The sequence below is a fragment of the Pseudophryne corroboree genome, assembly GCF_028390025.1.
Source record: "Pseudophryne corroboree isolate aPseCor3 chromosome 3 unlocalized genomic scaffold, aPseCor3.hap2 SUPER_3_unloc_2, whole genome shotgun sequence".
Classification (NCBI taxonomy): domain Eukaryota; kingdom Metazoa; phylum Chordata; class Amphibia; order Anura; family Myobatrachidae; genus Pseudophryne; species Pseudophryne corroboree.
Window position 1 is genome coordinate 4,725,583 of NW_026967508.1, and position 250,116 is coordinate 4,975,698.

The 250,116-nt window shown below is 47.3% G+C and overlaps 1 protein-coding gene and 4 pseudogenes across 1 annotated transcript; 1 reads left to right on the forward strand and 4 right to left on the reverse strand.

The window, feature by feature from the left end:
- Nucleotides 1-22,664: 22,664 nt before the first annotated feature.
- On the reverse strand, nucleotides 22,665-22,782 carry LOC134983654 (5S ribosomal RNA; annotated as a pseudogene).
- A 122-nt stretch (nucleotides 22,783-22,904) lies between these two features.
- LOC134983646 (5S ribosomal RNA) lies at nucleotides 22,905-23,022 on the reverse strand (annotated as a pseudogene).
- A 30,399-nt stretch (nucleotides 23,023-53,421) lies between these two features.
- On the forward strand, nucleotides 53,422-192,358 carry LOC134983623 (zinc finger protein 436-like). The gene is made up of 8 exons (XM_063949298.1): nucleotides 53,422-53,567; nucleotides 55,931-56,122; nucleotides 56,697-56,876; nucleotides 57,250-57,438; nucleotides 58,141-58,264; nucleotides 58,381-58,478; nucleotides 58,579-58,690; nucleotides 190,956-192,358. The coding sequence occupies exons 1-8, from the start codon at nucleotides 53,490-53,492 to the stop codon at nucleotides 192,356-192,358; spliced, it is 2,376 nt and encodes a 791-aa protein (XP_063805368.1). The 5' UTR covers nucleotides 53,422-53,489.
- A 17,868-nt stretch (nucleotides 192,359-210,226) lies between these two features.
- On the reverse strand, nucleotides 210,227-210,344 carry LOC134983655 (5S ribosomal RNA; annotated as a pseudogene).
- Nucleotides 210,345-210,466: 122 nt separating this feature from the next.
- On the reverse strand, nucleotides 210,467-210,584 carry LOC134983648 (5S ribosomal RNA; annotated as a pseudogene).
- Between the last annotated feature and the right edge of the window lie 39,532 nt (nucleotides 210,585-250,116).

Consider the following 250,116-nt stretch of genomic DNA (forward strand, 5'->3'; position numbering starts at 1 on the left):
CACTCTAAATAGCCTCTGGGAAGCCACCATACTGAGGTCACTGGGGTTTTTTTCTGTTTTCTTCCGGGCAGAGATCCGAGGAGGCACTATTCAGGTAGGACAGCCACAACCTGCCTGGGCAGAGTTGGACTGTTAAATTACTTGCATTAATATTTATACAAATGCTGTCTGTGTAGTCCCCCCCCCCCTCCCCTCCGCTGGCGACTGTATGTTAAGCATGGGAGATGCGGTCTGACAGAGACCGCTTACATGAGACGCGCTGCCACGGTGATTTACCGCTGCTGTACACAGAGGTGAGGCAGCGGGATCTTATACAGACAGAGCTGTTCTGACGGAGATGTAAACTCTTTCCGCTCCCGCCTGTACCTTATTAGGAGCCACGCTCCCAATACAGAGGGAGGAAGAAGGTCCCCTTGTTGAAGTGGATTGGACGGCTAGCCGTAGCAGTGTTACAGAAGGAGAAGTCAGCGCTTCCCGCCTTGTTCTCCCCGCTCGACTAGTTAGTAACGGTCTGCCTCCATTTTCCTTGTTAGGCGGGCGTGATTTACCGGCGCCATCTTCTCCACGCTTGTGGTAGAGTTACACAGCGGGAGATGCTGCGCAGCATACAGCATAATATGGGAACACAGCACACTGGAGATCCCAGCCAGGATTGGCTCACAGCAAGTATTATAGTTGTGCTTGTTTATAGTTACTTTCTTAATTATATAGCCTGTAGTGCAGTGACAGTCACTTAATTTATTTTTGGGGAGTCACTGTTATTCATTTACTCACCCTGTTATTTCTACAGGGGAGTTCATATGTTTACAAGGCATTTATTAGAGGGGATTTCTACTTACTTCTCTCTATTGCATTTTTCACTACTATTTGGGTTACTATTAGCTAATTGTAAGAATTATTTATGGCAATAAGCTGGACACATTTACCAAAAGAAGCAGGCTCAGTTGTTTATTTGGCCTGTTTCACAGTGCGGCTCCACACTTGTAAGAGCTAACACGGATCCAGGTCCCCTCTGTACTGCATGCTCTAAAACACCTGTGACGGAGCAGCGGGGTAGTTCTGTAGATCTGTTAATACCTCTGTGGGCCAGGAATGTGGTTGATGTTACAGCAAGAAAGATGGGCAGGTGTCTCTCTGACTCAACTCAAGAATCCTCTACAAGCTCAGGAGTCAAATTATTGATACATGTCATACGTCGAACTCCTTCCATATACGCATTTTGCAGAGATTTAATAGAGGCCTGGCTGAAGCCAGACTCTCCTTATTCAAATTCCTACAAAATAAATTAATTGAGATTTTGGTATCCCTGTGCAGAAGAGGATACAAGATCCTGGAAAACAGCTCCGATGGTAGATGCCCCTATTACAACATCTGGCGATAGCAAAGGTTAATCCTTTGGTGCAGCCAGGAGACCTTGAGGGATCCTACAGATAGGGAGACATGGGCAAATCTTAAATCCATATTCGCCTTATTTGATATTTCTCTATGTCCAATTCCCGCCGGAGCTTGGGTCCTTACAGCGTAGATTGGCTTGCACAGGGGTGTCTGAAATGCAACCGGACGACCCATCCGAAGCTATACAATTAGTTTTAAAAAAAATAAATAAAAAAAAAAAACTCTCGCATTCAAAGCAGACTTTAACAGCTGTTCTCTTTTGAAGGAGGGTTTCTCTTTGGCTCGGAACTTACAAAAATCAATACACAGGGGGACAATAGCCCTTTCTTCCGGTTGTTCTGCTCCTCAGAAACCGAATCAAACAAAGTTTCGGACCTTTCGTACTAAAGCTAGGTGAATTCTCCAGGTCGTTCGGGCCTCTTCACAATTTCCATGCGGAGGACCATTCTGAGGCAGAGGAACCCAGTCATCTCGTAGAGTGGAACCGAGTGGCTCAGGAGGCTAAGGCCCCTATCTGCAAACAGACAGACCCGGGTTCGAATCACCCTCAGAGCCCAAGAAGAATATAAACCAGCCTTACACCTACCAACAAGCCTGCTGCAGGATTGTCCGGGTCCTCCGGAGGGATCTTTGGTGCTTGGGGCTCGGTTACTTCAGTTCAGGAAAGTATGACTGTTGTTAAAACAAGATCGGTGGGTGACGGGTCGGATTCCGAAGATATATGTTGGGACCTCGAGGAACCAGTCCCATTTATCTCCCATGCGATCCCTCCTAACGCAACTTCCGCGCTTTTATACTACAGAGTAATTCTTCCAGTTCCCAAACAACAGAGTCAGGGCTTTTACTCAAGTCTTTTTCTTTTTAACAAACCGGACGGTTCGTTTCGGCCCATTTTAAATCTAAAATGCCTAAATCTGTATCTTTCTGTACAGAAATTCAAAATGGAATCCATTCGTTAAATCATCGCCTCCATGGATCCGGCTGAATTTTTGACTTCCTTATACATAAAGGACGCATACCTACATGTTCCCATTTGGACAGGTCACCAGATCTTCTGAGATCTCCCGTTCGGCCCATCCATAGGCCCTTGGGTGTTTATGAAACTCATGGCCCGCATAGCTGTGATACTCAGGTCTCAGGGAGTCAACATTACTCCTTACTTAGATGACCTGTTGCTGAAGAGTGGTCAGCGGTGGCATAGTGGTTACAGTGTCCGTCTGCAATGTGTACATCCTGTGTTCAAATCCGGGCAAGACTAGAAATTTTCTCCATCACAGACACTTCTTCACCAGCAATTGAAGCTCACAACAAACACCCTACATTCATTCACGTGGATAGTGAATTTCCCAAAAATCTTCGCTGCTTCCCTCTCAAAAGATGGTTTTTTCTAGGTGTCTTGTTTGACACAATCCAGAAAGTTCCTCAGGACAATGTTCAGGATCTACAATCCACAATCAGATCCCTGTTACAATTGCCGATGGGTTCAAGTTCTCAGATGTATGCTGCTGTTGGGAAAGATGGTGGCAACCGAGGCAGTGCCATATGCCAGATTACATGCTTCACCCCTTCAGGCTCAGATTCTCATCTGTTGGACTCAAATGGGACTACATCTGGACTTGCAATTGTTCCATTTGTCAGTTCAGACTCACCAGTCTCTACATTGGTGACTTTACAGCCACAGTCTGACCAAGGGGGTGCCATTCACAATTTGGTCTTGGATGACGGTCACCACAGATGCCAGCCTCACGGGTTGGGGGGCGGTGTTTCAAATTCAGCACTTCCAGGGCCTCTGGCACAGCCAGGTATTGGCGGGGCCAATCAACATTTTGGAATTGAAAGCACTCCGGTATAGTCTGCTTCAGTTATGAATCAGCGTTTGGGGTCATCCAGTACGATTTCAATCAGACAACTCCAAGGCGATAGCTTACATAAACAGACAAGGCTGAAGTCGAAGCTAAAAAGTCGTGACGGAAGTCTCCCATATTCTCCAGTGGGCGGAACATTGGGTTACGACCATCTCCGCAGTTCGCATCCCGGGAGTGGAAAACTGGGAAGCAGATTTCTTACGCCGTCAGGTGGTCCATATGGCGGAAGAGGAGCTTCCTCAAGAGGCCTTTCTTACCCTGATGTCGCTGTGGGGTACTTCCGACAATGACCTGCAGACATCTCGTCTCAATAGAAAACTACCTCTGTACGGCTCACGAGATCAGGATCATAAGTCAGCACTGATCGATGCTTTGACATCTCCACAGTGTTTTCAACTGGGATGTGTTCCCGCCAATTCCTCTACTCCCACACCTACTTCAGCGCATCTGGAGAGAAGGTCTACCGGTCATTCTCGTGACTCCGGCCTGGCCTCGTCGCCAGTGGTACACTCTTCTGCACAGCAGGGTGACCAAGAAACCGTTCTGTCTACATCTGCGACCAGATTTTATTCTACAAGCACCTTGTCGCCACCACAATTTAAATCGTCTGACTTTGACGGTATGGTTCTTGAATCTAGCATTCTAAGAAATAAAGGCTCATCTCTACTGGTGGTGAGCACTATGCTCCAAGCTAGGAAACCAGTCACTTCTCAAATTTCTCACGGGGTATAGCATATCTATATTGCTTGGGGTGAAGAACGTGGGTTGTCGCCGAACATCTTTCGCTTATCTCGCCTGTTGTCTTACCTTCAGGATGGTCTGACTAATGTTCTTCATCTTTCTTCCCTTTAAAGGGCAACATCTTTGGCTCTCTCACCTAGACGTTCCTTCACGAGGTGCTTAGGTTTCATCCTCCGTTTGTTCTTCCGGTTCCTCCCTGGATTTAAAGTTAGTTCTTAAGGCTTTTCAGAAGTTTACGTTTGAACCACTGGAATCTGTAGAATTGCGGTTCCTTACTGTTAAGGTGGTTTTTCTTTTAGCCATTAATTTGGACAGAAATATTTCAGAGTTAGCGGCGCTTTCTCTTCAGAGTTAGCGGCGCTTTGTTTTTGTTTTTTCATGATGAGCGAGTGGTCTTGCGTACGAAACCTTCTTTTTTTGCCAAAGATTGTGTCGGTTTTCCACCTGAATCGGGACATTGTACTTCCGGCGTTTGTTCCAAATTCTTCCGGAGAGGATAGTCATTCGGCATTATTGGAAGTTGTTAAGACCTTACACATTTATTGTCTCGTATGGCGTCTATTCGCCGTACAGATATTTTGTTTTTGATTGATTGCATCCAGATGTGGCTGACCGGCCTCTAAGAACACAGTGGCTTGTTCGATGACCTCTGCTATTCGGCAGGCCTATGTACCTTATACTGTTCCTGTTCCTGGACCTCTGAGAGCTCATTGAACTAGGGCTGTTGGAGCCTCCTGGACTGTTCGCAGAGGTGTATCTGTTGAGCAGTTGTGCAGAGTGACGACCTGGTCGTCCGTGCATACTTTCACAAAGTTTTACCATTTTCATACTTTTGGTTTGGAGACTGCCTCTATGGGCGTCAAATTTTACAGACAGCTATGCCGTCTGGTTCTCCCTCCTCTAATTAGCTTGCTTTGGGAAATCCCATTAGTAAGTGCGCAGCGTCCCCCAGATGGATGAAAGAGAAATAGGGATTTTTGTTTACTTACCGTAAAATCTCTTTCTCTGATTCCATCTGGGGGACGCTGCGATCCCTCCCGTCTTTTTATCTAGTTTATTGGTTATGGTCTGTTCTGCCTCTTTCGGCTTTGCTAAACGTTAACTGAGGTAATTCCTGAACAGGATGTAGATGGGAGGGGTTAGAGGGGGGAGGAGTTGATTTCTATAGGTTCTGTGCCAAACTCCCTTCCCACACACTCTAACCCATTAGTAAGTAAGTGCGCAGCGTCCCCCAGATGGAATCAGAGAAAGAGATTTTACGGTAAGTAAACAAAAATCCCTATTCTTCCAGTCCTCATCCTCCACCCGCTATCAAGATTCAGCACCAAAAGGGATTCCCGCAATTCCATGGAAGGAGCACACGTTGGGCTTTAGGCTTCTGTCCCAGTTAGAACCATTCCTAGCTGACAGTATAGGATCTCAACTTCCTAGCATGTGAGTGACAGCATTGCAGTCATTCATCTTCTCCCAATTTTATGATCCTTTCCATAGAATATATCTGTAGTCCATGTCAACATTCCCATTAACAGGTTAGCTGCCACTGGTCTTCTTCTCCTCACTCTTTTATCCTCTCTCATTGGACATATAATTTATTAGACTTATCTTCTTCCATCTCTGCTCCAAATTTTCCCACTTGCTCTCCTCCCTTTGATAGTTTACCTCATTTGCTTCAACCCATCCCTTTCTCCAGTACCCCCCTCATGCAAAGCATCCATAATTCACCTAACCTGCCATGTTTTCTTCCTTTTTTATTATTTTATGTCCCTACTCTATCTTCTTTCAAAAACATTTTCCCCAATGTCCTAGACACCGCTCACTGCTCCGGACAAATCTTTGGCCACTGACACTCTTCACACCACACCTGGCACGCTATGCTGTCCCGTTACCTGCACAGAGCTTCTGCATTGGCGGGTTGCTGCTGCAGGATTGCTGCTGCTTTTACTGCCGGCTTCATGTACTGTAAATTTACTCTTGTCATACATCTATGCTCTCAGTTCATTAAGTCTCTCATTTCCGGTCAGATTTTTCAACACTTGTTTCCTCTTTGCCACATTCAATTTTTACCGTTTGTCCTAACAGTACTTGTGTCCTGACAGCCTATGGTTCTTGACGTCTACTCCCCCCTTTCCTCAGCTCACATTTTACATTGCCATACCCAGTCACCCCTCCTCCAACTTAATGGTGGTCTTTCCATAAAAAGTTAAGGGTTTTTTTTCGAAAGCGTCCGTCAATTATAAGGCGTGGTTATGGGGGGTCATTCCGAGTTATCGTAGCTGTAAATTTAGCACAGCTATGATCATGTTCCCAGACATGCGGGGGGGGACGCCCAGCACAGGGCTAATCCGCCCCGCACTTCAGTCCGCTCACAGCACAAGTACAGAAGCATCGCACAGCGGCCACTGGAGGCACAAAAGGGGGAATGAATATGCAGCACTCCCTTCACAAACGTCTGAACTTCAGGCAGTGAAGCTAGTTCTTTCTGGAAGAAAATCGACAGAGCCGAGATCGGTACCTTAATGGAGCCTAATTTCAGGCCCATAGTCACTCCTGCTTGTAGGAAATGCAGAAATCGACCCAGCTGAAATTACTCTGTTGGGGCCTTTTTGGCCTCACACCAAGCAACATATTTCCGCCATATGCGGTGATAATGCTTTGCAGTTACATCTTTCCTGGCTTTAATCAGCGTAGGAATGACTTCCTCCGGAATGCCCTTTTCCTTCAGGATCCGGCGTTCAACCGCCATGCCGTCAAATGCAGCCGCGGTAAGTCTTGGAATAGACAAGGCCCCTGCTGCACCAGGTCCTGTCTGAGCGGCGGAGGCCATGGGTCCTTTGAGATCATCTCTTGAAGTTCCGGGTACCACGCTCGTCGTGGCCAATCCGGAACCACGAGTATTGTTCTTACTCCTCGTTTTTTTATTATTCTCAATACCTTTGGTATGAGAGGCAGAGGAGGGAACACATAAACTGACTGGTACACCCACGGTGTCACTAGAGCGTCCACAACTATCGCCTGACGGTCCCTTGACCTGGCGCAATATCTCTCTAGTTTTTTGTTTAGGCGGGACGCCATCATGTCCACCTGTGGCCGTTCCCATTGATTTACAATCATTTGGAAGACTTCTGGATGAAGTCCCCACTCTCCCGGGTGGAGGTCGTGTCTGCTGAGAAAGTCTGCTTCCCAGTTGTCCACTCCCGGGATGAACACTGCTGACAGTGCTAGTACATGATTTTCCGCCCAACGGAGAATCCTTGTGGCTTCTGCCATTGCCATCCTGCTTCTTGTGCCGCCCTGTCGATTTACATGGGCGACTGCCGTGATGTTGTCTGATTGGATCAGTACCGGCTGATGTAGAAGCAGGGATTTTGCCTGACTTAGGGCATTGTAAATGGCCCTTAGTTCCAGAATATTTATGTGTAGGAAAGTCTCCTGACTCGACCACAGTCCTTGGAAGTTTCTTCCCTGTGTGACTGCCCCCCAGCCTCGAAGGCTGGCTTCCGTGGTCACCAGGACCTAGTCCTGTATACCGAATCTGCGGCCCTCTAGAAGATGAGCCCTCTGCAGCCACCACAGCAGAGACACCCTGGTTCTTGGAGACAGGGTTATTAAGCGATGCATTTGGAGATGCGATCCGGACCATTGGTCCAGCAGGTCCCACTGAAAGATTCTGGCATGGAACCTGCCGTAAGGAATTGCTTCGTAAGAACCTACCATCTTTCCCAGGACCCGCGTGCAGTGATGCACCGATACCTGTTTTGGTTTCAGGAGGTCTCTGACTAGAGGTGACCGCTCCTTGGCTTTCTCCTCCGGGAGAAACACTTTTTTCTGGACTGTATCCAGAATCATACCCAGGAACAGTAGACGTGTCGTCGGAACCAGCTGTGATTTTGGAATATTCAGAATCCAACTGTGCTGGTGCAGCACCTCCTGAGATAGTGCTACTCCTACCAACAACTGCTCCTTGGACCTCGCTTTTATTAGGAGATCGTCCAAGTACGGGATAATTAAAACTCCCTTTTTTCGAAGGAGTATCGTCATTTCCGCCATTACCTTGGTAAACACCCTCGGTGCCGTAGACGGTCCAAATGGCAACGTCTGGAATTGGTAATGGCAATCCTGTACCACAAATCTGAGGTACTCCTGGTGAGGATGGTAAATGGGGACATGCAGGTAAGCATCCTTGATGTCCAGGGATACCATGTAATCCCCCTCGTCCAGACTTGCAATAACCGCCCTGAGCGATTCCATCTTGAACTTTAATTTTTTCATGTATGTGTTCAAGGATTTGAAATTTCAAATTGGTCTCACCGAACCGTCCTTGATTATCACCTGCTGGGAATACAGATTGTGAATTGCCGCTAGCACCGCCTCCCTGTCTGAGGGAGCAATCGGCAAGGCAGATTTTAGGAACCGGTGGGGTTGAGACGCCTCGAATTCCAGTTTGTACCCCTGAGATACTATTTGAAGGATCCAGGGATCCACCTGTGAGCGAGCCCACTGATCGCTGAAATTTTTGAGGCGGCCCCCGACCGTACCTGGCTCCGCCTGTGGAGCCCCACCGTCATGCGGTGGACTTGGAGGACTTTTGCTCCTGGGAACCTGCTGTTTGTTGCAGCCTTTTTCCCCTACCTCTGCCTCTGGACAGAAAAGACCTGCCTTTTCCACGCCTGTTTTTCTGGGTCCGAAAGGACTGAACCTGATAAAACGGCGCCTTCTTAGGCTGTGAGGGAACATGGGGTAAAAATGCTGACTTCCCAGATGTTGCTGTGGAAACTAGGTCCGAGAGACCATCCCCAAATAACTCCTCACCCTTATAAGGCAAAACTTCCATGTGCCTTTTTGAATCTGCATCCCCTGTCCACTGCCGAGTCCATAAGCCTCTCCTAGCAGAAATGGACAATGCACTTACTTTAGATGCCAGCCGGCAAATCTCCCTCTGTGCATCTCTCATGTATAAGACTGAGTCTTTGATATGCTCTATGGTTAGCAGAATAGTGTCTCTGTCTAGTGTGTCAATATTTTCTGACAGGTTATCTGACCACGCAGCGGCAGCACTGCACATTCATGCTGACGCAATAGCTGGTCTAAGTATAATGCCTGAGTGTGTGTATACAGACTTCAGGATCGCCTCCTGCTTTCTATCAGCAGGTTCCTTGAGGGCGGCCGTATCCGGAGACGGTAGTGCCACCTTTTTAGACAAACGTGTGAGCGCTTTATCCACCCTAGGAGGTGTTTCCCAACGTGACCTATCCTCTGGCGGGAACGCCATTAGTAACTTCTTAGGAATTACCAATTTTTTATCGGGGAAAGCCCACGCTTCTTCACACACTTCATTTAATTCTTCTGATGGGGGAAAAACTACAGGTAGTTTTTTCTCCCCAAACATAATACCCTTTTTAGTGGTACCTGGATTTATATCAGAAATGTGTAACACCTCTTTCATTGCCTCAATCATGCAGCGAATGGCCTTAGTGGACATTAGATTAGACTCATCGTCGTCGACACTGGTGTCAGTATCCGTGTCGACATCTGCGTCTGCCATCTGCGGTAGCGGGCGTTTTAGAGCCCCTGATGACCTTTGAGACGCCTGGACAGGCACGAGCTGAGAAGCCGGCTGTCCTGCACTCAATTCTTTCCATAAGCCCATCCACACAGGTGTCTGCCCCGCAGGGGGTGACATCCCTTCTATAGGCATCTGCTCCGCCTCCACATCATTATCCTCATCAAACATGTCGACACAGCCGTACCGACACACCGCACACACACAGGGAATGCTCTAACAGGACAGGACCCACAAAAGCCCGTTGGGGGTACAGAGTGAGAGTATGCCAGCACACACCAGAGCGCTATATAATGCAGGGACTAACTGAATTATGTCCCCTATAGCTGCTTTTATCTATATATATATATATATATATATATATGTACTGCGCCTAAATTTAGTGCCCTCCCTCTCTTTTTTACCCTTTTCTGTAGTGTAGACTGCAGGGGAGAGCCAGGGAGCTTCCTTCCAGCGGAGCTGTGAGGGAGAAATGGCGCCAGTGTGCTGAAGGAGTTAGCTCCGCCCCTTTTCAGCTGACTATTCTCCCGCTTTTTTCTGGATTCTGGCAGGGGTATTTACCACATATATAGCCTCTGGGGCTATATATTGTGGTATTTTTGCCAGCCAAGGTGTTTTTATTGCTGCTCAGGGCGCCTCCCCCCCCCCCCCCCAAGCGCCCTGCACCCTCAGTGACCGGAGTGTGAAGTGTGTATGAGGAGCAATGGCGCACAGCTGCAGTGCTGTGCGCTACCTTGGTGAAGACTGATGTCTTCTGCCGCCGATTTTCCGGACCTCTTCTTGCTTCTGGCTCTGTAAGGGGGACGGCGGCGCGGCTCCGGAACCGAACACCAAGGACGGGCCTGCGGTCGATCCCTCTGGAGCTAATGGTGTCCAGTAGCCTAAGAAGCCCAAGTTGGCTGCAAGCAGGAAGGTTCGCTTCTTCTCCCCTTAGTCCCTCGCTGCAGTGAGCCTGTTGCCAGCAGGTCTCACTGAAAATAAAAAACCTAATTCTATACTTTCTTTATAGAAGCTCAGGAGAGCCCCTAGTGTGCATCCAACCTCGGCCGGGCACAAAATCTAACTGAGGCTTGGAGGAGGGTCATAGTGGGAGGAGCCAGTGCACACCAGGTGACCTTAAGCTTTCTTTAGTTGTGCCCAGTCTCCTGCGGAGCCGCTATTTCCCATGGTCCTTTCGGAGTTCCCAGCATCCACTAGGACGTCAGAGAAAAGGGATTCATTTTCATGTAGGAGATGTGATCCATCCCGACCAGTCAGGATTTATATCCAATTACAGCAGATCTACAAACAAATGGGGATAAACATTATTCAAGCGTCTCATGATAATATACCAACTCCTATTGCTTCCAAAGATCACAGCCAAGTCATGTGACACTGCGGAGGGGAATTATATATGGAAAGTGATACACTGGTGTAACTCTGAGCAACTTTGTTTTATTGGAAATGATTCAAATATTTTTAAACCAATAAAAAAAATGTTTCTGAATATACTTCACAGAGTGTATCTCTCTTACATAGTTACATAGTTGGTGAGGTTGAATAAAGACAAATATCCATTGAGTTCAACCTGTATTATAAAATTAAATATAATGTAGATGCAGTAACCTTGGATATTTCTATCAGTTAGGAATTTATCTAATCCATTTTTAAGCTTATTTAGTGAGTCCACCAATACTACCTCCTCTGGTAGATCAGGGGTTCTCAAACTCTGTCCTCAGGACCCCACACAGTGCATGTTTTGCAGGTAACCCAGTAGGTGCACAGGTGTATTAATTGCTCACTGACACATTTTAAAAGGTCCACAGGTGGAGCTAATTATTTCACTTGTGATTCTGTGAGGAGACCTGCAAAACATGCACTGTGTGGGGTCCTGAGGAACGAGTTTGAGAACCTGTGTGGTAGATAATTCCAAATACTTACTGCTCTTACTGTAAAGAACCCTTTCCTCCGTTTTGTATGAAATGTTTTTTTTCTTCTAACCTCAGGGGATGTCCTCCTGTCCTGTGTAGCATTTTTTTGATAAACAGATCATCTGATAAATCCTTGTATTGTCCCTTACAGTATTTATAAATATTAATAATGTTCCCTCTCAGCTGCCTCTTTTCCAGTGTAAACATATCTAACCTTGTGAGTCTTTCCTCATAAACCAGTGCCTCTAACCCCTTGACCAGTTTGGTGGCTCGCCTCTGAACCCTTTCTAGTTCCAAGATATCTTTTTATAGTGAGGTGCCCAGAACTGTACACAGTATTCCCGGTGTGGCCGCACCAATGATTTATACAATGGCAGGATTACGCACTCATCCCTGTCTCCATCCCCCGTTTTATGCATGCTAACACCTTATTTGCTTTTGTTGCTGCATTTTGACATTGCGTACTGCTACTGAGTCTACAATCGATGAGCACACCCAAATCCTTTTCAACCACCGTTATCCCTACATTTTTGCCATTTAGTTTATATGCTGCCCGATTATTCTTAATCCCAAAGTGCATAACTTTACATTTTCTCTCTCATCAATATTTTTAATAGTTCTTTCAACCACTCATAACTGCTGGAAATGCGGAGATTCTCGAGCAGACCTTTATCACTGTTTTTGGTTATGCCCCCTGATTGGAAGCTTCTTGGTACAAATATGTAAATATGTTGCCTGGTAAACTATTTACACCTGTTGCCAGAATGGGCAATCTTTGGTATTTTTGAAATGATCAAGCCATGTCAGAAGGTGGCAAAAAATGACTTGTAGCAGTAAGTGCAGCAGCACGCAAATCCATACTACAAGTGTGGATCCACCCAGAACCTCCGTCATTACCCTTATTCCTAGCAAAGCCGTTTTACCTTTTTCCAGTGGAATGGGTGGGAGTGGCTCTAGAGAAGGACAGAAAAGTAAAGCAATATGTTGAAGTGTGGGAGAGTTACATAGCAACGTCATCTGCTTCAGTAAAATGACACATTCACACCTCCCTAACCAACACTTTGTGGTATATGACCAGAGTATCGGGAGGTCATCCACCTATTTCTCTGTGATACCCATTTTATATGTCCCATGGGAGGGCGAGGGGCGAGCATAGAAAACCTTTTTGTTTCTTCTAGCACAAGTATTTCTTAACAAGTTCTTGTTGGATGTGAATGATAGCTGGCATAATATGATGTTCTAGCCGAAATCAACAATACTGTGCGATCCTTGTACTTTTGTGTCGTTTTCTGTGACTGAACGTCTGAAAGAAACAAGATAAATGCAGACAACAGATTTGTACAACGTCTTTGAATTTATTGTTTAATTACACTGTAATGTACACAATATTAATTATCTTTTATATTTACGATTGTATTATACTTTGCTTCAATAAAAAGTTAAACCACTGCGACTGCGCTTACTGACACTTTTATATTTATCCTTGGTAGAGGCAAATGTCGAGGCTGACTCAGACATTGTGGCCCGATTCAGAGTTGTACCAGACGGCCATCTGCCCACTACAAAGGCCTTCCCTGGTATACATCATCACAAAATTTGGTGCATACATTTTAACACTAAAGACCGGATTGTTTCTTAAAACAGTAAATATTTATTATCCACAAACCACCTACCGTAGTAATGAGCACACAATATATATATTATGTATATACCCATACACAAAATGCTTGTTAAAGACATATAGAACTCACTAGTTATTTACCACTGCAGTCGGTGATTACTCATTAACCAATATCACCAGTGTTTGTTATTAATCCAGATCCGTGTTCAAAAATAGCTGTTACCTGATGGCATCTACCAGCCACTGTACATTGATTAGTGATGTGAAATCTGAGTTTCCAAAGAGTCCTGTCCAGTAATGGTTATCTGGGGCGATTTGCTGCGTTACTCACGTTACGCCACCTCCTAGGTAGGTATATTCTCCAGATAATCCAGCAATAAAAGCCAATTACCTCCAGCTCCTGGGGGGAAATCAGCAGTGACTGATCTGGGAAATGTTTGGACTCTAGTCTCCAATGAATGCGTCTGTAATAGCAGTGACTGACAAGTGGTGAGAGCGAGCAGATGCTTCCCCTCATAGGACAGGTAGGTGGTTTGCTGGTCCAGAATAAAACAACCTCACAGCACTAGATCATATACAGCAACAGGCTTCAGCTTGCACAGAATCACACAGCTGCCGCTGTAAAGTTCCTGATAATACGGAAACAATAGGTCAGTAGATACCTTATCAATACGCAAACCAATGCATTCTGTCACACTAGTAAATAGAGTTTTCACCACAACTCCAAGGCAACACATAAAAGAAATGGTACTAGGTGATAGGCGCCAGGTAAATAACAAATAACTATACTCCCCTGTTCATAATCTGTAGATGGCTCTCTCAATCTGGTGATTAAGTAGCACATAAATACTGTTTAATCAATGTATAATAACAGTTTCTCAGTGTGTATATTATATTGAATTTCTATTCATGGGTATAATTCACCTCCTTAAATTGTCAGTTATTGGGGTGGCCCCCACTTCTATGCACTCACAAAAAGAGGCATATCAAGAATGTTCCGCATGCAGCTCTGTCCCTCCACCTGGAGTGTGAAGAGTAACGGGGTTGTGTTATGACTGAAGAATCTTTTTTCCGAGGAGGCTGAGGTTTCCAGAGATCTTCTGGGCAATGACCCTTGTACACAAGAGAGGAGTAGCACAAAGATAAGGCAAAAGTAAGAGAATAACACTAGTAAGGGAAACGTGGGAGAGCCAGAGATATTAGACAGGAGTGTCCCAGACAACGACAAGGCAGCTGTAAAATGGACTGGATTGTAAAGAAGTGAGAGCACGAAAACATTGAAAGCTCTGAACCAACAGGTGGAGCTACTGGCAGTGAGAGTACTGAAGGTTTGCAGGAGAAATAGATCACAGAGAAAACACAGGACTGTATAGTAAATAGATGAGGGGTAGTATTAGCAGAAATAACAAATAAGCAATGAGACAGATAATACAACTGACAGAGCTGGACACAGGAATTCTGCAGAGGACGGTTGTAAGATAACCAGACAAAGGTAACCACGGCTAGTGCTACAACCAAGAGACAAGGGATCCCGCTGCAGCCAGGAACTATGACCAGCAAGGAGTGAGAGGCAGACCAGGAAGATAAAAGGAGTATAAGCCAATAAGCATTTCCATGAAGCCAAGCCTCCCCTTGATAACAATTCCATGCAGCTGCCCCACTGCACGTCCTGCTGTCTTCCTGTGAGTGCCTGGCGTCTGCGTAACCAGGTAACTCACAGAAGCCACCAGGCAGACGTTGCCTAGCGTCAACCCCACCCGCCACATCGGCTAAACATCCAGGCTGACATGGAGCCGGCGGCCAGGACGTGTCACACTTCCCCAGAAGTGATGATAGCGTCATTTTACTCAAAGATGTCTAGGAACCTGGTTTGATGCGGTGGCCATCTTGTTGTAGTTTTATGTCCATCTTTGATGGGTTGTGGCTGCCATTTTGTTGAAGTCCGTGTATTGTAAAAGGTTTATAGTCATTTGGCCACACTAAAAATCCTAAAATTTTACAAATTTAGAAGGCAGAATCCTTCCTAAAACATTAACAAAAAGTGGTAAATAGAAAACAATGTTAAGCAGTTTAATAATCCCACGTAAACAGACCTAACGTAAAAAAATCATAAAAACCACTCTACTTCTAAATCACTGTGAACCACAAGGCATGTGAATATTGTATAAATAAATTAGTTTTATTTCTGTTTTAGCAATATTCTGAGTATGTGAGCTACATCTTGCATTCTTTTTGACCTGTTTTCTGCTATAAACGTTCCTTATATTTTCTCCGGAGGAAGAGTGTTCTTTTTTTAAAGTGTGCAGACAGCGAATGGGTTCCTAAACCTCTCAATATTTCTCATGTGTTCCCCTATTCTTATTTTTAGGGTTCCTGTGGTTCTCCCTATATAAAGTTTATTGCAGCTGCATTGTATAGCATAAATCACTTCTTTTGTGTGCCAGGTAATAAAGTCTTTAACGTGTTCCTGCCATTAATTATAGCCGAATCACATTTTTTCATTGTGGTCCCTTTGATGCTCCGGCATCCAGCACATCCCCCACATCTATAGAAGCCTACTGAAAGGACCTGTCCAGGTTTATATTCTTTCTCTAAATGTGCACTGGTCACTAGATAATATTTTAGGCTTGAAGATTTTCTATAAATATAAGCCGGCTTCTTTGGTATTATTTTATTATTATTATCTTTTATTTATATGGCGCCACAAGGGTTCCGCAGCACGTAATTACAGAGTACATAAACAAATAATCAAAACTGGAAAACAACAACTTACAGTTGAAGACAATATAGGACAATTACAGGGAAAATAAACATAGCTACATCAGCAGATAACACTGAAATAAGTATCAGGTGGCAGAGGACTGCTGGATTTGGTGCAGTTGAAGATTATTAAAGTAAGAAAGGATAAGCACATGAGGGAAGAGGGCCCTACTCGTGAGAGTGTACATTCTAAAGGTGAGGGGTAGACAGACAGGGGTGACACAAACGAGGTACATAGAGAATGTGGAACAGAAGGTTTGGCTGGGTTTGGTGAAGAAGTGGGTCTTGAGAGCCCGTTTGAAGTTTTGTAGAGAGGTGGAGATTCTGAGGGGAGAGGTAGGGAATTACAGATAACTGGAGCAGCATATGAGAAATCTTGGAAGTAGGAGTGGGAGGAAGTAATCAGTAGGCAGGAGAGGCGGTGGGCATTACCAGAGCGAAGAGGACGGGTGGGAGTGTAAAGGGAGATATGGTCAGAGATGTAAATGGGAGAGGAGTGGGTGAGGGCTTTGTAAGTGAGTGTGAGAAGCTTGAAATGGATTCTGAAAGGGAAGGGGAGCCAGTGAAGGTCTTGTAGGAGAGTCGAGGTGGACGTAGTGTGTTTGGTGAGGAAAATGAGCCGGGCAGCAGCATTGAGAATAGATTGGAGTGGAGAGAGGTATTTGTCAGGAATGCCAGTCAGGAGGAGATTACAGTAGTCCAGTCTGGAGATGACCAGTGAGTGGATAAGGGTCTTAGTAGCATCCTGGGTGAGAAAGGGTCTGATCCTGGAAATATTTTTTAGATGAAAACGGCAGGTTTGTGAGAGGTGCTGAATGTGTGGTTTGAAGGAGAGGGAGGAGTCAAGGATTACTCCAAGACAGCGCACTTGGGGGCTAGAGGAGATAGTAGTGACATCAATAGATAAGGAGATTGTGGGAGGTGAGGTTATGCGGGAGGGAGGGAAGATGATCAGCTCAGTCTTAGACATGTTAAGTTTAAGAAAGCGCTGGGACATCCCGGAAGAGGTAGCAGAGATACAGTTGGAGATACGAGTGAGGAGAGCAGTGGAGAGGTCCGGAGAGGTAAGATAGATTTGAGTGTCATCAGCATAGAGATGATATTGGAAATCAAAAGAACTAATGAGCTTACCTAGTGAGGATGTATAGAGAGAGAAAAGAAGAGGACCAAGGACAGAGCTTTGGGGTACACCTACATTTAGTGGAGAAGAGGGGGAGTCATGAGAGGAGACAGAGAGTGAATGGTCAGAGAGGTAAGAAGACAGCCAAGAGAGGGCAGTATCATGCAGACCAATGGAGTGCAGGATTTGCAGTAGGAGAGGGTGGTCCGCAGTGTCAAAAGCAGCAGAGAGATCAAGAAGAATAAGTAGAGAGCAGTGGCCCTTAGATTTAGCAGCATGGAGGTCATTGCAGACTTTTGTAAGGGCAGTTTCAGTAGAGAGGATGGAAGCCAGACTGGAATGGGTCAAGCAGTGAGTGTGAGGAAAGAAAGGAAGTAAGGCGGTTGTAGACAATACGTTCAAGGAGTTTGGAGGCAAAAGGGAGAAGAGAGATGGGTCAGTAGATGGAGAAAGTGCCTGGATCAAGGTAGGTTTATAATAATAGGAGAGATGAGTGCATGCTTGAAGGCAGAGAGGACAGTGCCTGATGAGAGGGAGAGATTGAGAAGGTGGGAAAGATGGGAATAGGCAGAAGGAGAGTGTCAGCATCCGGAGTCTTACCTCCGGTTCTGGTCCCTGCGGCCTTCCTGTTGGTTGGCTGGTGTGGCTGCGATGGATAGGAGCTGCGGCAGCGAGGTCCTCTGGTGTGGCTGCCGAGCATCTGGAGGCCGGGATCCGGGTCCTGGGAAGCGGAGCATGGCAGCCGGAGGTGTCTGTTTCCCGGTGTCCTGTTGCTGGAGTGCAGCGTCTGGGAGGCTGAGGCCAGAGGTAGTGGCTGTGTGCTGGTTCCACGTGTGTCCTCTGTGCCGGGAGCAGCCATGTTGGAGACCAAGCCTAGCTAATAGGTATCCCAGTTCGCGTCCAGCCAATCTCGCGCAGTCTTCCCTTATAAAAAGGGGTGGGTGCTTAGCTATGGTGCCAGTGCTTTGAGTTACTTGCTGCTGTAAGGTGCTCAAGCTCTGTCCTCCCATGTTAACCCCTGGAATCTTGGTTCTGCTGTGGCCGCCCGGTGGTCAGTTTTGTTATTGCAGTCCTTTGCTCTAAGTCCACCGCCTCTTGCAGTTCAACCACTGGGTCCACTATCCAGTAGAGGGTCTCCGTTTGCTGACGGTGCTCACAGCGATCCTCTCTTCAACATCAAATCACAAGTCATCTCTCCGTTCAGTGTTCTTCAGCATTGTTTACAAATCACAAGTTATCTCTCCATTCAGTGTTCTTCAGCATCATTTACAAATCAGCATTGTTTACAAATCACAAGTCATCTCTCCATTCAGTGTTCTTCAGCATCATTTACAAATCACAAATCATCTCTCTATTCAGTGTTCTTCAGCATCATTTACAAATTACAAGTCATCTCCATTCAGTGTTCTTCAGCATCGTTTACAAATCACAAGTAATTCAGTGAACTTTGGCATTGTTTACAAATCATAAATCACTTCATTCAATATTCATCATTGTTTACTAGTCACGAACATTTCGTCCTTCAGAATTCACTCAGACTTATCTCCTAGCCGTTGTGTATGATTGAAGTCTCATTAAAACTGAACTAATCTTTCCTTAGTGTTTTGTTCTGTCATTGATCAGTCGTCGGATCCCCAACTCAAGCCGAGCGTGACAGAGAGAGAGGTAGCGGAGGAGGCGGGAGGGGATAGGGTCAAGAGGGGAGGTGGTATGGGGAGAGGAACAAATGAGGGCCATGACTTCCTCACCAGATGTATGTAAGAAAGATTTAAGAGTTGGTGAGAGGGATGGGGAGGGGTGGTAAGTTATGGGAGGAGGCTGGTTGCTGATGGTCTGGTGTGATGTGATGTCCTGACATATGGAGTAAATTTTGGACGTGAAGTAAGTGGCAAAGTCAAGAGCAGAGAGTGAGGAGCGGAGACGAAGTGGAGGTGGGCAGAGGAGTGAGTTGAGAGTGGCAAAGAGGCACTGTGGGTTGGAAGACTGGGAGAAGATGAGGTTCTTGAAGAATAACTGTATAGCAAGGAAAAGGGCAGGATTGAAGGATGAGAGAATAAGTTTGAAATAGAGGAAGTCTGCAATAGAGTGTGACTTCCCCATGTGTGCCAGGGTTGAGGTGTTAATTTGCGAAGGTGAATAGTGGTTGGTGGAGCGACAGAGACAAGATCAGAAGTAAGGGATGCATTGTATATGGAAGTGGCTTGTTCAGGGCATGAGAGAGAATAGGAGAGAAGAGTGAGTCAAACAGGGAGGAAAGGAATGTGGTGTCAATAGACTCAATGTTACACTTAGTGATGGTAGCCTTAGGAGGGAGAGATGGGGAAGCTGAGAGAGATAGGTTAAAGAAGAGCAGGTGGTGGTCAGAGAGGGTAAATGGGGAGTTGGAAAAATCAGAAATACCACAACGGTGAGTGAAGACCAGATCCAGTGAGCTCCCATTCACATGGGAGGGTGAGGAGGTCCACTAGGAGAGAACAAGTGAAGAGGTGAGGTTAAGGAGTTTAGAGGCAGGGGATTATGTGGGGATATCGATAGGGATGTTGAAATTGCCTAAGATAATGGAGGGAATGTCAGAGTGGAAGTCAGGAGGCAAAGTTGTCGACGAATTTGGAGGCAATGCCAGGGGGGTGGTAAATTACAGCTACTCTAAGATGGACTGGTTGTTAGAGACGTATAGCATGGACCTCAAATGTAGAGAATGTAAGGGATGGTTCTGGTGGTACGAATTGGTAGGAGTAACTAGAAGGTAAAAGGATCCCAACACCACCCCCATGGTGACCCCCAGGTCGTGGTGTGTGTGTGTGTGTGTGTGTGTGTGTGTGTGTGTGAATGTGAGGCCCCCAGCAGAGAGAGCAGCAGGACAAGTAGTGTCAGAGGGAGTAATCCAGGTTTCAGTGACTAGTAGGTGCAGGGAGTTGGAAATGAAAAGGTCATGAGTGGGGACCAGTTTGTTACAAACAGATCTGTAGCATTCCAGAGGGCACAGGATAGGGAGTGTGAGTTTGTGGGAGAGATGTGAATGAGATTAACAATCCCAAAACAGGATCTCTTGACAGCAAGGACCAATGCTTTCTAAGTACCATTTCTAATTATTTGTGATGTGCATTGTAATAAGTAATCAGTGCCCATGAGTACTTATTTTCAGGTGGTTCATCTTTTCCTTTCTTATTTACAGTTAGAAGTTCTTTTCTATCAATCTTATTAACTTTTTTAAGGTCCTCCTCTATTCTTTCCTTATCATAACCACAGGAGATATATTTCTGTTTCATGTCTAAAGCCTGTTCTTAAAACGTGCTCAACACTGGAGTTGCGCTTTAAACATTTAAATTGTCCGCCTGGTATTGAATGTATCCAGTTAGCAAGAAGACAACTGTGAGCGGTGATATATGACATACGCTTTTGATTTTTGATGTTTGAATATTATTATCCTTTATATAACTGATGCCTGGCTTTTGTCAAAGCTTAATTGGATGTTTTTGGTATTATTATTATTATAATATTTAAAAAAAAGATTCCAACATAGAGGAATCCCCTTGCCAAACAAAAAAATGTTATCAATATATTGTGACCAGGACACTATGTTTGCTCCATATAGGTTGTTATTCCAGATGTTTTGATCCTCCCACTGCCCCATAAATATATTGGCATAACTTGGAGCAAACCTGGTGCCCATGGCTGTTCTTCTTTTCTGTAAATTAGAAATACCTTTAAACAAAAAATAATTGAGATGTAAAATGTAAGTTATACCTTTGACTTTAAATTCCTGCAAGTCCTTATGTTTGCTGTAAGCTTCTGGACAATGCTTTTATTCCCTGTGTATGTTCAATAATTGTGTATAGAGAGCTCACATTGGCACTTACAAGCCAGAGATCTTCCCATACAATATTAGGAAGTCTCTAGTGTCTTTTAAATGTGACCTGTTTTATGCTACCAAAGGTTGAAGGTGGTAATCTACATACTGTGATAAATTAGCACTTATTGATCCAATTCCAAACCACTATAGGACAGCCTGGCTGATTATTTAGATCATTATGCACCTATGGGTGCATATATAACACTGGTACAATGGGCTCTTCTGGTATTAGGAACTTCACTTCAGTTTTACTTAGGGTTCCATTTTGTTTATATATTTCTATCACTGCTCTTGACTTGGTTAGGAATAAATCTGTTGGATTATTCCTTCATTTTCTGTAGGTGGATTTCTCCTCTAATTGTCTATAATCTTTTTTCATAATCTATTGTGTTCATGAGCGACTATACCTGATAATACGGCTGTGTGGCAACAAAGTATTACAGCACTCTGGTGACTTGGTAAGAGTCTGTAGTAACCTCTGAGTAAACCGTCAGTATATTTGTATGTATGTATATACTCTAAGAACACTCTGGGATTCAGAATCACAAACCACTGATCGTGTGCGGAATCTTGGCGTTGTCCTAGATGGTGACTTGACACTTAAACATCAGATATCAGCCACAATCAAATCCTCATTCTTTCACCTGAGGAACATAGCCAGAATCAAGCACTTCATTCCCCCAGATGATCTGCCAAAAGTCATACACGCATTTGTATCATCTCAATTAGACTACTGTAATGCCCTCTGCCTTGGTCTCCCAGCAAAAGAATTGCACCTCTTACAGCTAGTGCAAAACACAGCTGCCAGGCTGTTAACCAACCAGCCCCGTTCTAGCCACATAACACCCATACTCTACTCCCTTCACTGGCTGCCTGTAAGATGGCGAATCATCTTCAAGATTGGCTTACTGGGTTTCAAAGCATTACATGACCAGGGCCCAAAGTACCTGAAGCAGCTACTGACCCTATACTGCCCCACTCGATTACTGCAATCTATAGATGAAGGACTTTTAGCAGTACCTAGAATCTCTCGTAATTCATCTGGGGGTCGAGCTTTTAGTCATACGGCTCCGACTCTATGGAACTCACTTCCCCGCACAGTTCAAGAGGCCGCAACTATAGAATCCTTCAAAAGTAGACTCAAGACTTTCCTGTTTACTCAAGCATTCCCATAATTGTCCCTTTAGTATCTCAATGCTTCTGTATTTTATGAAAATCTGTTCTGTACTTCATTATTTTCTGTACTATATTATGCTATGTATCTGTTAAGCGCCTTGAGTCCTATTAGAGAAAGAGGGCTATATAAATAAAATGATTATTATTATTATTATTATTATTATAACACTGCTAATAAGAGTAATTATAATAAGCTCTGCAATTCAACATGAAGTAGAATTGAGGTTCTTAGAATCATTTTGGACAAAAAATATTATATGGACCCACCTACTGCGACCTCATCAGGAGGGTCTCTAATATTCAGGAAGAAAACAAGAGAAAGACAAAATAACCTTGTGTGGAAGCACTCATTGATTGAATATGAAAAAGATGTGAAGAAAATATATGGTTGAGGAAAAGACCCCTTTGAGTCCTACCTCTGGGAGATAGAGTAAAGCTTAACTTTTATTGGTTTGCTATAAAAATTCACTGGGGTGAACAAAAGTAAATAATAAAAAAATCTAGATTGCCATTGTACCAAATATGGTTCTAGATATGGCAGGTGAAAATGTTATTGTAATTATTGTATAATTGTTTGGAAAAAACAATATATACAGGTCACAGAAGGATCGGAATGTATGGTAAGCTTGGAGGAACATAATATTGGATTTCCTGAGGGAAAAAGGCCCACAGCACCTAGTATTCCCTGGAGGTCTCCCATCCACGTACTGACAAGGCCATACCTGCTTAGCTTCCAAGATCGGACGTGATCGGGCGCATTCAGGATAGTATGGCCGTGGGCCAATTGTATCAGGAATCACGGGTGATTTGTGTGCTGATTTGGGAAATGGCCTATGTGCTCAACTAAAAAACTATGTGAATATGATCGAATGATTAATTTATTGTAAAGTCTCCTGAGAAACTGGCCCACAGCACCTAGTATTCCCTGGAGGTCTCCCATCCATGTACTAACCAGGCCATACCTGCTTAGCTTCCAAGATCAGACGTGTTCGGGCGCATTCAGGGTAGTATGGCCGTGGGCCGTTTGATTCAAGAAATGAGTAGATACAAATCGAGTTTCTGTATGAATAGTAATAATTGGCTTAAATGGAAAAAAATTATATAGAGAGAATTTTGAAGAAAGTGTTTGTAAAGCTAATTGGTAAAAGACTAGTGATGCAATCACTGATTGACTATAAATAAGTTCAATCCTGAAAAATAAATGTAAAGCAGGCACTTGGATTGTTAGACCCAATAGGGGGGTCTGATGTGCTGTTTTGATATAAACACAAAGTTAGAAGTTACCACTTTAAATATGTCTGCTGTAGATAACCAATTAACTGGATTAAGTTGCAAAAAATTAATTAAATGAGAGTAGCAAAAATGAAGGTTCTTAGTCCCTATATAGAGACAATGACGGTTTGCAATACAATTCCTAATTGATAAGGCTGGCGGTGCAATTATTAATTAGTGATAAGTAGGTTCAATCCTGAAAATAATAACAAAGCGGGCACTGGAATTGTCGGACCCAAATAAGAGGATCTGATGTGCTGTTTTGATACAGACACAATGCTTGAAGTTGCCATGCCACCTCCTATGTAGGTTTGCCAGCTGTTACTGTAGATAACCAGTTGACTGGATTATGTTGCAAAGAATTAATTAAATTAGAGCAACAAAGATGAATATTCTTTGTCCCTGTGTAGAGACAAATGCGGCTTGCAATACAATTCCTGATTGATAAGGCTGGCGGTGCAATTATTAATTTACGATAAATAGGTTCAATCCTGAAAATTAAATGAGAGCAGCAAAGATGAAAGTCTTATGTCCCTGTGTGGAAACGATAGTGGCTTACGATTCCTTAGTGGCTTACAATACAATTCATTAATTGACTGTTAATAGGTTCATTCCTAAATACGGAGCAGGCACTGGAGTTGTTAGATCCAGATTGAGGGTCTAAGGCGCTGCTGGAAAACAGACACTGTATACAGAGTTACCACTTCCAATGATGTAGATATCCCGGCAGCCGGTGGGTGTAACTTGATTGAAGATCGTGACCGTGCTCCGTTTTCTAAGACCGTGCGGCCGCCCGTTCCGGAGAGGGACGTACGTTTCACCTGTAAACTAGGCTTGTTCACTGCACATGTTATATCTTCCTCCCCTGCAGTGCACATGGTTTTGACCAATTGCTATCAAAAATCCTGCTGCGATCAACTTGGAATTACCCCCATGGCTTCCAGTGTGAACAGTTGAGCATCTGTGGATGGAAAGTTTCAGCTACATGCCCGCGACTTGCATAACATGCCCATAAGATGAGCCATCTCTGTGCATCTGGTTAGCCACTTTCCAGTTATTGCTCAGGAATGCCCAACAATTTTCCAAGACATTTCTGATACCGTACGTCTCAATTGCTACTCTGCCTTTGTGTGTACACAGTATTACCCATGTGTGGAGCTCTTAGGGACTTCTGCGCATGCACCATTACAAATACTTGCTCCTTTCTTTATTTACACCTAGTGTATACAATATTAACATCTTGGACAATATCCTACCGCTGTCTACTGGTGGTTGACAGTTTAAAAGTGTGATGACTGAGGGTGGAGGGGAGTTTTAAACCTTTCTCCTGCTTCTGACTTACTGCTGGCTCCGGGTGAGCTGGAAGACCCGGAATTCTTTTTTTCCACCTTGAGCTGTGCAGCCCATAAGCCCCAGAGTTCCACACTTCTACTGCAGATGCAGAATGTGCAGGCCTTGTTTTTCTCTCCCTTGGGGGGAGCTGATCCCACAGAAATGTGGGCAGCTATGGTGAGACACAAGCCCTCTCACCACAGTTGCCGTGGGTAGAATTTCTACAGCTCTTGCAGGTCTTAATATAAATATGCAAACGTGGTTTCTTGGTTCTCATCCTACCTATTGTCAGGTCAGGTCTTGTCTGTGTCCCCAGAGGGGGCGCTAGTGGGTCAGTGGAGGTAGATGGGAGAAAACGAGGAGGCTGGATGATGTTTCTGCGCATGAGCGCAATGGTATTTATTATACAGATGGTAAACAATACGGCAGCAGAAATAATAATAAATGCAAGTGTCAATTATACAGCGTAATAGCTGAAAGTCTATTGAAACAGAATGGATAATGACTTGAAGAAATGATAACCGGTAATGATGATAAACAGATGAGAAGGTAACTTGTAGGAATTATTCTGGTATGGAAACCAGTGCAGGTAGAATCATGGAACTTAGCTGTGATGTTGAAGTATGGCAAACCTGATAGCAGAGGCAGGAGTCTGACTGTGTCCACAGTGCAGGTGGTGAAGCACTGACAGCGAGCAAGCTGTATCACAGGTGAGAGATGGAACACACCTGGAGTCAGTCTCTACTGCTAGGCTGAAGCACACCAGGTAATGATGGGTGTGAAGCCTAATGATGAATGCAGGTATTGCTGGGACTTGAAGTTCCACGGAGCTGAATGAAGTAACCAGGAGTACAAAGTCTCTTGAGAATAGCCAGGTACACGGAGGAGACAGGAACCAGATCCTTTCACATGAGTCTCAGGAGTGACACAAAGTCCAGGATGCCTGCAGACTGAACCTGCAGCTATATATATACCCCTTGGTTAACAGTCATTGGTGGAGTGAGGAAAAGTGGGTGCGGCCAAGCACCGGATTGGCCGCCGTATGCTGAGTACTGGAAGCTGTCATGGCGGCGCCCATGCCGCGGCCCAGCGGGAACGCGGCGCGCCGCCGTCACAGGGGCGCTCTCAGGCCCATAATGGCGTCCGATGGCAGGGACGTGGACGACAGGTGACCGCAGGGAGCCAGGACGGAGTCCGCAGCGGCGGACAGATGTCAGCTTGGTGAGTCGATTCCTGACAGTACCCCCCCCTTTAAGGGTGGGCACCGAACACCCACGTGGTTTGGAAGGATGAGTGTTGTGGAAGACACGGACCAACCTTGGAGCATGGACATCCAACGAATTCACCCAGCTTCTCTCCTCTGGGCCATAACCGGACCAATCGACAAGATATTGAAGTCGTCCGTACCGGCAACGGGAATCCAGAATCTTTCCAATCTCGAACTCCACGCCCCGCTGAGTTCGAATTTTGGGACCAACTGGAAGAGCTCTCTGGAAACGATTTAGGACTAAAGGTCTGAGAAGAGAAACATGAAAAGCATTAGGTATTCGCAGAGAAGATGGTAATTTCAGCTTGTAGGCCACAGGGTTGATGACTCTTTCAACAGGAAAGGGGCCAATGAAACGTGGTGCAAATTTCATAGACGGGACCCTAAGACGGAGGTTCCTGGTAGACAGCCAAACCTTGTCCCCAGGTTTCAAGCAAGGAACTGCACGTCTTTTGCGATCAGCAAAGTGTTTATACCGGCTGGAGGCCTTTTTTAGAGAAGTGTGGATCTTCCTCCAGATGGAAGAAAAAACTGACTCAGAGCAGAAGTGGCTGCAGGAACATCCATGTGAGGAAGCTCTTGGAAGTCTGGGACACGAGGATGTTGTCCGTATACTGCAAAGAATGGAGTTGTCTCTGTAGCAGTGTGGTAGCGAAAGTTGTGGGCAAACTCGGCCCATGGGAGCAGATCAAACCAGTCATCCTGGGAAGATGAAACATACAACCTTAAAAATGTCTCTAGATCTTGGTTTACCCTTTCTGTCTGCCCATTCGTCTGTGGATGGTAAGATGACGAAAACTTCAGTTTGACTTGCATTGCAGAACAGAGAGCCCTCCAAAACCTCGCTACAAACTGTACACCTCTATCGGATATTATTTCTGAGGGTAGACCATGTAAGCGGAAAATCTCCCGTAGGAAGATTTGGGCAAGTTTTGGGGCAGAAGGGAGACCCTGGAGAGGAACAAAATGGGCCATCTTGGTAAATCTGTCCACTACAACCCAGATGGTATTGTATCCTTGAGAAGGAGGAAGGTCGGAGATAAAGTCCATGGACAGGTGCGACCAGGGGCGACTAGGAACAGACAATGGTTGTAACTGACCTGCTGGAGACTGACGAGGAGTCTTGTGCTGCACACACTTAGGACAGGATGCCACGAAATCCTTGATGTCAGCTTTCATCTTTGGCCACCAGTATGTCTCAGAGAGAAACTTGAAGGTTTTCAGAACCCCAGGATGACCAGTGAACTTGGATTGATGGGCCCAAGACAGCAACTTGGGACGGAGTTCTGGGGAAACAAAAGTCTTACCAGGAGGAGGAGCTGGGGAGACTTGAGTTGCAGCAAATACCACAGGACTCAGAATGGAATGTGGAACTGAGTCAGGCGTTTCCCCTTCGGATTCCATAGACCGGGATAAGGCGTCAGCTTTAACATTCTGCGAACCTGGACGGAAATGAAGCTTAAAGTTAAAACGTGAGAAAAACATAGACCACCTGGACTGGCGAGGATTAAGGCACTGGGCTGCCTTTAAATACAGCAGATTTTTATGATCCGTGTAGATGTTGAACGGATGTTTGGCCCCTTCCAGGAGATACCTCCATTCCTCGAGGGCCAGCTTAATCGCCAGTAGTTCTTGATCTCCAATGAAATAGTTAGCTTCTGCAGGGAGGAATTTACGAGAATAAAATCCACAGGGGTGGATCTTCCCATCAGTTCCCTTCTGGGAGAGAACAGCTCCAACTCCCACTGTAGAGGCATCCACCTCTAGCTCGAACGGTTTGTCTACATCTGGCTGGGACAGAACTGGAGCAGACATAAAGGCCAGCTTGATCTTCTGGAAGGCCGCTAAAGCCTCTTCAGGCCAGTTGGAATGGTTTGCCCCTTTCCGAGTTAGGTTGGTAATAGGAGCGATGAGAGTGGAGAATCCCCGAATAAATTTCCTATAGTAGTTGGCAAATCCCAGGAATCGCTGAATAGACTTGAGAGAGTTTGGAATGGACCAATTGGCAATGGCCTCCAATTTTGTCGGGTCCATCTGAAGATCCGATCCGGAAATTATATATCCTAGGAAGGGTATAGAGGAAACTTCAAAAGTACACTTGGATAGTTTACCGTAGAGCCGGTTCTCTCGAAGACGTCGGAGAACTTCACGGACCTGTAGACGATGAGAGGGAACATCTTGGGAGAAGATGAGGATATCATCCAGATAAACTACAAGGTATTTATACAGAACATCACGAAAGATTTCGTTCACGAAGTGCTGGAACACTGCTGGGGCATTACTCAACCCGAATGGCATTACCAGGTACTCGTAATGACCATCTCGAGTGTTAAAAGCTGTCTTCCATTCATCACCACTCCGGATTCTGATGAGGTTGTAGGCACCGCGAAGATCTAGCTTGGTGAAGATGCGGGCTCCTTTAACTCTGTCAAATAATTCGGTGATGAGTGGTAATGGGTAACTATTTTTAATGGTAATGTCATTAAGACCCCGGTAGTCAATGCATGGACGCAGTCCTCCATCCTTCTTTTTGACAAAGAAGAAGCCTGCACCAGCTGGTGATGATGAAGGACGGATGAATCCCTTCTGTAAATTTTCCCTGATGTAATCGCTCATCGCTTCCGTTTCGGGAACAGATAGTGGATAGGTACGCCCCCTAGGTGGCTTCTTGCCGGGAAGGAGATCGATGGGACAATCCCATTCTCTATGGGGCGGCAGGACATCTGCGGCCTTTTCACAGAAGACGTCTGAGAAATCTTGATAAACCGCAGGAAGACTTGACTGTGTTTTGACTTCAGTAGACTTTACAGGACAGATTTGGGCTAAACAGGACTGATGGCAATGTGAACCCCAAGAAGAGAGTTGTAACGTTGACCAGTCAAACTGTGGGTTGTGTAGCTGGAGCCAGGGCATGCCCAACACGATCTCTTGGGTGGCTTGAGGAATGACTAGGAACTTAATTAATTCAGAGTGTAAGATCCCAACTCCCAAAACCACTGGTGCAGTCTGGTGAGAGATATTCCCCTTGGGTATTCGGCTACCATCCACGGCGGTAATATAGACTGGGGAAGAAAGTTCACATACAGGCAAACAAAATTTATTTACCGCAGCTTGGGTGATGAAGTTTCCTGCAGCTCCACAGTCCACTAAAGCAGATACAGATTGAAGCCCAACTGAAGTCTCTAAAGTCACTGGAAGGATAAGATCTTGACTAGAAGGAGCTTGACTAGAAGATCCCAACTTGACTCCTTTGCAAGTTAGGATCTGGCGTTTCCCGAACGCACTGTGCAGGAGTTAATCTGATGGCCTGCAGCCGCACAATATAAACATAGTCTCTCTCTCATTCTTCTTGACCGCTCCTCAGGAGTTAGGCGGGACCTATTTATTTGCATAGGCTCATCTGAAGGTGGAGACTGGAACTGTACGGAAGGTATCATCCTTAATCTGCGGGGCTCACTCCGGGCACGTTCATTATTGCGTTCGCGAATGCGAGAGTCCAACTTGATACACAAAGAAATTAAATCAGACAACTGCTCAGGGAGATCACGGGTCGCCAGTTCATCCTTGATCCGATCCGAGAGTCCATGCCAGAAAGCTGCTACCAGAGCTTGGTTGTTCCACTGAATCTCTGCAGCCAACGTCTGGAACTGGATGACATATTGTCCCATGCTTCGGGTACCTTGACGAAGTTGGATCAGGTCTGCCGAAGCTGATGTTGCACGACCAGGCTCGTCAAAGATCCGTCTGAAGGTTGACACGAATTCTGCATAGTTGTTAATCAGAGGGTCGGCACGTTCCCACAGAGGAGACACCCAACTCAAAGCAGATCCGGAAAGTAAAGAGATGATGTAGGCAACCTTGGATCTAGACGTGGGGAAATTATGTGACAACAATTCAAATTGGATTTCACATTGGTTAAGAAACCCGCGACATAACTTTGGACTGCCATCATACTTGCTTGGCACGGGCAGGTGCAGACGTGACACTGGAGCTGATGCAGCCGGCATAGGAGAACTCACAGTACTGGCAGGTGCTGGAGTAACAGGAACAGAAGAAGTGTGTACACTAGGCAGGGATTGCTGTAGTGTATCTATCCGGGAGGACATCCCTTGCAGGAATTGGAACATCTGCTGCTGCGCAGCCTCTTGACCATCCAGACGGGAGACCAGGTTTTGCAAGGCCTCTGACCCCACACTCCGTCCACCATCCGAGTCCATCGATCCTGGACTTACTGTCAGGTCAGGTCTTGTCTGTGTCCCCAGAGGGGGCGCTAGTGGGTCAGTGGAGGTAGATGGGAGAAAACAAGGAGGCTGGATGATGTTTCTGCGCATGAGCGCAATGGTATTTATTATACAGATGGTAAACAATACGGCAGCAGAAATAATAATAAATGCAAGTGTCAATTATACAGCGTAATAGCTGAAAGTCTATTGAAACAGAATGGATAATGACTTGAAGAAATGATAACCGGTAATGATGATAAACAGATGAGAAGGTAACTTGTAGGAATTATTCTGGTATGGAAACCAGTGCAGGTAGAATCATGGAACTTAGCTGTGATGTTGAAGTATGGCAAACCTGATAGCAGAGGCAGGAGTCTGACTGTGTCCACAGTGCAGGTGGTGAAGCACTGACAGCGAGCAAGCTGTATCACAGGTGAGAGATGGAACACACCTGGAGTCAGTCTCTACTGCTAGGCTGAAGCACACCAGGTAATGATGGGTGTGAAGCCTAATGATGAATGCAGGTATTGCTGGGACTTGAAGTTCCACGGAGCTGAATGAAGTAACCAGGAGTACAAAGTCTCTTGAGAATAGCCAGGTACACGGAGGAGACAGGAACCAGATCCTTTCACATGAGTCTCAGGAGTGACACAAAGTCCAGGATGCCTGCAGACTGAACCTGCAGCTATATATATACCCCTTGGTTAACAGTCATTGGTGGAGTGAGGAAAAGTGGGTGCGGCCAAGCACCGGATTGGCCGCCGTATGCTGAGTACTGGAAGCTGTCATGGCGGCGCCCATGCCGCGGCCCAGCGGGAACGCGGCACGCTACACGCCGCCGTCACAGGGGCGCTCTCAGGCCCATAATGGCGTCCGATGGCAGGGACGTGGACGACAGGTGACCGCAGGGAGCCAGGACGGAGTCCGCAGCGGCGGACAGATGTCAGCTTGGTGAGTCGATTCCTGACACCTATCTAATAGCTGTTCTGTGTCCGCTTCTCTGACTCCACCTCCTCTCCACTTCCTCTATCAGTTGAAGTACCGCAAGGCCCTCTCCTAGGGCCTTTTCTTTCCTCACTCTATACCACATCTCTTGGCAAACGGATCAGCTCTTTTGGCTTTAAGTATCATCATTATTTGGATGATACTCAAATCCACCTATCCTTCCCAGATTTGTCACCATCTGTATAGGTCCATGTCACTGAATGCCTTTCTGCTGTTTCCTCATGGATGTAATTTCGCCACCTCAAACTTAGTATTTCCAAAACAGAATTAATTATGCCACCGCCCAGTAATAGTTATCAACGTTTTTTTTTTCTATTTTAGGCTCCGCCCCCTCTGGGAATATAGGTCCGTCCGCCCCTGGCTTCCCCAGTCTTTTTCCTGTCTCCTTAGATAGTGACAGTGTAGTTGTTTGTTGTTTTTCAAATATGAGGCTTACCAGGATTTTCCTGGCCTAATGCGCCTCTGTGAGCCGCGGCTGGAAGGGGTTTGGCACCCAGGATCAATGAGCAGCATTATAATTACTGCCTGTGGCAGTATAAAGCTAAAAGAAAACCATAATAATTGCTGCCTGTGGCAGTACAAATATGGAAGGCCACTGCTTGATTTATAAATGGTACCTGCTTGGAATATACTGGACTGCAGTGCCTAGCTGGATTGCTCGCCCCCGCTCCCGTTGCCGCTGGTGACCGCCGAGACGCCGGAGACTGGAGGGCGGAAGTAGCGCTGAGCCTGGAGGGCAGCGCTGGACGCGGCGGGCGGAAGTGCGCGGCCGAATACCGGAAGTTGCCGCGTATCGGTCTGCGCATGCGCCGCCCGGAGGCTGAGAGTCAGAGGGATAAAAATGGCGCGGTCCACCACTGAGAGTGAGAGAGGAGCAGTGGTCAGTGTTCCCAGAGATAAGGGAATAAACAAGAATCGGGGAAAGAATTCTGAAGATTTGTCAGATATGGATAAAGAGATGTCTCCCTCCACGCCTACATGTGCCCAGGAATGGTAAGCAGTCTCATTTAGGGCACTTATTATGCTATGTAGTTAGGGTGCTTAGGATATCATTTGCTTTGGTTGCAGTGTGTCTGATGCTCCTAGGAACAGAACATGTAAAAAGAAGCATCATTTGGCTTGTTCTGGATGTAGGAAAAGCTTTTCTGGAGATAAACATAGCAAGTTATGCGATGATTGTGAAGCATCCCAGGACCAATCTAAGCAGATTCAGGATCTGATGGAATGGATGAAAAAGTCATTTGTAACAAAGGATGAATTAAAGGAGCTTCAGGGGGCTAAAAGATCCAGGTCGCAGACCAGTCTAGATGCTGCTGAGGATTCGGATAGTCTCGTTGTATTAGATTATGCTGATAGTCCCTCTCCGGAAGAGTCAGAGGAGGCTCAGGAGCCAGATAGGTCATTTAATTTGGATATAGTGGATAGCTTACTAAAGCATATGTATAGAGCTTTAAATATTAAGGATGAAGCATAGGATGATGCTCAGGATCCTTTATTTGAAGATAGGATTAAGAAAAGCCAATGTTTTCCGGTGCATAAAGTATTGAAGGAGATTATGTCAGTGCAGTGGCAGACTGCGGACAAGCGTCTCAATTATATGAAGAGGTTGGATCTTATGTTTCCGGTACAGGATGTAGAATTTATTAAATGGTGTGAATTGCCTAAAGTGGATGCTGCTGTGGCAGAAGTTGTTTCCAAAACCACCATCCTGTTAGAAGACGTTGCGGTGCTTAAGGATGCGATGGACAAGAAGGTTGAGAGTTCCTTGAAAAAAGTCCACAAAGCATCAGCAGTGACGCAGAAGGCTGGGGTAGCGATGGCGTCAACAACCAGAACCCTGAGACTATGGGGGAACAACCTGCATCGTGATTTGGAGGATCAGGTATACAGACATCACCTGCAGAAAGACCTGGCTGTGATAATGAAGGCGGTGGAGTATCTGTGTGAGGCCTCTCTTGAGGTAGTAGAATATGCAGCAAAGTCATTAGCAGCAGGTGTAGCGGCTAGAAGGTCATTGTGGCTGCGTACCTGGACAGCAGACGTCCACTCAAAAAATAGATTGGTAGCTCTTCCTTATGAAGGATCTCGCCTCTTTGGAAGTAAGCTGCAGTCCATAATCAATGTAATGTCAGGCGGTAAATCCGCAAAGCTGCCGTTTGATAGGAAAACAAGGTTTAGGGCTTCTTCACCTAAACAGCAGTTTAAAGAAGCCAGGTCATACAGGCCAGGTAGGCAGTATGGTAGATACACTCCAACAACTACCAGGCAGTCCTTTTGTCAGTCTGGCAGAAGAGGAAATAGGAAATTCTGACTATATGATGCCCCAGAGTGCTGCACCAGTAGGTGGCAGATTAATGAGATTTGCGGATCAGTGGCAGGAGTCAACTCAAGAAATCTGGGTATTAAAAGTAATCTCCCAGGGTTATCGCATAGAATTTATAAAGAAGCCGACAGGGCGGAATTTTGTAAAGTCAAAAAGTCTAACGTCAAAAGAACAGATAATAGCCTTTCAGGATATTATAGAAAACCTCATCAAAACACAGGCGGTTGTAAAGGTACCGGTGGCAGAAGAGAGAAGAGGTTTTTATTCCAGGATGTTCTTGATTCAGAAACCATCAGGGGAATTCAGGGCAATTCTGGATTTAAGAAGTCTAAACAAATTTCTTATAAAGAAAAGGTTTCACATGGAAACATTGAAGACCATATTATTAGGGATAAAGCAGGAAGACTTTATGGCCTCTATAGATCTGAAGGACGCCTACTTTCATGTGCCAATTCACAGGGACGACCAGAGGTTTCTAAGGTTTTACGTCCTTGGAAAACATCTTCAGTTTACCTGCCTTCCGTTCGGCCTGTCTTCCTCACCAAGAGTCTTCACGAAAGTGCTTCTAGCTCTAGTGGCACATATGAGAGTGATGGGCATAGCATTGTGGCCGTACCTGGACGACTTGCTGATCTGTGCGAGTACAAAGGCGACTCTAATAACAGCGGTACAGAAGACTCTTCAGATTCTTCAAGCTCATGGTTGGCTAGTGAATTAGAAGAAGAGCAAGCTAGATCCAACACAAGGTCTGCAGTTCCTAGGTGTTTGGATAGATTCGAAGAAGTACACGGTAGCATTATCAGAAGACCGATGCAAAAAGATTCAAGATCTTTCATCCCTGGTTCAGGTAGAGGACAGCATTTCACTACGTCTGGGCCTGCGTCTTGTGGGGATGTTGTCTTCTACGATAGATGTAGTACCCTGGGCCAGGTGGAAAATGAGAACGTTCCAGTGGGACATAATCAGAGCGGTCCGTATAGGCAGAGACCTAGACCACAAGATAATCCTCACTCAAGGAGCAAAGAAGTCCCTGGATTGGTGGATGGACCAGAGTTTAAGACAGAGGTCAGTGTCCTTAGCGCAACCCAAGTACGCTGTCTTAACAACAGATGCAAGTGCCACAGGTTGGAAAGGTCATCTGTTAAGTCACACATGCCAGGGGTCATGGTCCACCCAAGAAAAACTCATGTCTTCCAACAAACGAGAAATGAGGGCAGTGTGGAATTCGATATGTTGTTTTCAGATGTTGCTGGTGCAGTCTCATCTGAGAGTGTTCTCGGACAATGTGACAGTCGTGGCATATTTAAACCGACAAGGAGGCACCAGAAGTCGAGATCTATGGGTGGAAGTAGCGAAGATTTTGGATTGGGCAGTACAAAATCTAAAGTCCATAACAGCCCTTCATGTTCCAGGAGAATCCAATTTAGTGGCGGATTACCTGAGCAGACACGAGGTATTACCAGGAGAATGGGAGCTGAATCCTCAAGTGTTCCACTTAATAACACAGAGGTTTGGGTACCCTCAGATAGACCTGATGGCCACATCCCAGAATACGAAAGTGGAACATTTCTTTTCAAGGTACCAGTCCCCAAATTCCAGCGGGACAGATGCTCTCTCCCAGAGGTGGAACTTCAGCCTCAGTTATGTCTTCCCTCCACTACCAATGATACCTCGAGTTCTATGGAAAATCAGAGAGGAGAAAGCGGTAGTTATAATAATTCTACCTCACTGGCCAAACAGAGTGTGGTTTCCCACGGTACTCAGAATGGCAATACAGGGTCCACGGATCTTACCAGTAGAACCAGAGTTACTACGTCAAGGACCAGTCTCTCACCCGAACCCACAGAGTCTTCATTTGACGGCGTGGAAGTTGAGAGGTCAATCCTGAGAACTAAAGGCCTTTCAGAACAGGTTGTCACCTTACTTATGAAAGCAAGGAAGAGCATCTCTTCAAAATCCTATTATAGAGTGTGGAGAAAATTTGGAGATTGGTTGGGAGATGATGCCGAAATCTCCAAGGTTGAAGTTCCTCAGGTACTGCAGTTTTTAAGCGAAGGTTTTCAGATGGGTTTCGCAGTATCAACCATCAAGGTACAAATATCAGCCTTAAGTATATTGCTGGATAGGAAGTTGTCGAAGGATAACCTGGTACAGAGATTCTGTCAAGCCATCAAGAGGGAACGTCCTAGAGTTAGGTCAGTTATGCCAACCTGGGATCTGAACCTTGTTCTGAACACGCTGATGGATTCACCTTTCGAACCTCTGCGGGAAATCTCTTTAAAAATGCTTACCTGGAAAGTAGTTTTCCTCACGGCAATAACTTCGGCGAGAAGGGTTGGAGAACTACAGGCTCTCTGGGCTGAGGAGCCCTACCTGAATATTCTTCCAGACAGAATAATATTAAGGAATAATCCTGAATTTCTGCCAAAAGTAGTATCAAACTTCCATATGAGTCAAGAAATCATTCTACCATCTTTCTTTCCATACCCAACGGATGATTACGAAGAAAGACTACATATGCTGGATGTTTTGCGGGCAGTCTCTATATACTTGGAGAGAGTGAGAGACTTCCGGAAAGTTAAGAATTTGTTTGTTCTTCACTCTGGAGTCAAAAAAGGCGAATCGCCTTCTAAAAACACGATTTCTAGGTGGATCAAGGAATTGATTGCATTCACCTATCAAGAAAATGGCCGACCAGTTCCAGACCACATTAAGGCACACTCTACGAGGGCTGTGGCTACATCCTGGGCAAGAAGAGCGCAGGTGTTGATTAAAGAGATATGTGCAGCAGCGACGTGGTCGTCCATCCATACATTCACCAGACACTATGGTTTAGATGTCTCTGGTGGTCACTTTGGAGAAGCAGTACTGAAGGAAGCAACTGCATAAAAATTTACTTTAAGCATCATTTGGGTTCTGTGTGTTTATTTCCCTCCCTACTAGGATGCTTTGGTATATCCCAGAGTAATGGCTGCCATGGAGTAGCGTAGAAGAAAGTAGCAAATTATACTTACCGATAATTTAATTTCTTCAAGATACTCCATGGCAGCCTAGTTTTCCCACCTCAATATATCTTTGTTTTTTCTCAGGCTCCGTCAAGGAGACACTCAAAAGACTGGGGAAGCCAGGGGCGGACGGACCTATATTCCCAGAGGGGGCGGAGCCTACAATAGAAAAAAAAAACTTCTTGTCTAAAATCTAGGAGTAGGGATAAATCCCAGAGTAATGGCTGCCATGGAGTATCTTGAAGAAATGAAATTATCGGTAAGTATAATTTGCTACTTTTACTCACACGCGTACATTAACCAAACTGCACCAACATACATCTCTTATCTCAAAATATCTCCCAACCCAATCTCTTCGCTCTTCACAAGATCTATATCTCTCATCCACTCTCATTATTCGCTCCCATTCACAATTGCAGGACTTTCTTTGTCCACTCTGTCAGCGTCGGAGGTCTTACCGGATCGCTGGGACCGCGGGACGGGCTTCACGTGCGTCTGGGCAGAGGCGGTGGAGGGCTGCAGTGCTGGGTTCAGGGGTACAGGCAGCGGTAATGTCGCTGAGGGGGTCCGCTTGTGGTGGCGGTACTCCGCTGCAGCGGCTCCCTCTCGCTAAACCACTGCCTAGGAGACCAGGGGCAATAAGCAGCATGTTGTCTGAAAAGGTCTACATTACTGGGCGCCGCCATATTGGAGACCAAGTTTCTGACATAATTCTTGTTCCTAGTTTTCCATCCAATCTGTCAGGTATCTGCATTCTCCATCACATCACTACTGTGGAACTACAGGTTCCAGCAGTTCAGTTCAGTTCCAGTTTTCAGTCTACTGCAGCCTGGAGTACACAGTGCTTCAACTAACTCACAGCTGATCTGAACACCCAATCCAGCGGGGTGTGTTCTCACAAATACAACATCCAATCATCACAGACCAAGGGGTATAAACTCCAGTTCCTGGCTCAGTCTCATTGCCTTGGACAACACGTCACATTCTGTGAACAGGCGGTTCCTGTTTGCAGTCCTCTGTCTGCAGAGATACCCCTGTATATTGGACCTGTGGAACTACAGGTCCCAGCAGTTCCAGTTCCGTTCCTTTCCAGTTCCAGGTTCCAGTCTTCAATCCTTTGTTTCCAGCAGTCTCCTATTTCTGGCATCTCCAAGTTGTTTCCCTGTTCCTGTGGAACTACAAGTACCAGCAACCACTCCAGCTCTCCTGCGAGTCACATTCAGTGTGCAAGTTCCTGTGTTCCTGTTTTCAGTGGTTTCCTTGTTGCCATTCTTCAGTCTTCAGTTTGCTATAAACTACAGCCACAGTTTGCCACAACAACTTGCAGTAAGAGACTTTCTTCAGGTGTTCTTCCATTACTCAGCCTGTGCACCTGATTACCAGCATCTAGCATTGTGCATTGCATTCAGCACTTAACAACTTGCTGTGTTAGAACTGTCTCCTGCTAGAGCAGGCATTTTCAACCGCGGTCCTCAAGGCACACCAACAGTGCAGGTTTTAGTGATATCCAGGCTGCAGCACAGATGGTTAAATCAAAATAACTGAGCTACTAATTAAGTCACCTGTGCTGGAGCCTGGATATCACTAAAACCTGCACTGTTGGTGTGCCTTGAGGACCGTGGTTGGGAATGCCTGTGCTAGGGCCTTGCTTGGCTTAAACATGTGTGCTTCTACAGAGACTGTGTGCTTTGATTGATGTTTGTTATATATCGGAGTTTCGTTTGCTGCATCTGATTTCATTATTGCCTTATCATTTATATCAAGTTACAAGTTCATCTTCATTGCTCATTTGTTACCAGTGACTTTTGAAATATTCATTTATTGGATTAAGTTATTATTCATTGTTCCTGTCATCCATTATCCCTGTGTGATAATAAATATCAAGCGCACATGCGCGGAACTTTTCATCAGTCTCCCCGTTTCCTCTATCACTCCTACACTGACCCACTAGTGCCCCCTCCGGGGACAAAGTTACAGAATCCTGACACAATCCAGGGAGACATTTTCCTTTAAAAGGGAGCTGGTTTAGGACCGGGATGCCAGTACTTCAAGTTACAACCCTGTTTTAGGTGCTTAGCCTGTGCTCCCAGGATTCCTGCTGTATTCTGGTACTTCTAACCCTGCTTTGCCAGTTCTCAGTTGCTGCTGCAGTCCTGCCGTCCCTAGCTTGCTGCTGCCCATGGAGACGCTCTTGGAAAACCCGGTCCAGTAAGACCCTTTGGGCACGGACGACCCCGGGTTTCTTGCCTCATCCTCCAAGCCACGGTCTGCAGATAATTGCTCCCAGCCAAGTCCTCGAACCACCGTTCACAGTCCTCAGCTCGTTATCTCCAGCTTCATCTTTCTAGCCACAGTCTACCGTTTTTAGTCTCCAGCCACGACCCAAACTACCGTCCACAGTTCTCAGCTCTTCATCTGCAGTCTCATCTTATAAGTCACAGTCCACGGTTCTTGTCTTCAGCCACGTTTTTACCCTCACTCACAGTTCCACAGTTCTTTGTCTACAACTTCGTTCTCAAGTCACCGTTCACCAACCTCAGTTCTCTACCTCAGCCCTGTACATAATAAATACTTTCCATTGACTCTCAAACCCCGCCTACGTTCTTCATTTCTCCGTGTCCCATGCGAAGGAACTACATACAAACCCCTCATCTTGTTCTTCAACAACCTGCTACCTCCTTGGGCAAATCTCAGCTGTCGGATCCTCAAACTCTGCTAGACGTGACACTCTGTGGAATGCCCTCCTACACACAATAAGACTCTCCTCTAGTTTCCAAACCTTCAAGCGTTCCCTGAAAACATCCCACCAGGCAAGCCTATCAAATTCTGTGACTGCCTAAATAATCTTCATAAACTTTCCTATCCAATTACATCCCATGGTAGTCTACACATATTTTCTCCTTCTTCACTTTCCCATCCTCCTGACCTCAGGCCAACATTGCTGCGTGACCACTTCATTCAGCCCACCAAGAACCTTTGCAATCTGGTGGACCATTATACAACAGATAACACCTATCCTTTTATATCAATGCCTACTTCCCTATAGAGTATAAGCTTGTGAGCACAGCCTTCCCACCTCTATGACTGTCTGTTCTTTCCCAGTCTTGTGTTATCACTGTTGTTTCCAATTATAAAGTGCAACACAATTTTCTGAGCTATATAAGAAACTGATAATAAATAAATAATACCTCTCCAGAGCTGCGTCACACAAAGGTACATACCATCTGCAGATGTCATTAACTAATGAAGGAATGCTCTGAGAAGCCACGCCCAGTATCCATGCTCCCGTAGAGGTGGTTGCTGGTACCGGTTTTCTACTGACCACAGATCTTTCACAGTGATCATGAGCTGCAGCCACCCATGATATTGATGTAATCCTGCTTAAATGCCAATCTAAGTAGGACCTAAGGCCTGGGAGAGTTTCACAAATAGTCTAGCTAATGAAGACTGAGGGACAAATTAAGGCCAAAGGTTGATCAACGTCAAGGTTGTGACCGCCTAGGCCTCAAGCCAGCCACCGCAGATGCTATAAGAGGCCATGAAATCTCCATTTTGGTAAGGGTCTGGCTCATGTGCAAAGTACATCGGAATTAGGCCCACTGTGCTGCAGACTGATACTCTATATTGCATTCTCAGGGTATTATTCTATAGGGTACAGACTGGCGAGAAGAAGGCATGTGGGTCACAGACTAGTGAGGAGGGGGCATGTGGGTCACAGGCTGGTGAGGAGGGGGCATGTGGGTCACAGACTGGTAAGGAGGGGGCTTGTGGGTCACAAACTAGTGAGGAGGGGGCATGTGGAGCACAGACTGTTGAGCTGGTGCATGAGAAGGGTGTGTGTGAAGCGCAGACTGATTAGCAAGGGGCATGTGGGACACAGATTGGTGATGAATGGGGCATATACTGGTGAGGAAGTGGACATGCTTGACATATACTCATAAGTAGGGGTCAAATGGGCCATTGTGGGTGATTAAGGGGGCACCTACTGGTGAGGGAGGAGGCATGTGGGGCACATGCTGGTGAGGGAAGGGGTGTGCGTGACACAGACTGGTGTGGAAGTCATGTCTGGGGCACAGGCTAGTGAGGAGTGGGCATGTGGGTCACAGACTGGTGAGGGAAAATGTAGGACAGTCTTATGAGGAAGGAGTATGTGGGGCACAGACTAATAAGGAGGAGGCATGTGGGGCACAGACTGGTGAGGAGGGGGCATGTGGGGCACAGACAAGGAGGAGGCATGTGGCTCACAGACTGGTGAGGGGGCATGTGGGGCACAGGCTGGTGATGAGGGGGCATGTGGGGCACAGGCTGGTGATGGAAAAGATACACTATATGGACAAAAGTATTTGGCTCCTCCTGTTAATGTTGAATTCAGGTGTTTCAGTCAGAGCCGTTGTCACAGGTGTATAAAATCCAGCACCTAGCCATGCAGTCCCTATTTGAAAAAAATTGTGATTCAAAATGGGTCGTTCTGAAGAGCTCAGTGACTTCCAGCGCGGTGCTGTGATAGGACGCCACCTTTACAATAAGACGGTTTGTGACATTTCCTCCCTGCTGGATATTCCACGGTTACCTGTAAGTGATATTATTACAAAGTGGAAACGTTTAGGAACAACAGCAACTCAGCCACAAAGCGGAACACACTGTAAAATCACAGAGTGGGGTCACCGACTGCTAAGGCGCATGGTGCGTAAAAGTCACCAACACTCTGCTGATTCCATAGCTGAAGAGTTTCCACTGACAAAACTGTGCGGCAGGAGCTTAATGGAATGGGTTCCATGGCCGAGCAGCTGCATACAAGCCTCACATCACCAAGTCCAATGCCAAGCGTGGGATGGAGGGGTGTAAAGCACACGACACTGGACTGTGGAGCAGTGGAAACGTGGTCTGTGGAATGATGAATCAGGCTTCTGTATGGCAGTCAGATGGGCGAGTCTGGGTGTGGTGCATGCTGGGAGAACGTTACCTGCCTGACTGCATTATGCCAGCTGTGAAGATTGGTGGTGGAGGGATAATGGTAGGGGGCTGTTATTCAGGGGTGGGGCTAGGCCCCTTATCTCCAGTGAAGGGCAATCTTAATGCTTCAGCATAGCAATATGGGGGTAATTCTGAGTTGATCGCAACAGGAACTTTGTTTGCAGTTGGGCAAAACCATGAGCACTGCAGGGGGGGCAGATATAACATTTGCAGAGAGAGTTACATTTGGGTGTGTTATTTTGTTTCTGTGCAGGGTGAATACTGGCTGCTTTATTTTTACACTGCAATTTAGATTGCAGATTGAACTCACCCCATCCAAATCTATCTCTCTCTGCACATGTTACATCTACCCCCCCTGCAGTGCACATGGTTTTGCCCAACTGCTAAAAAATTTCCTGCTGCGATCAACTTGGAATTACCCCCTATGTTCTGGACAACGCTATGCTTCCAATCTAGTGGTAACAGTTTGGGGAAGGCATTTTATATTCCAACATGACTGTGCCCCAGTGCACAAAGCAAGGACTATAAAGATGGGGGGGGTCATTCCGACCTGATCGTAGCAGCTACAAACATCTTCCCAGACATGCGGGGGACGCCCAGCACAGGGCTAGTACGCCCCGCATGTCTGGCCGCCCCCCCTTTCCCCGCACAAGTATAAAAGCATTGCCGCTCTTGTACTTGAAGAGTAACTCCTGGCCAGTGCAGCTCCTGCGGCTGGCCGGGAGTTACTCGTCGCAGCGAATACGTATGACGTCACGTAGCCGCTGCAGCCCGCCCCCCACGCGGTCCGGCCGCGCCTGTGTTGGCTGGACCGCGCCCCTAAAACGGCGGTCAAATGCCGCCGTGCCGCCCAGCGACCGCCTGTGCCTGTCAATCAGGCAGAGGCGATCGCTAGGCAATGACAGCCATGCGCCGGTGCACTGTGGCGCCGGCGCAGTTCTGACCTGATGGCTACAAAGAACTGCAGCGAGCGATTAGGTCAGAATGACCCCCATGGTGTGATGAGCCCTGACCTCAGCCCCATCGAGCACCTTTAGTATGATCTGGAACGGAGACTGTGAGCCAGGCCTTCTCCTCCAACATCAACGCCTGACCTCATAAATGCTCTACAGAATGCATGGGCACAAATTCCCACAGAAACACTCCAAGATCTTGTGGAAAGCCTTCCAAGAAGAGTGGGAGCTGTTATAGGTGCAAAAGGGGGACCAGCTCCATATTACAGTATATGTATGTGACTACAATGTCATTACAGTCTCTGTTGGTGTTATGGTCAGGCGTCTGAGTACTTTTGTCCATATAGTGTATGTGGGGCATATACTGATCAGGAAGAGGCGTGTGGGGCACAGACTTGTCAGGATGGTGCATGTGGAGAACAGACAGAAGAGGAGGGGGCGTGTGGGACACAGACAGAAGAGGAGGGGGCGTGTGGGGCACAGACAGAAGAGGAGGGGGCGTGTGGGACACCGACAGAAGAGGAGGGGGCGTGTGGGACACAGACAGAAGAGGAGGGGGCGTGTGGGGCACAGACAGAAGAGGAGGGGGCGTGTGGGACACAGACAGAAGAGAAGGGGGCGTGTGGGGCACAGACAGAAAAGGAGGGGGCATGTGGGTCACAGACGGAAGAGGAGGGCCGTGTGGGGCGCAGGCAGAAAGGGAGGGGGCGTGTGGGGCACTGACAGAAGAGGAGGGGGCGTGTGGGGCAAATACGGAAAAGAGGGGGCGTGTGGGGCACAGACGGAAAAGGAGGGGGCGTGTGGGGCACAGACAAGAGGAGGGGGCCTTTGGGGGGTAGACAGAAGAGGAGGGGGCGTGTGGGAAACAGACAGAAAAGAAGGGGGCACGTGGGGGGCAGACAGAAGAGGAGGGGGTGTGTGGGGCGCAGGCAGAAGAGAAGGGGGCGTGTGGGGCACTGACTGAAGAGGAGGGGGCGTGTGGGGCAAATACGGAAAAGGAGGGGGCGTGTGCGGCACAGATGGAAAAGGAGGGGGCGTGTGGGGCACAGACGGAAAAGGAGGGAGCTTGTGGGGCACAGACAAGAGGAGGGGGCCTTTGGGGGGTAGACAGAAGAGGAGGGGGCGCGTGGGAAACAACAGACAGAAAAGGAGGGGGCGTGTGGGGCACAGACAGAAGAGGAGGGGGCGTGTGGGTAATCGACAGAAGAGGAGGGGGCGTGTGGGGCACAGACAGAAAAGGAGGGGGCATGTGGGGCACAGACAGAAGAGGAGGGGGCGTGTGGGGTGCAGGCAGAAGAGGAGGGGGCATTTGGGGCACGGACAGAAAAGGAGGGGGCGTGTGGGGCACAGACAGAAGAGGAGGGGGCGTGTGGGTAATCGACAGAAAAGGAGGGGGCGTGTGGGGCACAGACAGAAAAGGAGGGGGCATGTGGGTCACAAACAGAAGAGGAGGGGCGTGTGGGGCGCAGGCAGAAGAGGAGGGGCGTGTGGGGCACTGACAGAAGAGGATGGGGCGTGTGGGGCAAATACGGAAAAGGAGGGGGCGTGTGGGGCACAGACGGAAACGGAGGCGGCGTGTGGGGCACAGACGGAAAAGGAGGGGGCGTGTGGGGCACAGACAAGAGGAGGGGGCCTTTGGGGGGTAGACAGAAGAGGGTGGGAAACAGACAGAAAAGAAGGGGGCATGTTGGGGGCAGACAGAGGAGGGGGTGTGTGGGGCGCAGGCAGAAGAGGAGGGGGCGTGTGGGGCACTGACAGAAGAGGAGGGGGCGTGTGGGGCACAGACAGAAAAGGAGGGGGCGTGTGGGAAACAGACAGAACAGGAGGGGCGAGACAGAAAAGGAGGGGGCATGTGCGGGGCAGACAGTGGAGGAGGGGGCATGTGGGGCGCAGACAGAAGAGGAGGGGTGTGTAGGGTGCAGGACAGTGGGGTGGGGAGGGGCAGTATACAGGGGGCACAGGGATGGGGCAGGTATAAAAAGGGAGGGGGAGACTGGGTATAGAATGACTATTACAGTGCTGCTGCTGCTGCTATGTGTGTACTATACATGTGTGACACTGACACATATTCAGGAGTGTGACTGCTGCGGCAGTCATACAATGGGGGCGGGACAAGAGGGAATTACGTCACCAGTCCCCGCCCCCAGCCACGTGAAGCAGAGGCCCCGCCCCTGTATGGTAATGAGGACTCAGTGACCGCACTCCCCGTATATACAGTCGCCGCGCTGCATGCCGGGAGTTGGAGTTTCCGTACAAGTGTCTTGCAGGTAAGCGGTGCAGCTGCAGCATGCTGGGACATGAACTTGTTATTGCGGCCGCCGTGTTGTGCGGGAGGGGGGTTCAGCGGCGGCGGCAGCGGGTGACAGGGGCGCGGGTGATGGCGGGTGGACTAGGGTGGGGGGCGCCAGTTGTCCCGCGCCGCGTTAGGCAGTGACCATCGATGGTGCGCTCGCATATCTTCATACCATCGATGGTTCTATCCGATAATCCCATTGATGGCGGGCGGCCCCTGTCCTCAGCTGTGCAGAAAGACACACGCTATCGGACTTGGCGATTGTCATACTGGTATACAGCAGCTGCTGTTTGGAACATGTTTATAGCTTAATTTCTGTAGCAGGGTACACTGTGTATTCCACAAGGAAAACATCGGGGTGTAGAGTGGGATCTTGATCCAGAGAGGCACCAACAGACTAAAGCTTTAGGCTGTCCCAGGATGCATTGGGGGCGGTCACTAACTGAAGGGCTGCCTGAAGAAAAGTAAAAAAGACTTCAAGAGCTGCAGCGCAGTTACATGACGGTGTAAGATGGTGGTGGTGCGGTGTAGTGCCTGCTGCCGTGCAGGTGTAGACTCACTACTCACCAGGCGCCGCACTCTCTCGCCCTCAGGTCACGGAACCTTCAACGGACCTGGAAATCTTCAGTTGGACCCGGACACGGTGATCCCCTCTCGGAGCCGACGACGGACGAACTGGGGAGAAAGTAAACCAACTTAAGGGGGGGTATCAATCCTTCTTCCACCGGAAAAGGGGATACCCCAGGGGTGGTGGTGACCTTCACCGTTTGGGTGAAAGGTCATCACAGCCTCAGCCACCCAATTTTCACACACACTCGCGCGTAGTTGATAAAAGGGGTTCTCACGTCCGTGAGCAAAACCCTATTCCGGCGTTCAGGGGACAGATAGACGGACACAGATGTTACTCTCACCGTTGCCAATCTTGCACTGCAAACTCCTTCTCCACTTACAGGTCCCTGTAAGGAGGCAAAGAAACAACAGCCGTGCAGGGCCCAACTCTATACTGGTGTAACATCGCTACACTAACTATAACGCCAGAGCCCTCGAACTAGCTCTGTGTGTGTGGTGCAACAAACTAGACACAAACTATCAGCAAACCTGCATGGTAACAACACACAACACAATATCACAGTACAAGGTTAAATGGTGCTGTCCTTTTAAATTCCTACCTGCTCTCTGGGGAGTGGGCGCCGTACAGCCTACCCACCTCCCGTACACTTACTTGGGCCTACTGCCCCCTTACTGACCACAGGCCTGACTTTGTCCTTGGGGCTAGCGCCCGCCTAACTTTGGGCTCGTGGGGTGACCTGGGCCTAATGCCCAGGGTCACCTTATATCCCTAGTGGCCGCAAACTAGGGCCTAATGCCCTCTAATGTAGCTCAGGCCTAATGCCTGCTATTACCCATGGGCCTAGTGCCTGTCTGCAGCGCCACAGGCCTGTGGCCTGACTGTGCCCACGGGCCTAATGCCCGTTCCCTGGTGCTCTAGGGAGGAAGGGATTAACCGGTGCCCTCACCGAGGGCCTACCTGTTACGGTGGGAGAGGCACCAGGGGGGAGTTTCGTTGGCTCTTCTGCATTCCTCCCCTGGTGGCCTCTCCGGGTCCTCAGCTGCGCTGTTCTGCCGCTGGCCCGTCCTGCCGCCTCTTCTCAGCGCCCAGCCGCCGCTTGACATCTTCTCTCTAGAGCCCGGTGTCTTCTGGCCTCTTCCGCAGCCACCGGAGCTGTTCCCGCGGCGTACTCTCCTCTTCAGCACCGCCCGGCTCTTCGCCGTTCTTCAGCGCAGCCTCCCGTCTTCTCTTGCTCCCGGCGGCGTCTGACATCACACCCTGGGGGCGGGGCCTATTACGCAGTGAGTGCCGATTGGATCGCCGCACCCACACGTGATTGGCCGGCGCCCCGCGAGCCGTGATTGGCTTGTGGACGGCGCCAGATTTGAAATCCCGCTGCCAGCGCTTCAGATTGGCTGCCAATACCACCAAGTTTGAAGCGCCGCTGCTGCGGCTCTGCTCGTCTCCGCCTCTGGTCCGGTGCAGGGAACCAATACGCGGTCCCTGCACCGAACAACTGTCGCGGCTGCTCTGATGTGCCCTGCGATACAGGGCACATCTCTACATCAGAGTGACATTCAGTGCTGCGTCTCCGTCACCTCCCAAGTGGTGTCGCATACTCCCGCGGCTCAGTTCGTGGGTACTTGCGGCGGATAATCTCTGGTTCTAGGCACACGGTTGCAGACGCTCTTCTGGTTCGCGTGGCTGCTACAAGGAGGAGATAAGAGGGTCCCCCAGATGGGACCCTCCACTAAATCGTGCTATGATCGCAGTCTAGGGAGATGGACTGCAACGCCATCTTCGCAGCTGTTACGCACAGGGACCCCACTATATCCACCAGGACATAGGAGTACAGGTCGGGTGTACTAACGCCCCTGTTAGTAAGGCTGCGTAGTACCAGGCAGTGAGGCCCAGCATAGGGGAGCCGGCACTTGACCTGTAGCCCCTCCCCAGCCCAGGGCACCATCTACTGCAGATTTTCCCGCCCTGGAGCTTCCTCACACTCTCCCTCACTCACTGACTGAGACGCTGGGCGTCATCTTAGGAATAGCTGCGGCTGCTCTCCGGGACTGCAGGGAAAGGTCTCCCTTGTAAAGCCGCCTGTATACAGCGCTGTGGTTATACAAACAATTGAGTATTCTACATGTACAGACAGCGTTCGTTAAGAAAAAGTGTACCAAATATAGGATATATTGGGGGTCATTCCGAGTTGATCGCTAGTTTTAGCAGCCGTGCAAACGCAATGCCGCCCCCCACTGGGGAGTGTATTTTAGCTTAGCAACTGACCAGGGGTCATCCCTTCTGGATCCCCAACTGGGTCCTGTTGACAACAGATACCAGCCTGCGGGGATGGGGTGCGGTGTTGGAGCAACACTATTTCCAGGGTCGCTGGACCAGAGAAGAATCACTACTTTCGATAAACATTCTGGAGTTGCTGGCGGTGTTCAATGCGTTAACCCTCGCCCCACCTCTACTACAGAACAACCTGTTCAAGTACAGTCAGACAACGCCACCACGGTGGCATACAAAAACCATCAAGGCGGCATTTGAAGCCGCATGGCAATGTTGGTAGTGTCAAAGATCCTTTGTTGGGTGGAACGCCATCTGCCAGCAATATCGTCAGTTTTCATACCGATCGTCCTAAACTGGGAAGTGGACTTCCTCAGTCGCCAGAACGTACATGCTGGAGAGTGGAGTCTTCATTCGGAAGTCTTTCAACTCCTAGTGGACAGGTGGGGCCTACCAGACATAGACCTGATGGTGTCTCGACACAATCACAAAGTTCCGGTCTTGGGATCAAGGAACAGGGATCCTCAAGCAGCGTTAGTGGACGCACTAGCCATTCCATGGAACTTTCGGCTGCCATACGTGTTCCCTCCAGTGTCACTCCTGTCCAGGGTCCTGCGGAAGTCCAAGCAAGAAGGAGGAATACTAATTCTAGTCGCCCCAGCGTGGCCTAGACGGCATTGGTTCTAAAACCTGCAGGGTCTGTCGACAGAGCGTCCTCTTCTACTTCCTCAACGCCCAGACTGTTTATGCCGCCGCCGTAATTGCCTCTCCGGGGGCGCTGGATCTCCGGGCGGCGTCCTCGCTGGCAGTCCCCGGCTCGCAGCGCTCCGTCCAGCGCTCATAGTGTGAACGTCACTGGTACGCCCGACGTTCACTGAAGGTGCGGGTGACGTCATCAAGCGCTTCTCCAATCAGACGCTGGCGGGAAGTTCAAATTCAGACGCCGGGCAGAGCTCCAGCGTCTGAGTATCATCTATTCTGCTACAGAAGCTGTGACCTCCGTGCCTCCAAGCACTTCAGCGCCTACAAGCACCTCGGTGCCTCCAAGCACCCAGTGCTCTCAAGCGCGGTTGGTGTCTCCAGCATCTGATACTCTTCACCGATTCATCAACGCCTTTTCAAGTTCTGTCTTTCAGGAGACCTCCAGCGTCCACACGTGCCTCCTGTCTGCCGACCAAATCCTGCATGAGGAAAACCTATATTCGTCCGTCTCTGCTGCTTCCCAGTTGCGGTTCCTCTTCCCGGTCACCGGAAGAAACCCCGAGTCCACAACACCGCCAAACCAGGACAGTGATAGTATACTCAGGCCTCATGGACTCGGGGGATTGGAACACAGACTGAAGTGCCATCCAGAACTTGGCTTCCCGCGTGCAAAGTCAGGAAGCAGCACAGGGCTGGATTAGATTCAAGCATTCTTAGCTTCTGTAATTCCGGCCCCGATTCCTGTAGCCGCACCAGTTGCCGCCCCCAGCAATGTTCAATCATCAGCTGGTATCAGTCCGCGCCTTCAACTCTCTACCCCTTCCCATTATAATGGGAATCCCAAAAATTGTCGGTTTCTTAAACCAATGCGAAGTTCATTTCGAGCTACTCGCACATAATTTTCCCACAGACAGGTCCAAGGTGGCATATATTATTTCTTTGCTTGAAGGTTCTGCATTGGATTGGGTGTCTCCACTATGGGAACGATCTGATTCATTGGTTTCCAATTACACTGAGTTCATCACGTCCTTCCGAAGAATTTTCGACGAGCCCGGCAGGATGACCACGGCCTCTTCTGACTTGCTACGCATCCGTCAGGGCTCCCGATCCGTGGGCCAGTACGTGGTTTATTTTCAGACCATTGCTTCTGAACTTCGCTGGAATAATGACTCCCTGAGAGCTGCTTTCTGGAACGGTCTCTCTGATCGCATGAAGGATGAGCTGGTCACTAGGGAACTCCCGGATTCGTTGGACGAACTGACCTCTCTCTGCGTCAAGGTGGATCTCCGGATGCAGGAACGTGGAGATATTTTACAACTGGATACCAAGTTAAAACCACTGATCAAAGATAAACCACAGATCATATATAAAAAGGCACAGAATCTAAAACAGAGTCTGGTTAGAAGTTATTTAACATCTGAAGATACCAAATTAAAGGAAAATCAGGGAAGTTTCTTTTGCTTAAAATGTGTAGTATGTAAGACAACCAAGCAAACATCAGTACAGCCCATAAAGAAATTCAAATCCAATGTCACAAAAAAATAATTTGATGTAAAAGGTAGAATTACTTGTGACACCGAAAAGGTAATCTACATGTTAGAGTGCCCTTGTGGACACCGATACATAGGACAGACTAAAAGAAAATTGAAGATACGCATATCTGAGCACATACTAAATACTAAAAAAGGCTTGGAGACCCACAGTGTGTCCAAACATTTTTTAGACTGTCATACTAAAGATGCTTCAAAGTTAAAATTTATGGGCATACAAAGGGTGGAAAATAATTGGAGAGGAGGCGACATTTCACAAATTTTGAGACAAAAAGAAACCAAATGGATTTATTTCATGGATACGTTAACTCCCAAGGGTTTAAACATTGACATAGAACTTAATGCCTTTTTATAAATTAGTATAAATATATTATATACATATCACCTTATTAGAATTGCGCAAAACCATATAAACATCGAAAGAAAAAAGTAATTTTATGGACAGCTTTCCGCTTTTTCACTCCTAACAAAAAATCAGGACACATGGTAACCGCCTGTTTTAACTGAATTTCCGTTTTTGAATAAAGGTTTTTTTTATCCTATAAAAAGGGATTGAGGAAGTCCATCAGTAATCCTAGATGAAGGGCTTATGCCTGAAAGGCGTTGGTTTATACACTAAGGAACCCCTACTGTGCACCAAATTTGCAAAATCAGACTGTGGAAAACGGACGGGGAACCAGCAGCCAGCCAGCCGCTAATTAATGCCGCCAGCCGCTTGGACGGGGAACTAGCAGCCAGCTAGCCGCCAATCAAAGCCACCAGCCGCTGATCAAAGAGCGGCTAGACATCAGCCGCCTACCTAACAACAACACCTTGTACCACGGGTGCCGGGACCACTGCTAAGAAGCAAGAACGAACAGGGGTAAGATACTCCTAATATAAATATCAGTGATTTACAACTTACGGACTAATTATTTAGATAGGGGTAGATAGTTATCCTGATCTTCTTTTTGGCTGAACTGCAATCCAGTCCCAAATAGTCCAAAAAGGGCTGTAAACATTTTTTACTAATCTTTCTTTTTTCACAGGTTTTGAGCATACACATATTTACACATATCAAGCGCTTTTTTACTTTTACACTATATGAAAATCTTGAACTGAGCTGCTAAAAAAATCCCGTTCATAGCGCAATTTAGTACTTTTTATATTCTGGAATTCTTACTTCACCTGGTGTGCTGATAAGAATTTTGATGCCTACAGATTCAAAACTTTTAGAATCTTGGCTTTTCTACAACAAGACCTGGGTTTAGGCCTTCATCTGGCCTCCCTCAAGGTTCATTTATCTACCTTGTTGTCTGTTTGGTTTCAGAAAAAGATTGCATCTATTCCTGAAGTTCATACATTCACTCAGGGTGTGTTTAAGAATTCAGCCTCCCATTGTCCCTTCTGTGGCTCCATGGGATCTGTCTATTGTTCTGAAAGCCCTGCAAGAGTCTCCATTTGAACCTCTTGAGATGGTGGACCTAAAATGGCTCACGACCAAGGTCCTGTTTCTACTGGCTTTTGGCTCTGCTAGAAGGGTGTTGGACTTAGGGTGGACGACAGGACAAATCGCCTGTCTGATATTTCATCATAACCAGGTAGTTCTTAGAACTCTCCCTGGTTATTTACCTAAGGTGGTGCCATCATATCACCTTAACCAAGAGCTTGTTGTTCCGGCCTTTATCTCTTCTGACTTATCTCCCAAAGAGCGGTCTACGGATGTGGTAAGGGCTCTCCGTGTTTATGTGGAAAGGACTGCCTCTATTAGGAGGTCGGATAACCTTTTCGTACTCTATGGTTCCCACAAACGTGGCTGGCCTGCGAATAAGCAAACCTTGGCCAGATGGATTAGAATGGTGATTGCACAAGCCTATGTGCATGCTGGACTCCCAGCTCCTGTTGACATTAAAGCCCATTCTACTCGGTCTGGTGGACCTTCGTAGGCGGAACACCGTGGCACATCCACGGAACTATTGTGCAAGGTGGCTACGTGGTCCTCAGTGAACACGTTCATAAGGTTCTATGCCTTTGATATTTCCGCCTCAGAGCATGCTTCCTTTGGACGCCGGGTTCTCATACCCGCTAAGGCGGGTCCCCTCCCTTGAGGAACTGCTTTAGGATATCACCCGACATTTTCCCTGTGGAACACAGTGTTCCCTGCTGCAGAACAGGGGATTTGTGGTAGACTAACCATTGTTAAATCTTTCTGTGAGGTACACTGGGTTCCACTGGGCGACCATCCTGACGCACCTAGCTTCTATGGGTTTGTATGGCATTAGCCACTGGTACCTTCTCCTGTCGTGAGAATGTGGTTCTATGTGACTAACATCTGCCTTTTCTTTTACCTTCTCCTGCATTGGACTGGTTAACAAAACTGAGCTCACAGTGCCTGGAGGCGGGGTTATAGAGGAGCCCCCCCCAATACTTCCTGGGACAGCCTAAAGCTTTAGCTTGTTGGTGCTTCTCTGGATCCACTCTACACCCGATGTTTTCCCTGTGGAATCCAGTGTACCTCGCAGAGGGAGATTTAACAATGTTAAGTCTACCATAAATCTCCTTTTTGAGCTTCATGGCAAAGGCTGTGAATACTTATGTACATGTGATTTCTTAGTTTTTTATTTGTAATAAATTTGCAAAAATCTAAAAAACTTTTTTCATGTTGTCATTATGGGGTATTGTGTAGAATTTCGAGAGAAAAGAATTTGTTCAATTTTGGAATAAGGCTGTTACATAACAAAAGGTAGAAAAAGTGAAGCGCTTTGAATACTTCTCGGATGCAATGTACTCCCTCTGGTGTACTTAGGTCAAAAGGCCATTCGGGTCAAAGGGTCAACAGCCAAAAGGTCGACACTTCCCAGCCAATCCCCCCCCCCCCCCTCCCCCCTCTCCTCTTCCCTCTTCTCGGGCACTACTCCACCATCCAACCTACTAACGCCAGCGTCCTGCGGAGAGGGAAGGTTGGGGGAGGAAATGTGCACGTCACCTAAACAGTGCTGGAAGGGTCCGGTGGCAGCTCAGCAGCTGGGGGAACGCTGGACACGCCCCCAGAGTGATGAGAACCGGGTCATGTGAAGCTGATAATGATGGCGCCCAATTGGTGGCAAATGGGAATATCGCCCCCATTTATCCGTATATATGAACACAGCAGGAGCAGTGCTTATCAGCACACTTTACACACCACATTGTCTCTGGGATGAACAATTGGGGATGGGCACTTTTATCTATATGTTTGGAGATAAGATTTTATTTCCATGTTTGCGTCTGTTTTATGGAGCAGGTCAGATGCCGGAAGCCACCTGGGGCCTCATTAGCTGCACAGTCCACCCATTAACTTCAATACATTTCCATTGTGCTGCGATCATTAGTGTTTTCTGCACTGTCAGGGAAGTAACACCTCCGGCCGCACTCCAGTCTCATCTCAGGCAGCTATTACGGGAGGGAGTCGCAGCTCCAGATCTGACAATGCGGATGACTGCGAGTCGGTCAAAGAGATGGGATTTATTTTTTTTAAAGTTCCAATTTGGGATTAAGTATCAGACTGGTCTGTGTGCGTATTCAGACCTTAAGCCTGAATGATTCTTCCCCAGAGCTCTATAAGGAATCTTAATGTGTGAGACTAGAAGAATAAATTATGCAGACAGTAATACAGAGTTGCTGTATGACTATGGTACTTGTAAACTCTCTCTGATATTTATTTTAATTATTACATTTTTTCTTAGACCATTTAGCTGTGAGGAACCGGAGACCTTTTACTAGAAGTCACGGAGGATGGACAAGGACAGGAGTCATGTGACTGAAAGGATATTAAACCTCACTGTGGAGGTCATCCAGCTGCTGACAGGAAAGGTGAGGGACAGACAGACAAACGTTCCCGCACAAGTTCAATTCGACGGTTACATCCCATTCACAATGTCAACCCAAAATAAATTGTAGCCATGTATGGGGGCGTGCTACCAGAGGAAAGGTGGTAGCATTATTGTGCTCAACGGCGATTAGAGTTTCACAATCAATATCAAATATATCTTTAATAAATATATATAGTTAGATTATGAATTGATTCATTATTCCCCACCTACAACAACACTCTAATTTAATGGTCAATTATAAAACATAACTTTTATTAGATATATGCAATTAATAAATCCCCATCTATTGAAGCTAAAAAGGTGAAATATTAAAAGATAGATATAAAGTAAAGAAAAAATAATTAAAATGTATAGTACCGGGATGTCAATGAACACTCCTGATATTTACTTAATTTGTGATTCAAAATGTCGATAACTATACTGTCAGTCACAAAATTAATATATTTAAACTCTATTATTCGCTGTAATATCAGCCTTTGTGTTCACATACAAAGTTAATTAGGATGTATATACAGTATTTGCTGGCGTATAAGACGACTTTTTTGCCCTGAAAAACATGCCTCCAAGTGGGGGGGTCGTCTTATACGCCGGGTGCACTTCAGTTGGGATAGACATAGCTGCCATAGTGGCCTTCCGATACTCGCCCGGTGCCCATAGTGGCCACCCGACGCCCGCCCACCTCATTCTACATACCATCCAGTATCGCGCGGTATCCAGTGCGGCCGCGGCGGGTCACTAGTGCCAATTACAGGGAGATGCAGGGACTGGCCGGAGGCGCTGCAGTCGCGTTGTGGCCGTACAATGGTGACAATGACAGATACTGTAATGGCACTAATACTAATGGCACTCATGTGAAACCGGTAACAATAAATGCACACAGGGGTATACTTTTAGACATTTTACAACTTTCTCCTCGCCCCCTCCCCCCTTCTTATGCATACCTTGATAAATACTCCCTATCCAAATCTCTTATCAGGTCATAATATACAGTATGTCACAAATCTGATGTTCTTTTACGTTTTATTTGGTGTGTGGAAGGGGGTAGTCTTATACGGCGAGTATATAACAAAATCTATATTTTGAGTGGAAATGTTGGGGGTCGTCTTATACGCCGGCAAATACGGTAAATCAGTTCTCTTGCAGTCTTAATTTTTAATAATGACTGTCCCAAGAAGGCAGATTCTTAGTATCAATCTCGTGCTGTCAGTGTGGGTACAACTGCTCATAAACTTATGAAGATATCAATTGATTAGAGTTAGCTGTGCAGATATGGTTCAACAATCCTCTGTTCTCTGAACTCTACACTATGTTGCCCACACAAGCCAATTTATATACAAATGTATCCATGTTGTATTTTGTCACAGTAGAATTGTGCCCACTTTATTTGTTACTGATTATTTCAGTGTGGACAAGCTGTGAATAGCGCTCCATGACAGAGCGTCTCACTGAATTATTGCCGCATTGTCCGGGATAAGCGTCATACTTTCAGTGTGAATACAAATGCTCATCCCGGGAGTGTCACAGTGACATCACTCATATTCGTATTACTAACACAGGGACCTGACTGGGGAGGTGAGATCTGGGAGTGTCTAACACAGGGACATAACTGGGGAGGTGAGAGAGAGTGACAGTGACAAGTGTCTGCACTTTCAGTCCTTTTCCAAAGATGACTTTCATTCCGGCTGTGCAAGCTTTCCTTTAAGAGGTCCTTCATATACTCCCGTCATACATTCTTCCTATCCCTTCATGGAATTTAAATTTTAGTTATGGAGACTCTTCACCTCCTTTTTGAGCCTCTTGAGATGGTGAAATTCTGCTACTTTACCTTGAAGGTGGTTTTCCTCCTAGGTATTGCCTTTTCTGTGAGGATATTGGAATTGGTGGCCCTGTCTTCTAAGCCTCCCTTACTTATCCTTAATTCTGATAGGGTGGTGTTACGGACGAAGACCTCTTTTTACTTAAGGTGCTTTCCATTTGAACCAACAGATCTTGCTTTCAATTTTTACTTTTGATCCTTGTGGTAGCTCCCAATTGTGGCTGACTAGCCTCCAAAGGATCTATTGCTCAGTGGATTACTGCCACTATTCGTCAGGCATATCTATCTCTCGATGCGCCTGTCCGACGTCCCTCTGGGCTCATTCGACTTGTATGGTCGTGGCCTCTTGGCTGGTTTGCCATAGTACCCCACTGGAGCAGTTGTGGAGAGCGGTGACCTGGTCCTTTTGCATTCTTTTACCAGGTTTTACTTTTAACATAATGTTGGTTATATTGACGCCAGCTTTAGGCATGAGATGTAGAAGTCGTTTTCCATTCAGTTTTATTGATGGCTCTCTCAATACATAGGATCACACAGTAGTGAGGAAGACATCTGGGAAGTGTGAGACACCCAGTAGCCATCCTTGTGTGTCAGGAGGACTGAGCAGGACCCAGAGCCCCATCAATGTGCCTCCACCTCGATCGCTGACACATGAGAGGCACAGTGACCAGAAGATCCTGGAGCTCACCAACAAGATCATTCATCTGCTGACCGGAGAGGTGACTGCTGGGAATGGGGCATTATACAGTAACACCAGGGGATGTGTCTGGGTGATGACTGGAGAGGTGACTGCTGGGTATGGGACATTATACAGTAACACCAGGGGATGTGTCTGGGTGATGACTGGAGAGGTGACTGCTGGGAATGGGGCATTATACAGTAACACTGGGGGATGTGACTGGAGAGGTGACTGCTGGGAATGGGACATTATACAGTAACACCAGGGGATGTGTCTGGGTGATGACTGGAGAGGTGACTGCTGGGAATGGGACATTATACAGTAACACCAGGGGATGTGACTGGAGAGGTGACTGCTGGGAATGGGACATTATACAGTAACACAGGGGGATGTGTCTGGGTGATGACTGGAGAGGTGACTGCTGGGAATGGGACATTATACAGTAACACCAGGGGATGTGTCTGGGTGATGACTGGAGAGGTGACTGCTGGGAATGGGGCATTATACAGTAACACTGGGGGATGTGACTGGAGAGGTGACTGCTGGGAATGGGACATTATACAGTAACACCAGGGGATTTGTCTGGGTGATGACTGTATCATTGTGTGTGTCAGGTTCCTATAAGGTGTGAGGACGTCACTGTCTATCTCTCTATGGAGGAGTGGGAGTATATAGAGGAACACAGGGGTCTGTACAAGGACGTGATGATGGAGAATCACCAGGCATTGAAGATGGATATGACTGAGAGGATAATAAATCTCTTCCTGGACATCATCTGTCTGCTGACTGGAGAGGTGAGGGATTCTGGGAATGTCATGTCCTCTTGTCTCATACATGACAGCAGAGTCCTGCAGATTATAGGCAGATAGGACATTGGTGATAAAATAGTGAAGGAGGCGATTATAGATTATTTTTATATGTGATGTTTTCATTATTTATTTCTCCAAACTTTATATGAATATTTTTTTAATCTTTTAAGTTTTGTTGATGACCCTGAACTGACCAGAATGTGCAAAATCAATTTTCTCCTTACTATCTGATATATCGGCCCAATATGCAGATTTTGCTTTCTTCTAATGCAGCAGGTTTTATTAGTATTAATGACACGGTACAGGTATGTAAGCATCTACTGTTCACATGGTAGAATTTAATGAATGTTGTACACAGGATCACACAGTAGTGAAGGGAACATCTGGAGAGCGTGAGCCACCCAGCAGCCATCACCGTGTGTCAGGACTGGGGAGGACCCAGAGCCCCATCACGGTGCCTCCACCTCACTCACTGATACATGAGAGGCACAATGACCAGAAGATCCTGGATCTCACCAACAAGATCATTCAGCTGCTGACTGGAGAGGTAACTTCTGGGAATGGGACATTATACAGTAACACCAGGGGATGTGTCTGGGTGATGACTGGAGAGGTGACTGCTGGGAATGGGGCATTATACAGTAACACCAGGGGATGTGTCTGGGTGATGACTGGAGAGGTGACTGCTGGGAATGGGACATTATACAGTAACACCTTGGGATGTGTCTGGGTGACTGCTGGGAATGGGACATTATACAGTAACACCGGGGGATGTGTCTGGGTGATGACTGGAGAGGTGACTGCTGGGAATGGGACATTATACAGTAACACCAGGGGTTGTGACTGGAGAGGTGACTGCTGGGAATGGGACATTATACAGTAACACAGGGGGATGTGTCTGGGTGATGACTGGAGAGGTGACTGCTGGGAATGGGACATTATACAGTAACACCAGGGGATGTGTCTGGGTGATGACTGGAGAGGTGACTGCTGGGAATGGGACATTATACAGTAACACCAGGGGATGTGTCTGGGTGATGACTGGAGAGGTGACTGCTGGGAATGGGACATTATCCAGTAACACCAGGGGATGTGTCTGGAGAGGTGACTGCTGGGAATGGGACATTATACAGTAACACCAGGGGATGTATCTGGGTGATGACTGGAGAGGTGGCTGCTGGGAATGGGAGATTATACAGTAACACCAGGGGATGTGTCTGGGTGATGACTGTGTCATTGTGTCTGTCAGGTTCCTATAAGGTGTGAGGATGTCACTGTCTATTTCTCCATGGAGGAGTGGGAGTATATAGAGGAACACAGGGGTCTGTACAAGGACATGATGATGGAGAATCACCGGCCCCTCACATCACTGGGTAAGAGGAGACTGTCATATAGTGTAATGGAGAGAGCAGCTATGGAGCCACCTAGATACACATCACCTGATAATCACATATATACAATGTACTCAGTCACTGTGTGTCTCCTACAGATGGGGCCAGTAACAGGAATACCCCAGAGAGATGTCCCCGTCCTCTTTATTCCCAGGATCATACAGAGGCGAGTCACAGTGTCCTACAGGAGGATCAGGTAGGGTCTCACACAATACTGAAATACAGATGAATATACACTTAAGGGTCTGTACTGAAGGTGTTTGAATATTGAACACTGATATTTTTATGTTATTTAGGGTGAAGATCTTATTGATGTTAAAGTAGAAGACATAAAAGTAGAAGAGCAGACGCATGTGGTGGGTGGTCTGCAGTGTAAGGAGGAGGAAATCCCTACAGATATCAGCACAGGTGAGTAGTAATCACATATTCTCCTTGTTCAGTCACTACAGCAATCTGTTATTCTCCACCATCTACTGTTAGTACAGACTAATAAGGGCAAAGTATCTGCCCATTGGAGGAGTCAGGAGCCATCAGCCCCTATTATACTCCTGCTCTCCCCCTCACATCATGTCACAGTGTGTTACCAGCCCAGAGATCTGACCAGTCTCCTCCCCACACTCTCTGGTGTATCTCATACATCAGGAGCCATCAGCCCCTATTATACTCCTGCTCTCCCCCTTACATCATGTTACTGTGTGTTACAAGCCCAGAGATCTGACCAGTCTCCTCCCCATACTCTCTGGTGTATCTCATACATCAGGAGCCATCAGCCCCTATTATACTCCTGCTCTCCCCCTTACATCATGTCACTGTGTGTTACCAGCCCAGAGATCTGACCAGTCTCCTCCCCACACTCTCTGGTGTATCTCATACATCAGGAGCCATCAGCCCCTATTATACTCTTGCTCTCCCCCTCACATCATGTCACTGTGTGTTACCAGCCCAGAGATCTGACCAGTCTCCTCCCCACACTCTCTGGTGTATCTCATACATCAGGAGCCATCAGAACCTATTGTACTCCTCCTCACATCATGTCACTATGTGTTACCAGCCCAGAGATCTGACCAGTCTCCTCCCCACACTCTCTGGTGTAACCCATACATCAGGAGCCATCAGAACCTATTATACTCCTCCTCACATCATGTCACTATGTGTTACCAGCCCAGAGATCTGACCAGTCTCCTCCCCACACTCTCTGGTGTTTGGTATACAACACTAGGTGTAACATCTTTCTGACCTTTGAAACATTGTAGCCATTCATTCTCTGAATAGTGGAAAGAGGTGGTGTCACATATCCCAAGATCCTCCTGACATTACATATTGTCCTCCCTTTGCAATAAGAGTAATAATATCTGTATATGAAATACTTTTCTGATTTGCGTCTGAGACAAGTCGTATACCAGCACTAATGTATGTTATACATATATATGTGATGCTATATAAATGCTACCTCAAAGCTGATTGGTTGCTAGGGGCAACTTTTCTCGTGGTCCACATCTCCACTCTTTCTCTAGCTTCCATAAGGGATATTGGGGAATCTAGTACGATGGGGTATAGACGGGGTCCAAAAGTGCCGGTGCACTTTAAATTTCTTCACTGGGTGTGCTGGCTCCTCCTCTCTACTGTGCTTACTGTGAATCTTGGGTAAACACAAACTATGCCGTGTATGCCACACCAGATTCTCTCTATTGTCATCTGATTCTGTTTCTTGTGAACAATGCAGCCAATCTTCACAAATCAGTGAAGGGGCTGTGGGAGAGGATCCAGTGCCCCACTGGCTAGAGTCTCTTCAAACTATGATGTCTGATATGTCATCCCAGCTCACTGCTAATGTACATAAAACTCAGCTACTACAACAAGCTGTTGCAGACTTAGCTGCTAGGGCAGATGTTACACAGCCCCGCTCTCTCTCATGCAGGTCCACAAAGCGTGGTTTACCTGCTCTACTCTCTGATACAGATGAGGATATACAAGAAGATTGGAAGACTTGGATCCCATTAGTGGGGATTCCAATTCTGCTCAGGGTATTGAACCCCTAATTTTGGCTATACGGGACGTGTTATAGGCTCCCTCTAGAGGACGATGCGCACTTTCCCATTTCCTCCTGAAGGCAGGAAGTTTTGGGTGGAAGCCCCAGGGGTTGAGGTATCAGTCTCTCGACTGTCTAAAAAGGCGGTGCTGCCTGCCCCGGGCTCCTTTACCATGAAGGATCCTGGGAACCGGAAAATACAGACTACGCTAAAATCTATTTACGTGGCAGCAGGTGTATCACAGAGGCCGGTCATAGCTGGATGACCCATGTCATTCCTATGTGGGTTACTCAGATTCAGGAGGGCCTCTCCAGAGCTATGTGCCGGTCACTATGGTGACTCTCCTCAAACACATTCAGGACACTACACGCGTCCTGTGTAACTCGCTCAAGGAGATGGCAAATATTAATGCTAGTACTTCTGCCATGGCGCAGGGCTTTGTGGTTGCGTCATTGGATTGCAGACGCAGAATCAAAACGCAGTGTGAATTCCCTCCTCTTTTTGGTGGGAATGGCTCTTTCGGGTTGAGTTGGATACGTGGATTTCCAAAGATACGGCTGGGAAATCCACGTTTCTCCCCTCTGTGGCCCCGTCGGCGAGACGCTCCTGCACGGGGCTGTCTATGCAGTCCTTTTGGTCTTACAGACTTCGTTCTAAGCCAGAGGTGCCTCAAATACGAATAGAGGCACCAGAGGTAAGTCAAGAAAACCTGCAAGCACCAGCTCTCAGGAACAGACCACCAGTTCTGCTTCCACTAAGACCTCAGCATGACGGTGCCCACCCACCCCGAGTGGATCTCGAGGTGGGAGCTTGACTGCGTCCCTTCAGCCGCGTCTGGTAGGCTTCCTGCTAGTATACCTGGGTCAGGGATCTCATTTCTCAGGGCTACAAGCTGGAGTTCGACAGTGCTCCTCCCCAACGATATTTCTCTGACGTCCTAGTGGATGCTGGGAACTCCGTAAGGACCATGGGGAAATAGCGGCTCCGCAGGAGACTGGGCACAAAAGTAAAGCTTTAGGACTAGCTGGTGTGCACTGGCTCCTCCCCCTATGACCCTCCTCCAAGCCTCAGTTAGATTTTTGTGCCCGAACGAGAAGGGTGCACACTAGGTGGCTCTCCTGAGCTGCTTAGTGAAAAGTATAGTTTTAGGTTTTTTATTTTCAGTGAGACCTGCTGGCAACAGGCTCACTGCATCGAGGGACTAAGGGGAGAAGAAGCGAACTCACCTGCTTGCAGAGTGGATTGGGCTTCTTAGGCTACTGGACACCATTAGCTCCAGAGGGATCGAACACAGGCCCAGCCATGGAGTCCGATCCCGGAGCCGCGCCGCCGGCCCCCTTACAGAAGCAAGAAGAGGTCCGGAAAATCGGCGGCAGAAGACATCCTGTCTTCACCAAGGTAGCGCACAGCACTGCAGCTGTGCGCCATTGCTCCTCAGCACACTTCACACTTCGGTCACCGAGGGTGCAGGGCGCTAGGGGGGGGCGCCCTGAGCAGCAATAAAAACACCTTGGCTGGCGAAAATACATCACATATAGCCCCCAGGGCTATATGGATGAATTTTAACCCCTGCCAGAATCCATAAAAAAGCAGGAGAAAAGTCAGCGAAAAAGGGGCGGAGCCTATCTCCTCAGCACACTGGCGCCATTTTCCCTCACAGCTCCGTTGGAGGGATGCTCCCTGGCTCTCCCCTGCAGTCACTACACTACAGAAAGGGTTAAAAAAGAGAGGGGGGCACTAATTAGGCGCAATATTAACAATACAGCAGCTATAAGGGGAAAAACACTTTTATATAAGGTTATCCCTGTATATATATAGCGCTCTGGTGTGTGCTGGCAAACTCTCCCTCTGTCTCCCCAAAGGGCTAGTGGGGTCCTGTCCTCTATCAGAGCATTCCCTGTGTGTGTGCTGTGTGTCGGTACGTTTGTGTCGACATGTATGAGGAGGAAAATGATGTGGAGGCGGAGCAAATTGCCTGTAATAGTGCTGTCACCCCCTGGGGGGTCGACACCTGAGTGGATAAACTGTTGGAAGGAATTACGTGACAGTGTCAGCTCTGTATAAAAGACAGTGGTTGACATGAGACAGCCGGCTACTCAGCTTGTGCCTGTCCAGACGTCTCATAGGCCGTCAGGGGCTCTAAAGCGCCCGTTACCTCAGATGGCAGATACAGACGCCGACACGGATACTGACTCCACTGTCGACGGTGAAGAGACAAATGTGACTTCCAGTAGGGCCACACGTTACATGATTGAGGCAATGAAAAATGTTTTACACATTTCTGATAATACGAGTACCACCAAAAAGGGGTATTATGTTCAGTGAGGAAAAACTACCTGTAGTTTTCCTGAATCTGAGAAATTAAATGAGGTGTGTGATGAAGCCTGGGTTTCCCCCGATAAAAACTGATAATTTCTAAAAAGTTATTGGCATTATATCCTTTCCCACCAGAGGTTAGGGTGCGTTGGGAAACACCCCCTAGGGTGGATAAAGCGCTCACACGCTTGTAAAAACAAGGGCTCTACCCTCTCCTGAGATGGCCGCCCTTAAGGATCCTGCTGATAGAAAGCAGGAGGGTATCCTAAAATGTATTTACACACATACTGGTGTTATACTGCGACCAGCAATCGCCTCAGCCTGGATGTGCAGTGCTGGGTTGGCGTGGTCGGATTCCCTGACTGAAAATTATTGATACCCTAGATAGGGACAGTATATTATTGCCTATAGAGCATTTAAAAAATGCATTTCTATATAGGCGTGATGCACAGCGGGATATTTGCCGACTGGCATCAAGAGTAAGTGCGCTATCCATTTCTGCCAGAAGAGGGTTATGGACACGACAGTGGTCAGGTGATGCGGATTCCAAACGGCATATGGAAATATTGCCTTATAAAGGGGAGGAGTTATTTGGGGTCAGTCTTTCAGACCTGGTGGCCACGGCAACAGCTGGGAAATCCACATTTTTACCCCAGGTCGCCTCTCAACGTAAGAAGACGCCGTATTATCAGGCGCAGTCCTTTCGTTCCCATAAGGGCAAGCGGGCAAAAGGTTCCTCATTTCTGCCCCGTGACAGAGAGAGAGGAAAAAGGGCTGCAGAAATCAGCCAGTTCCCAGGAACAGAAGCCTCTCCCGCCTCTGCCAAGCCCTCAGCATGACGCTGGGGCTTTACAAGTGGACTCAGGCATGGTGGGGGCCCGTCTCAAGAATTTCAGCACGCAGTGGGCTCACTCGCAAGTAGAACCCTGGATCCTTCAGGTGGCATCTCAGGGGTACAAATTGGAATTCGAGACGTCTCCCCCTCGCCGTTTCCTAAAGTCGGCTTTACCGACGTCTCCCTCCGACAGGGAGGCAGTTTTGGAAGCCATTCACAAGCTGTATTCCCAGCAGGTGATAATCAAGGTACCCCTCCTGCAACAGGGAACGGGGTATTATTCCACACTGTTGTGGTACCGAAGCCGGACGGCTCGGTGAGACCGATTTTTAAATCTAAAATCTTTGAACACTTACATACAGAGGTTCAAATTCAAGATGGAGTCACTCAGAGCAGTGATTGCGAACCTGGAAGAAGGGGACTACATGATGTCTCTGGACATCAAGAATGCTTACTTACCTCCATGTCCCAATTTACCCTTCTCACCAAGGGTACCTCAGGTTTGTGGTACAGAACTGTCACTATCAGTTTCAGACACTGCCGTTTGGATGGTCCACGGCACCCCGGGTCTTTACCAAGGTAATGGCCAAAATGATGATACTCCTTCGAAGGAAGGGAGTTTTAGTTTTCCCTTACTTGGACGATCTCCTGATAAGGGTAAGATCCAGGGAACAGTTGGAGGTTGGTGTAGCACTATCAGGTAGTGTTGCGGCAGCACGATTGGATTCTCAATATTCCAAAATCGCAGCTGATTCCGACGACTCGTCTTCTGTTCCTAGGGATGATCCTGGACACAGCCCAGAAAAAGGTGCTTCTCCCGGAGGAGAAAGCCAGGGAGTTATCCGAGCTAGTCAGGAACCTCCTAAAACCGAGCCAAGTCTCAGTGCATCAATGCACAAGGGTTCTGGGAAAAATGGTGGCTTCCTACGAAGCAATCCCATTCGGCAGATTCCACGCAAGAACTTTCCAGTGGGACCTGCTGGACAAATGGTCCGGGTCGCATCTTCAGATGCATCAGCGGATAACCCTGTCACCAAGGACAAGGGTGTCTCTCCTGTGGTGATTGCAGAGTGCTCATCTTCTAGAGGGCCGCAGATTCGGCATTCAGGACTGGGTCCTGGTGACCACGGATGCCAGCCTGCGAGGCTGGGGAGCAGTCACACAGGGAAGGAATTTCCAGGGCTTATGGTCAAGCCTGGAGACATCACTTCACATAAATATCCTGGAGCTAAGGGCCATTTACAATGCTCTAAGCTTAGCAAGACCTCTGCTTCAAGGTCAGCCGGTGTTGATCCAGTCGGACAACATTACGGCAGTCGCCCACGTAAACAGACAGGGCGGCACAAGAAGCAGGAGGGCAATGGCAGAAGCTGCAAGGATTTTTCGCTGGGCGGAAAATCATGTGATAACATTGTCAGCAGTGTTCATTCCGGGAGTGAACAACTGGGAAACAGACTTCCTCAGCAGAAGTCTTCCACATGATTGTAAACCGTTGGGAAAAACCAACGGTGGACATGATGGCGTCCCGCCTAAACAAAAAATAAATAAATAAATAAATTGGACAGGTATTGCGCCAGGTCAAGGGACCCTCAGGCAATAGCTGTGGACGCTCTGGTAACACCGTGGGTGTACCAGTCAGGGTATGTGTTCCCTCCTCTTCCTCTCTTACCAAAAGTACTGAGAATTATAAGACGGAGGGGAGTAAGAACTATACTCGTGGCTCCGGATTGGCCAAGATGGACTTGGTACCCGGAACTTCAAGAGATGCTCACGGAGGACCGGTGGCCTCTACCTCTAAGAAGGGACCTGCTCCAGCAAGGACCCTGTCTGTTCCAAGACTTACCGCGGCTGCGTTGACGGCAGGGCGGTTGAACGCCGGATCCTGAAGGAAAAGGGCATTCCGGATGAAGTCATCCCTACCCTGATCAAAGCCAGGAAGGATGAAATCGCAAAACATTATCACCGCATTTGGCGAAAATATGTCGCGTGGTACGAGGCCAGTAAGGCCCGATGGAGGAATTTCAACTAGGTCGATTCCTGCATTTCCTGCAAACAGGAGTGTTTATGGGCCTAAAATTGGGTTCCATTAAGGTTAAAATTTCGGCCCTGTCAATTTTCTTCCAGAAAGAACTAGCTTCAGTTCCTGAAGTTCAGACGTTTGTAAAAGAGGTACTGCATATACAGCCTCCTTTTTTTGTGCCTCCAGTGGCACCATTGGGATCTCAATGTAGTTTTGGGGTTCCTAAAGTCACAATGGTTTGAACCACTTGAATCTGTGGAGTTAAAATATCTCACATGGAAAGTGGTCATGCTGTTGGCCCTAGCTTCGGCCAGGCGCGTGTCAGAATTGGCGGCTTTATCCTGAAACAGCCCTTATCTGATCTTCCATTCAGACTGGGTGGAATTGAGGACTCGTCCTCATTTTCTCCCTAAGGTGGTTTCAGTGTTTCATCTGAACCAACCTATTGTGGTACCTGCGGCTACTGGTGACTTGGAGGACTCCAAGTTGTTGGACATAGTCAGGGCCCTGAAAATATATGTTCCAGGACGGCTGGAGTCAGAAAATCTGACTCGCTGTTTATCCGGTATGCAGCCAACAAATTGGGTGCTCCTGCGTCTAAGCAGACTATTGCTCATTGGATTTGTAATATAATTCAGCTTGCACATTCTGTGGCAGGCCTGCCACAGCCAAAATCTGTAAAAGCCCATTCCACAAGGAAGGTGGGCTCCTCTTGGGCGGCTGCCCGAGGGGTCTCGGCTTTACAACTTTGCAGAGCAGCTACTTGGTCAGGGGCAAACACGTTTGCAAAATTCTACAAATTTGATACTCTGGCTGAGGAGGACCTGGAGTTCTCTCATTCGGTGCTGCAGAGTCATCCGCACTCTCCCGCCCGTTTGGGAGCTTTGGTATAATCTCCATGGTCCTTGCGGAGTTCCCAGCATCCACTAGGACGTCAGAGAAAATAAGATTTTACTCACCGGTAAATCTATTTCTCGTAGTCCGTAGTGGATGCTGGGCGCCCATCCCAAGTGCGGATTGTCTGCAATACTTGTATATAGTTATTGCCTAACTAAATCGGGTTATTGTTGTTGTGAGCCATCTATCCAGAGGCTCCTCTGTTATCCTGCTGTTAACTGGGTTCAGATCACAGGTTGTACGGTGTGATTGGTGTGGCTGGTATGAGTCTTACCCGGGATTCATAAATCCTTCCTTATTGTGTACGTTCGTCCGGGCACAGTATCCTAACTGAGGCTTGGAGGAGGGTCATAGGGGGAGGAGCCAGTGCACACCAGCTAGTCCTAAAGCTTTACTTTTGTGCCCAGTCTCCTGCAGAGCCGCTATTTCCCCATGGTCCTTACGGAGTTCCCAGCATCCACTACGGACTACGAGAAATAGATTTACCGGTGAGTAAAATCTTATTTTAAAATCGAGCTTACCAGCTTTGAAGGCTATGCAGGTTATGTTGCAACAGGCCATCCAAAAGTTGGTCCAGTCCTACGTCATTGTTCCAGTACCAATACCACAACGAGGCAAGGGTTATTACTCCAACCTGTTTGTGGTACCAAAACAGGTAAGGCCCATTTTGAATCTGAAGTTCTTGAATCCTTACCTGAAGGTTTTCAAGTTCAAAATGGAATCCATCCAAGCAGTGATTGCGGGCCTGGAGGAACAGGAATTGATGGTCTCCTTGGACATCAAGGATGCTTACCTTCATATTCCGATTTGACCACCTCACAACCGTACCTGAGGTTTGCCCTGCTGGACGATCACTACCAGTTCCAGGCCCTGCCCTTCGACCTGTCCACAGCTCCGAGGTTAATCATAAAGGTGATGGCGGAGATAATGGTCCAGGGGGTCAATGTTGTCCCTTACCTTGACTATCTTCTGGTAAAAGCAAGATATGGGGATCTTTTATTGCTCCATATCGACCGCACTATCCACTTTCTGTCACACCATGGGTGGATCCTCAACTTACAGAAGTCCCACCTGGAGCCAACTCAAAGGCTCCTGTTCCTGGGGATGTTGCTGGATACTGTGGCCTAGAAGGTACCAGGGGACAAGGCGAGACCACTTCAGGAGATGGTCCGCATGGTGCTCCGATCTTCTCGACTGTTCATCCATCTTTGCATAAGATTGTTGGGAAAGCTGGTCGCCTCATACGAGGCGATCCGATATGGGAGGTTTCGTGCCAGAACATTTCAGTTGGATCTCCTGAGCAAGTGGTCCGGATCACATCTACAGATGCACCGGATGATTCGGCTGTCACCTCAGGCCAGGATTTCCCTCTTGTGGTGGCTTGCAGTCCTCCAATCTACTGGAGGGCCGGAGTTTTGGGATCCAGGATTGGACCCTCCTTACGACAGATGCTAGTCTAAGTGGATGGGGAGCTGTCACCCAAGGGGCGCAGTTCCATGGCAGGTGGTCAGCCCATGAAAAGCCTCAACTTTCTGGAACTTCCGTCGATCTACAAAGCTCTGCTTAAGGCCTCTCCTCTGCTCATGGATCACGCGATCTAAGTACGGTCGTGGCGTACATCAATCGGCAAGGAGGGACAAAAAGCAGAGCCTGCATGCGAGAAGTGTCAAAAATACTCCCCTGGGAAGATAGAAATGCAAGAGCAATGTCGGCAATCTTCATTCCGGGTGTGGTAAACTGGGAAGCGGATTTCCTAAGTAGTCACGATCACCTGGGGGAGTGAGGACTTCACCAGCAGGTGTTCCATCAGGTCATCAACCGGTGGGGCTGCCCGCAAATAGAGATGATGCCTTTTCGACTCAACAAGAAGCTTCACTGGTAATGCTCACGAACAAGGAACCCTCAGGCGAGGACAGTGGATGCACTGACGTCACCTTGGCCTTACCGGCTGGTCTATCTGGTTCCCCCGATTCCGTTGCTCCCAAGGGTGCTTAAGCGAATCGTGAATCAAAGAGTCCAGGCACTTCTGTTTGGGCTCAGAGGGCGTGGTGCGCAAATCTTCTGGACATGTCCGTCGAAGACCCTTGGCTTCTCCCACTAAGAAGAGATCTTCTTTAACAGGGACCGTTCGTCTACCCGGACTTACGACGTCTTCAATTGACGGCATGGAGGTTGAGCAGAACATCCTAGGGCCTTTCCAAAAAGGTTATTGCTACCATGGTTCAGGCCAGGAAACCTGTGACGTCAAAACATTATCATCATATCTGGAAGAGATATGTCTCTTGGTGCGAGAAACACACATATCCACCTGCAGAGTTCCACTTGGGACTTTTCTTACGTTTCCTGCAGGCTGGTGTGGATAAGGGCTTATGCCTGGGTTCCATTAAGGTCCAGACTTCGGATCTCTTCATTTTCTTCCAGAAGAAATTGGCAGTGTTGCCAGAAGTTCAGACCTTCTTGCAAGGGGTACTCCACATCCAACCTCCTTTTGTGCCGCATACGGCACCCTGGGATTTGAATTTAGTGTTGGAATTTCTACAGTCCTCCTGGTTTGAACCTCTGATGATGGTTGAAGACAAGTACCTCACGTGGAAGACTGTGGTGTTATTGGCTCTGGCTTCTGCTCGAAATGTCTCATAATTGGGGGCCTTATCGTGTAGGAGTCCCTACTTGGACTTTTACGAGGACAGAGTGGAGCTCTGTACAGGACAGCAGTTCCTGCCGAAGATTGTCTCCGCGTTTCACCGAATCAACCTATTGTGGTTCCTTCAAATTCTGACTCTTCTCCTCCTCTGGAGGCGTTAGATGATGGACGAGCTTTGAAGATCTATAGCAAGCGAACGGCTCGGATCAGAAAGATGGATTCTTTGTTCGTGCTCTATGATGCCCAGAAAAAGGGTTGTCCTGCTTCGAAGCAATCCATTGCTCGTTGGATTAGGCTTACTATCCAACAGGCCCATGTGTCGGCAGCTTTACCTGTTCCTAAGTGTAGTCTCAGCCTTGCAACTGTGCTGAGCCGCTACCTGGTCGGGGAAGAAAACATTTGTTAAGTTCTACAAGTTTGATGCCCTGGCCAAAGAGGATACCCAGTTTGGGCAGGCGGTGCTGAAGTAGTCTCCACACGTTACTGCCCATTCTGGAAGCTTTGCGACGTTCCCATCGTACTAGATTCCCCAATATCCCTTATGGATGCTAGAGAAAATAGGATTTGAATTACCTACCAGTAAATCCTTTTCTCGTAGTCCGTAAGGGATATTGGGCGCCTGCCTCAGTGTGTTGACTTTTCTGCAGGTTCTCGTTATGTGGTTACCTGTTCAGATGTTGTTGTTGCCGGCCATTGCCGGTTGTTATATGGTCGTGGTGTGCTGGTATATAAATCTTACCACTCTTTGTTATCATGTTTCCTTCTCTCGTATATGTCCTTTCTCCTTCAGGCACTATTTTACCTATAACTGCCTGTAGGAGGAGGCATAGAGGGGAGGAGCCAGCACACCTAGTGAAGAAATATAAAGTGCACCGGATCCTTTGGACCACGTCTATACCCCATCGTATTAAGTCTCCCCAATATCCCTTATGGACTACGAGAAAAGGATTTACCGGTAGATAATTGAAATCCTATTTTTTACTTCTTGATACATTAATCCCATTGTCTTACTGTCCAGAAAAGTGATCATGCTTAGGAGTATGTTTGGTAATGCTAAGGGGTATATTTACTAATGTGTGGGTCTGTAGAAGTTGGGATGTTTTCCATAGCGACCAATCACATTCTCCTTATTTATCTAGCACCTTCTAGAAGACAATTAGAATCTAAAACCCGCACTTCAGTAAATATAACCCCTTAGTTTCAGGAGAGTGGAGGCTTCTTATCCACAGATCTAGCTGGAACCTACATGCTCCTTGGCTTCTAATACTTTCTTACTGTGGCTGGGACCCTGTTCCACATAGCCATGATGGTGGGCATGGTCTCAGAATGGTACGCCCTCTGGGGTGGTGCCATTATGGGCAGTGTCGGCGCTAGGCGTCATGTATAAATAACTAAAATGTAAAATTAATTAAGAAAAACGTATTTATATGTTTCACCACAGCCCCACATTGCTTCCGGCTGCTGAGTCCCTCAGTGCTGTGCGGTACAGTATCGGGCATAGAAGCTACAGGGCTGCACCAGTGGCAATGTGTGTGGATTGCAGAACACTGGGTCCGGGAGAGGAAATTCCCAGTACCACCAGCACTGCAAGAGTTTAAGTCCATGGACTACTATAAATTATATGTATTATAATGTAAGGAATGGATAACATGTGTTTTTTTTTTTTTCAAAATGTGTTTAGTTGAAATGTCCGACATACAGATAGAAGACATACAGTGGTTCTTGAAAGTTTGTGAACCCTTCAGCATTTTCTATATTTCTGCTGAAATTTGGCCTAAAACGACCTCAGATTTTCACACAAGTCCTAAAAGAAGATAAAGAGAACCAAATCACACACATGAGACAAAAAAAATAGACGTGCTCATTTTTTAATATATTTTTTTTGAGGAAAATGATCAAATATCACGTATCTGTGAGTGGCAAAAGTATGTGAACCTTTAGGCTTAGCAGATATTTTGAAAGTGAAATTAGAGTAAGGTATTTCCAATTTATGGGATGACAATCAGGTGTGCATGGACAACCTGTCTTTTTAAAAGAACAGGGATCTATCAGTCTGTTGTTCACAACACGTTTGAGGAAGTCTATCATGCCATGAACAAAGGAGATTTCTGAGGACCTCAGAAGAAGAGTTGTTGATGCTCATCAGGCTGGAAAAGGTTACAAATCCATCTCTAAAGAGTTTGGACTCCACCAATCAACAGTCAGATTGTATACAAATGGAGGAAATTCCAGACCATTATTACCCTCCCCAAGAGTGGTCGACCAACAAAGATTACGCCAAGAGCAAGGCGTCTAAAAGTTTACAAGGTCACAAAGGAACCCATGGTAACCGCTAAGCAACTGAAGGCCTTTCTCGCATTAGCTAATGTTAATGAGTCCACTTAACAACAATTCTGTGTGCATGGCAGGATTGCAAACAGAAATCAGCTTCTCTCCAAAAACAAACATTGCTGCCCATCTGCAGTTTGTTAAAGATCACCTGGACAATCCAGAAGGCTACTGGAACAATGTTTTGTGGACAGATGATTCCACAATAGAGCTCTTTGGCTTAAATGAGAAGCGTTATGTTTGGAGAAAGGAGAACACTGCATTCCAGCATAAACACGGTGGTGGTGGTGGTATCATGGTTTGAGCCTGTGTTGCTGCATCTGACCCAGGATCACTTGCCATCATTGATGTGACAATGAATTTTGAATTATACCAGAATATTCTAAAGGTCCATGAGCTATATCTCAGGAGAACGTGGGTCATACAGCAAGTACACAAGTCATTTGACCAATGAAGGGTTAAAGAAGAATAAATGTAAAGTTTTGGATTGGCCAAGTCAAGGTCCTGACCTTAATCCAATCGAAATGATGTGGAAGGACCTGAAGCGAGCAACATAACAGAGGTGAAGCTGTTTTGTAGAGGAATGGGGTATAATTCCTCCAAGCTGATGTTCAGGACTAATCAACAATTACTGGAAACAGATGTAGTTATTGAAAGCAAATACTGAAAGCAAAGGTTCACATACTTATGTCCCTCATAGATATGTGATATTGGATCATTCCTCAATATAAAAATGAGCATGTCTCATTTCTTTGTCTCATTTGATTTGGTTCCCTTTATCTAGTTTTAGGACTGAAAATCTGAGGTAGTTTTAGTCCAAATTTCAGCAGAAATGTAGAAAATTCTGAAGGGTTCACAAACTTTGAAGCACCACTATAGTAAGTACACAACAATTAGTGGGTTAAGGCAATAACCTGGTTTAGGAGTTAAACAATTATAAAATAAAATAAAATAATGTAGTTATCCAACCATTACCAGTAGGATATAGAGCAGGGGTAGCCAACTCCAGTCCTAGAGAGCTACCAACAGTTTCCGCTTCCCAGGTCTCCTCACAGAATCACAAGTGATGTAACTAGCTCCACCTGTGGATCTTTTAAAATGTGTGAGTAATGAATACACCTGTGCACCTGCTAGGTGGTCTGGAAAATGTGAACTGTAATGCGGGGTGGGGCGTGAAAAAAAGATGCACGTACAGGTAGCATTTTATGGGAGTGTTGCTAAAGGTGGTTGCGTACAGAGATGTTCCACTGATTACATGGTAAATCATAGATGCGGGGTTGGGAAAAAAATAGGATTTTAATTACCTACCGGTAAAACCTTTTTGAGTAGTCCGTAGAGGATGCTGGGCAGTGCCGTAACTAGGCATTTTAGCGCTGTGTGCAAGAAACGACAGTGGCGCCCCCCATGTAAGATAGGGGCAGTGCGTAAAAAAAATCTAGGGGCGTGGCTTCACGGGAAGGGGCGTGACCACAAAATAATAGCAATTCATACTACGGTGCACAGTAGTGTACATTATTCAAATTACGCTGCACAGTAGCGCCACTACACCAGGTAGAGCCCCTTGTATACATTACAGCAGACAGTGTCCCCCTTTTTACACATTGCGGCAGCCAGTCCCCCTTTTTACACATTGCGGCAGCCAGTCTCCCTTTTTACACATTGCGGCAGCCAGGACCCTTTCTTACACATTGCGGCAGCCAGGCCCCCTTTTTACACATTGTGGCAGATAGACCCTTTTTTTACACATTGCGGCAGCCAGTCCCCCTTTTTACACATTGCGGCAGCTAGTCCCCCTTTTTACACATTGCGGCAGCCAGTCCCCCTTTTTACACATTGCGGCAGCCAGTCTCCCTTTTTACACATTGCGGCAGCCAGGACCCTTTCTTACAGATTGCGGCAGCCAGGACCCTTTCTTACACATTGCGGCAGCCAGGCCCCCTTTTTACACATTGCGGCAGCCAGGACCCTTTCTTACACATTGCGGCAGCCAGGCCCCCTTTTTACGCATTGTGGCAGATGGACCCTTTTTTTACACATTGCGGCAGCCAATCCCCCTTTTTACACATTGCGGCAGCCAGTCCCCCTTTTTACACATTGCGGCAGCCAGTCTCCCTTTTTACACATTGCGGCAGCCAGGACCCTTTCTTACACATTGCGGCAGCCAGGCCCCCTTTTTACACATTGTGGCAGATAGACCCTTTTTTTACACATTGCGGCAGCCAGTCCCCCTTTTTACACATTGCGGCAGCCAGTCTCCCTTTTAAAACATTGCGGCAGCCGGTCCTTCTTTTTACACATTGCGGCAGACAGCGTCCCTTTTTTACAATTACAGCAGACAGCGTCCCCGTTTTTACACATTACGGCAGACGGTGTCCCCCTTTTTACACATTGCGGCAGATAGACCCATTTTACACATTGCGGCAGCCAGGACCCCATTTTACACATTGCGGCAGCCAGTCCCCATTTTTTACACATTGCGGCAGCCAGTCCCATTTTTTACACATTGCGGCAGCCAGTCCCATTTTTTACACATTGCGGCAGCCAGTCCCATTTTACACATTGTGGCAGCCAGGACCCCATTTTACACATTGCTGCAGCCAGTCCCATTTTTTACACATTGCGGCAGCCAGTCCCATTTTACACATTGCGGCAGCCAGTCCCATTTTACACATTGCGGCAGCCAGTCCCATTTTTTACACATTGCGGCAGCCAGTCCCATTTTTTACACACTGCGGCAGGCGGTGTCCGAGAGAGACAGAGAGAGAGAGACAGAGAGAGAGAGACAGAGAGAGAGAGACAGAGAGAGAGAGACAGAGAGAGACAGACAGAGAGAGACAGACAGAGAGAGACAGACAGAGAGAGAGAGACAGAGAGAGACAGACAGAGAGAGGGGGGGGGATATACTTACCTTCTCCCCGCTGACAGGCTCCTCGTGCTGCTCCCTCGGTGGCGGCAGTGAGATGAGAAGGAGGAGGGGGAGCAGGGAGCCGCAGCAGCGCTATGTTATTGGTAGTAAGCGCCGCTGCAGCATCCGGGCAGCCAATACAGAAGAAGAGGGGGGTGCTGCAGCGGCGCTTACTACCAATAACATAGCGCTGCTGCGGCTCCCTGCTCCCCCTCCCTCCTCCTCCTCCGCTTCTCCGCTGCCTCCGCTGATGTCTTCAGCTTCACAGCGCGGCGCACGGAGGCGGCATGTAATGAGTCAATTTGACTCATTACATGCCGCTGGCCGTGCGCCCCCAGGGCAACTGCGCTGTGTGCCAAGCCCCCTTGGCACACACGTAGTTACGGCTCTGCTGGGGTCCACATTACTAACATGGGGTATAAACGGGTCCTTTGGGAGCCATGGGCACTTTAAGAGTTTAATAGTCTGGGCTGGCTCCTCCCTCTATGCCCCTCCTACCAGACCCAGTCTAGAAATAGTGCCCGAGGAGACATACTTCGAGAGAAGGAAATACACAGATAGTGGTGAGCTTCACACCAGCTCACACATAACAGACAACCAAGCTAACTAGCTTGAAACAAGTCAACAACCGCTGAACAACATTACTTAACCAAGTAACAAGGCAGTACTGAACCAAGTAACAACTGCAGGAAAATGAAGCGCTGGGAGAGCGCCCAGCATCCTCTACGGACTACGAGAAATGGATTTACCGGTGGGTTATTAAAATCCTATTTTCTCATATGTCCTAGAGGATGCTGTGGTCCACATTAGTAACATGGAGATGTACCAAAGCTCCCAGTACGGGAGGGAGAGCGCGGAGGCTCCTGCAGAACAGATTGACCAAACTTAAGGTCCTCAGAGGCCAAAGTATCGAACTTGTAAAACTTTGCAAACGTGTTCGACCCAGACCAAATAGCTGCTCGGCAAATTTGTAAAGCAGAGACACCCCGGGCAGCCACCCAGGCAGAACCCACTTTATGAGTAGAGTGGGCCTTATCCGATTTTGGACGCGGCAATCCTGCCGTAGAATAAGCATGCTGGATAGTGAACCTGATCCAGCGAGAAATCATCTGCTTAGAAGCAGGACACCCAATCTTGTTGGGATCATAAAGGACAAACAGACAGTCCGACTTTCTGTGACGAGAAGTTCTCTTCACATGAATCTTCAAAGCCCTCACAACATCTAAGGACTTTGAGGTAATTGAGGAGTCAGTAGCCACTGGCACCACAATAGGTTGGTTGATATGAAAAGCCGACACAACCTTTGGAAGAAACTGCTGATGCGTCCTGAGGTCCGCTCTATCTTCATGGAAAATCAAGTAGGGTCTCTTGCAGGACAATGACCCCAATTCTGACACACGTCTAGCAGATGCCAATGCCAACAGTGTGACAGCCTTCCAAGTAAGAAACTTGACTTCAGCCTCCTGTAAAGGTTCGAACCAATCCGATTGCAGGAACTGCAGCACCACGTTAAGATCCCAAGGTGCCGTAGGAGGCACAAAGGGAGGTTGGATGTGCAGAACCCCTTTCAAGAAAGTCGGAACCTCAGGAAGGGCAGCCAATTGATTCTGGCCGAAATCTGGACTTTTATGGAGCGCAGGCCCACATCCATTCCTGCTTGCAGGGAGAGGAGAAACCGCCCAAGTTGAAATTTCATCGTAGGAAACTTCTTGGATTCACACCAAGACACATACTTTTTCCAAAACCTATGGTAAGGTCTTGACGTTACTCTTCCTAGCCCGTATCAGGGTAGGAATAACCTTGTTGGGAATGCCCTTCCGAGCTAAGATCTGGTGTTCAACCTCCATGCTGTCAAACATAGCCGTTGTAAGTCTTGATAAGCGAACGGCCCCTGTTGCAGAAGGTCCTCTCGAAGAGGACTCTGATCTTCCAGTAGTAACTCCAGAAGATCCGCGTACCAAGCCCTTCTTGCCCAGCCCGGAGCAATGAGGATCGCCTGAACTCTTGTTCTTTTGATTAGTTTGAGAATCCTTGGGATGAGCAGGAGTGGAGGGAATACGTACACTGACTTGAACACCCACGGAGTTACCAGGGCGTCCACTGCCACTGCCTGTGGATCCCTCGACCTGGAACAATACCGCCGAAGCTTCTTGTTGAGGCGTGAGGCCATCATGTCTATTTGAGGTACGCCCCAAAGACTTGTCACCTCTGCAAACACCTCTGGGTGTAGGGCCCCACTCCCCCGGATAGAGATCGTGTCTGCTGAGGAAGTCCGCTTCCCAGTTGTCCACTCCTGGAATGAAGATTGCTGACAGCGCCGCCGCGTGTCTTTCCTCCCAGAGGATGATTCTTGTTACCTCTGACATTGCAGCTCTACTCTTCGTTCCGCCCTGCCTGTTTATATAGGACACCGCTGTGACGTTGTCCGACTGAACCTGAATGGCTTGATCTTGCAGAAGATGTGCATTCTGGAACTAAGGGCCATGTACAACGGTCTTCTACAGGCGGTAGTTCCAGAAAGTTTATTGGAAGAATGGATTCCAGACTTGACCACCTTCCCTGGAAGGTTTCCCCTTGGGCGACTGCTCCCCAACCTCTGAGACTTGCATCCGTGGTTAGAAGAATCCAATTCTGAATCCCGAACCTGCGGCCCTCTAGTAGGTGAGAGGTTTGCAGCCACCAGAGGAGCGAGAGTCTGGCTTTCGGAGACAGACGTATCCTCTGGTGCATGTGAAGTAGAGATCCCGACCATTTGTCCAGGAGATCCAGTTGGAAGGACCGTGCATGAAATCTTCCGTACTGCAGAGCCTCGTAAGAGGCAACCATCTTCCCCAGAAGGCCAATGCACTGATGAACCGATACCCAGGTTGGCTTCAAGACATCCCGGACCATTGATTGTATCACCAATGCTTTCTCCACCGGTAGAAACACCTTCTGCACTTCCGTGTCGAGGATCATCCCTAGGAAAGACAATCTCCTTGTCGGCACCAAATGTGACTTTGGAAGATTCAGGATCCAGCCATGATCCCGGAGTACTCGAGTTGTGAGAGCAATGTTCTGTAACATTTTCTCCCTGGAAGATGCTTTTATCAGTAGATCGTCCAGGTATGGAATTATGTTCACTCTCTGCTTGCGGAGGAGTAGCATCATTTCTGCCCTTACTTTGGTGAACACTCTCTGTGCCGTGGGGAGGCCAAATGGCAGTGCCTGTAACTGATAGTAACAGAGCAAATCTGAGATAAGCCTGGTGTGGCGGCCAAATCGGAATATGAAGTTATGCATCCTTTATATCTAGGGATACCAGGAATTCCACTTCCTCCTGACCTGAGATGACCGCTCTCAGAGACTCCATTTTGAACTTGAATTCCCTCAAATAGGGGTTTAAAGATTTTAGGATCAATATTTGCGTCACCGAACCATCCGGTTTCGGTACCACAAATAGGTTTGAGTAGTAACCCATGTTTCTCTTACATCCTAGAGGATGCTGGGGACTCCGTAAGGACCATGGGGTATAGACGGGCTCCGCAGGAGACATGGGCACTTTAAGACCTTTTAATGGGTGTGAACTGGCTCCTTCCTCTATGCCCCTCCACTAGACCTCAGATTCTGTACCCAGAGGAGACTGGTTGCACACTAGGGGAGCTCTACTGAGTTTCTCTGGAAAAAGACTTTGTTAGGTTTTTTATTTTCAGAGAGCACTGCTGGCAACAGGATCCCTGCATCGTGGGACTGAGGAGAGAGAAGCAGACCTACTTTACTGATAGGCTCTGCTTCTTAGGCTACTGGACACCATTAGCTCCAGAGGGTCGGAGCACTTGGTATGCCTAGCTGTTCGTCTCAGAGCCGCGCCGCCGTCTTCCTCACAGAGCCGGAAGATAGAAGCCGGGTGAGTATGAGAAGCAAGAAGACTTCAAAGGCAGCAGAAGACTTCAGATCTTCGTGAGGTACCGCGCAGCGCGCCATTGCTCCCACACACACACACACACACACACACGAGGCACAGCAAGGGTGCAGGACGCAGGGGGGGCGCCCTGGGCAATAATAATTACCTCTTTAAAGTTCACTGGCAGCACGCATAGATACTGCATGGGCAGTATATACAGAACCCCGCCAGTATAAAAATTAGCGGGACCGAAGCACGCCATCGAGGGGGGCTGAGCTTAGTCCCTCAGCTCTAACCAGATCCATTTTCTCCACAGCTTGCTGCAGAGACGCTGCTCCCGGACTCCCTTCACCGCTGTATACAAGTAACAGGGTGCAAATCAGGGAGGGGGGGGGGGCACATTAATTTGGTACTAGTGTGATACAAAAAGCGCTTACAGGTCTGGGACGTTATTAATATTTCAGACTGCAGTGGCGCTGGGTGTGAGCTGGCAAACTCCCTCTCTGTCTCTCTAAAGGACCTTATTGTGGGTCTGTCCCCTATATCCCAGTGTGTGTGGGGGTGTCGGTACGTGTGTGTCGACATGTCTGAGGCGGAAGGCTCTTCCAGAGAGGATGCGGAGCAGAATGTAATAGTGACTCCGACGGCACCGCCGACTGCTGATTGGGTAGACACGTGGAATGTTTTGAATGCAAGTGTGGCTTTATTACATAAAAGGTTGGACAAATCTGAGTCCCAGAACCAAGCATGGAGACAATCCATGTATATTAATGTGTCACAGAACCCATCAGGGTCCCAGAAACGTCCCTTTACCCAGATAGCAGACACTGATACCGACGCGGATTCCGACTCCAGTGTCAACTATGATGACGCTCGGTTACACCCAAGGGTGGCCAAGAGTATTCAGTACATGATTATTGCAATAAAAGATGTATTACATATCACAGAGGACCCTTCTGTCCCTGACACACGGGTCTGTATGTTTAAGGAGAAGAAACCTGAGGTAACATTTCCCCCATCCCATGAGCTGAACGCTCTATTTAAAAAAGCTTGGGTAACTCCAGACAAAAGACTGCAGATTCCTAAGAGAATTGTTATGTCGTATCCTTTCCTCTCACAGGGCAGGTTACGGTGGGAATCATCACCCACGGTAGATAAGGCTTTGACGCGTTTATCCAAAAAGGTGGCTCTACCGTCTCCAGACACGGCGACACTAAAGGATCTTGCAGATCGCAGGCAGGAAACTACCTTGAAATCGATTTATGCAACTACGGGAACCCTGCTCAGACCGGCTGTAGCGTCGGAATTGGTGAGTAGTGCGATTGCAGGATGAGCAGATAACTTGTCATCTGACATGGACACCCTCGACAGGGAGGGTGTATTGTTGACATTGGGTCACATCAAGGACGCAGCGTTATACCTAAGGGAGGCTGCGAGAGATATTGGCCTCTTGGGATCAAGGGCCAATGCCATGGCAATTTCAGCTAGGAGGGCGTTGTGGACCCGTCAATGGACTGGTGATGCTGACTCCAAGAGACTTATAGAGGCCTTGCCGTACATGGGTGAACTTTTGTTTGGGGATGGCCTCGCGGACCTGGTTTCCACAGCTACCGCGGGTAAGTCTTCTTTTTGCCTTTTGTTCCCCCACAGCAAAAGAAAATGCCTCCATACCAGATGCAGTCCTTTCGGTCTCATAAATTCAGAAAGGGACGTGGATCATCCGTCATCGCCAGAGGCAAGGGTAGAGGGAAAAGAACACCAGCTGCGGCTAGTTCCCAGGAGCAGAAGTCCTCTCCGGCCTCTACCAAATCCACCGCATGACGCTGGGGCTCCGCTGCGGGAGTCCGCACCAGTGGGGGCACGTCTTCAGCCAGGTCTGGATTCATTCGAACTTGGATCCTTGGGTGCTAGAAATTGTAACCCAAGGATACAGATTGGAGTTCAAAGACGTGCCTCCACACCGATTTTTCAAATCTGCCTTACCAGCTTCTCTCTCAGAGAGAGAAATAGTTTCACCTGCGATACAAAAGCTGTGTCAACAGCAAGTGATTATCACGGTTCCCCTGTTGCAACAGGGAAAGGGGTTTTATTCAACTCTATTTGTGGTCCCGAAGCCAGACGGCTCGGTCAGACCAATTCTGAACCTAAAATCCCTAAACCTGTATTTGAAAAGATTCAAATTCAAGATTGAATCTCTCCGGGCAGTGATTTCCAGTCTGGACGGGGGGGATCTTATGGTGTCGCTAGACATAAAGGATGCATACCTTCATGTCCCCATGTATCCTCCTCATAAGGCGTTCCTGAGAGTCGCTGTGCAGGATTGTCATTACCAATTTTAGACGTTGCCGGTTGGGCTTTCCACGGCCCCGAGGATTTTCACCAAGGTGATGGCGGAAATGATGGTGCTCCTGCGCAAGCAAGGTGTCACAATTATCCCGTACTTGGACAATCTCCTGATAAAGGCGAGATCAAGAGACCAGTTACTGAAAAGCGTGGCACTCTCTCTGAGGGTACTACAACAACACGGCTGGCTATTAAATTTGCCAAAGTCGCAGTTGATGCCGACAACTCGAATGTCGTTTTTGGGCATGATTCTGGACACAGAACGGCAGAGGGTTTTTCTCCCAATGGAATAAGCTCTGGAACTCCAGAACATGGTCAGGGATCTGCTGAAACCAAAAAGAGTGTTGATTCATCAATGCACTCGAGTGTCAGGAAAGATGGTGGCGGCCTACGAGGCCATTGCCGTTTGGCAGGTTCCATGCAAGAACATTTCAGTGGGACCTACTGGACAAATGGTCAGGGTCCCATCTCCAAATGCATCGGATGATAAGCCTGTCCCCCAGGGCCAGGATATCTCCTGTAGTGGCTCCACAGTGCTCACTTCCTAGAGGGTCGCAGGTTCGGAATCCAGGATTGGGTTCTGGTGACCACGGATGTGAGCCTCCGAGGCTGGGGAGCGGTCACACAAGGAAAACATTTTCAGGGAATATGGTCAAGCCAGGAGGCTTGTCTGCACATAAATTTGCTGGAATTGAGGGCCATATACAACGGCCTGAGACAGGCGGAGCATCTTCTTCGCAACCTACCTGTACTGATCCAGTCAGATAACATCACAGCCGTGGCACATGTAAACCGCCGGTGCGGAACAAGAAGCAGAGCAGCGATGGCGGAGGCCACCAGGATTCTTCGCTTGGCGGAAAATCATGTAAGCGATCTGTCAGCTGTTTTCATCCCGGGAGTGGACAACTGGGAAGCAGACTTCCTCAGCAGACACGATCTCCATCCAGGAGAGTGGGGGCTTCATCAAGAGGTCTTTGCAGAAGTGACAAACGGTTGGGGACTCCCTCAAATAGACATGATGGCGTCACTCCTCAACAAAAAGCTTCGGACGTATTGTTCCAGGTCGATGGACCCTCAAGCAATAGCAGTAGACGCACTAGTGACACCGTGGGTGTATCAGTCGGTCTATGTGTTCCCTCCACTTCCACTCATCCCAAAGATATTGAGGATCATAAGAAGAACAAGAGTTCAAATGATACTCATTGTTCCAGACTGGCCTTGAAGGGCCTGGTATCCAGATCTTCAGGACATGCTCACAGAAGATCCTTGGCCTCTTCCTCTAAGAGAGGACCTGTTACAACAGGGGCCGTGTGTGTTCCAAGACTTACCGCGGTTACGTTTGACGGCATGGCGGTTGAACACCAAATCCTAGCTAGGAAAGGTATTCCAGGAGAGGTCATCTCTACTCTGCTTAAAGCTAGGAAGGAGGTAACGGTGAAACATTATCACCGTATCTGGAGGAATTATGTGTCTTGGTGTGAATCCAAGAATGCTCCTACGGAGGTTTTCAGCTGGGTCGTTTTCTCCATTTTCTGCAGGCGGGGCTGGATATGGGCCTAAAGTTAGGCTCCATTAAGGTGCAGATTTCGGCCTTATCAATATTTTTTCAGAAGGAATTGTCCTCTCTTCTAGAAGTGCAGACTTTTGTGAAGGGAGTACTGCACATCCAACCTCCTTTTGTGCCCCCAGTGGCACCGTGGGACCTTAACGTGGTGTTACAGTTCCTTAAATCACATTGGTTTGAACCACTTCAAACTGTTGAGTTAAAATTTCTCGCTTGGAAAGTGGTCATGTTATTGGCCTTGGCATCTGCAGGGAGGCTGTCAGAATTGGCGGCCTTGTCTTACAAGAGCCCCTATCTGATTTTCCATGTGGATAGAGCAGAATTGAGAACTCGTCCACAATTTCTACCTAAGGTGGTTTCGTCGTTTCACATGAACCAACCTATTGTAGTGCCGGTGGAGGATTCCAAGTACCTTGATGTAGTCATGGCTTTAAAAATCTATGTAGCCAGAATGTCTCGTATTAGGAAAACGGAGGCTCTGTGTATCCTATATGCAGCCAACAAGGTTGGTGCTCCTGCTTCCAAGCAGACTATCGCACGCTGGATCTTTAACACAATTCAGCAGGCCCCTTCTACGGCTGGATTGTCGTTACCAAAATCGGTAAAGGCCCATTCCACTAGGAAGGTGGGCTCTTCTTGGGCGGCTGCCAGAGGCGTCTCGGCATAACAGCTTTGCCGAGCAGCTACTTGGTCGGGTTCAAACACTTTTGCTAAATTCTATAAGTTTGATACCCTGGCTGATGAGGACCTCTCTTTTTTGCTCAATAGGTGCTGCAGAGTCATTCGCACTCTCCCGCCCGGTCTGGAGCTTTGGTATAATCCCCATGATCCTTACGGAGTGCCCAGCATCCTCTAGGACGTAAGAGAAAATAAGATTTTAAACCTATCAGTAAATCTTTTTCTCCTAGTCCGTAGAGGATGCTGGGCGCCCGTCCCAGTGCGGAATAAATCTGCAGTACTTGTACATAGTTATTGATAAGTCTACACAAGGGTTGTGTTGCAGTTCAGATCAACCTGTTGCTGATCTTATTTGTTCATACTGTTAACTGGTTTAGTTATATCCCAGCTTGTACGGTGTTTTGTGGTGTGAGCTGGTATGTATCTCACCCTTACTTAACAAAATCCTTTCCTCAAAATGTCCGTCTCCTCTGGGCACAGTTTCTATAACTGAGGTCTGGAGGAGGGGCATAGAGGGAGGAGCCAGTTCACGGCCAATAAAAGGTCTTAAAGTGCCCATGTCTCCTGTGGAGCCCATCTATACCCCATGGTCCTTACAGAGTCCTTAGCATCCTCTACGGACTAGGAGAAAAATATTTATCGGTAGGTTTAAAATCTTATTTCTCTGACGTCCTAGTGGATGCTGGGAACTCCGTAAGGACCATGGGGAATAGCGGCTCCTCAGGAGACTGGGCACAACTAAAGAAAGCTTTAGGACTACCTGGTGTGCACTGGCTCCTCCCACTATGACCCTCCTCCAGACCTCAGTTAGAATCTTGTGCCCGGCTGAGCTGGATGCACACTAGGGGCTCTCCTGAGCTCCTAGAAAGAAAGTATATTTTAGGTTTTTTATTTTACAGTGAGATCTGCTGGCAACAGACTCACTGCTACGAGGGACTAAGGGGAGAAGAAGCGAACCTACCTAACTGGTGGTAGTTTGGGCTTCTTAGGCTACTGGACACCATTAGCTCCAGAGGGTTCGACCGCAGGACCCGACCTTGGTGTTCGTTCCTGGAGCCGCGCCGCCGTCCTCCTTACAGAGCCAGAAGCATGAAGATGGTCCGGAAAATCGGCGGCAGAAGACTTCAGTCTTCACCAAGGTAGCGCACAGCACTGCAGCTGTGCGCCATTGCTCCTCATGTACACCTCACACTCCGGTCACTGATGGGTGCAGGGCGCTGGGGGGGGGCGTCCTGAGTGCAATATAACACACCTTGGCTGGCAAATCTACACCATATATAGTCCCAGAGGCTATATAGGTGTAAATTAATACCCCTGCCAGAGTTTTAAAAACGCGGGAGAAGTTCGCAGAAAAAGGGACGGGGCTATCTCCCTCAGCACACTGGCGCCATTTCTCCCTCACAGCTCCGCTGGAAGGAAGCTCCCTGGCTCTCCCCTGCAGTCTACACTACAGAAGGGTAAAAAAGAGAGGGGGGGCACTAAATTTAGGCGCAGTATAATTATTATAGCAGCTATAAGGGGATATAATTCAGTTAGTCCCTGTATTATATAGCGCTCTGGTGTGTGCTGGCATAGTCTCTCTCTCTGTCTCCCCAAAGGGCTTTGTGGGGTCCTGTCCTCTGTCAGAGCATTCCCTGTGTGTGTGCGGTGTGTCGGTACGGCTGTGTCGACATGTTTGATGAGGAGGCTTATGTGGAGGCGGAGCAGATGCCTATAAATGTGATGTCACCCCCTGCGGGGCGGACACCTGAGTGGATGGACTTATGGAAGGAATTACGTGAAAGTGTCGACTCCTTACATAAAAAATTTGACGACATGCCAAATGCGGGACAGCCGGCTTCTCCGCTCGTGCCTGCCCAGGCGTCTCAAAGGCCATCAGGGGCTCTAAAACGCGCGCTACCTCAGATGGCAGACACAGATGTCGACACGGATACTGATACCAGTGTCGACGACGAAGAGACTAATGTAATGTCCAATAGGGCCACTCGTTACATGATTGAGGCAATGAAAAATGTATTGCACATTTCTGATATTACCCCAGGTACCACAAAAAAGGGTATTATGTTTGGGGAGAAAAAACTACCAGTGGTTTTTCCCCCGTCTGAAGAATTAAATGAAGTGTGTGAAGAAGCGTGGGCTTTTCCCGATAAAAAATTGGTGATTTCTAAAAGGTTGCTAATGGCGTACCCTTTCCCGCCAGAGGATAGGTCACGTTGGGAGACACCCCCTAGGGTGGATAAAGCGCTCACACGCTTGTCAAAGAAGGTGGCACTACCGTCTCCGGATACGGCCGCCCTTAAGGAGCCTGCTGATAGAAAGCAGGAGGCGATCCTGAAGTCTGTATATACACACTCAGGCATTATACTGAGACCAGCTATTGCTTCAGCATGGATGTGCAGTGCTGCAGCTGCGTGGTCAGACTCCCTGTCAGAAAATATTGACACCCTAGACAGGGACACTATATTGCTAACCATAGAGCATATTAAAGACTCAGTCTTATACATGAGAGATGCACAGAGGGATATCTGCCGGCTGGCATCTAAAATAAGCGCAATGTCCATTTCTGCTAGGAGAGGCTTATGGACTCGGCAGTGGACAGGGGATGCAGATTCTAAAAGGCACATGAAAGTTTTGCCTTATAAGGGTGAGGAGTTATTCGGGGATGGTCTCTCAGACCTAGTTTCCACAGCAACAGCTGGGAAGTCAGCATTTTTGCCCCATGTTCCCTCGCAGCCTAAGAAAGCGCAGTATTATCAGGTACAGTCCTTTCGGCCCCAGAAAAGCAGGCGGGGAAAAGGCGGGTCCTTTCTGCCCAGAGGCAGAGGTAGGGGAAAAAAACTGCAACAAACAGCCGGTTCCCAAGAACAAAGGCCCCTCCCCCGCTTCCTCCAAGTCCGCCGCATGACGGTGGGGCTCCACAGGCGGAGCCAGGTACGGTGGGGGGCCGCCTCAAAAATTTCAGCGATCAGTGGGCTCGCTCACAGGTGGACCCCTGGATCCTTCAAGTAGTATCTCAGGGGTACAAGCTGGAATTCGAGACGTCTCCCCCACCCCCCGCCGTTTCCTCAAATCTGCCTTACCGACAACTCCCTCAGGCAGGGAGGCTGTGCTAGAGGCAATTCACAAGCTGTATTCCCAGCAGGTGATAGTCAAGGTGCCCCTACTTCAACAAGGACGAGGTTACTATTCCACAATGTTTGTGGTACCGAAACCGGACGGTTCGGTGATACCCATTTTAAATTTGAAATCCTTGAACACATATATAAGAAAATTCAAGTTCAAGATGGAATCGCTCAGGGCGGTTATTGCAAGCCTGGACGAGGGGGATTACATGGTATCCCTGGACATCAAGGATGCTTACCTGCATGTCCCCATTTACCATCCTCACCAGGAGTACCTCAGATTTGTGGTACAGGATTGTCATTCCCAATTCCAGACGCTGCCGTTTGGGCTGTCCACGGCACAGAGGGTATTTACCAAGGTAATGGTGGAAATGATGATACTCCTTCGAAAAAAGGGAGTTTTAATTATCCCGTACTTGGACGATCTCCTGATAAAGGCGAGGTCCAAGGAGCAGTTGTTGGTCGGGGTAGCACTATCTCGGGAAGTGCTACAACAGCACGGTTGGATTCTAAACATTCCAAAGTCACAGCTGGTTCCAACGAAACGTCTACTGTTCCTGGGGATGGTTCTGGATACAGACCAGAAAAAAGTGTTTCTCCCGGAGGAGAAAGCCAAGGAGCTGTCATCTCTAGTCAGAGACCTCCTTAAACCAAAACAGGTATCGGTGCACCACTGCACGCGAGTCCTGGGAAAAATGGTAGCTTCCTACGAAGCAATTCCATTCGGCAGGTTCCATGCAAGAAATTTTCAGTGGGACCTATTGGACAAGTGGTCCGGATCGCATCTTCAGATGCATCGGCTGATAACCCTGTCTCCAAGGACCAGGGTATCTCTGCTGTGGTATGCTCATCTTCAAGAGGGCCGCAGATTCGGCATATAGGACTGGGTCCTGGTGACCACGGATGCCAGCCTTCGAGGCTGGGGGGCAGTCACACAGGGAAGAAACTTCCAAGGACTTTGGTCAAGTCAGGAGACTTCCCTACACATAAATATTCTGGAACTGAGGGCCATTTACAATGCCCTAAGTCAGGCAAGGCTCCTGCTTCAAAACCAGCCGGTACTGATCCAATCAGACAACATCACGGCAGTCGCCCATGTAAACCGACAGGGCGGCACAAGAAGCAGGATGGCGATGGCAGAAGCCACAAGGATTCTCCAATGGGCGGAAAATCACGTGTTAGCACGGTCAGCAGTGTTCATTCCAGTAGTGGACAAATGGGAAGCAGACTTCCTCAGCAGACACTACCTACACCCGGGAGAGTGGGGACTTCATCCAGAAGTCTTCCAACTGATTGTAAACCGTTGGGAAAGGCCACAGGTGGACATGATGGCGTCTCGCCTAAACAAAAAGCTAGAGAGATATTGCGCCAGGTCAAGGGACCCTCAGGCGATAGCTGTGGATGCTCTAGTGACACCGTGGGTGTACCAGTCGGTTTATGTGTTCCCTCCTCTGCCTCTCATACCAAAGGTACTGAGAATAATAAGAAGACGAGGAGTAAGAACGATACTCGTGGTTCCGGATCTGCCAAGAAGAGCTTGGTACCCAGAACTTCAAGAAATGATATCAGAGGACCCATGGCCTCTACCGCTCAGACAGGACCTGCTGCAGCAGGGGCCCTGTCTGTTCCAAGACTTACCGCGGCTGCGTTTGACGGCATGGCGGTTGAACACCGGATCCTAAAAGAAAAGGGCATTCCGGAGGAAGTCATTCCTACGCTGATTAAAGCTAGGAAAGAAGTTACCGTATTTGGCGAAAATATGTTGCATGGCGTGAGGCCAGGAAGGCCCCAACAGAGGAATTTCAGCTGGGTCGATTTCTGCACTTCCTACAGTCAGGAGTGACTATGGGCCTAAAATTGGGTTCCATTAAGGTCCAGATTTCGGCTCTGTCGATTTTTCTTCCAGAAAGAACTGGCTTCACTGCCTGAAGTTCAGACATTTGTAAAGGGAGTGCTGCATATTCAGCCCCCTTTTGTGCCTCCAGTGGCACCTTGGGATCTTAACGTGGTGTTGAGTTTCCTAAAATCACATTGGTTTGAGCCACTTAAAACCGTGGATTTAAAATATCTCACGTGGAAAGTGGTGTGATATTAGCCTTGGCTTCGGCCAGGCGTGTGTCAGAATTGGCGGCTTTGTCATGTAAAAGCCCTTATCTTATTTTCCATATGGATAGGGCAGAATTGAGGACTCGTCCCCAGTTTCTCCCTAAGGTGGTGTCAGCTTTTCACTTGAACCAACCTATTGTGGTGCCTGCGGCTACTAGGGACTTGGAGGATTCCAAGTTACTGGACGTAGTCAGGGCCTTGAAAATTATGTTTCCAGGACGGCTGGAGTCAGGAAAACTGACTCGCTATTTATCCTGTATGCACCCAACAAGCTGGGTGCTCCTGCTTCTAAGCAGACCATTGCTCGCTGGATTTGTAGCACAATTCAGCTGGCGCATTCTGCGGCTGGACTGCCGCATCCTAAATCTGTAAAAGCCCATTCCACAAGGAAGGTGGGCTCTTCTTGGGCGGCTGCCCGAGGGGTCTCGGCTTTACAACTTTGCCGAGCTGCTACTTGGTCAGGGGAAAACACGTTTGCAAAATTCTACAAATTTGATACCCTGGCTGAGGAGGACCTTGAGTTCTCTCATTCGGTGCTGCAGAGTCATCCGCACTCTCCCGCCCGTTTGGGAGCTTTGGTATAATCCCCATGGTCCTTACGGAGTTCCCAGCATCCACTAGGACGACAGAGAAAATAAGATTTTACTCACCGGTAAATCTATTTCTCGTAGTCCGTAGTGGATGCTGGGCGCCCATCCCAAGTGCGGATTGTCTGCAATACTTGTATATAGTTATTGCCTAACTAAAGGGTTATTGTTATGAGCCATCTGTTAAGAGGCTCAGTTATAGTTCATACTGTTAACTGGGTATAGTATCACGAGTTATATGGTGTGATTGGTGTGGCTGGTATGAGTCTTACCCGGGATTCAAAATCCTTCCTTATTGTGTCAGCTCTTCCGGGCACAGTATCCTAACTGAGGTCTGGAGGTGGGTCATAGTGGGAGGAGCCAGTGCACACCATGTAGTCCTAAAGCTTTCTTTAGTTGTGCCCAGTCTCCTGTGGAGCCGCTATTCCCCATGGTCCTTACGGAGTTCCCAGCATCCACTACGGACTACGAGAAATAGATTTACCGGTGAGTAAAATCTTATTTTTTCAGATGATGTGGACCTGGAACAATGACATTTGCCTTTTCCAATTTTTGAATGGCTTCCTGTAGGATAGTCCTTTCTGTCAGCAAAGCTGGTACGCCTGATTTGAAGAATCTGTGAGGTGGGAGTTCTTGAAACTCCAGTCTGTACTCCTGGGACACAATATCTTGCACCCAGGGGTCCAGTCCTGATGACGCCCAGACGTGACTGAAATTTCTCAGTCATGCTCCCATCTGCCCGATCTCCAGGCTAGGAGGTCCACCGTCATGCTGACGATTTTGAGGAAGCATAACCAGGCTTCTGTTCCTGGGAACCTGTTGATGAAGGTTTTCTGGATTTCCCTCGACCACCTTTGAAGAAAGTGGAACTTGGCCTTTTTAACCTTTTGCAGTCCGAAAGGACTGCATTGTAGACGTAAGAAAAGATTTTCTCGTCGGTGGAGTGGCTGAGGGAAGAAAGGTTGACTTACCTGTGGTTGCCGTGGAAATCCACGCATCCAATGCCTCCCCAAACAGAGCCTGACCTGTGAAGGGTAGGTTCTCCACGCTTTTCTTGGATTCCTCATCCCCAGACCATTGGCGTAGCCAGAGACCCCTGCGTGCCGAGACAGCCATGGAAGACGTCCTTGCATTCAGGTGACCCAGGTCCTTCATGGCCTCCACCATGAAACCTGCAGAATCCTGTATGTGACGTAAAAACATTTCAATGTCGCTTCTATCCAGAGAATCTAATTCCGGTGGTTCGGCTTCAGAAGGCTGAGACAGTATATTGCATTCCTGAGTACATGGAATAGACTCCTCTGGAGAAGAGAAACACTCTGCAGCACAGGACACAAACACAAAAAAATGTAGAGACCGTTTCCCCACAGAGTATTTCAGAGAGACACAGAATAGGAGGAGCCAGCACACACAGCGCCCCAGTAGGCAGTTATATGATAAATGCCTGGCGCTGACTGGAGTAACTTCAAACCGTTCACAAAACACGCTCCCTCCCTTCTATAACCCCTGGTACCGCACAGGATAGCTGGAGTTATGTGGAGGGCAGCGCTCCCTGTCAGTGTCTCTGTGTGTGATCTGCAGGGAGAAAATGGCGCTGGTGAGTGCTGGATCCTCTCTGAGGACAAGCCCCGCCCACTGTAATGGCGCGCCTTCCCACACTTATGGTATTATACTGGCTTGAGGTGAAACTGCAGCTAACAGTAGTACAAGCCCCTGTAGCTTTCTGTGACCAGTTTTTAGGGTATTGCGCTGGCCCAGGCCGCCCCTCACAGCACCGCACACGTACCTCTGAGCCTTCCAGAGCGCAGCATCAGTGCTGCGCTCCCACCCTAATGCCGCCATTCTCACCGGCTCCTCGCTTACCGGGGCGTTGGCATCCTACTCACCACCGCATCTTCTGGCTCTGTTAGGGGGTGGCGGCAGTGCTGCGGGAGTGAGCATAGAGGGAGGAGCCAGCCCACACTATTTAAACTCTTAAAGTGCCCATGGCTCCCAAGGGACCAGTCTACACCCCATGGTACTAAATTGGACCCCAGCATCTTCTAGGACGTATGAGAATCATATATTCTTTTTTACTTGAAAGTAGTTTTTCTTTTCTATTTTTGCATTAAGGCATACACTGCACGACATGATCCAACGCATCGGAATTATAAAACAGCCTAGTGTGTACGCATTCCTTGCAACGAGCATTCCCCTCGGCAACTAGCTTTCCCCTTGCCAACGAGCATGGATCTTAGGGGGGTCATTCCGACCCGATTGCTTGCTGCAGTTTATCGCAGCGATCGGTTCGTAACTGCGCCGGCGCCGCAGCATGCCGAATGGGCAAAGGCCGTCGTTCCCTAGCGATCACCTCTGCCTGATTTACAGGTAGTGGGCGGGCGGGGCCATTATGGGGGCGTGGCTGGACCATGTGGGGGGCGGGCAGCAGCGGCTTCGTGACTTCACACGCAGCCGCTGCGACGAGCAACTCCCGGGCAGCCGCAGGAGCTGCGCTGGACGGAAGTTACTCAACAAGTACAAAAGCATCACCGCTGTGCAATGCTTTTTTACTTGTGTGGGGGAAGGGCAGATAGACATGCGGGGCGGACTAGCCCTGTGCTGGGCATCCTCCCGCATGTCTGCGAATATGATCGTAGCTGTGCTAAATTTAGCACAGCTACGATCAACTCGGAATGACCCCCTTAGTGCATGAAAACCCTGCCAAAGAGTATGACACCTAGTGTGTAAAACCCCTGGCAATGCAAATGAAACCCCTGGCAACAACAGGTAAAAAATATAAAAAACAATCATGGGAGGCGTGACAAAATTCAAAAAAGTTACCACTGAAAGGGTTAATGTTACATCTTTCAATAAAACCATTTTCTCTGACGTCCTAGTGGATGCTGGGTACTCCGTAAGGACCATGGGGGGTATAGACGGGCTCCGCAGGAGACTGGGCACTCTTAAAAGAAAGATTAGGTACTATATCTGGTGTGCACTGGCTCCTCCCTCTATGCCCCTCCTCCAGACCTCAGTTACTATCTGTGCCCGGCCAGAGCTGGATGCACTCTAGGGGCTCTCCTGAGCTTCCTAGAAAGAAAGTATTTGTTAGGTTTTTTATTTTCAGTGAGATCTGCTGGCAACAGACTCACTGCTACGAGGGACTGAGGGGAGAGAAGCAAACTTACCTGCTTGCAGCTAGCTTGGGCTTCTTAGGCTACTGGACACCATTAGCTCCAGAGGGATCGAACACAGGCCCAGTCCTCGGTCGTCCGGAGCCGCGCCGCCGTCCCCCTTGCAGAGTCAGAAGAACCGAAGAGAAGTTGAAAATCGGCGGCTGAAGACTCCGGTCTTCATTAAGGTAGCGCACAGCACTGCAGCTGTGCGCCATTGCTCCCTCTGCACACCACACACTCCAGTCACTGATGGGTGCAGGGCGCTGGGGGGGGGGGGAGAGGGTGCGCCTTGGGCAGCAATTAGAGTACCTCACATAATACAGCCAATATACTGTATATGTACATAATCCCCCGCCATAAAGCATATAAAAAAGTGGAAGAAGTCCGCCGAGAAAGGGGCGGGGCTGTCTTCCTCAGCACACCGGCGCCCTTTTCTCGTCACAGCTCCGCTGGAAGGACGCTCCCCAGGCTCTCCCCTGCAGTTCCAGACTTCTAGGGTAAAAGAGAGAGGGGGGGCACATAAATTTAGGCGCATAACTGTGTATATAAGCTGCTATAGGGGAAAAATCACTCTGTATAGTGTGCATCCCTGCATTATATAGCGCTCTGGTGTGTGCTGGCATAGTCTCTCTCTGTCTCCCCAAAGGACTTAGTGGGGTCCTGTCCTCAGTCAGAGCATTCCCTGTGTGTGTGCGGTGTGTCGGTACGGCTGTGTCGACATGTTTGATGAGGAAACTTATGTGGAGGCGGAGCAGGTGCCGATAAGTGTGATGTCACCCCCAGATTGGGTGGATATGTGGAAGGTATTAAACGACAGTGTCAACTCCTTGCATAAAAGGTTCGATGACATAATAGCTGTGGGACAGCCGGCTTCTCAGCCCGTGCCTGCCCAGGCATCTCAGAGGCCATCAGGGGCTCAAAAACGCCCGCTACCTCAGATGGCAGACACAGATGTCGACACGGAGTCTGACTCCAGTGTCGACGAGGATGAGACTAATGTACAATCCACAAGGGCCATCCGTTGAATGATTACGGCAACGAAAAATGTGTTGCACATTTCTGACATTAACCCAGGTACCACTAAAAAGGGTATTCTGTTTGGGGAGAAAAAGCAACTAGTGGTTTTTCCCCCATCAGATGAGTTGAATGAAGCGTGTGAAGAAGCGTGGGGTTCCCCGATAAGAAACTAGTGATTTCTAAAAAGTTACTGATGGCGTACCCTTTCCCTCCAGAGGACAGGTTGCGTTGGGAGACAACCCCTAGGGTGGATAAGGTACTCACACGCTTGTCAAAAAAGGTGGCACTGCCGTCTCAGGATACGGCCGCCTTAAAGGAGCCTGCTGATGGAAAGCAGGAGGCTATCCTGAAGTCTGTATATACACACTCAGGTACTTTACTGAGACCTGCAATTGCTTCAGCATGGATGTGTAGTGCTGCAGCAGCTTGGTCCGATACCCTGTCAGATAATATTGATACCCTAGACAGGGATACTATTTTGCTAACCATAGAGCATATTAAAGACGTAGTGTTATATATGAGAGATGCACAGAGGGATATTTGCCGGCTGGCATCTAGAATTAATGCAATGTCCATTTCTGCCAGAAGAGTATTATGGACTCGGCAGTGGACAGGTGATGCTGATTCTAAAAGGCACATGGAGGTTTTGCCTTTTAAGGGTGAGGAATTGTTTGGGGATGGTCTCTCGGACCTCGTATCCACAGCAACAGCTGGGAAGTCGCCATTTTTACCTCGGGTTTCCTCACAGCCTAAGAAAGCACCGTATTATCAGGTACAGTCCTTTCGGCCCCAAAAAGGCAAGCGGGTCAGAGGCGCTTCCTCTCTGCCCAGAGGCAAGGGAAAATGGAAAAAGCTGCACCAGACAGCCAGTTCCCAGGAACAAATATCCTCCCCCGCTTCCTCTAAGTCCACCGCATGATGCTGGGGCTCCACAGGCGGAGCCAGGTGCGGTGGGGGCGCGTCTCCGGAACTTCAGCGACCAGTAGGTTCGCTCACAGGTGGATCTCTGGGTTCTGCAAGTGGTATCTCAGGGATACAAGCTGGAGTTCGAGGCCACTCCCCCTCGCCGTTACCTCAAATCAGCCTTACCGGCTGCTCCCAAAGAAAGGGAGGTAGTACTGGCAGCTATTCACAAGCTGTACCTCTAGCAGGCGATAATCAAGGTACCCCCCTTCAACAGGGGCGGGGTTACTATTCCACATTGTTTGTGGTACCGAAACCAGACAGTTCGGTGAGACCCATCCTAAATTTGAAATCCTTGAACACTTATATAAGGAAGTTCAAGATGGAATCGCTCAGGGCGGTTATTGCAAGCCTGGAAGAGGGGGATTTTATGGTGTCATTGGACATCAAGGATGCATACCTACATGTTCCCATTTACCCACCTCACCAGGAGTACCTCAGGTTTGTGGTACAGGACTGTCATTACCAATTCCAGACGTTGCCGTTTGGTCTGTCCACGGCACCGAGGGTATTTACCAAGGTAATGGCCGAAATGATGATACTCCTTCGAAAGAAGGGAGTTATAATTATCCCGTACTTGGACGATCTCCTGATAAAGGCGAGGTCCAAAGAGCAGTTGCTAATCAGCGTAGCACTATCTCAGGAAGTGCTGCATCAGCACGGCTGGATTCTGAATATCCCAAAGTCACAGCTGATTCCTGCGACGCGTCTGCTGTTCCTGGGTATGATTCTAGACACACAACAGAAGAAGGTGTTTCTCCCGGAGGAGAAGGCCCAGGAATTATCATCTCTGGTCAGGGACCTCTTGAAACCAAAACAGGTGTCGGTGCATCACTGCAGGGGAATCCTGGGAAAGATGGTAGCTTCTTACGAAGCGATTCCCTTATGCAGGTTCCATGCAAGGATCTTCCAGTGGGATCTATTGGACAAGTGGTCCGGATCGCATCTTCAAATGCATCGGTTGATCACCCTGTCCCCGAGGGCCAGGGTGTCTCTGCTGTGGTGGCTGCAGAGTGCTCATCTTCTCGAAGGCCGCAGATTCGGCATACAGGACTGGGTCCTGGTGACCACGGATGCAAGCCTCCGAGGTTGGGGGGCAGTTACTCAGGGAAGAAACTTCCAAGGACAATGGTTGAGTCAGGAAACTTCCCTACACATAAATATTCTGGAGCTAAGGGCCATTTACAATGCCCTGAGTCAAGCAGAATCCCTGCTTCAAAACCAACCGGTGCTGATTCAGTCAGACAACATCACGGCAGTCGCCCATGTAAATCGATAGGGCGGCACAGAAGCAGGATGGCAATGGCAGAAGCCACAAGGATTCTTCGATGGGTGGAGAATCACGTGCTAGCACTGTCGGCAGTGTTCATTCGGGGAGTAGACAACTAGGAAGCCTTCCTCAGCAGACACGACCTCCACCCGGGAGAGTGGGGACTTCATCCAGAAGTCTTCAAGCTGATTGTAAACCGTTGGGAACGACCACATGTGGACATGATGGCGTCCCGCCTCAACAAAAAGCTAAAAAGATATTGTGCCAGGTCAAGGGACCCTCAGGCGATAGCTGTGGACGCTTTAGTGACACCTTGGGTGTACCAGTCGGTTTATGTGTTCCCTCCTCTTCCTCTCATACCCAAGGTACTGAGGATAATAAGAAAGAGAGGAGTAAGGACTATACTCATCGTTCCGGACTGGCCAAGAAGAACTTGGTACCCGGAACTTCAAGAAATGATCTCAGAGAACCCATGGCCTCTGCTGCTCCGACAGGACCTGCTGCAGCAGGGACCCTGTCTGTTCCAAGACTTACCACGCCTGCGTTTGACGGCATGGCGGTTGAACGCCGGATCCTAAGGGAAAAGGGCATTCCAGAGGAAGTCTTTCCTACGCTGATAAAAGCTAGGAAGGACGTGACAGCAAAACATTATCACCGCATATGGCGAAAATATGTTGCTTGGTGTGAGGCCAGAAAGGCCCCAACAGAGGAATTTCATATGGGTCGTTTTCTGCACTTCCTACAGTCAGGAGTGACTATGGGCCAAAAATTGTGATCCATTAAAGTCCAGATTTTGGCCTTGTCTATTTTCTTTCAAAAAGAACTGGCTTCACTGCCTGAAGTTCAGACGTTTGTTAAGGGAGTGCTGCATATTCAGCCCCCTTTTGTGCCTCCGGTGGCACCTTGGGATCTCAACGTGGTGTTGGATTTCCTAAAATCACATTGGTTTGAGCCACTTAAGACCCGTGGAGTTAAAATATCTCGCGTGGAAGGTGGTCATGCTGTTGGCCTTGGCTTCGGCCAGGCAGGTGTCAGAATTGGCGGCTTTGTCGTATAAAAGCCCATATCTGATTTTCCATATGGACAGGGCAGAATTGAGGACTCGTCCTCAATTCCTTAATAAGGTGGTATCAGCGTTTCATTTGAACCAACCTATTGTGGTGCCTGCGGCTACTCGAGACTTGGAGGATTCCAAGTTGATGGACGTAGTCTGGGCTCTGAAAATCTATGTTTCCAGGGCGGCTGGAGTCAGGAAAACTGACTCGCTATTTATCCTGTATGCACCCAACAAGCTGGGTGCTCCTGCTTCAAAGCAGACTATTGCTCGCTGGATCTGGAACACGATTCAGCTTGCTCATTCTGCGGCTGGCCTGCTGCATCCTAAATCCGTAAAAGCCCAGTTCACGATGAAGGTGGGCTCTTCTTGGGCGGCTGCCCGAGGGGTCTCGGCTTTACAACTTTGCCGAGCTGCTACTTGGTCGGGTTCAAACACTTTTGCAAAATTCTACAAGTTTGATACCCTGGCTGAGGAGGACCTTGAGTTTGCTCATTCGGTGCTGCAGAGTCATCCGCACTCTCCCGCCCGTTTGGGAGCTTTGGTATAATCCCCATGGTCCTTACGGAGTACCCAGCATCCACTAGGACGTCAGAGAAAATGAGAATTTACTCACCGGTAATTCTATTTCTCGTAGTCCGTAGTGGATGCTGGGAGCCCGTCCCAAGTGCGGACTCTCTGCAATACATGTATATAGTTATTGCTTAACAAAAGGGTTATTGTTTTGAGCCATCTGTTAATGAGGCTCATTCTTCTTTCATACTGTTAACTGGGTATAGTTATCACGAGTTGTACGGTGTGGCTGGTATGAGTCTTACCCTGGATTCCAAATCCTTTCCTAGTAATGTCAGCTCTTCCGGGCACAGTTACCCTAACTGAGGTCTGGAGGAGGGGCATAGAGGGAGGAGCCAGTGCACACCAGATATAGTACCTAATCTTTCTTTTAAGAGTGCCCAGTCTCCCGCAGAGCCCGTCTATACCCCCCATGGTCCTTACGGAGTACCCAGCATCCACTACGGACTACGAGAAATAGAATTACCGGTGAGTAAGTTCTTAGTTTTTACTGCTTATTATTCCTATTTCATCTGAATATATGTAGGTAGACTAAATATATTAAAACATATACAAATTACACTCCGAGATAAGTGAAAATGAGAATATTAGTTATGGTTTTCTCCTGTACTTTAGGATTGTTGGGGAGGAGTTTGTGGAGTCTTAGCTGATGCTAGGAAGATTTAGTACCTCTCTGATCTGGTTCACCCTCCCATCTTACCTATTTCTCTGTTGTGTGTGAATGTACTGCATTGGTTCAGCTCACTCAAATGAAGAACCAAGCAACAAGAATGTGGAATAATACCAGGGGGATTCCATTATACAGGTAATAGGCTTTTTTTAAGAAGTCACGGCACCGTGCCTGTGGTCACAGCATGATAAAAAAATAAAAAATAGAATGTGTTTAAAAAAAAAACAAAAAAAACATTTTGGTTTAAACCAGCCAACCCTGCTCAGATGAAGAATTTGCACCTACCGTAGGGCTGGTGCACATTTCGATGAGTGTCTCAGGCCTCACAGATTCAGATGTATGGCTGTACACCAGGAAAGGGCTGGTTAGCACATGGAGTGAATTGGACAATTACATTGAATGACTAACCTCCTATATTTTTACCCACAGACCCATCTAAAGATCCATCTACTGATATAAAGGAGGAATCAGTCTCATGTGATGGAGACCTCACACATTCTGACATGTATACAGCCGCAGATCATACACAGAAAATATCTACTCATATAAAAAGCAACTGCATTACAAATGCGTCTTGCTCTGGATGTGAAAAATGTTTTACTCTTAATTTAGACCTTGTTATACATCAGAGGAGTCACACAGGAGAGCCGCCATATTCCTGCTCAGAATGTGGGAAAGGGTTTAGAAGTAATTCAGAACTTCTTGTACATCAGATGATTCATACAGATGAAAAACTGTTTTCTTGCTCAGAATGTGGGAAATGTTTTAAAGTAAATTCACATCTTGTTAAACCAGTTGATTCATACAGGAGCATCCCCACATTCCTGCTCTGAATGTAAGAAATGTTTTAGATATAAATCAGAACTTGTTATACATCAGAGAAGTCACACAGGTGAGAGACCTTATTCTTGCTTGGAATGCGAGAAATGTTTTCCAATTAAATCGCTACTTATTAGACATCAGAGAAGTCACAGAGGTGAGAGACTATATTCTTGCTCGGAATGTGAGACAGTGTGTATAAGTAATTCAGAACTTGTTAGACATCAGAGACGTCACACCGGAGAGAGACCATATTCCTGCTCTGAATGTGGGAAAGGGTATAGAAGTTTTCCAGAGCTTGTTAGACATCAGAGATTTCATACAGGTGAGATACCATTTTCTTGCTCGGAATGTGGGAAAGGGTTTGAAGTAAAGTCTCTACTTGTTAGACATCAGATGATTCACACAGGAGCATACCCATATTCCTGCTCTGAATGTGAGAGAGGTTTTTCAATTAAATCAGAACTTGTTAGACATCAGAGACATCACACAGGTGAGAGACTGTATTTTTGCTCAGAATGTGGGAAAGGGTTTAGAAGTAATACAGAACTTGTTATACATCAGAGACGTCACACCGGAGAGAGACCGTATTCTTGCTCAGAATGTGGGAAAGGGTTTAGCAGTAATGCAGAACTTGTTCTACATCAGAGACGTCACACCGGAGAGAGACCGTATTCTTGCTCAGAATGTGGGAAAGGGTTTAGAAGTAATGCAGGACTTGTTGTACATCAGAGACGTCACACCGGAGAGAGACCGTATTCTTGCTCTGAATGCGGGAAATGCTTTACATATAATACACAACTTAGTAAACATCAGAAAAGTCACACAGGAGTGAACCCATGATATAGGTCTGATTGTAAGGAGAGGGAGTTATAGTAAGACAGAACTTTTACACGAGTGCGGTCACCCAGGAGCATACTCATATTTCATTCTCTGTGTAAGAAATGTTTTACATGTTTATGTTCTGTATGGCAGAATGTGTGATTATTACTAATAATAACAAGTATTAATATACTCTGCACTGAGCCTGAGTGCGGCTATCTTGAAGCTTACGCCTAGACTTCCCAGCATGTAATTCACACCCCGCTATATGGTACCAGCTTCTTTACTGGTTCCCTACGTTTTCTGTGTATCTCTTCTACATCCTCCTTTGTCATTAATTGGTTTTCTTCTAGTCCTCATCCTCCACCCGCTATCAAGATTCAGCACCAAAAGGGATTCCCGCAATTCCATGGAAGGAGCACACGTTTGGCTTTAGGCTTCTGTCCCAGTTAGAACCATTCCTAGCTGACAGTATAGGATCTCAACTTCCTAGCATGTGAGTGACAGCATTGCAGTCATTCATCTTCTCCCAATTTTATGATCCTTTCCATAGAATATATCTGTAGTCCATGTCAACATTCCCATTAACAGGTTAGCTGCCACTGGTCTTCTTCCCCTCACTCTTTTATCCTCTCTCATTGGACATATAATGAATTAGACTTATCTTCTTCCATCTCTGCTCCAAATTTTCCAACTTGCTCTCCTCCCTTTGATAGCAACCTCATTTGCTTCAACCCATCCCTTTCTCCAGTACCCCCCTCATGCAAAGCATCCATAATTCACCTAACCTGCCATGTTTTCTTCCTTTTTTATAATTTTATGTCCCTACTCTATCTTCTTCCAAAAACACACTTTCTCGTATGTCCTAGACACCGCTGCTGCGGACAGTGCTTCTGCATTGGCGGATTGCTGCTGCAGGTAATACTGCTTTTACTGCCGGCTTCATGTACTGTACATTTACTCTTCTGTCGTACATCTATGCTCTCAGTACATTAAGTCTCTCATTTCCGGTCAGGTTTTTCAACACTTGTTTCCTCTTTGCCACATTCAATTTTTACCGTTTGTCCTAACAGTACTTGTGTCCTGACAGCCTATGGTTCTTGTCGTCTACTCCCCCCTTTCCTCAGCTCACATTTTACATTGCCATCCCCAGTCACCCCTCTTCCAACTTAATGGTGGTCGTTCCATAAAAAGTTACGTTTTTTTTTCTAAAGCGTCCGTCAATTATAAGGCGTGGTTATGGGGGTCATTCCGAGTTATCGTAGCTGTAAATTTAGCACAGCTATGATCATGTTCCCAGACATGCGGGGGGACGCCCAGCACAGGGCTAGTCCGACCCCCCCTCCCCCGCACAAGTACAGAAGCATCGCACAGCGGCCAAGCTTATGTACTTGTGGAGTAACTCCCGGCCAGCGCAGCTCCTGCAGTTGGCCGGGAGTTGATCGTCGCAGCGGCTGTGTGTGATGTCGCACGGCCCCCCCCCCCCCAACACGGTCTGGCCACACCTTCGTTTGCCGGACTGCACCCCCATAAGGATGGCCAAACACCGTCGTGCTGCCCCCTCCCGCCCTGCGACCGCCTCTGTCTGTCAATCAGGCAACGACGCAGTTCCGACCCAATCTCTGCGATAAACTGCAGCGAGCGATCGGGTTGGAATGACCCCCTATGTATTGTAAATGACTGGCGCATTAAAAAATGTCCAAGTGTGACGGGCAACCCGCACCTCTGGCCAACTGGGATGGCATTACATCCGGCCCTAAATGTTACGATTAGCCAAGACCTTGACAAAATAAGATTTTACTCACCGGTAAATCTATTTCTCGTAGTCCGTAGTGGATACTGGGAACTCGAAAGGACCATGGGGAATAGCAGCTCCGCAGGAGACTGGGCACAACTAAAGAAAGCTTTAGGTCACCTGGTGTGCACTGGCTCCTCCCACTATGACCCTCCTCCAAGCCTCAGTTAGGACACTGTGCCCGGACGAGCTGACATAATAAGGAAGGATTTTGAATCCCGGGTAAGACTCATACCAGCCACACCAATCACACCGTATAACTCGTGATACTATACCCAGTTTACAGTATGAAAACAACTGAGCCTCTCAACAGATGGCTCAACAATAACCCTTTAGTTAACAATAACTATGTACAAGTATTGCAGACAATCCGCACTTGGGACGGGCGCCCAGCATCCACTACGGACTACGAGAAATAGATTTACCGGTGAGTAAAATCTTATTTTCTCTGACGTCCTAGTGGATGCTGGGAACTCCGAAAGGACCATGGGGATTATACCAAAGCTCCCAAACGGGCGGGAGAGTGCGGATGACTCTGCAGCACCGAATGAGAGAACTCAAGGTCCTCCTCAGCCAGGGTATCAAATTTGTAGAATTTTGCAAACGTGTTTGCCCCTGACCAAGTGGCAGCTTGGCAAAGTTGTAAAGCCGAGACCCCCTCGGGCAGCCGCCCAAGATGAGCCCACCTTCCTTGTGGAATGGGCTTTTACTGATTTAGGATGCGGCAGTCCAGCCGCAGAATGCGCCTGCTGAATCGTGTTACAGATCCAGCGAGCAATTGTCTGCTTAGAAGCAGGAGCACCCAGTTTGTTGGGTGCACACAGGATAAATAGCGAGTCAGTTTTCCTGACTCTAGCCGTCCTGGAAACATAAATTTTCAAGGCCCTGACTACGTCCAGTAACTTGGACTCCTCCAAGTCCCTAGTAGCCGCAGGCACCACAATAGGTTGGTTCGAGTGAAAAGCTGATACCACCTTAGGGAGAAACTGGGGACGAGTCCTCAATTCTGCCCTATCCATATGGAAAATCAGATAAGGGCTTTTACACGACAAAGCCGCCAATTCTGACACACGCCTGGCCGAAGCCAAGGCCAATAACATGACCACTTTCCACGTGAGATATTTTAGATCCACGGTTTTAAGTGGCTCAAACCAATGAGATTTTAAGAAACTCAACACCACGTTGAGATCCCAAGGTGCCACTGGAGGCTCAAACGGGGGCTGAATATGCAGCACTCCCTTCACAAACGTCTGAACTTCAGGCAGTGAAGCTAGTTCTTTCTGGAAGAAAATCGACAGAGCCGAGATCGGTACCTTAATGGAGCCTAATTTCAGGCCCATAGGAAGTGCAGAAATCGACCTAGTTAAAATTCCTCTGTTGGGGCCTTTTTGGCCTCACACAAAGCAACATATTTCCGCCATATGCGGTGATAATGCTTTGCAGTTACATCTTTCCTGGCTTTAATCAGCGTAGGAATGACTTCCTCTGGAATGCCCTTTTCCTTCAGGATCCGGCGTTCAACCGCCATGCCGTCAAACGCAGCCACGGTAAGTCTTGGAATAGACAAGGCCCCTGCTGCAGCAGGTCCTGTCTGAGCGGCAGAGGCCATGGGTCCTCTGAGATCATCTCTTGAAGTTCCGGGTACCACGCTCGTCGTGGCCAATCCGGAACCACGAGTATTGTTCTTACTCCTCGTTTTTTTATTATTCTCAATACCTTTGGTATGAGAGGCAGAGGAGGGAACACATAAACTGACTGGTACACCCATGGTGTCACTAGAGCGTCCACAGCGATCGCCTGAGGGTCCCTTGACCTGGCGCAATATCTCTCTAGTTTTTTGTTTAGGCGGGACGCCATCATGTCCACCTGTGGCCGTTCCCATTGATTTACAATCATTTGGAAGACTTCTGGATGAAGTCCCCACTCTCCCGGGTGGAGGTCGTGTCTGCTGAGAAAGTCTGCTTCCCAGTTGTCCACTCCCGGGATGAACACTGCTGACAGTGTTAGTACATGATTTTCCGCCCAACGGAGAATCCTTGTGGCTTCTGCCATTGCCATCCTGCTTCTTGTGCCGCCCTGTCGATTTACATGGGCGACTGCCGTGATGTTGTCTGATTGGATCAGTACCGGCTGATGTAGAAGCAGGGATTTTGCCTGACTTAGGGCATTGTAAATGGCCCTTAGTTCCAGAATATTTATGTGTAGGGAAGTCTCCTGACTCGACCACGGTCCTTGGAAGTTTCTTCCCTGTGTGACTGCCCCCCAGCCTCGAAGGCTGGCTTCCGTGGTCACCAGGACCCAGTCCTGTATACCGAATCTGTGGCCCTCTAGAAGATGAGCCCTCTGCAGCCACCACAGCAGAGACACCCTGGTTCTTGGAGACAGGGTTATTAAGCGATGCATTTGGAGATGCGATCCGGACCATTGGTCCAGCAGGTCCCACTGAAAGATTCTGGCATGGAACCTGCCGTAAGGAATTGCTTCGTAAGAAGCTACCATCTTTCCCAGGACCCGCGTGCAGTGATGCACCGATACCTGTTTTGGTTTCAGGAGGTCTCTGATTAGAGATGACAGCTCCTTGGCTTTCTCCTCCGGGAGAAACACTTTTTTCTGGACTGTATCCAGAATCATACCCAGGAACAGTAGACGTGTCGTCGGAACCAGCTGTGATTTTGTAATATTCAGAATCCAACTGTGCTGGTGCAGCACCTCCTGAGATAGTGCTACTCCTACCAACAACTGATCCTTGGACCTCGCTTTTATTAGGAGATCATCCAAGTACGGGATAATTAAAACTCCCTTTTTTCGAAGGAGTACCGTCATTTCCGCCATTACCTTGGTAAACACCCTCGGTGCCGTAGACAGTCCAAATGGCAACGTCTGGAATTGGTAATGGCAATCCTGTACCACAAATCTGAGGTACTCCTGGTGAGGATGGTAAATGGGGACATGCAGGTAAGCATCCTTGATGTCCAGGGATACCATGTAATCCCCCTCGTCCAGACTTGCAATAACCGCCCTGAGTGATTCCATCTTGAACTTTAATTTTTTATGTATGTGTTCAAGGATTTCAAATTTCAAATTGGTCTCACCGAACCGTCCGGTTTCGGTACCACAAATAGTGTGGAATAGTAACCCCGGGCTTGTTGAAGTAGGGGCACCTTGATTATCACCTGCTGAGAATACAGCTTGTGAATTGCCGCTAGCACCGCCTCCCTGTCTGAGGGAGCAATCTGCAAGGCAGAGTTTAGGAACCGGTGGGGAGGAGACGCCTCGAATTCCAGTTTGTACCCCTGAGATACTATTTGAAGGATCCAGGGATCCACCTGTGAGCGAGCCCACTGATCGCTGAAATTTTTGAGGTGGCCCCCGACCGTACCTGGCTCCGCCTGTGGAGCCCCACCGTCATGCGGCGGACTTGGAAGAAGAAGCGGGGGAGGACTTTTGCTCCTGGGAACCTGCTGTTTGTTGCAGCCTTTTTCCCCTACCTCTGCCTCTGGACAGAAAAGACCCGCCTTTTCCACGCCTGTTTTTCTGGGTCCGAAAGGACTGAACCTGATAAAACGGCGCCTTCTTAGGCTGTGAGGGAACATGGGGTAAAAATGCTGACTTCCCAGATGTTGCTGTGGAAACTAGGTCCGAGAGGTCATCCCCAAATAACTCCTCACCCTTACAAGGCAAAACTTCCATGTGCCTTTTTGAATCTGCATCCCCTGTCCACTGCCCAGTCCATAAACCCCTCCTGGCAGAAATGGACAAAGCACTTATTTTAGATGCCAGCCGGCAGATCTCTCTCTGTGCATCTCTCATGTATAAGACTGAGTCTTTGATATGCTCTATGGTTAGCAGAATAGTGTCCCTGTCTAGGGTGTCAATATTTTCTGACAGGGAATCTGACCACGCAGCGGCAGCACTGCACATCCATGCTGACGCAATAGCTGGTCTAAGTATAATGCCTGAGTGTGTGTATACAGACTTCAGGATCGCCTCCTGTTTTCTATCAGCAGGTTCCTTGAGGGCGGCCGTATCCGGAGACGGTAGTGCCACCTTTTTAGACAAACGTGTGAGCGCTTTATCCACCCTAGGAGGTGTTTCCCAACGTGACCTATCCTCTGGCGGGAAAGGGAATGCCATTAGTATCTTCTTAGGAATTACCAATTTCTTATCAGGGGAAGCCCACGCTTCTTCACACACTTCATTTAATTCATCTGACGGGGGAAAAACTACAGGTAGTTTTTTCTCCCCAAACATAATACCCTTTTTAGTGGTACCTGGATTTATATCAGAAATGTGTAACACCTCTTTCATTGCCTCAATCATGCAGCGAATGGCCTTAGTGGACATTAGATTAGACTCATCGTCGTCGACACTGGTGTCAGTATCCGTGTTGACATCTGCATCTGCCATCTGCGGTAGCGGGCGTTTTAGAGCCCCTGATGATCTTTGAGACGCCTGGACAGGCACGAGCTGAGAAGCCGGCTGTCCTGCACTCAATTCTTTCCATAAGCCCATACACACAGGTGTCTGCCCCGCAGGGGGTGACATCCCTTCTATAGGCATCTGCTCCACCTCCACATCATTATCCTCATCAAACATGTCGACACAGCCGTACCGACACACCGCACACACACAGGGAATGCTCTAACAGAGGACAGGACCCACAAAAGCCCTTTGGGGGTACAGAGTGAGAGTATGCCAGCACACACTAGAGCGCTATATAATGCAGGGACTAACTGAATTATGTCCCCTATAGCTGCTTTTATCTATATATATATGTACTGCGCCTAAATTTAGTGCCCCCCCCCCCTCTCTTTTTTTACCCTTTTCTGTAGTGTAGACTGCAGGGGAGAGCCAGGGAGCTTCCTTCCAGCGGAGCTGTGAGGGAGAAATGGCGCCAGTGTGCTGAAGGAGATAGCTCCGCCCCTTTTCCGCAGACTATTCTCCCGCTTTTTTCTGGATTCTGGCAGGGGTATTTACCACATATATAGCCTCTGGGGCTATATATTGTGGTATTTTTGCCAGCCAAGGTGTTTTTATTGCTGCTCAGGGCGCCCCCCCCCCCCCCAAGCGCCCTGCACCCTCAGTGACCGGAGTGTGAAGTGTGTATGAGGAGCAATGGCGCACAGCTGCAGTGCTGTGCGCTACCTTGGTGAAGACTGATGTCTGCTGCCGCCAATTTTCCGGACCTCTTCTTGCTTCTGGTTCTGTAAGGGGGACGGCGGCGCGGCTCCGGGACCGAACACCAAAGACGGGCCTGCGGTTGATCCCTCTGGAGCTAATGGTGTCCAGTAGCCTAAGAAGCCCAAGCTGGCTGTAAGCAGGCAGGTTCGCTTCTTCTCCCCTTAGTCCCTCGCTGCAGTGAGCCTGTTGCCAGCAGGTCTCGCTGAAAATAAAAAACCTAATTCTATACTTTCTTTCTAGAAGCTCAGGAGAGCCCCTAGTGTGCATCCAACCTCGGCCGGGCACAAAATCTAACTGAGGCTTGGAGGAGGGTCATAGTGGGAGGAGCCAGTGCACACCAGGTGACCTAAAGCTTTCTTTAGTTGTGCCCAGTCTCCTGCGGAGCCGCTATTCCCCATGGTCCTTTCGGAGTTCCCAGCATCCACTAGGACGTCAGAGAAAAGGGATTCATTTTCATCTAGGAGATGTGATCCATCCAGACCAGTCAGGATTTATATCCAATTACAGCAGATCTACAAACAAATGGGGATAAACCTTATTCAAGCGTCTCATGATAATATAACAACTCCTATTGCTTTCAAAGATCACAGCCAAGTCATGTGACACTGCGGAGGGGAATTATATATGGAAAGTGATACACTGGTGTAACTCTGAGCAACTTTGTTTTATTGGAAATGATTCAAATATTTTGAAACCAATAAAGAAATGTTTCTGAATATACTTCACAGAGTGTATCTCTCTTACATAGTTACATAGTTGGTGAGGTTGAATAAAGACAAATATCCATCGAGTTCAACCTGTATTATAAAATTAAATATAATGTAGATGCAGTAACCTTGGATATTTCTATCAGTTAGGAATTTATCTAATCCATTTTTAAGCTTATTTAGTGAGTCCACCAATACTACCTCCTCTGATTCCAAATACTTACTGCTCTTACTGTAAAGAACCCTTTCCTCCGGTGTGTATGAAATGTTTTTTTTCTTCTAACCTCAGGGGGTGTCCTCCTGTCCTGTGTAGCATTTTTTTGATAAACAGATCATCTGATAAATCCTTGTATTGTCCCTTACAGTATTTATAAATATTAATAATGTCCCCTCTCAGCTGCCTCTTTTCCAGTGTAAACATATCTAACCTTGTGAGTCTTTCCTCATAATTCAGTGCCTACCTTAACCAGTTTGGTGGCTCGCCTCTGAACCCTTTCTAGTTCCAAGATATCTTTTTATAGTGAGGTGCCCAGAACTGTACACAGTATTCCAGGTGTGGCCGCACCAATGATTTATACAGTGGCAGGATTACGCTCTCATCCCTTGTCTCCATTCCCCGTTTTATGCATGCTAACACCTTATTTGCTTTTGTTGCTGCATTTTGACATTGCGTACTGCTACTGAGTCTATAATCGATGAGCACACCCAAATCCTTTTCAACCACCGTTATCCCTACATTTTTGCCATTTAGTTTATATGCTGCCCGATTATTCTTAATCCCAAAGTGCATAACTTTACATTTTCTCTCTCATAAATATTTTTAATAGTTCTTTCAACCACTCATAACTGCTGGAAATGCGGAGATTCTCGAGCAGACCTTTATCACTGTTTTTGGTTATGCCCCCTGATTGGAAGCTTCTTGGTACAAATATGTAGATATGTTGCCTGGTAAACTATTTACACCTGTTGCCAGAATGGGCAATCTTTGGTATTTTTGAAATGACCAAGCCATGTCAGAAGGTGGCAAAAAATGACTTTTAGCAGCACGCAAATCCATACTACAAGTGTGGATCCACCCAGAACCTCCGTCATTACCCTTATTCCTAGCAAAGCTGTTTTACCTTTTTCCAGTGGAATGGGTGGGAGTGGCTCTAGAGAAGGACAGAAAAGTAAAGCAATATGTTGAAGTGTGGGAGAGTTACATAGTAACGTTATCTGCTTCAGTAAGATGACACATTCACACCTCCCTAACCAACACTTTGTGGTATATGACCAGAGTATCGGGAGGTCATCCACCTATTTCTCTGTGATACCCATTTTATATGTCCCATGGGGGGGCGAGGGGCGAGCGCAGAAAACCTTTTTGTTTCTTCTAGCACAAGTATTTCTTAACAAGTTCTTGTTGGATGTGAATGATAGCTGGCATAATATGATGTTCTAGCCGAAATCAACAATACTGTGCGATCCTTGTACTTTTGTGTCGTTTTCTGTGATTGAACGTCTGAAAGAAACGAGATGAATGCAGACAACAGATTTGTACAACGTCTTTGAATTTATTGTTTAATTACACTGTAAAGTACACAATATTAATTTTCTTTTATATTTACGATTGTATGATACTTTGCTTCAATAAAAAGTTAAACCACTGCGACTGCGCTTACTGACACTTTTATATTTATCCTTGGTAGAGGCAAATGTCGAGGCTGACTCAGACATTGTGGCCCGATTCAGAGTTGGACCAGACGGCCATCTGCCCACTACAAAGGCCTTCCCTGGTATACATCATCACAAAATTTGGTGCATACATGTTAACACTAAAGACCGGATAGTTTTTTAAAACAGTAAATATTTATTATCCACAAACCACCTACCGTAGTAATGAGCACATAAAATATATAATACACAAAGTGATTGTTAAAAACATATAACTCACTAGTTATTTACCACTGCAGTCGGTGATTACTCATTAACCAATATCACCAGTTTTTGTTATTAATCCAGATCCGTGTTCAAAAATAGCCGTTACCTGATGGCATTTACCAGCCATTGTACATTGATTAGTGATGTGAAATTTGAGTTTCCAAAGAGTCCTGTCCAGTAATGGTTATATGGGGCGATTTGCTGCGTTACTCGCGTTACGCCACCTCCTAGGTAGGTATATTATCCAGATAATCCAGCAATAAAAGCCAATTACCTCCAGCTCCTGGGGGGAAATCAGCAGTGGCTGATCTGGGAGATGTTTGGACTCTAGTCTCCAATGAATGCGTCTGTAACAGCAGTGACTGACAAGTGGTGAGAGCGAGCAGATGCTTCCCCTCATAGGACAGGTAGGTGGTTTGCTGGTCCAGAATAAAACAACCTCCCAGCACTAGATCATATACAGCAACAGGCTTCAGCTTGCACAGAATCACACAGCAGCCGCTGTAAAGTTCCTGATAATACAGAAACAATAGGTCAGTAGATACCTTATCAATACGCAAACCAATGCATTCTGTCACACTAGTAAATAGAGTTTTCACCACAACTCCAAGGCAACACATAAAAGAAATGGTACTAGGTGATAGGTAAATAACAAATAACTATACTCCCCTGTTCATATTCTGTAGATGGTTCTCTCAATCTGGTGATTAAGTAGTACATAAATACTGTTTAAACAATGTATAATAACAGTTTCTCAGTGTGTATATTATATTGAATTTCTATTCATGGGTACAATTCACCTCCTTAAATTGTCAGTTATTGGGGTGGCCCCCACTTCTATGCACTCACAACAAGAGGTATATCAAGAATGTTCCGCATGCAGCTTTGTCCCTCCACCTGGAGTGTGAAGAGTAACGGGGTTGTGTTATGACTGAAGAATCTTCTGTCCGAGGAGGCTGAGGTTTCCAGAGATCTTGTGGGCAATGACCCTTGTACACCCCGGGATAAGACTCCCAGAACTCACCAGCAGGTCTTCTAGCTTATAATAGCCGCTTTTCCCATAAGGCGTGATGTGCCTACCGGTACTGGGATGCCACCAGGACTTACACCACTGGTGGTAGTACGAGCTTAACCGTGAGTGACCCAAATCAATGCCGATAGGAAGAAAGACCCAAAAACAGAGAGGAGTAGCACAAAGATAAGGCAAGAGTAAGAGAATAACACTACAATGTAAGGGAAACGTGGGAGATCCAGAGATATTAGACAGGAGTGTCCCAGACAAAGACAAGGCAGCTGTAAAAATAAGAATTTACTCACCGTTAATTCTATTTCTCGAAGTCCGTAGTGGATGCTGGGTACTCCGTAAGGACCATGGGGTATAGGCGGGCTCCGCAGGAGACTGGGCACTCTAAAAGAAAGAAAGATTAGGTACTATATCTGGTGTGCACTGGCTCCTCCCTCTATGCCCCTCCTCCAGACCTCAGTTAGGGAAACTGTGCCCGGAAGAGCTGACATTACTAGGAAAGGATTTGGAATCCAGGGTAAGACTCATACCAGCCACACCAATCACACCGTACAACTTGTGATAACTATACCCAGTTAACAGTATAACTATACCCAGTTAACAGTATGAACAATAACTGAGCCTCATTCAAAGATGGCTCATAACAATAACCCTTTAGTTAAGCAATAACTATATACATGTCTTGCAGAGAGTCCGCACTTGGGACGGGCTCCCAGCATCCACTAGGGACTACGAGAAATAGAATTACCGGTGAGTAAATTCTTATTTTCTCTGACGCCCTAGTGGATGCTGGGTACTCCATAAGGACCATGGGGATTATACCAAAGCTCCCAAACGGGCGGGAGAGTGCGGATGACTCTGCAGCACCGAATGAGCAAACTCAAGGTCCTCCTCAGCCAGGGTATCAAACTTGTAGAATTTTGCAAAAGTGTTTGAACCCGACCAAGTAGCAGCTCGGCAAAGTTGTAAAGCCGAGACCCCTCGGGCAGCCGCCCAAGAAGAGCCCACCTTCCTTGTGGAATGGGCTTTCACTGATTTAGGATGCGGCAGTCCAGCCGCAGAATGTGCAAGTTGAATCGTGCTACAGATCCAACGAGCAATAGTCTGTTTTGAAGCAGGAGCACCCAGTTTGTTGGGAGCATACAGGATAAATAGCGTGTCAGTTTTTCTGACTCCAGCCGTCCTGGAAACATAGATTTTCAGAGCCCGGACTACATCCAGCAACTTGGAATGCTCCAAGTCCCGAGTAGCTGCAGGCACCACAATAGGTTGGTTCAAATGAAACGCTGATACCACCTTAGGAAGGAATTGAGGACGAGTCCTCAATTCTGCCCTGTCCATATGGAAAATCAGATATGTGCTTTTACACGACAAAGCCGCCAATTCTGACACCAGCCTGGCCGAAGCCAAGGCCAACAGCATGACCACCTTCCACGTGAGATATTTTAACTTCACGGTCTTAAGTGGCTCAAACCAATGTAATTTTAGGAATTCAACACAACGTTGAGATCCCAAGGTGCCACTGGTGGCACAAAAGGGGCCTGAATACGCAGCACTCCCTTAACAAACGTCTGAACTTCAGGCAGTGAAGCCAGTTCTCTTTGAAAGAAAACAGACAAGGCCGAATTCTGGACTTTTATGGATCCCAATTTTAGGCCCATAGTCACTCCTGACTGTAGGAAGTGCAGAAAACGACCCAGCTGAAATTCCTCTGTTGGGGCCTTCCTGGCCTCACACCAAGCAACATATTTTCGCCATATGCGGTAATAATGTTTTGCTGTCACATCCTTCCTAGCTTCTATCAGCGTAGGAATGACTTCATCTGGAATGCCTTTTTCCATTAGGATCTGGCATTCAACCGCCATGCCGTCAAACGCAGCCGCGGTAAGTCTTGGAACAGACAGGGCCACTGCTGCAGCAGGTCCTGTCGGAGCTGCAGAGGCCATGGGTCCTCTGAGATCATTTCTTGTAGTTCCGTGTACCAAGTTCTTCTTGGCCAATCCGGAGCAAAGCATATTGTTCTCCCTCCTCCTTTTATTACAATTCTCAGCCCTTGGGTATGAGAGGAAAAGGAGGGAATACCTAGACCGACTGGAACACCCACGGTGTTACTAGTGCGACCACAGCTATCACCTGAGGGTCCCTTGACCTGATGTAAAACCTTTTTTAGCTTTTTATTGAGGTGAGACGCCATCAAGTCCACCTGAGGCAGTTCCCATCAATTTGCAAACTGCGTGAAGACTTCCTGATGAAGTCCCCACTCTCCCGGGTGGAGGTCGCTCCCGGAATGAACACTGCTGACAGTGCGCTTATTTGATTCTCCGCCCAGCGAAAAATTCTGGTGGCTTCTACCCTCGCCACCCTGCTCCTTGTGCCGCCTTGGCGGTTTACATGAGCCCCTCCGGTCTGATTGGATCAGAACCGGTTGGTCGCGAAGTAGGATCTCCGCTTGACTTAGGGCATTGTATATGGCCCAATAGTTCCAGGATATTGATGTGAAGGCAAGTCTGTTAACTTGACCACAAACCTTGGAAATTTCTTCTCTGTGTAACTGCCCCCCACCCTCGGAGGCTTGCATCCGTGGTAACCAGGACCCAGTCCTGAATGCCGAATCTGCGGCCCTCGAGAAGGTGAGCACTCCGCAGCCACCACAGGAGAGACACCCTGGCCCTAGGGGATAGGGTGATTAACCGATGCATCTGAAGATGTGATCTGGACCACTTGTCTAGTGAGTCCCATTGGAAGGTCCTTGCATGGAACCTGCTGAAGGGGATGGCCTCGTATGATGCCACCATCCTTCCCAGGACTCTAGTGCAGTGATGCACTGACACCTGTTTTGGTTTTCAATAGATTCCTGACCAGTGTCATGAGCTCCTGAGCTCTCTCTATCGGGAGATAAACCCTTTTCTGGTCTGTGTCTAGGATCATGCCTAGGCGAGGCAGATGAGCTGTAGGAACCAACTGCGACTTCGGAATATATAGAATCCAGTCGTGTTGCCGTTTCACTTCCGGAGAAAGTGATACGCTGTCCAGCAACTGCTCTCTTGATCTCGTTTTTATGAGGAGATCATCCAAGTATGTGATAATAGTGACACCTTGCTTCCGCATGAGCACCATCATATCCGCCATTACCTTGGGGAAATTGGTAATGACAATCCCGTACCGCAATTCTGAGGTACGCCTGATGAGGTGGATAAATGGGGACCTGAAGGTATGCATCCCTTATGTCCCGATTCACGATAAAGTCTCCCCCTTTTCAGGCTTGCAATGACCGCTCTTAGCGATTCCATCTTGAACTTGAACCTTTTCAGGTATATGTTCAGGGATTTTAATTAAATATGGGTCTAACCGAATCGTCTGGTTTCGGGATTACAACATGGTCGAATAATAACACCCTCTTGTTTAAGGAGGGGACCCTTGACCACCACCTGTTGAAGATACAATTTGTGAATTGCAGTTAACACTGGCTCCCTCTCTTGGGGGGGAAGCCCGCCAGGCCATCGGTGAGGATGCATCTTCTCACAGTCCAGCCTGTAATCCTGTGACACAATTTCTATTGCCCAGTGATCTAACAGGGAGTGAACCCACTTGTGGCTGAACTTACGAAGGCGTGTCCCCACCGTGCCTAGCTCCGCCTATGGAGCCTCAGCGACATGCGGTGGATTTTTGTAGAGGCCGGGGAGGACTTCTGTTCCTGGGGACTAGCTGTGTTGTACAGCTTCTTTTCCTCTGCCCCCAGCTCTGACAAGAAAGAATGCACCTCAGACTTTCTTGTTTCTTTATTCGAAAGCTGCATTTAATAATGTTGTGCTTTCCTAAGCTGTGCAGGAATATAGGGCAAACTAGCAGAATTACCCACTATAGCTGTGGAGACCAGGCCCAAGAACCTTTCTCCACTCAATCCTCAGCCTTCCATATGCCTCTTAAGTCGGCATCATCTGTCCAATATATATTCTACAGGACACGTCAAGCAGAAATCGACATAGCTTTGACTCTAGGACCCAGTATAGTCATGTCCCTTTGGGCATGCTTTATAATTATATATCTATCACTTAAGACAGCATCTTAATATATTTATATGCATACTAGGGTCTCAATCTCTGCTGATAAGATACCTGTCCACGCTGCCACAGCGCTATAAACCTATGCCGACACAATCGCCGGTCTGGGTAGTCTAATATAATGTGCACACTAACTGCAGGATCCCTGAGAATAGCTGTTGCAAACAGGACACCCTAGGGGAAGATTCTCAACACATCCTGGCCCTAGTGGGAAAAGGATACAGTCTGAGAATTTTCTTGTGGGAAGCTGCCGTCTCTTGTCTGGAGTTTCCCGCTCTTTTTCCTCATGAGTGTTATGATTCCAGTACTCCTGACCGGAAGAGATCTAATGAAAATGGCCAGAGTACTGGAAGGGGAATGCTGGTTACGGGAGCAGGAAAGCCTAGTTGCCCCTGGCGCCCTAACTCTATTGTCTCACCCGTGCTATCGGAAATCCCTTGCGAGACTATGGTTTCTTGAGCCCCTGGCAGCCACGTTTGAAAGGCGGATTATGTCTGCCCAACTCCGGTGCCCCCCGGTCTTAGTGAGAGACAAAGGGAAATCCGAGGCAGGATGATGACAAGAGGACCTCTGACTAACAACAGGCCAAGGGCAACAAGCTAACTAACCAAACTTAAAGTATGCGCGGAAAAACCGCCAGATAAAAGGACAACCAAATTCCACTAGTCCATACTCCTACCCAGCACCGCTGGATACCAGAGTGGATCTGTGGGAGCGGAATCCTCCGCAATAAGCTCCGAAACACAAATAATAAATAATAAGTAATAAAGCGGCCAAGCCGCAACACACGCTACGCCGCGACTCACGAACACCACTGGATGTTTAACGGTGCTCAGACAGGACTCCAGGAACAGATGACGACTTCCGAGTGCAGGACAACTGAGGACAGGAACGACCGGATAAAGCAGGACTGGAAACACTCTCAGCAAACAGATACAGCATGCAGGAAGCTATTACCGGCGTCTGTGAGAAGCCCTGGGAGTGTACTTAACAGGGAGTCCTCCAATCAGCTGTTTAGAGGCTGATTGGACTAAATGCTGTGCAGCTGCCTTGCTGCACGGCCAGGAAACAGGTGCCCTTATTATTCTAGATGGACCCAGCAACGGGGAACGCCGTCCGCCAGTGGCGTCCCCGTTGCTAGGGTCCGTGCGGCTCCGTGCGCCCGGCGTCTAGCGTTGCCAGGGAGCCGGCGGCTGTACGCGCATGGCGTCCCTGGTTGCTAGGCGCCGGGCCGCACCGACGAGCGGACCCCGGCGCCTATCAGTACCCCCCCCTTGAGGAGGGGTCAAGGCACCCCTAAAGCCAGGTTTCCGAGGAAATTCCCGAAAAAATGCCCTCTTGAGCCTTGGGGCATGGAGATCCTTATCCAGGACCCAAGACCTTTCCTCTGGACCATAGCCTTTCCAGTGCACCAGAAAATAAAGCCGACCCCGGGACAATTTGGAATCGAGAACCTTCTCCACCAAGAACTCCTGATGTCCCTGTACATCTACTGGTGATTTCCCCTGAGAGATCTTCCGAGGAAATCTACTGGAAGAAACGTATGGTTTCAACAGGGAGCAATGAAACGTATTTCCGATCTGGAGGGCTCTTGGTAAACGTAACCGGAAAGCAACTGGATTGATTTTTTTTTTTAATATGAAATGGTCCAATAAATATGGGGCCCAATCTAGCTGAGGTTTGTCGAAGTCTAATGTTACGAGTCGACAACCATACCCTGTCTCCCACCTTAAAAGTGCAAGGACGCCGGAGCCTGTCAGAAATTTTTTTCTCTCGAAATGCCGCTTTTCTGAGAGCAAGATGCACTTTTTTCCAAATGACTCTGAGATGAGAGGTTAAGGTTAGCGAGGAAACAGAAGAATGTTGAAAAAAAGAATTAGCTCTGGGGTGAAAACCAAAAACTGAAAAGAATGGAGACACATTAGTGGAGGAATGACAAGAATTGTTGTAAGCGAACTCCGCCAAAGGAAGAAACTCGGACCAATCATTCTGGAGTTTGGCTGAGTACAAACGCAAATACTGTTTTAATGATTGATTAACTCGCTCGGTCTGCCCGTTGGATTGGGGATGGTAGCCGGATGTTAAAGACAATTTCATCTTTAATGAGGCACAAAAAGACTTCCAGAATTGTGCAATGAATTGTGGACCCCGATCAGAAACAATATCAGTGGGCAACCCATGAAGTCTGAAAACCTGGCGGAGAAACAAAACAACCAATCCCTGGGCAGATGGCAGTCGGGGAAGAGCAATGAAATGGGCCATCTTGCTAAAACGGTCCACTACCACCCATATGACTCGGAATCCGGCTGACAGAGGGAGGTCTACCACAAAATCCATGGAAATATGAGACCATGGCCTGAGAGGAACATTTAAGGGCATAAGTTGCCCGATAGGCAAGGAACGGGGAACCTTATGCTGTGCACAGACCTGACAAGAAAAAACAAACTCCTTAATGTCTTTAGAAAGACCAGGCCACCATACTGAGCGGGAGACTAATTCCAAAGTCTTAAAGATCCCCGGATGCCCGGCAACTTTGCTATCATGAAACTCAGTCAAAACAGTAGCTCTCAAAAACTCAGGGACGTAAAGACGACCAGCAGGAGTATTTCCAGGAGCTTGATGTTGAAGCTGCTTTAACTGGGTAAATAAATCTTGTGTGAGGCCTGCCCAAATGACTGAAGACGGAAGTATGGGAGTAACAGGACTGTTATTATGAACTGGAAGAAAACTGCGTGACAGGGCATCCGCCTTGGTATTCTTGGAACCTGGCCTAAACGTGATAATAAACTTGAAACAAGTAAAAAATAAAGCCCAACGAGCCTGCCGGGCATTCAGCCGCTTAGCTGATTCGATGTACTGAAGATTTTTGTGGTCAGTCAATACTGAAATGGTATGTGTTGCTCCCTCAAGCCAATGCCTCCACTCCTCGAAAGCCCATTTAATAGCCAGTAACTCCCGGTTACCAACATCGTAGTTGGATTCAGCGGATGAGAATTTCCTGGACATAAAGGCACAAGGATGTAGTTCCAGAGACTCCAGATCCTTTTGAGATAGGATAGCCCCCACTCCAACCTCCGAGGCATCAACCTCAACAATGAAGGGCAATTCTGGGTAGCAATGTCTGAGGACTGGAGCTGAGACAAAAGCTTGTTTCAAGGCCTGAAAGGATAACCCCTTCTTAGTCAGTGCCACAATGGGAGCAACCAGGTCGGAAAAAGAATGAATAAATCTTCTATAATAATTTGCAAACCCTAAAAAGCGCTGAATTGCTTTTAAGTTGGTGGGTTGCGCCCAACTAAGGATGGCTTGGAGCTTCTTAGGTTCCATGCAGAATCCCCGAGGGGAAATAATGTATCCTAAAAAGGATACCTCCGTGACATGAAACTCACACTTCTCCAGCTTGGCATATAGATGATTTTCACGTAATTTTTGAAGAACCTGACGCACCTGGGTAACATGTTGATCAATTGAGTCAGAATAGATAAGGATGTCGTCTAAGTAAACGACCACGAATCTTCCTAGAAAATCACGGAGCACATCGTTAATGAGATCCTGGAAAACTGCCGGAGCGTTAGACAAGCCGAACGGCATCACCAGATACTCGTAGTGACCCGACTGAGTACTGAAAGCTGTCTTCCACTCATCTCCAGACTTGATTCGGATGAGGTTATACGCTCCCCTCAGGTCAATTTTAGAAAAAATCACAGCCGAACGCAGCTGATCAAAGAGGACAGAAATCAGCGGCAGAGGATAAGTATTTTTAACTGAGATCTTATTCAGGGCTCTAAAGTCAATGCAAGGTCTGAGTGATCCATCTTTTTTCTCCACAAAGAAGAAGCCTGCACTTAAAGGGGATTTAGATGGCCTGATAAATCCTTTCCCTAGGCTCTCCTTAACATACTCATTCATGGCCGCAGTTTCTGGCCCGGATAATGCATATAACCTTCCCTTTGGCAATGTGGCACCAGGAATTAGCTCAATAGCACAATCATAAGGCCGATGGGGAGGCAGAATGTCCGCATTGCCCTTGGAAAACACATTAACAAAGTCCTGGTATTCCACAGGAATGAGTTCGGGAATGGCAGCAGCTATTCTGACGGGAAACGTAATACATTCCTTATTACAGATGGTACCCCATTGTGAAATCTCCCCCGACTGCCAATCAATGGTGGGATTATGAAAGGCCAGCCAAGGGTGACCCAGAACTACTGGAACTGCTGGGCAATGGGTAAGAAAAAACTCGATCTTTTCGGAATGAAGAGCTCCTACCGTAAGTAGTACAGGGGGTGTACAGAGGGAAATAACCCCATTGGACAAGGGACTCCCATCTAAACCATGCATGGTGATACACCTACCCAAGGCTAACTGAGGAATACCTAAGGCCTTGGCCCACGTTAAGTCCATAAAGTTCCCTGCAGCTCCACTGTAAACAAAAGCCGACACCGAAGAACTGAGGCTGCCAAAGGAAACTTTAGCTGGGACTAAAAGGGAGTTATTCGAGGAGATAAGCTGCAGACCAAAGTGAACCCCCTCACAATTCACTTGGTCGAGGCGTTTCCCGACTTGTTCGGACAATTACGGGCAAAATGTCCCTTACCCCCACAGTACAAACAAAGACCAGAGTTTTGCCTTCTGGCTCTTTCTTCTGGAGACAGCCGGGAGAGACCCATCTGTATGGGCTCCTCTATGTCCTCAGGAATGGAAAATACACATGGAGTAGACCTGACAGGTGCTCCTTTTTCAGCCCTCCGCTCTCTAAGACGACGATCAATCTTAATAGAAAGCTCCATGAGTTTATCGAGAGTCTCAGGAGCGGGATACTGAAGGAGACTGTCTTTTATAGACTCAGATAAGCCAAGGCGAAACTGACTGCGCAGGGCTGGGTCATTCCAGCCACAGTCGTTCGACCAACGGCGAAACTCGGTACAATAAACCTCTGCAGGATTTCTACCCTGTCTGAGAGCGCGTAACTGACTCTCAGCGGATGCCTCTCTATCAGGGTCATCATACAAAAGCCCTAAAGACCCAAAAAAGGCGTCTACTGACAACAATGCCGGATCCTCTGCTTTTAAACCAAAAGCCCAGGTCTGAGGATCCCCCTGGAGCAAATAAATAATAATTCCGACCCGCTGAGATTCAGTACCTGAGGAGATCGGTCTTAAACGAAAATAAAGTTTACAGGATTCTTTAAAATTAAAAAACTCCGTTCCGGTGGGCGGGGCACCTCGTGTGGCCGCATTTTAGCTCCTCTCCAGACAGGGGTCTGCTAAATCACCCCCCATCCACTAAATAACCTCGATTCAGAGGTTTAAAACCTGCATCATCAGACTACCGCAGTGCTGCGGATCACACAAATACCAAACAACTGTCTGGAACTTCTATATCCCCGGAGTCTGGCCTTTGAGGTAAGAGGCCTGTGTGGAAGCCGCCGCTCTGGCGCGAAAACTAACGTGGACAGCCGCTCTCAAATAGAATCGAGGACCGCTCACATACCTCTACTTGGCCGTCTATACATACTCCTCTCCTAACGGTGACTCCTGAGGCGGACCTGCTGAGGGTTGCTGGGGGTATCCCTACGTCGAAGACCCGCTCCGGCATCAGTCCCTTACAGCCGCGGACCTAATTTCTGGCGGGACCCGATAGAGGCGACGGGATCTGAGGCATCAGGCATATCCTTATCTGGCTCCTGCGGCTCTCCTTAACCACCAACGAGCTGATCACCGCTCCTCCTCGGCGGCCCCGTTGTTAACATTCCTCGTTGCGGGGATCCCGTGGTGACCGCCGGAGCGACACGGTGTACCCGACGGCCGGCGCTGCCCGTCATTCAGCAGCTACAGCCTTGATTGCTGGGGCCCGTGTGCCCACTAGGGTAAACTCCTTATCACCCACTCACTGCCTCTTCATAACTGGGTTGTGCTGATTGTGGAGCCACTGTGCTCTCCACAAACGCTCCTCTACACGGATCCTGAGCAGCAATGTTCTGAAGCTTCCCCTACCGACTGGCTTGGCATACTATCCCCTGCTGCCCTACTCTAACGTCTGGCTCACTTGTCAGAACTCACGGTGACCAGGGGTTCCCTATCGTGGACGGTGGACTGGCTACGCTTCCCCAAGATTTACACGGTGATGTGCCTGGGCTCCTCTGGAAAAATCCAAAGCTGCTAGATCCTCTCTGACGGGACCTGATCTCTTCAGCCCGGACACCTGGATTCATTTTCCCCCCAGGTACTAATACCGTTTGTGTCCCCCTCTGTTCTCTACTAACACTCTACATACCCCTATGCTTTGAACCGTTCCCTCCTTGTGTGTTACCCATACCCCCCCTGCATACCTCCTTCCCTCGCCCACTCACTGTTCCTCTCTGATACCCCCCCTTCTATTGCTCATTTTCCGCATCAGACCTCAGCTTATGCACCTTGGAACTTTGTGAGTAATATACCGGAGGACTACCTGAATGGTATACCTTGAGACTGTAAACTACCCCTGTATCATTTCATAGGACATTATATCTTGTCCATTATCTGGACTGGTCAATACGACATTCCCTCTATTTTGCAGTAGTTTTTTTTTTTTTTTTCTCTTTTTCTCCTCCTTTCATTTATTTTTTATTATTCTGCATATATACTCAGCTGTGCTCTAGCTGATTATTCTCTGTGGAATGCTGCCCTCTTGTGGGGTTCTTGTAATATGTCATTTATACTATCTCTATGAAAAATGCTATAATTAATATTGCAGCGCCGTAGTGTGTATTTGCATGTATAGAACTGGGCTAAGCGCCTTCTGCAGGGTTATCAATAATAATTGCTCACTCAACGTGGTAATCGTCCCGCTACTCCATTACTGAAGGTTTTGTCAAACTGCTTTATCCCTTTACAGCAGTGCCCCCCCCCCCCCCCCCATTTAATATTTTTTTTTTTTTTATTTAAAGTGGCGCACTAGAACATACTGTTTATAGTATCAATGTTATATAGCTTTACCACTCTCTGGCATACAACTACAGCCCCCCCTCCCCCCACACCTTAATTATTTTTTTTTGCTGCTCCTATTTGGGCAGTGATTCCTTTACGTTATATAAGACCCAATGAACATCTGATGGGAACTAGCTCCCTCTTCAAAGGAAGCTGCCTTGAATTATAGTTTGAATGTAATTGTCAACTGCTATAACTCTGACCCCTACCCGATATCATCATACATACAGATTATTTCGTTATCGACTTGCTCTCTCTACAACATTCATAACTGTCCTCCTCCACAGGGGTATGGACAAATTTATTGATAAAGTCATGCCTCCCAAACAACAGAATAATGCAAATAAGGCCCCAAAAACAAAAACCAATACTCAAAAATCTGGGCCACCTTCCCCATCTTTCTCTGAAAGCGATGGGCGTGATTCCCCGGGAACAATCACCACCCCCCTGACGGCTAAAGAAATTGCAGACTTCATGATGCCACTTATGGATAAACGATTTGAAGATCTCCAAACACGTCTAGAAGCAGGCCTTACTCGTATAGACTCTCATGCATCACGTATAACTGCTCTGGAAACTAGAGTTAGTGATGTGGAGGATTGCCTGCATTCATGTCAGGAAGGTGCGGAGAACCATGATAGGGCTATTATACAACTACAAGACAAGGTAGATGAGTTAGAAAATAGGTCCCGACGGAATAATTTAAGATTCATAGGTATTCCGGAATCTGTAGTGGGCCATGCTCTAACATCTTTCCTCACTGCCGATCTGCCCAAAGCATTAGGGGTTATTAATGACTTAGAAATCCCTCATATTGAAAGGGCCCACAGAATTGGCATAGAACAAGAGGGTTCCAGGCGACGGCCTCGTCCGGTCATAGCCCGTTACTTGGACTATAGAACAAAAGAAAAAATCCTAGCGTCTTACCGTAGGTCCCAGGGACTAGTGGTGGGAGGGACTAAAATACTGATCTTTCAGGACTTCACAGCGTCAGTCACGCAGAAGCGTAAAGAATTCTCTGAGATATGTACCTTCCTTCATGGTGAAAAAATCAGGTTTTCCCTGCTGTATCCGGCAAAACTGAGGGTGATGGAGGACGGTAAGCCGATTTACTTTTCTGACCCACGAGAGGCCAAATCATACTTTAAACCCCCACAATTATCCCCCCGTTCTCCTCATAGATGACTTAGAGTTACAAAAGGTCGATCACCGGGTAGGGGAATCATGACCACTAATGATTCCTTGGGGTAGTATTACTATGCTACGAAAGAAGCATTCTCTCTTTCACTGGGTTTGCTTTATTTTTGTTTTTTTGTTTTTTGTTTCTAATGTTGGTATCAGGTGCGCACATCTAACTCAAGATGATGCCCACCACTGTTCTGGTTTGATTGAAAATACGAAAATGTGGAGTTTAGAGGTAACTTGGATCACACTTATTTGTATATTTTTCACTGCGAGTCCTAGAATGTTACTGCAGCTTATTGATGTCTCTGTTTCCTAACTTCCATGCCATGAGTGGATGCGGTTATTACCTTGTCAACTGGGTATTACACGATCTCAGGGATTCCCTATCCGTTAACAACCTCTTACAGATGCTTGACCCCTGGTGGGGGGATGGGTAGCCATGTCGTCTCCCCATATAGGCATTGACACCTCCCCCACGCTCAAACCTTTACAGATAATATCATGGAATGTAGGTGGACTCAATACACCAGTCAAACGAAAGAGAGTCATTACTCATCTTAAACGGTTTAGCCCGGACATTATATTTTTGCAAGAAACACATTGGGTCAATACAGAGGACAACCTAATAAAGGCCCCTTGGTTAGGCTCTTGTATATCCGCTCCTTACCATCGTAAGGCGCGAGGTGTAGCAATAATATTTCATAAAGATCTACCAGTCACTGTCTTGTCTCAAGTTGCAGACCCGGAGGGTCGTTATATCATATTGGACATTGACCTATACCATACCCAATATACCCTAGTCAACCTATATGCCCCTAATACAAACCCACATGTATATATCCAAGATCTTGGACACATCCTTCAGGGCAGAACAAACCATTCCCTAATCATAGGGGGTGATTTTAATATGGTAGAAGACCCTTCTTTAGATAAAATGCCTCCAATGCAAAGACCTTCGAACTTCCATGCCCATCTTTACCAATCCTTTAAATTAGACTTATGCCTGTCAGACCCTTGGCGCCTCTTGAACCCTACAGACAAAACTCATACATATCTATCAATGGTCCATGGTTCTCTTTCCCGTATAGACAGGATCCTTATCTCAGATAGTCTACTCAATAATATAGCCCACACAGATATTCATGATATAATGGTGTCGGATCATGCCCCGGTTTCTATCTCCCTGACTCATCCTCACCTGCACCCTCGTAGCCATATATGGAGATTTCCCCATTACTTAGCACAATCAGACGATTTCAAGACTTATTTAATTAGTCATTGGACTAACTATGTCGATGACAACCTTGAACACTGGGATGACCCTATCCTTTTCTGGAGTGCTTCTAAGGCGGTTATGAGGGGCCACATAATCAATTACGTCTCACAGAAAAACAAACACTCCAAAAAGGAATATGAAGCTCTTAAGGCCGAAATGCAAGCCTCCTTTGTTCAGTATACAAATGCACCCTCAGACGATACTAAACACTCATACAGACAGGCACGACAGCTACTAGAGACCTATCTCGCCACCAAGGCAAAACAATCAATTGACTTTACACGAAACAAATATTACCGCTGGGGTAACAGAGCAGGGAAACTTTTAGCAACAATGTCCAAGCCATTTAGGAAACGCCAGGTTATTACTACCTTGAAGCATCCCGTCACGGGAGCATTATTAACGAAGTCTTCAGATATAACTACACAATTCCGCCACTATTTTGTAAATGCATTCCGCTCAACCCCAATTAATTTGGCAGACCAGACAACTGTCCTCTCAAATTCAGTACTTCCAAAATTGACGTCTGATCAGAGAGAAGCACTTGCTGGCCCAATAACTATGGATGAAATCAATAAAACCATATCTACCCTCCCTCATGGAAAGTCCCCGGGACCTGATGGCCTGTCAGGCGACTACTACCGACTTTTACAAGCACACATCGCCCCGACCTTGCTAGAACTATTTAGGTCTATACATGAAAAGGGAACTCCCTATTCATCTTTCAATGATGCATTCATGACCCTGCTCCCTAAGCCAGACAAGGATCTAAATCTATTGACGTCTTACAGACCTATAAGTCTGTTAAATGTTGATTACAAATTGGTGGCCAAAATCATGGCAATGCGTCTCCAGACTATACTGCCATCAATCCTTTCGGATCACCAATTAGGATTTATACAGGGACGCCATGCAGTTAGGGCCATAAGGACAGCCATAGCGGCTGTAGTAGCGGCTCAAAGCCCGACACCCACTCAAAACATAGTGGTCAGCTTAGACATTCATAGGGCCTTTGACTCTATTCTCTGGCCTCATCTTTATACCGTATTAGAAAAAAAGAGGCTTTGATGATAGTTTTATACATTTTATAAAATATATCTACCACGATCCAAATACTTCCCTACTGGTTAACGGCCTTTTAAGCCCAAGCTTTACATTAGAGAGAGGCACCCGTCAAGGTTGCCCTCTATCACCCCTCCTCTTTAACATAGCACTAGATCCCTTACTGCGCACTCTACAACAATGGCATACCTTTCAAGGTATTAGAATTGGGGGCAGGGAAATAAAGATATCTGCATTCACAGATGATATTTTGTTATACGTTTTCAACCCGGAACACTCCCTAGACCAAATACTACACACAATTAATTTATATGGATCTATATCCGGTCTGCAGCTTAACATGGACAAATCAGTGGCTATGCTCCTTGGGGGCACATTAACTCAACCTCGTTGGGCCTCCCATTTGTCTCTGCAATGGGCCAGAACATCTATCCCTTACTTGGGAATAATTCTGCCCAGAAATCCGGTCAATTTATACCAATTTAACATTAAAAAGGTAATACATACTCTTACGGAAGATATAAGACGTTGGGAACGTCTGCCACTCTCTTACCTAGGGCGAGCAGATCTCTTAAAAATGGTAGCAATACCTAGAATATTATACCCACTACAAAACCTTCCAATACTCTTGACTAAAGCAGATACGACCCACTTGAACGCCTTGATTAGGAAATTCATATGGAAGGGAGGGCGCGCACGCATAGCCCTACGGAAGTTATATCAACCAAAAACGAATGGCGGCATCAATTTCCCAGATGTCACTGGGTATAATCACTCAGCTATCTTGCGACACTTAAGAGACTGGTTGCAGGGGACATCGATTTATACTGATGTCCTCTTGGAACAAGAGTTTTTGAGGGACATTGCACTAATAGGCTTATTGCACCAACATGATCAGGAAGTGGAGGAACATGTTAAATTAAATCCTTTGCTTTGGACAACGCGAAAGCTCTGGCACATCCTACGTCACAAAGCCGGACTCAATGGCTTCTATTCTTTACACTTGCCCCTGGTCAAAAATCCTCAATTCCTAGACGGCATGGCTGCTCATCCCTTCACCCTATGGAGACACGCAGGAGTGGAGAATATTGGGTCTCTAGTATCAAAGGAGAAACGCCCTCTCACCTTCATAGAATTATCCACTAAATATGCCATGGTTAGGCCATATCCTCTAGCCTTCCTACAAACACGATTTTATGTAAACCACGTCTTACAACATTTTTCAGACAAAGACTGGGATAACCCCCTAGACACCCTCTTGAAAAATACGGTCCCTCAACGTAGAGCTATCTCGATCCACTATACCTTTCTCAGAGATATTATGGACCATACCACAGTATCGGGAGGAGTGTCGGGGTGGCTGTCCCACTTTCCTGAACTAACAATCTCAGAATTGGAGAGGACCCTCCTATATTCTCGGAAGACTCTTCCTTCTAGTATGTATACTGAGCTATTTTTAAACATATTTCATAATGCATATCTTTCCCCGCTACGCCGATTTCATATAGGCACCTCTGCAACTCATAATTGCACGAGGTGTCATCAGGAGATGGCAGATAACTATCATTGCTTATGGGCTTGCCCTATTGTAAAATATTTCTGGCATTTAATACGCAGATATGCAGAATTGAAACTGACAAATTATGTCCCATTTACCCCGGAGTGGGCAATTTTTGGAATGGTTAACCCTATACTTCGGATAACTCCAGGTAGTAAGAAATTATTACTGGCCATAAGCGCAGCGGGTAAAAAAACCATATTACAAAGTTGGCTTGATAATTCACCCCCTCAATTACCATTGTTTTTTAATAAACTGTACTTTCTGTTTCGTATGGACTGGGTGGAAACACTCCTGCATAAGGAAAGAGAAGTGGAGCGTTTTTTTTCACTCTGGGAGTCATACATAGACACGCTTCCACTTACCACTAGAAAGCAGATTCATTATAGTCTTAAAGACACCACTTGGTATCTTACCAGGCTGATAACCCATGATCCTCCGATATCCTTGACATAGGGTGACACCTACTCATGTATCTGGGCTGTCACTGAGATTCAGGACTCGCAGTCTTATTGATGTTTGTATGTTCAGAACTTAATTTTGAGACATAGCTATTAATGGTTACAGTTTAATACGGATACACAATAAGTTTCCCTCGACCATTTAGAGATGTACACCTTGAACATTCACTGTAATACTCAGATTGACTTATTTGTATCACAGGTTTCACCATAAGATTCTGTGTCAATATATTATTTCAGCTTAAACCACATGCTGTTATTAGAAGTAGCAAATCAACAATGTATCTATTGTGGTATGCTTGTATCACCTCTTTGTTACCTCAATAAAAAATATAAAAAAAATAAAAAAATTAAAAAACTCCTTCCTATCACCAGAAAAACGGTCAGGCAAGTGCATTTTTGGTTCAGGGACTACCCTCGGGGAAGATCGTAAAAGATCTTCCTGTGACTTCACCCGAAGGGAAAGATCCTGAACCATCTGAGTAAGTTCTTGAATCTGGCTGACTAGGAGCTGGCCAGGATTTGGCCCTAAACCTGTGGGATTCATGAGGCCGATAACCAGGGGTTAAAGTGGGGGGGAACGAGGTGGAACTCAGTTCCACCACCTGTAATGGTAGGGGAAACTAGTCCCACCATCTCCATTGTCCTGCACAGTAATTCCAACAGAAAAGCCCACCCCATCATCTGCGTCAATCGATGATACAGGCGGCACTAGTGTTGCTGATGAGCTGCAGCCACCTACTCCTTCCTCAGGTCCTGGTGCCTCCATGGTCCTCCTCCAGGAGTTCCACCACCTCACCAGGACCACTTTAAGCCCTGCCGATAACTCTTACAAAACTGAATAAGGAAAAAATCAAACCCTGTTTAATTTTAAGTTTTGGTATGGCCGGTAATAATGTTATGATTCCAGTACTCCTGACCGGAGGAGATCTAATGAAAATGGCAAGAGTACTGGAAGGGGAATGCTGGTTACGGGAGCAGGAAAGCCTAGTTGTCCCTGGCGCCCTAACTCTATTGTCTCACCCGTGCTATCGGAAATCCCTTGCAAGACTATGGTTTCTTGAGCCCCTGGCAGCCACGTTTGAAAGGCGGATTATGTCTGCCCAACTCCGATGCCCCCCGGTCTTAGTGAGAGACAAAGGGAAATCCGAGGCAGGATGATGACAAGAGGACCTCTGACTAACAACAGGCCAAGGGCAACAAGCTAACTAACCAAACTTAAAGTATGCGCGGAAAAACCGCCAGATAAAAGGACAACCAAAATCCACTAGTCCATACTCCTACCCAGCACCGCTGGATACCAGAGTGGATCTGTGGGAGCGGAATCCTCCGCAAAAAGCTCTGAAACACAAATAATAAATAATAAGTAATAAAGCGGCCAAGCCGCAACACACGGCTACGCCGCGACTCACGAACACCACTGGATGTTTAACGGTGCTCAGACAGGACTCCAGGAACAGATGACGACTTCCGAGTGCAGGACAACTGAGGACAGGAACGACCGGATAAAGCAGGACTGGAAACACTCTCAGCAAACAGATACAGCATGCAGGAAGCTATTACCGGCGTCTGTGAGAAGCCCTGGGAGTGTACTTAACAGGGAGTCCTCCAATCAGCTGTTTAGAGGCTGATTGGACTAAATGCCGTGCAGCTGCCTTGCTGCACGGCCAGGAAACAGGTGCCCTTATTATTCTAGATGGACCCAGCAACGGGGAACGCGGTCCGCCAGTGGCGTCCCCGTTGCTAGGGTCCGTGCGGCTCCGTGCGCCCGGCATCTAGCGTTGCCAGGGAGCCGGCGGCTATACGCGCACGGTGTCCCTGGTTGCTAGGCGCCGGGCCGCACCGACGAGCGGACCCCGGCGCCTAACAATGAGAGGAGGGAAATTTACCTCAGCATTCTTCCCCTTAACATGTGTACTCTCGTGTCAGGGACAGATGAGTCATCAGTGATATTCAAATCATCTTTTATTCAAATAATCATATATTGAATATTTTTTTAGCCCTCTTGGCTGTAACTTTGCATTATCATAGTCGACAGTGGAGTTAAACTCCGTGTTGATACCAGTGTTTGTCAATTTGGATAGTGAGCATTGTGAGACTCTGAAGGTGTCTGTGACATAGGGACAGACCAGGGTAGATTTCCTTTCTGTTCCCTAACCTTTTGTGCAATAAGTTTACCTCAGCACTTACACATATCCAAACAGGTGTCGGCGTTGTCGACGGAGACACCCTCCCACACACATATCCGCTCTATCACCTCATTAGAGGAGCCTTTTACCTTAGACTTGTCGACACAAGCGTACCGACACACCACACACACAGGGGATGCTCTATTTGAAGACAGTTCCCCCACAAGGCCCTTTGGAGAGACAGAGAGAGAGTATGCCAGCACACACCCCAGCGCTATATAACCCAGGGATTACACTCTAACTCAGTGTTTACCCAGTAGCTGCTGTATATACAATTTTTGCACCTAAATTTGTGCCCCCCCTCTCTTTCCACCCTTTGTGTACCAGGATACTGCAGGGAGAGCCTGGGGAGCTTCCTTCCAGCCAAGCTGTGAAGAAAAAATGGCGCCGGTGTGCTGAGGAAGAAGGCCCGGCCCCCTCAGCGGCGGGCTTCTGTCCGTTTATGTAGTTTAATGGCGGAGTTTTTTACACATATACAGTGCTAGACTGTATTATGTGTGTTTTTATTGCCAAAAGGTAATATAATTGCTGCCCAGGGCCCCCCCCCAGCGCCCAGCACCCACCAGTGACCGGAACGTGTGGTGTGCTGTGGGAGCAATGGCGCACAGCTGCAGTGCTGTGCACTACCTTACTGAAGACCGGAGTCTTCAGCCGCCGATTTTCTCCTGGTTCTTCCGTCTTCTGGCTCTGCAAGGGGGACGGCGGCGCGGCTCCGAGACCGGACGACCGAGACTGGGCCTGTGTTTGATCCCTCTGGAGCTAATGGTGTCCAGTAGCCTTAGAAGCCCAAGCTAGCTGCAAGCAGGTAGGTTCGCTTCTCTCCCCTAAGTCCCATGAAGCAGTGAGTCTGTTGCCAGCAGATCTCACTGCAAATAAAAAACCTAACAAATACTTTCTTTTTAGGAAGCTCAGGAGAGCCCCTAGAGTGCATCCAGCTCTGGCCGGGCACAGATACTAACTAACTGAGGTCTGGAGGAGGGGCATAGAGGGAGGAGCCAGTGCACACCAGATATAGTACCTAATCTTTCTTTTAGAGTGCCCAGTCTCCTGCGGAGCCCGCCTAACCCCATGGTCCTCACGGAGTACCCAGCATCCACTAGGATGTCAGAGAAATGGACTGGATTGTAAAGAAGTGAGAGCACGAAAACACTGAAAGCTACTGGCAGTGAGAGTACTGAAGGTTTGCAGGAGAAATAGATCACAGAGAAAACACAGGACTGTATAGTAAATAGATGAGGGGTAGTAATAGCAGAAATAACAAATAAACAAATAAGCAATGAGACAGATAGTACAACTGACAGAGCTGGACACAGGAATTCTGCAAAGGACGGTTGTAAGATAACCAGACAAAGGTATCCACGGCTAGTGCTAGAACCAAGAGACAAGGGATCCCGCTGCAGCCAGGAACTATGACCAGCAAGGAGTGAGAGGCAGACCAGGAAGATAAAAGGAGTATAAGCCAATAAGCATTTCCATGAAGCCAAGCCTGCCCTTGATAGCAATTCCATGCAGCTGCCCCACTGCACGTCCTACTGTCTTCCTGTGAGTGCCTGGCGTCTGCGTAACCAGGTAACTCACAGAAGCCGCTGGGCTGACGTTGTCTAGCGTCAACCCCACCCGCTGCACCGGCTAAGCATCCAGGTTGCCATGGAGCCGGCGGCCAGGACGTGCCACACTTCCCCAGAAGTGATGCGATGATAGCGTAATTTTACTCAAAGATGTCTAGGATCCTGGTTTGATGCGGTGGCCATCTTGTTGTAGTTTGATGTCCATCTGTGATGGGTTGTGGCTGCCATTTTGTTGAAGTCCGTGTATTGTAAAAGGTTTATAGTCATTTGTCCACACTAAAAATACTAAAATTTTACAAATTTAGAAGGCAGAATCCTTCCTAAAACATTAACAAAAAGTGGTAAATAGAAAACAATGTTAAGCAGTTTAATAATCCCACGTAAACAGACCTAACATAAAAAAATCATAAAAACCACTCTACTTCTAAATCACTGTTTAAACCACAAGGCATGTGAATATTGTATAAATAAATTAGTTTTATTTCTGTTTTAGCAATATTCTGAGTATGTGAGCTACATCTTACATTCTTTTTGACCTGAGAATTTAATTTTTATAGGTTGCTGCGCTTGTGAAAAGCTGCTCGGATTGTGAGATTAAGAATAGGTTATTATGTGCCAAGCGCTGTGTGGAAATGAGTATAAAAAATTAATAAATAAAAAATGGAAAATGAAAAATGAAAAATAAACATTCAAAAAAATAAAATAAAATAAAGGGAAAGAGGATTGGGGGTTAGGATTAATGCAATGTTTACAGCTCCTTTGTGGGTATGTGGAGCCGAGCGACACTGTCTCTGCAGGAAAAGGATTCAGTCTTTTGAATTTAAAACTGTCCCTATCTTACCCTGGCAGTTGCTTCCAATGATTCCAGGGAAGGTGTAGCCGTGACAGTTTTCACTGTGTGTTCTCCCGCTGACCGTGGTTGTTCCGCCTCGATTGCCGCGACCGGAAGTTCGGGTCCCCGCTTCCGGTTGTTCGTAAAGCGGCTGGTGGTAGCGGTTCTTGTGTCCTTTATGTCAGCTCCTTCTTTGACCTGTTTTCTGCTATAAACGTTCCTTATATTTTCTCCGGAGGAAGAGTGTTCTTTTTTTAAAGTGTGCGGGCAGCGAATGGGTTCCTAAACCTCTCAATATTTCTCGTTTTCCCCTATTCTTATTTTTAGTGTTCTTGTGGTTCTCCCTATATAAAGTTTATTGCAGCTGCATTGTATAGCGTAAATCACTTCTTTTGAGTTCCAGGTAATAAATTCTTTAACGTGTTCCTGCCATTAATTATAGCTGAATAACATTTTTTCGTTGTGGTCCCTTTGATGCCCCGGCATCCAGCACATCCCCCACATCTATAGAAGCCTACTGAAAGGACCTGTCCAGGTTTATATTCTTTCTCTAAATGTGCACTGGTCACTAGATAATATTTTAGGCTTGAAGATTTTCTATAAATATAAGCCGGCTTCTTTGGTATTATTTTATTATTATTATTATTATTATTATTATTATTATTATTATCTTTTATTTATATGGCGCCACAAGGATTCCGCAGCGCCTAATTACAGAGTACATAAACAAATAATCAAAACAGGAAAACAACAACTTACAGTTGAAGACAATATAGGACAAGTACAGGGAAAATAAACATAGCTACATCAGCAGATGACACTGAAATAAGTATCAGATGGCAGAGGACTGCTGGATTTGGTGCAGTTGAAGATTATTAAAGTAAGAAAGGATAAGCACATGAGGGAAGAGGGCCCTACTCGTGAGAGCGTACATTCTAAAGGTGAGGGGTAGACAGACAGGGGTGATACAAACGGGGTACATAGAGAATGTGGAACAGAGGGTTTGGATGAGATTTGGCTGGGTTTGGTGAAGAAGTGGGTCTTGAGAGCCCGTTTGAAGTTTTGTAGAGAAGTGGAGAGTCTGAGGGGAGAGGTAGGGAATTACAGATAATTGGAGCAGCATATGAGAAATCTTGGAAGTAGGAGTGGGAGGAAGTAATCAGTAGGCAGGAGAGGCGGTGGGCATTACCAGAGCGAAGAGGACGGGTGGGAGTGTAAAGGGAGATATGGTCAGAGATGTAAATGGGAGAGGAGTGGGTGAGGGCTTTGTAAGTGAGTGTGGGAAGCTTGAAATGGATTCTGAAAGGGAAGAGGGAGCCAGTGAAGGTCTTGTAGGAGAGGAGAGGAGAGGTGGACGTAGTGTGTTTGGTGAGGAAAATGAGGCGGGCCGCAGCACTGAGGATAGATTGGAGTGGAGAGAGGTATTTGTCAGGAATGCCAGTCAGGAGGAGATTACGGTAGTCCAGTCTGGAGATGACCAGTGAGTGGATAAGGGTCTTAGTAGCATCCTGGGTGAGAAAGGGTCTGATCCTGGAAATATTTTTTAGATGAAAACGGCAGGTTTGTGAGAGGTGCTGAATGTGTGGTTTGAAGAAGAGGGAGGAGTCAAGGATTACTCCAAGACAGCGCACTTGGGGGCTAGAGGAGATAGTAGTGACATCAATAGATAAGGAGATTGTGGGAGGTGAGGTTATGCGGGAGGGGGGGAAGATGATCAGCTCAGTCTTAGACATGTTAAGTTTAAGAAAGCGCTGGGACATCGAAACAGAGATAGCAGAGATACAGTTGGAGATACGAGTGAGGAGAGCAGTGGAGAGGTCCGGAGAGGTAAGATAGATTTGAGTGTCATCAGCATAGAGATGATATTGGAAATCAAAAGAACTAATGAGCTTACCTAGTGAGTGTTAGGCGCCGGGGTCCGCGCGGCCGTGCGGCCCGGCGCCTAGCAACCAGAGACGCCGGGCGCACGGAGCCGCTCAGACCCTAGCAACAGGGACGCCACGGTCAGACCGTGTTCCCTGTTGCTGGGTCTTAATTATATCAGTGCCTGTGTGTTCTGGCCATGCAGCATGCAGCTGCACGGCATCATCATGTAATTACCCTGTCTGGATCAGGATTGGAGGGCTCTCAAATATAAGCACTCCCAGGACTTCTCACAGACGCCGGTGATAGCTTCCTGTTTGCCTGAGTCTGCTGCAGAGAGAGTTCCCAGTTCCGGTCTATTCGTTTGTTCCTGTTCTCAGTGATCCTGTACTCGGAAGTTACCATCTGTTCCTGGAGTCTGACCGAGCACCTTTAACATCTGGTGGTGTTCGTGAGTCGCGGCGCAGCCGTGTGTTGCGGCTTGTCCGCTACTATTTATTATTTTGTTTATTTTGTGTTCTGGAGCTTTGCGGAGGATTCCGCTTCCACAAGATCCACTCTGGTGTCCAGCGGTGCCGGATAGGAGTGTCGGATCCGTGGATCTTTGGTTGTCCTTTTCCCTGGCGGCTAGTCCGCACATACCTTTTGATTTAGTTAAGTTAGCTTGTAACTCCTGGCTTGGTTGCTTAGTCAGAGGGCCCCTTGTTATCACCCTGTCTCGGACTTCCCCTTGTCTCCCATTAAGACCTGCGGGGGCATCGGGGTTGGGCAGACATAATCCGCCCTTCGAACGCGGCTGCCATGGGCTCAAGCAACCATAGTCTCGCAGGGGATTTCTGATAACACGGGCGAGACAACGGAGTTAGGGCGCCAGGGGTTACTAGGCTCTCCAGCTCCCACAACCTGTATATTGTTCCTGTACTCAGATCTCTGCCATAAGATCTTCTCCAGTCTGGAGTACAGGAATCGTAACATTATCACCGGCCAGACAAAAGAAAAAATTTCAACAGGAGTTAATTTTTTCACTTATCCAGTTGGGAGAATTTTGTCGGCCTCATGAATCCCACTGGAGTTGGGCCAAATCCTGGCCAGTTTCTGGTTAGTCAGATTCAGGAACTTACCCAGATGGTTCAGGAGCTGTCCCTCCGGGTGAGCTCACAGGAAGATCTGTTACGGACTTCCCCGAGGGTCATCCCTGAACCAAAAATGCATCTGCCTGACCGTTTTTCTGGGGATAGAAAACAGTTTTTTAATTTTAAAGAGTCTTGTAAACTGTATTTTCGTTTAAGACCAGTCTCCTCAGGTACGGAGGCTCAGCGGGTTGGAATTATAATTTCTCTGCTTCAGGGGGATCCTCAGACCTGGGCTTTTGGTTTAAAGACAGACGATCCGGCCTTATCGTCTGTAGACGCCTTGTTAAAATCTTTAGGGCTATTGTATGACGACCCTGATAGAGAGGCGTCCGCAGAAAGTCAGTTGCGTGCTCTAAGACAGGGTAGGAATCCTGCAGAGAGTTATTGTACGGAGTTTCGCCGTTGGTCGAACGACTGTGGCTGGAATGACCCTGCCCTGCGCAGTCAGTTTCGCCTCGGCTTATCTGAATTTATAAAAGACAGCCTTCTTCAGTATCCCGCTCCTGAGAACCTTGATAAACTCATGGAGCTCTCTATTAAAATAGATCGTCGGCTCAGAGAGCGGAGGACTGAAAAAGGGGCATCTGTAGTTTCTTTTCCCTGTGTTCCTTCCGTTCCGGTAGACATGGAGGAGCCTATGCAGATTGGTCTCTCCAAATTGTCTCCGGAGGAAAGAACCAGGAGGCAAAATTCTGGTCTGTGTTTGTACTGCGGAGGTAAGGGACATTTTGCCCGTAGTTGTCCAAATAAGTCGGGAAACTTCCTGACCAAGTGAATAGTGAGGGGGTTCACTTTGGTCTACTGCTCATCTCCTCAAATAATTCACTGTTGGTTCCTGCTAAAGTTTCTTATGACAGCCTCTGTTCCTCGGTCTCTGCTTTTGTGGACAGTGGAGCTGCAGGAAACTTTATGGACTTAACATGGGCCAAGGCCTTAGGTATTCCTCAGCTAACCTTAGGTAGGTGTATCACCATGCATGGTTTAGATGGGAGTCCCTTATCCAATGGGGTTATTTCCCTATGTACACCTCCTGTTTTGCTCTCGGTGGGAGCTCTACATTCTGAAAAGATTGAGTTTTTTCTTACCCATTGTCCAGCAGTTCCTGTGGTTCTGGGTCACCCTTGGCTGGCCATAGATTGGCAGTCTGGGGAGATCATACAATGGGGTACCATCTGTGATAAAGAATGTATTACACTTCCTATCCGAGTAGCTGCTGCCAGGTCCGCACATATTCCTGGAGAATACCAGGATTTTTTGGATGTGTTTTCCAAGGGCAATGCGGATATTTTGCCTCCCCATAGGCCTTATGATTGTACCATTGAGTTAATTCCTGGTGCCACGTTGCCTAAAGGAAGGTTATATGCATTGTCTGGTCCTGAAACTGTGGCCATGAATGAGTATGTGAAAGAAAGTCTTGAGAAAGGGTTTATCAGGCCATCTAAATCCCCTTTAAGTGCAGGTTTCTTCTTCGTAGAGAAGAAGGATGGTTCCCTCAGACCCTGCATTGATTTTCGAGCCTTGAATAAGATCTCAGTAAAGAATACTTACCCCCTGCCGCTGATCTCTGTCCTCTTTGATCAGCTACGTTCAGCTGTTATTTTTTCTAAGATTGACCTGAGAGGAGCATATAATCTCATTAGAATCAGGTCAGGGGATGAGTGGAAAACGGCATTCAGTACTCAATCTGGCCACTATGAGTATCTGGTCATGCCATTCGGCCTATCTAACGCTCCGGCAGTCTTTCAGGATCTCATTAATGATGTGCTCCGTGAGTTTCTGGGAAGATTCGTCGTGGTCTATTTAGACGACATTTTGATATATTCTGACTCTGTAGAACAACATGTTACCCAGGTGCGTCAGGTACTCAAGAAATTACGTGAAAATCACTTGTATGCCAAACCGGAGAAGTGTGAATTTCACGTCACGGAGGTATCCTTTTTAGGGTACATTATTTCCCCTCGGGGATTCCGAATGGAACCTAAGAAGCTCCAAGCCATCCTGAGTTGGGCGCAACCCACCAATTTAAAAGCAATTCAGCGCTTTTTAGGGTTTGCAAACTACTATAGAAGGTTTATTCACTCTTTTTCTGACCTAGTTGCTCCCATTGTGGCACTCACTAAGAAGGGAGCAGATCCTACCAATTGGTCATGTGAAGCTAAAGTATCTTTTCAGGCCTTGAAACAAGCCTTTGTCTCAGCCCCTGTCCTTAGACATCCCAACCCAGAATTGCCTTTCATCGTTGAGGTAGATGCCTCGGAGGTTGGTGTAGGGGCTATCCTTTCTCAAAAGGATCCAGATTCCTTGAGTTACATCCTTGTGCCTTTATGTCCAGGAAATTCTCATCTGCTGAATCCAACTACGATGTTGGTAATCGGGAGTTGCTGGCTATTAAATGGGCTTTTGAGGAGTGGAGACATTGGCTTGAAGGAGCGACCCATACCATTTCAGTTTTGACGGATCACAAAAATCTTCAATACATTGAATCAGCTAAGCGACTGAATGCCCGACAGGCTCGTTGGGCTTTATTTTTCACTCGTTTCAAATTCATTATCACCTTCAGACCTGGTTCCAAGAATACCAAGGCAGATGCCCTCTCACGCAGTTTTCTTCCCGTTCAAGACAACAGTCCTGTTACTTCCATACTTCCGCCTTCAGTCATTCAGGCAGGTCTCACACAGGATGTTTTTTCTCAATTGAAGCTGCTTCAACATCAAGCTCCGGGAAATACTCCTGCTGGTCGTCTTTTTGTTCCTGAGTTTTTGAGAGCAACTGTTTTGGAGGAATTTCATGATAGCAAAATTGCAGGGCATCTGGGAGTCGCTAAAACTTTGGAATTGGTATCCCGCTCAGTGTGGTGGCCTGGTCTTTCTAAAGACATTAAAGAGTTTGTTTTTTCGTGTCAGGTCTGTGCACAGCATAAAGTTCCCCGTTCTTTGCCTATTGGTCAACTTATGCCATTGAATGTTCCTCTTAGACCATGGTCGCATATCTCCATGGATTTTGTGGTGGATCTCCCTCTGTCAGCTGGATGCACAGTCATATGGGTGGTAGTGGACCGTTTTAGTAAGATGGCTCATTTTATTGGTCTTCCCCGATTGCCATCTGCCCAGGGATTGGCAGTCTTGTTCCTCCGTCATGTTTTTAGACTCCATGGGTTACCCACTGATATTGTTTCTGACAGGGGTCCACAATTCATTGCACAATTTTGGAAGTCTTTTTGTGCTTCGTTAAAAATGAAATTATCATTAACCTCCGGTTATCATCCACAATCAAATGGACAGACTGAGCGAGTGAACCAATCCCTAAAACAATATTTGCGTTTGTACTCGGCCAAACTCCAAAATGACTGGTCTGAGTTTCTTCCATTGGCAGAGTTTGCTTATAATAATGCCTGTCATTCCTCCACCAATGTATCTCCATTTTTTGCAGTTTTTGGTTTCCACCCCAGAGCTAATTCATTTTTCCAACATTCCTCTGTCTCCTCTCTGGCCCTGACCTCTCATCTTAAACTTATTTGGAAAAGAGTGCACATAGCTCTCAGAAAAGCAGCTTTCAGGGGAAAAAAAATTTCTGACAGGCTCCGGCGGCCGTGCACTTTTAAAGTAGGAGACAGGGTGTGGCTGTCGACTCGCAATATCAAACTTCGACAAACCTCAGCCAGATTGGGTCCTAGATTCATTGGACCATTTCTCATTATCAAGAAAGTCAATCCAGTTGCTTTCCGGTTACAGCTACCAAAAACTTTACGGATCGGAAATACCTTCCATTGCTCTTTGCTTAAATCATATGTTTCATCTAGCAGATATCCTCGTAAAAAACCTCAGGGGAGATCACCAGTTATTGTACAGGGTCAGCAGGAGTTCTTAGTTGAGAAGGTTCTGGATTCCAAGTTGTCCCGGGGTCGGCTTTATTTTTTGGTGCATTGGAGAGGTTATGGTCCTGAGGAAAGGTCGTGGGTCCTAGATGAGGACCTTCATGCCCCAAGACTCAAAAGGGCATTTTTTCAAGAATTTCCTCAGAAACCCGGATTTAGGGGTTCCTTGACCCCTCCTCAAGGGGGGGGTACTGTTAGGCGCCGGGGTCCGCGCGGCCGTGCGGCCCGGCGCCTAGCAACCAGAGACGCCGGGCGCACGGAGCCGCTCAGACCCTAGCAACAGGGACGCCACGGTCAGACCGTGTTCCCTGTTGCTGGGTCTTAATTATATCAGTGCCTGTGTGTTCTGGCCATGCAGCATGCAGCTGCACGGCATCATCATGTAATTACCCTGTCTGGATCAGGATTGGAGGGCTCTCAAATATAAGCACTCCCAGGACTTCTCACAGACGCCGGTGATAGCTTCCTGTTTGCCTGAGTCTGCTGCAGAGAGAGTTCCCAGTCCCGGTCTATTCGTTTGTTCCTGTTCTCAGTGATCCTGTACTCGGAAGTTACCATCTGTTCCTGGAGTCTGACCGAGCACCTTTAACATCTGGTGGTGTTCGTGAGTCGCGGCGCAGCCGTGTGTTGCGGCTTGTCCGCTACTATTTAGTATTTTGTTTATTTTGTGTTCTGGAGCTTTGCGGAGGATTCCGCTTCCACAAGATCCACTCTGGTGTCCAGCGGTGCCGGATAGGAGTGTCGGATCCGTGGATCTTTGGTTGTCCTTTTCCCTGGCGGCTAGTCCGCACATACCTTTTGATTTAGTTAAGTTAGCTTGTAACCCCTGGCTTGGTTGCTTAGTCAGAGGGCCCCTTGTTATCACCCTGTCTCGGACTTCCCCTTGTCTCCCATTAAGACCTGCGGGGGCATCGGGGTTGGGCAGACATAATCCGCCCTTCGAACGCGGCTGCCATGGGCTCAAGCAACCATAGTCTCGCAGGGGATTTCTGATAACACGGGCGAGACAACGGAGTTAGGGCGCCAGGGGTTACTAGGCTCTCCAGCTCCCACAACCTGTATATTGTTCCTGTACTCAGATCTCTGCCATAAGATCTTCTCCAGTCTGGAGTACAGGAATCGTAACAGTGAGGATGTATAGAGGGAGAAAAGAAGAGGACCAAGGACAGAGCCTTGGGGTACACCTACATTTAGTGGAAGTGAGGGGGAGGTGGAGTCATAAGAGGAGACAGAGAGTGAATGGTCAGAGAGGTAAGAAGACAGCCAAGAGAGGGCAGTATCATGCAGACCAATGGAGTGAAGGATTTGCAGTAGGAGAGGGTGGTCCGCAGTGTCAAAAGCAGCAGAGAGATCAAGAAGAATAAGTAGAGAGTAGTGGCCCTTAGATTTAGCAGCATGGAGGTCATTGCAGACTTTTGTAAGGGCAGTTTCAGTAGAGAGGATGGAAGCCAGACTGGAATGGGTCAAGCAGTGAGTGTGAGGAAAGAAAGGAAGTAAGGCGGTTATAGACAATACGCTCAAAGAGTTTGGAGGCAAAAGGGAGAAGAGAGATGGGTCAGTAGATGGAGAAAGTGCCTGGATCAAGGTAGGTTTTTAATAATAGGAGAGATGAGTGCATGCTTGAAGGCAGAGAGGACAGTGCCTGATGAGAGGAAGAGATTGAGAAAGTGGGAAAGATGGGAACGGGCAGAAGGAGAGTGTCAGCATCCGGAGTCTTACCTCCGGTTCTGGTCCCTGCGGCCTTCCTGTTGGTTGGCTGGTGTGGCTGCGATGGATAGGAGCTGCGGCAGCGAGGTCCTCTGGTGCGGCTGCCGGGCATCTGGAGGCCGGGATCCGAGTCCTGAGGAGCGGAGCATGGCAGCCGGAGGTGTCTGTTTCCCGGTGTCCTGTTGCTGGAGTGCAGTGTCTGGGAGGCTTAGGCCAGAGGTAGTGGCTGTGTGCTGGTTCCACGTGTGTCCTCTGTGTCGGGAGCAGCCATGTTGGAGACAAAGCCTAGCCAATAGGTATCCCAGTTCGCGTCCAGCCAATCTGGCGCAGTCTTCCCTTATAAAAAGGGGTGGATGTTTAGCTATGGTGCCAGTGCTTTGAGTTACTTGCTGCTGTAAGGTGCTCAAGCTCTGTGCTCCCAGGTTAACCCCTGGAATCCTGGTTCTGCTGTGGCAGCCCAGTGGTCAGTTGTGTTATTGCAGTCCTTTGCTCTAAGTCCACCGCCTCTTGCAGTTCAACCACTGGGTCCACTATCCAGTAGAGGGTCTCCGTTTGCTGAAGGTGCTCACAGCGATCCTCTCTTCAACATCATATCACAAGTCATCTCTCTATTCAGTGTTCTTCAGCATTGTTTACAAATCACAAGTTATCTCTCCATTCAGTGTTCTTCAGCATCATTTACAAATCACAAGTCATTCAGTGAACTTCGGCATTGTTTACAAATCATAAATCACTTCATTCAGTATTCATCATTGTTTACTAGTCACGAACATTTCGTCCTTCAGAATTCACTCAGACTTATCTCCTAGCCATTGTGTATGATTGAAGTCTCATTAAAACTGAACTAATCTTTCCTTAGTGTTTTGTTCTCAGTCATTGATCAGTCGTCGGATCCCCAACTCAAGCCGAGCGTGACAGAGAGAGGTAGCAGAGGAGGCGGGAGGGGATAGGGTCAAGAGGGGAGGTGGTATGGGGAGAGGAACAAATGAGGGCCATGACTTCCTCACCAGATGTATGTAAGAAAGATTTAAGAGTTGGTGAGAGGGATGGGGAGGGGTGGTAAGTTATGGGAGGAGGCTGGTTGCTGATGGTCTGGTGTGATGTGATGTCCTGACATATGGAGTAAATTTTGGACGTGAAGTAAGTGACAAAGTCAAGAGCAGAGAGTGAGGAGCGGAGATGAAGTGGAGGTGGGCAGAGGAGTGAGTTGAGAGTGGCAAAGAGGCACTGTGGGTTGGAAGACTGGGAGGAGATGAGGTTCTTGAAGTATAACTGTATGCAAGGGAAAGGGCAGCATTGAAGGATGAGAGAATAAGTTTGAAATAGAGGAAGTCTGCAATAGAGTGTGACTTCCCCTAGTGTGCCAGGGTTGAGGTGTTAATTTGCGAGGGTAAATAGTGGTTGGTGGAGCGACAGAGTCAAGAGCAGAAGTAAGGGTTGCATTGTATAGGGATGTGGCTTGTTCAGGGCATGAGAGAGGAGTGAGTCAAACAGGGAGGAAAGGAATGTGGTGTTAATAGACTCAATGTTACGCTTAGTGATGGTAGCCTTAGGAGGTAGAGATGGGGAAGCAGAGAGATAGGTTAAAGAAGAGCAGGTGGTGGTCAGAGAGGGGAAATGGGGAGTTGGAAAAATCAGAAATATCACAACGGTGAGTGAAGACCAGATCCAGTGAGCTCCATTCACATGGGAGGGTGAGGAGGTCCACTAGGAGAGAACAAGTGAAGAGGTGAGGTTAAGGAGTTTAGAGGCAGGGGATTGTGTGGGGATATTGATAGGTATGTTGAAATTGCCTAGGATAATGGAGGGAGTGAGGAAGCCAGGAGGCAAAGTTGTCGACGAATTTGGAGGCAATCCCAGGGGGGTGGTAAATGACAGCTACTCTAAAAGGGACTGGTTGGAAGAGGCGTATAGCATGGACCTCAAATGTAGAGAATGTAAGGGATGGTTCTGGTGGTATGAGTTGCTAGGAGTAACTAGAAGGTAAAAGGATCCCATCAGCACCCCCATGGCGACCCCCAGGTCGTGGTGTGTGTGTGTGAATGCGAGGCCCCCAGCAGAGAGAGCAGCAGGAGAAGTAGTGTCAGAGGGAGTTATCCAGGTTTCAGTAATGACTAGTAGGTGCAGGGAGTTGGAAATTAAAAGGTCATGAGTGGGGACCAGTTTGTTACAAACAGATCTGGCATTCCAGAGGGCACAGGATAGGGGGTGTGAGTTTGTGGGAGAGATGTGAATGAGATTAACAATCCCAAAACAGGATCTCTCGACAGCAAGGACCAATGCTTTCTAAGTACCATTTCTAATTATTTGTGCTGTGCATTGTCATTAGTAATCAGTGTCCATGAGTACTTATTTTCAGGTGGTTCATCTTTTCCCTTCTTATTTACAGTTAGAAGTTCTTTTCTATCAATCTTATTACTTTTTTAAGGTCCTCCTCTACTCTTTCCTTATCATAACCACAGGAGATATATTTCTGTTTCATATCTAAAGCCTGTTCTTCAAAGTACTCAACACTGTGGAGTTGCGCTTTAAACATTTAAATTGTCCGCCTGGTATTGAATGTATCCAGTTAGCAAGATGACAACTGTGAGCGGAGATATATGACATACGCTTTTGATTTTTGATGTTTGAATATTATTATCCTTTATATAACTGATGCCTGGCTTTTGTCAAAGCTTAATTGGATGTTATTGTTATTATTATTATTATTATTATTATTATTATATTAAAAAAAAGATTCCAACATAGAGGAATCCCCTTGCCAAACAAAAAAATTTCATCAATATATTGTGACCAGGACACTAGGTTTGCTCCAAATAGGTTGTTATTCCAGATGTTTTTATCCTCCCACTGCCCCATAAATATATTGGCATAACTTGGAGCAAACCTGGTGCCCGTGGCTGTTCTTCATTTCTGTAAATTAGAAGTACCTTTAAACAAAAAAGAATTGAGATGTAAAATGTAAGTTATACCTTTGACTTTAAATTCCTGCAAGTCCTTTTCTACTTATGTTTGCTCGAAGCTTCTGGACAATGCTTTTATTCCCTGTGTATGTTCAATAATTGTGTATAGAGAGCTCACATTGTCACTTACAAGCCAGAGATCTTCCCATACAATATTAGTACGTATGTTCAGGAAGTCTCTAGTATCTTTTAGATGTGACCTGTTTTATGCTACCAAAGGTTGAAGGTGGTAATCTACATACTGTGATAAATTAGCACTTATTGATCCAATTCCAGACCACTAAAGGACAGCCTGGCGGATTATTTAGATCATTATGCACCTATGGGTGCATATATAACACTGGTACAATGGGCTCTTCTGGTATTAGGAACTTAACTTCAGTTTTACTTAGGGTTCCATTTTGTTTATATATTTCGATCAACGCTCTTGACTTGGTTAGGAATAAATCTGTTGGATTATTCCTTCATTTTCTGTAGGTGGATTTCTCCTCTAATTGTCTATAATCTTTTTTCATAATCTATTGTGTTCATGAGCGACTATACCTGATAATACGGCTGTGTGGCAACAAAGTATTACAGCACTCAGGTGACTTGGTAAGAGTCTGTAGTAACCTCTGAGTAAACCGTCAGTATATTTGTATGTATGTATATACTCTAAGAACACTTGGGGATTCAGAATCACAAACCACTGATCGTGTGCGGAATCTTGGCGTTGTCCTAGATGGTGACTTGACACTTAAACATCAGATATCAGCCACAATCAAATCCTCATTCTTTCACCTGAGGGACATAGCCAGAATCAAGCACTTAATTCCCTCAGATGATCTGCCAAAAGTCATACACGCATTTGTATCATCTCGATTAGACTACTGTAATGCCCTCTACCTTGGTCTCCCAGCAAAAGAATTGCACCGCTTACAGCTGGTGCAAATACAGCTGCCAGGCTGTTAACCAACCAGCCCCGTTCTAACCACATAACACCCATACTCTACTCCCTTCACTGGCTGCCTGTAAGATGGCGAATCGTCTTCAAGATTAGCTTACTGAGTTTCAAAGCACTACATGACCAGGGCCCAAGGTACCTGAAGCAGCTACTGACCCCATACTGCACCACTCGATTACTGCGATCTGTAGATGAAGGACTTTTAGCAGTACCTAGAATCTCCCGTAATTCATCTGGGGTCGAGCTTTTAGTCATGCGGCTCCGACTCTATGGAACTCACTTCCCCGCACAGTGCAAGAGGCCCCAACTATAGAATCCTTCAAAAGTAGACTCAAGACTTTCCTGTTTAATCAAGCATTCCCATAATTGTCCCTTTAGTATCTCAATGCTTCTGTATTTTATGAAAATCTGTTCTGTACTTCATTATTTTCTGTACTATATTATGCTATGTATCTGTTAAGCGCCTTGAGTCCTACTGGAGAAAGAGAGCTATATAAATACAATTATTATTATTATAACAATGGTAATAAGAGTAATTATAATAAACTCTGCAATTCAAAATTAAGTAGAATTGAGGTTCTTAGAATCATTTTGGACAAAAAATATTATATGGACCCACCTACTGCGACCTCATCAGGAGGGTCTCTAACATTCCTAAGGTTCAAGTCCAGAACACGGGACTTCCAGCTCCAGCACAACCCAACCGCCTCAAGGCATCACACTAGTAAGAAGTAGCAGTATAAGTTTTAAAAAGTGTTACATTAATAAGAACTAGCAGCTTAAGTGGTAAAAGTGTTACATGAGTCAGAGGCAGTATAAGTGCTATAAAGTGCTACATGAGGTGTTAGTACGGACTATTACCAAGTCACCTGAGTGCTGTATTACTTTGTTGCCAAACAGCCATTTTCTCAGGAACGTTGCAAGCTGAAACCATTGGTCTCACCATCGAAACTTGCACTAGCCATATGACAGGTGCAGATTCTTGGTCTGAATATGGGGGGTAATTCCAAGTTGATCGCAGCAGGATTTTTGATAGCAATTGGGCAAAAACATGTGCACTGCAGGGGAGGCAGATATAACATGTGCAGAGAGAGTTAGATTTGGGTGGGGTGTGTTCAATCTGCAATCTAATTTGCAGTGTAAAAATAAAGCAGGCAGTATTTACCCTGCACAGAAATAAAATAACCCACCCAAATCTAACTCTCTCTGCACATGTTATATCTTCCTCCCCTGCAGTGCACATGGTTTTGACCAATTGCTATCAAAAATCCTGCTGCGATCAACTTGGAAATACCCCCATGGCTTCCAGTGTGAACAGTTGAGCATCTGTGGATGCAAAGTTTCAGCTACATGCCCGCGACTTGCATAACATGCCCATAAGATGGGCCATCTCCGTGCATCTGGTTAGCCACTTTCCAGTTATTGCCCAGAATGCCCAACAATTTTACAAGACATTTCTGATACCGTACGTCTCAATTGCTACTCTGCCTTTGTGTGTACACAGTATTACCCATGTGTGGAGCTCTTAGGGACTTCTGCGCATGCACCATTACAAATACTTGCTCCTTTCTTTATTTACACCTAGTGTATACAATATTAACATCTTGGACAATATCCCACCGCTGTCTACTGGTGGTTGAAAAGTGTGATGACTGAGGGTGTAGGGGAGTTTTAGACCCTTCTGCTTCTGACTTACTGCTGGCTCCGGGTGAGCTGGAAGACCCGGAATTCTTTTTTTCCACCTTGAGCTGTGCAGCCCATAAGCCCCAGAGTTCCACACTTCTACTGCAGATGCAGAATGTGCAGGCCTTGTTTTCCTCTCCCTTGGTGGGAGCTGATCCCACAGAAATGTGGGCAGCTGTGGTGAGACACAAGCCCTCTCACCACAGTTGCCGTGGGTAGAATTTCTACAGCTCTTGCAGATCTTAATATAAATATGCAAACGTGGTTTCTTGGTTCTCATCCTACCTATCTAATCGTTGTTCTGTGTCCGCTTCTCTGACTCCACCTCCTCTCCACTACCTCTATCAGTTGAAGTACCGCAAGGTCCTCTCTTTTCACAGGCCTTTTCTTTTCTCACTCTATACCACATCTCTTGGCAAACGGATCAGCTCTTTTGGATTTCAGTATCATCATTATTTGGATGATACTCAAATCCACCTATCCTTCCCAGATTTGTCACCATCTGTATAGGTCCATGTCACTGAATGCCTTTCTGCTGTTTCCTCATGGTTGTCATTTCGCCACCTCAAATTTAATATTTCCAAAACAGAATTAATTATGCCACCGCCCAGTAATAGTTATCAACCTGATATCTCTATCACTGTTGATAACTCAACAATCAACCCTACCCCACAGGCTCGCTGCCTGGGTGTCATTCTTGACTGTGAACTGTCCTTTGTTCCCCAGATTCAATCTGTCTCAAAATCATGTTACATGCATCTAAAAATACATTCAAAATACGACCATACTTTACACAAGACATTGCAAAAACTCTAATTCATGTTCTCATTATCTCCCGCATTGATTATTGCAATAGTCTTCTTACTGGTATTCGCACAAAGAGACTCTCACCACTACAATCCATTCTGAATGCAGCTGTGAGGCTAATCTTCCTCACCAAGCTTTCTTCTGCTGATCCACTCTGCCAGTCCCTTCATTGGTTACCTGTAATCTACCGGATTCAGTATAAAATACTTTTACTCACACGCGTACATTAACCAAACTGCACCAACATACATCTCTTATCTCAAAATATCTCCCAACCCAATCTCTTCGCTCTTCACAAGATCTATATCTCTCATCCACTCTCATTATTCGCTCCCATTCACAATTGCAGGACTTTCTTTGTCCACTCTGTCAGCGTCGGAGGTCTTACCGGATCGCTGGGACCGCGGGACGGGCTTCACGGGCGTCTGGGCAGCGGCAGTGGAGGGCTGCAGTGCTGGGTTCAGGGGTACAGGCAGCGGTAATGTCGCTGAGGGGGTCCGCTTGTGGTGGCGATACGCCGCTGCAGCGGCTCCCTCTCGCTAAACCACTGCCTAGGAGACCAGGGGCAATAAGCAGCATGTTGTTTGAAAAGGTCTACATTACTGGGCGCCGCCATATTGGAGACCAAGTTTCTGACATAATTCTTGTTCCTAGTTTTCCAGCCAATCTGTCAAGTATCTGCATTCTCCATCACATCACTACTGTGGAACTACAGGTTCCAGCAGTTCAGTTCAGTTCCAGTTTTCAGTCTACTGCAGCCTGGAGTACACAGTGCTTCAGCTAACTCACAGCTGATCTGAACACCCAATCCAGCGGGGTGTGTTCTCACAAATACAACATCCAATCATCACAGACCAAGGGTCACAGTTCCTGGCTCAGTCTCATCGCCTTGGCAACACGTCACATTCTGTGAACAGGCGTCTCCTGTTTGCAGTCCTCTGTCTGCAGAGATACCCCTGTATATTGGACCTGTGGAACTACAGGTCCCAGCAGTTCCGTTCCAGTTCCTTTCCAGTTCCAGGTTCCAGTCTTCAATCCTTTGTTTCCAGCAGTCTCCTATTTCTGGCATCTCCAAATTGTTTCCCTGTTCCTGTGGAACTACAAGTACCAGCAACCACTCCAGCTCTCCTGCGAGTCACATTCAGTGTGCAAGTTCCTGTGTTCCTGTTTTCAGTGGTTTCCTTGTTGTCATTCTTCAGTCTTCAGTTTGCTATGAACTCCAGCCACAGTTTGCCACAAACACTTGCAGTAAGAGACTTTCTTCAGGTGTTCTTCCATTACTCAGCCTGTGCACCTGATTACCAGCATCTAGCATTGTGCATTGCATTCAGCACTTAACAACTTGCTGTGTTAGAACTGTCTCCTGCTAGGGCCTTGCTTGGCTTAAAGATGTGTGCTTCTACAGAGACTGTGTGCTTTGATTGCTGTTTGTTATATATCGGAGTTTCGTTTGCTGCATCTGATTTCATTATTGCCTTATCATTTATATCAAGTTACAAGTTCATCTTCATTGCTCATTTGTTACCAGTGACTTTTGAAATATTCATTTATCGGATTAAGTTATTATTCATTGTTCCTGTCATCCGTTATCCCTGTGTGTGTCAGGAATCGGCGCTCTGCTACGTCTCACCTACCAGCGCGCTGGTGTGCAGGCCTCTGGAGGTCATGGCCCCAGTTGCGGCTGCAGGTGTGTATGGACCGCAAGCGTCATCTTCCGCATTGCTGAGTACCCCTGAGTCTGGTCCTGTGTGCATTCTGCTGTGTGCCGGCGTCCTGCCTGTGTGGTCGTTGCCATGACTCCTGCACTCAGTGGATCCTGGTGTGCAATCCAGCACTGTGTCTCCACCCAGAGTTCAGTGACCTTATACACACAGCCTGAAGGTAATTTAATACAATATTATTAATAACTTTGTGTATTAAACAAAGTTTGTGTACATTGAGCCATCAAAAAACAAAGGTTTCACTATCTCACTCTCACTCAAAAAAGTCCGTATTTCGGAATATTCCGTATTTCAGAATATTTGGATATGGGATACTCAACCTGTATATGGTTCCCACAAACGTGGCTGGCCTGCGAATAAGCAAACCTTGGCCAGATGGATTAGAATGGTGATTGCACAAGCGTATGCGCATGCTGGACTCCCAGCTCCTGTTGACATTAAAGCCCATTCTACTCGGTCTGGTGGACCTTCGTAGGCGGAACACCGTGGCACATCCACGGAACAATTGTGCAAGGTGGCTACGTGGTCCTCAGTGAACACGTTCATAAGGTTCTATGCCTTTGATACTTCCGCCTCCCAGGATGCTTCCTTTGGACGCCGGGTTCTCATACCCGCTAAGGCGCGTCCCCTCCCTTGAGGAACTGCTTTAGGATATCACCCGACGTTTTCCCTGTGGAACACAGTGTTCCCTGCTGCAGAAAAGGGGATTTATGGTAGACTAACCATTGTTAAATCTTTCTGTGAGGTACACTGGGTTCCACTGGGCGACCACCCTGACGCACCTAGCTTCTATGGGTTTGTATGGCATTAGCTGCTGGTACCTTCTCCTGTCGTGTGACTAACATCTACCTTTTCTTTTACCTTCTCCTGCATTGGACTGGTTAATAAAACTGAGCTCACAGTGCCTGGAGGTGGGGTTATAGAGGAGTCCCGTCCCGTCCCGTCCCCCCCCCTAATACTTCCTGGGACAGCCTAAAGCTTTAGCTTGTTGGTGCTTCTCTGGGTCCACTCTACACCCGATGTTTTCCCTGTGGAATCCAGTGTACCTCGCAGAAAGAGCTTTAACAATGTTAAGTCTACCATAAATCTCCTTTTTGAGCTTCATGGCAAAGGCTGTGAATACTTATGTACATGTGATTTCTTAGTTTTTTATTTGTAATAAATTTGCAAAAATCTCAAACTTTTTTCATGTTGTCATTATGGGGTATTGTGTAGAATTTCGAGAGAAAAGAATTTGTTCAATTTTGGAATAAGGCTGTAACATAACAAAAGGTGGAAAAAGTGAAGCGCTGTGAATACTTCCCGGATGCAATGTACTCTGGTGTACTTAGGTCAAAAGGCCATTCGGGTCAAAGGGTCAACAGCCAAAAGGTCGACACTTCCCAGCCAATCCCCCCCCCCCCTCCCCCCTCTCCTCTTCCCTCTTCTCGGGCACTACTCCACCATCCAACCTACTAACCCCAGCATCCTGCGGAGAGGGAAGGTTGGGGGAGGAAATGTGCACGTCACCTAAACAGTGCTGGAAGGGTCCGGTGGCAGCTCAGCAGCTGGGGGAACGCTGGACACGCCCCCAGAGTGATGAGAACCGGGTCATGTGAAGCTGCTAATGATGGCGCCCAATTGGTGGCAAATGGGAATAGCGCCCCCATTTATCCGTATATAGGAACACAGCAGGAGCAGTGCTTATCAGCACACTTTACACGCCACATTGTCTCTGGGATGAACAATTGGGGATGGGCACTTTTATCTATATGTTTGGAGATAAGATTTTATTTTCATGTTTGCGTCTGTTTCATGGAGCAGGTCAGATGCCGGAAGCCACCTGGGGCCTCATTAGCTGCACAGTCCACCCATTAACTTCAATACATTTCCATTGTGCTGCGATCATTAGTGTTTTCTGCACTGTCAGGGAAGTAACACCTCCGGCCGCACTCCAGTCACATCTCAGGCAGCTATGATGGGAGGGAGTCGCAGCTCCAGACCTGACAATGCGGATGACTGCGAGTCGGTCAAAGAGATGGGATTTATTTATTTTAAAGTTCCAATTTGGAATTAAGTATCAGACTGGTCTGTGTCCGTATTCAGACCTTAAGCCTGAATGATTCTTCCCCAGAGCTCTATAAGGAATCCTAATGTGTGAGACTAGAAGAATGAATTATGCAGACAGTAATACAGAGTTGCTGTATGACTATGGTACTTGTAAACTCTCTCTGATATTTATTTTAATTATTACATTTATTCTTAGACCATTTAGCTGTGAGGAACCGGAGACCTTTTACTAGAAGTCACGGAGGATGGACAAGGACAGGAGTCATGTGACTGAAAGGATATTAAACCTCACTGTGGAGATCATCCAGCTGCTGACAGGAAAGGTGAGGGGCAGACAGACAAACGTTCCCGCGCAAGTTCAATTCGACGGTTACATCCCATTCACAATGTCAACCCAAAAGAAATTGTAGCCATGTATGGGGGCGTGCTACCAGAGGAAAGGTGTTAGCATTATTGTGCTCAACGGCGATTAGAGTTTCGCAATCAATATCAAATATATCTTTAATTAATAAATAAATATATATATATATATATATATATATATATAGTAGAAATAGTTGGCACTCAGGAGCAACGTGGATACAGACCGGGGTGCCCTCCTCAGATGCATACACGGTGTGAATGTTCGTGATGACTGAGGCCACGGACCATGGACCCCCTCACCACAGAAGCAGGCGGCACTCCACGGATTTGATGGTGAAAAAAAATTTTATGAAGCAAAATACATGACAAGTCCAACGTTTCAACACCGCGATGGGTGTTTTTGTCAAGGGCACATGGTGCAAACCATGTGTCCTTGACAAAAATACCCATTGCGGTGTGGAAACGTTGGACTTGTCATGTATTTTGCTTCATAAAAATTTTTTTCACCATCAAATCCGTGGAGTGCCGCCTGCTTCTGTGGTGAGGGGGTCCATGGTCCGTAGCCTCAGTCACCACGACCATTCACAATATATATATATATATATATATATATATATAAGATTATGAAATTATTAATTATTCCCCACCTAAAACAACACTCTAATGTAATGGTCAATTATAAAATATAACTTTTATTAGATATATGCAATTAATAACTCCCCATCTATTGAAGCTAAAAAGGTGAAATATTAAAAGATAGATATAAAGAAAAGAAAAAAGAATTAAAATATATAGTACCGGGATGTCAATGAACACTCCTGATATTTACTTAATTTGTGATTCAAAATGTCGATAACTATACTGTCAGTCACAAAATTAATATATTTAAACTCTATTATTCGCTGTAATATCAGCCTTTGTGTTCACATACAAAGTTAATTAGGATGTATATAAATCAGTTCTCTTGCAGTCTTAATTTTTAATAATGACTGTCCCAAAAAGGCAGATTCTTAGTATCAATCTCGTGCTGTCAGTGTGGGTACAACTGCTCATAAACTTATGAAGATATCAATTGATTAGAGTTAGCTGTGCAGATATGGTTCAACAATCCTCTGTTCTCTGAACTCTACACTATGTTGCCCACACAAGCCAATTTATATACAAATGTATACATGTTGTATTTTGTCACAGTAGAATTGTGCCCACTTTAATTGTTACTGATTATTTCAGTGTGGACAAGCTGTTAATAGCGCTCCATGACAGGGCGTCTCACTGAATTATTGCCGCATTGTCCAGGATAAGCATCATACTTTCAGTGTGAATACAAATGCTCATCCCTGGAGTGTCACAGTGACATCACTCATATTCGTATTACTAACACAGGGACCTGACTGGGGAGGTGAGATCTGGGAGTGTCTAACACAGGGACATAACTGGGGAGGTGAGGGAGAGTGACAGTGACAAGTGTCTGCACTTTCAGTCCTTTTCCAAAGATGACTTTCATTCCGGCTGTGCAAGCTTTCCTTTAAGAGGTCCTTCATATACTCCCGTCATACATTCTTCCTATCCCTTCATGGAATTTAAATTTTAGTTATGGAGACTCTTCACCTCCTTTGTGAGCCTCTTGAGATGGTGAAATTCTGTTACTTTACCTTGAAGGTGGTTTTCCTCCTAGGTATTGCCTTTTCTGTGAGGATATTGGAATTGGTGGCCCTGTCTTCTAAGCCTCCCTTACTTATCCTTAATTCTGATAGGGTGGTGTTACGGACGAAGACCTCTTTTTACCTAAGGTGCTTTCCATTTGAACCAAGAGATCTTGCTTTCAATTTTTACTTTTGATCCTTGTGGTAGCTCCCAATTGTGGCTGACTAGCCTCCAAAGGATCTATTGCTCAGTGGATTACTGCCACTATTCGTCAGGCATATCTATCTCCCGATGCGCCTGTCCGACGTCCCTCTGGGCTCATTCGACTTGTATGGTCGTGGCCTCTTGGCTGGTTTGCCATGGTACCCCACTGGAGCAGTTGTGGAGAGCGGTGACATGGTCCTTTTGCATTCTTTTACCAGGTTTTACTTTTAACATACTGTTGGTTATAATGACGCCAGCTTTAGGCATGAGATATAGATGTCGTTTTCCATTCAGTTTTATTGATGGCTCTCTCAACACATAGGATCACACAGTAGTGAGGAAGACATCTGGGAAGTGTGGGACACCCAGTAGCCATCCTTGTGTGTCAGGAGGACTGAGCAGGACCCAGAGCCACATCACGGTGCCTCCACCTCGCTCACTGACACATGAGAGGCACAGTGACCAGAAGATACTAGAACTCACCAACAAGATCATTCAGCTGCTGACTGGAGAGGTGACTGCTGGGAATGGGACTTTATACAGTAACACCAGGGGATGTGTCTGGGTGATGACTGGAGAGGTGACTGCTGGGAATGGGGCATTATACAGTAACACCAGGGGATGTGTCTGGGTGATGACTGGAGAGGTGACTGCTGGGAATGGGGCATTATACAGTAACACCAGGGGATGTGTCTGGGTGATGACTGGAGAGGTGACTGCTGGGAATGGGACATTATACAGTATCACCAGGGGATGTGACTGGAGAGGTGACTGCTGGGAATGTGACATTATACAGTAACACCAGGGGATGTGTCTGGGTGATGACTGGAGAGGTGACTGCTGGGAATGGGGCATTATACAGTAACACCAGGGGATGTGTCTGGGTGATGACTGGAGAGGTGACTGCTGGGAATGGGACATTATACAGTAACACCAGGGATGTGTCTGGGTGATGACTGGAGAGGTGACTGCTGGGAATGGGGCATTATACAGTAACACCAGGGGATGTGTCTGGGTGATGACTGGAGAGGTGACTGCTGGGAATGGGACATTATACAGTAACACCAGAGGATGTGTCTGGGGGATGACTGGAGAGGTGACTGCTGGGAATGGGACATTATACAGTAACACCAGGGGATGTATCTGGGTGATGACTGGAGAGGTGACTGCTGGGAATGGGGCATTATACAGTAACACCAGGGGATGTGTCTGGGTGATGACTGGAGAGGTGACTGCTGGGAATGGGGCATTATACAGTAACACCAGGGGATGTGTCTGGGTGATGACTATCATTGTGTGTGTCAGGTTCCTATAAGGTGTGAGGACGTCACGGTCTATCTCTCCATGGAGGAGTGGGAGTATATAGAGGAACACAGGGGTCTGTACAAGGACGTGATGATGGAGAATCACCAGGCATTTAAGATGGATATGACTGAGAGGATAATAAATCTCTTCCTGGACATCCTCTGTGTGCTGACTGGAGAGGTGAGGGATTCTGGGAATGTCATGTCCTCTAGTCTCATACATGACAGCAGAGGCCTGCAGATTATAGGTACATAGGACATTGGTGATAAAATAGTGAAGGAGGCGATTATAGATTATTTTTATGTGATGTTTTCATTATTTATTTCTCCAATCAAACTTTATATGAATATTCTTTTAATATTTTAAGTTTTGTTAATGACCCTGAACTGACCAGAATGTGCAAAATCTATTTACTCCTTACTATCTGATATATCGGCCCAATATGCAGATTTTGCTTTCTTCTAATGCAGCAGGTTTTATTAGTATTAATGACACGGTACATGTATGTAAGCATCTACTGTTCACATGGTAGAATTTAATGAATGTTGTACACAGGATCACACAGTAGTGAAGGGAACATCTGGAGAGTGTGAGCCACACAGCAGCCATCACCGTGTGTCAGGAGGACTGAGCAGGACCCAGAGCCCCATCCCGGTGCCTCCACCTCACTCACTGATACATGAGAGGCACAATCACCAGAAGATCCTGGATCTCACCAACAAGATCATTCAGCTGCTGACTGGAGAGGTGACTGCTGGGAATGGGGCATTATACAGTAACACCAGGGGATGTGTCTGGGTGATGACTGGAGAGGTGACTGCTGGGAATGGGACTTTATACAGTAACATCAGGGGATGTGTCTGGGTGATGACTGGAGAGGTGACTGCTGGAAATGGGACATTATACAGTAACACCAGGGGATGTGTCTGGGTGATGACTGGAGAGGTGACTGCTGGGAATGGGACATTATACAGTAACACCAGGGGATGTGTCTGGGTGATGACTGGAGAGGTGACTGCTGGGAATGGGGCATTATACAGTAACACCAGGGGATGTGTCTAGGTGATGACTGGAGAGGTGACTGCTGGGAATGGGTCATTATACAGTAACACCAGGGGATGTGTCTGGGTGATGACTGGAGAGGTGACTGCTGGGAATGGGGCATTATACAGTAACACCAGGGGATGTGTCTGGGTGATGACTGGAGAGGTGACTGCTGAGAATGGGACATTATACAGTAACACCAGGGGGTGTGTCTGTGTGATGACTGGAGAGGTGACTGCTGAGAATGGGACATTATACAGTAACATCAGGGGATGTGTCTGGGTGATGACTGGAGAGGTGACTGCTGGGAATGGGACATTATACAGTAACACCAGGGGATGTGTCTGGGTGATGACTGGAGAGGTGACTGCTGGGAATGGGACATTATACAGTAACACCGGTGGATGTGTCTGGGTGATGACTGGAGAGGTGACTGCTGGAAATGGGACATTATACAGTAACACCAGGGGATGTGTCTGGGTGATGACTGGAGAGGTGACTGCTGGGAATGGGACATTATACGGTAACACCAGGGGATGTGTCTGGGTGATGACTGGAGAGGTGACTGCTGGAAATGGGACATTATACAGTAACACCAGGGGATGTGTCTGGGTGATGACTGGAGAGGTGACTGCTGGGAATGGGACATTATACAGTAACACCAGGGGATGTGTCTGGGTGATGACTGGAGAGGTGACTGCTGAGAATGGGACATTTATACAGTAACATCAGGGGATGTGTCTGGGTGATGACTGGAGAGGTGACTGCTGGGAATGGGACATTATACAGTAACATCAGGGGATGTGTCTGGGTGATGACTGGAGAGGTGACTGCTGGGAATGGGACATTATACAGTATCACCAGGGGATGTGACTGGAGAGGTGACTGGAGAGGTGACTGCTGGGAATGTGACATTATACAGTAACACCAGGAGATGTGTCTGGGTGATGACTGGAGAGGTGACTGCTGGGAATGGGACATTATACAGTAACACCGGGGAATGTGTCTGGGTGATGACTGTATCATTGTGTGTGTCAGGTTCCTATAAGGTGTGAGGATGTCATTGTCTATTTCTCCATGGAGGAGTGGGAGTATATAGAGGAACACAGGGGTCTGTACAAGGACGTGACGATGACGAATCACCGGCCCCTCACATCACTGGGTAAGAGGAGACTGTCGTGTAGTGTAATGGAGAGAGCAGCTATGGGACCACCTAGATACACATCATCTGATAATCACATATATACAATGTACTCAGTCACTGTGCGTCTCCTACAGATGGGTCCAGTAACAGGAATACCCCAGAGAGATGTCCCCGTCCTCTTTATTCCCAGGACCATGCAGAGGAGAATCACAGTGTCCCACAGGAGAGACGGGTAGGGTCTCACACAATACTGAAATACAGATGAATATACACTTAAGGATCTGTACTGAAGGTGTTTGAATATTGAACACTGATATTTTTATGTTATTTAGGGTGAAGATCTTATTGATGTTACAGTAGAAGATATAAAAGTAGATGAACAGACGCATGTGATGGGTGATCAGCAGTGTAAGGAGGAGGAAATCCCTACAGATATCAGCACAGGTGAGTAATAATCACATATTCTCCTTGTTCAGTCACTACAGCAATCTGTTATTCTCCACCATCTACTGTTAGTACAGACTAATAAGGGCAAAGTATCTGCCCATTGGAGTCGGGAGCCATCAGCCCCTATTATACTCCTGCTCTCCCCCTCACATCATGTCACTGTGTGTTACCAGCCCAGAGATCTGACCAGTCTCCTCCCCACACTCTCTGGTGTATCTCATACAACAGGAGCCATCAACCCCTATTATACTTCTGCTCTCCCCCTCACATCATGTCACTGTGTGTTACCAGCCCAGAGATCTGATCAGTCTCCTCCCCACACTCTCTGGTGTATCTCATACATCAGGAGCCATCAGCCCCTATTATACTCCTGCTCTCCCCCTTACATCATGTCACTGTGTGTTACCACCCCAGAGATCTGACCAGTCTCCTCCCCACACTCTCTGGTGTTTGGTATACAACACTAGGTGTAACATCTTTCTGACCTTTGAAACATTGCAGCCATTCATTCTCTGAATAGTGGAAAGAGATGTGGTGTCACATATCCCAAGATCCTCCTGACATTACATATTGTCCTCCCTTTGCAATAAGAGTAATAATATCTGTATATGAAATACTTTTCTGATTTGCGTCTGAGACAAGTCGTATACCAGCACTAATGTATGTTATACATATATATATGTGATGCTATATAAATGCTACCTCAAAGCTGATTGGTTGCTAGGGGCAACTTTTCTCGTGGTCCACATCTCCACTCTTTCTCTAGCATCCATAAGGGATATTGGGGAATCTAGTACGATGGGGTATAGACGGGGTCCAAAAGAGCCAATGCACTTTAAATTTCTTTACTGGGTGTGCTGGCTCCTCCCCTCTACTGTGCTTACTGTGAATCTTGGGTAAACACAAACTATGCCGTGTATGCCACACCAGATTCTCTCTATTGTCATCTGATTCTGTTTCTTTGTGAACAATGCAGCCAATCTTCACAAATCAGTGAAGGGGCTGTGGGAGAGGGTCCTGGGAACCGGAAAATACAGACTACGCTAAAATCTATTTACGTGGCAGCAGGTGTATCACAGAGGCCGGTCATAGCTGGATGACCCATGTCATTCATATGTGGGTTACTCAGATTCAGGAGGGCCTCTCCAGAGCTATGTGCCGGTCACTATGGTGACTCTCCACAAGCACATTCAGGACACTACACGCGTCCTGTGTAACTCGCTCAAGGAGATGGGAAATATTAATGCTAGTACTTCTGCCATGGCAATGTTGGCGTGCAGGGCTTTGTGGTTGCGTCATTGGATTGCGGATGCAGAATCAAAACGCAGTGTGAATTCCCTCCTCTTTTCGGTGGGAATGGCTCTTTGGGGTTGAGTTGGATGCGTGGATTTCAAAAGATACGGCTGGGAAATCCACGTTCTCCCCTCTGTGGCCCCGCCGGCGAGACGCTCCTGCAAGGGGCTGTCTATGCAGTCATTTCGGTCTTACAGATTTCGTTCTAAGGCCAGAGGTGCCTCAAATACGAATAGAGGCACCAGATGTAAGTCAAGAAAACCTGCAAGCACCAGCTCTCAGGAACAGACCACCAGTTCTGCTTCCACTAAGACCTCAGCATGACGGTGCCCACCCACCCCGAGGGGATCTCGAGGTGGGAGCTCGACTGCGTCACTTCAGCCGCGTCTGGTAGGCTTCCTGCCAGTATACCTGGGTCAGAGATCTCATTTCTTAGGGCTACAAGCTGGAGTTCGACGGTGCTCCTCCCCAACGATTTTTCAAATCAAGCTTATCAGCTTTGATGGCTATGCAGGTTATGTTGCAACAGGCCATCCAAAAGTTGGTCCAGTCCTACGTCATTGTTCCAGTACCAATACCACAACGAGCCAAGGGTTATTACTCCAACCTGTTTGTGGTACCAAAACAGGATGGTTTGGTAAGGCCCATTTTGAATCTGAAGTTCTTGAATCCTTACCTGAAGGTTTTCAAGTTCAAAATGGAATCCTTGCGAGCAGTGATTGCGGGCCTGGAGGAACAGGAATTCATGGTCTCCTTGGACAACAAGGATGCTTACCTTCATATTCCGATTTGACCACCTCACAACCGTACCTGAGGTTTGCCCTGCTGGACGATCACTACCAGTTCCAGGCCCTGCCCTTCGACCTGTCCACAGCTCCGAGGTTAATCGTAAAGGTGATGGTGGAGATAATGGTCCAGGGGGTCAATGTTGTCCCTTACCTTCACGATCTTCTGGTAAAAGCAAGATATAGGGAGCTTTTATTGCTCCATATCGACCGCACTATCCACCTTCTGTCACACCATGGGTGGATCCTCAACTTACAGAAGTCCCACCTGGAGCCAACTCAAAGGCTCCTGTTCCTGGGGATGTTGCTGGATACTGTGGCCTAGAAGGTACCAGGGGACAAGGCGAGAACACTTCAGGAGATGGTCTGCATGGTGCTCTGACCTACTCGAGTGTTCATCCATCTTTGCATAAGATTGTTGGGAAAGATGGTCGCCTCATACGAGGCGATCCAATATGGGAGGTTCCGTGCCAGAACATTTCAGTTGGATCTCCTGAGCAAGTGGTCCGGATCACATCTACAGATGCACCGGATGATTCGGCTGTCGCATCAGGCCAGGATTTCCCTCTTGTGGTGGCTTGCAGTCCTCCAATCTACTGGAGGGCCGGAGTTTTGGGATCCAAGATTGGACCCTCCTTACGACAGATGCTAGTCTAAGTGGATGGGGAGCTGTCACCCAAGGGGCGCAGTTCCATGGCAGGTGGTCAGCCCATGAAAAGCCGCAACTTTCTGGAACTTCCGTTGATCTAGAAAGCTAAGGCCTCTCCTCTGCTCAGGGATCACGCGATCTAAGTACAGTCGGCCAATGCCACAGCCGTGGCGTACATCAATCGGCAAGGAGGGACAAAAAGCAGAGCCTGCATGCGAGAAGTGTCAAACATACTCCCCTGGGAAGATAGAAATGCAAGAGCAATGTCGGCAATCTTCATTCCGGGTGTGGTAAACTGGGAAGCGGATTTCTTAAGTCGTCACGATCTCCACCTGGGGGAGTGAGGACTTCACCAGCAGGTGTTCCATCAGGTCATCAACCGGTGGGGCTGCCCGCAAATAGACATGATGGCTTCTCGACTCAACAAGAAGCTTCACTGGTATTGCTCACGAACAAGGAACCCTCAGGCGAGGACAGTGGATGCACTGACGTCACCTTGGCCTTACCGGCTGGTCTACCTGGTTCCCCCGATTCCGTTGCTCCCAAGGGTGCTAAAGCGAATCGGGAATTAAGGAGTCCAGGCACTTCTGTTTGGGCTCAGAGGGCGTGGTACGTAAATCTTCTGGACATGTCCGTCGAAGACCCTTGGCCTCTCCCACTAAGAAGAGATCTTCTTCAACAGGGACCGTTCATCTACCCGGACTTACGACGTCTTCAATTGACGGCAGGGAGGTTGAGCGGAACATCCTAGGGCCTTTCCAAAAAGGTTATTGCTACCATGGTTCAGGCCAGGAAACCTGTGACGTCAAAACATTATCATCATATCTGGAAGAGATATGTCTCTTGGTGCGAGAAACACACATATCCACCTGCAGAGTTCCACTTGGGACTTTTCTTATGTTTCCTGCAGGCTGGTGTGGATAAGGGCTTATGCCTGGGTTCCATTTAAGGTGCAGACTTCGGATCTCTTCATTTTCTTCCAGAAGAAATTGACAATGTTGTCAGAAGTTCAGACCTTCTTGCAAGGGGTACTCCACATCCAACCTCCTTTTGTGCCGCCTACGGCACCCTGGGATTTGAATGTAGTGTTGGAATTTCTACAGTCCTCCTGGTTTGAACCTCTGATGACGGTTGAAGACAAGTACCTCACGTGGAAGACTGTGATGTTATTGGCTCTGGCTTCTGCTCAAAGTGTCTCAGAATTGGGGGCCTTATCGTGTAAGAGTCCCTACTTGGACTTTTACGAGGACAGAGTGGAGCTCTGTACAGGACAGCAGTTCCTGCCGAAGGTTGTCTCCACGTTTCACCGAATCAACCTATTGTGGTTCCTTCAAATTCTGACTCTTCTCCTCCTCTGGAGGCTTTAGATGATGGACGAGCTTTGAAGATCTATAGCAAGCGAACGGCTCGGATCAGAAAGACGGATCCTTTGTTTGTGCTCTAGGATGCCCAGAAAAAGGGTTGTCCTGCTTCGAAGCAGTCCATTGCTCGTTGGATTAGGCTTACTATCCAACAGGCCCATGTGTCGGCAGCTTTACCTGTTCCTAAGTGTAGTCTCAGCCTTGCAACTGTGCTGAGCAGCTACCTGGTCGGGGAAGAAAACATTTGTTAAGTTCTACAAGTTTGATGCCCTGGCCAAAGAGTATTCTGGTACGTTCCCATCGTACTAGATTCCCCAATATCCCTTATGGATGCTAGAGAAAATAGGATTTGAATTACCTACCAGTAAATCCTTTTCTCGTAGTCCATAAGGGATATTGGACGCCTGCCTCAGTGCGTTGACTTTTCTGCAGGTTCTCGTTATGTGGTTACCTGTTCAGATGTTATTGCCGGTTGTTATATGGTCGTGGTGTGCTGGTATATAAATCTTACCACTCTTTGTTATCATGTTTCCTTCTCTCGTATATGTCCTTTCTCCTTCAGGCACTATTTTACCTATAGTGTACATTTGGAATGAGCACACTGAGGTAAGACTCTTACATTTTACTATGGCATTCCATAATGGGGGGAATTCTCTGGGGTGCGGGGCTCCCTGTGCCCGCCGTAGCTGGGTACCCCTGGGGCATCGCAATTTAACACTTTCATCACTCCATGGCCCTTATAGTTTGTTTTATATATATGTAACACCTTCACATAATTTTCTTTTAATCCTCACATTATTCACACATGCAGCAACAGCTGCTCCTACCTCTTTAACCCTATATTTTATCACTCCTGCGATGCCCTGGGGTTGTCTGGCTGGGTGGCTCTGGGGTGTCCTGCCCCCCTGACCTGAACCCCTATAGTTAGTGTTAGGGACTTACCCAATGAGAGGCTACCTTGATGCGGTGGGTAAGCTCATAGCCCTGGCCAGGAATATGCTAAGTGCCTCTGGTTACTACAGGTTGAGCTAGTGAGATTGTGCACCTGCTACCTTTTTCCCTCTGTACACTTTACCAAGTCTCAAGCAGAGTAGCACCTCACTACCTAATTAAGGTGTGCAAATTAGGACCCCTTTTCCCTCTATAACTGATGTATTCATACATTTCTGAAGGTAGGAGACACCTTCATCCTAATTTAGCACCCTGCCCCACCCACCCCTCTGATTTTAAAAAGTCCAACACTATAGCCATTACATTTGGAATGAGCACACTGAGGTAAGACTCTTACATTTTACTATGGCATTCCATAATGGGGGGAATTCTCTGGGGTGCGGGGCTCCCTGTGCCCGCCGTAGCTGGGTACCCCTGGGGCATCGCAATTTAACACTTTCATCACTCCATGGCCCTTATAGTTTGTTTTATATATATGTAACACCTTCACATAATTTTCTTTTAATCCTCACATTATTCACACATGCAGCAACAGCTGCTCCTACCTCTTTAACCCTATATTTTATCACTCCTGCGATGCCCTGGGGTTGTCTGGCTGGGTGGCTCTGGGGTGTCCTGCCCCCCTGACCTGAACCCCTATAGTTAGTGTTAGGGACTTACCCAATGAGAGGCTACCTTGATGCGGTGGGTAAGCTCATAGCCCTGGCCAGGAATATGCTAAATGCCTCTGGTTACTACAGGTTGAGCTAGTGAGATTGTGCACCTGCTACCTTTTTCCCTCTGTACACTTTACCAAGTCTCAAGCAGAGTAGCACCTCACTACCTAATTAAGGTGTGCAAATTAGGACCCCTTTTCCCACTATTTTACCTATAACTGCCTGTAGGAGGAGGCATAGAGGGGAGGAGCCAGCACACCTAGTGAAGAAATATAAAGTGCACCGGATCCTTTGGACCTCGTCTATACCCCATCGTATTAAGTCTCCCCAATATCCCTTATGGACTACGAGAAAAGGATTTACCGGTAGATAATTGAAATCCTATTTTTTACTTCTTGATACATTAATCCCATTGTCTTACTGTCCAGAAAAGTGATCATGCTTAGGAGTATGTTTGGTAATGCTAAGGGGTATATTTTACTAATGTGTGGGTCTGTAGAAGTTGGGATGTTTTCCATAGCGACCAATCACATTCTCCTTATTTATCTAGCACTTTCTAGAAGACAATTAGAATCTAAAACCCGCACTTCAGTAAATATAACCCCTTAGTTTCAGGAGAGTGGAGGCTTCTTATCCACAGATCTAGCTGGAACCTACATGCTCCTTGGCTTCTAATACTTTCTTACTGTGGCTGGGACCCTGTTCCACGTAGCCATGATGGTGGGCATGGTCTCAGAATGGTACGCCCTCTGGGGTGGTGCCATTATGGGCAGTGTCGGCGCTAGGCGTCATGTATAAATAACTAAAATGTAAAATTAATTAAGAAAAACGTATTTATATGTTTCACCACAGCCCCACATTGCTTCCGGCTGCTGAGTCCCTCAGTGCTGTACGGTGTAAAATCGGGCATAGAAGCTACAGGGCTGCACCAGTGGCAATGTGTGTGGATTGCAGAACACGGGGTCCGGGAGAGGAAATTCCCAGTACCACCAGCACTGCAAGAGTTTAAGTCCATGGACTACTATAAATTATATGTATTATAATGTAAGGATAACATGTTTTTTTTTCTTTTGTTTCCAAAATGTGTTTAGTTGATATGTCCGACATACAGATAGAAGACATACAGTGGTTCTTGAAAGTTTGTGAACCCTTCAGCATTTTCTATATTTCTGCTGAAATTTGGCCTAAAACGACCTCAGATTTTCACACAAGTCCTAAAAGAAGATAAAGAGAACCAAATCACACACGAGACAAAAAAAATAGACGTGCTCATTTTTTTATATTTTTTTTTTTTGAGGAAAATTATCTAATATCACGTATCTGTGAGTGGCAAAAGTATGTGAACCTTTAGGCTTAGCAGATATTTTGAAAGTGAAATTAGAGTAAGGTATTTCCAATTTATGGGATGACAATCAGGTGTGCATGGACAACCTGTCTTTTTAAAAGAACAGGGATCTATCAGTCTGTTGTTCACAACACGTTTGAGGAAGTCTATCATGCCATGAACAAAGGAGATTTCTGAGGACCTCAGAAGAAGAGTTGTTGATGCTCATCAGGCTGGAAAAGGTTACAAATCCATCTCTAAAGAGTTTGGACTCCACCAATCAACAGTCAGATTGAATACAAATGGAGGAAATTCCAGACCATTATTACCCTCCCCAAGAGTGGTCGACCAACAAAGATTACGCCAAGAGCAAGGCGTCTAAAAGTTTACAAGGTCACAAAGGAACCCATGGTAACCGCTAAGCAACTGAAGGCCTTTCTCACATTAGCTAATGTTAATGAGACCACTTAACAACAATTCTGTGTGCATGGCAGGATTGCAAACAGAAATCAGCTGCTCTCCAAAAAGAAACATTGCTGCCCATCTGCAGTTTGTTAAAGATCACCTGGACAATCCAGAAGGCTATTGGAACAATGTTTTGTGGACAGATGATTCCACAATAGAGCTCTTTGGCTTAAATGAGAAGTGTTATGTTTGGAGATAGGAGAACACTGCATTCCAGCATAAACACCTCATAAACACGGTGGTGCTGGTGGTATCATGGTTTGGGCCTGTTTTGCTGCATCTGACCCAGGATTACTTGCCATCATTGATGTGACAATGAATTTTGAATTATACCAGAATATTCTAAAGGTCCATGAGCTGTATCTCAGGAGAACGTGGGTCATACAGCAAGTACACAAGTCATTTGACCAATGAAGGGTTAAAGAAGAATAAATGTAAAGTTTTGGATTGGCCAAGTCAAGGTCCTGACCTTAATCCAATCGAAATGATGTGGAAGGACCTGAAGCGAGCAACATAACAGAGGTGAAGCTGTTTTGCAGAGGAATGGGGTATAATTCCTCCAAGCTGATGATCAGGACTAATCAACAATTACTGGAAACAGATGTAGTTATTGAAAGCAAATACTGAAAGCAAAGGTTCACATACTTATGCCCCTTATAGATATGTGATATTGGATCATTCCTCAATATAAAAATGAGCACGTCTCATTTCTTTGTCTCATTTGATTTGGTTCTCTTTATCTAGTTTTAGGACTGAAAATCTGAGGTAGTTTTAGTCCAAATTTCAGCAGAAATGTTGAAAATTCTGAAGGGTTCACAAACTTTGGAGCACCACTATAGTAAGCACACAACAATTAGTGGGTTAAGGCAATAACCTGGTTTAGGAGTTAGACAATTATAAAATAAAATAATGTAGTTATCCAACCATTACCAGTAGTATATAGAGCAGGGGTAGCCAACTCCAGTCCTAGAGAGTTACCAACAGTTAACGCTTTCCAGGTCTCCTCACAGAATCACAAGTGATGTAACTAGCTCCACCTGTGGATCTTTTAAGATGTGTGAGTAATGAATACACCTGTGCACCTGCTAGGTGGTCTGGAAAATGTGAACTGTAACGCGGGGTGGGGCGTGAATAAAAAGATGCACGTACAGGTAGCATTTTATGGGTGTGTTGCTAAAGGTGGTTGCGTACAGAGATGTTCCACTGATTACATAGTAAATCATAGATGCGGGGTTGGGAAAAAAATAGGATTTTAATTACCTACCGGTAAATCCTTTTTGCGTAGTCCGTAGAGGATGCTGGGGTCCACATTAGTAACATGGGGTATAGACGGGTCCTTTGGGAGCTATGGGCACTTTAAGAGTTTAATAGTCTGGGCTGGCTCCTCCCTCTATGCCCCTCCTACCAGACCCAGTCTAGAAATAGTGCCCGAGGAGACATACTTCGAGAGAAGGAAATACACAGATAGTGGTGAGATTCACACCAGCTCGCACATAACAGACAACCAAGCTAACTAGCTTGAAACAAGTCAACAACCGCTGAACAACATTACTTAACCAAGTAACAAGGCAGTACTGAACCAAGTAACAACTGCAGGAAAATGAAGCGCTGGGAGAGCGCCCAGCATCCTCTACGGACTACGAGAAATGGATTTACCGGTGGGTTATTAAAATCCTATTTTCTCATATGTCCTAGAGGATGCTGTGGTCCACATTAGTAACATGGAGATGTACCAAAGCTCCCAGTATGGGAGGGAGAGCGCGGAGGCTCCTGCAGAACAGATTGACCAAACTTAAGGTCCTCAGAGGCCAAAGTATCGAACTTGTAAAACTTTGCAAACGTGTTCGACCCAGACCAAATAGCTGCTCGGCAAAGTTGTAAAGCAGAGACACCCCGGGCAGCCACCCAGGCAGAACCCACTTTATGAGTAGAGTGGGCCTTATCCGATTTTGGACGCGGCAATCCTGCCGTAGAATAAGCATGCTGGATAGTGAACCTGATCCAGCGAGAAATCATCTGCTTAGAAGCAGGACACACAATCTTGTTGGGATCATAAAGGACAAACAGACAATCTGACTTTCTGTGACGAGAAGTTCTCTTCACATGAATCTTCAAAGCCCTCACAACATCCAAGGACTTTGAGGTAATTGAGGAGTCAGTAGCCACTGGCACCACAATAGGTTGGTTGATATGAATAGCCGACACAACCTTTGGTAGAAACTGCTGATGCGTCCTGAGGTCAGCTCTATCTTCATGGAAAATCAAGTAGGGGCTCTTGCAGGACAATGACCCCAATTCTGACACACGTCTAGCAGATGCCAATGCCAACAGTGTGACAGCCTTCCAAGTAAGAAACTTGACTTCAGCCTCCTGTAAAGGTTCGAACCAATCCGATTGCAGGAACTGCAGCACCACGTTAATATCCCAAGGTTCCGTAGGCGGCACAAAGGGAGGTTGGATGTGCAGAACCCCTTTCAAGAAAGTCTGAACCTCAGGAAGGGCAGCCAATTGATATTCTGGAAGAAAATGGACAAGGCCGAAATCTGGACTTTTATGGAGCGCAGGCCCACATCCATTCCTGCTTGCAGGGAGAGGAGAAACCGCCCACGTTGAAATTCCATCGTAGGAAACTTCTTGGATTCACACCAAGACACATACTTTTTCCAAATCCTATGGTAAGGTCTTGACGTTACTCTCTTCCTAGCCCGTATCAGGGTAGGAATAACCTTGTTCGGAATGCCCTTCCGAGCTAAGATCTGGTGTTCAACCTCCATGCTGTCAAACATAGCCGTTGTAAGTCTTGATAAGCGAACGGCCCCTGTTGCAGAAGGTCCTCTCAAAGAGGACTCGGATCTTCCAGTAGTAACTCCAGAAGATCCGCGTACCAAGCCCTTCTTGCCCAGCCCGGAGCAATGAGGATCGCCTGAACTCTTGTTCTTTTGATTAGTTTGAGAATCCTTGGGATGAGCAGGAGTGGAGGGAATACGTACACTGACTTGAACACCCACGGAGTTACCAGGGCGTCCACTGACACTGCCTGTGGATCCCTCGACCTGGAACAGTACAGCCGAAGCTTCTTGTTGAGGCGTGAGGCCATCATGTCTATTTGAGGTAAGCCCCAAAGACTTGTCACCTCTGCAAACACCTCTGGGTGTAGGCCCCACTCCCCCGGATATAGATCGTGTCTGCTGAGGAAGTCCGCTTCCCAGTTGTCCACTCCTGGAATGAAGATTGCTGACAGCGCCGCTGCGTGTCTTTCCTCCCAGTGTTATGAGCCACGGCTGTGGCTCATTCCTGTTTTGCAGTTTTGTTCTGTATTTCATGTTATACTTTTGTTTATGTTCCCCGTGGGTGTCATGGGGTGCTCGGAGCTCACCCTTAAGGAGGGGATACTGTTATGAACCACAGGTAGTGGTTCATTCCTATTTTATGTTTATTTAGTTGTCTTGCATGCCAGGATTTCCCATTGCTCTGTTTTGGATTACTCTTGTCTGCTGCCGCTGGTGAGTCTGTGCAATTGCAGCTTGTTCCCATGTGTTCAGCCTCATCTGGCTGCTGATTGCATCTTGTCAGCTTAGTCGTGCAGCAGGCCAGCTGCTAGAGATAATTAATTAGGCCTCTCTGATATATGCTGGCTCACTGCAGTTAGCAGATGCTGATGATATTCCTTGGTTTGCAGTCTGCTTTAAGTTTGAGCTGGTTCTTGTCAGTCCCTGTGTGGATTCCTGTGTCAGTCCCTGTGTGGATTCCTGTGTCAGTCCCTGTGTCTGATCCCGTGTCCTACCCTGAGTTCCAGTGGATTCTGCCTGTCCTCCAGTTCTGAAAGTCGGTGTCGGCAGCTTCCTGTTTGCCTATGTCAGTTGCAGAAAGTATCCAGTCCTGCTCAAGCCGGTTGTTCCTGTCCTCAGTGGTCCTGTACTCAGAGATTTGTCATCTTTTCCTGGAGTCTGACTGAGCACCTTTAACATCCTGTGGTGTTCGTGAGTCACGGCGCAGCCGTGTGTTGCGGCTTGTCCGCTTACTGTTTATTATTTAGTATATTTGTGTCCTGGAGCTTTTGCGGAGGATTCCGCTCTCCCTGATCCACTCTGGTATCCAGCGGTGCTGGATAGGAGTAACGGATCAGTGGATCTTTGGTTGTCCTTTTCCCTGGCGGCTAGTCCGCACATACCTTTTGATTTAGTTAGTTAGCTTGTAACCCCTGGCCTGGTTGCTTAGTCAGAGGGCCCCTTGTTATCACCCTGTCTCGGATTTCCCTTTGTCTCCCATTAAGACCTGAGGGGGCATCGGGGTTGGGCAGACATAATCCGCCCTTCGAACGCGGCTGCCATGGGCTCAAGCAACCATAGTCTCGCAGGGGATTTCTGATAACACGGGCGAGACAACGGAGTTAGGGCGCCAGGGGTTACTAGGCTTTCCTGCTCCCACAACCAGCATATCTTCCCAGTACTCTGACCTCAGCCATACGATCTCCTCTGGTCTGGAGTACGGGAATCATAACATTATCATCAGCCATACCACAAAAAAGAAATAAAACTTTTTTTTTCTTTTTTGGCCCAGTCCAGTGTTTAGTCTAGAATCCAGTCCTGTCTAGAATTCAGTGTGCAGAATCCAGTCCGGTGTTTAGAATCCAATCCAGTCCGGTGTTTAGAATCCAATCCAGTGTTTAGAATCCAGTCCGGTGTTTAGAATCCAGTCCGGTGTTTAGAATCCAGTCCGGTGTTTAAAAAAAAAAAAAAAAAAAGTCTTGTTTTGTTTAGCAAAATTTAGTCTTGCCTTGCCTTGCCTTGCCTTGCCTTGTCTTGCCTTGTCTTGTCTTGTCTAGTTTTAAATCCTCCTATGTCCACTATGCAAGCCCTGCAGGCATCTCTCGCAGCCCAGAACTCTGTATTCAGTGCTTTGAGACCAGAGCGACTTGAAGTTTTGCAGCAATCCCTAAAGCAACTGCAAAACCTTCTGACTAAAATCTTGCTTATTTTGCCAGAAGTCGTTGAGAGTACATCTATCTCTAAAGAGACTCTTGTTCACAGTATGGTGACAAGAGAATCCTCTGGTTTAATTGAAGAGAAAAAGTTTAAAAGTTTTCTGCGGCCCAGGCTCTCAGAAGAGGAGCGTCTGCGTCGCAGAAACTTAAACTTATGCCTATATTGTGGGGGTTTAGGCCATTATCTGCAGACCTGTGAGTTGCGCAAGCCAAAGTGTGGTGACGAGTCTTGCCCTCTGGCCAAGTTGAGTCATGATACAAGACCTACTCCTGTCTCTACTGTGGCAGAGGTACTTGTCACACAACCCACACAAAAAAGCTCTCTGTCCTATAATTGGGGTCCTTGGGCAAGGGAGCCCCATTATAGATTCAGGAATCAAAAGAGAATGTTTCTCTCCTCTCTTGAGGTTCCTGTGGAAGCGGAGTTGCAAGTCCCTGGAGTGGTGCCCGTAGCCCAGGGTCCTGGAGTGGTGCCCGTAGCCCAGGGTCCTGGAGTGGTGCCCGTAGCCCAGGGTCCTGGAGTGGTGCCCGTAGCCCAGGGTCCTGGAGTGGTGCCCGTAGCCCAGGGTCCTGGAGTGGTGCCCGTAGCCCAGGGTCCTGGAGTGGTGCCCGTAGCCCAGGGTCCTGGAGTGGTGCCCGTAGCCCAGGGTCCTGGAGTGGTGCCCGATGCCCAGAGTGCTGGAGCGGTACCCGATGCCCAGAGTGCTGGAGCGGTACCCGATGCCCAGAGTGCTGGAGCGGTACCCGATGCCCAGAGTGCTGGAGCGGTACCCGATGCCCAGAGTGCTGGAGCGGTACCCGATGCCCAGAGTGCTGGAGCGGTACCCGATGCCCAGAGTGCTGGAGCGGTACCCGATGCCCAAGCTTATAGAGGGACATCAAATATTGTAGCTCAGGTTTCCATACCAGATGGGGTCTCAGAAGCTGTTACCCCAGGTAGGGACTTGAGGAGCGCAACCTCAGAAAGGGTATCTAAAACCATAGTTCTTGAAGGGAACTCGAGAAGCAAAACCCCAGAAGGGATCTTTGAAGTAATATCCCCAAGTGGGGTCTCGAGAGACGCAGCCCCAAAGAAGGGTCTAGAAGTCGCTTCCCCAGGAAAGAACTTAAGAAGCATAGCATTAGTGGAGGATCTGAACGTTATTGCTTCAGCAAAAGTCCCGGAAGTCATAGTCCCGGGAGAACTTTCGATTATTATCGACTCAGAGAGGGAGGCCGATGGCCCGATCCCAGTCAGGGAGGCCAACGACCCGGTCCCAGTAAAAGAATCCGAGGTGCTGGCCCCAGCGGGGTTCCCGGAGGCCACTGCCCCAGCGGGGTTCCCGGAGGCCACTGCCCCAGCGGGGTTCCCGGAGGCCACTGCCCCAGCGGGGTTCCCGGAGGCCACTGCCCCAGCGGGGTTCCCGGAGGCCACTGCCCCGGGTGGGGTTCAGAAAGTCACTGCCCCGGGTGGGGTTCAGAAAGTCACTGCCCCGGGTGGGGTTCAGAAAGTCACTGCCCCGGGTGGGGTTCAGAAAGTCACTGCCCCGGGTGGGGTTCAGAAAGTCACTGCCCCGGGTGGGGTTCAGAAAGTCACTGCCCCGGGTGGGGTTCAGAAAATCTCAGCCCCGGGTGGGGTTCAGAGAGTCTCAGCCCCGGGTGGGGTTCAGAGAGTCTCAGCCTCGAGTAAGGTCAATAGTGACCAGGTCCTAGCAAAGCACTCCAGTCAGTCAGATGAGAAGGAAACAGATCCTGACTCTGATATCTCAACATCTATAATCTTTGATGGGGACTTAGCCCAATTTCTGGCGCTTTACAAACACTATTATATTATTATGTTGTCTAGACCATTTCTGGGCATCACTCCAGAGAACCTTGTGCTCTATCTTATTTATTCTTTTAAAGGAGAGCCTTTTGAGTGGGCGACCAGCCTAATGAAAGCTGAAGATCCCATTCTTCAGGATCCCCCAGCATTCAGTGATGCAATTATTAAAAGATATGGTTCCAAAGAAATTGGTTCAGGTTCCTCTAAGTCACCCGTCTTGTCTGCTGAGATTCCACCAAATACTGTAAACTCGGCACAAGAGTCCCAGCCCGTTTTGACTGCAGGATGTGCTTTTCTGACTTCTTCTTCTTCTAATAATAGTACTTTGCCAGAAAGTTCAGCTCCCAAGGGTAAGAAACCTGTCTCTGATTTGAACGCAGCCTTGCTGGGTGGTACCATCAGTTCAGACAATGTTTGGGGAATTACCTTGGTCAGACCTAAAGAGCTTTGTAAAAAGAAGAAGAAGAAAAAGAAATAATTTTTTGACTCTTGCCTTGATAAAAAAAAAAAAAAAAAAAAAAAGATTTTTTTTCCCTTGTCTTGTGTCCAGTGGCCACCATCAAGGGGAGGGCACTGTTACAAGCTGTGGTTGCAGCTTGTTTCTGTTTTCGTGTCTGTTAGACCAATGTGTCAGGTTTTTTTTTTTGTATCCCTTGTTCTGGATAGTCTGAATTTTGGGGTCTTTTGACCCCTCCTCAAGGGGGGGGTACTGTTATGAGCCACGGCTGTGGCTCATTCCTGTTTTGCAGTTTTGTTCTGTATTTCATGTTATACTTTTGTTTATGTTCCCCGTGGGTGTCATGGGGTGCTCGGAGCTCACCCTTAAGGAGGGGATACTGTTATGAACCACAGGTAGTGGTTCATTCCTATTTTATGTTTATTTAGTTGTCTTGCATGCCAGGATTTCCCATTGCTCTGTTTTGGATTACTCTTGTCTGCTGCCGCTGGTGAGTCTGTGCAATTGCAGCTTGTTCCCATGTGTTCAGCCTCATCTGGCTGCTGATTGCATCTTGTCAGCTTAGTCGTGCAGCAGGCCAGCTGCTAGAGATAATTAATTAGGCCTCTCTGATATATGCTGGCTCACTGCAGTTAGCAGATGCTGATGATATTCCTTGGTTTGCAGTCTGCTTTAAGTTTGAGCTGGTTCTTGTCAGTCCCTGTGTGGATTCCTGTGTCAGTCCCTGTGTGGATTCCTGTGTCAGTCCCTGTGTCTGATCCCGTGTCCTACCCTGAGTTCCAGTGGATTCTGCCTGTCCTCCAGTTCTGAAAGTCGGTGTCGGCAGCTTCCTGTTTGCCTATGTCAGTTGCAGAAAGTATCCAGTCCTGCTCAAGCCGGTTGTTCCTGTCCTCAGTGGTCCTGTACTCAGAGATTTGTCATCTTTTCCTGGAGTCTGACTGAGCACCTTTAACATCCTGTGGTGTTCGTGAGTCACGGCGCAGCCGTGTGTTGCGGCTTGTCCGCTTACTGTTTATTATTTAGTATATTTGTGTCCTGGAGCTTTTGCGGAGGATTCCGCTCTCCCTGATCCACTCTGGTATCCAGCGGTGCTGGATAGGAGTAACGGATCAGTGGATCTTTGGTTGTCCTTTTCCCTGGCGGCTAGTCCGCACATACCTTTTGATTTAGTTAGTTAGCTTGTAACCCCTGGCCTGGTTGCTTAGTCAGAGGGCCCCTTGTTATCACCCTGTCTCGGATTTCCCTTTGTCTCCCATTAAGACCTGAGGGGGCATCGGGGTTGGGCAGACATAATCCGCCCTTCGAACGCGGCTGCCATGGGCTCAAGCAACCATAGTCTCGCAGGGGATTTCTGATAACACGGGCGAGACAACGGAGTTAGGGCGCCAGGGGTTACTAGGCTTTCCTGCTCCCACAACCAGCATATCTTCCCAGTACTCTGACCTCAGCCATACGATCTCCTCTGGTCTGGAGTACGGGAATCATAACACCCAGAGGATGATTCTTGTTACCTCTGACATTGCAGCTCTGCTCTTCGTTCCGCCCTGCCTGTTTTATGTAGGACACCGCTGTGACGTTGTCCGACTGAACCTGAATGGCACGATCTTGCAGAAGATGTGCATTCTGGAACTAAGGGCCATGTACAACGGTCTTCTACAGGCGGTAGTTCCAGAATGTTTATTGGAAGAATGGTTTCCAGACTTGACCACCTTCCCTGGAAGGTTTCCCCTTGGGCGACTGCTCCCCAACCTCTGAGACTTGCATCCGTGGTTAGAAGAATCCAATTCTGAATCCCGAACCTGCGGCCCTCTAGTAGGTGAGAGGTTTGCAGCCACCAGAGGAGCGAGAGTCTGGCTTTCGGAGACAGACGTATCCTCTGGTGCATGTGAAGTAGAGACCCCGACCATTTGTCCAGGAGATCCAGTTGGAAGGACCGTGCATGAAATCTTCCGTACTGTAGAGCCTCGTAAGAGGCAACCATCTTCCCCAGAAGGCGAATGCACTGATGAACCGATACCCAGGTTGGCTTCAAGACATCCCGGACCATTGATTGTATCACCAACGCTTTCTCCACCGGTAGAAACACCTGCACTTCCGTGTCGAGGATGATCCCTAGAAAAGACAATCTCCTTGTCTGCTCCAAATGTGACTTTGGAAGATTCAGGATCCAGCCATGATCCCGGAGTACTCGAGTTGTGAGAGCAATGTTCTGTAACATTTTCTCCCTGGAAGATGCTTTTATCAGTAGATCGTCCAGATATGGAATTATGTTCACTCTCTGCTTGCGGAGGAGTAGCATAATTTCTGCCATTACTTTGGTGAACACTCTCTGTGCCGTGGGGAGGCCAAATGGCAGTGCCTGTAACTGATAGTAACAGAGCAAATCTGAGATAAGCCTGGTGTGGCGGCCAAATCGGAATGTGAAGTTATGCATCCTTTATATCTAGGGATACCAGGAATTCCACTTCCTCCTGACTTGAGATGACCGCTCTCAGAGACTCCATTTTGAACTTGAATTCCCTCCAAATAGGGGTTTAAAGATTTTAGGTTCAATATTGGCGTCGCCGAACCATCCGGTTTCAGTACCACAAATAGGTTTGAGTAGTAACCCATGTTTCTCTTACGTCCTAGAGGATGCTGGGGACTCCGTAAGGACCATGGGGTATAGACGGGCTCCGCAGGAGACATGGGCACTTTAAGACCTTTTAATGGGTGTGAACTGGCTCCTCCCTCTATGCCCCTCCTCCAGACCTCGGTTAGATTCTGTACCCAGAGGAGACTGGTCGCACACTAGGGGAGCTCTACTGAGTTTCTCTGGAAAAAGACTTTGTTAGGTTTTTTATTTTCAGAGAGCACTGCTGGCAACAGGCTCCCTGCTTCGTGGGACTGAGGAGAGAGAGAAGCAGACCTACTTTACTGATAGGCTCTGCTTCTTAGGCTACTGGACACCATTAGCTCCAGAGGGTCGCAGCACTTGGTACGCCTAGCTGTTCGTTTCAGAACCGCGCCGCCGTCCTCCTCACAGAGCCGGAAGATAGAAGCCGGGTGAGTATGAGAAGCAAGAAGACTTCAAAGGCAGCAGAAGACTTCAGATCTTCGTGAGGTACCGCGCAGCGCGCCATTGCTCACACACACACACACACACGAGGCACAGCAAGGGTGCAGGGAGGGCGCCCTGGGCAGCAATAATTACCTCATAAACGTTCACTGGCACGCATAGGTACTGCATGGGCAGTATATACAGACCCCCGCCAGTATAAAAATTAGCGGGACCGAAGCGTGCCATCGAGGGAGGCGGAGCTTAGTCCCTCAGCTCTAACCAGATCCATTTTCTCCACAGCTTGCTGCAGAGACGCTGCTCCCGGACTCCCTTCACCGCTGTATACAAGTAACAGGGTGCAAATCAGGGAGGGGGGGGGGGCACATTAATTTGGTGATAGTGTGATACAAAAAGCGCTTACAGGTCTGGGACATTATTAATATTTCAGACTGCAGTGGCGCTGGGTGTGAGCTGGCAAACTCCCTCTCTGTCTCTCTCTAAAGGACCTTACTGTGGGTCTGTCCCCTATATCCCAGTGTGTGTGGGGGTGTCAATACGTGTGTGTCGACATGTCTGAGGCGGAAGGCTCTTCCAGAAAGGATGCGGAGCAGAATGTAATAGTAGCTCCGTCGGCACCGCCGACTGCTGATTGGGTAGACATGTGGAATGTTTTGAATGCAAGTGTGGCTTTATTACATAAAAGGTTGGACAAATCTGAGTCCCAGAACCAAGCATGGAGACAATCCATGGATATTAATGTCAGAGAACCCATCAGGGTCCTAGAAACGTCCCTTTACCCAGATAGTAGACACTGATACCGACACGGATTCTGACTCCAGTGTCGACTATGATGACGCTCGGTTACACCCAAGGGTGGCCAAGAGTATTCAGTACATGATTATTGCAATAAAAGATGTATTACATATCACAGAGGACCCTTCTGACCCTGACACACGGGTCTGTATGTTTAAGGAGAAGAAACCTGAGGTAACATTTCCCCCATCCCATGAGCTGAACGCTCTATTTGAAAAAGCTTGGGAAACTCCAGACAAAAGACTGCAGATTCCTAAGAGAATTGTTATGGCGTATCCTTTCCTCTCACAGGGCAGGTTACGGTGGGAATCGTCACCCACGGTAGATAAGGCTTTGACGCGTTTATCCAAAAAGGTGGCTCTACCGTCTCCAAACACGGCGACACTAAAGGATCTTGCGGATCGCAGGCAGGAAACTACCTTGAAATCTATTTTATGCAACTACGGGAACCCTGCTCAGACCGGCGGTAGCGTCGGAATTGGTGAGTAGTGCGATTGCAGGATGGGCAGATAACTTGTCATCTGTCATGGACACCCTCGACAGGGAGGGTGTATTGTTGACATTGGGTCACATCAAGGACGCAACGTTATACCTAAGGGAGGCTGCGAGAGATATTGGCCTCTTGGGATCAAGGGCCAATGCCATGGCAATTTCAGCTAGGAGGGCGTTGTGGACCTGTCAATGGACTAGTGATGCTGACTCCAAGAGACTTATGGAGGCCTTGCCGTACATGGGTGAACTTTTGTTTGGGGACGGCCTCGCGGACCTGGTTTCCACAGCTACCGCGGGTAAGTCTTCTTTTTGCCTTTTGTTCCCCCACGGCAAAAGAAAATGCCTCCATACCAGATGCAGTCCTTTCGGTCTCATAAATTCAGAAAGGGACGTGGATCATCCTTCATCGCCAGAGGCAAGGGTAGAGGGAAAATAACACCCAGCTGCGGCTAGTTCCCAGGAGCAGAAGTCCTCTCCGGCCTCTACCAAATCCACTGCATGACGCTGGGGCTCCGCTGCGGGAGTCCGCACCGGTGGGGGCACGTCTTCAGCCAGGTCTGGATTCATTCGAACTCTTGGATCCTTGGGTGCTAGAAATTGTAACCCAAGGATACAGACTGGAGTTCAAAGACGTGCCTCCAGACCGATTTTTCAAATCTGCCTTACCAGCTTCTCTCCCAGGGAGAGAAATAGTTTCAGCTGCGATACAAAAGCTGTGTCAACAGCAAGTGATTATCACGGTTCCCCTGTTGCAAGAGGGAAAGGGGTTTTATTCAACTCTATTTGTGGTCCCGAAGCCAGACGGCTCGGTCAGACCAATTCTGAACCTAAAATCCCTAAACCTGTATTTGAAAAGATTCAAATTCAAGATGGAATCTCTCCGGGCAGTGATTTCCAGTCTGGACGGGGGGGATTTTATGGTGTCACTAGACATAAAGGATGCATACCTTCATGTCCCCATATATCCTCCTCATCAGGCGTTCCTGAGAGTCGCTGTGCAGGATTGTCATTACCAATTTCAAACGTTGCCGGTTGGGCTTTCCATGGCCCTGAGGATTTTCACCAAGGTAATGGCGGAAATGATGGTGCTCCTGCGCAAGCAAGGTGTCACAATTATCCCGTACTTGGACAATCTCCTGATAAAGGCGAGATCAAGAGACCAGTTACTGAAAAGCGTGGCACTCTCTCTGAGGGTACTACAACAACACGGCTGGCTATTAAATTTGCCAAAGTCGCAGTTGATGCCGACAACTCGAATGTCGTTTTTGGGCATGATTCTGGACATAGAACGGCAGAGGGTTTTTCTCCCAATGGAAAAAGCTCTGGAACTCCAGAACATGGTCAGGGATCTGCTGAAACCAAAAAGAGTGTCGATTCATCAATGCACTCGAGTGTCGGGAAAGATGGTGGCGGCCTACGAGGCCATTCCGTTTGGCAGGTTCCATGCAAGAACATTTCAGTGGGACCTACTGGACAAATGGTCAGGGTCCCATCTCCAAATGCATCGGATGATAAGCCTGTCCCCCAGGGCCAGGATATCTCCTGTGGTGGCTCCACAGTGCTCACTTCCTAGAGGGTCGCAGGTTCGGAATCCAGGATTGGGTTCTGGTGACCACGGATGTGAGCCTCCGAGGCTGGGGAGCGGTCACACAAGGAAAACATTTTCAGGGAATATGGTCAAGCCAGGAGGCTTGTCTGCACATAAATTTGCTGGAATTGAGGGCCCTATACAACGGCCAGAGACAGGCGGAGCATCTTCTTCGCAACCTACCTGTACTGATCCAGTCAGATAACATCACAGCCGTGGCACATGTAAACCGCCAGTGCGGAACAAGAAGCAGAGCAGCGATGGCGGAGGCCACCAGGATTCTTCGCTGGGCAGAAAATCATGTAAGCGCTCTGTCAGCTGTTTTCATCCCGGGAGTGGACAACTGGGAAGCAGACTTCCTCAGCAGACACGATCTCCATCCAGGAGAGTGGGGGCTTCATCAAGAGGTCTTTGCAGAAGTGACAAACGGTTGGGGACTCCCTCGAATAGACATGATGGCGTCACGCCTCAACAAAAATCTTCGGACGTATTGTTCCAGGTCGAGGGACCCTCAAGCAATAGCAGTAGACGCACTAGTGACACCGTGGGTTTATCAGTCGGTCTATGTGTTCCCTCCACTTCCACTCATCCCAAAGATATTGAGGATCATAAGAAGAACAAGAGTTCAAACGATACTCATTGTTCCAGACTGGCCTCGAAGGGCCTGGTTTCCAGATCTTTAGGTAATGCTCACAGAAGATCCTTGGCCTCTTCCTCTAAGAGAGGACCTGTTACAACAGGGGCTGTGTGTGTTCCAAGACTTACCGCGGTTACGTTTGACAGCATGGCGGTTGAACACCAAATCCTAGCTAGGAAAGGTATTCCAGGAGAGGTCATCCCTACTCTGCTTAAAGCTAGGAAGGAGGTAACGGTGAAACATTATCACCGTATCTGGAGGAATTATGTGTCTTGGTGTGAATCCAAGAATGCTCCTACGGAGGTTTTCAGCTGGGTCGTTTTCTCCATTTTCTACAGGCGGGGCTGGATATGGGCCTAAAGTTAGGCTCCATTAAGGTGCATATTTCGGCCTTATCAATATTTTTTCAGAAGGAACTGTCCTCTCTTCTAGAAGTGCAGACTTTTGTGAAGAGTACTGCACATCCAACCTCCTTTTGTGCCCCCAGTGGCACCGTGGGACCTTAACGTGGTGTTACAGTTCCTTAAATCACATTGGTTTGAACCACTTCAAATTGTTGAGTTAAAATTTCTCGCTTGGAAAGTGGTCATGTTATTGGCCTTGGCATCTGCAGGGAGGCTGTCAGAATTGGCGGCCTTGTCTTACAAGAGCCCCTATCTGATTTTCCATGTGGATAGAGCAGAATTGAGAACTCGTCCACAATTTCTACCTAAGGTGGTTTCGTCGTTTCACATGAACCAACCTATTGTAGTGCCGGTGGAGGATTCCAAGTACCTTGATGTAGTCATGGCTTTAAAAATCTATGTAGCCAGAACGTCTCGTATTAGGAAAACGGAGGCTCTGTGTATCCTATATGCAGCCAACAAGGTTGGTGCTCCTGCTTCCAAGCAGACTATCGCACGCTGGATCTTTAACACAATTCAGCAGGCCCCTTCTACGGCTGGATTGTCGTTACCAAAATCGGTAAAGGCCCATTCCACTAGGAAGGTGGGCTCTTCTTGGGCGGCTGCCAGAGGCGTCTCGGCATAACAGCTTTGCCGAGCAGCTACTTGGTCGGGTTCAAACACTTTTGCTAAATTCTATAAGTTTGATACCCTGGCTGATGAGGACCTCTCTTTTTTTGCTCAATCGGTGCTGCAGAGTCATTCGCACTCTCCCGCCCGGTCTGGAGCTTTGGTATAAACCCCATGGTCCTTACGGAGTGCCCAGCATCCTCTAGGACGTAAGAGAAAATAAGATTTTAAACCTATCAGTAAATCTTTTTCTCCTAGTCCGTAGAGGATGCTGGGCGCCCGTCCCAGTGCGGAATAAATCTGCAGTACTTGTACATAGTTATTGATAAGTCTACACAAGGGTTGTGTTGCAGTTCAGATCAACCTGTTGCTGATCTTATTTGTTCATACTGTTAACTGGTTTAGTTATATCCCAGGTTGTACAGTGTGTTGTGGTGTGAGCTGGTATGTATCTCACCCTTAATTAACAAAATCCTTTCCTCAAAATGTCCATCTCCTCTGGGCACAGTTCCTATAACTGAGGTCTGGAGGAGGGGCATAGAGGGAGGAGCCAGCTCACAGCCATTAAAAGGTCTTAAAGTGCCCATGTCTTCTGTGGAGCCCATCTATACCCCATGGTCCTTACAGAGTCCCCAGCATCCTCTACGAACTAGGAGAAAAATATTTATCGGTAGGTTTAAAATCTTATTTTTTCAGATGATGTGGACCTGGAACAATGACATTTGCCTTTTCCAATTTTTGAATGGCGTCCTGTAGGATAGTCCTTTCTGTCAGCAAAGCTGGTACGCCTGATTTGAAGAATCTGTGAGGTGGGAGTTCTTGAAACTCCAGTCTGTACCCCTGGGACACAATATCTTGCACCCAAGGGTCCAGGCCTGATGACGCCCAGATGTGACTGAAATTTCTCAGTCATGCTCCCATCTGCCCGATCTCCAGGCTGGGAGATCCACCGTCATGCTGACGATTTTGAGGAAGCATAACCAGGCTTCTGTTCCTGGGAACCTGTTGATGCAGGTTTTCTGGATTTCCCTCGACCACCTCTGAAGAAAGTGGAACTTGGCCTTTTTAACCTTTTGCAGTCCGAAAGGACTGCATTGTAGACGTAAGAAAAGATTTTCTCGTCGGTGGGGTGGCTGAGGGAAGAAAGGTTGACTTACCTGTGGTTGCCGTGGAAATCCACGCATCCAATGTCTCCCCAAACAGAGCCTGACCTGTGAAGGGTAGGTTCTCCACGCTTTTCTTGGATTCCTCATCCCCAGACCATTGGCGTAGCCAGAGACCCCTGCGTGCCGAGACAGCCATGGAAGACGTCCTTGCATTCAGATGACCAAGGTCCTTCATGGCCTCCACCATGAAACCTGCAGAATCCTGTATGTGACGTAAAAACATTATAATGTCCCTTCTACAGGAAAAGAAAAAGAGAAAAGAATGTCTCTTTGCTGGCGCACAATTGATAATTTAAAAATTAACCTTTAATAAATTCATTAAAATTGTCTTAACACGAAATAAGATATATGTTGTACTTATGAAATATAATTACCATATATAGTAAATGGAAATAAATCTGTTAATATCAAGGTACGCTACCTGTGTCGTATTTTATTTGGTCCAAATTAAATGTATCAGTTAATCTAGTGTTGAAATACTGACCGCTGTATAGTATTAATTGAGTATATTCTCATAATTCATTTATCAAAGATCAGGAATCTGGCAATAGTTTCAGCATTCTACAATAATTTCCCTTACTCCTAGCCAAATAATGTGATTCCCTACAGTAACTATTCTTATTATAATATAGTACAGTATGGTTACCGGGGACAGCTTTGATGAGAAGAGAGAAAGCGTCTAGTGTATCTCCTTATGAAGGAGATATTTATGAGCTGAATGCTAAAAATAGTTTCAGCATGTAAATAAATGCTGATTATTGGTTGAATAATGCAGATACATAGGGATATCTAACAATTCTCCCACTATTCTAATTCTTGCACATTTGCATATATCCTCATAATTGGTGCAAATTGTGTATTATTCATATGTCCCCACTAAAGTAGTTATATGTGCATTTAAACCACTTCAAGTGGGGAGGAGGGAATGTAGCTTTACACAATAAGGGAATACAGCTTTACACAACAACTGCATTTATTAGTAACATGCAGCTCTATTCTAGTTCTTGCACATTTACATATATCCTCATAATTAGTGCAAGTTGTGTATTGTTCATATATCCCCACTAAGATAATTGTATATGCATTTTAAGACGCTTCGAGTATGGTAAAAAAGGGGAGTATAACTTTACACAATAACTGCATTTATTGATAGCATGCAGCTATTAGGTTGCTCCTGCAGTAGTCACTCCCTTAGTTACAAATCAGTTAGTATAATCTTCCGCTGTAGCTATTGTTGTTGTTGTAATAGCATACAATGTTGCTGCTGGGGAGAGCTTTTCATAGAATGAGAGGCAGTACCAGATGTGTCTGTATCTTAAATAGTTGTAAGCTAAATTGTTATTAAGTTATTCTGTAGTACAGCCTGTAAATATATTATCCTGCTGAAGGAATCACCTTAAATAAGAAGCTTATCATGCAACAAATTGCTACATTTGTTACCATAGATGCCATGTGACTATTATATCATACTGATGTGTGCAGCCCTGTAATTCAGTGGCTGTATAATAATTCAGTGATTGGTTAACTGCTAATAGCTTGATATATATGAAAGCACACAGATTGAAACAGTATATAGGCCCTCATTCCGAGTTGTTCGCTCGCAAGGCGAATTCAGCAGAGTTACACACGCTAAGCCGCCGCCTACTGGGAGTGAATCTAAACTTCTTAAATGTGCGACCGATGTATGCGCATTATTGCGATCAAAACCGAGTTAGCAGTTTTAGAGTAACTCCAGACTTACTCTGCCTGTGCGATCAATTCAGTGCTTTTCGGTCCCGGCTGACGTCATAAACACACCCAGCGTTCGCCCAAGCACTCCCACCGTTTCTCCAGACACGCCTGCGTTTTTTCCGGAAACGGTAGCGTTTCCAGCCACACGCCCCTAAAACGCCGTGCATCCGCCCAGTAACACCCATTTCCTGTCAATCACAATGCGATCGCCGGAGCGATGAAAAAGCCGTGAGTAAAAATACTTTCTTCGTAGTAAAGTTACTTGGCGCATGCGCTGTGCGAACATTACGCATGCGCACTAAGTGAATTCTCACTGCGATGCGATGAAAAATACCGAGCGAACAACTCGGAATGAGGGCCATAATTCTGATCTCTCATTGATTCTGAAAGAGATCTAATGCAATTTGTGTGTTATTCATGAACCCCCACTAGCACAATCACATGCACATCTGAGCACTGAAATTCACAATTATGTATGCTATAAAGCACTTTGAGTGAAGAAAAATATAGCTTTCCACATTAACTGCATTTATTTCTGTGAATAACATGTAGCTATTAAGTTGCTCCTGCAGCAGTGATTTCCTTAAGTACAAGTCAGTTAATGTGAGCTCCCACAGCAGCTAACTCTCATATATTATACTTCACATTCACAACAATGATAATACTGCAGTGTCCTAATTCCCTATTCCTTCTCTGCAATCAACAAGCTATGCCATTAAACATTGATTCCTGATTGAATTCTAGATATATTCTTTTAAATTAAATATATTGTGACCAGGTAGCGGCCATGATGTCGCCGACACGTGTTTCGTACAATTAAGACTTTTTCAGGGCTGCTCTGAAAAAGTCTTAATTGTACGAAACACGCCCCGCTTCCTGAAACATACAGGGATATGCTCAGATGTGCATGTGATTGTGCTAGTGGGGGTTCATGAATAACACACAAATTGCATTAGATCTCTTTCAGAATCAATGAGAGATCAGAATTATATACTGTTTCAATCTGTGTGCTTTCATATATATCAAGCTATTAGCAGTTAACCAATCACTGAATTATTATACAGCCACTGAATTACAGGGCTGCACACATCAGTATGATATAATAGTCACATGGCATCTATGGTAACAAATGTAGCAATTTGTTGCATGATAAGCTTCTCCTTATTTAAGGTGATTCCTTCAGCAGGATAATATATTTACAGGCTGTACTACAGAATAACTTAATAACAATTTAGCTTACAACTATTTAAGATACAGACACATCTGGTACTGCCTCTCATTCTATGAAAAGCTCTCCCCAGCAGCAACATTGTATGCTATTACAACAACAACAATAGCTACAGTGGAAGATTATACTAACTGATTTGTAACTAAGGGAGTGACTACTGCAGGAGCAACCTAATAGCTGCATGCTATCAATAAATGCAGTTATTGTGTAAAGTTATACTCCCCTTTTTTACCATACTTGAAGCGTCTTAAAATGCATATACAATTATCTTAGTGGGGATATATGAACAATACACAACTTGCACTAATTATGAGGATATATGTAAATGTGCAAGAACTAGAATAGAGCTGCATGTTACTAATAAATGCAGTTGTTGTGTAAAGCTGTATTCCCTTATTGTGTAAAGCTACATTCCCTCCTCCCCACTTGAAGTGGTTTAAATGCACATATAACTACTTTAGTGGGGACATATGAATAATACACAATTTGCACCAATTATGAGGATATATGCAAATGTGCAAGAATTAGAATAGTGGGAGAATTGTTAGATATCCCTATGTATCTGCATTATTCAACCAATAATCAGCATTTATTTACATGCTGAAACTATTTTTAGCATTCAGCTCATAAATATCTCCTTCATAAGGAGATACACTAGACGCTTTCTCTCTTCTCATCAAAGCTGTCCCCGGTAACCATACTGTACTATATTATAATAAGAATAGTTACTGTAGGGAATCACATTATTTGGCTAGGAGTAAGGGAAATTATTGTAGAATGCTGAAACTATTGCCAGATTCCTGATCTTTGATAAATGAATTATGAGAATATACTCAATTAATACTATACAGCGGTCAGTATTTCAACACTAGATTAACTGATACATTTAATTTGGACCAAATAAAATACGACACAGGTAGCGTACCTTGATATTAACAGATTTATTTCCATTTACTATATATGGTAATTATATTTCATAAGTACAACATATATCTTATTTCGTGTTAAGACAATTTTAATGAATTTATTAAAGGTTAATTTTTAAATTATCAATTGTGCGCCAGCAAAGAGACATTCTTTTCTCTTTTTCTTTTCCTGTATAACACAATTTGTCTCTGGTAGCACCCCCGAACGTCCTATAATTAATATATAATGTAATTGATGGACATTTGTTGGGGCCTCTTCTCGTAAATACCCAGGATTCAATAGCTTGTGCAGAACATATCCCCTTTCCCCCTTTCCCTGGATATCTTAATGTCCCTTCTATCCAGAAAATCTAATTCCGGTGGTTCGGCTTCAGAAGGCTGTATATTGCATTCCTGAGTACATGGAATAGACTCCTCTGGAGAAGAGAAACACTCTGCAGCACAGGACACACACACAAATAAATGTAGAGACCGTTTCCCCACAGAGTCTTTCAGAGAGACACAGAGTATGAGGAGCCAGCACACACAGTGCCCCAGTAGGCAGTTATATGATAAATGCCTGGCGCTGACTGGAGTAACTTCAAACAGTTCACAAAACACGCTCCCTCCCTTCTATAACCCCTGGTACCGCACAGGATAGCTGGAGTTATGTGGAGGGCAGCGCTCCCTGTCAGTGTCTCTGTGTGTGATCTGCAGGGAGAAAATGGCGCTGGTGAGTGCTGGATCCTCTCTGAGGACAAGCCCCGCCCACTGTAATGGCGCGCCTTCCCACACTTATGGTATTATACTGGCTTGAGGTGAAACTGCAGCTAACAGTAGTACAAGCCCCTGTAGCTTTCTGTGACCAGTTTTTAGGGTATTGCGCTGGCCCAGGACGCCCCTCACAGCACCGCACACGTACCTCTGAGCCTTCCAGAGCTCAGCATCAGTGCTGCGCTCCCACCCTAATGCCGCCATTCTCACCGGCTCCTCGCTTACCGGGGCGTTGGCATCCTACTCACCACCGTATCTTCTGACTCTGTTAGGGGGTGGCGGCAGTGCTGCGGGAGTGAGCATAGAGGGAGGAGCCAGCCCACACTATTTAAACTCTTAAAGTGCCCATGGCTCCCAAGGGACCAGTCTAACCCCATGGTACTAAATTGGACCCCAGCATCTTCTAGGACGTATGAGAATCATATATTCTTTTTTACTTGAAAGTAGTTTTTCTTTTTCTTTTTTTGCATTAAGGCATACACTGCACGACATAGCTGACGATCCAACGCACCGGAATTATAAAACAGCCTAGTGTGTACGCATTCCTTTGCAACGAGCATTCCCCTCGGCAACTAGCTTTCCCCTTGCCAACGAGCATGGATCTTAGGGGGGTCATTCCGACCCGATTGCTTGCTGCAGTTTATCGCAGCGATCGGTTCGTAACTGCGCCGGCGCCGCAGCATGCGGAATGGGCAAAGGCCGTCGTTCCCTATCGATCACCTCTGCCTGATTGACAGGCAGTGGGCGGACGGGGCCATTATGGGGGCGTGGCTGGACCATGTGGGGGCGTGGCCAGACCATTCGGGGGGCGGGCCGCAGCGGCTTCGTGACGTCACACGCAGCCGCCGCAACGAGCAACTCCCGGGCAGCCGCAGGAGCTGCGCTGGCCGGAAGTTACTCAACAAGTACAAAAGCATCACCGCTGTGCAATGCTTTTTTACTTGTGTGGGGAAGGGCAGATACACATGCGGGGCAGACTAGCCCTGTGCTGGGCATCCTCCCGCATGTCTGCGAATATGATCGTAGCTGTGCTAAATTTAGCACAGCTACGATCAACTCGGAATGACCCCCTTAGTGCATGAAAACCCTGTCAAAGAGTATGACCCCTAGTGTGTAAAACCCCTGGCAATGCACATGAAACCCCTGGCAACAACAGGTAAAAAATATAAAAAACAATCTTGGGAGGCGTGACAAAATTCAAAAAAGTTACCACTGAAAGGGTTAATGTTACATCTTTCAATAAAACCATTTTCTCTGACGTCCTAGTGGATGCTGGGTACTCCGTAAGGACCATGGGGGGTATAGACGGGCTCCGCAGGAGACTGGGCACTCTTAAAAGAAAGATTAGGTACTATATCTGGTGTGCACTGGCTCCTCCCCTCCTCCAGACCTCAGTTAGTATCTGTGCCCGGCCAGAGCTGGATGCACTCTAGGGGCTCTCCTGAGCTTCTTAGAAAAAGTATTTGTTAGGTTTTTTATTTTCAGTGAGATCTGCTGGCAACAGACTCACTGCTACGAGGGACTGAGGGGAGAGAAGCGAACCTACCTGCTTGCAGCTAGCGGGCAGCAATTAGAGTACCTTACATGGCTAAATAGCACATAATACAGCCAATATACTGTATATGTGCATAATCCCCCACCATAACGCATATAAAAAAGCGGGAGAAGTCCGCCGAGAAAGGGGCGGGACTGTCTTCCTCAGCACACCAGCGCCATTTTCTCTTCACAGCTCCGCTGGAAGGACGCTCCCCAGGCTCTCCCCTGCAGTTCCAGACTTCTAGGGTAAAAGAGAGGGGGGCACATAAATTTAGGCGCATAACTGTGTATATAAGCTGCTATAGGGGAAAAATCACTCTGTATAGTGTGCATCCCTGCATTATATAGCGCTGTGGTGTGTGCTGGCATAGTCTCTCTCTGTCTCCCCAAAGGACTTGGTGGGGTCCTGCCCTCAGTCAGAGCATTCCCTGTGTGTGTGCGGTGTGTCGGTACGGCTGTGTCGACATGTTTGATGAGGAAACTTATGTGGAGGCGGAGCAGGTGCCGATAAGTGTGATGTCACCCCCTGCGGGGCCAACACCAGAGTGGGTGGATATGTGGAAGGTATTAAACGACAGTGTCAACTCCTTGCATAAAAGGTTCGATGACATAATAGCTGTGGGACAGCCAGCTTCTCAGCCCGTGCCTGCCCAGGCGTCTCAGAGGCCATCAGGGGCTCAAAAACGCCCGCTACCTCAGATGGCAGACACAGATGTCGACACGGAGTCTGACTCCAGTGTCGACGAGGATCAGACTAATGTACAATCCACAAGGGCCATCCGTTGCATGATTACGGCAATGAAAAATGTGTTGCACATTTCTGACATTAACCCAGGTACCACTAAAAAGGGTATTCTGTTTGGGGAGAAAAAGCAACTAGTGGTTTTTCCCCCATCAGTTGAATGAAGCGTGTGAAGAAGCGTTGGGTTCCCCCGATAAGAAACTAGTGATTTCTAAAAAGTTACTGATGGCGTACCCTTTCCCGCCAGAGGACAGGTTGCGTTGGGAGACAACCCCTAGGGTGAATAAGGCGCTCACACGCTTGTCAAAAAAGGTGGCACTGCCGTCTCAGGATACGGCCGCCTTAAAGGAGCCTGCTGATAGAAAGCAGGAGGCTATCCTGAAGTCTGTATATACACACTCAGGTACTATGCTGAGACCTGCAATTACTTCAGCATGGATGTGTAGTGCTGCAGCAGCTTGGTCCGATACCCTGTCAGATAATATTGATACCCTAGACAGGGATACTATTTTGCTAACCATAGAGCATATTAAAGACGTAGTCTTATATATGAGAGATGCACAGAGGGATATTTGCCGTCTGGCATCTAGAATTAATGCAATGTCCATTTCTGCCAGAAGAGTATTATGGACTCGGCAGTGGACAGGTGATGCTGATTCTAAAAGGCACATGGAGGTTTTGCCTTATAAGGGTGAGGAATTGTTTGGGGATGGTCTCTCGGACCTCGTATCCACAACAACAGCTGGGAAGTCGACATTTTTACCTCGGGTTTCCTCACAGCCTAAGAAAGCACCGTATTATCAGGTACAGTCCTTTCGGCCCCAAAAAGGCAAGCGGGTCAGAGGCGCTTCCTTTCTGCCCAGAGGCAAGGGAAAATGGAAAAAGCTGCACCAGACAGCCAGTTCCCAGGAACAAATATCCTCCCCCGCTTCCTCTAAGTCCACCGCATGACGCTGGGGCTCCACAGGCGGAGCCAGGTGCGGTGGGGGCGCGTCTCCGGAACTTCAGCGACCAGTAGGTTCTCTCACAGGTGGATCTCTGGGTTCTACAAGTGGTATCTCAGGGATACAAGCTGGAGTTCGAGGCCACTCCCCCTCGCCGTTACCTCAAATCAGCCTTACCGGCTGCTCCCAAAGAAAGGGAGGTAGTACTGGCAGCTATTCACAAGCTGTACCTCCAGCAGGTGATAATCAAGGTACCCCCCTTCAACAGGGGCGGGGTTACTATTCCACATTGTTTGTGGTACCGAAACCAGACAGTTCGTGAGACCCATCCTAAATTTAAAATCCTTGAACACTTATATAAGGAAGTTCAAGTTCAAGATGGAATCGCTCAGGGCGGTTATTGCAAGCCTGGAAGAGGGGGATTTTATAGTGTCATTGGACATCAAGGATGCATACCTACATGTTCCCATTTACCCACCTCACCAGGAGTACCTCAGGTTTGTGGTACAGGACTGTCATTACCAATTCCAGACGTTGCCGTTTGGTCTGTCCACGGCACCGAGGGTATTTACCAAGGTAATGGCCGAAATGATGATACTCCTTCGAAAGAAGGGAGTTATAATTATCCCGTACTTGGACGATCTCCTGATAAAGGCGAGGTCCAAAGAGCAGTTGCTAATCAGCGTAGCACTATCTCAGGAAGTGCTGCATCAGCACGGCTGGATTCTGAATATCCCAAAGTCACAGCTGATTCCTGCGACGCGTCTGCTGTTCCTGGGTATGATTCTAGACACAGAACAGAAGAAGGTGTTTCTCCCGGATGAGAAGGCCCAGAAATTATCATCTCTGGTCAGGGACCTCCTGAAACCAAAACAGGTGTCGGTGCATCACTGCACGCGAATCCTGGGAAAGATGGTAGCTTCTTACGAAGCGATTCCCTTCGGCAGGTTCCATGCAAGGATCTTCCAGTGGGATCTATTGGACAAGTGGTCCGGATCGCATCTTCAAATGCATCGGTTGATCACCCTGTCCCCGAAGGCCAGGGTGTCTCTGCTGTGGTGGCTGCAGATTGCTCATCTTCTCGAAGGCCGCAGATTCGGCATACAGGACTGGGTCCTGGTGACCACGGATGCAAGCCTCCGAGGTTGGGGGGCAGTCACTCAGGGAAGAAACTTCCAAGGACAATGGTTGAGTCAGGAAACTTCCCTACACATAAATATTCTGGAGCTAAGGGCCATTTACAATGCCCTGAGTCAAGCAGAATCCCTGCTTCAAAACCAACCGGTGCTGATTCAGTCAGACAACATCACGGCAGTCGCCCATGTAAATCGATAGGGCGGCACAGAAGCAGGATGGCAATGGCAGAAGCCACAAGGATTCTTCGATGGGCGAAGAATCACGTGCTAGCACGGTCAGCAGTGTTCATTCGGGGAGTAGATAACTAGGAAGCCTTCCTCAGCAGACACGACCTCCACCCGGGAGAGTGGGGACTTCATCCAGAAGTCTTCAAGCTGATTGTAAACCGTTGGGAACGACCACATGTGGACATGATGGCATCCCGCCTCAACAAAAAGCTAAAAAGATATTGTGCCAGGTCAAGGGGACCCTCAGGCGATAGCTGTGGACGCTTTAGTGACACCTTGGGTGTACCAGTCGGTTTATGTGTTCCCTCCTCTTCCTCTCATACCCAAGGTACTGAGGATAATAAGAAAGAGAGGAGTAAGGACTATACTCATCGTTCCGGACTGGCCAAGAAGAACTTGGTACCCGGAACTTCAAGAAATGATCTCAGAGGACCCATGGCCTCTGCCGCTCCGACAGGACCTGCTGCAGCAGGGACCCTGTCTGTTCCAAGACTTACCACGCCTGCGTTTGACGGCATGGCGGTTGAACGCCGGATCCTAAGGGAAAAGGGCATTCCAGAGGAAGTCTTTCCTACACTGATAAAAGCTAGGAAGGACGTGACAGCAAAACATTATCACCGCATATGGCGAAAATATGTTGCTTGGTGTGAGGCCAGAAAGGCCCCAACAGAGGAATTTCATCTGGGTCGATTTCTGCACTTCCTACAGTCAGGAGTGACTATGGGCCAAAAATTGTGATCCATTAAAGTCCAGATTTCGGCCCTATCTATTTTCTTTCAAAAAGAACTGGCTTCACTGCCTGAAGTTCAGACGTTTGTTAAGGGAGTGCTGCATATTCAGCCCCCTTTTGTGCCTCTGGTGGCACCTTGGGATCTCAACGTGGTGTTGGATTTCCTAAAATCACATTGGTTTGAGCCACTTAAGACCGTGGAGTTAAAATATCTCGCGTGGAAGGTGGTCATGCTGTTGGCCTTGGCTTCGGCCAGGCAGGTGTCAGAATTGGCGGCTTTGTCGTATAAAAGCCCATATCTGATTTTCTATATGGACAGGGCCGAATTGAGGACTCGTCCTCAATTCCTTCATAAGGTGGTATCAGCGTTTCATTTGAACCAACCTATTGTGGTGCCTGCGGCTAATCGAGACTTGGAGGATTCCAAGTTGCTGGACGTAGTCTGGGCTCTGAAAATCTATGTTTCCAGGACGGCTGGAGTCAGGAAAACTGACTCGCTATTTATCCTGCATGCACCCAACAAGCAGGGTGCTCCTGCTTCAAAGCAGACTATTGCTCGCTGGATCTGTAACACGATTCAGCTTGCTCATTCTGCGGCTGGCCTGCCGCATCCTAAATCCGTAAAAGCCCAGTTCACGAGGAAGGTGGGCTCTTCTTGGGCGGCTGCCCGAGGGGTCTCGGCTTTACAACTTTGCCGAGCTGCTACTTGGTCGGGTTCAAACACTTTTGCAAAATTCTACAAGTTTGATACCCTGGCTGAGGAGGACCTTGAGTTTGCTCATTCGGTGCTGCAGAGTCATCCGCACTCTCCCGCCCGTTTGGGAGCTTTGGTATAATCCCCATGGTCCTTACGGAGTACCCAGCATCCACTAGGACGTCAGAGAAAATAAGAATTTACTCACCGGTAATTCTATTTCTCGTAGTCCGTAGTGGATGCTGGGAGCCCGTCCCAAGTGCGGACTCTCTGCAATACATGTATATAGTTATTGCTTAACAAAAGGGTTATTGTTTTGAGCCATCTGTTAATGAGGCTCATTCTTCTTTCATACTGTTAACTGGGTATAGTTATCACGAGTTGTACGGTGTGGCTGGTATGAGTCTTACCCTGGATTCCAAATCCTTTCCTAGTAATGTCAGCTCTTCCGGGCACAGTTTCCCTAACTGAGGTCTGGAGGAGGGGCATAGAGGGAGGAGCCAGTGCACACCAGATATAGTACCTAATCTTTCTTTTAAGAGTGCCCAGTCTCCTGCGGAGCCCGTCTATACCCCCCATGGTCCTTACGGAGTACCCAGCATCCACTACGGACTACGAGAAATAGAATTACCGGTGAGTAAATTCTTAGTTTTTACTGCTTATTATTCCTATTTCATCTGAATATATGTAGGTAGACTAAATATATTAAAACATATACAAATTACACTCCGAGATAAGTGAAAATGAGAATATTAGTTATGGTTTTCTCCTGTACCTTAGGATTGTTGGGGAGGAGTTTGTGGAGTCTTAGCTGATGCTAGGAAGATTTAGTACCTCTCTGATCTGGTTCACCCTCCCATCTTACCTATTTCTCTGTTGTGTGTGAATTTACTGCATTGGTTCAGCTCACTCAAATGAAGATCCAAGCAACAAGAATGTGGAATAATACCAGGGGGATTCCATTATACAGGTAATAGGCTTTTTTTAAGAAGTCACGGCACCGTGCCTGTGGTCACAGCATGATAAAAAAAATAAAAAATAGAATGTGTTTAAAAAAAAACAAAAAAAAAACATTTGGTTTAAACCAGCCAACCCTGCTCAGATGAAGAATTTGCACCTACCGTAGGGCTGGTGCACATTTCCATGAGTGTCTCAGGCCTCACAGATTCAGATGTATGGCTGTATACCAGGAAAGGGCTGGTTAGCACATGGAGTGAATTGGACAATTACATTAAATGACTAACCTCCTATATTTTTACCCACAGACTCCTCTAAAGATCCATCTACTGATATAAAGGAGGAATCAGTCTCATGTGATGGAGACCTCACACATACTGACATGTATACAGCCGCAGATCATACACAGAAAATATCTACTCATATAAAAAGCAACTGCATTACAAATGCGTCTTGCTCTGGATGTGAAAAATGTTTTACTCTTAATTCAGACCTTGTTATACATCAGAGGAGTCACACAGGAGAGCCACCATATTCCTGCTCAGAATGTGGGAAAGGGTTTAGAAGTAATTCAGAACTTCTTGTACATCAGATGATTCATACAGATGAAAAACTGTTTTCTTGCTCAGAATGTGGGAAATGTTTTAAAGTAAATTCACATCTTGTTAGACATCAGATGATTCATACAGGAGCATACCCATATTCCTGCTCTGAATGTAAGAGATGTTTTAGATGTAAATCAGAACTTGTTATACATCAGAGAAGTCACACAGGTGAGAGGCCATATTCCTGCTCTGAATGTGAGAAATGTTTTACAGTGAAATCAGAACTTGTTATACATCAGAGAAGTCACACAGGTGAGAGGCCATATTCCTGCTCTGAATGTGAGAAATGTTTTACAGTGAAATCAGAACTTTTTCGACATCAGAGACGTCACACAGGTGAGAGACCATATTCTTGCTCTGAATGTGGAAATGGGTTTAGAAATAATTCAAAACTTGTTGAACATCAGAGAAGCCATACCGGAGAGAAACCATTTTCCTGCTCTGCTTGTGGGAAATCTTTTACACGGAAATCAGATCTTGTTCAACATCAGAAAAGTCACACGGGGCAGAGACCATATTCCTGCTCTGAGTGTGGGAAATGTTTTACACGTCATCCACATCTTGTTAGACATCAGAGTCTTCACACCGGAGAGAGACCGTATTCTTGCTCGGAATGTGGGAAATGCTTTATACGTAATTCTCAACTTGTTGTACATCAGAGACTTCACACCGGAGAGAGACCGTATTCCTGCTCAGAATGTGGGGAAGGGTGTAGAAGTTTTCCAGAGCTTGTTAGGCATCAGAGATTTCATACAGGTGAGAGACCGTTTTCTTGCTCAGAATGTGGGAAAGGGTTTGAAGAAAATGCACTACTTGTTAGACATCAGATGATTCACACAGGAGCATACCCATATTCCTGCTCTGAATGTGAGAGAGGTTTTTCAATTAAATCAGAACTTGTTAGACATCAGAGACGTCACACAGGAGAGAGACCGTATTCTTGCTCGCAATGTGGGAAAGGGTTTAAAAGTAATGCAGAACTTGTTATACATCAGAGACGTCACACCGGAGAGAGACCATATTCCTGCTCTGAATGCGGGAAATGCTTTACATGCAATTCAGAACTTACTAAACATCAGAAAAGTCACACAGGAGTGAACCCATGATATAGGTCTGAGTGTAAGGAGAGGGAGTTATAGTTATAGGAGAGGGATACAGTCCGCCCACAGCACAAGTACAGAAGCATCGCACAGCGGCCATGTTTATGTACTTGTGGAGTAACTCCCGGCCAGCGCTGCTCCTGCAGCTGGCCGGGAGTTGATCGTCGCAGCGGCTGTGTGAGATGCCGCACGCCCCCCCCCCCCCCTCCCCCACACGGTCTGGCCACACCTTCGTTTGCCGGACTGCACCCCCATAAGGATGGCCAAACACCGTCGTGCTGCCCCCTCCCGCCCTGCGACCGCCTCTGCCTGTCAATCAGGCAGAGGCGATCTCTAGGCAACGACGCAGTTCCTACCCAATCTCTGCGATAAACTGCAGCGAGCGATCGGGTTGGAATGACCCCCTATGTATTGTAAATGACTGGCGCATTAAAAAATGTCCAAGTGTGACGGGCAACCCTCACCTCTGGCCAACAGGGATGGCATTACATCCGGCACTAAATGTTACGTTTAGCCAAGACCTTGACAAAATAAGATTTTACTCACCGGTAAATCTATTTCTCGTAGTCCGTAATGGATGCTGGGAACTCCGAAAGGACCATGGGGAATAGCAGCTCCGCAGGAGACTGGGCACAACTAAAGAAAGCTTTAGGTCACCTGGTGTGCACTGGCTCCTCCCACTATGACCCTCCTCCAAGCCTCAGTTAGGACACTGTGCCCGGACGAGCGTACACAATAAGGAAGGATTTATGAATCCCGGGTAAGACTCATACCAGCTACACCAATCACACCGTATAACTTGTGATATTAAACCAAGTTTACAGTATGAAAACACTGAGCCTCTCAACAGATGGCTCAACAATAACCCTTTAGTTAACAATAACTATGTACAAGTATTGCAGACAATCCGCACTTGGCATGGGCGCCCAGCATCCACTACGGACTACGAGAAATAGATTTACCGGTGAGTAAAATCTTATTTTCTCTGACGTCCTAGTGGATGCTGGGAACTCCGAAAGAACCATGGGGATTATACCAAAGCTCCCAAACGGGCGGGAGAGTGCGGATGACTCTGCAGCACCGAATGAGAGAACTCAAGGTCCTCCTCAGCCAGGGTATCAAATTTGTAGAATTTTGCAAACGTGTTTGCCCCTTACCAAGTAGCAGCTCGGCAAAGTTGTAAAGCCGAGACCCCTCGGGCAGCCGCCCAAGATGAGCCCACCTTCCTTGTGGAATGGGCTTTTACTGATTTAGGATGCGGCAGTCCAGCCGCAGAATGCGCCTGCTGAATCGTGTTACAGATCCAGCGAGCAATAGTCTGCTTAGAAGCAGGAGCACCCAGTTTGTTGGGTGCACACAGGATAAATAGCGAGTCAGTTTTCCTGACTCTAGCCGTCCTGGAAACATAAATTTTCAAGGCCCTGACTACGTCCAGTAACTTGGACTCCTCCAAGTCCCTAGTAGCCGCAGGCACCACAATAGGTTGGTTCGAGTGAAAAGCTGATACCACCTTAGGGAGAAACTGGGGACGAGTCCTCAATTCTGCCCTATCCATATGGAAAATCAGATAAGGGCTTTTACACGACAAAGCCGCCAATTCTGACACACGCCTGGCCGAAGCCAAGGCCAATAACATGACCACTTTCCACGTGAGATATTTTAGATCCACGGTTTTAAGTGGCTCAAACCAATGAGATTTTAAGAAACTCAACACCACGTTGAGATCCCAAGGTGCCACTGGAGGCACAAACGGGGGCTGAATATGCAGCACTCCCTTCACAAACGTCTGAACTTCAGGCAGTGAAGCTAGTTCTTTCTGGAAGAAAATCGACAGAGCCGAGATCGGTACCTTAATGGAGCCTAATTTCAGGCCCATAGTCACTCCTGCTTGTAGGAAGTGCAGAAATCGACCTAGTTGAAATTCCTCTGTTGGGGCCTTTTTGGCCTCACACCAAGCAACATATTTCCGCCATATGCGGTGATAATGCTTTGCAGTTACATCTTTCCTGGCTTTAATCAGCGTAGGAATGACTTCCTCCAGAATGCCCTTTTCCTTCATGATCCGGCGTTCAACCGCCATGCCGTCAAACGCAACCGCGGTAAGTCTTGGAATAGACAAGGCCCCTGCTGCAGCAGGTCCTGTCTGAGCGGCAGAGGCCATGGGTCCTCTGAGATCATCTCTTGAAGTTTCGGGTACCACGCTCGTCGTGGCCAATCCGGAACCACGAGTATTGTTCTTACTCCTCGTTTTTTTATTATTCTCAATACCTTTGGTATGAGAGGCAGAGGAGGGAACACATAAACTGACTGGTACACCCACGGTGTCACTAGAGCGTCCATAGCGATCGCCTGAGGGTCCCTTGACCTGGCGCAATATCTCTCTAGTTTTTTGTTGAGGCGGGACGCCATCATGTCCACCTGTGGCCGTTCCCATTGATTTACAATCATTTGGAAGACTTCTGGATGAAGTCCCCACTCTCCCGGGTGGAGGTCGTGTCTGCTGAGAAAGTCTGCTTCCCAGTTGTCCACTCCCGGGATGAACACCGCTGACAGTGCTAGTACATGATTTTCCGCCCAACGGAGAATCCTTGTGGCTTATGCCATTGCCATCCTGCTTCTTGTGCCGCCCTGTCGATTTACATGAGCGACTGCCGTGATGTTGTCTGATTGGATCAGTACCGGCTGATGTAGAAGCAGGGATTTTGCCTGACTTAGGGCATTGTAAATGGCCCTTAGTTCCAGAATATTTATGTGTAGGGAAGTCTCCTGACTCGACCACAGTCCTTGGAAGTTTCTTCCCTGTGTGACTGCCCCCCAGCCTCGAAGGCTGGCTTCCGTGGTCACCAGGACCCAGTCCTGTATACCGAATCTGTGGCCCTCTAGAAGATGAGCCCTCTGCAGCCACCACAGCAGAGACACCCTGGTTCTTGGAGACAGGGTTATTAAGCGATGCATTTGGAGATGCGATCCGGACCATTGGTCCAGCAGGTACCACTGAAAGATTCTGGCATGGAACCTGCCGTAAGGAATTGCTTCGTAAGAAGTTACCATCTTTCCCAGGACCCGCGTGCAGTGATGCACCGATACCTGTTTTGGTTTCAGGAGGTCTCTGATTAGAGATGACAGCTCCTTGGCTTTCTCCTCCGGGAGAAACACTTTTTTCTGGACTGTATCCAGAATCATACCCAGGAACAGTAGACGTGTCGTCGGAACCAGCTGTGATTTTGGAATATTCAGAATCCAACTGTGCTGGTGCAGCACCTCCTGAGATAGTGCTACTCCTACCAACAACTGATCCTTGGACCTCGCTTTTATTAGGAGATCGTCCAAGTACGGGATAATTAAAACTCCCTTTTTTCGAAGGAGTATCGTCATTTCCGCCATTACCTTGGTAAACACCCTCGGTGCCGTAGACAGTCCAAATGGCAACGTCTGGAATTGGTAATGGCAATCCTGTACCACAAATCTGAGGTACTCCTGGTGAGGATGGTAAATGGGGACATGCAGGTAAGCATCCTTGATGTCCAGGGATACCATGTAATCCCCCTCGTCCAGACTTGCAATAACCGCCCTGAGCGATTCCATCTTGAACTTTAATTTTTTTATGTATGTGTTCAAGGATTTCAAATTTCAAATTGGTCTCACCGAACCGTCCGGTTTCGGTACCACAAATAGTGTGGAATAGTAACCCCGGCCTTGTTGAAGTAGGGGCACCTTGATTATCACCTGCTGGGAATACAGCTTGTGAATTGCCGCTAGCACCGCCTCCCTGTCTGAGGGAGCAATCTGCAAGGCAGATTTTAGGAACCGGTGGGGTGGAGACGCCTCGAATTCCAGTTTGTACCCCTGAGATACTATTTGAAGGATCCAGGGATCCACCTGTGAGCGAGCCCACTGATCGCTGAAATTTTTGAGGCGGCCCCCGACCGTACCTGGCTCCGCCTGTGGAGCCCCACCGTCATGCGGTGGACTTGGAAGAAGAAGCGGGGGAGGACTTTTGCTCCTGGGAACCTGCTGTTTGTTGCAGCCTTTTTCCCCTACCTCTGCCTCTGGACAGAAAAGACCCGCCTTTTCCACGCCTGTTTTTCTGGGTCCGAAAGGACTGAACCTGATAAAACGGTGCCTTCTTAGGCTGTGAGGGAACATGGGGTAATAATGCTGACTTCCCAGATGTTGCTGTGGAAACTAGGTCCGAGAGGTCATCCCCAAATAACTCCTCACCCTTACAAGGCAAAACTTCCATGTGCCTTTTTAAATCTGCATCCCCTGTCCACTGCCGAGTCCATAAGCCTCTCCTAGCAGAAATGGACAATGCACTTACTTTAGATGCCAGCCGGAAAATCTCCCTCTGTGCATCTCTCATGTATAAGACTGAGTCTTTGATATGCTCTATGGTTAGCAGAATAGTGTCTCTGTCTAGTGTGTCAATATTTTCTGACAGGTTATCTGACCACGCAGCGGCAGCACTGCACATCCATACTGACGCAATAGCTGGTCTAAGTATAATGCCTGAGTGTGTGTATACAGACTTCAGGATCGCCTCCTGTTTTCTATCAGCAGGTTCCTTGAGGGCGGCCGTATCCGGAGACGGTAGTGCCACCTTTTTAGACAAACGTGTGAGCGCTTTATCCACCCTAGGAGGTGTTTCCCAACGTGACCTATCCTCTGGCGGGAAAGGGTACGCCATTAGTAACTTCTTAGGAATTACCAATTTTTTATCAGGGAAAGCCCACGCTTCTTCACACACTTCATTTAATTCTTCTGATGGGGGAAAAACTACGGGTAGTTTTTTCTCCCCAAACATAATACCCTTTTTAGTGGTACCTGGATTTATATCAGAAATGTGTAACACCTCTTTCATTGCCTCAATCATGCAGCAAATGGCCTTAGTGGACATTAGATTAGACTCAGCGTCGTCGACACTGGTGTCAGTATCCGTGTCGACATCTGCGTCTGCCATCTGCGGTAGCGGGCGTTTTAGAGCCCCTGATGACCTTTGAGACGCCTGGACAGGCACGAGCTGAGAAGCCGGCTGTCCTGCACTCAATTCTTTCCATAAGCCCATCCACACAGGTGTCTGCCCCGCAGGGGGTGACATCCCTTCTATAGGCATCTGCTCCGCCTCCACATCATTATCCTCATCAAACATGTCGACACAGCCGTACCGACACACCGCACACACACAGGGAATGCTCTAGCAGAGGACAGGACCCACAAAAGCCCTTTGGGGGTACAGAGTGAGAGTATGCCAGCACACACTAGAGCGCTATATAATGCAGGGACTAACTGAATTATGTCCCCTATAGCTGCTTTTATCTATATATATATATATATATATATATGTACTGCGCCTAAATTTAGTGCCCCCCCCCCCCCCCTCTCTTTTTTACCCTTTTCTGTAGTGTAGACTGCAGGGGAGAGCCAGGGAGCTTCCTTCCAGCGGAGCTGTGAGGGAGAAATGGCGCCAGTGTGCTGAAGGAGATAGCTCCGCCCCTTTTCCGCTGACTATTCTCCCGCTTTTTTCTGGATTCTGGCAGGGGTATTTACCACATATATAGCCTCTGGGGCTATATATTGTGGTATTTTTGCCAGCCAAGGTGTTTTTATTGCTGCTCAGGGCGCCCCCCCCCCAAGCGCCCTGCACCCTCAGTGACCGGAGTGTGAAGTGTGTATGAGGAGCAATGGCGCACAGCTGCAGTGCTGTGCGCTACCTTGGTGAAGACTGATGTCTGCTGCCGCCAATTTTCCGGACCTCTTCTTGCTTCTGGTTCTGTAAGGGGGACGGCGACGCGGCTCCGGGACCGAACACCAAGGACGGGCCTGCGGTCGATCCCTCTGGAGCTAATGGTGTCCAGTAGCCTAAGAAGCCCAAGCTGGCTGTAAGCAGGCAGGTTCGCTTCTTCTCCCCTTAGTCCCTCACTGCAGTGAGCCTGTTGCCAGCAGGTCTCGCTGAAAATAAAAAACCTAATTCTATACTTTCTTTCTAGAAGCTCAGGAGAGCCCCTAGTGTGCATCCAACCTCGGCCGGGCACAAAATCTAACTGAGGCTTGGAGGAGGGTCATAGTGGGAGGAGCCAGTGCACACCAGGTGACCTAAAGCTTTCTTTAGTTGTGCCCAGTCTCCTGCGGAGACGCTATTCCCCATGGTCCTTTCGGAGTTCCCAGCATCCACTAGGACGTCAGAGAAAAGGGATTCATTTTCATCTAGAAGATGTGATCCATCCAGACCAGTCAGGATTTATATCCAATTACAGCAGATCTACAAACAAATGGGGATAAACCTTATTCAAGCGTCTCATGATAATATAACAACTCCTATTGCTTCCAAAGATCACAGCCAAGTCATGTGACACTGCGGAGGGGAATTATATATGGAAAGTGATACACTGGTGTAACTCTGAGCAACTTTGTTTTATTGGAAATGATTCAAATATTTTGAAACCAATAAAGAAATGTTTCTGAACATACTTCACAGAGTGTATCTCTCTTACATAGTTACATAGTTGGTGAGGTTGAATAAAGACAAATATCCATCGAGTTCAACCTGTATTATAAAATTAAATATAATGTAGATGCAGTAACCTTGGATATTTCTATCAGTTAGGAATTTATCTAATCCATTTTTAAGCTTATTTAGTGAGTCCACCAATACTACCTCCTCTGATTCCAAATACTTACTGCTCTTACTGTAAAGAACCCTTTCCTCCGGTGTGTATGAAATGTTTTTTTTCTTCTAACCTCAGGGGGTGTCCTCCTGTCCTGTGTAGCCTTTTTTTGATAAACAGATCATCTGATAAATCCTTGTATTGTCCCTTACAGTATTTATAAATATTAATAATGTCCCCCCTCAGCTGCCTCTTTTCCAGTGTAAACATATCTAACCTTGTGAGTCTTTCCTCATAACTCAGTGCCTCCCTTAACCAGTTTGGTGGCTCGCCTCTGAACCCTTTCTAGTTCCAAGATATCTTTTTATAGTGAGGCGCCCAGAACTGTACACAATATTCCAGGTGTGGCCGCACCAATGATTTATACAATGGCAGGATTACGCTCTCATCCCTTGTCTCCATACCCCGTTTTATGCATGCTAACACCTTATTTGCTTTTGTTGCTGCATTTTGACATTGCGTACTGCTACTGAGTCTATAATGGATGAGCACACCCAAATCCTTTTCAACCACCGTTATCCCTACATTTTTGCCATTTAGTTTATATGCTGCCCGATTATTCTTAATCCCAAAGTGCATAATTTTACATTTTCTCTCTCATAAATATTTTTAATAGTTCTTTCAACCACTCATAATTGCTGGAAATGCGGAGACTCTCAAGCAGACCTTTATCACTGTTTTTGGTTATGCCCCCTGATTGGAAGCTTCTGGGTACAAATATGTAGATATGTTGCCTGGTAAACTATTTACACCTGTTGCCAGAATGGGCAATCTTTGGTATTTTTGAAATGATCAAGCCATGTCAGAAGGTGGCAAAAAATTACTTTTAGCAGCACGCAAATCCATACTACAAGTGTGGCTCCACCCAGAACCTCCGTCATTACCCTTATTCCTAGCAAAGCCGTTTTACCTTTTTCCAGTGGAATGGGTGGGAGTGGCTCTAGAGAAGGACAGAAAAGTAAAGCAATATGTTGAAGTGTGGGAGAGTTATATAGCAACGTTATCTGCTTCAGTAAGATGACACATTCACACCTCCCTAACCAACACTTTGTGGTATATGACCAGAGTATCGGGAGGACATCCACCTATTTCTCTGTGATACCCATTTTATATGTCCCATGGGAGGGCGAGGGGCGAGCGTAGAAAACCTTTTTGTTTTTTCTAGCACAAGTATTTCTTAACAAGTTCTTGTTGGATGTGAATGATAGCTGGCATAATATGATGTTCTAGCCGAAATCAACAATACTGTGCGATCCTTGTACTTTTGTGTCGTTTTCTGTGACTGAACGTCTGAAAGAAACTAGATAAATGCAGACAACAGATTTGTACAACGTCTTTGAATTTATTGTTTAATTACACTGTAATGTACACAATATTAATTATCTTTTATATTTATGATTGTATGATACTTTGCTTCAATAAAAAGTTAAACCACTGCGACTGCGCTTACTGACACTTTTATATTCATCCTTGGTAGAGGCAAATGTCGAGGCTGACTCAGACATTGTGGCCCGATTCAGAGTTGGACCAGACGGCCATCTGCCCACTACAAAGGCCTTCCCTGGTATACATCATCACAAAATTTGGTGCATACATTTTAACACTAAAGACCGGATAGTTTTTTAAAACAGTAAATATTTATTATCCACAAACCACCTACCGTAGTAATGAGCACATAAAATATATATTATGTATATACCCATACACAAAGTGATTGTTAAAGACATATAGAACTCACTAGTTAGTTACCACTGCAGTTGGTGATTACTCATTAACCAATATCACCAGTTTTTGTTATTAATCCAGATCCGTGTTCAAAAATAGCCGTTACCTGATGGCATTTACCAGCCATTGTACATTGATTAGTGATGTGAAATTTGAGTTTCCAAAGAGTCCTGTCCAGTAATGGTTATCTGGGGCGATTTGCTGCGTTACTCGTGTTACGCCACCTCCTAGGTAGGTATATTCTCCAGATAATCCAGCAACAAAAGCCAATTACTTCCAGCTCCTGGGGGGAAATCAGCAGTGGCTGATCTGGGAGATGTTTGGACTCTAGTCTCCAATGAATGCGTCTGTGGTAGCAGTGACTGACACGTGGTGAGAGCGAGCAGATGCTTCCCCTCATAGGACAGGTAGGTGGTTTGCTGGTCCAGAATAAAACAACCTCCCAGCACTAGATCATATACAGCAACAGGCTTCAGCTTGCACAGAATCACACAGCAGCCGCTGTAAAGTTCCTGATAATACGGAAACAATAGGTCAGTAGATACCTTATCAATACGCAAACCAATGCATTCTGTCACACTAGTAAATAGAGTTTTCACCACAACTCCAAGGCAACACATAAAAGAAATGGTACTAGGTGATAGGCGCCAGGTAAATAACAAATAACTATACTCCCCTGTTCATAATCTGTAGATGGCTCTCTCAATCTGGTGATTAAGTAGCACATAAATACTGTTTAATCAATGTATAATAACAGTTTCTCAGTGTGTATATTATATTGAATTTCTATTCATGGGTACAATTCACCTCCTTAAATTGTCAGTTATTGGGGTGGCCCCCACTTCTATGCACTCACAACAAGAGGTATATCAAGGCATATCAAGAATGTTCCGCATGCAGCTCTGTCCCTCCACCTGGAGTGTGAAGAGTAACCGGGTTGTGTTATGACTGAAGAATCTTTTTTCCGAGGAGGCTGAGGTTTCCAGAGATCTTCTGGGCAATGACCCTTGTACACAAGAGAGGAGTAGCACAAAGATAAGGCAAAAGTAAGAGAATAACACTAGTAAGGGAAACGTGGGAGAGCCAGAGATATTAGACAGGAGTGTCCCAGACAACGACAAGGCAGCTGTAAAATGGACTGGATTGTAAAGAAGTGAGAGCACGAAAACATTGAAAGCTCTGAACCAACAGGTGGAGCTACTGGCAGTGAGAGTACTGAAGGTTTGCAGGAGAAATAGATCACAGAGAAAACACAGGACTGTATAGTAAATAGATGAGGGGTAGTATTAGCAGAAATAACAAATAAGCAATGAGACAGATAATACAACTGACAGAGCTGGACACAGGAATTCTGCAGAGGACGGTTGTAAGATAACCAGACAAAGGTATCCACGGCTAGTGCTACAACCAAGAGACAAGGGATCCCGCTGCAGCCAGGAACTATGACCAGCAAGGAGTGAGAGGCAGACCAGGAAGATAAAAGGAGTATAAGCCAATAAGCATTTCCATGAAGCCAAGCCTCCCCTTGATAACAATTCCATGCAGCTGCCCCACTGCACGTCCTGCTGTCTTCCTGTGAGTGCCTGGCGTCTGCGTAACCAGGTAACTCACAGAAGCCACCAGGCAGACGTTGCCTAGCGTCAACCCCACCCGCCACATCGGCTAAACATCCAGGCTGACATGGAGCCGGCGGCCAGGACGTGCCACACTTCCCCAGAAGTGATGATAGCGTCATTTTACTCAAAGATGTCTAGGAACCTGGTTTGATGCGGTGGCCATCTTGTTGTAGTTTTATGTCCATCTTTGATGGGTTGTGGCTGCCATTTTGTTGAAGTCCGTGTATTGTAAAAGGTTTATAGTCATTTGGCCACACTAAAAATCCTAAAATTTTACAAATTTAGAAGGCAGAATCCTTCCTAAAACATTAACAAAAAGTGGTAAATAGAAAACAATGTTAAGCAGTTTAATAATCCCACGTAAACAGACCTAACATAAAAAAATCATAAAAACCACTCTACTTCTAAATCACTGTGAACCACAAGGCATGTGAATATTGTATAAATAAATTAGTTTTATTTCTGTTTTAGCAATATTCTGAGTATGTGAGCTACATCTTGCATTCTTTTTGACCTGTTTTCTGCTATAAACGTTCCTTATATTTTCTCCGGAGGAAGAGTGTTCTTTTTTTAAAGTGTGCAGACAGCGAATGGGTTCCTAAACCTCTCAATATTTCTCATGTGTTCCCCTATTCTTATTTTTAGGGTTCCTGTGGTTCTCCCTATATAAAGTTTATTGCAGCTGCATTGTATAGCATAAATCACTTCTTTTGTGTGCCAGGTAATAAAGTCTTTAACGTGTTCCTGCCATTAATTATAGCTGAATCACATTTTTTCATTGTGGTCCCTTTGATGCTCCGGCATCCAGCACATCCCCCACATCTATAGAAACCTACTGAAAGGACCTGTCCAGGTTTATATTCTTTCTCTAAATGTGCACTGGTCACTAGATAATATTTTAGGCTTGAAGATTTTCTATAAATATAAGCCGGCTTCTTTGGTATTATTTTATTATTATTATCTTTTATTTATATGGCGCCACAAGGGTTCCGCAGCACGTAATTACAGAGTACATAAACAAATAATCAAAACAGGAAAACAACAACTTACAGTTGAAGACAATATAGGACAAGTACAGGGAAAATAAACATAGCTACATCAGCAGATAACACTGAAATAAGTATCAGATGGCAGAGGACTGCTGGATTTGGTGCAGTTGAAGATTATTAAAGTAAGAAAGGATAAGCACATGAGGGAAGAGGGCCCTACTCGTGAGAGTGTACATTCTAAAGGTGAGGGGTAGACAGACAGGGGTGACACAAACGAGGTACATAGAGAATGTGGAACAGAAGGTTTGGCTGGGTTTGGTGAAGAAGTGGGTCTTGAGAGCCCGTTTGAAGTTTTGTAGAGAGGTGGAGATTCTGAGGGGAGAGGTAGGGAATTACAGATAACTGGAGCAGCATATGAGAAATCTTGGAAGTAGGAGTGGGAGGAAGTAATCAGTAGGCAGGAGAGGCGGTGGGCATTACCAGAGCGAAGAGGACGGGTGGGAGTGTAAAGGGAGATATGGTCAGAGATGTAAATGGGAGAGGAGTGGGTGAGGGCTTTGTAAGTGAGTGTGAGAAGCTTGAAATGGATTCTGAAAGGGAAGGGGAGCCAGTGAAGGTCTTGTAGGAGAGTCGAGGTGGACGTAGTGTGTTTGGTGAGGAAAATGAGCCGGGCAGCAGCATTGAGAATAGATTGGAGTGGAGAGAGGTATTTGTCAGGAATGCCAGTCAGGAGGAGATTACAGTAGTCCAGTCTGGAGATGACCAGTGAGTGGATAAGGGTCTTAGTAGCATCCTGGGTGAGAAAGGGTCTGATCCTGGAAATATTTTTTAGATGAAAACGGCAGGTTTGTGAGAGGTGCTGAATGTGTGGTTTGAAGGAGAGGGAGGAGTCAAGGATTACTCCAAGACAGCGCACTTGGGGGCTAGAGGAGATAGTAGTGACATCAATAGATAAGGAGATTGTGGGAGGTGAGGTTATGCGGGAGGGAGGGAAGATGATCAGCTCAGTCTTAGACATGTTAAGTTTAAGAAAGCGCTGGGACATCCCGGAAGAGGTAGCAGAGATACAGTTGGAGATACGAGTGAGGAGAGCAGTGGAGAGGTCCGGAGAGGTAAGATAGATTTGAGTGTCATCAGCATAGAGATGATATTGGAAATCAAAAGAACTAATGAGCTTACCTAGTGAGGATGTATAGAGAGAGAAAAGAAGAGGACCAAGGACAGAGCCTTGGGGTACACCTACATTTAGTGGAGAAGAGGGGGAGTCATGAGAGGAGACAGAGAGTGAATGGTCAGAGAGGTAAGAAGACAGCCAAGAGAGGGCAGTATCATGCAGACCAATGGAGTGCAGGATTTGCAGTAGGAGAGGGTGGTCCGCAGTGTCAAAAGCAGCAGAGAGATCAAGAAGAATAAGTAGAGAGCAGTGGCCCTTAGATTTAGCAGCATGGAGGTCATTGCAGACTTTTGTAAGGGCAGTTTCAGTAGAGAGGATGGAAGCCAGACTGGAATGGGTCAAGCAGTGAGTGTGCGGAAAGAAAGGAAGTAAGGCGGTTGTAGACAATACGTTCAAGGAGTTTGGAGGCAAAAGGGAGAAGAGAGATGGGTCAGTAGATGGAGAAAGTGCCTGGATCAAGGTAGGTTTATAATAATAGGAGAGATGAGTGCATGCTTGAAGGCAGAGAGGACAGTGCCTGATGAGAGGGAGAGATTGAGAAGGTGGGAAAGATGGGAATAGGCAGAAGGAGAGTGTCAGCATCCGGAGTCTTACCTCCGGTTCTGGTCCCTGCGGCCTTCCTGTTGGTTGGCTGGTGTGGCTGCGATGGATAGGAGCTGCGGCAGCGAGGTCCTCTAGTGTGGCTGCCGAGCATCTGGAGGCCGGGATCCGGGTCCTGGGAAGCGGAGCATGGCAGCCGGAGGTGTCTGTTTCCCGGTGTCCTGTTGCTGGAGTGCAGCGTCTGGGAGGCTGAGGCCAGAGGTAGTGGCTGTGTGCTGGTTCCACGTGTGTCCTCTGTGCCGGGAGCAGCCATGTTGGAGACCAAGCCTAGCTAATAGGTATCCCAGTTCGCGTCCAGCCAATCTCGCGCAGTCTTCCCTTATAAAAAGGGGTGGGTGCTTAGCTATGGTGCCAGTGCTTTGAGTTACTTGCTGCTGTAAGGTGCTCAAGCTCTGTCCTCCCATGTTAACCCCTGGAATCTTGGTTCTGCTGTGGCCGCCCGGTGGTCAGTTTTGTTATTGCAGTCCTTTGCTCTAAGTCCACCGCCTCTTGCAGTTCAACCACTGGGTCCACTATCCAGTAGAGGGTCTCCGTTTGCTGACGGTGCTCACAGCGATCCTCTCTTCAACATCAAATCACAAGTCATCTCTCCGTTCAGTGTTCTTCAGCATTGTTTACAAATCACAAGTTATCTCTCCATTCAGTGTTCTTCAGCATCATTTACAAATCAGCATTGTTTACAAATCACAAGTCATCTCTCCATTCAGTGTTCTTCAGCATCATTTACAAATCACAAATCATCTCTCTATTCAGTGTTCTTCAGCATCATTTACAAATTACAAGTCATCTCCATTCAGTGTTCTTCAGCATCGTTTACAAATCACAAGTAATTCAGTGAACTTCGGCATTGTTTACAGATCATAAATCACTTCATTCAATATTCATCATTGTTTACTAGTCACGAACATTTCGTCCTTCAGAATTCACTCAGACTTATCTCCTAGCCGTTGTGTATGATTGAAGTCTCATTAAAACTGAACTAATCTTTCCTTAGTGTTTTGTTCTGTCATTGATCAGTCGTCGGATCCCCAACTCAAGCCGAGTGTGACAGAGAGAGAGGTAGCGGAGGAGGCGGGAGGGGATAGGGTCAAGAGGGGAGGTGGTATGGGGAGAGGAACAAATGAGGGCCATGACTTCCTCACCAGATGTATGTAAGAAAGATTTAAGAGTTGGTGAGAGGGATGGGGAGGGGTGGTAAGTTATGGGAGGAGGCTGGTTGCTGATGGTCTGGTGTGATGTGATGTCCTGACATATGGAGTAAATTTTGGACGTGAAGTAAGTGGCAAAGTCAAGAGCAGAGAGTGAGGAGCGGAGACGAAGTGGAGGTGGGCAGAGGAGTGAGTTGAGAGTGGCAAAGAGGCACTGTGGGTTGGAAGACTGGGAGAAGATGAGGTTCTTGAAGAATAACTGTATAGCAAGGGAAAGGGCAGGATTGAAGGATGAGAGAATAAGTTTGAAATAGAGGAAGTCTGCAATAGAGTGTGACTTCCCCATGTGTGCCAGGGTTGAGGTGTTAATTTGCGAAGGTGAATAGTGGTTGGTGGAGCGACAGAGTCAAGAGCAGAAGTAAGGGATGCATTGTATATGGAAGTGGCTTGTTCAGGGCATGAGAGAGAATAGGAGAGAAGAGTGAGTCAAACAGGGAGGAAAGGAATGTGGTGTCAATAGACTCAATGTTACACTTAGTGATGGTAGCCTTAGGAGGGAGAGATGGGGAAGCTGAGAGAGATAGGTTAAAGAAGAGCAGGTGGTGGTCAGAGAGGGTAAATGGGGAGTTGGAAAAATCAGAAATACCACAATGGTGAGTGAAGACCAGATCCAGTGAGCTCCCATTCACATGGGAGGGTGAGGAGGTCCACTAGGAGAGAACAAGTGAAGAGGTGAGGTTAAGGAGTTTAGAGGCAGGGGATTATGTGGGGATATCGATAGGGATGTTGAAATTGCCTAAGATAATGGAGGGAATGTCAGAGTGGAAGTCAGGAGGCAAAGTTGTCGACGAATTTGGAGGCAATGCCAGGGGGGTGGTAAATTACAGCTACTCTAAGATGGACTGGTTGTTAGAGACGTATAGCATGGACCTCAAATGTAGAGAATGTAAGGGATGGTTCTGGTGGTACGAATTGGTAGGAGTAACTAGAAGGTAAAAGGATCCCAACACCACCCCCATGGTGACCCCCAGGTCGTGGTGTGTGTGTGTGTGTGTGTGTGTGTGTGTGTGTGTGTGTGAATGTGAGGCCCCCAGCAGAGAGAGCAGCAGGACAAGTAGTGTCAGAGGGAGTAATCCAGGTTTCAGTGACTAGTAGGTGCAGGGAGTTGGAAATGAAAAGGTCATGAGTGGGGACCAGTTTGTTACAAACAGATCTGTAGCATTCCAGAGGGCACAGGATAGGGAGTGTGAGTTTGTGGGAGAGATGTGAATGAGATTAACAATCCCAAAACAGGATCTCTTGACAGCAAGGACCAATGCTTTCTAAGTACCATTTCTAATTATTTGTGATGTGCATTGTAATAAGTAATCAGTGCCCATGAGTACTTATTTTCAGGTGGTTCATCTTTTCCTTTCTTATTTACAGTTAGAAGTTCTTTTCTATCAATCTTATTAACTTTTTTAAGGTCCTCCTCTATTCTTTCCTTATCATAACCACAGGAGATATATTTCTGTTTCATGTCTAAAGCCTGTTCTTAAAACGTGCTCAACACTGGAGTTGCGCTTTAAACATTTAAATTGTCCGCCTGGTATTGAATGTATCCAGTTAGCAAGAAGACAACTGTGAGCGGTGATATATGACATACGCTTTTGATTTTTGATGTTTGAATATTATTATCCTTTATATAACTGATGCCTGGCTTTTGTCAAAGCTTAATTGGATGTTTTTGGTATTATTATTATTATTATTATTATTATTATTATAATATTTAAAAAAAAGATTCCAACATAGAGGAATCCCCTTGCCAAACAAAAAAATGTTATCAATATATTGTGACCAGGACACTAGGTTTGCTCCATATAGGTTGTTATTCCAGATGTTTTGATCCTCCCACTGCCCCATAAATATATTGGCATAACTTGGAGCAAACCTGGTGCCCATGGCTGTTCTTCTTTTCTGTAAATTAGAAATACCTTTAAACGAAAAATAATTGAGATGTAAAATGTAAGTTATACCTTTGACTTTAAATTCCTGCAAGTCCTTATGTTTGCTGTAAGCTTCTGGACAATGCTTTTATTCCCTGTGTATGTTCAATAATTGTGTATAGAGAGCTCACATTGGCACTTACAAGCCAGAGATCTTCCCATACAATATTAGGAAGTCTCTAGTGTCTTTTAAATGTGACCTGTTTTATGCTACCAAAGGTTGAAGGTGGTAATCTACATACTGTGATAAATTAGCACTTATTGATCCAATTCCAAACCACTATAGGACAGCCTGGCGGATTATTTAGATCATTATGCACCTATGGGTGCATATATAACACTGGTACAATGGGCTCTTCTGGTATTAGGAACTTCACTTCAGTTTTACTTAGGGTTCCATTTTGTTTATATATTTCTATCACTGCTCTTGACTTGGTTAGGAATAAATCTGTTGGATTATTCCTTCATTTTCTGTAGGTGGATTTCTCCTCTAATTGTCTATAATCTTTTTTCATAATCTATTGTGTTCATGAGCGACTATACCTGATAATACGGCTGTGTGGCAACAAAGTATTACAGCACTCTGGTGACTTGGTAAGAGTCTGTAGTAACCTCTGAGTAAACCGTCAGTATATTTGTATGTATGTATATACTCTAAGAACACTCTGGGATTCAGAATCACAAACCACTGATCGTGTGCGGAATCTTGGCGTTGTCCTAGATGGTGACTTGACACTTAAACATCAGATATCAGCCACAATCAAATCCTCATTCTTTCACCTGAGGAACATAGCCAGAATCAAGCACTTCATTCCCCCAGATGATCTGCCAAAAGTCATACACGCATTTGTATCATCTCAATTAGACTACTGTAATGCCCTCTGCCTTGGTCTCCCAGCAAAAGAATTGCACCTCTTACAGCTAGTGCAAAACACAGCTGCCAGGCTGTTAACCAACCAGCCCCGCTCTAGCCACATAACACCCATACTCTACTCCCTTCACTGGCTGCCTGTAAGATGGCGAATCATCTTCAAGATTGGCTTACTGAGTTTCAAAGCATTACATGACCAGGGCCCAAAGTACCTGAAGCAGCTACTGACCCTATACTGCCCCACTCGATTACTGCGATCTATAGATGAAGGACTTTTAGCAGTACCTAGAATCTCTCGTAATTCATCTGGGGGTCGAGCTTTTAGTCATACGGCTCCGACTCTATGGAACTCACTTCCCCGCACAGTTCAAGAGGCCGCAACTATAGAATCCTTCAAAAGTAGACTCAAGACTTTCCTGTTTACTCAAGCATTCCCATAATTGTCCCTTTAGTATCTCAATGCTTCTGTATTTTATGAAAATCTGTTCTGTACTTCATTATTTTCTGTACTATATTATGCTATGTATCTGTTAAGCGCCTTGAGTCCTATTGGAGAAAGAGGGCTATATAAATAAAATGATTATTATTATTATTATTATTATAACACTGCTAATAAGAGTAATTATAATAAGCTCTGCAATTCAACATGAAGTAGAATTGAGGTTCTTAGAATCATTTTGGACAAAAAATATTATATGGACCCACCTACTGCGACCTCATCAGGAGGGTCTCTAATATTCAGGAAGAAAACAAGAGAAAGACAAAATAACCTTGTGTGGAAGCACTCATTGATTGAATATGAAAAAGATGTGAAGAAAATATATGGTTGAGGAAAAGACCCCTTTGAGTCCTACCTCTGGGAGATAGAGTAAAGCTTAACTTTTATTGGTTTGCTATAAAAATTCACTGGGGTGAACAAAAGTAAATAATAAAAAAATCTAGATTGCCATTGTACCAAATATGGTTCTAGATATGGCAGGTGAAAATGTTATTGTAATTATTGTATAATTGTTTGGAAAAAACAATATATACAGGTCACAGAAGGATCGGAATGTATGGTAAGCTTGGAGGAACGTAATATTGGATTTCCTGAGGGAAAAAGGCCCACAGCACCTAGTATTCCCTGGAGGTCTCCCATCCACGTACTGACAAGGCCATACCTGCTTAGCTTCCAAGATCGGACGTGATCGGGCGCATTCAGGATAGTATGGCCGTGGGCCAATTGTATCAGGAATCACGGGTGATTTGTGTGCTGATTTGGGAAATGGCCTATGTGCTCAACTAAAAAACTATGTGAAAATGATCGAATGATTAATTTATTGTAAAGTCTCCTGAGAAACTGGCCCACAGCACCTAGTATTCCCTGGAGGTCTCCCATCCATGTACTAACCAGGCCATACCTGCTTAGCTTCCAAGATCAGACGTGTTCGGGCGCATTCAGGGTAGTATGGCCGTGGGCCGTTTGATTCAAGAAATGAGTAGATACAAATCGAGTTTCTGTATGAATAGTAATAATTGGCTTAAATGGAAAAAAATTATATAGAGAGAATTTTGAAGAAAGTGTTTGTAAAGCTAATTGGTAAAAGACTAGTGATGCAATCACTGATTGACTATAAATAAGTTCAATCCTGAAAAATAAATGTAAAGCAGGCACTTGGATTGTTAGACCCAATAGGGGGGTCTGATGTGCTGTTTTGATATAAACACAAAGTTAGAAGTTACCACTTTAAATATGTCTGCTGTAGATAACCAATTAACTGGATTAAGTTGCAAAAAATTAATTAAATGAGAGTAGCAAAAATGAAGGTTCTTAGTCCCTATATAGAGACAATGACGGTTTGCAATACAATTCCTAATTGATAAGGCTGGCGGTGCAATTATTAATTAGTGATAAGTAGGTTCAATCCTGAAAATAATAACAAAGCGGGCACTGGAATTGTCGGACCCAAATAAGAGGATCTGATGTGCTGTTTTGATACAGACACAATGCTTGAAGTTGCCATGCCACCTCCTATGTAGGTTTGCCAGCTGTTACTGTAGATAACCAGTTGACTGGATTATGTTGCAAAGAATTAATTAAATGAGAGCAACAAAGATGAATATTCTTTGTCCCTGTGTAGAGACAAATGCGGCTTGCAATACAATTCCTGATTGATAAGGCTGGCGGTGCAATTATTAATTTACGATAAATAGGTTCAATCCTGAAAATTAAATGAGAGCAGCAAAGATGAAAGTCTTATGTCCCTGTGTGGAAACGATAGTGGCTTACGATTCCTTAGTGGCTTACAATACAATTCATTAATTGACTGTTAATAGGTTCATTCCTAAATACGGAGCAGGCACTGGAGTTGTTAGATCCAGATTGAGGGTCTAAGGCGCTGCTGGAAAACAGACACTGTATACAGAGTTACCACTTCCAATGATGTAGATATCCCGGCAGCCGGTGGGTGTAACTTGATTGAAGATCGTGACCGTGCTCCGTTTTCTAAGACCGTGCGGCCGCCCGTTCCGGAGAGGGACGTACGTTTCACCTGTAAACTAGGCTTGTTCACTGCACATGTTATATCTTCCTCCCCTGCAGTGCACATGGTTTTGACCAATTGCTATCAAAAATCCTGCTGCGATCAACTTGGAATTACCCCCATGGCTTCCAGTGTGAACAGTTGAGCATCTGTGGATGGAAAGTTTCAGCTACATGCCCGCGACTTGCATAACATGCCCATAAGATGAGCCATCTCTGTGCATCTGGTTAGCCACTTTCCAGTTATTGCTCAGGAATGCCCAACAATTTTCCAAGACATTTCTGATACCGTACGTCTCAATTGCTACTCTGCCTTTGTGTGTACACAGTATTACCCATGTGTGGAGCTCTTAGGGACTTCTGCGCATGCACCATTACAAATACTTGCTCCTTTCTTTATTTACACCTAGTGTATACAATATTAACATCTTGGACAATATCCTACCGCTGTCTACTGGTGGTTGACAGTTTAAAAGTGTGATGACTGAGGGTGGAGGGGAGTTTTAAACCTTTCTCCTGCTTCTGACTTACTGCTGGCTCCGGGTGAGCTGGAAGACCCGGAATTCTTTTTTTCCACCTTGAGCTGTGCAGCCCATAAGCCCCAGAGTTCCACACTTCTACTGCAGATGCAGAATGTGCAGGCCTTGTTTTCCTCTCCCTTGGGGGGAGCTGCTCCCACAGAAATGTGGGCAGCTATGGTGAGACACAAGCCCTCTCACCACAGTTGCCGTGGGTAGAATTTCTACAGCTCTTGCAGGTCTTAATATAAATATGCAAACGTGGTTTCTTGGTTCTCATCCTACCTATCTAATAGCTGTTCTGTGTCCGCTTCTCTGACTCCACCTCCTCTCCACTTCCTCTATCAGTTGAAGTACCGCAAGGCCCTCTCCTAGGGCCTTTTCTTTCCTCACTCTATACCACATCTCTTGGCAAACGGATCAGCTCTTTTGGCTTTAAGTATCATCATTATTTGGATGATACTCAAATCCACCTATCCTTCCCAGATTTGTCACCATCTGTATAGGTCCATGTCACTGAATGCCTTTCTGCTGTTTCCTCATGGATGTAATTTCGCCACCTCAAACTTAGTATTTCCAAAACAGAATTAATTATGCCACCGCCCAGTAATAGTTATCAACGTTTTTTTTTCTATTTTAGGCTCCGCCCCCTCTGGGAATATAGGTCCGTCCGCCCCTGGCTTCCCCAGTCTTTTTCCTGTCTCCTTAGATAGTGACAGTGTAGTTGTTTGTTGTTTTTCAAATATGAGGCTTACCAGGATTTTCCTGGCCTAATGCGCCTCTGTGAGCCGCGGCTGGAAGGGGTTTGGCACCCAGGATCAATGAGCAGCATTATAATTACTGCCTGTGGCAGTATAAAGCTAAAAGAAAACCATAATAATTGCTGCCTGTGGCAGTACAAATATGGAAGGCCACTGCTTGATTTATAAATGGTACCTGCTTGGAATATACTGGACTGCAGTGCCTAGCTGGATTGCTCGCCCCCGCTCCCGTTGCCGCTGGTGACCGCCGAGACGCCGGAGACTGGAGGGCGGAAGTAGCGCTGAGCCTGGAGGGCAGCGCTGGACGCGGCGGGCGGAAGTGCGCGGCCGAATACCGGAAGTTGCCGCGTATCGGTCTGCGCATGCGCCGCCCGGAGGCTGAGAGTCAGAGGGATAAAAATGGCGCGGTCCACCACTGAGAGTGAGAGAGGAGCAGTGGTCAGTGTTCCCAGAGATAAGGGAATAAACAAGAATCGGGGAAAGAATTCTGAAGATTTGTCAGATATGGATAAAGAGATGTCTCCCTCCACGCCTACATGTGCCCAGGAATGGTAAGCAGTCTCATTTAGGGCACTTATTATGCTATGTAGTTAGGGTGCTTAGGATATCATTTGCTTTGGTTGCAGTGTGTCTGATGCTCCTAGGAACAGAACATGTAAAAAGAAGCATCATTTGGCTTGTTCTGGATGTAGGAAAAGCTTTTCTGGAGATAAACATAGCAAGTTATGCGATGATTGTGAAGCATCCCAGGACCAATCTAAGCAGATTCAGGATCTGATGGAATGGATGAAAAAGTCATTTGTAACAAAGGATGAATTAAAGGAGCTTCAGGGGGCTAAAAGATCCAGGTCGCAGACCAGTCTAGATGCTGCTGAGGATTCGGATAGTCTCGTTGTATTAGATTATGCTGATAGTCCCTCTCCGGAAGAGTCAGAGGAGGCTCAGGAGCCAGATAGGTCATTTAATTTGGATATAGTGGATAGCTTACTAAAGCATATGTATAGAGCTTTAAATATTAAGGATGAAGCATAGGATGATGCTCAGGATCCTTTATTTGAAGATAGGATTAAGAAAAGCCAATGTTTTCCGGTGCATAAAGTATTGAAGGAGATTATGTCAGTGCAGTGGCAGACTGCGGACAAGCGTCTCAATTATATGAAGAGGTTGGATCTTATGTTTCCGGTACAGGATGTAGAATTTATTAAATGGTGTGAATTGCCTAAAGTGGATGCTGCTGTGGCAGAAGTTGTTTCCAAAACCACCATCCTGTTAGAAGACGTTGCGGTGCTTAAGGATGCGATGGACAAGAAGGTTGAGAGTTCCTTGAAAAAAGTCCACAAAGCATCAGCAGTGACGCAGAAGGCTGGGGTAGCGATGGCGTCAACAACCAGAACCCTGAGACTATGGGGGAACAACCTGCATCGTGATTTGGAGGATCAGGTATACAGACATCACCTGCAGAAAGACCTGGCTGTGATAATGAAGGCGGTGGAGTATCTGTGTGAGGCCTCTCTTGAGGTAGTAGAATATGCAGCAAAGTCATTAGCAGCAGGTGTAGCGGCTAGAAGGTCATTGTGGCTGCGTACCTGGACAGCAGACGTCCACTCAAAAAATAGATTGGTAGCTCTTCCTTATGAAGGATCTCGCCTCTTTGGAAGTAAGCTGCAGTCCATAATCAATGTAATGTCAGGCGGTAAATCCGCAAAGCTGCCGTTTGATAGGAAAACAAGGTTTAGGGCTTCTTCACCTAAACAGCAGTTTAAAGAAGCCAGGTCATACAGGCCAGGTAGGCAGTATGGTAGATACACTCCAACAACTACCAGGCAGTCCTTTCGTCAGTCTGGCAGAAGAGGAAATAGGAAATTCTGACTATATGATGCCCCAGAGTGCTGCACCAGTAGGTGGCAGATTAATGAGATTTGCGGATCAGTGGCAGGAGTCAACTCAAGAAATCTGGGTATTAAAAGTAATCTCCCAGGGTTATCGCATAGAATTTATAAAGAAGCCGACAGGGCGGAATTTTGTAAAGTCAAAAAGTCTAACGTCAAAAGAACAGATAATAGCCTTTCAGGATATTATAGAAAACCTCATCAAAACACAGGCGGTTGTAAAGGTACCGGTGGCAGAAGAGAGAAGAGGTTTTTATTCCAGGATGTTCTTGATTCAGAAACCATCAGGGGAATTCAGGGCAATTCTGGATTTAAGAAGTCTAAACAAATTTCTTATAAAGAAAAGGTTTCACATGGAAACATTGAAGACCATATTATTAGGGATAAAGCAGGAAGACTTTATGGCCTCTATAGATCTGAAGGACGCCTACTTTCATGTGCCAATTCACAGGGACGACCAGAGGTTTCTAAGGTTTTACGTCCTTGGAAAACATCTTCAGTTTACCTGCCTTCCGTTCGGCCTGTCTTCCTCACCAAGAGTCTTCACGAAAGTGCTTCTAGCTCTAGTGGCACATATGAGAGTGATGGGCATAGCATTGTGGCCGTACCTGGACGACTTGCTGATCTGTGCGAGTACAAAGGCGACTCTAATAACAGCGGTACAGAAGACTCTTCAGATTCTTCAAGCTCATGGTTGGCTAGTGAATTAGAAGAAGAGCAAGCTAGATCCAACACAAGGTCTGCAGTTCCTAGGTGTTTGGATAGATTCGAAGAAGTACACGGTAGCATTATCAGAAGACCGATGCAAAAAGATTCAAGATCTTTCATCCCTGGTTCAGGTAGAGGACAGCATTTCACTACGTCTGGGCCTGCGTCTTGTGGGGATGTTGTCTTCTACGATAGATGTAGTACCCTGGGCCAGGTGGAAAATGAGAACGTTCCAGTGGGACATAATCAGAGCGGTCCGTATAGGCAGAGACCTAGACCACAAGATAATCCTCACTCAAGGAGCAAAGAAGTCCCTGGATTGGTGGATGGACCAGAGTTTAAGACAGAGGTCAGTGTCCTTAGCGCAACCCAAGTACGCTGTCTTAACAACAGATGCAAGTGCCACAGGTTGGAAAGGTCATCTGTTAAGTCACACATGCCAGGGGTCATGGTCCACCCAAGAAAAACTCATGTCTTCCAACAAACGAGAAATGAGGGCAGTGTGGAATTCGATATGTTGTTTTCAGATGTTGCTGGTGCAGTCTCATCTGAGAGTGTTCTCGGACAATGTGACAGTCGTGGCATATTTAAACCGACAAGGAGGCACCAGAAGTCGAGATCTATGGGTGTAAGTAGCGAAGATTTTGGATTGGGCAGTACAAAATCTAAAGTCCATAACAGCCCTTCATGTTCCAGGAGAATCCAATTTAGTGGCGGATTACCTGAGCAGACACGAGGTATTACCAGGAGAATGGGAGCTGAATCCTCAAGTGTTCCACTTAATAACACAGAGGTTTGGGTACCCTCAGATAGACCTGATGGCCACATCCCAGAATACGAAAGTGGAACATTTCTTTTCAAGGTACCAGTCCCCAAATTCCAGCGGGACAGATGCTCTCTCCCAGAGGTGGAACTTCAGCCTCAGTTATGTCTTCCCTCCACTACCAATGATACCTCGAGTTCTATGGAAAATCAGAGAGGAGAAAGCGGTAGTTATAATAATTCTACCTCACTGGCCAAACAGAGTGTGGTTTCCCACGGTACTCAGAATGGCAATACAGGGTCCACGGATCTTACCAGTAGAACCAGAGTTACTACGTCAAGGACCAGTCTCTCACCCGAACCCACAGAGTCTTCATTTGACGGCGTGGAAGTTGAGAGGTCAATCCTGAGAACTAAAGGCCTTTCAGAACAGGTTGTCACCTTACTTATGAAAGCAAGGAAGAGCATCTCTTCAAAATCCTATTATAGAGTGTGGAGAAAATTTGGAGATTGGTTGGGAGATGATGCCGAAATCTCCAAGGTTGAAGTTCCTCAGGTACTGCAGTTTTTAAGCGAAGGTTTTCAGATGGGTTTCGCAGTATCAACCATCAAGGTACAAATATCAGCCTTAAGTATATTGCTGGATAGGAAGTTGTCGAAGGATAACCTGGTACAGAGATTCTGTCAAGCCATCAAGAGGGAACGTCCTAGAGTTAGGTCAGTTATGCCAACCTGGGATCTGAACCTTGTTCTGAACACGCTGATGGATTCACCTTTCGAACCTCTGCGGGAAATCTCTTTAAAAATGCTTACCTGGAAAGTAGTTTTCCTCACGGCAATAACTTCGGCGAGAAGGGTTGGAGAACTACAGGCTCTCTGGGCTGAGGAGCCCTACCTGAATATTCTTCCAGACAGAATAATATTAAGGAATAATCCTGAATTTCTGCCAAAAGTAGTATCAAACTTCCATATGAGTCAAGAAATCATTCTACCATCTTTCTTTCCATACCCAACGGATGATTACGAAGAAAGACTACATATGCTGGATGTTTTGCGGGCAGTCTCTATATACTTGGAGAGAGTGAGAGACTTCCGGAAAGTTAAGAATTTGTTTGTTCTTCACTCTGGAGTCAAAAAAGGCGAATCGCCTTCTAAAAACACGATTTCTAGGTGGATCAAGGAATTGATTGCATTCACCTATCAAGAAAATGGCCGACCAGTTCCAGACCACATTAAGGCACACTCTACGAGGGCTGTGGCTACATCCTGGGCAAGAAGAGCGCAGGTGTTGATTAAAGAGATATGTGCAGCAGCGACGTGGTCGTCCATCCATACATTCACCAGACACTATGGTTTAGATGTCTCTGGTGGTCACTTTGGAGAAGCAGTACTGAAGGAAGCAACTGCATAAAAATTTACTTTAAGCATCATTTGGGTTCTGTGTGTTTATTTCCCTCCCTACTAGGATGCTTTGGTATATCCCAGAGTAATGGCTGCCATGGAGTAGCGTAGAAGAAAGTAGCAAATTATACTTACCGATAATTTAATTTCTTCAAGATACTCCATGGCAGCCTAGTTTTCCCACCTCAATATATCTTTGTTTTTTCTCAGGCTCCGTAAAGGAGACACTCAAAAGACTGGGGAAGCCAGGGGCGGACGGACCTATATTCCCAGAGGGGGCGGAGCCTACAATAGAAAAAAAAAACTTCTTGTCTAAAATCTAGGAGTAGGGATAAATCCCAGAGTAATGGCTGCCATGGAGTATCTTGAAGAAATGAAATTATCGGTAAGTATAATTTGCTACTTTTACTCACACGCGTACATTAACCAAACTGCACCAACATACATCTCTTATCTCAAAATATCTCCCAACCCAATCTCTTCGCTCTTCACAAGATCTATATCTCTCATCCACTCTCATTATTCGCTCCCATTCACAATTGCAGGACTTTCTTTGTCCACTCTGTCAGCGTCGGAGGTCTTACCGGATCGCTGGGACCGCGGGACGGGCTTCACGTGCGTCTGGGCAGAGGCGGTGGAGGGCTGCAGTGCTGGGTTCAGGGGTACAGGCAGCGGTAATGTCGCTGAGGGGGTCCGCTTGTGGTGGCGGTACTCCGCTGCAGCGGCTCCCTCTCGCTAAACCACTGCCTAGGAGACCAGGGGCAATAAGCAGCATGTTGTCTGAAAAGGTCTACATTACTGGGCGCCGCCATATTGGAGACCAAGTTTCTGACATAATTCTTGTTCCTAGTTTTCCATCCAATCTGTCAGGTATCTGCATTCTCCATCACATCACTACTGTGGAACTACAGGTTCCAGCAGTTCAGTTCAGTTCCAGTTTTCAGTCTACTGCAGCCTGGAGTACACAGTGCTTCAACTAACTCACAGCTGATCTGAACACCCAATCCAGCGGGGTGTGTTCTCACAAATACAACATCCAATCATCACAGACCAAGGGGTATAAACTCCAGTTCCTGGCTCAGTCTCATTGCCTTGGACAACACGTCACATTCTGTGAACAGGCGGCTCCTGTTTGCAGTCCTCTGTCTGCAGAGATACCCCTGTATATTGGACCTGTGGAACTACAGGTCCCAGCAGTTCCAGTTCCGTTCCTTTCCAGTTCCAGGTTCCAGTCTTCAATCCTTTGTTTCCAGCAGTCTCCTATTTCTGGCATCTCCAAGTTGTTTCCCTGTTCCTGTGGAACTACAAGTACCAGCAACCACTCCAGCTCTCCTGCGAGTCACATTCAGTGTGCAAGTTCCTGTGTTCCTGTTTTCAGTGGTTTCCTTGTTGCCATTCTTCAGTCTTCAGTTTGCTATAAACTCCAGCCACAGTTTGCCACAACAACTTGCAGTAAGAGACTTTCTTCAGGTGTTCTTCCATTACTCAGCCTGTGCACCTGATTACCAGCATCTAGCATTGTGCATTGCATTCAGCACTTAACAACTTGCTGTGTTAGAACTGTCTCCTGCTAGAGCAGGCATTTTCAACCGCGGTCCTCAAGGCACACCAACAGTGCAGGTTTTAGTGATATCCAGGCTGCAGCACAGATGGTTAAATCAAAATAACTGAGCTACTAATTAAGTCACCTGTGCTGGAGCCTGGATATCACTAAAACCTGCACTGTTGGTGTGCCTTGAGGACCGTGGTTGGGAATGCCTGTGCTAGGGCCTTGCTTGGCTTAAACATGTGTGCTTCTACAGAGACTGTGTGCTTTGATTGCTGTTTGCTATATATCGGAGTTTCGTTTGCTGCATCTGATTTCATTATTGCCTTATCATTTATATCAAGTTACAAGTTCATCTTCATTGCTCATTTGTTACCAGTGACTTTTGAAATATTCATTTATCGGATTAAGTTATTATTCATTGTTCCTGTCATCCGTTATCCCTGTGTGATAATAAATATCAAGCGCACATGCGCGGAACTTTTCATCAGTCTCCCCGTTTCCCCTATCACTCCTACACTGACCCACTAGTGCCCCCTCCGGGGACAGACAAAGTTACAGAATCCTGACACAATCCAGGGAGACATTTTCCGTTAAAAGGGAGCTGGTTTAGGACAGGGATGCCAGTACTTAAAGTTACAACCCTGTTTTAGGTGCTTAGCCTGTGCTCCCAGGATTCCTGCTGTATTCTGGTACTTCTAACCCTGCTTTGCCAGTTCTCAGTTGCTGCTGCAGTCCTGCCATCCCTAGCCTGCTGCTGCCCATGGAGACGCTCTTGGAAAACCCGGTCCAGTAAGACCCTTTGGGCACGGACGACCCCGGGTTTCTTGCCTCATCCTCCAAGCCACAGTCTGCAGATAATTGCTCCCAGCCAAGTCCTCGAACCACCGTTCACAGTCCTCAGCTCGTTATCTCCAGCTTCATCTTTCTAGCCACAGTCTACCGTTTTTAGTCTCCAGCCACGACCCAAACTACCGTCCACAGTTCTCAGCTCTTCATCTGCAGTCTCATCTTATAAGTCACAGTCCACGGTTCTTGTCTTCAGCCACGTTTTTACCCTCACTCACAGTTCCACAGTTCTTTGTCTACAACTTCGTTCTCAAGTCACCGTTCACCAACCTCAGTTCTCTACCTCAGCCCTGTACATAATAAATACTTTCCATTGACTCTCAAACCCCGCCTACGTTCTTCATTGCTCCGTGTCTCATGCGAAGGAACTACATCCAACCCCCTCATCTTGTTCTTCAACAGCCTGCTACCTCCTTGGGCAAATCTCAGCTGTCGGATCCTCAAACTCTGCTAGACGTGACACTCTGTGGAATGCCCTCCTACACACAATAAGACTCTCCTCTAGTTTCCAAACCTTCAAGCGTTCCCTGAAAACATCCCACCAGGCAAGCCTATCAAATTCTGTGACTGCCTAAATAATCTTCATAAACTTTCCTATCCAATTACATCCCATGGTAGTCTACACATATTTTCTCCTTCTTCACTTTCCCATCCTCCTGACCTCAGGCCAACATTGCTGTGTGACCACTTCATTCAGCCCACCAAGAACCTTTGCAATCTGGTGGACCATTATACAACAGATAACACCTATCCTTTTATATCAATGCCTACTTCCCTATAGAGTGTAAGCTTGTGAGCACAGCCTTCCCACCTCTATGACTGTCTGTTCTTTCCCAGTCTTGTGTTATCACTGTTGTTTCCAATTATAAAGCGCAACACAATTTTCTGAGCTATATAAGAAACTGTTAATACATAAATAATACCTCTCCAGAGCTGCGTCACACAAAGGTACATACCATCTGCAGATGTTATTAACTAATGAAGGAATGCTCTGAGAAGCCACGCCCAGTATCCATGCTCCCGTAGAGGTGGTTGCTGGTACCGGTTTTCTACTGACCACAGATCTTTCACAGTGATCATGAGCTGCAGCCACCCATGATATTGATGTAATCCTGCTTAAATGCCAATCTAAGTAGGACCTAAGGTCTGGGAGAGTTTCACAAATAGTCTAGCTAATGAAGACTGAGGGACAAATTAAGACCGAAGGTTAATCAACGTCAAGGTTGTGACCGCCTAGGACTCAAGCCAGCCACCGCAGATGCTCTAAGAGGTCATTAAATCTCCATTTTGGTAAGGGTCTGGCTCATGTGCAAAGTACATCGGAATTAGGCCCACTGTGCTGCAGACTGATACTCTATATTGCAAGCTCAGGGTATTATTCTGTAGGGTACAGACTGGCGAGAAGAAGGCATGTGGGTCACAGACTAGTGAGGAGGGGGCATGTGGGTCACAGGCTGGTGAGGAGGGGGCATGTGGGTCACAGGCTGGTGAGGAGGGGGCATGTGGGTCACAGACTGGTAAGGAGGGGCTTGTGGGTCACAAACTAGTGAGGAGGGGGCATGTGGAGCACAGACTGTTGAGCTGGTATGTGAGAAGGGTGTGTGTGAAGCGCAGACTGATTAGCAAGGGGCATGTGGGACACAGATTGGTGATGAATGGGGCATATACTGGTGAGGAAGTGGACATGCTTGACATATACTCATAAGTAGGGGTCATATGGGCCATTGTGGGTGATTAAGGGGGCACCTACTGGTGAGGGAGGAGGCATGTGGGGCACATGCTGGTGAGGGAAGGGGTGTGCGTGACACAGACTGGTGTGGAAGTCATGTCTGGGGCACAGGCTAGTGAGGAGTGGGCATGTGGGTCACAGACTGGTGAGGGAAAATGTAGGACAGTCTTATGAGGAAGGAGTATGTGGGGCACAGACTAATAAGGAGGAGGCATGTGGGGCACAGACTGGTGAGGAGGGGGCATGTGGGTCACAGGCTGGTGAGGAGGGGGCACGTGGGGCACAGGCTGGTGAGGAGGGGGCATGTGGGGCACAGGCTGGTGATGGAAAAGATACACTATATGGACAAAAGTATTTGGCTCCTCCTGTTAATGTTGAATTCAGGTGTTTCAGTCAGAGCCGTTGCCACAGGTGTATAAAATCCAGCACCTAGCCATGCAGTCCCTATTTGAAAAAAATTCTGATACAAAATGGGTCGTTCTGAAGAGCTCAGTGACTTCCAGCGTGGTGATGTGATAGGACGCCACCATTACAATAAGACGGTTTGTGAAATGTCATCCCTGCTGGATATTCCACGGTCACCTGTAAGTGATATTATTACAAAGTGGAAACGTTTAGGAACAACAGCAACTCAGCCACAAAGCGGAACACACTGTAAAATCACAGAGTGGGGTCACCGACTGCTAAGGCGCATGGTGCGTAAAAGTCACCAACACTCTGCTGATTCCATAGCTGAAGAGTTTCCACTGACAAAACTGTGCGGCGGGAGCTTAATGGAATGGGTTTCCATGGCGGAGCAGCTGTATACAAGCCTCACATCACCAAGTCCAATGCCAAGCGTGGGATGGAGGGGTGTAAAGCACACGACACTGGACTGTGGAGCAGTGGAAACGTGGTCTGTGGAATGATGAATCAGGCTTCTGTATGGCAGTCAGATGGGCGAGTCTGGGTGTGGTGCATGCTGGGAGAACGTTACCTGCCTGACTGCATTATGCCAGCTGTGAAGATTGGTGGTGGAGGGATAATGGTAGGGGGCTGTTATTCAGGGGTGGGGCTAGGCCCCTTATCTCCAGTGAAGGGCAATCTTAATGCTTCAGCATAGCAATATGGGGGTAATTCTGAGTTGATCGCAACATGAACTTTGTTTGCAGTTGGGCAAAACCATGAGCACTGCAGGGGGGGCAGATATAACATTTGCAGAGAGAGTTACATTTGGGTGGGTTATTTTGTTTCTGTGCAAGGTGAATACTGGCTGCTTTATTTTTACACTGCAATTTAGATTGCAGATTGAACTCACCCCACCCAAATCTATCTGTCTCTGCACATGTTACATCTACCCCCCCTGCAGTGCACATGGTTTTGCCCAACTGCTAAAAAATGTCCTGCTGCGATCAACTTGGAATTACCCCCCATGTTCTGGACAACGCTATGCTTCCAATCTAGTGGTAACAGTTTGGGGAAGGCATTTTCTATTCCAACATGACTGTGCCCCAGTGCACAAAGCAAGGACTATAAAGATGGGGGGTCATTCCGACCTGATCGTAGCAGCTACAAACATCTTCCCAGACATGCGGGGGGACGCCCAGCACAGGGCTAGTACGCCCCGCATGTCTGGCCGCCCCCCCTTTCCCCGCACAAGTATAAAAGCATTGCCGCTCTTGTACTTGAAGAGTAACTCCCGGCCAGTGCAGCTCCTGCGGCTGGCCGGGAGTTACTCGTCGCAGCGAATACGTGTGACGTCACGCAGCCGCTGCAGCCCGCCCCCCACGCGGTCCGGCCGCGCCTGAGTTGGCTGGACCGCGCCCCTTAAACGGCGGTCAAATGCCGCCGTGCCGCCCAGCGACCGCCTGTGCCTGTCGATCAGGCAGAGGCGATCGCTAGGCAATGACAGCCATGCGCCGGTGCACTGTGGCGCCGGCGCAGTTCTGACCTGATGGCTGCAAAGAACTGCAGCGAGCGATCAGGTCAGAATGACCCCCATGGTGTGATGAGCCCTGACCTCAGCCCCATCGAGCACCTTTAGTATGATCTGGAACGGAGACTGTGAGCCAGGCCTTCTCCTCCAACATCAACGCCTGACCTCATAAATGCTCTACAGACTGAATGGGCACAAATTCCCACAGAAACACTCCAAGATCTTGTGGAAAGCCTTCCAAGAAGAGTGGGAGCTGTTATAGGTGCAAAAGGGGGACCAGCTCCATATTACAGTATATGTATGTGACTACAATGTCATTACAGTCCCTGTTGGTGTTATGGTCAGGCGTCTGAGTACTTTTGTCCATATAGTGTATGTGGGGTATATACTGATGAGGAAGAGGCGTGTGGGGCACAGACTTGTCAGGATGGTGCATGTGGAGAACAGACTGGTGAGGAGGGGGCGTGTGGGGCACAGACAGAAGAGGAGGGGGCGTGTGGGGCACTGACAGAAGAGGAGGGGGCGTGTGGGGTGCAGGCAGAAGAGGAGGGGGCGTGTGGGGCACGGACAGAAAAGGAGGGGGCGTGTGGGGCACCGACAGAAAAGGAGGGGGCGTGTGGGTAATCGACAGAAAAGGAGGGGGCGTGTGGGGCACAGACAGAAAAGGAGGGGGCATGTGGGTCACAGACGGAAGAGGAGGGCCGTGTGGGGCGCAGGCAGAAAGGGAGGGGGCGTGTGGGGCACTGACAGAAGAGGAGGGGGCGTGTGGGGCAAATACGGAAAAGGAGGGGGCGTGTGGGGCACAGACGGAAAAGGAGGGGGCGTGTGGGGCACAGACAAGAGGAGGGAGCCTTTGGGGGGTAGACAGAAGAGGAGGGGGCGTGTGGGAAACAGACAGAAAAGAAGGGGGCACGTGGGGGGCAGACAGAAGAGGAGGGGGGGTGTGGGGCGCAGGCAGAAGAGGAGGGGGCGTGTGGGGCACTGACTGAAGAGGAGGGGCGTGTGGGGCAAATACGGAAAAGGAGGGGGCGTGTGCGGCACAGATGTAAAAGGAGGGGGCGTGTGGGGCACAGACGGAAAAGGAGGGGGCTTGTGGGGCACAGACAAGAGGAGGGGGCCTTTGGGGGGTAGACAGAAGAGGAGGGGGCGCGTGGGAAACAACAGACAGAAAAGGAGGGGGCGTGTGGGGCACTGACAGAAGAGGAGGGGGCGTGTGGGTAATCGACAGAAAAGGAGGGGGCGTGTGGGGCACAGACAGAAAAGGAGGGGGCATGTGGGTCACAGACAGAAGAGGAGGGGGCGTGTGGGGCGCAGGCAGAAGAGGAGGGGGCGTGTGGGGCACTGACAGAAGAGGAGGGGGCGTGTCGGGCAAATACGGAAAAGGAGGGGGCGTGTGGGGCACAGACGGAAAAGGAGGTGGCGTGTGGGGCACAGACGGAAAAGGAGGGGGTGTGGGGGGCACAGACAAGAGGAGGGGGCCTTTGGGGGGTAGACAGAAGAGGGTGGGAAACAGACAGAAAAGAAGGGGGCATGTGGGGGGCAGACAGAGGAGGGTGTGTGTGGGGCGCAGGCAGAAGAGGAGGGGGCGTGTGGGGCACTGACAGAAGAGGAGGGGGCGTGTGGGGCACAGACAGAAAAGGAGGGGGCGTGTGGGAAACAGACAGAACAGGAGGGGCGAGACAGAAAAGGAGGGGGCATGTGGGGCGCAGACAGAAGAGGAGGGGTGTGTAGGGTGCAGGACAGTGGGGTGGGGAGGGGCAGTATACAGGGAGCACAGGGATGGGGCAGGTATAATAAGGGAGGGGGAGACTGGGTATAGAATGACTATTACAGTGATGCTGCTGCTGCTATGTGTGTACTATACATGTCACGTGTGACACTGACATATTCAGGAGTGTGACTGCTGCGGCAGTCATACAATGGGGGCGGGACAAGAGGGAATTACGTCACCAGTCCCCGCCCCCAGCCGCGTGAAGCAGAGGCCCCGCCTCTGTACGGTAATGAGGACTCAGTGACCGCACTCCCCGTATATACAGCCGCCGCGCTGCATGCCGGGAGTTGGAGTTCCCGTGCAGGTGTCTTGCAGGTAAGCGGTGCAGCTGCAGCATGCTGGGACATTAACCTGTCATCGCGGCCGCCGTGTTGTGCGGGAGGGGGGTTCGGCGGCGGCAGCGGGTGACAGGGGAGCGGGTGTGGGGGGTGCGCGGGTGATGGCAGGTGGACTAGGGTGGGGGGCGCCAGTTGTCCCGCGCCGCGTTCGGCAGTGACCATCGATGGTGCGCTCGCATATCTTCATACCATCGATGGTTCTATCCGATAATCCCATTGATGGCGGGCGCCCCCTGTCCTCAGCTGTGGAGAAAGACACACGCTATCGGACTTGGCGATTGTCATACTGGTATACAGCAGCTGCTGTTTGGAATATGTTTATAGCTTAATTTCTGTAGCAGGGTACACTGTGTATTCCACAAGGAAAACATCGGGGTGTAGAGTGGGATCTTGATCCAGAGAGGCACCAACAGACTAAAGCTTTAGGCTGTCCCAGGATGCATTGGGGGCGGTCACTAACTGAAGGGCTGCCTGAAGAAAAGTAAAAAAGACTTCAAGGGCTGCAGCGCAGTTACATGTCGGTGTAAGAGGGTGGCGGTGCGGTGTAGTGCCTGCTGCCATGCAGGTGTAGACTCACTACTCACCAGGCGCCGCACTCTCTCGCCCTCAGGTCACGGAACCTTCAACGGACCTGGAAATCTTCAGTTGGATCTGGACACGGTGATCCCCTCTCGGAGCCGACGACGGACGAACTGTGGAGAAAGTAAACCAGCTTAAGGGGGGGTATCAATCCTTCTTCCACCAGAAAAGGGGATACCCCAGGGGTGGCGGTGACCTTCACCGTTTGGGTGAAAGGTCATCACAGCCTCAGCCACCCAATTTTCACACACACTCGCGCGTAGTTGATAAAAGGGGTTCTCACGTCCGTGAGCAAAACCCTATTCCGGCGTTCAGGGGACAGACAGACACAGATGTTACTCACCGTTGCCAATCTTGCACTGCAAACTCCTTCTCCACTTACAGGTCCCTGTAAGGAGGCAGAGAAACAACAGCCGTGCAGGGCCCAACTCTATACTGGTGTAACACCGCTACACTAACTATAACGGCAGAGTCCTCAAACAAGCTCTGTGTGTGTGGTGCAACAAACTAGACACAAACTATCAGCAAACAACACATCACAATATCACAGTACAAGGTTAAATGGTGCTGTCCTTTTAAATTCCTACCTGCTCTCTGGGGAGTGGGCGCCGTACAGCCTACCCACCTCCCGTACACTTACTTGGGCCTACTGCCCCCTTACTGACCACAGGCCAGAGGCCTGACTTTGCCCTTGGGCCTAGCGCCCGCCTAACTTTGGGCTCGTGGGGTGACCTGGGCCTAATGCCCACGGTCACCTTATATCCCTAGTGGCCGCAAACTAGGGCCTAATGCAGTCTAATGTAGCTCAGGCCTAATGCCCTCTAATGCTATTACCCATGGGCCTAGTGCCTGTCTGCAGCGCCACAGGCCTGTGGCCTGACTGTGCCCACGGGCCTAATGCCCGTTCCCTGGTGCTCTAGGGAGGAAGGGATTAACCGGTGCCCTCACCGAGGGCCTACCTGTTACGGTGGGAGAGGCACCAGGGGGGAGTTTCGTTGGCTCTTCTGCATTCCTCCCCTGGTGGCCTCTCCGGGTCCTCAGCTGCGCTGTTCTGCCGCTGGCCCGTCCCGCCGCCTCTTCTCAGCGCCCAGCCGCCGCTTGACATCTTCTCTCTAGAGCCCGGTGTCTTCTGGCCTCTTCCGCAGCCACCGGAGCTGTTCCCGCGGCGTACTCTCCTCTTCAGCACCGCCCGGCTCTTCGCCGTTCTTCAGCGCGGCCTCCCGTCTTCTCTTGCTCCCGGCGGCGTCTGACATCACACCCTGGGGGCGGGGCCTATTACGCGGTGAGCGCCGATTGGATCGCCGCACCCACACGTGATTGGCCGGCGCCCCGCGAGCCGTGATTGGCCGGCGCCCCGCGAGCCGTGATTGGCTTGTGGACGGCGCTGGATTTGAAATCCCGCTGCCAGCGCTTCAGATTGGCTGCCAATACCGCCAATTTTGAAGCGCCGCTGCTGCGGCTCTGCTCGTCTCCGCCTCTGGTCCGGTGCAGGGAACCAATACGCGGTCCCTGCACCGAACACCCGTCGCTGCTGCTCTGATGTGCCCTGCGATACAGGGCACATCTCTACACCAGAGTGACATTCAGTGCTGCGTCTCCGTCACCTCCCAAGTGGTGTCGCATACTCCCGTGGCTCAGTTCGTGGGTACTTGCGGCGGATAATCTCTGGTTCTAGGCACACGGTTGCAGACGCTCTTCTGGTTCGCGTGGCTGCTACAAGGAGGAGATAAGAGGGTCCCCCAGATGGGACCCTCCACTAACTCGTGCTATGATCGCAGTCTAGGGAGATGGACTGCGACGCCATCTTCGTAGCTGTTACGCACAGGGACCCCACTATATCCACCAGGACATAGGAGTACAGGTCGGGTGTACTAACGCCCCTGTTAGTAAGGCTGCGTAGTACCAGGCAGTGAGGCCCAGCATAGGGGAGCCGGCACTTGACCTGTAGCCCCAGCCCAGGGCACCATCTACTGCAGATTTTCCCGCCATGGAGCTTCCTCACACTCTCCCTCACTCCCTGACTGAGATGCTGGGCGTCATCTTAGGAATAGCTGCAGCTGGTCTCCGGGACTGCAGGGCAAGGTCTCCCTTGTAAAGCCGCCTGTATACAGCGCTGTGGCTTTACAAACACTTGAGTAATTCTACATGTACAGACAGCGTTCATTAAGAAAAAGTGTACCAAATACAGGATATATTGGGGGTCATTCCGAGTTGATCGCTAGTTTTAGCAGCCGTGCAAACGCTATGCCGCCCCCCACTGGGGAGTGTATTTTAGCTTAGCAGAAGTGTGAACGCATGTGCAGCCGAGCTCTGCAAAAACAGTTTGTGCAGTTTCTGAGTAGCTCTGAACCTACTCAGCGCTTGCGATCACTGCAGCCTATTAGTGTCCGGATTTCACGTCATACACCCGCCCAGCCACGCCTGCGTTTTTGCAAACACTCCCTGAAAACGGTCAGTTGACACCCAGAAACGCCCTCTTCCTGTCAATCTTCTTGCGGCCGTCTGTGCGACTGAAAACATCGCTAGAACCTGTGCACAACGACAACGGGCTTTGTACCCGTATGACGCGTATGCGCAGTGCTGGACATGCGCAGAAATGCAGATTTTTAGCCTGATCGCTGCCCTGCGAACGGCAGTTAGCGATCAACTCAGAATGACCCCCATTGTACGAGTATTGTGATATAGATAAATACCTCCGGTCTAGGACTGTACTGTGTTAATAAAAAAATAAATAAATATATATTATATATATATATATATATATATATATATATATATAATATATTTATTTCTCTATCGTCCTAGTGGATGCTGGGGTTCCTGAAAGGACCATGGGGAATAGCGGCTCCGCAGGAGACAGGGCACAAAAAGTAAAGCTTTAGGATCAGGTGGTGTGCACTGGCTCCTCCCCCTATGACCCTCCTCCAAGCCTCAGTTAGGTTTTTGTGCCCGGCCGAGAAGGGTGCAATCTAGGTGGCTCTCCTAAAGAGCTGCTTAGAAAAGTTTAGCTTAGGTTTTTTATTTTACAGTGAGTCCTGCTGGCAACAGGATCACTGCATCGAGGGACTTAGGGGAGAAGAAGTGAACTCACCTGCGTGCAGGATGGATTGGCTTCTTTGGCTACTGGACATTAGCTCCAGAGGGACGATCACAGGTACAGCCTGGATGGTCACCGGAGCCTCGCCGCCGGCCCCCTTGCAGATGCTGAAAAGAGAAGAAGGTCCAGAATCGGCGGCAGAAGACTCCTCAGTCTTCTTAAGGTAGCGCACAGCACTGCAGCTGTGCGCCATTGCTCTCAGCACACTTCACACGGCAGTCACTGAGGGTGCAGGGCGCTGGGAGGGGGGCGCCCTGGGCAGCAATGAAAATCCTTTTTTTGGCAAAAAATACCTCACATATAGCCTCCGGGGCTATATGGAGATATTTAACCCCTGCCAGAATCCATTTTTTAGCGGGAGACGAGCCCGCCGAAAAGGGGGCGGGGCCTATCTCCTCAGCACACAGCGCCATTTCCTCACACAGTTCCGCTGGTCAGGAAGGCTCCCAGGCTCTCCCCTGCACTGCACTACAGAAACAGGGTTAAATCAAGAGAGGGGGGGCAAAATTTGGCGAAATTGTGATTTTATAAAAGCAGCTATAAGGGAGCACTTATTATAAGGCTATCCCTGTAAAATATAGCGCTTTGGTGTGTGCTGGCAAACTCTCCCTCTGTCTCCCCAAGGGGCTAGTGGGGTCCTGTCCTCTATCAGAGCATTCCCTGTGTGTGTGTGCTATATGTCGGTACGTGTGTGTCGACATGTATGAGGACGATGTTGGTGAGGAGGCGGAGCAAATTGCCTGTAATGGTGATGTCACTCTCTAGGGAGTCGACACCGGAATGGATGGCTTATTTATGGAATTACGTGATAATGTCAACACGCTGCAAGGTCGGTTGGCGACATGAGACGGCTGGCAAACAAATTAGTACCTGCCCAGGCGTCTCAAACACCGTCAGGGGCGTTAAAACGTCCTTTTACCTCAGTCGGTCGACAGACACAGACACGGACACTGATTCAGTGTCGACGGTGAAGAAACAAACGTATTTCCCTTTAGGGCCACACGTTACTTGTTAAGGGCAATGAAGGAGGTGTTACATATTTCTGATACTACAAGTACCACAAAAGAGGGTATTATGTGGGATGTGAAAAAACTACCTGTAGTTTTTCCTGAATCAGATAAATTAAATGAAGTGTGTGATGATGCGTGGGTTCCCCCCGATAGAAAATTATTGGCGGTATACCCTTTCCCGCCAGAAGTTAGGGCGCGTTGGGAAACACCCCTTAGGGTGGATAAGGCGCTCACACGCTTATCAAAACAAGTGGCGGTACCGTCTATAGATAGGGCCGTCCTCAAGGAGCCAGCTGACAGGAGGCTGGAAAATATCATAAAAAGTATATACACACATACTGGTGTTATACTGCGACCAGCGATCGCCTCAGCCTGGATGTGCAGAGCTGGGGTGGCTTGGTCGGTTTCCCTGACTAAAAATATTGATACCCTTGACAGGGACAGTATTTTATTGACTATAGAGCATTTAAAGGATGCATTTCTATATATGCGAGATGCACAGAGGGATATTTGCACTCTGGCATCAAGAGTAAGTGCGATGTCCATATCTGCCAGAAGATGTTTATGGACACGACAGTGGTCAGGTGATGCAGATTCCAAACGGCACAAAGGTGTATTGCCGTATAAAGGAAGAGGAGTTATTTGGGGTCGGTCCATCGGACCTGGTGGCCACGGCAACTGCTGGAAAATCCACCGTTTTTACCCTAAGTCACATCTCTGCAGAAAAAGACACCGTCTTTTCAGCCTCAGTCCTTTCGTCCCTATAAGAGTCATATCTGCCCAGGGATAGAGGAAAGGGAAGAAGACTGCAGCAGGCAGCCCATTCCCAGGAACAGAAGCATTCCACCGCTTCTGCCAAGCTCTCAGCATGACGCTGGGACCGTACAGGATCCCTGGATCCTACAAGTAGTATCCCAGGGGTACAGATTGGAATGTCGAGACGTTTCCCCTTCGCAGGCTCCTGAAGTCTGCTTTACTAAGGTCTCCATCCGACAAGGAGGCAGTATGGGAAACAATTCACAAGCTGTATTCCCAGCAGGTGATAATCAAAGTACCCCTCCTACAACAAGGAAAGGGGTATTATTCCACACTATATTGTGGTACTGAAGCCAGAAGGCTAGGTGAGACCTATTCTAAATCTAAAAAAATTTGAACACTTACAAAGGTTCAAATCAAGATGGAGTCACTCAGAGCAGTGATAACGAACCAGGAAGAAGGGGACTATATAGTGTCCCGGGACATCAGGGATGCTTACCTCCATGTCCCAAATTTGCCCTTCTCACTAAGGGTACCTCAGGTTTGTGGTACAGAACTGTCACTATCAGTTTCAGACGCTGCCGTTTGGATTGTCCACGGCACCCCGGGTCTTTACCAAGGTAATGGCCGAAATGATGATTCTTCTTCGAAGAAAAGGCGTCTTAATTATCCCTTACTTGGACGATCTCCTGATAAGGGCAAAGACCAGGGAACAGTTGGAGGTCGGAAAAGCACTATCTCGGATACTGCTACAACAGCACGGGTGGATTCTAAATATTCCAAAATCGCAGCTGATCCCGACGACACGTCTGCTGTGCCTAGGGATGATTCTGGACACAGTCCAGAAAAAGGTGTTTCTCCCGGAAGAGAAAGCCAGGGAGTTATCCGAGCTAGTCAGGAACCTCCTAAAATCAGTGCATCATTGCACAAGGGTCCTGGTAAAAATGGTGGCTTCCTACGAAGCAATTCCATTCGGTAGATTTCACGCAAGAACTTTTCAGTGGGATCTGCTGGACAAATGGTCCGGATCGCATCTTCAGATGCATCAGCGGAAAACCCTATATCCAAGGACAAGGGTGTCTCTCCTGTGGTGGTTACAGAGTGCTCATCTTCTAGAGGGCCGCAGATTCGGCATTCAGGATTGGATGCTGGTGACCACGGAGGCCAGCCCGAGAGGCTGGGGAGCAGTCACACAAGGAAAAAATTTCCAGGGAGTGTGATCAAGTCTGGAGACTTTTCTCCACATAAATATACTGGAGCTAAGGGTAAATTTATAATGCTCTAAGCTTAGCAAGACCTCTGCTTCAAGGTCAGCCGGTATTGATCCAGTGGGGAAAAACATCACGGCAGTCGCCCACGTAAACAGACAGGGCGGCACAAGAAGCAGGAGGAAAATCATGTGATAGCACTGTCAGCAGTGTTTCATTCCGGGAATGGAAACTGGGAAGCAGACTTCCTCAGCAGCGACCTCCACCCGGGAGAGTGGAAACTTCATCGGGAAGTTTTTCCACATGATTGTAAACCGTTGGGAAATACCAAAGGTGGACATGATGGCGTCCCGTCTGAACAAAAAACGGGACAGGTATTGCGCCAGGTCAAGAGACCCTCAGGCAATAGCTGTGGACGTTCTGGTAACACCGTGGGTGTACCAGTCGGTGTATGTGTTCCCTCCTCTGCTCATACCTAAGGTACTGAGAATTATAAGACGTAGAGGAGTAAGAACTATACTCATGGCTCCGGATTGGCCAAGAAGGACTTGGTACCCGGAACTTCAAGAGATGCTCACAGAGGACTTATGGCCTCTGCCGCTAAGAAGGGACTTGCTTCAGCAAGTACCATGTCTGTTCCAAGACTTACCGCAGCTGCGTTTGACGGCATGGCGGTGGAACGCCGGATCCTAAGGGAAAAAGGCATTCCGGAAGAGGTCATTCCTACCCTGGTCAAAGCCAGAAAGGAGGTGACCGCACAACATTATCACCACATGTGGCGAAAATATGTTGCGTGGTGTGAGGCCAGGAAGGCCCCACGAAGAAATTTCAACTCGGTCGATTCCTGCATTTCCTGCAAACAGGAGTGTCTATGGGCCTCAAATTGGGGTCCATTAAGGTTCAAATTTCGGCCCTGTCGATTTTCTTCCAGAAAGAATTGGCTTCAGTTCCTGAAGTCCAGAAGTTTGTCAAGGGAGTATTGCATATACAACCCCCTTTTGTGCCTCCAGTGGCACTGTGGGATCTCAACGTAGTTCTGGGATTCCTCAAATCACATTGGTTTAAAACCAGTCAAATCTGTGGATTTGAAGCATCTCACATGAAAAGTGACCATGCTCTTGGCCCTGGCCTAGACAGGCGAGTGTCAAATTGGTGGGTTTTTTCTCAAAAAAGCCCATATCTGTTTGTCCATTCGGACAGGGCAGAGCTGCGGACTCGTCCCCAGTTCTCTCCCTAAGGTGGTGTCAGTGTTTCACTTGAACCAGCTTATTGTGGTGCCTTGCGCCTACTAGGGACTTGGAGGACTCCAAGTTGCTAGATGTTGTCAGGGCCCTGAAAATATAGGTTCCAGGACGGCTGGAGTCAGGAAAACTGACTTGCTGTTATCCTGTATGCACCCAACAAACTGGGTGCTCTTGCTTCTAAGCAGACTATTGCTAGTTGGATGTGTAATACAATTCAGCTTGCACATTCTGTGGCAGGCCTGCCACAGCCAAAATATGTAAATGCCCATTCCACAAGGAAGGTGGGCTCATCTTGGGCGGCTGCCCGAGGGGTCTCGGCTTTACAACTTTGCAGAGCGGCTATTTAGTCAGGGGCAAACACGTTTGTAAAATCCTACAAATTTGATACCCTGGCTAAGGAGGACCTGGAGTTCTCTCATTCGGTGCTGCAGAGTCATCCGCACTCTCCCGCCCGTTTGGGAGCTTTGGTATAATCCCCATGGTCCTTTCAGGAACCCCAGCATCCACTAGGACGATAGAGAAAATAAGAATTTACTTACCGATAATTCTATTTCTCGGAGTCCGTAGTGGATGCTGGGCGCCCATCCCAAGTGCGGATTATCTGCAATACTTGTACATAGTTACAAAAATCGGGTTATTATTGTTGTGAGCCATCTTTTCAGAGGCTCCGCTGTTATCATACTGTTAACTGGGTTCAGATCACAGGTTGTACAGTGTGATTGGTGTGGCTGGTATGAGTCTTACCCGGGATTCAAAATCCTTCCTTATTGTGTACGCTCGTCCGGGCACAGTATCCTAACTGAGGCTTGGAGGAGGGTCATAGGGGGAGGAGCCAGTGCACACCACCTGATCCTAAAGCTTTACTTTTTGTGCCCTGTCTCCTGCGGAGCCGCTATTCCCCATGGTCCTTTCAGGAACCCCAGCATCCACTACGGACTCCGAGAAATAGAATTATCGGTAAGTAAATTCTTATTATTAGTATTGTATACTAGTCCAGTGCAGTTTTATTGTCATAACTGATAATTATCTGCATTGTCACTGTGACTGTGTGTGCCTGTATCTGCTGTGAGGTTTCACTTTCCCTAAGGACTAGATGCATCAGGGTCATTTATATACCGCGTCACAGTATTTACCTTTTACGGGTGATCTACTGTGTATTCAGTCACATAATACCGGAATTAATCACAGGTGTTGTGTACTGGGGACTCCGTCACATACTAACGGATTTATTGGCAGGTATTCTATTCTGTCTGGTTTCATCGTACTAAATCGCTCTGTGTTGCATTTGTGTACAATGTCTTACAGAAAGAGCGGGAAATCTGGGGGCGCTCCTGCATCGTGCAGAGTATGCTCCACAGATTTACCTGAGCGGGGAATCTGTGTATGATGGTCTGTTTACTCTGTCATACTTTCCTCAGTCAGTCCGTAGCTCCTGTACCCAATCAGGAGCCATACTGGGCTACGTTCTCAAACCTACTGGGTACTCTAGTGGAAAGCTTGACGCCCCCTATGGGACCACCTGTGCCATTACAGCCTCAAATTGTCCCTGTGATGAATCCGCCTTGAGCGGATGGTTTGTCTAACCCAGAGGTTCTCAAACTCGGTCCTCGGGGGCCCACACAGTGCATGTTTTGCAGGTCTCCTTACAGAATCGCAAGTGAAATTATTAGCTCCACCTGTGGACCTTTTAAAATGTGTCGGTGAGTAATTAATACACCTGTGCACCTGCTGGGTTACCTGCAAAACATGCACTGTGTGGGCTCCCGAGGACCGAGATTGAGAACCTCTGGTCTAACCAGTTGCGGTTAATCTACCTCAGGTCACTCCCGTGTCTCTGGGTCATCTAAGCGGGCTGCTTCTTCCTCTGAATCCACGAATTTCTCAGATGTTTCAGCTGAAGAGGAGGGTACTGTCCTGTCAGACACTGAATCAGTTTTTCTGACAAGGACTCTGAACTGCAGATTTATGTTCCTGCTCTAGTGGTTGCTATTAAGCAAGTCCTACAAAACACTGATGATGATGAGGAATCCACTACTGTCACTAAGAAAACTGATATGTTTAAGAGGCAGAAGGTGGTTAAAGATCTATTACTCCATTCTTACCGTTTGGTGGACATCCGGCAGGAACCTTGGGCTAATCCAGGGAAAAAAAGTTCCCTCTCTCTCTAAGCGGGCCTTGACTCGCTATCCTCCCCCTGCAGAGTTATGTAACAAGTGGGGAAAATTCACCGCCGGTGTATTTTCATGTCACCCGCCTAGTGGTGTCATCCACTCTGTCACTACTGTCACTTCTCTGAAAGAAACGAAAGATAAGTGTGTGGAGGGATGCCTGAAATCCTATTTACTCCCTTACAGGTGCTGTACGTAGACCCACTATTGCCGCCTTGGGCTGCTAAAGGTATCGAAGCATGGGTTCAGGCAACAGAGGATGAGCTGCCCGACGATATATCTGTCAGTGCCAGACAATATCTTTCACACATTACCGGCGCCACCTATTACAGGAGGCGTCCTCTGAGGCGGGTGCGTTGGCGGTCAAGGTGTCTACTACATCTGTCCTGGCTAGCCGTATTCTGTGTTTAAGGTCATGGAAGGTGGACCTGAACTCCAAAAAGACCTTTGGAGGTACTCCCTTTTTAAGGGAGACATTTTAGTTGGAGAAGACCTAAATAAAATTGGGTCTGAACTGGCGGTTGTTAAGACTGCCTTCCACACAAATACTAATTCTTCTGCACAGAAGGTAGAAGGTATCACTTTTCGTTCCTTTCGGCCTCAAGGGAAAGCAAAAGGTCAGGCATAACCACTTAGCTCAAGACAAAGCAGTCCTGAGCGCCCCGTCAGCCTGCGTCTAAACAAGACAAGCCTGCCACCTGACAGGGCGGGCCTCCCCCTGGGTGGGAGGCTGACTTCTGCAGTTCACCCAGGTCTGGTTAAAGACCACTTCAGACGCATGGGTGCGAGAAGTTGTCTCTCACGGGTATGTAGTCTCGTTTAAGCGACGTCCCCCTCACCAGTTTTGTGCCACGGTCATCCCCTCGGATCAGTTACAGGCGCAAGCTTTGCAGCAAGTTGTGAGTTCTCTCCTGGATACAGGAGTGGTAGTGCCGGTACCTCTGTCCCAGAGAGGCAGTGGTAACAACTTGACCCTGTTTCTAATACCGAACCCGAATTGGTCCTTCCGGCCTATCCTCAACCTCAAATCATTAAACAAGTTTGTGAGAGTATCCAAGTTCCCTATAGAAACGCTGTGCTCAATTGTACTGCCGATGGAACCCGGAGACTATATGGTATCCCTGGATATACAGGATGTGTACCTGCATATACCTATTGCCAAGTCACATCAGCAATATCTGCGGTTTGCTATTGGCAATTTACACTATCAGTTCCAGGCTCTGCCATTTGGACTGGCTACAGCTCGTCAGATTTTCACCAAGGTCATGGCCGTAATGACGGCGCATCTCCGTTGTCAGGGAATCAGGATCCTGCCATATCTAGATGACCCTGCTGATCCTGGCAAACTCCCACGATGTCCTCCTCAGTCATCTACAACTGATAGTAAGCTTCCTGCAAGCCCACGGGTGGCTGATCAATTGGAAGAAATCCTCGCTGGTCCCAGCTCAGAGCATGGTGCACCTGGGAGCACTCCTGGACACACAAAGTCAATGTCTGTTCTTGTCTCTGGAGAAAGTCCTGAAACGTCAGGACAGGATAAGATACTTTCTTACCTGCTACAGAGTGTCGTTACACTCTGTGATGCAAGTGCTTGGCCTAATGGTGTCGACATTCGACATGGTGGAGTACACCCCATTTAATTCCCGCCCTCTGCAGAGGTTAATCCTTTCCAAGTGGGATGGCCTACCTCATCGGATCAGGTCTCACATGATCACTTTGACTCCGGAGGTTCGGATATCACTGACCTAGTGGATCCAGGATCAGCAACTGACCAGGGGTCATCCCTTCTGGATCCCCAACTGGGTCCTGTTGACAACAGATACCAGCCTGCGGGGATGGGGTGCGGTGTTGGAGCAACACTATTTCCAGGGTTGCTGGACCAGAGAAGAATCACTCCTTTCGATAAACATTCTGGAGTTGCTGGCGGTGTTCAATGCGTTAACCCTCGCCCCACCTCTACTACAGAACAACCTGATACGGTCAGACAACGCCACCACGGTGGCATACAAAAACCATCAAGGCGGCATTTGAAGCCGCATGGCAATGTTGGTAGTGTCAAAGATCCTTTGTTGGGTGGAACGCCATCTGCCAGCAATATCGTCAGTTTTCATTCCGATCGTCCTAAACTGGGAAGTGGATTTCCTCAGTCGCCAGGACGTGCATGCTGGAGAGTGGAGTCTTCATTTGGAAGTCTTTCAACTCTTAGTGGACAGCTGGGGCCTACCAGACGTAAACCTGATGGTGTCTCGACACAATCACAAAGTTCCGGTCTTGGGATCAAGGACCAGGGATACTCAAGCAGCATTCGTGGACGCACTAGACATTCCATGGAACTTTCGGCTGCCATACGTGTTCCCTCCAGTGTCACTCCCGCCGAGGGTCCTGCGGAAGTCCAAGCAAGAAGGAGGAATACTAATTCTAGTCGCTCCAGCGTGGCCTAGACGGCATTGGTTCTAAAACCTGCAGGGTCTGTCGACAGAGCGTCCTCTTCTACTTCCTCAACGCCCAGACTGTCATGCCGCCGCCGTACTTGCTTCTCTGGGGGCGCTGGATCTCCGGGCGGCCGTCCTCGCTGGTGGTCCCCGGCTCCCGGCGCTCCGTCCAGCGCTCATAGTGTGAACGTCGCGGGTATGCTCGGCGTTCACTGAAGGTGCGGGTGACGTCATCAAGCGCTTCTCCAATCAGACGCTGGCGGGAAGTTCAAATTCAGACGCCGGGCAGAGCTCCGGCGCCTGAGTATCATCTATTCTGCTACAGAAGCTGTGATCTCCGTGCCTCCAAGCACTTCAGCGCCTACAAGCACCTCGGTGCCTCCAAGCACCCAGTGCTCTCAAGCGCGGTTGGTGTCTCCAGCATCCGATAGTCTTCACCGATTCATCAACGCCTTTTCAAGGTCTGTCTTTCAGGAGACCTCCAGCGTCCACACGTGCCTCCTGTCTGCCGACCAAATCCTGCATGAGGAAAACCTATATTCGTCCGTCTCTGCTGAGTCCCAGTTGCGGTTCCTCTTCCCGGTCACCGGATGAAACCTCGAGTCCACAACACCGCCAAACCAGGTCAGTGATGGTATACTCAGGCCTCATGGACCCGGGGGATCGGAACACGGACTCAAGTGCCATCCAGAACTTGGCTTCCCGCGTGCAAAGTCAGGAAGCAACACAGGGCTAAGTGATGCAGTACCTCCAGGAGGTGTCCGGTCGTCTGGATCAGATTCAAGCATCCTTAGCTTCTGTAATTCCGGCCCCGATTCCCGTAGCCGCACCAGTTGCCGCCCCCAGCAATGTTCACCCATCGGCTGGTATCAGTCCGCGCCTTCAACTCCCTACTCCTTCCCGTTATAATGGGAATCCAAAAAATTGTCGAGGTTTCTTAAACCAATGCGAAGTTCATTTCGAGCTACTCGCACATAATCTTCCCACAGACCGGTCCAAGGTGGCATATATTATTTCTTTGCTTGAAGCTTCTGCATTGGATTGGGTGTCTCCACTATGGGAACGATCTGATTCATTGGTCTTCCAATTACACTGAGTTCATCACGTCCTTCCGAAGAATTTTCGACGAGCCCGGCAGGATGACCACGGCCTCTTCTGACTTGCATCCGTCAGGGCTCCCGATCCGTGGGCCAGTACGTGGTTCATTTTCAGACCATTGCTTCTGAACTTCGCTGGAATAATGATGCCCTGAGAGCTGCTTTCTGGAACGGTCTCTCTGATCGCCTGAAGGATGAGCTGGTCACTAGGGAACTCCCGGATTCGTTGAAGGAACTGACCTCTCTCTGCGTCAAGGTGGATCTCCGGATGCAGGAATGTGGAGGTGAACGTAGTCGATCAGAGCGTTCCAGGGTCCGGCTTCCTCCCTCTAGGCAAGTGGTGGTACCAAGTCCGGACGAACCCATGCAGATTAACCGATCCCGATTGACTCCAGAAGAACGACAGCGTCGTCGTGAGGGCAAACTCTGTCTGTACTGCGGGGCCGCAGATCACTTCATCAAATTCTGCAAATCCCGTCCGGGAAACGGGCAGGCCTAGCTTGTTCCGGAGGAGTCAAGTTGGGGGTCACGATTAAATCTTCTCCAATTTTGGATTGTTTGCTTCCTGTGTCTTCAATCACCAAGTCAATCTCCAAGTCTTGTGAAGCCCTGTTGGATTTCAGAGCTGCGGGGAACTTCGTTTCTTTCATCCTGTGTCCAAAGCATGGATTTAAAGGTACGGCCTATCGAGCGGCCTATTTCTTTGACGGCTATCAATGGTACTAGAATATCCAAGGGTCTCATAACGTGGCGCACGGAGCCAGTTAAGCTGCAGGTCGGAGCTCTACATCAAGAATGTCTGGAATTCTTGGTGACTCCGGAAATGCATAATGATCTGGTCCTCTGAATGCCTTGGCTCAAAATTCACAATCCCCACATTGATTGGAAGTCTTCTCAAATTCTGTCTTGGAGTTCTTTTTATCACGCTAACTGTCTCACTCCCGTCTGTCAGCTCCGTGTCTCTTCTAAGTCGGACGAAGAGCATATTCCGGAGGCTTATCAAGGGTTCAAGGATGTGTTTTCGGAACAGGCGGCTGACCAGTTACCACCCCATAGGCCTTGGGACTGCCCCATTGATCTCATCTCAGGGAAGATGCCGCCCCGGGGCCGCACATATCCTTTGTCACTTCCTGAGACTCAAGCTATGTCGGATTATATGAAGTCCAATTTGCTCAAGGGATTCATTCTCCCCTCTATCTCCCCGGCTGGAGCGGGCTTCTTTTTTGTAAAGAAGGACGGGGGGTTGAGACCATGTATTGACTACCGCGGCTTAAACGATCTCACCATCAATAAATACCCCTTGCCACTAATCAGAGTTATTTGATAGGGTTCGTGGCACCCGCGTTTTCCCCAAGCTCGATTTGAGGGGAGCCTATAATCTTATACGCATCCGAGAAGGGGATGAATGGAAGACCGCCTTCAATACCAGGGATGGGCATTATGAATATATGGTGATGCCGTTCGGCCTTAGTAATGCCCCTGCCTCCTTCCAGGTATTTGTCAACGAAATTTTCCGAGACATGTTATATCGAAGTGTTGTGGTATATTTAGACGACATACTGATTTTTTCCAAAGAACTTGTTGATCACAGGACGCAGGTCAAAGAGGTGCTCCACCGTTTACGAAGGAATCATCTTTATGCTAAGATCTCCAAATGTACCTTCGAAGTAACATCAATTCCGTTCCTCGGTTATATCATCTCGGGGACAGAACTTCGCATGGACCCGGAGAAACTCTCTGCCATTCGTGACTGGACTCAGCCCCTCTCCTTGAAAGCAATACAAAGATTCCTGGGCTTTGCGAACTATTACAGGAAATTCATTAGGGGTTTCTCTACTATAGTTGCACCCATTACCGCTTTGACCAGAAAGGGCTCCAACCTGGGTTTGTGGTTTCCCGAAGCCATGGAAGCTTTCACCTACTTTGAATCAGCTTTTATGTCTGCCCCGTTTCTTTAACAACCAAATTTCGAAGAACCTTTCTTCCTGGAGGTTGATGCGTCCTCAATCGGAGCCGTCCTCAGTACTCCTCGGATAAGAAATTGCATCCGTGTGGCTTCCACTCTCGAAAGTTCTCTCCGGCCGAACGGAATTATACTATTGGTGATCAAGAACTCTTGGCAATAAAATCCGCTTTGGAGGAATGGAGGTATCTTTTAGAAGGGGCCAAACGTGATTACTATTTACACCGATCACAAAAATTTGTTGTACATTACAACCGCTCAGTGTTTGCATCCTCGCCAAGCTAGATGGGCGCTTTTCTTCACTCGATTTTCTTTTGTTATCAAGTACCGGGCCGGGACTTTCAATACTAAAGCTGATGCGCTCTCTCGTTCACAAACTCCTACAGATGAAGAGGATTCTTTTGAACGGAGTTTAATTCTGAATCCAATTTCTGTTTCCGCTTCTTCCACTACTCCGGATCCTCCCCCTGGGAGAATGTCTGTACCAACTAAATTCCGGCCGAAAATACTGCAGTGGGCTCATATCTCCAAGTTCTCCGGTCATCCCGGCGTCCAGAAGATGCTCAAGTTTCTGCAAAGGTCTTACTGGTGGGACACCATGAAGAAGGATGTACAGGATTACGTTAATTCTTGTCCACAGTGTACGCAGCATAAATCTCCTCGTCTACCTCCTGCCGGGTTGCTTCGTCCTCTACCCATTCCTATGAAACCCTGGACTCATATTTCCATGGACTTAATTACCGAGTTGCCCTGTTCCAAGGGTTCCAATACCATCTGGGTGATTGTTGACCGTTTTTCAAAGATGGCGCACTTCGTTCCATTGACAGGTCTACCGACAGCTCCCAAATTGGCTTTGTTGTTCATCCGGGAACACTTTCGGTTGCATGGTTTACCTCAAGAAATAGTCTCTGATCGAGGGGTACAGTTCACCGCAAGGTTTTGGAGAGCTGTCGAAGTCAGAAAAATGTCTCAATGCACACTGCCATATTTGCACCGCACACTGGTCCGTGCTGCGCATGCGTATGCTCTCCCGTGGAAGCGCATACCCGCAATAGCGTGCACTCGCACGCGCAGTATGCGCATTTACGGTAGAGTTTATGTGATCGTAGCGTGCGACTCATTCGTTACAAAAGTTCACAATTAATGTCGTTTATAGATCATGTTCCCCTCAATAGTTTCTGTAAGTTTGGTTTAGATAGAATGTCCCTGAGCGGAGGAATCCCTCTTTGTATTGTACGAAGGGTCTAACAGGAGTCATACAGCAGTATTTGGTACCCATCGGAAGAGTATTTAATTAGCAATATTCCGGTGTTGGTTTGGAGCGTATTAATCGCTCGTGCGAATAGTTATGAACATAAGAAGTTTATGTCCATTTCTATTATTTACCCATACTCAGGTATGCGGCGGGAAACCCAGTTTCCCACCCACCTGAGCCGTTTAAACTCAGCACAGCCCACCTGTATGAATCAACCTATGACCTTTGGTTACAGTACAGGGCCGAATTCCTGTGTCCAATAAACTGAAGGATTGTAGGACCAGGAGATTGCATTGTGTGTGGGGCATAAATAGGCAGGCCGACCACATCCAGCTCTCACTCTCTCATCAACGGTTATCTGCTGATAATCGGGAGCTGGATATCGAGGCGCAGGCGATCATACCCTTTGTGCGTAAGTTCTCTCCGTAATCATTGTCTTTCTGTGAGCCAATTCCTCTCTCTCCCTCTGTGTCTATTTCTCTCTCTCTATTTTCTCTTTTCTCTCGTAACTCCCCTAGACTAAACTTTATAGTATTGTATTGTATTGTGTTAGGCCAGGATAGTATTGTAGTTTATCCCTTAGTTAGGTGTTTGGTTAGGAAGTCTTTGTTATATTGTAGTGTATCATTTGTACTGTGTTACTCTTTTACAAGTATACTAGATATAATACAGTTAATAGGCTTTGGAACCCTAAACCAGTATCTGTGTATTTTCTATAGTGTTAAGTGTTCACTTGAGCGTCGGTGACGCTCAAACAGCTTTGTAGGTAGTCAGGCTACACAAAGTTGCATTTACACCCTGTACTCACATTAAAGGTATTCTGTGTGTTTCGTCGGTATAAGGTTTAATATCAAGGTATAGTGTTGTGAGCGTCTGCATCGCTGGTGACCTCCTCGTGGTCTCGAGTGTATGCTACGCCATAGCGAATCTTTCCCCTAGACATAACCAATAACGTGTCCTGTGATCGCTGGGCCGTGAGCGAACGTGACGCTTGAGCGTCTCGCCTACGGCTGAGCGATCGTTACGCAAATAGCGTACCATTACAGTATTTCTTAAGTAAACAGCGTACAGTGTTCTTAGCTTCATAAGGGTTGTTTATACGACATAGGAATTTAGCATTGTCAATTGGGGACTCGTCCGATCCTTTTCACATCTGCACTAGGTAGATCAGCAGACATTATCCCCCAGCAAAAGGGTGGGAGGTTGTCTCGCAGTTGCTGACGGGATAAGCGTCTGCTTCACTTAGGTAAAGAGTGCTGAAGGAATCCGGTAACCGGAAGTAAGAACAAAACGCTTGTGTCTTTTTAAAACTGTTTATTTGTCTTTTGTCTTGCGTACGCACGCATATATCTGCATTTCTGTTTCATTTTTCGTATATCACTATTCCTGTTTGCCAAATTTTATAGTTGATAGAAAGGGCTAAAAGGAGATTTGCTGTTATTTAATAAATAGAGGTAATAGTTAAAGAATAGAACAACACACGGCTTGTCCGAGAGACGAGGCAGCCAGTGTGCAGTGTGGATTGCGGTAGATGATCAGGGATCATCTACATTGATAAAATATATATTGTGTTACGGTGGATCCTTTGCATTGCGTACACGTGTCGCTAACAAAGACTAGCGTACGCAATCCGAAAGGCAGACGCACGCAGCGTACATTACGCAACGTAGCGTCTGGTTACGCCCACGTAGCTCAAGTTGTGATAAAGTTGAATTAGCGCAAAAGCGATAAGTAGCGCAAAAGCGATAAGTGGCGCAAAGGCGATAAGTAACGCACAGCGGTAGATAACGCGACGCGGTAAATAACGCAAATCTATTTTTGGAAAATCTGAAATTTAGTTTAACAGATCCTGCTCCTAATTGGTAACACTCTTGGCCTGAAGACAATTTCTGCGCAGAAATAGATATAGAAACAAAAGTGTACATGTGTTGAGTGAGTGTGTTTTGTATACAAAAGTTTATATAACTTTAAGGTGGAACCAAAAGGAAAGTCGGGTACTCGTTAAGGAACATACGTGTAAGTGACATATACGGTGGCCAGGGAGGCATCTCTGGTTAAATAATATTTGAGCATTAGAGTATAGCGGACCATAAGGTAACAAGACCAGGAGGTCATAAGGTAACAAGACCAGGAGGTCATAAGGTAAAAAGGTCCGCTATAAAAGTCCAGTGGCACAACGCCTGGGGTGTTGGTGCAGAACCCATATAGGCCATTAAGCTCTGGCTGAAGGAATTCGCAGCCGAAATTTTCGATTCCACTGGTCGCTCCGCACATAAGATTAGTTGCTTATGTGCTGAACGATTGTACCGCACGTAATTGTGTGCATTAGTAAACCTGACCGGTACTATTTGTGTACGAAGGTCATAAACGCTATTTGTACATTCTGACGTGATTTGTGTAATTTTTTATTTTTGGAAGGGAAGTTCGCTGGTCACTCAGGAACTATCTAACAACCCCAACGTTTACTGGAAAGAGTAAGTGTCCTGCGGGTATCCCTCATATGTTCCAGTAAACTGAAGGTTCCATAGGGGCCCTGTATCGAGTACGCCAGCACCACGTCGGTGTGATCAGGTCGTATTGGTCGAGGTGGGCGAGTGAGTGGGGTACTCGGTAAACCGCCACCGCCGGCCTACTGCGGAGTAATTTGGTTGTCTGTAAAGGCTTGCTGAAAACCTTGATACAGAAAATCCAAGGAGGACTAAGCAACACCTACAGACGATGGGGGCCAGTTGCTCAGGTAGGGGGCGATCAACCCTGGTTCAGGTTGATTCTGTGAACCGACCAGTTGGGTCGGCACGATATGTAATGTGTGAAAAATATGGAATTCACACCGAATCTTTATGTGATGAATGGGAGAGAATGACTGTACAAGACAGGGACAAGTTCCCAAGAATAGGTAGCTTCAGTCCGGAAGTGTTACAAAATTTAAGGAGGAGGATATGTCTCGTAAAATCATCAAAGAGACGAATTCAGCATCATGATTACTTACAGTTATGGCACCAGGAAGGTGAGATACAGAGAGGTTTGGCTCTGGCGGCAGGATCTGGGGCAGTCAGGAAGTTGATTGCCACAGCTCCTCCTCCACCATATATTGCAGGAGAGAAGTTGATTGCGGAGAGAAACGCACTGGGTTGTAAAACACAAACTCTTAGTAACAATGTAAATGTTAATGATGTTAACCAAATAACTCATGCAAGTATTAACCCGTGCAAGTTGTACCCTGTTTTGAACCTTCCTCAGGAGTGTGAACAAGAAGACGATTCGGCAACGATTTCAGCGCTCTCTCTAGCGGCCACCATAGCAGAGACCACAGTAGGCACAGCACCACCCACGAGATTAGTGAAGGCCCCTAGCGGAGGGATAGGTGAGGTCGTGTCAGCGGGTAAGTACGGCACCATGCATTACACTGAAACAATTGTACCACAAGTTGTAGAATCTACACAGAATGAAGTTGTTAGAATTGCTCCTGTAAAGGTGATAGTAGTTCCCAATGGGAAAACAGATGCATCAGGAGTCACACCCGTCAGGAACATTGCCATGTATTGCCCGTTAACTAGAATGGAATTAAGGACCATAGTGTCTGAATTCCCAGACCCCAGAAAGGATTTAGTGGCAAGCCAAAAATACATCAGGGATTTAGGAAACACTTTAGAGCCCAATAATAAGGATTGGCAGATAGTGTTAAGAGCTTGCTTACCTCCCAGTGTCGACTCAGTTAAATTCTTAGCTGATTGTCTATTAGATAAAGATGTACCACTTACAGATGTGTACGACCAGGATAATGTAAAAAGGATAAATTTGCAGCTAAAAGAATATTTCCCAGCCGTTGCTAAATGGAATAAACTATTCTCCATTAAACAAAAGGAGTCTGAAACGGCAGCAGAATATTTCCACCGGGCATTATCAGAAATGGCAAAATACACTGGTATAGAAGACATAAAGACCAACCCAAACCATCGAGAAGTAGCAGTATCTGTACTGATGGATGGTTTGAAAGAAACATTAAAGGCTAGGGTACAGACCACGCAGCCATGCTGGCGAGGTCTGTCAGTGTCCACTTTGAGAGAGGCTGCTGTTGATCACGACAAAAACATCACTAGGCACAGGGAGTCGCAAAGTGATAAGTTGATGTCCGTAAGTATACAGGCGCTGACCACAAGGCAGCCTGCGTATGTACCACCGAATCCTGTGGATAAGGCAAGTATGATAACATGTTTTTCTTGTAACAAACCAGGACATTTTGCACGAGACTGTAGAGTAAGAAATGTACAAAGATCTTTTCAACCCCCTAGACAACAACACCACACACGACATTGGGAGCAGGGTCCACAGAGGCGGAGTTTTGAGCCACATACAGGGGAAACAAAAAGATATCCCCCAAACAGAGATTGGCATGCCTCTGGTAGTTCCCAGCTAACCCCCGCACAAGTAGTTGCTGCCAATGGGATTCAGGGCGGTCAGCATACCCAATAGGGGTGTGGCCATACCTGTAATCTGCAACCAGTTAAATTGATTGCCAGTCTTGGAAGCGAACCAGAGATTGCAATCAATGTGGCTGGTAAAACTTTAAACTTTCTTGTAGACACAGGGGCGGCCAAGTCAGTGATAAATTCGACAGTGGGCATGAGAACCACTGGTAGGACAGTTCCAGCCATAGGAGTAACAGGAGTAGTCCAGCACTACCCTGTTAGCAAACCAGCCGAGATTACAATAGGGCCTCTGCACACCAAGCATTCCTTTTTGCTGGCTGCATCGGCACCGACCAATCTCCTGGGAAGAGACTTACTATGTAAAATGGGTTGCGTCATTTATTGTACTCCTGAAGGTGTATTCTTGGACATACCTGAGAATCACGCTCAAGAAGTACGAGATATGTTAGACTCCCCATCAAAATTAATGTCACATTCCATTATGACAAATAGGAATCCATCCCAGGTAGAAGAGATGACATCTCAGATACCAGATTCACTTTGGACAAAAGATGGACAAGACACTGGATTAATGGCAAACGTAGCTCCAGTAGTAGTGCAAGTAAAAGATGGTAGGATAGCTCCAAAAATCCCACAGTATCCTCTGAAGCCAGAGGTGGAGTTAGGAGTTTTTCCCGTAATAGAGCGCTTGCTACAACAGGGCATTCTAGTAAGAACGTCCAGCACAGCAAATAGTCCCATCTTCCCTGTTAAAAAGAGTGGGGGGAGGGGTTACAGGCTAGTGCAGGATCTAAGGGGGATTAACAAAATAGTCGAGAGTCAGTTCCCCGTAGTGCCTAATCCAGCTGTCATCCTAATGCAAATTCCTCCCACTGCCAAATTTTTCACTGTTATTGACCTCTGCTCCGCTTTCTTTTCGGTACCTCTGCACCCTGACAGTCAATATTTGTTTGCATTCACATACAGAGGAGTCCAATACACGTGGACTCGATTACCCCAAGGTTTCATAGATAGTCCAAGTATATTTTCTCAGGCTTTGCATGATTGTTTACAGTCTTTTCAACCAGAAAGTGGATCAGTGTTGATACAGTATGTGGATGATCTACTACTGTGTTCTGATTCATTGGAGGCATCCCTGAAAGATACGAAACAGCTCCTGTTTCATCTTTCAGACACAGGTCACAAGGTCTCCAAAGACAAGTTGCAATTATGCCAAGCTAAGGTAAAATACTTGGGACACTGTCTAACACAAGGACTGAGACACCTGACCGCGGATAGAATCCAAGCCATTAGAGACATGACACTACCACAAACCCAGCAACAGATCAGAACGTTTTTAGGAATGTGTGGGTATTGCCGTAATTGGATCCCAGGGTTTTCCATATTGGCACTACCTCTGCAGGAAATGGTCTCCTCAAACAAACCTGATCGGATTTCGCATACAGACGAATCTGAAACGGCATTTGAGAGACTCAAACAGTGTCTAACGCAGGCACCTGCACTAGGTATGCCAGACTATGGGAAACCCTTTGAACTATACGGAACAGAAAGTGCTGGGTGCGCAGCAGGTGTACTAACACAAAAACACGGTGACGCCAGCAGGCCAGTTGCATACTACAGCGCTCAGCTAGATACGGTAGCGCGGTCCCTCCCCACATGCTTGCGTAGCGTTGCGGCGATAGCATTGCTAGTGACGAAAAGCGAAGATGTCGTGCTAGGCCACAACCTCACAATCCATACACCACATGCAGTATCTGCCTTATTAAATTCTGCCCAAACCAGACATGTCTCATCAGCAAGGTTTACGAGATGGGAATTGGCATTAATGGCCCCAGTAAACATCACCATAAGGAGATGCAGCGCATTAAACCCTGCAACATTTCTCCCAGGTGTGCCTGGACAGGCACAAAGGGTGGGAGGTGAGAGTGATGGGGAAGGAGGATTTAATGCAAAGGAAGATGCACATGATTGTATGGAATATTTGACCCAAAATTTTACCGCAAGGCCTGACATCAGTGACAATCCACTAGAAGATGCAGAACTCACGTTCTACACGGACGGTAGTTGTCACAGACAGTCAGACTCGGGAGACTTGTGTACTGGATACGCAGTCGTAGATGACCAAGACACCATAGAAGCGGAACCGCTAGGCCCACCTCACTCAGCCCAGGTTGCTGAACTGGTCGCCCTAACCAGAGCATGTGAATTGGCTAAGGGTAAGTCTGCCAATATCTACACCGATTCTAGATACGCGTTCGGGGTAGTCCATGATTTCGGAGCCCTATGGCGGCTCAGAAATTTCATGACGGCAGCTGGCACACCGATAGCGCATGCAGCGTATATAAAAAGGCTTCTAACAGCGATACAGGAACCCGACAGAGTGGCTGTTATCAAATGTAAAGCACACACGTATAGCCAAGACCCAGTATCCCTTGGTAACAGCCGAGCAGACGAAGCTGCAAAGCTTGCAGCTGCTACCCCCATACGGACAGACACCACACAGTTGATGGTATTTAATACCATCAACACACAGAAGTTGTGTGAGATGCAGAGTTTGTGTTCCACTCAAGAGAGAGCAGTCTGGAAGGCAAAGGGATATGGCCAGGAGCCCTCAGGGCTCTGGACGGATGGACATGGTAAACCAGTGGCCCCCAGGGCATACCTTCCATGTCTGGCTGAAGCAGCTCACGGGCTGACTCATCTAGGCAAGGAGGGGATGTGCAAATTGGTAAGAGCATACTGGTGCGCCCCAGGATTCTCCTCTCATGCTGGTAAAAGAGCAATGTCATGCCTTACCTGTCTGAGAAAGAATATTGGAAAGGCAATACCTACAGAACCCTCCCATATCCCACCTGCCGGCGGCCCTTTCCAAGTAATACAAATTGACTTCATCCAATTGCCCCCATGTAGAAACTTAAAGTATGTACTTGTTTGTATAGATGTTTTCTCGAATTGGGTCGAAGCTTTTCCAGCAGCTACAAATACCGCCATGTTTACAGCTAAGAAAATTGTGCAGGAATTTGTATGTAGATATGGTATCCCTA

Bases quoted from the DNA above. Each gene is read 5' to 3' on its own strand.
- LOC134983623 (XM_063949298.1), top strand. From the start codon at position 53,490: ATGGACAAGGACAGGAGTCATGTGACTGAAAGGATATTAAACCTCACT. The intron at 56,877-57,249 runs GTGAGGGATTCT...TGTTGTACACAG, and splicing joins TCTGTCTGCTGACTGGAGAG to GATCACACAGTAGTGAAGGG. The intron at 57,439-58,140 runs GTAACTTCTGGG...TGTGTCTGTCAG, and splicing joins TTCAGCTGCTGACTGGAGAG to GTTCCTATAAGGTGTGAGGA.